The sequence below is a fragment of the Leptodactylus fuscus genome, chromosome 3, assembly GCF_031893055.1.
Source record: "Leptodactylus fuscus isolate aLepFus1 chromosome 3, aLepFus1.hap2, whole genome shotgun sequence".
NCBI lineage: Eukaryota > Metazoa > Chordata > Amphibia > Anura > Leptodactylidae > Leptodactylus > Leptodactylus fuscus.
The window spans coordinates 70979234-71267591 of NC_134267.1; the positions used below are offsets into that span (position 1 = coordinate 70979234).

Sequence of the window (288358 nt, forward strand, 5' to 3'; positions counted from 1 at the left end):
GGGACATCAGATGCCACTCCAACCCCCTCGTCTTCCTCCGCCAGCCAACGGTGCGAAGATGAGGAGTGTGCTCTGAATGTTTTCTGCCTAGCAGAGGCTAGTTCTCACTTACGAAAATGGCCCCACTTTGACCTGTATATCAGGCACAATGGTGTAGGTTTCAAAGAAACATGGCACCAACAAGTTGGAAAACGTGGGCCATGCGTGGACCGTGTTTGAGTCTGGCAAGCTCCAGATCTGCTACCAGGTTCCAGCCATTATCACAGGCGCAAAAATGCCAGGCCCCAGGTGTAGCAGGGGAAAAAAAAATGCCATCTCAGCCAGGATGGCATCCCTGACCTCAGAGGCACTGTGCTGTCTGTCCCCCAAGCTGATCAGTTTCAGCACGGCCTGCTGACATCTCCCCATGCCAGTGTTACAGTGTTTTCCGCTAGTAGCTGGGGTGGAGGTTGCAGCTTCGTAGGGTTTCAGTCTACTCCTGCCATGAATTTTGGCCTGGGAGAGGAGATAGGCCACCCCAGTTTGCACCCGGGGAACAGACTCCACCACATTCACCCTGCCTGTCATTAAAGATAAGCACTGCAGCATCCCTGACCACAGGCGCTTGTCCATGTGTCGGTGGTCAAGTGGACCTTGCAGCAAAGCGCAGAGCTCTGGGCCCGACTGATGTTATGGGACACATGCAGGCGCAAGGCAGGGACAGCACACCAAGAGAAGTAGTAACGGCTAGGCCCAGCATAGGGAGGTGCCCCAGCTGCCATCTGCTGACGGAAGGCCTGGGTCTCCAGAAGCATAAACAAACACCAACATCTCCAGGGCCAGCAGATTATCGATGAGGCTGTTAAAGGCTTGGGCATGGGGGTGGGTTGTGTTGTACTTCTGCCTGCAATGAAAAGCTTGGGAAATGTGGAGTGGCTGGGAAGAGGCGCATGATGGTGAACTCCCCAATGTGTCAGAGATAGGTGTGTAGGTGTCCTTGCATCATATACTTGCACCATATTTGGCTTTGGAAGTTAATTTTGTGCCAAAAAGTGGTTAAGACGGCGATCCCTCAGCTACTCCCGTTACACTGTCTAGTGAAATTACCATCTTTGGAAGTGGACCACCACTTGTAAGATCCCAAAGGAAGCAGGCAAGAGATGTGCAGTGCAGAAAAAAAGATGAGAAAATAAGTGTAGGCTGTAGAGCACAGAGGGATCGGAGAGGACAGAGCTGGTGTCGGCCAGGTATTCCCACAACATGCGCCTATACTTGTCCCTCCTGGTGACACTAGGCCCCTGAGTGGCAGTAATTTGTCCAGGGGGGCCATTAACGTGTTCCAGACCTAGGAATAAGTCTTCCAACAGGGTAGAGTTTTGCATGCCTTTGCTTCTACCCACTGTTTTTGCTGCTTAGCTTCCCTCCACATCTACACTGCTTTCACCCCTAAACATCACCCCAGTTTATGCCTTTGTTTCTACCCTGTTTTTTTTGTTGAATTAGCTTCCCTCCACATCTACACTGCTTTAGCCCCTAAACATCACCCCAGTTTATGCCTTTGCTTCTACCCTGTTTTTTTTGTTGAATTAGCTTCCCTCTACATCTACACTGCTTTAGCCCCTAGACATCACCCCTGTCCATGTGGGGTCGGTGGCCTCGTCATCCACCAACTCCTCTTCCAATTGCGCACTGGCCCCTTACTGCAAACCGCACATGACCACAGCTTGCCCTGATGGCAACTGTGTCTCATGATCCCCACTTAGGTCCAGACAAGTCGGTGGCGGGTCCAAAACCCCAAAATTGGAAGGAAATGGCGGATGCTGCAGTATTTCTAACACCTGTTCCTGGTGCTCGGGCCTGGTCTGTGTTGTACCCTGCACCCTGCTTAACGCAGCTGCCATATCCGAAGTTGTGCTGAGCGCATGCTAATGTTTCGTGTCCAGTGCAATGGATGGGATGGGATTTCACATAAGTCTGCCACCCATGGCCACTCATGGTTGAGCAACTGAGGGAGTTGACTTTGACGAACCCGAGGGTTTTGGAGTTGGAACTACATCAAAGGTCTGTGCTGCTCACACACTCTGCTCAACACATGATATGTTTAGTGCCAGCAGTGTGGAGACGTCGCACAACAGCCGTTGTTCCAGCAGGTACAGGCGTTGTAGGAGTGCATAGAGGCTAGCAGCGGCAACTATAGACTTTAAAAACTATCCGCACAAGCGCCACACTTTCACCTGTAGCTCAGGAACATTGGGGTACCTTTTTCAAAAGATTAGCAGCAATGAGTTAAAAACGTGGCCCAGGCATGGAATATGTTGCAGGCTGCCAAGCTACAGAGCCAATCCCAGGTTACGGCCATTATCACACATGACAATATGCCTGGGCCCAGGTGCAGTGGCAAAAACCACATTGCCGTCTCATCGAGGATGGCATGACTCACTTTGTAGGCAGTGTGCTGTCTGGCCCCCAAGCTGATGAGCTTCAGCACGGCCCGCTGACGTCTCCCCACACCAGTGTTGCAGCGTTTGCAGCTCGTAGCTGGGGTCAATTTAACAGCGGAGGAGGGTGGTGTTTCAGCCCTCCTCCCAGGAATGTTGTGTGGGGAGACAAGTCAGGCCACCACATTTTGCGACCCGGTCCACGCCTCAACTACATTCAACCACTGTGCCCAAATTGAAAGGTAGCGTCCCTGTCCGCATGCACTTGTCCATTCGTAACTGGTCACATGGAACTTTAGGGCTAAGCGCTGAATTTAGGGACCGCCTCATGTTTGGGGGAAAGTGCTGGTGTGGACGGCACAGTGCGGTGGCGCAGTAGACACTCTGCCCAAAAAGGGCAGAGTGTCCCCCAGCCGGGATTCCAACATCTCCTGGGCCAGATTTCTTGAGATGAGGCCGTTGAAGCCTTGGGCATGTGGGTGGGTTGCGCTGTACTTTAGCATGAAATGAAAGGCTTGGGAGATGGGGAGTTGCTGGGAAGAGGCGCATGATGATGGCGCGGGCAAAAGGAGAAATGGCAGGAAAAGGTGAGGATAAGGGTGAACTCCCCAAAGTGTCAGAGGCAGATGTGGAGGTGTCCTGGCTGCTGGTCTGGACTGCAGCGCCAGCCCTGTCAACAGTGGGAGAGGCAGTGGCCGCCAGGCCAAACGACGATTATCCTGCGCTTGCTCTCACCCACTGAGCCCAGGGCTTGCCTTCCAAATGATGGCACCCGCAAGAGGTGGTGAGATTCCTCTCCGCAGAACTCTAAACCATCTTGGACTTGCAAATTGCACTAAATTTGTCATGTAACTGACATGTATATGATGAGTCTATCCATTGTCTGTTCATTTTGGTGAAAGTCAGCCTGTCAGCTGACAGACAGCTGTGCTTGTCAGTGATGATGCCACCGGCTGCTTGTACCCCCAGTTTTTGCTGCTTAGCTTGCCTCCACATCCACACTGCTTTTGCCCCTACACATCACCCCTATCCATGCCTGTGCCTCTAGCCATAAGTCTGCCACCCATGGAAACTCATGGTGCAGAAAGTGAGGGAGCTGACTCTGAGGAACCCTTGGGTTTTGTAGCTGGTACTCCATCAAAGGTCTCTGCTGCTCACACATCCTGCTGAACATACGGTATCTAGGGTTAGAGCGTGTGGTGACCTCGCACAACAGTAGGTGCTTCAGGCAGATGTAGGCCTTGCTGGAGTGTATTGCGGCTAGCTCCAGGTACTGTAGATTTGGGAAAGTGGGTGTCCAAGTGCCGCACTTTCACCCTTAGCTCAGCTAATTTGGGGTATGTTTTTAAAAATCATTGCACCACTACATTGAACACGTGGGCCAGGCATGGAACGTGTTGGAGGCTGGCAAGCTCCAGAGCCCTCCAACAAGACAAAAAAGCCTGGCCCCAGGGGCAGCGGGGATAAACAAACTGCCATCTCATCCAGGATGGCATCCCTGACCTCAGAGGCAGTGTGCTGTCCGTCTCCCAAGCTGATGAGCTTCAGCCCAGCCTGCTGACGTCTCCCCACACCAGTGTTGCAGCGTTTTCAGCTCGTAGCTGGGGTCAATCTAACAGCGGAGGAGGAGGAGGGTGGTGTTTCAGCCCTCCTCCCAGGAATGTTTTGTGGGGAGACAAGTCAGGAAAATTCTTGAAACGGGAGAGTTTTGCATCTTTGCCCTTGCTGCCTATGGACATCCCTTTGCCTCTAGCCACCATTTTCCCTGCTTTGCTTGCCTCCACATCCACACTGCTTTTGCCCCTAGACATCACCCCAGTCCATGCCTTAGCTTGTACCCCCAGTTTTTCCTGCTTAGCTTGCCTCCACATCCACACTGCTTTTGCCCCTAGACATCACCCCAGTCCATGCCTTAGCTTGTACCCCCAGTTTTTCCTGCCTAGCTTGCCTCCACATCCACACTGCTTTTGCCCCTAGACATCACCCCAGTCCATGCCTTAGCTTGTACCCCCAGTTTTTCCTGCTTAGCTTGCCTCCACATCCACACTGCTTTTGCCCCTAGACATCATCCCTATCCATGCCTCTGCCCCTAGCCATAACTCTGCCACCCCTGGAAACTCATGGTGCAGAAACTTTGGGAGCTGACTTTGAGGAACCCTTGGGTTTTGTAGATGGAACTCCATCAAAGGTCTGTGCAGCTCACACACCCTGCTCAAGATATGGTATTGTAGGGTTTCAGCGTGTGTGAATGACGGACAACAGCCTGTGTTTGGACAGATGTAGGCCTTGCTAGAGTGTTTTTAGGCTAGCAGCGACTCCTGTGCACTTGCAAAAGTGGGCGCACAAGCGCCGCATTTTCAACAGTAGCTTCGGTACATTTGGGTATGTTTTTAAAAAACTTTGCACCACTAGGTTAGACGTGGGCCAAACATGGAACGTGTTGGAGGCTGGCAAGCTCCAGAGCCGCTACCAGGTTCCAGCCATTATCACAGGCGTAAAAATGCCAGGCCCCAGGTGTAGCAGGGAAAAAAAAATGCCATCTCAGCCAGGATGGCATCCCTGACCTCGGAGGCACTGTGCTGACGTCTCCCCACACCAGTGTTTTAGCGTTTGCCGCTAGTAGCTGTGGTGGAGGTTGCAGCGTCGTAGGGTTTCAGTCTACTCCTGCCATGAATTTTGGCCTGGGAGAGGAGATGGGCCACCCCAGTTTGCACCCGGGGAACAGACTCCACCACATTCACCCTGCCTGTCATTAAAGATAAGCACTGCAGCATCCCTGACCACAGGCGCTTGTCCAAGTGTCGGTGGTCAAGTGGACCTTGCAGCAAAGCGCGGAACTAAGGGCCCACCTGATGTTGAGTGACACGTGCTGGTGCAAGGCGGAGACGCCACACCGGGAGAAGTTGAGACGGCTAGGGACGGCATAGTGAGGTGCCACAGTTGCCATCAGGTCCGGGAAGGCGGGAGTTTCAACAAGCCGGAACGCCAACCTCTCCTGGGCCAGCAGTTTAGCGATGTTGGCGTTCTAGGCTTGCGTGGGTGGGTGGTTAGTGGTGTATTTCTGCCGGCGCTCCAATGTCTGAGAGATGGTGGGTTGTTGTAAAGAAGCGCCTGATGGTGCCTTTGATGGTGCAGGAGAAGGAGATAAGACAGAAACAGGGGAGGATGAGGGAGAAGTCAACAAAGTGGCGGAGGCAGATGAAGTGATGTCCTGGCTCGTCCTCTGGAGTGCATCGCCAGCACTGTGAGCAGAGGCAGTGGCATGAACGGCGGGCGACGTTTGTCCTGCCGTTGCTGCCTGCCACTGATTCCATTGCTTGGATTCCAAATGACGGTGCATTGAAGTGGTGGACAGGTTGCTCTTCTCAGGGCCCCTACTCGATTTCGAGAGGCAAATTGTGTAGACGACACTATATCTGTCCTCGGCGCATTCCTTGAAAAAACTCTACACCTTCAAGAAACGTGCCCTCGATGGGGGAGTTTTTCTGGGCTGGGTACAAAAGGGAACATCTTCGGACATTCCGGGTCTGGCCTGGCTTCGGCAAAGCAGCTGACCTCTGCCTCTGGACATGTCTCTGCCTCTAGCTACCCTTTTTGGTGCTGCACCTGCCTCAACATCCACACTACTTTCCCAGCTTGACATCCGCCTTGTCCAGGTGGGGTCGGTGTCCTCGTCGTCCACCACCTCCTCTTCCAACTCCTGTCTCGCCTCCTCCTCCTGCACAATGCGCATGTCAACTGGCTGCCCTGACAGCAACTGCGTCTCATCGTCTTCGATGAGAGTGGGTTGCTGGTCATCCGCCACCAAATCGACCGGAGATGGAATGGAGGAGACTCTAGTGTTTGAGCATCTGGACACAGATACTCGTCTGTTAGGTCCGTGGAATCGCGAAATGGAGGGGCAGGTTGCGGTACAGTCAAAGGAAGGGAGAACAGCTCTGGGGAGCAGGGACAGTTGGGGTTATTGTTCTGGGAAGATTGGGAATTTTGGGTGGAAGGAGGACAAGACTGTTGGGTAAGAGGAGGTAGAGGCTGACTGGCTGGTGGACAATGTGCTTTAAGCGTTATCCGACAGCCATTGCAAGACCTGTTCCTGGTTCTCGGGCCTACTAATCTTTGTACCATTCAGCCTAGTTAATGTGGAACTTTTGTGCAAAGCGCAGAACTTAGGGCCCGCCTGATGTTAAGGGACACACACTGGTACAAGGCTCAACTCACCCTAAGTGCCAAAAACACTGCTGGTGCAAGGCTCTACTCATGCCAAGGGTCTCAATCTCTGCTGGTAGCTCAGCTTAAGGTCCTGTAACTTTGTTTGGAAGGGCTCATGTTAAGGGCTAGAAAAGTGAATTTTGGAAGGTCTTACCACATCACACACACACACACACACACACACACACACACACACACACACACTCAAAATGACAGTTAAGGGTGAGGGCTTTTGGAATTCCCATTGCCTATTCCATTTGTGGTTGTCATGGGGAACGTGATTTAAAGGGGTGGTTGTTACTGTTTGTTGAGCTTAAATTGGGGTTTGTGTCCATCCATTTGGGGAGTAAAGAAGGTTTCCAGGTATTTTCCCACTTTGATAGAGGTTTTTTTGAATGTGGAAAGTGTGTAGTTGTTAGGCAGTGATGTTGGGGTAATAGAGGGTCTTTGGTGTGTTAGATGCCCCCAGACATGCTTCCCCTGCTGTCCCAGTGTCATTCCAGAGGTGTTGGCATCATTTCCTGGGGTGTCATAGTGGACTTGGTGACCCTCCAGACACGGATTTGGGTTTCCCCCTTAACGAGTATATGTTCCCCATAGACTATAATGGGGTTCGAAACCCGTTCGAACACACGAACATTGAGCGGCTGTTCGAATCGAATTTCGAACCTCGAACATTTTAGTGTTCACTCATCTCTAATTAGGATGTTATATTAGATTGTCACTTTTCTATATAACTTAAAGTATGCACCAACTATTGCTTTTAATTGTGAACAAGATAAAATATTTATTTTTCTTTTGCTTTAGGATTACCTAATGTAGAAAATAATGAAGTTATAGCTAAATATATAGTGTCAATTGCAATGTGCAGAAGGTTCCTGTAGAGGTTACAAGGCCAGAGTGTTGATGATTATTCACAGAGACAGGGAAGTCAGTTAGGCTTTTTACTATTGTGAGGAAACACATCTATCTGATGCCTGAAAGGCAAGGATTCTCAGCGACATAATTGGTGTTGACAATCCTTGTCCTGATGGCCTATAAACAGTTAATCTTCCTTTTCATCCCAGTGTTTTCAATGAGGAATGAAAGATCATCACGTTGTGTCAATCCTCTCATGGGTCATACCAAAAGCTGGGGATTCCTTATTCCTGCAAAATAAAAATGAGGTCACAATCTGAAACCCAGAACCATTTCTATACAATTAAACGTCGTGTTGGTGCCATCAGAGTAAAATCACTATTGTGTTAACATGATCTTTCCCAGTTGTAGCATATTCTGCCAGCAGACAGAACTTTGTGTATGAATTATCAGTTTTTAGGTGGCTATCTTATATTAAATTCAGCCCATGTTAACCCAGCAGGCTGGAGCCAAATGACAAGTGTTTTCACGGATCTTTCAGCCCATGTTATCAGTGCACTGTACTAAAATAAGAAGTAGTTACAACCAGTAACTTGTAAACTCAAGTAATCTTGGAAGTGCTTGTCAATCACGTCTTTTATTTACTTTTTATCTAGTTTGTGCTTATCAAACAGGCAAGATGGATGAGGAGACAACAGATCTCAGTGACAGAAGGCGAACAATTGTAAGATAAAATCAAGACCATCCTAGGCTAAACACAAATACATTAAACACATGTAGGATTGAAATCCCATTTGCACATCGTAGTACTTGGTGTCATGAGCAATTTGTGTGATCAGTTGTAACATATAAATGGTTGTCCTATGACTTGCTATTACTTTACTGTAATGTTAAAGAATATTATTTTATATGTGAAGGAAATAATTTTTAACTAAGGTGTTAACTAATACCAGACGCATTAAAAAGCGGTGAACAATGAAAGCAGTACTTTTTTCTGCGCATGTTCTGTGCAGACATCATGTGAAAAAACACACAGACACCATTATACTCTATGGGGTCTGTTTTGCTTTCATTGTTCACCACTTTTTAATGTGTTCGGTATTCCATTCAGAGAGTCCCCAAGCGGACTTCCCAAACAGAATACTGAACACAGATGTGAACCAAGCTATAGTTATTTAGCAAAGGTATATACACTCACCGGCCACTTTATTAGGTACACCATGCTAGTAACGGGTTGGACCCCCTTTTGCCTTCAGAACTGCCTCAATTCTTCGTGGCATAGATTCAACAAGGTGCTGGAAGCATTCCTCAGAGATTTTGGTCCATATTGACATGATGGCATCACACAGTTGCCGCAGATTTGTCGGCTGCACATCCATGATGCGAATCTCCCGTTCCACCACATCCCAAAGATGCTCTATTGGATTGAGATCTGGTGACTGTGGAGGCCATTGGAGTACAGTGAACTCATTGTCATGTTCAAGAAACCAGTCTGAGATGATTCCAGCTTTATGACATGGCATTGCATTATCCTGCTGAAAGTAGCCATCAGATGTTGGGTACATTGTGGTCATAAAGGGATGGACATGGTCAGCAACAATACTCAGGTAGGCTTTGGCGTTGCAACGATGCTCAATTGGTACCAAGGGGCCCAAAGAGTGCCAAGAAAATATTCCCCACACCATGACACCACCACCACCAGCCTGAACCGTTGATACAAGGCAGGATGGATCCATGCTTTCATGTTGTTGACGCCAAATTCTGACCCTACCATCCGAATGTCGCAGCAGAAATCGAGACTCATCAGACCAGGCAACGTTTTTCCAATCTTCAATTGTCCAATTTCGATGAGCTTGTGCAAATTGTAGCCTCAGTTTCCTGTTCTTAGCTGAAAGGAGTGGCACCCGGTGTGGTCTTCTGCTGCTGTAGCCCATCTGCCTCAAAGTTCGACGTACTGTGTGTTTAGAGATGCTCTTCTGGCTACCTTGGTTGTAACGGGTGGCTATTTGAGTCACTGTTGCCTTTCTATCAGCTCGAACCAGTCTGGCCATTCTCCTCTGACCTCTGGCATCAACAACGCATTTCCGCCCACAGAACTGCCGCTCACTGGATGTTTTTTCTTTTTCGGACCATTCTCTGTAAACCCTAGAGATGGTTGTGCGTGAAAATCCCAGTAGATCAGCAGTTTCTGAAATACTCAGACCAGCCCTTCTGGCACCAACAACCATGCCACGTTCAAAGGCACTCAAATCACCTTTCTTCCCCATACTGATGCTCGGTTTGAACTGCAGGAGATTGTCTTGACCATGTCTACATGCCTAAATGCACTGAATTGCCGCCATGTGATTGGCTGATTAGAAATTAAGTGTTAACGAGCAGTTGGACAGGTGTACCTAATAAAGTGGCCGGTGAGTGTATTCAAACATACAGGACTTAAGACACTGTGATGGTTGCAGTTCTTCCTAGTAGTACATTCTGCCACATTTTAGGTTTTAGAATTGTGGTAAACCTCATGTTACATGCAAGCTGTAGAGAGGACTGTACAAAAAAATGTCAGTCGTTTCATAGTTAAAAAACCCAAGCTGATCCAGAGAAAGGCAAAAGCCAATAAAAAAATCACATCTTCACTGCTCAACATTTTTCTATCCATGCCCCTAAAAACTGCAGGATTAGATGTTATTGTTCAGTTTGATGCACTTCAAACAACACTTGAAATGTCAAATGACACCAAAAGGTCCTAGAACCGGAAAAGGGAAACCTAGGAAAAGGTTAAAACTTTTTTGTTAGGATAAATAAATGATTTGGGGTATAATAACCTTTGGAGTCTCATCTTCCCCTTAGTTGGTGGCAAGTGGACACATATTGGGCAGCGATCTCCACAGTGGGCTCCTCTTCTCCCAGTAGGCTGTAGAGTTTCCTCTTCTTGTCTGCTGATGTGAAGTCTGGGATGTGAGCAGAGAGTCTTTGAAAGTAGGTGGTCTTTACATTTGAGTATTTGGTGCAGTGTAGCAGGAAGTGGGCCTTGTCTTCTAGGGCCCCCTGGTGTGACAGTGTTGGCACAGTCTGTTCTCCCATGGCTTGCACATCTGCCTGTGTTGCCCCGTCTCCATCTCCAGGCTCAATCTCAGTAATAGGAGAGTCTAGGTCCAACCCCTGAAATTACTATGTCAACACAAAATATATATAATCAGAAGGAGGACCATATAGTCTCTTTTACAATGAACAAAACGCTTTGTCCTCCCCAGGACTAATCTGAATATTCATGGAGTGAATGTCAATGAGAAATAATAATAATGTGCCAAAACTATAAAAAATTCATAATAGGGAGTAGTTCAATATTTAGAAAATACCAGTTCCTTATTAGTTGTCTCTATCAGGTAAGGACTCAAGCATCGATTGGTCTACAGCCAGAGTGATGTATTTGATAGGAGATGGTAAATGTCACGAACTGAACTCAATGGGTCTTGAAACCATGACTTCCTGACTATGTTCTGCGGCCTTAACCATTGCACTATTTGGAAACCTGTTTTGTTCTGTGCTTTACCTTGTCTGGTCTCTTCTGTTGGAGTAATTGGGTTATTAGGATCACCTGTTCTGTGGCCAATCACAGTTTAGCCCGTCCTATATGAACTCACAGCTCACTCCATCCTGTGCCTGATTATTCTGGCTGTCTGCTTCCTGTTGCCCTGAACCTCACCACTGCCTTGCTGCTCTTGTGTACCGAACCTTGCTAACGCCTGACTACGATTGATCTGCTCCTACCGTGTACCGAACCTTGCTAACGCCTGACTACGATTGATCTGCTCCTACCGTGTACCGAACCTTGCTAACGTCTGACCACGGTTTCTTCTACTTCTGAGGTACTTATCCTTCATTTATTACTATTTAAGTACTGTACCATTTGCCCCACCAATTGGACTCCAAATCTGATAACTAGCATCGTTACATAATAATCAGGCCCAACATGGAGGCCGGAGGGGCGGAGTCTGCTTTGTCACAGCATGCCTTCCAGATCTTGGAATTGCATAACCTTGTGTATGGCCTTCAAGGACAATTAAATGAAATGAAAAGTCAAGTCACTGAATTACAACAACAAGTAAATGAATTGCGTGCAAATTCTGCTGCTGTTAGTGCCACTTCTCAAGTTTACCGGATTCCACTACCAGAAAAATTTGGTGGAAAGAGACACTTGTACCGAGGATTCCTTAATCATTGCCGGATGATTTTTTCTACGCATTCCTCACAGTTCCCTACTGATAGGTCCAAGGTTGTGTTCATCATTGCCCTGCTAATAGACGATGCACAAGCATGGGCATCACCTTATTTAGAACAGGATGATGAGATTTTGGACAATCTGAAGGACTTCCTTGCAGCAATGGACTTAGTATTTGATGACCCCAATCGTTGCGCCACTGCTGAGGGGGCTCTGCGGGATCTTCGCCAGGGAAGACGCTCTGTTGCGGAATATGCTGCAGAGTTTCGGCGCTGGGCTTCTGATGTTTCCTGGAACACCTCCGCACTAAAATGGCGGTTCTATGGAGGACTTTCTGAATCTGTTAAAGATGAACTTGTTAAAGTAGATCTTCCAGCTGACTTTGAGGAGTATATACGGTTATGCGTCCGTATTGACCAAAGACTCCTGGAAAGGAAGCGAGAAAGACGAGGCTATTATGATGCAGGCACCTTCTCTCATTTACCTGAGGGACGGTTTCTCCCAAAGATGCAGACACCTTCTCAAACAGGTTCGGCCCCAGAACCTATGCAAGTAGATGCCATCCGGGGACCAATTTCAACTGCTGAAAAACGTCGCCGCCTTGCTGAAAAATTATGCCTTTATTGTGGACAACCTGGACATTATGTTCTTGACTGCCCTAAGAAACCTCAACGGGCAGTTGCGGCAACTGAGATTCGACCAAATTTTGGAATCTTGTCCCCACTGTGCTTCTCTTAGTCTGGTGACACAGCCTCTGTTTTCCACCACATCTTGTCCTGACAATATGACCTCTAACCGACCTCATTTCACCTTACCAGTTCAGCTTTCATATGGTTCCTACAAGTTGTCCACTACAGCAATGTTGGATTCCGGTGCAGCTGGAAATTTTATGGACATTAAGTTTGCATTTGATAATCATATTGCGCACAGTGCAAGATCTTCACCAGTTGAATTAGTAACTGTTGATGGGTCACCTTTAAATTCTGGTCCGGTTACTCATGAAACTACTGAACTGGATGTATTGATTGATCCCGGTCATCAGGAGAGGATTTGTTTTCAGTTAATCTCTTCACCAAAATTTCCAGTAATTTTGGGCATACCATGGCTCAGCATCCACAATCCTTCAGTAGACTGGAAGTCAGGAAATGTAACTTTCACTTCTGAATATTGTCAACAAAATTGTCAACTGAAGCAGCCTATTCTTTCACAGGTGGGAGCTGCTGAAAGATCTAGCACTATCGCTGTCGAATTACCTGAACCTTATAAGGAATTTAAAGATGTTTGTGACAAAAGGAATGCCGACCAGCTACCCCCTCACCGCACATATGATTGTCCTATTGAACTTTTACCAGGCGCATCCATACCTTATGGACGCATCTATCCACTTGCAGAGATGGAGCTGAAGGTCCTGGATGAGTACATCAAAGAAAATCTGGCCAAAGGATTTATACGGCATTCCACTTCTCCGGCAGGAGCACCTATATTCTTTGTACCAAAGAAAGATGGCACATTACGTCCTTGTATTGACTACAGAGAACTAAATCAAATAACCGTTAAAAATTGTTATCCTCTTCCGCTTATTCCAGAGTTACTCGAGAGATTACGGTCAGCAAAGATCTTTACTAAGTTGGATCTACGAGGGGCATACAATCTTGTCCGTATACGACCTGGGGACGAGTGGAAGACAGCATTCCGAACACACTACGGCCATTTTGAATCCCTTGTTATGCCTTTTGGACTTTGCAATGCCCCAGCAACTTTTCAAAATTTTATAAATGATGTCTTCCGAGATCTGCTGGATCAATTTGTGGTGGCGTATTTGGATGACATATTAATATACTCTGAGAACCTTGAAGAACATCGTAAGCAGGTTACCATGGTTTTGAGCCGTCTAAGAGAGAACCAACTATATATTAAACTGGAAAAATGTGAATTTGAAAAGACAGAAATTCAGTTTTTGGGGTACATCATTTCTACAGAAGGATTGCGCATGGACCCTAGTAAGATCCAAGCTATTTTAGACTGGCCTTCTCCCAAGAATGTCAAGGAGATCCAAAGATTTATCGGCTTTGCAAATTTCTACCGCAAATTTATTAGGAATTTCTCAAAAGTTATTAGTCCGATAACAAAATTAACCCAGAAAGGGATTCCTTTTAAATGGTCTTCAAGTGCCGACGAAGCATTTAACCAATTAAAGACACTTTTTACTTCTGCTACTATCTTAGTTCATCCTAATCCAGACCTCCCATTTATAGTTGAAGTGGATGCTTCAGATTCAGCAGTAGGAGCAGTGTTGTCCCAAAGAGTTGGAGACAAACAGTTGCTTCATCCTTGTGCTTTTTTTTTCTTGCCTGATGTCTCCTCCAGAAAGAAACTATGACATTGGGAATAAAGAATTACTTGCAATTAAGAAAGCATTCACAGAATGGAGGCATCTTCTTGAAGGAGCATCTCATGTGGTTCAGGTTCTTACAGATCACCGAAATCTAGAATTTATTAGATCAGCCAAGAGACTTTCTGGTAGACAGGCTAGATGGTCTTTATTTTTTTCAAGATTTAATTTCATTATTTTCCTACAGACCGGGATCCCGCAATGGAAAAGCAGACGCCTTATCCCGGATGTGTTCTGAAATAACACAAGATGACACATCCGAAACCACCATCTTACCTGCTAAGAATTTTGTAGGAGCAATAATTTCCAAGGATATACTTCAGAAGATCAAAGAAGGTTATAATGGAGATTCCTTCCTTAATCATCCCCCCACAGATATTGATTTGGTGTTTAGAGATGGGGTTTGGACTCTTGATCAGTGTGTATATGTTCCTGAGACTACTCGATTAGAGATTTTGCGCCTTGTTCACGACTCTAGACCCGCAGGTCACATGGGAGTCGAAAAGACCAAAGAACTTTTGTCTCGTTCATTTTGGTGGCCCAAATATCAAGTGGATGTAAAGAAGTATGTTTCTTCCTGTCAAACCTGTGCTAGGAGTAAGACCCCTCGATCCTCACCAGTGGGATTACTTCAACCCCTTCCTATTCCATCTCGTCCTTGGGGTTCTGTTTCCATGGATTTTATTGTTGAACTACCATCTTCAAGAGATATGCGTACAATTCTGGTAGTGGTAGACCGTCTGACCAAAATGGCTCATTTTATACCAACAAAGGGGGTACCCTCTGCTGAAGAGACTGCAGAATTAGTCATCCGAGAAGTTTTCCGCCTACATGGCATACTCGACAATGTAGTTTCTGACCGTGGGGTACAATTTACCTCAAAGTTCTGGAAGAGTTTTTGTGCCACTCTAGGGATTGAAGTAAACTTATCTTCTGCCTTTCATCCACAATCTAATGGGCAAACTGAGCGCACTAACCAAACCCTTGAACAGTATTTACGGTGTTACACAAGTTATCTCCAGGATGACTGGGTTAATTTCCTTCCTACAGCGGAATTTGCTTATAACAACTCCCAGCATTCTTCTACATCCCAGAGTCCATTTTTTGCCAATATGGGTTTCCATCCTACATTCATTCCCAACCTTCCAATTTCTTCTTCAGTTCCTGCTGTCTCCCACAGACTGTTAATTTTTCTTGAACTTGCTTCAAGGTAGACAAACGCTCTGCATGAAGCCCAAGATCGCTATAAGAAGACTGCTGATGGACATCGCAAGTCTTTTCCTTCCTTTGGTATAGGAGATAAGGTATGGCTCTCTACAAGAAATTTGAAGCTCAAGGTACCTTCAGCCAAGCTAGGTCAGAAATTTATTGGACCTTTTGAGATTGTGGCTCAAATTAATCCTGTAGCATTTCGTTTAAAACTCCCAGAATCTATGCGGATTCACCCTGTTTTTCATTCCTCTCTTCTCAAGCCTTTTGTGGAAAATCCATTCCCGGGACGTAACTTGCCTCCACCTGACCCAGTTATTGTTGAAGGAGAAGAGGAATATCTGGTAGAAGAGATTTTGGATTCTCGAATTCATCTAAATCGGTTACAGTACTTGATAAAGTGGCAAGGGTATGGTCCTGAAGACAATTCATGGGAACCCGTAAACAACATCCATGCTCCACAACTGGTAAGAGAATTTCATCAGCGCTATCCAGAAAAGCCAAGCCAAGTACCGTCCAGAGGACGCTCCTGGAGAAGGGGGAGTAATGTCACGAACTGAACTCACTGGGTCTTGAACCCATGACTTCCTGACTATGTTCTGCGGCCTTAACCATTGCACTATTTGGAAACCTGTTTTGTTCTGTGCTTTACCTTGTCTGGTCTCTTCTGTTGGAGTAATTGGGTTATTAAGATCACCTGTTCTGTGGCCAATCACAGTTTAGCCCGTCCTATATGAACTCACAGCTCACTCCATCCTGTGCCTGATTATTCTGGCTGTCTGCTTCCTGTTGCCCTGAACCTCACCACTGCCTTGCTGCTCTTGTGTACCGAACCTTGCTAACGCCTGACTACGATTGATCTGCTCCTACCGTGTACCGAACCTTGCTAACGCCTGACTACGATTGATCTGCTCCTACCGTGTACCGAACCTTGCTAACGTCTGACCACGGTTTCTTCTACTTCTGAGGTACTTATCCTTCATTTATTACTATTTAAGTACTGTACCATTTGCCCCACCAATTGGACTCCAAATCTGATAACTAGCATCGTTACAGTAAATCAACTCTATATGAGGGCATCTATGAAGAACAGATCACTGGGATCCTTTGAACACGGTCTACCCCAGGAACTGACAGATCTCCCTAGCCCAGACACTGCACTGTCTGGATGCTCAGCATCTTCGAATCAAGGCTATCCTTCGGACATATTGAGACATTCTTAATATGGACCCAGAACTATAGGATCTCATTTTCATTATATCCGCAATAACTTTTCGAAGGGGGATGAATTTGAGAAATCAGCTGGTTCCCTGTTTAGGTGATAAGTGTCGTGGCATCCTCAGGGTTAATATGTGACTCCATTCACTAACATGAATGATAAGGAAAATGTTTGTTTTTGTACCGTGTTAGCCAGTGGGTAGGAAATATAAAAAAAACTTGAGTCTTCAGTAGATACCTTTTAATGGCTAACTCATAATGATGACAGAATATAACGTTTTGAAGCTCTCGGCTTCTTTTTCAGATATATCTAAAAACAATTTCTGAAGGCTGCATATTTATGTACAGAGGGGCACATAGTGATATAGTTCTAGGAGGGAGGGGGGAAGAGGCTTATTAGTGTATATACACACACGTAAACAATTTCACAGTTCCCAGGTTCTTATCAGTTCAGAGTGTCTTTATGGTTCTCAGTTCAGTCCTTTCTGTAGGATGCCATGAACCAATGTGAGAGGTTCATCCCATTCTCCAGAGTGTTAAATAAGGTCATGCACTTGTACTCATAAATCCGTCTGTTCTTCCTTGAATTAAAATTCCTTCTTTGAACCAAAAGTTCATTCTCATTCTGAGCTTCTGACCAGTTTCTCCAACATACAGATTTTCAGTGGAACATATGGTGCACATTATTAAATATACTACATTAGGTGTGTTACAGGTGAAGGTATCTGGGATTTTATATCCCCTGTTAGTTTGGTATCTCTATCTTGTCAGTGGTCAGTATGTTGGAGAGACCGGTCAGAAGCTCAGAATGAACGCACATCTCCATACAATTAGAGAACAAAGAATGGACCTTTCCATGCCAAAACATTTCTGCAAGGAAGATCATAATATCACCAATGACATGAAAATTTTGGTTCTAAGAGGGAATTTTAAATCCCGGAAGAACAGACAGATTTATGAGTACAAGTGCATGACCTTATTTAACACTCTGGAGAATGGGATGAACCTCTGACATGGGTTCATGGCATCCTACAGAAATCACTGAACTGAGACAACCATAAAGACATTCTGAACTGATAAGAACCTGGGAACTGTGGAATTGTTTACATGTGTGTGTGTATATACCAATAAGCCTCTTCCCCCTCCCTCCTAGAACTCTATCCCTATGTGTCCCTCTGTACATAAATATGCAGCCTTGTTTTTAGATATATCTGAAGAAGCCGAGAGCTTCAAAACGTTATATTCTGTCATTATGATTTATCCATTAAAAAAGGTATCACCTACTGAAGACTCAACTTTTTTGTTTTTTATATAACATGAATGATTGAGTTGCAAAGCGGCCTGGTGATCCTTAGTCACAGACAAAGTTGCTGTGTAGCCATAGCCTTTTTGTTATAATGAATGTTGGTTAGTTGAAGACTTAAAATGCAGTGGAGTCGATAGATAAAGTTGTAGTCCAATAGGTAGAGTTTGGTAGGTTACCTAAACAATAGGACATGGGAAAGATGTTTCTGTAGGCCCTCAGATCATGTCCTAAGTGGTCAGTCTGAGAGCGTATTGTGTGAGAGTGAAAAGTTTTCCATCTGTATTCTATGTGATTTCTAACACTAAACACATAAATAATAAAGCTTCTCCAAGATACTTCACTAGCAGGACACATATATTTCCTTTTCCTACAATATTATTGTATTCTTCTATAATGCCTTATATTTCCAATTCCACCTGTAAGATAACTGTCATTTGAAAAGATTAACTAAACTAAGGGATAATGGTGGTTTACAAATCAGAGTATTGGAAATGTTTTAGTTCTCTGTAACAACGAGCACAGCTGCAACGATTTTCTTCCTAGAAGTCTTTGTATCAATTTGTTGCGCTCCAATTGATCATTACGGTAAGAAATGAAGCTTAAAGAAAGATTAAAGACACACATCTTTTAATCCGCAGGTTGCATCTGCACACAGCAGGGACCAATCAGATTGCATGCATAGTGCATCTAGTTACCCCTGCTGGGTGCAGATAATTCTCACTACAAGCTTTACATACTGTTAAAGTGATCGATATTAAGCGGGAATAATACTTCAGTAGAAACTTTAGCAGAAGGCTTTTATCACTAAATGAACAGTCACATCCAGGCCTTACATTATTCATTGAGCAAATCAACTGATGAATATTTCTGGGCTTTCTAGAAACCAGCATGGAAAACAGAAAAGATAGTCTTGTCAGCTGTACTAGTAGTGTTCAGGCCAAGTAAAAATGAACTTCAGCATATGTATTCAGAAAAAAAATATGGGTGTGCATCACAGATATGCTGAGCAGAACAAAATCATGGGAAATATCTCCTCCCCCACCAAAAAATAAATTCATAACTGCAGTGCTCATTAATTGGCACCCAATGCTCCAGAATTCCCATTAAACCAATGAAAGTGTTAGATTAGCAAGATGATGCTGCCTGCACTATACCCATTCTTTGCTATGTGACTGGAGTCCCTTCATGTGCCTATTTATAACATATTCCTTATTTCTACATATAATTCAGTGACTTTGAGTTTACTAATCTGGTGTTAGGGTTGTGATGTCTGCTGTGGCTCCTTTAAGTTTGCCAGGTCTACAGAGATGATTTTTTTTCAAAGAAACTGTGCTTTAATTTATGTGCTGGTTCGGGTCTTTATAATCCCCCTCCACTTCTCTCTTCCATGCTGGCTATTGGTTTCACCCTGGTTTTGGCTCCCTTCCCTGTCACTTCCTGTTCCTGATTCCAGTTTATTTCTCTGGCTCTGGCCATTGGCTTGTATACCTGCACTTCTCTTTGGATTGCGACTCTGCTGAACTTACTCTCTGACATTTGACTCCGGCTATGTAACACCACCTCCCCTTCCATCACTTGCTCCTGTACTTCGATGCCATTTAAGCTGCTGACCCTGCTCTGTCGTTTAGAAGTTTCACTTTATATGTTCATTAATTTTATTTGTCTATGCCCCCTTCATATTATTTTCCCCTTCACCAGGTCACCAGATCAGTCTGCACTGGATGTTGGCTCATTAGTACTCATTGCACTGAGGTGACATCACAGTTTAATACTAATAAGAAGGTTGCTGGGGCATCGCTCAAATCACTGTTGTGTTGACACCTAATGATGGAGTATGGAAGGCAGTCACTCTGTTATTTGAGCCACTGCCCTTTTTTCTTACGATCTTCACCTTTGTATGCTTACTATTACTAACAGAAAAATCTTCCATTGAGAGTAATGGAACCAGTGGTTCATGCAGAAGAGTGACCTCTTTCATTCGGACACAGGAAAATGGCCGACGGCCATGCGCAGTCGTGGCTTTGGAAGGATGAGAAGAGGAGCGCGAGAAAAGAAGGCGGAGGTGGAAAAAGTACATTTACGATATCCTCTTTATATGGAGTGGCTCGACGTCGCAGCTTGATCAATTTCTGGTTGCCCTCAATGATAATCAACTCAATATACACTTGACTTGGAAATATACACTCACCGGCCACTTTATTAGGTACACCATGCTAGTAACGGGTTGGACCCCCTTTTGCCTTCAGAACTGCCTCAATTCTTCGTGGCATAGATTCAACAAGGTGCTGGAAGCATTCCTCAGAGATTTTGGTCCATATTGACATGATGGCATCACACAGTTGCCGCAGATTTGTCGGCTGCACATCCATGATTCGAATCTCCCGTTCCACCACATCCCAAAGATGCTCTATTGGATTGAGATCTGGTGACTGTGGAGGCCATTGGAGTACAGTGAACTCATTGTCATGTTCAAGAAACCAGTCTGAGATGATTCCAGCTTTATGACATGGCGCATTATCCTGCTGAAAGTAGCCATCAGATGTTGTGGCCATTGTGGTCATAAAGGGATGGACATGGTCAGCAACAATACTCAGGTAGGCTTTGGCGTTGCAACGATGCTCAATTGGTACCAAGGGGCCCAAAGAGTGCCAAGAAAATATTCCCCACACCATGACACCACCACCACCAGCCTGAACCGTTGATACAAGGCAGGATGGATCCATGCTTTCATGTTGTTGACGCCAAATTCTGACCCTACCATCCGAATGTCGCAGCAGAAATCGAGACTCTTCAGACCAGGCAACGTTTTTCCAATCTTCAGTTGTCCAATTTCGATCAGCTTGTGCAAATTGTAGCCTCAGTTTCCTGTTCTTAGCTGAAAGGAGTGGCACCCGGTGTGGTCTTCTGCTGCTGTAGCCCATCTGCCTCAAAGTTCGACGTACTGTGCGTTCAGAGATGCTCTTCTGGCTACCTTGGTTGTAACGGGTGGCTATTTGAGTCACTGTTGCCTTTCTATCAGCTCGAACCAGTCTGGCCATTCTCCTCTGACCTCTGGCATCAACAACGCATTTCCGCCCACAGAACTGCCGCTCACTGGATGTTTTTTCTTTTTCGGACCATTCTCTGTAAACCCTAGAGATGGTTGTGCGTGAAAATCCCAGGAGATCAGCAGTTTCTGAAATACTCAGACCAGCCCTTCTGGCACCAACAACCATGCCACGTTCAAAGGCACTCAAATCACCTTTCTTCCCCATACTGATGCTCGGTTTGAACTGCAGGAGATTGTCTTGACCATGTATACATGCCTAAATGCACTGAGTTGCCGCCATGTGATTGGCTGATTAGAAATTAAGTGTTAACGAGCAGTTGGACAGGTGTACCTAATAAAGTGGCCGGTGAGTGTATGGTCAGGGCTACGGATTTTGTCGACTCTTCAGGGAAAAAAAATTTAAGATCAAGCATAATATTACCTGTAACACATCTGCAGTGGCATACCATGCGGCTTGGTGTACATCGGCATGACTACTAGACCCCTGAAGACTCGCATCTCTGAGCACATTAGCAAGATCAGATCAGCGGCAACTATTACTGATTTTGAGAGGCTTCAGCCAGTTCCCAAGCATTTTAGGGAGTTTCCATGGTTTGAAAATTTGTGGCATTGACCATGTCCAACTGGGTTCTAGAGGGGGCGATGTTAAGATTAAAAAAAATAAAAAAAATCTTGATCCAACGAGAAACAAGATGGACAATTACTTTAAATACAGTGTCTCAATGAGGCGGTGAACTTTGGACCCGCCTTGTGAGGGAAGTCCCCGGTTTATTTTGTGTTAAATTTTTTTTGTCCTTATATTTGTTAATTTTCATTTTTTCAGCAGTGATTCGGTTTTTTGTTGTGTGTTTGTGTATATTTACATATCGTTTATTTGTCTTTGTATACTTTTTAGTCAGTCTTGAGATGGATGCACATTGGATAACATGATATATTGAAGACTCTAGTGGCATAGGCAACCTGCCTCTTTTTGCTATTGAAGAATACTTGCAGAGAACCACTACATTGGAATCAAATATTTGTGAAATTTTACAGCACACTTTTTTATGTTTTATTAATGAATTTAAATGCTATTGGGATAATTTTATTTGTGCACTATTCACCTTTTATAATAAAAAATGTTTTTATTATGCGTATGTTTTTTGTAGGCACCATATTATATGTAATTGTTTTATTCACTTTTGTTTTTCACTTTCAGGCTGTTTGTAATTAACTGTCTATTTTTTGACTGTCTTAATCAGACTATGTTCTGTCCTTTTTTTTTTTTTCACTCACTTTTTATTCATCACAATGTCACAATTATTTTACTTATTCACATTTTTTAGGTGGTTCCTATGTAAACCTGTGATCGTTTGTTGTCATGGCATTCCATCTCCAGCGAGAGACGCGCGGCGGCCGTGCGCTGTCATCGAGACACGATCATGTGCCTCTGTGGTCACATGACCGGCATGTTTATGACGTTACCGGCGTGCATGCGCAGGCCGGCTCTTGCGCCGGCATCACAGCGTTGGCGCGCTCTATGATGCTGAATCACCAATGCATTTAGTAAGTATATGTGTGTCATTTGTGTGTCATCTTTATGCCTCCTGAAGAAATACGGGAGAAACACGTTGAGGTGGTTTCGGGGCCCCTGGGTTGAGACCTACTTATCTTGGTCACAATCAGTGGTGTAACTACCATGGTAGCAGTGGTGGTGGCTGCCACAGGGCCCGGGACATTAGGGGGCCCGGTGACAGCCGCTACCGCTGCGTTTTTTATTTTTTTATTTTTATATAATAGGCCGTTACGGTTACTTACCGATCCTGGCTGGGACGGTCAGAGACCCGGGAGAAGTAAGAAACATAAAAAACACTGTTACTTACCTCTCCACGATCCTGCCAGGTCTCCTTCCTAGTTGTCTGACATCTGACGTCACATGAACCCGGAATGGAATGCGGAGGAAGGGGTCGGTCGAGGTCTTTGGTGTCGGTTGGGTTGGGGGGCCATGTCAAAAGTTTGCCACGGGGCCCCGCCATTCCTAGTTACGCCACTGGTCACAATACATCATGGTTTACAGGTATATGACCGATGCATGTTTTGTGATTGTGTGTCTCCTTTTAGTGGGAACATTGTACTATGATTTATTGATTGGACCGTCAGCTTTGGTTTTATATGAAATTCTGCTGATTTATATGTCAAATTATTGATGTAATTCTAAAAACCTACAGCTCACATTTGGTCCTATGACTTTAAATGGGCATATGTGTTCCTACTTACCATCATTGTAGTCATAATAGTAGGGGGACTTCATCATCTTCTAAATCCATGTAGTATTGTCATAACATCTGAAGTTGTGTGTATGACCATATCAATTATGTATATAGCTATTATATAATTCATCACACAAAATTTGTTATTTTTGGGGGTTCCTGGTGTCATTTGTGTTCTATGTTGGCTATTTTTAGCCACTCTGCTGAATTAATTTTAATATTTCTCAATAGATATCATACTATTTTTATTAGATCTGTTTATTATATTTTTTTGGGCCATATACTTTCATTGAAGGATATAGTGTATGTTCTATGCATATATGGCCTTTAGTGATGCAAGGAAATTTTGGTGTGAGAGGTGGAAAAGAAGACAGAGGCCATCGTGGAGAGTTTTCAAGTGTAGGGACACCTCCAGTGCTGTTCGAGCGCAGGGGAACATCCCCAGTGCTGCAAGAAAACTCCTTTACATAAGGAAGAAAGAAGATATTTCTCAGGAACGGTGCGCGGATCAGAATAATAAAGGTAAGAGAAGAATCACCTTTCTTAAAGCTATTCCTGTGTGTATTTATTATTACTAACTATTCGTCTAGACCAGCGTTTACAAGAATGCAAGAGTCTCCACTCTTGCCCACTCCTGATACAAACCCAGGACTTATGCAGTTATGATCCACCATGTCTGTTTGTAACATGAGGTTATTTTGAAGACAGTGGGGTCTGTGTTCCTACTGCAGTTCATGTGCTTAAACATTGTACTCAAGCGTCTGATTCTAGAAAATTCACACTTTTTGCCCCTGTGCGCCCTGCATGTCCGACTTTGTGTCTGGCTCCCCCAAAAAAACGGTTCCATGAAGAGCCTGCAGATGGACACCGGCGGTTTGCTTTTAAAATCCATTCAAATGAATGACACAGGGTGTAAGTGTGAATGCCCCCTAAGGGCTATTTTACTGTTCGTAATGACACATCACAAACTTTAAAGCACTAAAGTATATGTATAAGCAAAGAGGTGTTCATCAAACATGTTTGGCTCATGTGAATCACTGGATTTCTACTGAGCTCTAGGCAATCCATATGTAGCTGCATTGTGCCTCAGTGAGTCATTGTATTTCTCTGTAAGAGTAATGCTTCTACCAGAGATTAGCTGTAAAAAAATAAATAAATAAATAAAAATACAACAAATGGGCAAATACCAATATGTGTACCCATTAAACAAAAGTGCTACGGTGATATAAACATTAGCAATACAAAAATCAAGCACCAAACATTGTTGTGCTTCTGTTTCCGTAATTATTATTTACTGCTACAGGACTTAAATTACCGGTGTAGAAAAGCTGCATTTGGCTGTTTCCATAACTCTTGACCACTTCATGGTGGCAGAGACAAAGATATTCTCATCTCAGCCATAAAATACTAAGATGATAGGATAAGGCCCCATATTGTGGAAAAGTTTTTTTTTTTTTTTTTTTTTTGTAGATTTTGCTGCGTTTTTTGAGTCGGAGTGGATTGCTCAGGAGGATGAAGCATTAATGCTTCCATTATACAGTACAGACCAAAAGTTTGGAAACACCTTCTCATTCAAAGAGTTTTCTGTATTTTCATGTCAATGAAAATTGTAGATTCACACTGAAGGCATTAAAACTATGAATTAACACATGTGGAATTATATACTTAACAAAAAAGTGTGAAACAACTGAAAATATGTCTTATATTCTAGGTTCTTCAAAGTAGACATCTTTAGCTTTGATTACTGCTTTGCACACTTGGCATTCTCTTGATGAGCTTCAAGAGGTAGTCACCGGAAGTGAGTTTTCACTTGACAAGTGTGCCCTGTCAGGTTTAATAAGTAACAAAAAAGGAAAAACACTGAGCGCCAATGATGGTGTAGTAGATTCGCACATGAAAAGTGAAAAAGACCAAATGATGGCCTCTTACCTTCTCACGTTATAAGATGCCACAATACAGAATCGGCCAAAAATAGGATCATAATGGCAGCAACTACCTCCCCTCTTGTGAACCAAGGTACACAGCAATAATAGAAATATATCGTCCCTCAGGGTCTTGACCCAAACAGGCGTGGAGGTGTGGGGATGAGCGCGCACAAAACCAGTAGTCAGCCCAAAAAGCTTCCAAAACTTTAATTACAGTGAACAAGCACAACGCGTTTCTGGCTAGTCGCCCTTCTTCAGGTGCATAAACAACTACAAGAAATATATAAAATATATATATATACGTCCACGCCTTAATGTTGCAGTTTGATATGTCATTTCTCTTATGAATGTGTATTATTTCTAATGTCTGTTGGCGAACAGAACAAAACAAAAACAGTAATGATTAGTTGTGTAATAACCTGGTACTTCAGATTTTGCTTTTAGCATGAAGTTTTTTTATTCAAGTTTTTTAATGATATATATATATTTCTTGTAGTTGTTTATGCACCTGAAGAAGGGCGACTAACCCGAAACGTGTTGTGCTTGTTCACTGTAATTAAAGTTTTGGAAGCTTTTTGGGCTGACTACTTGTTTTTGTGTGCGCTCATCCCCACACCTCCATGCCTGTTTGGGTCAAGACCCTGAGGGAAGATATATTTCTAGGTTTAATAAGTGGGATTTCTTGCCATATAAATGGGGTTGGGACCATCAGTTGTGTTGTGCAGAAGTCAGGTAGATACACAACTGATAGTCCTACTGAATAGACTGTTAGAATTTGTATTATGGCAAGAAAAAAGCAGCTAAGTAAAGAAAAATGAGTGGATATCTTTACTTTAAGAAATGAAGGTCAGTCAGTCAGTCCGAAAAATTGGGAAAACTTTGAAAGTGTCCCCAAGTGCAGTTGCAAAAACCATCAAGTGCTACAAAGAAACTGGCTCACATGAGGATCGCCCCAGGAAAGGAAGACCAAGAGTCACCTCTGCTGCGGAGGATAAGTTCATCCAAGTCACTAGCCTCAGAAATTGCAGGTTAACAGCAGCTCAGATTAGAGACCAGGTCAATGCCACGCAGAGTTCTAGCAGCAGACACATCTCTACAACAACTATTAGGAGGAGACTTTGTGCAGCAGGCCTTCATGGTAAAATAGCTGCTAGAAAACCACTGCTATGGACAGGCAACAAGTAGAAGAGACTTGTTTGGGCTAAAGAACACAAGGAATGGACATTAGAACAGTGGAAATATGTGATTTGGTCTGAGGAGTCCAAATTTGAGATCTTTGGTTCCAACCAACATGTCTTTGTGCGACACAGAAAAGGTGAACAGATGGACTCTACATGCCTGGTTCCCACTGTGAAGCATGGAGGAGGAGGTGTGGGGGTGCTTTGCTGGTGACACTGTTGGGGATTTATTCAAAATTGAAGGCATACTGAACCAGCATGGCTACCACAGCATCTTGCAGTATGTTATTCCATCCGGTTTGCGTTTCATTGGACCATCATTTATTTTTCAACAGGACAATGACCCTAAACACACCTCCAGGCTGTTTAAGGGCTATTTGACCAAGAAGGAGAATGATGGGGTGCTACGCCAGATGACCTGACAGTCACCAGACCTAAACCCAATCGAGATGGTTTTAGGTGAGCTGGACTGCAGAGTGAAGGCAAAAGGGCCAACAAGTGCTAAGCATCTCTGGGAACTCCTTTAAGACTGTTGGAAGACCATTTCAGGTGACTACCTCAAGAAGCTCATCAAGAGTATGCAAAGCAGTAATCAAAGCAAAGGGTGGCTACTTTGAAGAACGTAGAATATCCTATCCTACTAATATTATATATTATATTTATTAATTACACAGGGGAACAAAAAAAAAATTTTTTCTGTTGAGTTAAATTTTTGAGCTGTTTAATACTGAAATTGACATGCTGAACTCAAATCTACAGTTACTTTTCTTCTATGACGTCAAGTTTTTTTTCTCTACAGCGTATCTTGATGTGACCACACTAGGCTATTTGGTAACGCATGCGACAAGGTGGTGGGAGGTTGTGCACCCATCTCCCGCGCGCGTGGTGATGTCATAACTGTTCCGACTGACTGGGAGAAGACGCTGAGAGGTGAGTACTCAGTGTCGGGCTGTGGGGAGCGCCATGGTTACTATACTGTGCGGGCAGGGGTGCAATAGGCAGTATACTGTGTGTGGTGGGGCTTCAATGTAGCACTGTGTGTGTAGTGGGGGCTGCAATGTTGCACTGTGTGCGTAGGGGGCTGCAATGTTGCACTTTGTGTGTAGGGGGGCTGCAATGGGGAATGTGATTGTGATGGAGCAATGGGCAGGCTTTGTGCCCTGCGCTCCAGACATCCTGTGTCCTGTTCTAGTCTACTACCACAGAATAGAACAGAGCAGGCCTCGCACATGGATCTGTTTTCACGGTCGTGTGCGGGAAGCCTTAAGTATATTAGTCCGGCCCTCTGAAACCATTCCAATTTCTTATGTGGCCCCATGGGAAAATTAATTGCCCACCCCTGGTCTAGATGGCTATCGTTTTTCGAATTTTGTTGTGAGTTCTTGTTTGTAGACAAGCAGTTAACATAATTTATTCTTTTATAGACATAAATACTTTTTTGCTTTCCATTCGATCATGTCTGCGGCTTCATCTTCTCGTCGCAAGTGCCTCAACAGCCCTGATTCGTTCTGTTACATCTGTGGCAGTTTCACCATTCCAAGTCAAAACTTTACTACTTCTAAAACAATGGGCCAAACTGAGCAATAAATAGCAATTGTAGGAAGAAAATAACTCTCGTATATTCAGATTAATTTCTGCTTCATTGTCATGTAAGTGTATATTTTGTAAGATTTTCACGAAAAATGGAGGGTATCCTGTATCTTAAAAACTTAACGTGCTAGAGAAAAACGGGGGTCATTTTTGGAACCAAGAGCTAAAAGTAAGTCCGAAACAAGTGTCAGATCTAAGTCAATAAAAAATTAAATAACACTGGGGAACACAATTTTTGTTATTTACTTATTATATAGATAGATAGGAACCCCGATTAACATATAGGCTACTTTTTAACCCGGTAAATGACATCACTACATGACTGTTAAGCACGAATTTACACACACACTACGTTTGAGGACCTTTGATGACATCACAGGCCCTTCAGCCGTCCCATAGAATCACGTTATGTGGAGGGCGAAGCTACATGCTAATTTGTGGGCGGAACTAAACAAGAGGTAATCTGACAGTGTGAAAGCATACACTGTATGCACTCTGTATACCACTATATACTACTGCATACACTGTATGTACTCTATATACTGCTGTATACACTGTATGTACTATATATACTGCTGTATACACTGTATGTACTATACATACCACTATATACTGCTGTATACACTGTACTTACTATATATACCACTATATACTGCTGTATACACTGTATGTACTCTATATACCACTGTATACTGCTGTATGTACAGTCATGGCCAAAAGTTTTGAGAATGATACAAATATTAATTTTTACAAAGTCTACGGCTTCAGTTGTTCTAATGGCAATTTGCATATACTCCAGAATGTTATAAAGAGTGATCAGCTTAACAGCATTTGCCTAGAAAATTAACTTTATCCCCCAAATCACATTTCAACATCATTGCACCCTGCCTTAAAAGGACCAGCTAACATCGTTTCAGTGATTGCTCCATTAACACAGGTGTGGGTGTTGATGAGGACAGGGCTGGACATCAATCTGTCATGATTAAGTAAGAATGACACCACTGAACACTTTCAAAGGAGGCTGGTGCTTGGTATCATTGTTTCTCTTCTGTTAACCATGGTTATCTCTAAAGAAACACGTGCAGTCATCATTGTACTGCACAAAAATGGCCTAACAGGGAAGAGTATCGCAGCTAGAAAGATTGCACCTCAGTCAACAATCTATCGCATCATCAAGAACTTCAAGGAGAGAGGTTCCATTGTTGGCAAAAAGGCTCCAGGGCGCCCAAGAAAGACCAGCAAGCGCCAGACCCGTCTCTTAAAAGTGTTTCAGCTGCAGGATCGGGCTACCAGCAGTGCAGAGCTTGCTCAGGAATGGCAGCAGGCAGGTGTGAGTACATCTGCATGCACTGTAAGGCGGAGACTCTTGGAGCAAGGCCTGGTCTCAAGGAGGGCAGCAAAGAAGCTCTCCAGAAAAAACATCAGGGACAGACTGATATTCTGCAAAAGGTACAGGGAGTGGACTGCTGAGGACTGGGGTAAAGTAATTTTCTCTGATGAATCTCCTTTTCGATTGTTTGGGACATCTGGAAAACAGCTTATTCGGGGAAGACGAGGTGAGCGCTACCACCAGTCTTGTCACATGCCAACTGTAAAGCATCCTGAAACCATTCATGTGTGGGGTTGCTCCTCAGCCAAGGGAATCAGCTCTCTCACAGTCTTGCCTAAAAACACAGCCATGAATAAAGAATGGTACCTGAATGTCCTCCAAGATCAACTTCTCCCAACCGTCCAAGAGCAGTTTGGTGATCAACAATGCCTTTTCCAGCATGATGGAGCACCTTGCCGTAAAGCAAAGGTGATAACTAAATGGCTCAGGGAACAAAACATAGAGATTTTGGGCCCATGGCCTGGAGACTCCCCAGATCTTAATCCCATTGAGAACTTGTGGTCAATCATCAAGACACGGGTGAACAAACAAAAACCTACAAATTCTGACAAAATGCAAGCATTGATTGTGCAAGAATGGACTGCTATCAGTCAGGATTTGGTCCAGAAGTTGATTGAGAGCATGTCAGGGAGAATTGCAGAGGTCCTGAAGAAGAAGGGTCAACACTGCAAATATTGACTTGCTGCATTAACTTATTCTAACTGTCAATATAAGCTTTTGTTACTCATAATATGATTGCAATTCTATTTCTGTATGTGATAAAAACATCTGACAAACACACATAAAAACCACAGGGCAGCAGATCATGTGACAATAGAAGATGTGTGTCATTCTCAAAACTTTGGCCATGACTGTACTCTATATACCACTAGATACTGCTGTATACACTGTATGTACTCTATATGCCACGATATACTGCTATATACACTATGTACTCTATATACCACTATATACTTCTGTATACACTGTATGTACTCTGTATACCACTATATAATGCTGTATACACTGTATGTACTCTATATACTACGACATACTGCTGTATACACTGCATGTACTCTTGTGATGAAGGACATTTGGGACATTTTTTGTGGTTAATGGACAATAGTGCTGATGCAAGATACCGAACTATCAGCTGTGAGCATGAGATCTCACCACCTACCAAAGGAACTGCCACATGTTATCGTGATAGCTGCATATGTCCCCCACCTCTGCAAAAAAAAAAACAACCCTTTTTTCCTGTTATATCTACATGCTGTGACCCCCCCTCCTCGTGTCCTCCAACCACGGTCGGGCTGTATTATTAACATCACTTCACACACAGAACTAAATGATCCTGCAGTGTGTCTGTGTTTCTTTCTTTTTAGTTGCTATGATTCCTAGGATTTCTCTATCTGCCATGAGCTTCTATGTGTTTCTCTCTTGTTATATACTACTGTACCATCTATGAAACTGTATTACTGAAATTTCCCCATTGTGGGACTATTAAAGGATTATCTTATCTTATACTACTGTATACACTGTATGTACTCTATATACCACTATATGTTGCTATTTACACTGTATGTACTCTATATACTACTGTATATGTATGTAGCCGACACGTGGACGCTGGTGAATCACCACCAAACACATTTGGCTAATTATAATCATCTCATTGTCAACAACAACCCGCAGACGAAGTCGCAGGCAGAAGCTGGTAAGACATATTTTCAGTTATTTCACACTTTTTTTTAAGTATATAATTCCACATGTGTTAATTCATAGTTTTGTTGCCTTCAGTGTGAATGTACAATTTTCATAGTCATGAAAATACAGAAATCTCTTTGAATGAGAAGGGATGTACAAACTTTTGGTCTGTACTGTATTTTCCATTCTTTTTGTAGCTACTCCTGTGTTTTGCTCAAAGTAATTTTTTTGCAAATTGAGGCCTTAGCATAAAAGTGGTTTTCTGGGATTATCAATTGATGACTTGTTTTTAGGATAAGTCATCAATTGAAGATCAGTTTGGATCCAATATTTGGAATCACCATAGATCAGCTGTTTGAAATGGTAGTGGTACTCCTTCGCTTCCACTTCACAGTGGCATCATGTTCAGCAGTCATATGGCTCGTGCATAGCTCATTCAAGTCAATGGGGCTAAGCTGTGATACCGCTGCCACTGTAAAATGCACCGCACTGTTTGTTTTTGTGTGACGAGGCAGCAGTGCTCTTTAATATGCTGCAGTTTCTTCAAACAGCTAATTGGTAGATGGTTCAGTTATCGGACCCCCTGCCGATCTTCAATTGATGACCTATCATAAGGATGGGTCATAAATTGATCAGCTTGAAAAGCCACTTTAATGCATACAAAAAAATGATATTAAGGTTTGTCTACACATTCAAAGAAAGCACAAGTCTGATATAATGTATAATGTTCCCATGCTCAACATCACCAGTGGTAGCTATCCACACAGATCTTACATGATGCCTAATATATCAATACACTGGAAGGAGTGAAGGAAACAATGCTCAAACTACTCCCATAGCAGGTATCAGATTATTACTAGTCATGCTGTTATATTTGAAAAACAAAATATATCTTTGGTTTGGTGCATTCACCTCATTCATGAGACGAATCTTCAAGTATTTTAGCAAAAATTTCCCATATTCAAAGAAAATATTTTCACTTGATCACTGATGAAACAATTGTCTTTCATAACATAAACAGTTCTTGTTTGTTTGGATAATCTGTGCTGTAATCCTAATTGGGTTTAATCCTGCACACGAAACTTCCTTCTGCAGTGATCCGGGGAGACCTCAGTGACAGTGATGTGCTCTGACACCGCTCTCTCCCAGACCTTGAAAGATCAAGGCTCTCCAAATGCACTATCAGTATCACCATCAGAGAGGCTAATGCCCTTAATGGGCCAAATCTCTATTCTATCAACAGCTGCTGGTGCTATTTATTTTAGGCCGAGTGGTACTTTAGTTCTTGTAGAAAAGCAATTATAAGCTCCTTACACATTGTTTAGATTTCATTTACAGTACAGTCTCACAGCGCTGACTTGTGGGTTACCCACACATTGTATTTGATTGTCTGGGAATCCCAAGGAAGTAACCAGGAAAGACCGTGTTTGTAAGGAAGAGAATAGCATGACCCCAACTTTTAAATGTCAAACCAAGGAAAAGTTAACCAAGTGTAAGAATGGGTTTGTTCTTTGCTAATATATTAATATATCACCACCAGTTCACAGTCAGTAGTCTGTGAGATTTTCTCTGTTGGCACAAAACTATTTCAATACAGAATATAAAACTACATGAATAAAATGCAGTATTCAAGTATATGAGCAGCTCCACACTACTGGCTCAGGAGTAGACTTAGACTGGCCAAGTCACCGACACCATACAACGCTAATATAAAATATGCACCTGCACATTATCCTTTACAAAGCATAGGCCAGTATGGAGGCGTAGGGCCACGTTACCTACAGCCCAAATAAGAGACAGCTTTATTGAACAACATGAAAGACCCATCAGGACAGAAGTATAAAAAATGTTTTTACGCCTGGGGCCCCTCATGGTGTAAAAACCATGACTATCGAATCCCATCCACACATTGCAGAAAAATACTTGCAGTGGAAAAGTTGCGATTTACAAAACTGTTGTGTTTTTGGAAATCGCAGCATGTCAGTTATACCTAAGGAGATGTCAGTGGTTTGCCTATAGTTATAATTGAAGCAGAAAGTTAACAGAGGAAAACTGCAAACTTTCTGTGAAAAGCGCTGAGGGAAAAACCACAATGTGTTTCTGCTACCTGGAGTCTTTGCCTTAATCTCAATTTCTTGAGATATGGTTACTTATAGTCACAAACCAAATGCCTGAGGTTGAAGTATTGAGAGTCTGACATCCTCTTCTGGTTTTGCTCATGTGTGATGTAATCCCCATTAGGCTGAATAGTCATAGCATAGAAGTTCTAGAATTCACTTTTTTTTTCTTTTTTTTTTTTAAACAAGGGCTCACACTCTGGAATTGCCAGTGTTGAGTTCTTAGGTTCAATTCCAACCTAGGACAACCATGTGAAAAGTGATGATACAGAGTCACATGCATATTATTATACATAAGGATGAATGTAGTACACAGCTGCTACAAGTGTGACCTACAATGACCTTTATATACAACAGAGTGTGCACTTGACTCTGTAACCACACTTTTAAACGTGCACATGGTTTTGTGTGTGCTATATAATATATAGACCTACTGTGTATATATAGGTGTGTATTGCTGACTTCAATATACTACATACAGCAACTCCTATATACTACACACAGAAGCTCTCTGATATATATGCAAAATTATGTGCAGATTTACAAGTGTAGATACAGTCAAATGCACAATCTGTTGTATATAAAGTGTATTGTAATATGTGCTTGTATAAATAAAGATGATATAGTGATACCACTTTTAGATAAGGACCAGGGGAGTCAGGTGCTTTACACCATGTGCAGTTTTCAGAAAACCACCTGGAAGTCCCCTGGGCTCTCAGCTTCCTCCAGTAGCATGTGATAAGAGAATGGGGTGCAGCAATATTACCTTGGCATGGCTGGCAGTTAAGGTTTTTTTTTTCTGCCAAAACAGACTATTAGTCTTAACATAGGACGGTAGCACCAGTCCATGGACCCATTCTATATTTCTGCAAGCATTTTTACAGCATCACCGCAAAGCAAGTTTGGTGCAGTAGGAACAACTAGGGGGCCCACCTACTGACACTTCTTTCCCGAACTTAGTGCAGATTCTGAAGATGGTACTGTAAACTGCGATGATGTGTGGCCTTCAACTAGTGAGTAGGAGCTCTGAGGAAGACATTTAGCTGTAAAGCTACCCAAAATGCGGGACTGTCCCACTACCATAGGGCCCAATGCAGATACACTTTTTGCCCTATGGTTTAAGCAGTTCTTTTTTTGAGAAAACTGTGACACATTTGGATAGTTAACTGTACCTTAATGGAGGTTGTAGATGCAGTGCATCATTTAAAGAGGCTCTATCACTAGATTTATGTGTTATGAGCTAACACGCATGCTCGTAACCAGCGCCAGCTCGTAATGTTCTCTACGGGAAAATGGTGCTGGAGCGAGCGCAGTAGTGCTACTGCGCACGTGTGTCATTTCAATAGAGACCACCGACGATGGAGGCGGAGAATAAGCGGGAAGAGGAGGGCTTGGATGAAGAGGTGGGCATCCAGAAACTATGACGCTAAGGGGTGCACAGAACACCCACCGTGTACGATCGAGCTCATTTGAATATCGATTTCCACGGTAATTAACAAAAACGGGGGGGGGGGGGGGTCTTTTTACAAACTAATAGCAGCCCCTGAATAACCTTTTTAAAGGCTGTTTAGGCATATCTTTAGCTCATAACACGTAAATCTAGTGATAGAGCCCCTTTAATGATCACTCGTCTCCAATGCAGCTTACAATGAGCTGTATGCCCATTAAACAAATGCCAATCTAATTGATCAGCGCTTATTCAGGGCTTTAAGTTGGACTGTCTAAAAGGGCTATAAGTTTATATTGTTTAAAAGCCCTATAAGATGGTATTCATGGTGGCCTGGTATTCAGGGATATATGAACGATCCTAGAAACACTTGTTGCTGGTAATAGCCCTACCTAATAGAGAAACCCATCAGTGTTTCTAGCCAGCCTAATTTCCAGCAGTAATGACCATGTGACAAGTGCTCCTATCAGGAATGTGCTATTTTGTAAATAAGCTGACATCCTATAAGAGTGAAGATGGACAAGTATCTGATCTTATCTTCTCCACGGTCACACTGACATCCATCTGTTTCTTATGTAAACCATACACAACCATCAGAATTGTAATAATACCAAACTGGGCTTTGAAAGGTTGAAAATATAATTTTTCTGGCTAGCCCTTTTGCTTTTTTGACACAAAACTATCAGATATTGCATTATTTTTCTTTTCTTTTTTTCCTGGCTAATATGGTACTACATTATTTTCCTCTATACTTTGTAAAAACAGGGTCTTACAAATAAGAGTAATATACTTGTTCCAAGTGTTAAACTAATTACTTATTCACAAAATAGGTGATGTGTCTTATCCGTGTGGGGATGACGATAACACCCCAAGTATAGTAGTCCAGTGTCCTCCAGTGTGACTGTAGCAGCAGTGGAGCATGTACACCTCAGTCATGTCTATGGGACTTTAGCCAAGCACTAGATAGATTAATGGAGGAGCATGCATATGCAAATGCAGCTTCATTCATACGGGGGACACAGGACTTGTGACTAGGTAACAATTGTAAAAGTTATTACAACCTCTTTGCACCTAGAGATAGTCGCAAAAGGTGTGGTGGGGGGATTGGTGAGGTGAATATAACTTTTTTTTTTTTTTTTTTTTTTTATAGATATCTCATGTCCCTTCCAATGAGGCCAATCAGCTGACTCAGGAAGGGACACGGCATGTCACAAGTAGTGACATTGTGTCCTTCACTGAGCCATGTGTAGCCATTCTCCTAACTGGCTTCTGGTCAGCTATGGAATTGTTTGTTTGTTAATTTTTTTGAACCCCCCCCCCCCCCCCAAAAAAAAAAAAAAAAAAAAACCAAACAAACAAAAAAAAAACAGCTTTCCTTCTGTCTGATAATATAAATGAGATGCAGCAGGAACTAGGTGTTGTAGTGTTTTACAACTCCCATTGACTGGACACGGATGCATAACTTGAAGCTTCTACACCCCAATGCAAAATTTATAATGGGGCCCCCACTTACCATGAATTCTCTCTAATACTGGTGATGTCTTACATTGTTGAAAGGCCTTTGAGTCCCCTTAAACTGCACTGAATCAAATTAACTGAACCCCATAGAAAGATTTAGATCAGGATATTTTTTGCTATGAATTTATAACAATTACAAAAATATCAATATTGTGGTGTTGTCTTTGTAATCTAATATTATGGCATAGAGACTGTTCTTGTACCATGTCTTGCAGATGCCAGTTGAATTGTTCATCAAACTACTGTACCTGGCAGGATTGGAGATAACTCTGAACCTGGCCCTTTTACCTATTAGATGCAGCAGATTATTCTGGCTATTGCATTTTAAAGTCCATTTCTCAAAGCCAATGGCTGTGATTCTGAGCTTTGACACTGTCCACCTCTGATTGGAGCTCTGAATCATGTCCCCTTGTCCTGCTCCTGTCTGACACTGCCCACCTGACAGTATAAAACCTAAATAGCATATCAGGAAATAATAGCTCTAATTGCTTGTGAATAGTGGGAGCTAGAAATAAAATTCATAGCGCCATAGAATCAGTGGAGTGGAGCCTATTAACAGATGCTAAGGACTGTAGTTGGTGGAGGTGGGGAAAGGTCCTCCTTAAGTGGCTAGAGAAAGGGAGGGGGCTTCTTTTCTCACCCCCAACAGCTGCTGCACAGTGCAGTTTCAGGGAGTTAAATAAATTAAAAAAAAAAAAAATGCAAAAAAACCTGTCCCCTATAGCAGCAAAAAGAAAAAAAGGGGACTAAAACTTAACCTTTAATAAATAAGATAAAATGTGGTAAATGTGTGAATAAAAACTACACACATATGAGACCAAAGTAGTGATGGGTAGAAGTGAATAGATAAGTAAGATAGTCCTTTAATAGTCCCACTGTAGAGACATTTCAGTATGTTATAGCAGCATGGTAATACAGATCCAGGATAATAAACAATAATATATTTCAGAAGGAGACACACATAAGCTGAGAAAAATACTAGGAATCCATAGCAGCTATGGAAGAAAAGAAAGAAAGAAGACTTCAGGATTAGAGATGAGCGAACACTAAAATGTTCGAGGTTCGAAATTCGATTCGAACAGCCGCTCAATGTTCGTGTGTTCGAACGGGTTTCGAACCCCATTATAGTCTATGGGGAACAGATACTCGTTAAGGGGGAAACCCAAATCCGTGTCTGGAGGGTCACCAAGTCCACTATGACACCCCAGGAAATGATGCCAACACCTCTGGAATGACACTGGGACAGCAGGGGAAGCATGTCTCGGGGCATCTAACACACCAAAGACCCTCTATTACCCCAACATCACAGCCTAACAACTACACACTTTCCACATTCAAAAAAACCTCTATCAAAGTGGGAAAATACCTGGAAACCTTCTTTACTCCCCAAATGGATGGACACAAACCCCAATTTAAGCTCAACAAACAGTAACAACCACCCCTTTAAATCACGTTCCCCATGACAACCACGGATGGAATAGACAATGGGAAATCCAAAAGCCCTCACCCTTAACTGTCATTTTGAGTGTGTGTGTGAGATGTGGTCAGACCTTCCAAAATTCACTTTTCTAGCCCTTAACATGAGCCCTTCCAAACAAAGTTACAGGACCTTAAGCTGAGCTACCAGCAGAGATTGAGGCCCTTGGCATGAGTAGAGCCTTGCACCAGCAGTGTTTTTGGCACTTAGGGTGAGTTGAGCCTTGTACCAGCGTGTGTCCCTTAACATCAGGCGGGCCCTAAGTTCTGCGCTTTGCACAAAAGTTCCACATTAACTAGGCTGAATGGTACAAAGATTAGTAGGCCCGAGAACCAGGAACAGGTCTTGCAATGGCTGTCGGATAACGCTTAAAGCACATTGTCCACCAGCCAGTCAGCCTCTACCTCCTCTTACCCAACAGTCGTCCTCCTTCCACCCAAAATTCCCAATCTTCCCAGAACAATAACCCCAACTGTCCCTGCTCCCCAGAGCTGTTCTCCCTTCCTTTGACTGTACCGCAACCTGCCCCTCCATTTCGCGATTCCACGGACCTAACAGACGAGTATCTGTGTCCAGATGCTCAAACACTAGAGTCTCCTCCATTCCATCTCCGGTCGATTTGGTGGCGGATGACCAGCAACTCACCCTCATCGACGACGAGACGCAGTTGCTGTCAGGGCAGCCAGTTGACATGCGCATTGTGCAGGAGGAGGAGGCGAGACAGGAGTTGGAAGAGGAGGTGGTGGACGACGAGGACACCGACCCCACCTGGACAAGGCGGATGTCAAGCTGGGAAAGTAGTGTGGATGTTGAGGCAGGTGCAGCACCAAAAAGGGTAGCTAGAGGCAGAGACCTGTCCAGAGGCAGAGGTCAGCTGCTTTGCCGAAGCCAGGCCAGACCCGGAATGTCTGAAGATATTCCCTTTTGTACCCAGCCCAGAAAAACTCCCCCATCGAGGGCACGTTTCTTGAAGGTGTAGAGTTTTTTCAAGGAATGCGCCGAGGACAGATATAGTGTCATCTACACAATTTGCCTCTCGAAATCAAGTAGGGGCCCTGAGAAGAGCAACCTGTCCACCACTTCAATGCAACGTCATTTGGAATCCAAGCAATGGAATCAGTGGCAGGCAGCAACGGCAGGACAAACGTCGCCCGCCGTTCATGCCACTGCCTCTGCTCACAGTGCTGGCGATGCACTCCAGAGGACGAGCCAGGACATCACTTCATCTGCCTCCGCCACTTTGTTGACTTCTCCCTCATCCTCCCCTGTTTCTGTCTTATCTCCTTCTCCTGCACCATCAAAGGCACCATCAGGCGCTTCTTTACAACAACCCACCATCTCTCAGACATTGGAGCGCCGGCAGAAATACACCGCTAACCACTCACCCACGCAAGCCTAGAACGCCAACATCGCTAAACTGCTGGCCCAGGAGAGGTTGGCGTTCCGGCTTGTTGAAACTCCCGCCTTCCCGGACCTGATGGCAACTGTGGCACCTCACTATGCCGTCCCTAGCCGTCACAACTTCTCTCGGTGTGGCGTCCCCGCCTTGCACCAGCATGTGTCACTCAACATCAGGTGGGCCCTTAGTTCCGCGCTTTGCTGCAAGGTCCACTTGACCACCGACACTTGGACAAGCGCCTGAGGTACCCTATCTCCTCTCCCAGGCCAAAATTCATGGCAGGAGTAGACTGAAACCCTACGACGCTGCAACCTCCACCCCAGCTACTAGCAGCAAACGCTAAAACACTGGTGTGGGGAGACGTCAGCAGGCGGTGCTGAAGCTCATCAGCTTGGGGGACAGACAGCACAGTGCCTCCGAGGTCAGGGATGCCATCCTGGCTGAGATGGCATTTTTTTTTCCCTGCTACAGCTGGGGCCTGGCATTTTTACGCCTGTGATAATGGCTGGAACCTGGTAGCGGCTCTGGAGCTTGCCAGCCTCCAACACGTTCCATGTTTGGCCCACGTCTAACCTAGTGGTGCAAAGTTTTTTGAAAACATACCCAAATGTACCGAAGCTACTGTTGAAAATGCGGCGCTTGTGCGCCCACTTTTGCAAGTGTACAGGAGTCGCTGCTAGCCTAAAAACACTCTAGCAAGGCCTACATCTGTCCAAACACAGGCTGTTGTCCGTCATTCACACACGCTGAAACCCTACAATACCATATCTTGAGCAGGGTGTGTGAGCTGCACAGACCTTTGATGGAGTTCTATCTACAAAACCCAAGGGTTCCTCAAAGTCAGCTCCCAAAGTTTCTGCACCATGAGTTTCCAGGGGTGGCAGAGTTATGGCTAGGGGCAGAGGCATGGATAGGGATGATGTCTAGGGGCAAAAGCAGTGTGGATGTGGAGGCAAGCTAAGCAGCAAAAACTGGGGGTACAAGCTAAGGCATGGACTGGGGTGATGTCTAGGGGCAAAAGCAGTGTGGATGTGGAGGCAAGCTAAGCAGCAAAAACTGGGGGTACAAGCTAAGGCATGGACTGGGGTGATGTCTAGGGGCAAAAGCAGTGTGGATGTGGAGGCAAGCTAAGCAGGGAAAAAGGTGGCTAGAGGCAAAGGGATGTCCAGAGGCAGAAGACAGCTGCATGACAGAAGCTAGACCTGAGCCAGCAAGGCCCAAGATGCCCTCTTTTCTAGCTTCCTTAGAAAAATTCCCCCATCGAGGCCACGTTCCTCGCTGGGGGAGATAATTTCTAAATGTATAGGTCGAGGACAAACTGAGTGTGGTTTACACACTTTGCAATGCGACTCCCCATCTCCCAGGCCTTTCATTCCAGGCTAAAGTACAGCACAACCCACCCACATGCCCAAGGCTTCAACGGCCTCATCTCAAAAATTCTGGCCCAGGAGATGTTGGGATCCCAGCTTGTGGACACTCTGCCCTTTTTGGGCCTGCTGGCTACTGCGCCACCTCACTGTGCCGTCCACACCAGCACTTTTCCCCAAACATGAGGCGGTCCCTAAGTTCAGCGCTTTGCCCAAAAGATCCACGTGACCAGCTACGAATGGACAAGTGCATGCGGACAGGGACGCTACCTTTCAATCTTGGCACAGTGGTTGAATGTACTTGAGGCATGGACCGGGTCGCAAAATGTGGTGGACTGACTTGTCTCCCCACACAACATTCCTGGGAGGAGGGCTGTAACACCACCCTCCTCCTCCGCTGTTAGATTGACCCCAGCTACGAGCTGGAAACGCTGCACCACTGGTGTGGGGAGACGTCAGCAGGCTGGGCTGAAGCTCATCAGCTTGGGAGACGGACAGCACACTGCCTCTGAGGTCAGGGATGCCATCCTGGATGAGATGGCAATTTGTTTATCCCCGCTGCCCCTGGGGCCAGGCTTTTTTGTCTTGTGGGAGGGCTCTGGAGCTTGCCAGCCTCCAACACGTTCCATGTCTGGCCCACGTGTTCAATGTAGTGGTGCAATGATTTTTAAAAACATACCCCAAATTAGCTGAGCTAAGGGTGAAAGTGCGGCAATTGGACACCCACTTTCCCAAGTCTACAGTACCTGGAGCTAGCCGCAATACACTCCAGCAAGGCCTACATCTGCCTGAAGCACCTACTGTTGTGCGAGGTCACCACACGCTCTAACCCTAGATACCGTATGTTGAGCAGGGTGTGTGAGCAGCAGAGACCTTTGATGGAGTACCAGCTACAAAACCCAAGGGTTCCTCAGAGTCAGCTCCCTCACTTTCTGCACCATGAGTTTCCATGGGTGGCAGACTTATGGCTAGAGGCACAGGCATGGATAGGGGTGATGTGTAGGGGCAAAAGCAGTGTGGATGTGGAGTGAAGCTAATTCAACAAAAAAAATGGGTAGAAGCAAAGGCATAAACTGGGGTGATGTTTAGGGGCTAAAGCAGTGTAGATGTGGAGGGAAGCTAATTCAACAAAAAAAACAGGGTAGAAGCAAAGGCATAAACTGGGGTGATGTTTAGGGGTGAAAGCAGTGTAGATGTGGAGGGAAGCTAAGCAGCAAAAACAGTGGGTAGAAGCAAAGGCATGCAAAACTCTACCCTGTTGGAAGACTTATTCCTAGGTCTGGAACACGTTAATGGCCCCCCTGGACAAATTACTGCCACTCAGGGGCCTAGTGTCACCAGGAGGGACAAGTATAGGCGCATGTTGTGGGAATACCTGGCCGACACCAGCTCTGTCCTCTCCGATCCCTCTGTGCTCTACAGCCTACACTTATTTTCTCATCTTTTTTTCTGCACTGCACATCTCTTGCCTGCTTCCTTTGGGATCTTACAAGTGGTGGTCCACTTCCAAAGATGGTAACTTCACTAGACAGTGTAACGGGAGTAGCTGAGGGATCGCTGTCTTAACCACTTTTTGGCACAAAATTAACTTCCAAAGCCAAATATGTTGCAAGTATATGATGCAAGGACACCTACACACCTATCTCTGACACATTGGGGAGTTCACCCTCATGCGCCCTTTTGGCCTGCACCATCATGCGCCTCTTCCCAGCCACTCCACATTTCCCAAGCTTTTCATTGCAGGCAGAAGTACAACACAACCCACCCCCATGCCCAAGCCTTTAACAGCCTCATCGATAAACTGCTGGCCCTGGAGATGTTGGTGTTTGTTTATGCTTCTGGAGACCCAGGCCTTCCGTCAGCAGATGGCAGCTGGGGCACCTCCCTATGCTGGGCCTAGCCGTTACTACTTCTCTTGGTGTGCTGTCCCTGCCTTGCGCCTGCATGTGTCCCATAACATCAGTCGGGCCCAGAGCTCTGCGCTTTGCTGCAAGGTCCACTTGACCACCGACACATGGACAAGTGCCTGTGGTCAGGGATGCTGCAGTGCTTGTCTTTAATGACAGGCAGGGTGAATGTGGTGGAGTCTGGTCCCCGGGTGCAAACTGGGGTGGCCTATCTCCTTTCCCAGGCCAAAATTCATGGCAGGAGTAGACTGAAACCCTACGATGCTGCAACCTCCACCCCAGCTACTAGCAGCAAACACTGTAACACTTGTGTGGGGAGATGTCAGCAGGCCATGCTGAAACTGATCAGCTTGGGGGACAGACAGCACAGTGCCTCCGAGGTCAGGGATGCCATTCTGGCTGAGATGGCATTTTTTTTTCCCTGCTACACCTGGGGCCTGGCATTTTTGCGCCTGTGATAATGGCTGGAACCTGGTAGCAGATCTGGAGCTTGCCAGACTCAAACACGGTCCACGCATGGCCCACGTTTTCCAACTTGTTGGTGCCATGTTTCTTTGAAACCTACACCATTGTGCCTGATATATAGGTCAAAGTGGGGCCATTTTCGTAAGTAAGAACTAGCCTCTGCTAGGCAGAAAACATTCAGAGCACACTCCTCTCATCTTTGCACCGTTGGCTGGCGGAGGAAGACGAGGGGGTTGGAGTGGCATCTGATGTCCCTGTCCCACACGAGGCTAGAGGGTGCACTTCAGTGCATCCCATTGCTTCACCACAAATGGTGTGAAGGGGAGTGGAAAATGGAGGAAATGGAGAGTGACCCTTACAGTTGGGGCCAGCAAAGGTATGCCAAGTAACACACTGGCACACATGGCTGACTTCATCTTGGGTTGCTTTTCAACACATATTTCACATCATGAAGAACAAATAATACTGGATTTTTACAAGCCTCGAACCCCGCTCTAGGTCTAATGTCTGTTCCTTTCTTATATTAGGGGAGAGGGAAAAAAAATTACTTCAGTGATACGTTTAGCGTACATAGACTATTAATGTGTATCCCACTTAGTGTTGTTAGGGTTACACACCGTCACAACCTGGCTAAAGCTTCTATAGCTGTTAATAAAGTCAACATAACTTTACGGTATCCAAAAAGACAGCTGGTACCGACAGAGAGCAAGACAAATGTCAACCAAAGCTGTGAGCTCTGAACACCCACAGTGACTTTGGCGTCATCATCATTATAAGGGAGCGGGTGGTAATAAATAACTTGGCAGTGCCTAAAACCCACAAAGCTTGTACAACTATATTTACATTAAGATACACAAATGACACTTTTTAGTAGCATGTCATGAGACAAGCTGATAAGATCTTCCTTTGTGCAGTGCTATTTGAAAGTTAAACGCTGCCTTTATTTTAATTCTGGAGAAGGTGCAGACATTAGATTTAGAACATGTTGTCTTCATTGTCCAAATCCTCTATATAGGTAACGTGTTTTTCGGGCCGAGCTGTCTGGGAACGAGCTGGTGCAGCACTGACAACCTGGGTGAATATGGCAAGAGCCTGAGATGTAGGGTGAATGAATCCCCAAATTATTTGGGGAATTTCCACTCAGAAACTGGCACTATATACCAGTAGCAAAAATTGTGGGTGCACGTAACCCCAATATATTCTTTGAATTCCCAGTCAGAAACTGGCACTATATAGCAGTAGCAAAAATTGTGGGTGCACATAACCCCAATATATTCTTTGAATTCCCAGTCAGACAATGGCACTATATACCAGTAGCAAAAATTGTGGGTGCACGTAACCCCAATATATTCTTTGAATTCCCAGTCAGACAATGGCACTATATGGCAGTAGCAAGAAATGAGGGTATTTGTAACCCCAATATATTCTTTGAATTCCCAGTCAGACAATGGCACTATATACCAGTAGCAAAAATTGTGGGTGCACGTAACCCCAATATATTCTTTGAATTCCCAGTCAGAAACTGGCACTATATACGAGTAGCAAAAATTATGGGTGCACGTAACCCCAATATATTCTTTGAAATCCCAGTCAGACAATGGCACTATATACCAGTAGCAAAAATTGTGGGTGCACGTAACCCCAATATATTCTTTGAATTACCAGTCAGAAACTGGCACTATATACCAGTAGCAAAAATTGTGGGTGCACATAACCCCAATGTATTCTTTGAATTCCCAGTCAGACAATGGCACTATATGGCAGTAGCAAAAATTGTGGGTGTATATAGCTCCAATTCTATTGCTAGGGGACTTGCAGGGTATTTCTGAGGTGAAGGTGGGGGGGCACACCGTTGGAACGGGGATTTGGGGTGTATATATGGGGTATACGGGAATACACTGTCAGTGTGTTCCATTCAGGATCCTGGGAAAGCTGGGTTGCGGCGATTGAGCCCGTCAGTGCCACGTTACACTGACAAGCTTCTCCCTGGAATTGAAGTGATATGTAACCCCAATATATTCTTTGAATTCCCAGTCAGACAATGGCACTATATGGCATTAGCAAAAATTGTGGGTGTATATAGCCCCAATTCTATTGCTAGGGGACTTGCAGGGTATTTCTGGGGTGAAGGTGGGGGGGGCACACCGTTGGAACGGGTATCGGGGGTATATATCGGGTATACGGGAATACACTGTCAGTGTATTCCATTCAGGATCCGCGGAAAGCTGGGTTGCGGCGATTGAGCCCGTCAGTGCCACGTTACACTGACAAGCTTCTCCCTGGAATTTAGCTCTTATAAGAGCTGTTGGTTGTCTTCTCCTTCCTATCCTAGCCTGTCCCTGCCTACCCAGAATCTAAGCCCTAGCTAACTGGACGGAAACCTCCGTCCCCGGTGAATTGCAAGCTCAGAATGACGCGAAGCTGGGCGTCGCTGTTCTTTTAAATTAGAGGTCACATGTTTTCGGCAGCCAATGGGTTTTGCCTACTTTTTTCAACGTCACCGGTGTCGTAGTTCCTGTCCCACCTACCCTGCGCTGTTATTGGAGCAAAAAAGGCGCCAGGGAAGGTGGGAGGGGAATCGAATAATGGCGCACTTTACCACGCGGTGTTCGATTCGAACATGCCGAACAGCCTAATATCCGATCAAACATGAGTTCGATAGAACACTGTTCGCTCATCTCTATTCAGGATCATTTAGCTCTCTCTCTTCGCTTGGTCTGATGTAGATTATGTAGCCTGACCGCGGTTGGAAGGAAGGACCTCCGACAGCATTCCCACCCAGGTACTTATAAGTCTTGACTATCTCAATGCATGACCCTTGGATATCCACCGGGGTCGGAGCACTTCTTCGTTTACTAAAGTCCACCACCATTTCCTTGGTCTTCCCAGCATTAATCCTGAGGTAGTTCTGCTGGTGCCATTCTACAAAATCCCGGTTTAAGTCTCTGTATTCCCTATCGTCACCATCACTGATGAGGCCTACTATAGCAGAGTCATCGGAGTACTTTTGTAAATAACAACTAGATGAGTTGTGCCTAAAGTCAGCAGTGTACAGTGAAAAGGGGCAAGAACTGTACCTTGTGTGACCCTGTACACCAGATTGCAGTCCCTGGCTCGCACATACTGAGGTCTGTTTGTGCGGTAGTCTAGGATCCAGTTGGAGAGGTGATGGTGCACCCTCACAGTACCCTTGTCTAATAGAGAAGGTGCAGTGGCTATGGCTAAAACAGAGCCAGTACCACACCTCCTGGATACTTAAACCTGACAATAAATCCCTATCACTACAATGTCACAGACAGGATATACCGCATGGTGTCGGCTTCCTAAAGATAACTACTGATTGTAATACCCTGTTCCTACTGCTAGAACTACTTAATAGGGAAGCTAATAAAGTTGCATATGGGGTCAGTCACTACTATCACCAATTTCGGGTGTCACATCAGTAAGTCTGTGCTGGCACTCAGTCAGTATTAGTCCTATACCTGACCCAGCTAGCAGCTAGTGTTAGGAAATATCACATATACCGGCTACTGGTACTGTCTTAATCAGTCTCCCTCAACACGTACTAACAGATGATTAATATAGCAACACGTAACTACTATGTTACATGGAGATCGCTATATACTCCATAGCCATTACTGCCATCCGTGGGGAAACTAGCAACAGTCTATTCAGACACCTGATGGTAGTAACACCGTTTAGTTAACTAAGTATATTATACTATAGAGGTGATACAGCAGATCTACCTACTGTTTATGATAATAATTATGACTGATAACTCACCAATTGCTTGACCCAACTGGGTAAAGACAGAACCAGCACTACCTGCCTGCCTCACCTAACACCAATGCCTGTCTACAGGACCGTACTGACACTGCTGGCTGCTTTCTCATACAGAGCAAAGGGTCTATCTTGCCCTGCCACCACTTGTTAACCCTTCCCCTCCCACAAGACAAGATAGACCCTTTGCTCTGTGAGGCAGGCAGGTCCAGTTCCTGGCATATGTGATATTTCCCAACACTAGCTGCTAGCTGGGTCAGGTATAGGACTAATACCGACTGAGTGCCGGCACAGACTTACTGATGTGAACCTCAACCGCCTTGACACTTGCACCCTCTCATGGTGTCATAGGCCCAATTATATGACTAAAACTATACTTGACCTTAACTAACCATAAATAAAAGACACTTCACCAAAATTTGGATGAATAAAGGCAGCGATGTTTATTAAGGGTTAAATTTATATTAATTCAATCAATTAATTAGATCAATGAATTAAACACAAATAAATATATTAACCAATATAAATAAAATCAAAATCAAATAAACTATAAACCAAGAATTCACCATAACCAATAACCATAAAGACCAAAGAAACTAGTCCAGCCAGCATTAGCTGGGTGACCATTACCCTCTAATAAAATATTGTGACAGTCTTATAGAGTACATATAAAAACAACAGGCGGGTAGGCGGGAGCTGAAAAGGTTCAATATCTTCTTCTGAGGCAACAGCTTCCCACTGTGAATCTTCTCCTTTTATATCCGATTAAGTTGCCATCCAGCTGTCAAGGACCAATCATCTGGCTCCTCCTAGTCTGCCTGGAGATGGAGAAACATCTGGACCACCAATCAGTTGACACCTCTTCAACTCTGGCTAATCTGCCCTGAGATAAACCTCTGGAAGGCGGTTGAAACCACTGGCTACATTGACCACAGGGGAACCCTTGGTAAGTACCACGATATACCTGCAGGAAAAGAAGGGGGGAGAAAACAGCAGAAAGTATACGCAAAAAACACATCACCTAACATAAAAACACTAAATTAAAATTATAAACTATCCATATGGGCCATGACACCATGTGTCCCCCAGGCTAACAGCTCTGGGGGGCCCCTTGTCAGACTCACTACTACCACTTGCTGACATATCCTCACTCCAAGACACAGATGGCGCTGCTGCCTTCTATAACACCACCATTACCTCAGCAATTGACTGTGTGGCCCCCCACACAAACACCAGAGCCCGACCGATCAATAGGCAACCCTGGCACACAGTGGCATAACAGTGCCCCCCCCCCCCCGGCTGCTGCATTCCTGCGTGCTCTATTATGCCCCATAATGAACACCCATAAACAATTATTATACTTTGGGGTCTTTTCAGACCCCAGAGTATAATAATTGGCGACCCTGAAGGTAACCTCTTTTTAATGCGTATAGGTTTCTGTTTGGGGGGGGCTTGGCTCTGCTACATCTGATGTGTCTGCTACATCTGAGTATGCACACTCGGCTCTGCTATATCAGATGGGCTGACCGGCACACGGTGTAGTTGAGCAGAACTGGCTCAGCACTGCTAAGTCTCTGCATTCCCATAGGAATGCATTGGCCAGCCTTCGGCCAATCAGAGCTGGCTCTGCCGGTGGAGGCGGAGTCTAAGGTCGGACCTGAATGGAGACTGGTGTGGAGCGATCTTAGACTCCGCCTCCTCCAGCAGAGCCAGCGCTGATTGGTCGAATTCCGTACTCTGGCCAATCAGCGCTGGCCAATGCATTCCTATGGGGAAAAGTTAGCTTGCGTATATGTTCCCCATAGATTATAATGGGGTTCGAAACCCGTTCGAACACTCGAACAGTGAGCGGCTGTTCGAATCGAATTTCGAACCTCGAACATTTTAGTGTTCGCTCATCTCTAATAAAAACCAGAGGGCAGCAGATCATGTGAAAATATAATATTTGTGTCATTCTAAAAACTTTTGGCCATGACTGTATATACTTACACATATACACATCTATTCACACACATACAGTCATATACAACATATACACACCTATCTACACACATACAGGACTCACACAGTATGTAAGACACATAATGTAAACACATATACACATTTATACATATTTTACCCAAAAATATACTTACATGTGGCTGACTGGCCAGGTACCCAGGACATGGAGGAAATTTCTGTGCAATTCTGTCTGGCAGTGAAGAGAGCAGCTACATCGACTTCTCCTCTCACACACCCATGCTGAGGAGGGGGAGGGGCGGCACAGGAAGCTACTGTGTGCAAGAAACTTTACAAGAAGCGATCGGCAGCCCCTGTATCTGCAGATGATTTCTCTGCTGCCGATCTTCTCCTTATGGTAGGGAAAGTGTGGGGACCGTGGGAAATTGCCCAGTTTGCGGCCCCCACCCCCGCGCAGGGGCAGTAGCTGTCGCCGGGCCCCCTAATGGCCCGGGTCCTGTGGCAACTGCCACCCCTGCTGCCACGGTAGTTACGCCACTGCTGGCACACCGACCTGACTAAAAAACTGAGACATGCCTCGCGAGTTGCAGAACGCCTCTGGAAGAAAAGCCACTCCCAGGAAGACTTCCTCAGTTACAAAGAGGCACTTCTCACATTTAAGAGCGCACTCACATCCGCAAAGCAAGTCTACTTCACCACACTCATATCTATACTCTCTCACAATCCCAAACAGCTATTCACCACCTTCAGCTCTCTCCTCTGTCCTCCTGCGCCCCCCCCCCCGACATCACTTATCTCAGCTGATGACTTTGTCTCTTACTTCAAAACTAAAATTGACACCATCAGAGACAGTCTCACCCTACTCTCCCGACAACGCCTCTACCCAACTGCTCACTGCTCATCATCTTTGACCTGTTTCTCCACCATCACTGATGAAAAACTCTCCTCCCTAATCTCCAAATCCCACCTCACCTCCTGCACGCTTGACCCGATACAGTCACATCTCATCCCCAAACTCACTGAAGTCATTACTCCGGCCCTAACCCATCTCTTCAACCTATCCCTAGCCATTGGATTCTTCCCCTCTGCCTTCAAACACGCCACAGTCACCCCCATACTTAAGAAACCGTCCCTTGACCCGTCCTCTCCAGCCAACTACTGTCCTATCTCACTACTCCCGTACGCCTCAAAACTGTTCAAGCAACATGTCCACTCAGAACTCTCCTCCTATCTCTCGTCCAACCTGCTCTTTGACAGACTACAGTCAGGCTTCAGACCCCGTCACTCCACTGAAACTGCCCTAACAAAAGTCACTAATGACCTTCTAACTGCCAAAGCCAAGTGCCATTACTCTGTCCTCCTCCTCCTTGACCTCTCCTCTGCCTTTGACACAGTTGACCACTCCCTCCTGTTAGAAACTCTCTCATCCCTTGGTATCTCAGACCTGGCCCTTTCCTGGATTTCCTCATACCTCACTGACTGCACATTCAGCGTCTCCCACTCGCACACCACCTCCTCACCACGTCCTCTCTCTGTAGGTGTCCCCCAAGGCTCTGTCCTAGGACCCCTCCTGTTCTCCATCTACACCCTTGGCCTGGGACAACTCATAGAATCTCATGGTTTTCAATACCATTGCTATGCCGATGACACCCAAATATAATTACCTCCCTGCTGGCCAGAGTTCCACAATGTTTAGCGGCCGTAGCCTCCTTCCTCCCCTCAAACAGAGTTCATCATCTCATCTTCTCCCCACCCCATATGGCCCCTCCACCTGACCCATCTATCAAAGTTAACGGAACCACACTTACCCCTGTCCTACGGGCCCATTGCCTTGGGATAACACTGGACCCAGACCTATCCTTCAAGTCACACATTCAAACCCTCAACACTTCCTGCCGCCTCCAACTCAAGAACATCCATCGAATCCGCTCCTTCCTCACCCCTGAAACTACCAAGATGCTCGTCCAGGCCCTCATAATCTCCCGCTTAAACTACTGCAACACCCTTCTCCATGGACTCCCAGCAAACACCCTCGCCCCCCTCCAGTCCACTTTAAACTGCGCTGCTCGCTTAATTCACCTCACCCCCCGATCTTCATCAGCTGCTCCCCTCTGCCTGTCCCTCCACTGGTTACCCATAGCCCAGCGAATTGAGTTCAAGCTACTAACGCTAACATACAAAGCCATCCACAACCTGTCCCTTCCATATATCTCTGAACTAATCTCCCGCTTCCTGCCCACACGTAACCTCAGATCCTCCAATGACCTCCTACTCCGCTCTGCTCTCATCCGCTCCTCACACAACCGTCTCCAAGATTTCTCCCGTGCATCCCCCATACTCTGGAACTCCCTACCAAGACACATAAGACTGACCCCCACAATCATAGGCTTCAAGAAGACCCTGAAGACTCACCTATTCAGGAAGGCCTACAACCTCCAATAACACTATCACCGCACTGCCATCTGTACAGTCTCCCCCTCTCTTTCTGTCTCTACCCCCCTTCTCTCATAGATTGCAAGCCCTCGCGGGCAGGGCCCTCTACCCCACTGTGCCAGTCGGTCACTGTTAGTATTATATCTACCTGTATATTTTGTGTATTGTATGTGAACCCTCAAATGTAAAGCACCATGGAATTAATGGTGCTATATAAATAAACAATAATAATGTGACACACCCGCAAACTGGTGATACTAGTGACTGACCCCATATGCAACTTTATTAGCTTCCCTACTAGGCAGTTTTATCAGTAGGGACAAGGTGTTACAATCAGTAGTTATCTTTAGGACGCCAACACCATGCGGTATATCCTGTCTGTGAGATTGTAGTGATAGGGATTTATTGTCAGGTTTAAGTATCTAGGAGGTGTGGTACTGGCTCTGTTTTAGCCATAGCCACCGCACCTTCTCTATTAGACAAGGGTACCTACCTGTTCACTTGTATCCATCACTACTTTGGTGTCATATGTGTATAGTTTTTATTCTTCATTTACCACATTTTATCCTATCTTATATCTAAAGGTTACGTTTTAGTGCCCTTCTTTTCTTTTTAGTTTCAGGGAGTTGCCATGGCAGGCAGTGGTTTTATAATGATCCCCACACATGCTATATATGGATGTCTTGCCAAATGGCCTAATAGGCAGCCTATAAGATTTCCAGAATTCAGTCGCAACACAATGCAATAAAGAAGTATTGCAGTGTATTATATGGATCACATTATGGATCAGGCAATTTTAGTTCACCCAAAAACAAAATGCAAAGTATTTGGTTTTGTTAAAGATTGAACAATTTGGAATATACCATTACATTGCACTCCGCATATAGTTAATGGGACCTGGAGTTAGCTGCATTCTGACTCCTGACAGACCAAATCCCCAGTTTCAGTGAAAAATAGCGATCATGGCATATAGATGGTTGGGGGGAACGAAACACCCCATCACCTCCTGTGGTCCTCCACCGAAACAACATGACAGAGTTCTGAGAGGCTGCCATAGCAACTAAGAGGTCAATCAATGGCCTCCTAACTGTTTATTACCTATTACACATAGGGAGTCTATGTATCATATACTGCAGTACAGACGTATGACAGCATATGGTACATGGGATCAAGTACTGTCAGGTTGGAGTCCCCTTGTTGGACAGTAAAATTTTTTTGTATAAGTAAACATTGAAAAAACAAGTATAAAAAAAAAAAAAGACTTTCCCTATTTCCAAAATAATGTATACAAAAGAAAAACCTATTAAGTATTATCATGCATATATAAGTCCTTACTGATAACATTATTTATCTGGTACAATGAAAAAAAAAAAACATTTCCTCATAAAAAGCCCTTACATGCCCTCCCTAGAAAATTGTTCATTTTCCCAATATATATTCCCAATTTTTTTCAGCAAAAGTGGAAAGGCTTAATAAAACCAATGACCAATCCCCCCCATAATTTTAACGGCTAATCAAAGCATTATATGTGCCCCAAAATGGTGTCAACTGGAAGTACAGCTCAAAGATTAAGCCCCCATATGGCTAGGTTGTCACAAAAATAAAAACTAGGAATTTTGGAAAAAAACAAAACAATGAACCTTACTGAGCAAACCACCCTGCATCCTTAAAGGGTTAGCAGTGAAGAACATACAATCACCTAGACTGAGCTTCCTGGTTTAGCCAATGTCGTATCTACTTTACACTATAGTGCACAAGAACAAAGGTTTAAATTTTTTCTAGCATGTTTTCTGCCTATAGGACCTGTTAACAGATGCAAAGCATTCATATATAGAAATTTTGTTATAGTAGGTGTAAGTGTAGATGTGGAGGAGCTAGGGGCACTAAAATCAGTGGCAGGTAATAATGTGGACTGATGTAATATAACATGCATACACTTTAACACATTGATTATATGACATGATTATGTTCATTTAAAATGCCTCCGTGTCACAGAAGATGATTCCTTGCAGTTCAAGGGCAGAAGAGTTGTTTTTTTTAAGTTTTTATTAATATTTTATCAAAGTGAAAAGCAATAAAACATTCAAGTAGGCAAAAAAGTTGTCCAAGTAACCAATTTTATCGATGGGAATAATAAGGGCATTGCAAAAGTTCTTTGTGCCAAAGGTGTTAAACTAGTTTTGTAATTTGCGTATTTGTCCCCCCTTCAGCATTATATCCTGCTTTCAAAGCTTATTTCAAAAATTCATGTGGAATTCCCAAAAACAAAAAGTTGCATGAAGTATTTTGTACCTACCAATCAAAATAGGTGCACTTAAAGATATACTTTCATGTCCTTGCCAATGTGCAGTATTATATACCGCTAGAAAACTGCTTTTTCCAGTATGTGCCCCAGTGATGGAGATATTATGTTAATTTCAGCACCAATATCTCCCCACTGTCAAAAGGGCGGGCTGGACTGTGAGGAACGCCCTCCCTCCAAAGGTACACTTCCATAGCCTTGTACTGTCAGAGCGGGGGCATTCCTTACTGCCCACTAATGGCACTGAGCTGTGAGGAATGCCCCCTCTGAAAGTACAAGGCTATGGAAGAGTACTGTCGGAGGGGGGGGCATTTCTGACAGTCCAGGGATGACGCTAGACTGCAAGGCCCGCCCTTCTGACAGTGAGGAGATATTGGTGCTGAAATTAACGGCACTGATGTCTCCAGCACTGGGGCGCATACCAGGAAAGCCGACCGTGCACCGAATTCAATATGAAACATTCCACTTGTAGCAACACAAAGTCAAAGTTAATATAATAATATAACATCTATATTAACTATAATATAAGTTAATATAGATGATAGAACACTAGGACAAATTTAGCAAAAAATACAGCGTTACATTCCTTTACATATTTCATGGAACAAGGTAAGACTTTTAGCTATATGGACAGCTGGTTCATATATTTAACTGGGATCAACTACCAACTAAAACCCAATATGAGACCTACTTTTACAATCTTAGGGTGCGTTCACATGGAGTAACGTGGCGCTCAATGCGCCGCATTTATGGGAGCGTTTGCGTCGCGTTTTTTTACGGTGTGCGTTTATGGGCGCATTTACACAGCAATATTTTACCATCGTAAAATAATGACGCGTAAACGTGTCCGGAAACGCACACCGTAAAAAAATGCGGCGCAAACGCTCCCGTAAACTCAGTGTGAACGCACCCTTAATAGTAAAACTAAAGAATTTGTGTAGGGTATGTAAACCTTCAAATGTATAGCACCATGGAATTAATGGTGCTCTATAAATAAAATAAATTAAATAAATAATACATTATCAAAGGGGTATATAGAGATCAATAATTTTGGGGTTCAAAGCAGTTTACACTTCAGCTTAAGTGGGAAGAAGAATGAAGTTGGCACTTTGATGAAAGTCAATGTTATACAGTCTTCAGTTTAAGCATAATAGCCTCTAAATACGTTAACCACCAGAAAATTGTTGAATAGATGGTACTAGACTCCATATAGACCATATTGATCTAAAATATATCTGCAATCCTCTAATGTATGCTGGAGATCCAATAAAGAAGTGGTAGCACTTTCACATATATGCTAGAACTGTACTGCGATCCACTCATTCTGGGAACAAGTATTTGATTTTTTCACAAATATTATGTTATATACAATTCTATGGGGGACAGAGGTAGCTTTAGTTTCATTAAATTACCAGTATTTGACGTTACAGTCATATCACATGTTCTTACAGTAGCCAAATCCACAATAGCTAAGAATTGGAAATCTATAATCCCTGCAACACTTCCAGAAATTATATCCATAGTATAACACAATTGCATAATGGAATACTTTATTGCAGGAAGACGGGAGAGTCCATTCTCCTTTAAACACAAATGGACCAAATGGATCATAAACATCAATCAAACACTTTAGCACAAGTAAGATGTGACAATCTTACAAATACTGTAGAATAACAAATCATTCTGTAAATATTCATGCTACAATTTTATTACAATTATAGAAGTAGGCACAGTATTTCATATATATTTACTGTAGACAAACAGTGAAAGACAAATGTTGTTTGTATAATAGAAAGTTATACAATGTTCTAACATACTTTCTGTACCAATTCTTTACGGTTTTCCAGATCTCTGCTTGCTGTCATTCATTCTGCTTTCTTCCAGTGGATAAAAATCAGTCCCTGGTCATTTGATGGACAGTCCATGGCCATGTGATTGACACAATGGTGTACAGCTCATTACTAGGCAGATGTCTCATTACTGAGTTGAGACTATCATGAGCTGTGCACCTGTTTGTCTATCACATGACCATTACTGTATATTGATGACTCCCTACAGTAATCCCTTCCCACATTCCGCGATACATGACCACATCGTGTAAGACGTCTTTCTGTATTCTGTGGCCGCAGTCGACTCTGCACGGAGTGTTTGGGAGGTGCTGATGTCCCTATACGGGAGCCCAAGGCCTGATCAGTCTGCCAATGAACATACCGTGTATTACAGTGTATATTACTGAACCAGTGATCAAAAGGTTCAAGTCACCTAGTGGAACAGAAAAAACATGACAAAAAAAGTAAAGAAATTCATAAGTGTTACAAATAAATAGATAAAGAAATAAAGCTCCTCAAATGTTCTTTTCCCAAGTAAAAAGGTTTATTATGGAAAAAACAAAAAGCATTTAACCAAAATAGTAAAAAACAAAAACATAAGATGTGGGAAATGTTTTTTTGCCTCACAAAATATGTAATAAAAAAGGGGGGCGGAGCCTGACCGTCATGGTGCATGGACGCTTGAGCCTGTAGCTCCTGCACACACTTAGCCAGAATCCGACTTCATCCAGCTCCAAATCGCCTGAAAATGGGCAACAACAACAGGGATCGTAGCGGTGACCCCCCTGGTACCCCTCAGGGTAAATCTCATGCTGCGGAGGTCCACAAATTCTTTAAAAAGAAGAACTCACAGTCGCCGGGCGCGGCGCGCAAGATGGCGCTGGCGGAGATCATGGAGGACTCTGATGCCGACAGCACGGTTAGTGCAGACAGATCTGGACTCATAGCGTCCTCTATAACACGTTCTTACCTGCAAAAAGCACTGAATCAAGCCATAGCTCCGGTGCTGTCTGAGATCGCGGAATTGAGAGCAGACCTGCATAAAATGGACCGCAGATTAGAAACTCTAGAACGTGCGTATGAAGCTGTTTCGGACTACTCTGAGGCCTCAGCTAATTATATATCCCTCCATCATAACCACCTGAACCGTGCTTATGAAATGATCGAGGATTTGGAAAACAGAAACAGGAGGCGAAATGTGCGTATCAAACACTTACCTGAATCCTATGAACCGGACTCCCTCAGGGATACAGCGATGTCCATCTTCTCCTCCCTCCTGGGCTCTGAAAGAGCAAGTACCATACAGATTGAGAGGATCCATCGTGCGCTCAGATCCAAACCCAAGTCTGACGAACCGCCGCGGGATGTGATATGCGGCCTACTTACCTCAGTGGATACATCGGCTATTCTTATAACGGCACGGGAAAAGCAACCACTCCTCTTCGAACAGCATGAACTTCAACTCTATCAGGATCTATCTCCATCCACTCTTGCCAAACGTCGGGCCTTGCGGCTCTTGCTTGAAACGCTAAAGGAGAAAGGTATGTCATATGCGTGGCTCTTTCCCTTTGGACTTTCCATTTTACATCAAGGCCGCAGAGTAGTGATTCGCACCCCGGAAGATCTATCCCAAGCCTGGCAGGTTCTCGGGATACCTCCGATGACGATCTCCTCATGGCTTCCCTTGCCCGAAGACGTCACCGAGCTACCGACACTCTCCTCCGCCACTCAAGTTAGGGGCTGTCCCCTGCAACAACGTCCGCCGCGCTCACTCCAAGGGAGACGTACCCCGGGAGAGCAACGCCAGCAGGACAGTGTCTAGCTGCACCCGACCCGCTTGAAGTAGCCGACATTAACCGTTTCGGCAACATGTGAGTTACTACAAATGACTGCCTTTTACGTTACGATCTTTCTCCTGTGGACTGTCCCTTCCCTCCCCCGCCTGCCCACCATTTTCACCCACCGACTCTTCTCTGCTTGGCTGCGTATTGCCCCCCCCCCCCGTACACCATTGCCATGTACCTTGCCATACCATGTTATCCCGACCCATCCCCCCATCATCTACAACTCGGTTGACCCTGCTCTCCACTACTGGGACCAGCGACACAATAGGTGTGCACCATGGATCGAGCCCCTAGCCTTAACCCGTGGCTTTGTGGCCTCGGTGGGGGCACTGGATTAACCATCATTGTATGTTCCATTTTGCCGCAGGGACTCTGCTTTTTGCGAATGCTCACTGTACTTTCACTGTATGATTGTCGCTCAGTTATTATATTGTTTTTGTCCCCTTGGAATGATGTTCTTACTTACTTTCTTTATTAGTATGCGGTTGGATCGGGGCTGGTCTTGGGTTATATATTTACCCTATGATCTGGACCCTCCCGTTCTCTATTCATCTCCTCCCCTCCCCCTTCCCTCCCCTCCCCTCCTCCCCTTCCTTTGGCCACGCCCTACCCCCTGTATTTCCAATCCTGTCATTTGTGCTGCCATCCTTCCACCCAGGTCCCCGGGTCTGCAGCTCGTGGGCACGGGGGACTGGTTTCCTCTGATTTTATGATTTTACGCCGGAATGCCTGTCCCTTTTTTCTTTACCATCATCCCTACCCATCCTGACCTCTGTGGATCGCTGCTTCCTGTCCCCTCCTTGTCTTCCCCTCCTGCCCCTCCCCTCCTATGCTGTACAGGTGATAACATGCACAGATAACTATAGAGAGTTTAATGGCTTATCTATTGCTAAGTGCTCACATCCAGGTATTTGTTATTTGGACTCTGATGTTCTTTTTTGGGATCTATGCTAAACTGTTAAGTTTGCTCTTCGTATCCTTACCCCCCCTTCTTTCCCCTCCCCTTGCCTCTTTTTGTATTATAGGCGGGGGTGCTCCTCGGGGTTCCTGGGCTTGGCGGCCCGCGGACCCCCGGGACCGGCCCACTGCTGGATACTTCACCCCTTCGCCCCCTGCCCATACCTTCTTTAACTCCCCCCCCCCCCTCTTCCCCGCAACTATTACAGTTTCCCCCCCCCTGCTCTCGTGCAGAGCCCTCAGGCGATTTTGATATGCGTTTTTTTTTTTTTTCGTTTGTCGAAGTCGTCTTTCTGGCTGTTACCCGATCAGGAGTACTCCCATATCTCCTCCCCATATCGTTGACCGGTAGTCCAACCTTGGGTGATTTGCAGGCTCTATCACCCAAGTAAATAGTGACGCTGTAAGTCGTTGAGGCGTCTACTCTGTGTCTTTTGTCTGTCCTACGTTCGTATTTCTCTCCCTCACCTATCTCCCGCCTTCTTCTGACCTTTCCTTTGCTCTTCTGTTTGCTTTGTTTGCTTTACTTAATCCGCTCTATCTGTATCTTCCACCCTCTCTGCTTTTCCTACTCCCCCCCCCCCCTATCGCTATTATGACAGAAATTACCCTTGTGTCTCTCAATGCCCATGGGCTCAATTCACCTAATAAGAGGTCTCAGATCTATACCATTCTGAAGAAACTTAATACACGGGTTGTCTTTCTCCAGGAGACCCATTTCAAAGCCGATAAGATTCCTAAACTCCCTACGCACACCTACCCCCTAGCTTACCACTCAACAAACCCCGCTAAGTCAGTGTCCGGAGTGTCTATATTATTCCATTGTTCTGTACCTTTCCTTTGCTCGAACTCATACTCAGATTCGGATGGCAGGCTCCTTATGGTCAAAGGTTCCATAGCATCTCATAGGTACACCTTTGCCAACCTCTATGCCCCGAACCATGGCCAGGTGGCATGGCTTCTCCAGGCGCTGAACACCCTATCACTGTTTGCAGAAGGCCAGATTGTTCTCGGTGGCGACCTCAATATCGCCCTTAACCCCTCTATCGACACCTCTACGGGCACATCTTCTATTTCTCAGAGGGAGCTGGGGAGACTGCACCAAACCCTTCACGCTATGAATCTCACTGATATTTGGAGAGCCCAACACCCCTCGACTAAAGATTTCTCTTTCTTTTCCAACCCTAGACGCACGTATCAGAGGCTTGATTACATCTTCCTCTCCAACAGCCTTCTGCATACAGTAAATAAGTCTAAAATAGAGAGTATCACTATATCAGACCATGCCCCGGTATGGGTGAATCTCACTCTGAGCCAATTACCAAAGAGAGATTGGTGTTGGAGGCTAAATGAATCCCTTCTAGACCACGATAGTATAGTCCAGTCGGTTAGGGAAAATCTAAACCAATATTTCCAACTCAATGCTATCCCTGAAATATGCCCCACTGTAACTTGGGAAGCACACAAGCCAGTCATCAGGGGGGTTTTTATCGCCCTTGCGTCGGATCTCAAGAAGAAATCCCAGGCCGCGCTTGATATACTCCTGTCTGATATCGCTTCTATAGAACGCATCAGAAAGCGGAGCCAATTACTCCCCCTACAGGATGAACTTGCTTCTCTTAGATAAAAACTCCGGGACGTTATCAACACTCGCACCGCCAAACAGTTTTTGCACCACCAACACAAGCTGTACGCGCACGGCGATAAATGCGGGAAACTAATGACTTCCTTAATGCACAAAAGAAAGACCAAATGCTTTATCGCTAATATAAAAGATAGCGCTGGCAAGACGCACTCGTCGATTGAAAAGATTTCCGAGGCATTCTTATCTTTTTACACTGGTCTGTATCATCTTGACCGAAATGACTTGGCTTCGGACGTTCTCCGTCGGGCTAAACTGACTGAGGACTTTTTGTCCAATGTCCCCCTTCCCACGCTCTCTGTCCAAGATGCCGAGAATTTACTAGAACCCATCTCCCTTGATGAACTTAAGAAAATCCTGCTGAGCTTTCCCGCCGGGAAGAGTCCCGGACCTGACGGCCTTCCCCTTCACTACTACAAAGTCTTCCAATCCAAACTACTCCCACACCTCTCCAGATCTTGTAACTCCATACTGAATGGTACGCCCCTTCCCCTTGGTGCACAAGAAGCACACATTACTATTCTCCCCAAGGAAGGGAAGGACCTTTCCCTATGTAGCAGTTATCGTCCTATCTCTTTACTGAATTTGGACCTTAAGATTTGGGCCAAAACCCTTGCGTCTAGAATCAAACATTTACTCCCTTCCCTCATCCACCCGGAACAAGTGGTATTTGTGCATGGCAGGGAGGGTAGGGAAAACTCTCATAAACTTCTACATGCTATCACGCACGCTCGCTCCACCCGCTCGAAGCTTGCCTTATTGAGCCTAGATGCAGAAAAGGCCTTCGATAGGGTCTCATGGAAGTTCATGTGGGCGGTCCTGGCTAAATTTGGCTTTCCCCCTCAGTTTGTCGCTGCCGTTTTTTCTCTATATGACCGTCCACACGCCAAACTAAAAATAAATGACACACTCTCCAACACATTTAACATCTATAACGGCACGAGACAGGGATGCCCACTATCTCCCTCACTATTTGTTTTAGTGCTGGAGCCTCTGCTGCAGGCAGTCCGCACGCACCCTGACATACATGGGCTGAAACTGGGTTCGCATACGCTTTATGCCGCTGCCTTTGCAGATGATGTGCTCTTCCTGGTGTCGAACCCTGAGAAAGAGCTTCATACGATATCAGACATACTCACTAGGTACGGGCACGTTTCGGGATACAAGGTAAATTGCGACAAGTCCGAGATTCTGAATATCACGATCCCCAAATATACTAGTGACTCTCTCTCCACTAGCCTCCCCTTTACGTGGTCGTCTGCCTCCATAAAGTACCTAGGTATTAAACTCACCTCTGACCCCGCCAGGCTTTATACTGAAAATTTTGATATTTTGTTGACGGACGTCCGGAATAGGCTACACTCACTCAATCCTCTCCCCTTTTCCTGGTTTGGCCGCCGTAATCTCCCACGATTTTGTACCGCCTTCACATGGTTCCCATTCGGTTACCGCCTGCGTTTTTTAAATCTCTTCAAAGCATTTTCTCCAAATTCCTGTGGAACTCTAGACGTCCTCGTCTCCCACTTCGACTCCTGATGAAGAGGGAGGCTGCGGGGGGCATAGGCCTCCCTGACGCGCAAGAATATTATAAGGCAGTGCAGCTGAAAAGGTGGATAGAGTTGACGTCCCCTGACCCGTCCTCGCTAATGTTTCACTCCCTTTCTTCGACATTTGGGCCCGCTACTCTTGCAAATTTATGGTGTTATGGTCTCCCAGGTCATCACCCGAGAGCGATGGATCAGCTGCTACTGGGGGCATGTGAGACGTGGCATCAGCTTAGACACTCTCTGGCCCCTCATCCGTCTCCCCTGCTCCCCATTTCGATTGTTCCTGCTTGCCTGAACAAACGGACGGACACATACCCAAACGCGTGGGCTCGACTTTCCCCCCATTGTCTTCTGGACCTTTTAGACGACTCTGCTCGACCTGATTTGAACAAACTCATTTCTCTTGCTGCAAGTAAACAACTCACGTTCTTGCATGAAACACATCTCCGTTCAACAATGACTACCTGGCTGTCTGAAAATGGGATCAGAACAGCACTCACCCCTTTTGAGAGAACCCTTGCAGCGCGAAGCAAGCTGCTCCGCAAAACCTCGTTTGTTCTGCCGAAATATGTATGCCCTCCTCAGGTTTCCAAGCCGGCGTTCCTGACCTCCTGGGAGATAGAGCTAAAATGCTCGCTAACCGACAAACACGTCAACCAGATCTTATCTCACTCTCAGGGTTTCTCTAGATGTGTGCGACTGCAAGAAACCCATTATAAACTCTTGACTCGGTGGTACCGAACCCCACAGCTGATGCATCAAATGAAACTAACAGACACAGATGAATGCTGGAGATGCCATGCTGCCACTGGCTCCTTGTACCACATTTGGTGGTCTTGTCCTGTCATAGCTGATTTCTGGCAAGAGGTCCAGTCCACCATTCGGACACTCACTTCTTCTTCGTCCTTCTCCTTGACCCCACAAATGGTTATCCTCTCCCTGCCATCCTCAGAATACCAACCATCCAAATCGAACCTACTATCCTTTCTGATCTCTGCTGCAAATTCACTCATTCCGGCCAAATGGCTTAACCCTGTTCCCCCATCTAAATCGGAATGGGTGAGTAAAGTCAACCAAATCGCACGTTTCGAGGAATTGTCTAGCTGGAAACTGCGCACCCATTTTAAATTCGCAAAGATCTGGGCCCCCTGGAGATCCCTGTTTGCTCACTGACCGCCTGGTGGGCATTGGGAGATACAATTTTGGAGACACATTTAGCCACTCTAGGTCTATTGAGACCTTCACCCTCCTCCCTCCCCCCCCCTTCTTGCTTTATTAATTCACCTCTCACATGCCCTTATATGTGTCTTTCTTCCTCTCTCCTTCCTTTCCCCTCTCCTCCTCTTTTCCACCGGCTGTTTTTCACGTTATTCATTTCCTTTGTCCTCTCCCTCTTTTTCTTCTTTTTTCCCCTTCTTACATGTTCTTGTGCTCATTGTGGACGCACTCACCGTATCTTGTCAACTCGCTTAGTTTACCTTTGTAATCTCCTTATTGTTGTTTTATGGCAGATTATTGCCTTCCCCACCACCTACTTGTATGATTCGCTCATTTTTGCGTTTCGATGCTATTATTGTTCCATGGCTGAAATACTTTGTCTTATTTCAACTATGTACAGTTTTGTTTGCATTAATAAAGCTTTTGAGAAAAAAAAAAATGTAATAAAAAGTTATCAAAAAGTCATATGAACCCCAAAATGGTACCAATAAAAAGCAGAGCTGGCCCCCCACAAAAAATATTCAGATGATGGCAATACAAAGAAATGATTTATTCTGCAACCTTAGTTATGCATAAAAAACTAACATAAATTTGGTAATGTCATAATCATACTATCCCATAGAATAAAGATAATGTTACTTATGCTGTACAGGGAAAAATAAAAAAGTTAAATTTGTTGTTGCTTTAAATCCTACACAGAATTCTGTCCTTGTGGTGTATTGTCCCTCTTCAGTTTTGGGTCTTGTTGGTCCTGCCCTAGGGGCTGTGTTGCGCCTGTGGATGCGCCTTCTGTGTTGTTTGGTGTTGTATGCTCATGGTTCATGTTTATCTTATTTGGCCCACTTCGGGTGATGTGTGGTTGTTCCCGTGATATTAAACCTGCCCATGGTTGGTTCTCATTTTGCATTTTCAAAATACCTTGTGGTTTTGTTTGTTTGTTCCTTTTATTTTTTGTAAAATTTTCAATAAAATACAGTTTACACATAAATCCTACACAGAAAGAGTTAATAGTATTTAGTCAATAAATTATAGGCATTCCTAGATGGTGTCATTAAAATGTAAATCACATCCTGCAAAAAAACAAGCCATCATATGACTATATAAACAGAATATAAATATAAAATATGGCTTGTACAAGGTGACAAAAAAATATTAAAAATTGTCGCATCTTTAGGACAATACTGGCTGCAGCAGGAGGAGAAATGTGTAAGCTGTACATACATCAGGCTCCACAATATTGTTAGAGTTTACAAGAGAAAACATGCCAGAACTGCCTCAGTTAGTTACTGGGAAAATAACATAGAACTTGGAGTTCTCAATGCATTCCGCACGGTTAACAGTCACTTCTGGGAAACAAATGCTCAATACGTCCCTTGATAAATTACTAAGGGGTTGGTTTAAAAAATAGAGCTACTTTATGGCTATTTTCACCTTATTGGCACCTTAGGTGCTCTACAAGCATGACATGGCATCCAAAAATCCAGTCCAAAAGACCATCTAAGGCTGGGGCCCAAATTGGGGCCCCAGTTTTACAATCGCAGCAAGGTGGATGGGATTCTAGCAGGGTCTTTTCAGAGATCAACCACACTGAATGTGTGATGTAAAGTATATTTGTTGATGCATTTTATACATAAGAATATGCATAGAAGATGAATATTGGAAACTATTCACTTGGCAACAACCTTAATCATGTCTAATAATATTTAATTAGTAACAATAAGTTAACGTGGTAACTACATATTTGTGAATGCTTCAGCAATATTATTACTATTTTGTGCAAGCTATGTGTCGACCCGATTCAATCACATCTCATCCCCAAGCCCTAATCCATCTCTTCAATCTATCCCTAACCAATGGATCCTTCCCCTCAGCCTTCAAACATGCCACTGTCACTCCTATACTTAAGAAACCGTCCCTCGACCCGTCCTCTCCTGCCAACTATTGTCCCATCTCACTACTCCCGTACGCCTCAAAACTTCTTGAGTAACACGTCCACTCAGAACTCTCCTCCTATCTCTCGTCCAACCTGCTCTTTGACAGACTACAGTCAGGCTTCAGACCCCGGCACTCCACTGAAACTGCCCTAACAAAAGTCACTAACGACCTGCTAACCGCCAAAGCCAAGCGCCATTACTCTGTCCTCCTCGACCTCTCCTCTGCCTTTGATACAGTTGACCGCTCCCTCCTGTTAGAAATTCTCTCATCCCTTGGTATCTCACACCTGGCCCTTTCGTGGATCTGCTCATACCTCTCCGACCGCACATTCAGCGTCTCCCACTCGTCCCCCAAGGCTCCGTCCTAGGACCCCTCCTGTTCTCCATCTACACCCTTGGCCTGGGCCAACTCATAGAATCTCATGGCTTTCAGTACCATTGCTATGCCGACGACACCCAAATATACATCTCTGGACCAGACATTACCTCCCTGCTGGTCAGAATTCCAGATTGTCTAGCGGCCGTAGCCTCCTTCCTCTCCTCCCGCTTTCTCAAATTCAACATGGAAAAAACAGAGTTTATCATCTTCAGTCCATCCTGTATGGCCCCTCCACCTGACCCATCTATCAAAGTTAATGGAACCCCACTTACCCCTGTCCCACAGGCCCGATGCCTTGGGGTAACCCTGGACTCCGACTTATCCTTCAAACCACATATTCAAACCCTCAACACCTCTTGTCGCCTCCAGCTCAAGAACATCCACCGAATCCGCTCCTTCCTCACCCCTGAAACTACCAAGATGCTCGTCCAGGCCCTCATAATCTCCCGCTTAGACTACTGCAACACCCTTCTCCATGGACTCCCAGCTAACACCCTTGCCCCCCTCCAGTCCACCTTAAACTGTGCTGCTCGCTTAATCCACCTCACCCCCCGATCTTCATCAGCTGCTCCCCTCTGCCAGTCCCTCCACTGGTTACCCATAGCCCAGCGAATTGAGTTCAAGCTACTAACGCTAACATACAAAGCCATCCACAACCTGTCCCCTCCATATATCTCTGACCTCATCTCCCGCTTCCTGCCCACACGTAACCTCAGATCCTCTAACGACCTCCTACTCCGCTCTGCCCTCATCCGCTCCTCACACAACCGTCTCCAAGACTTCTCCCGTGCATCCCCCATACTCTGGAACTCCTTACCAAGACACATAAGACTGACCCCCACAATCACAGGATTCAAGAAGGCCCTGAAGACTCACCTATTCAGGAAGGCCTACAACCTCCAATAACACTATCACCGCACTACCATCTGTACAGTCTCCCCCTCTCCTTCTGTCTCTATCCCCCTTCCCTCATAGATTGTAAGCCCTCGCGGGCAGGGCCCTCTACCCCACTGTGCCAGCCGATCACTGTTAGTATGATATGTACCTGTATATTTTGTGTATTGTATGTAACCCCCAAATGTAAAGCACCATGGAATTAATGGTGCTATATAAATAAACAATAATAATAATGGTGTAGTGAAAGCAGCTGTGTTTATAGTAAAAGGAACACATACTGAGCAGCAGTGGAACAGAACAAACAATTCCTACTGCTTTGGAACATCTGTCGGTCTTGTAACTGGTGGGGATCACTTATGGAGGACTTTTTACCACTTCCACCAACTACAACTACAACATCATATAATAGGTTCCTCTCCACTGATTCCAATGAAGTTGGAATTTTGTCTCCAATCCCCAACATTCTCAAGAAATCATCTCTCATATTTTCAGCACCCAATATGCCAAGTTAGCTTATCATATGTCAGGTGGGCAATCTTAGACTATCTGCTCCAAACCTTGACCACCCACCTGACAGTAGATAGCTTAGTTAACCTGTTGGGTCATGATACTAACAGCACTGACTGCTCTGGAATGGTAGCAGAGAGACGAAAATGTGAGACAAAATGAAAGAAAGTCAGTGTAAACTGTGTAATGTAAGCTCATTCAGAAACAAAAGGTTTGCATTTCAGATTAAGTTTTATGACAAAAACAGAAACTCCCAACACAGACACTGGCAACCTTGGCACACTACTCAATCATGTTTTCTTCAGCGGTGCTGAATGTCTCTGGCAGAAGTCAAACACATCTGCTGACTTCCTTCACTTCAAGTTGATGCTCAAAGCCTATAATTCCTCCCTTCACCAAATAAGCCTACTTCATTGCTCTCATCTATTCTCTCTCCAATAACCCTAAATGAGTCTTTGATATCTTTCACTCCCTCCTTATGCTGAAGGTACAGGCACCGGTCTCAGACCTCTGTCCTCAAGACATGGCCACATATATTTTTCTTTGACTCAGTAGCAGAGGAAGAAATCTCTCAGCTCCTTTCTTCTTTTTGCCCTTCTACTTGCACAATTGACGCTACCCCATCACACCTCCTCCAGTCACCTTACTAAAATTTTTAACCGCTTTCTTTTCTGTAATCTTTCCCACTCCTTCAAACATGTTGTCATACCCAACTTCTAAAAATACCCTCCCTCAACCCATCCTGTCTTACTATTGACCCTTCTCTAACGTCCCTTTTGTTATGTCAGTCCAGGTAGCTGCAACGGGGCTAAGGGATAGCAGTAGGGAATCTCGCCCTGCACTACTCCCACTAGCTAACCCGGTCCCTGCCTCACGGGTGTAGGTCGGCTGTTCTCAGGCTAAGCCTGACCCCGACAGCTCCTCTCTCACTGACACCGTAGGCCTAGAGGGAAGGGGGAGAAGGAATGCCCTATAAGATCTCTAGGGACTGGAGACTAAAGGGGGTCACCCCTAACGAACAAGTGAAGCTGCTACTGACAGGGACTGACAAGGGTGTGCGCTGACTAACAACACAAGCAGCACACAGGAAACATGTAGGAAAGGAATTCCCCAAACCAATATGGGAAGGAACCATACACTAGGAAACAAACACAGGGAAACTGAGTAGAAATCAAAGGATAAGGCAATTCACTCACACAGTCAATTATACACAGAGGGAGGATTGGTGAACACAGAAGGGAAAACACACTAACCAACTCGTTCACCCAAACCTCCCAAAAATCAACCACGGAACTTCCTCTATCCAAGATAACCACCTACTCCTCCTGCTAAGGCCTAGCTCTGTAAAAGCGACACTCAGCACAGAACCATGGGAGGCATGGGTTTAAATACCGAGTAGAGACCACTCCTCCCAGGTGCAAATGGGAGGACAGACTAATCAACCAGGAAAGAAAGCAATGAACCTAAATACTCCTAACAGGATCCTCCCCTCAAGAAGAAGACTCCGGATTCTCTAGGAGCATCCTTCTTCGGGAACTCCTTGTGGAATTTCTCCACGAGTCTGGGGGCTGACATATCCGACTCCAGAACCCAAGAATTATCCTCAGGACCGTATCCCTTCCATGCCACCAGATACCGTAGCTTCCCCCGAACATATTTGCTATCCAGAACTCGGGATATCTCATACTCCCCGGACTCAGAAACTGGTGGAACCTTAACAGGAGACGTTCCCTTCTTGGCCTTCTTTAACAAGGAGACATGGAACACCCGGTTTATCTTCCACCTTTTAGGTAGTTGCAGCTGCGCCGCCACTTCATTTACCATCTTGATGATCTTAAAAGGACCCACAAACCTGGGACCCAGCTTCTTGCAAGGAACCTTCAACCTGATATTCTTGGTGGACAACCAAACCATCTCACCAGGGAAGAACTGCAACTCTCCTCTCTTCCGATCCGCCTGGACCTTAGCCTGGTGCGACGCCCGCACCAGATTCTCTCGGATACGGGACCATACCCCTTGCAGCTTTTTAGAAAATAGCTCCTCCTCCGGAACTGGGGAAGAAATGGAAGAAAATACTCCGAAAACAGGATGTCTACCACCGGAGCAAAAAAAAGGTGTGGTACCTGTGGCATTGGAATCATGGTTGTTTAGGGAAAATTCTGCCAGGGGGAGAAAGGCAGCCCAATTATTCTGGTTCTCTCGAACAAAACACCTCAAAAACTGTTCCACATCCTGATTCTTCCTCTCTGTTTGTCCGTTAGACTCTGGGTGAAACCCGGAGGAAAACGACAGTGTAACTCCCAACCTGCTGCAAAAAGCCCGCCAGAATTTAGCCACAAATTGCGGTCCCCTGTCCGAAACGATATCCTCAGGAAGACCATGCAACCTTACAATTTCTTTAATAAACGCCTCAGATAGTGTCTTGGCACATGGCAGCCTGGAAAACGGGATCAAATGGCACATTTTCGTGAAGCGGTCAACGACTACCCAAATGACCGTGAAACCCTTAGACACCGGAAGGCCCGTGATGAAATCCATAGACAGATGAGTCCAAGGTGCCTTAGGAGGTTCCAATGGATGTAGAAGACCGTGGGGACGGGTATGCGACGCCTTGGCTCTTGCACAGACCGAACAATTTTGAACAAACTGTAAGACATCCTTACTCCACCCTGGCCACCAAAAATTCCTAGACACCAATCTCATGGTCTCTGAAACCCCCGGGTGACCAGCAAGAACCGACTCGTGACACTCCCTCAGGAGACTTTGTCGGAGAGTAGTTGGAACAAAAAGCTTGTTTCTAGGTATCTTGGAAGGTGCAGCGTGTTGCGCTTCGATCAAGGCCTTCTCCAATTTCGCGCCCAATACTGCTACCACCACTCCATCCCCAAGAATAGTGGCAGGCGCCTCTCGTTCCTCCTCAGTCGACATATACCGGGATAAAGCATCAGCCTTAACATTCTTTGAACCCGGCACATAAGTCACGGTAAAATGGAACCGCGCAAAAAATAGAGCCCATCTGGCCTGCCGTGCATTTAATCTCTTCGCCGACCCAAGATAAACCAAATTCTTGTGGTCAGTAAATACCTGGACTGGCCTTCTGGCCCCCTCCAGGAAATGACGCCAATGTTCGAACGCTAGTTTTATTGCCAGTAGTTCCCGGTCTCCGATGTCATAATTCCGTTCAGAGGCAGAGAATTTCTTAGAAAAGAAGGCACAGGGATGCGTACCCTCCTCGAACTCCTGAGAAAGTACTGCTCCCACCCCCACCGAGGAGGCATCCACCTCCACTCGGAAGGCCAACCTCTCATCCGGCTGTCTCAAAATGGGAGCGGACGAGAATCGCTTCTTCAGTTCTTCAAACGCAGCTAGCGCCTCTGGCGACCACTTAGCACAGTCAGCCCCCTTCTTAGTCAAGTCCGAGATAGGTTTCACAACCTCAGAAAATCCCTTGATAAACTGGCGATAATAGTTGGAGAACCCCAAGAACCGTTGGACCGCCTTTAGGTTCTCGGGTCGCGGCCACTCCAAGACTGCCCTGACCTTCTCAGGGTCCATCTCAAACCCCTTGTCCGATAGGATATAGCCAAGGAAACATAATTTATTGACTGCGAACACACATTTCTCCAGCTTAGCACTTAATTGGTTAACCCTCAGGAGATCTAAAACCTCTCTCACTCTCTCCCAATGAGTCTCCAAATCCGGGGTGTAAATGAGTATATCGTCCAGATAGACCACAACCCCCCTCCCTATGACAGCACTTAGTACATCATTAATAAAATTCTGAAAAAACGCAGGTGCATTGGTTAGACCAAAAGGCATCACCAGATTCTCAAAGTGTCCTAGGGGTGTGTTAAACGCTGTTTTCCACTCATCCCCCTTCTTGATTCTCAGCAAGTTATATGCCCCACGTAAATCTATTTTACTAAACCAGCGGGCTCCCGTAATCTGGCTGAATAGATCCGAGATCAACGGAATGGGATAGGGATTCCGCACCGTGATTTTGTTAATCTCCCTAAAATCCAAACAAGGGCGCAACCCTCCATCTTTCTTCTTTACAAAGAAAAACCCCACTGCTACTGGGGACTTAGATGGGCGAATATGCCCCACCTCTAGACTCCCCTCAATATACTCTTTGAGCGCCTCCCTCTCCGGAATAGTGAGATTGTACAACCGTGTCTTGGGTAGCACTGCATTTGGTATGAATTTAATCGAGCAATCATAGGTGCGATGTGGTGGTAATGTCTTGGCTGCCCTTTCCTCAAAGACCTCCCTAAACTCACATATTTCTTGAGGCAAATTGTCTATAGACAAAGACATAACGGATATGGGCAGACATCGACCATTACACCCCTGCCCCCAAGAAACTACTGACTCGGTCTCCCAGTTGATAATAGGGTTATGCTGCTTCAGCCAGGGCCACCCCAACACTACTTGTGCTGGTAATTTAGACAACAAGAACAAGTCAATCTCTTCCTGGTGGCCACCCACAACAAACTCCAGACCCTCCACCTGTTTGGAGATGACAGCTTGCTGTAGAGGGGTCTTATCAATAGCCCACACCGGTATCTGAGACTTCAAGACCAAAGGACTCACCCTTAATTGCTCACAAAACTCTGAGTCAATAAGGTTGACTGCCGAACCACAATCAACCAAAATCCGGCACTTCTGCCCATTTACCCATCCTTCAAGGGTCAACCCGGCAGTCTGAGTACAGGAAATATGCACACCTCCCTCCTTAGTAGGTTTTCTCCCTTTACCCTCAATAGACCTGGGGTTATTACTCTCCTTGGCGAACCATTCTCTGGAGGGGCATACCCTTGCTACATGTCCCATCCCTCCACACACAAAACAGCGTACTGTGCGGGACCCTTCACTCTTGGGTCTAGCACTTCGCACAATGGCCCCAATCTGCATGGGTTGGTCCCCCGGGTCCTCTCTAAAAACGGAGAATTGAGGAGGGTTAAGCCCCCCAGGACTCTTGTCTCCACGCTCCCGGAGGCGCCGTCCAACTCTAATTGCCAGCTGCATGGCCTCATCTAGATCTCCCGGAACAGGGTGAGAAACTAGATGGTCTTTAACCTGGTCTGAGAGCCCTGTCTCAAACTGACTAAGTAGAGCGGGGTCATTCCAGTGTACTTCTGCTGCCCACCTACGAAACTCTGTGCAATATTTCTCTATAGCGTGATCCCCTTGCACCACACGTCGTAGGTTATACTCAGCCGTGCGTACCCTGTCTGGGTCGTCATACAGTAACCCCATTGTGGAGAAAAACGCCTCTACAGTTAGTAAGCAAGCTGAGTCGGCTGGTAACGAATGTGCCCAGATGAGGGGATCATCTCTCAATAAAGTAATAATAATCCCAACTCTCTGTACCTCAGAACCGGAGGAAAACGGCCGTAGCCGGAAATACAAAAGACAGTCCTTTTGAAATCGGAAAAAATCTGACCTCTTACCTCGGAAGGGTTCAGGTAAGCTGACTTTTGGCTCCAGAGGCCGACCCACAGGGGCGCTACTCACCTGCCTCTGTATGCCCTCCACCTGAGAGGCTGTGTGTTGAGCCAACTGCTGTACTTGAGATACGCCAGAAGCTTGGATGGCATCCATTCGTAGCTTGATCCCCTCCATCTCAGTGGAGATCTGCTGCACCGCCTGGTACAACTGTTTCAGGTCCGTCATAATACAAACGAACCTTTTTTTTTTTTTTTTTTCTTTTTTACCGGCTGAGTGTACTGTTATGTCAGTCCAGGTAGCTGCAACGGGGCTAAGGGATAGCAGTAGGGAATCTCGCCCTGCACTACTCCCACTAGCTAACCCGGTCCCTGCCTCACGGGTGTAGGTCGGCTGTTCTCAGGCTAAGCCTGACCCCGACAGCTCCTCTCTCACTGACACCGTAGGCCTAGAGGGAAGGGGGAGAAGGAATGCCCTATAAGATCTCTAGGGACTGGAGACTAAAGGGGGTCACCCCTAACGAACAAGTGAAGCTGCTACTGACAGGGACTGACAAGGGTGTGCGCTGACTAACAACACAAGCAGCACACAGGAAACATGTAGGAAAGGAATTCCCCAAACCAATATGGGAAGGAACCATACACTAGGAAACAAACACAGGGAAACTGAGTAGAAATCAAAGGATAAGGCAATTCACTCACACAGTCAATTATACACAGAGGGAGGATTGGTGAACACAGAAGGGAAAACACACTAACCAACTCGTTCACCCAAACCTCCCAAAAATCAACCACGGAACTTCCTCTATCCAAGATAACCACCTACTCCTCCTGCTAAGGCCTAGCTCTGTAAAAGCGACACTCAGCACAGAACCATGGGAGGCATGGGTTTAAATACAGAGTAGAGACCACTCCTCCCAGGTGCAAATGGGAGGACAGACTAATCAACCAGGAAAGAAAGGAATGAACCTAAATACTCCTAACACCTTTAATTTCTAAACTCTTGGAAGACCTGGTCTATTCACGCCTAATCCGCTATGTCTCTGTTACCTCTCTTCTGGACTCCTTACAATCAGGTTTTCATGCAGTACATATTACAGAAACGGCCCTTACAAAAGTCTTCAATGATCTCTTGGTGGCTAAATCTAAAATTAACTATCATTCCTTACTCTGCTGATCTTTCGGCAGCAATTGAAATCCTAGACCATCAACTTCTCCTCACTATGTATGCTCCACTCTATTGGCCTCAGGAACACCACTCTATCTTGGTTTTCTTCCTATCTTTCTGACCAATATTTAGTGCATCACTCACTGGTGCGATTTACTCTCCTCTTCCCATTGCTGTTGGGGTTCCTCAGGTCTCAGTCCTAGGCCCACTCCTTTTCTCTCTCTACACAGCTCCTATTGGACAAACCATCAGCAGATTTGGATTTCAATACCATCTTTAGGCTGATGACATCCATCTATATACCTCATCCTGTGACATCACCCCTGCACTACTACAGAATACCAGTGACTTGATCACTGCTATCTCTAACATCATGTCTTCTCTTTATCTGAAATTGAATCTTTCAAAAACTGAATTTCTTCTTGTGTTTCCTCCATCAACTAACAGCAAACCCTTGCATCTCCATGTCTGTCTGTGGTCTTAGTATTACACAGAGGCAGTATGCAAGTTGTCTCAAGGCTGTATGTGATCTCATCTCTTCTCACTGTGGAAACATCTAAACCCCTCATTGTCGCTCTGATTCTCCCTCACTCCTATTAATTAACTCTTTGTCACATTGTAATGAATATTGTCTGTTCACATAGCCTCTGCTTTGTAAAATGCTGTGTATATGTTGGCACTTTATAAATAAAATTATTATTATTATTATTATTCGCTCTTCTGCATGCATTGCTACCTTACTTAGCTACCTCAGCAATGCAAGAGCCACATATCCTCAGGAGAATGTCTATTGTCTATTATATTATAGTGTCTATTAATAATGGATTATAGACTTATCAATACAATTTCTTAATAAAATGTATGGCGCTTTTATGTGCTTTGATAATATTTCCAATTCATCACATTTTGATTGTTGCTTAAAATTGACTGAACATATAAATACTTGTACACAAACACTTTATAGTGTAAAATGTAATTCTTTTTAATTCAGATCTTCAGGATGGACAACAGATTTTCAACATAAGAACTTTAAAATGAGCAAATATACACACAAGTCACTGCCATTTTTTTTCAGGATCACTACTGGCACATATCATTGAAGCTTGTTATGTCTGCAGGTATTATGCAGATTTACTCGGCAGAATTGCAGGTAGAAAATCTCTAATATTAACATTGCAGGGCAAAGTGGATGAGACTTTATCAAACCTTATTGACATAGTGCAGATAAAATTTATAAGGATATGTTACTGTCACATAAAACATGGTGACTTTTATAGCAGAATGATAACTTTATTACGATGAGTTATCGCTATATAAAAGACAACTTTACAGGGGCCACACGGTGGCTCAGTGGTTAGCACTGCAGCCTTGCAGCGCTGGAGTCCTGGTGCTCAAATCCCACCAAGGGCATAAAACCATCTGCAAGGAGTTTGTATGTTCTCCCCGTGTCTGCATGGATTTCCATCCCATATTTCAAAAACATACTGATAGGGAAAAATGTACATTGTGAGCTCTATGTGGGGCTCACAATCTACATTTAAAAAAAAAAAAAAAAAGACAACTTTACCTCGCTCTTTTGGCAGTGGTCCACTTCTGAACATGTGTGTAATGAACTAACACATGTAAGGTCATCACCCAATACATCCTACACTCTACTTGCTGCTGGCCTCAAAATATTTTTGCAGGTTAGTGGACAAATGAGTAGGAGCTGATTTTCACCCCTCTCCAACTAAATGTTGGTTCTAGACACTGAGACATATGGCAAGACATAATGCAAAGGTGTTTTCTTTTTTGGGGTGAAGTGCTGGGTAAATGTGTACGAAACTGGATTCCTGTATTTACTCTGCACAGTTGTTCGGTGGTGTTAAAGGTTGAAATATTTAGCTTTCACAATGATTCCTGTCAAGAGGTTACTTACTCTATTGCCCTCTCCTTGACTGGCAGCTCATTACCCTGCAGACACATGCAAGTACTGGCTGGGATTGTACTTGAATAGAACATGCGTTATCTAGGGAAAAATATAATGAAGTACTGACATTTTATGTTACACTAATATTCTTGTACAATACTTTGTGCTACTGACATTGTGTTCATATGACCATGTTTTATATTTATGGATGTGATATTCTTGTCACTGTTTTATTCAATGTTAACAATTCTAATGACAGACATAATGTATTGTCACAAAACCTACACAGCATTTATCATACTTCCCAAATTGACATTTCAGATTTTGCCTTGTAATTTATTTTTTTAAGATTTTGATCAGAGCTTTCAGATAATATTGTTATGCCTTATGAAGTACCTTAAACAGATCTGGCAGTAGCCAAAGACACGAGAGTCACATTTTCTTGCTTAAAGGTAGGGTTAAACCATGATATGTGTCGCTTGAGACAAATAGCTTAACCTGGTGTTAAATCACTGTCTATGGTGTTAAAATATTGTTGTAGCATGCTAACTGATACAACCATAACAAAAAATCCAACTCCGCTGGAGTTTTGGTTGCAGATCATGTGACTTTTTCACCATGGACTGTACTGTAATCTTAAAATTGCTACTTGGCTGTAAAAACAAACTGCAACTTCAAGACAGTTGTAGAACAAGTTGCACAAATGTTTTTAGCTGTACACCTTGTCTGTGACTTACAATACATTCAGAACGTCTTCAGACCCTTTCACTTTTTTCACATTTTATGTTGAGGCCTTATGGTAAAATAAAAAAAAATCTTAATCTGTGCTCAGTACTCCACAATGAGAATGTAAAAACTAAAATTTCACATGGTCATAGTTAATCAGATCCTTTGCTGTGACACTTGACATTTACCTCTGGAACCCTTCCATTTCTTTTGGTCATCTTAAGAGATATTTCTACACCCTGATTAGATCCACCTATAGTAAATTCAGTTTATTGGACAATATTTGGAAATACAAATCCCAGTCTCTGTAAACTGACTCTCCCAGCAGACAATGCATATCAGAGCAAAAACCAAGCCATGAGGTAGAAAGAACAACCTGTACAGGTCAGAGACAGGATCACGTCCAAGGCATAATAAATTTGTCCTGCTGTCCTCCATAATTTTTAAATGGAAGAAATTTTAAACACCCAAGACTCTTCTTAGAGCTGGAAACCTCAAGTAACTAAGTAGTTGGGGCAGAATGGCCTTCGTAAGGTGAGAAACCAGATTCTCTGGTCTGATGAAAGATTGAAGTTCTGGAGGAAACCAGTAACATGACATTGAAGTGTCATGTCTAGAGGAAACCAGGTACTGTGAAGCATGGTGGTGGCATCACCATGTGTTGTGTGTGTGTGTGTGTGTAAGAAGGTTCCCGAAACGTGTGTTGGGGTGTGCTGCCGGTGTGCACCTGGATCTGTGTCCTACATCTCTAACATGGGTATGCATACTTATATTAACTTGTTAGCTAGAAGCCTGTTCATGATACACTGATTGGTTCTATACCACTAGGAGCAGCACGTCAGTGAATGTTCTTGGGGCATTACTTTACCCTCTAACATATAACTGAGTTCCTTTGGGATATTTCTATCTACTCTTTCTTGTGATAGGTGATTTGTATTATCATTAAATAATAACACTATGTATCTTGAATATATTTATTGTCATATTATGATGTAGATCATATCCTTAATGCTTGTTTATGTGTACATCCCATAGCATTACTATTATAGACGATTGCAGACATACTATTATTATCAGGTCCACTTTTGGTAGATTCCACTTGCCTGGAACTTTAGCTTTTTTACTGTATTATCTTGTCTTGTGGTATTTTAAAAGTATTGATAAAGTTTATCATCTTTTATTTTCTAAAATGGTGTTTTCATTCTGAGTACCTCTGGTTTAATGTTTGTGTGTACTGTGTGTGTGGGTAGGGAAGAGGGGTGCTTTTCTGTGTCAGGCGGACTGATCAGGGCTGTATAGAACAAAATACAAATATACTCTTAATGGAAACCTGATTCAGAGTGTTCTCAACCTCAGACTGAGCTATAGGTTCACCTTCCAACAAGACAATGATCTTAAGCACACAGACAAGACAATACAAGCATGCCCAAGGGTAAACTTTGTGAATGTCCTTGAGTGACCCAGTAAGAGCTGTGATTTGGATATCTCTGGAAAGTCCAAAAAGTGGCAGACCACCATTCCCATCTAATCTGACCGCTTCAGAGGATCTGCAAAGAAGAACAGCAGAAAATCCTCAAACCAGGTGGCAAACCTTGTAGGATCATACCCAAGGAGATTGAAGGCTGTATTTGTGCCCAAAGCATTCTATGATTCTGTTTTCATTTGTCAGTATGGGCACTGAGTGCATAATGATGGAGGAAAACTTGATTTCTTCCTTATTTTAGCACAAGGTCGCAAAATAACAAAATGTGAAAGGGTCTGAAGACTTTCACATGCACTGTATGTCTCTGTAAAGCCCCTGCTAAAATGGGCTACAATGAAATTTTGACAATATAAATATGGAGCACATTTAGTACATAGCTTATATGAGCTTGATTCTTCCAAACATTACGATCATGTAACTTATTCTTACCACTATCTGTAGCTTCACAGTCAAAGAGAAAAGTGCACAGAGAGATACTCAATACTCTCAACACTATGGATTGATCATGACCCTTGCAGAGGGCCACATATTATGTCCTGACAGCCACATGATGGCCATTTATGTTCTATACCTATAATTTATCAGTGCTGATAGTTTTATGGTTGTCTTGCTCCTCCCATTGTCAGTTGTCATGGATAGGCACAATGTTTCTGTTAACTGCTTACCCCCTGGCATGAAATGTGACAAAGCAAGCAATAGTAAGTACACAAGCTTTATTCCTTAAATACCTAGGGTACTTCTGTAAATACAAAATGTAGCAATTATGGGTTAGAAAAACTGTCCTCTTCTTCTCTGTCCTCTCTGCTGCGATCTATATCCTGATGAAAAAAGTAACAGAAAAGAAATTAATAAATAAATTATATAATATATTAATTATAATTATAATAAATTATAAACTAGCAGAAAGTTTGCACAAGCTTAATCCCCTTAACACACACATTACAATTGGAAAAAATCCCCCAAATTTTCCTTTTTACCTTTTTAAATAGATGAGGTTACTTTATAAAAAAAAAAAAAAAAAACCCTTAAGGCTGAAGTCCCACGTTACGAAAATTGCCAATTGTCAAATTATACCTGCAGAAAGCTTGTGTTTTCACTATTGGTATAATAAGGGCAGAAAGTCCGCAGAAGAAAACTCAACAATATTGCAATGAAGAATGCTGCAGAAAAAAAAGTGATGCATTTCCACCTGTGTTTTATTCTGCAGTGTTTTTTAGCCGCACTTCAGGAAGTGGGACCTTAGCCTTAAAGGGGTTATTCACTTTCAAATGTTGATCCTTGTCATCAATTATATCTCTGAGGTTACGACACCCAGGACCCCTGAATATCAGCTGCTCTGCGACAGTGAGGCTCCCTGTAATGTTTACATGGTGGGAGCCAAGCTGCTAACTTGGTATATAACATGTAATGGAGGCTTTGGATACTGCATTTCTGCTCTACTGAGTCTCTGTCGGCCCTTCACAGATCTAATAGTAAATTTGTAAGGCTGAGGCATCACCACCCCAGGCCGCTTTAGATTTCGATTTTGTAGAAAAGTGGCGATTGGGTCGCAGATCCAACAATATGGCACAACTTTGCTGCAAAAAGTTACCATATACTCAAGATGTGACACATTAACACCTATATATACCAGAAAACTGGTATATTGGTTAGTATATATCTGTTTTTTTTTTTTTTTTTTTGCATTGAGCTTTTTACTCATGAACTTAGCAACCCTTTATTCCAATTTACAACCTCTTCTATGTTTAGACTTTTACTTGCACAGGTTTTACCTCCATTATTCATATTTCACAGTTCAGTTCACAAAACCACACAGCTTTATGTGACAGCACACAGCTCTCTGCACACTTGTTCGGTGTGTGTAAGATCCCTATGTGTGGATTTCCCATTATAGGAGTATATGCCTGTAAAGAAATGTTTATGTTTCTGCACAGAGTCTTTTTGACAAAAGGAGAGGGGCAAGGTTCCATCTTTCTGGGGATTTCTCTAATGGATTTTGCTGAAAATGGAACAGGATGGCTTGTAGTGAATATCAACACATGGAAGCTGCAGAAGACAGTGAGGTGGATAAACTAATAAAAATGCATTAGCATTCTGGTGTTATTTGCGACAAGTAAATGTCTAGACATTGCACTAAAATTATGATGGTAACTAAACCAAATATGAAGTGGTATAAAATCAGACTAGATAGTACATCAGATTTTCAAACAGCATTAGACCATTTGGAAAATCTTGTGCATTTTAAGACTGTCTAATGTTAGATAGCACAAGTTTATCTGCCCCAAACTGTAAGAAGTTTTTAATGCAAACCAATCTGAATTTGGTCTTTATTAAAAGAGATATGCAATAGCAAAAAGGGGGAAAAACAAACTTATTTTTGTTTTATTATGACAACACAGTTTTTTTTTAGAACTGTTAACAGTGATCTATACACAAAGGCATGCATCTACTTTACATGCCCCCAAGACCCCTCTGCATAGGGAATCCTTGTGATGTCAATAATGATGTCAAAGTTCCCCAGTGACTGTCAAGTGTAGAAATTCTGCATTCAGGTATACACCGCTCAATATGAGAGCTGTGCTGAAGGGTTTGTAGTGGATTAGAACGGATTTCTTCAGTGTGACAGCATGATCTTGCCTATTAGGGCACATTAATTGATAGGCTACAGCTGACTAGTCAATAAGTTTATGTGGTATGGGTGGAAACTCAATATCAAAACAGCCATAGTGCAGTCATTGTATGGGAAATCATGCTCAGCACCACTACAGGTTGTATAATCTAGTACATGCACCATTTCCTTGAAAAAAAGCTTTTTTAGAAATATGTAAACAAGGCTCAAATGCAATGGGGTGTGCCAAAGCCTTCAAAGGCAAGGGTTTGAATTCCTGAGCTGTAAATATATCACGCTTTGTGTTAGAGAACCTTTCACCACCTCCTCCAATTCCACATTCTTCAGTAGGTGCTGTACCACTGATTCTGGAGCAATTGGAAATGTTCTCTACCCCCACCATTCCTAAGCAATCATTTCTGTTTGTTTTAGCACCCAATATACTAATAGGGCTCTCTGTCAGGTGGGCAGTACCAGGTAGTTTGCTCCAGCCCAGGACCACACACCTGACAATAGACAGCCTAGCTAATATATTGGGTGCTGAAACTAACAGCACGGATTGCTCTTGAACAGAGCACTAGCTCTATATTAGCTGCAATAATTTGTACTATTACATCCAATTTTTTTTTTTTTTTAGACTGGGTTACACATACAGAAAAACTGCATGCGTGTTATAATTTCATTGATGACTAGCACGTTACTATGCATGTCAACTGTATGCTAATGGACATTAAACTGAAAATCTCTGATTTAATGGTTGTTAGCTTGATTCACGTCTGTGCATGGGTTTCCGTTTGGGGGTCCGCTTGGGGGACACTCTGAACGGAAACCTAATCCGCATAAAAAAAGCATTTGCCTTAGGAACCCCGCGGACCCCATAATGGGGTCCGTGTGGTTTCCGCACAAAAAATGTGGAGAGAAAAGAGCTGCGGATAGGGGAACGGAATCACCGAACGCAGATGTTACCGAGCCTAACATATGTTGCTTATTATTGCAGTTAAACACTACATGTAATTCTTTAGCATAAAAAAGCCCTGTGTAAACCCAGCCTAAATGTGCTAAAGCTAAAAACCCACAACACACCGTGAGGAAGATGTATTATCTCATCTACCTTTTTGCGAAGGTGTACAGAGTAGAGCGTGGAGATGCCTCATTCTGACAAATTTATTATGACTCATACCAAAAAACTGCTGTTAGTTGTACACAAAAACTAAACAAGTAACAAGTAGCTGGAGTCTCTTACTAATTCAAGAACATCTCACGCCAAATATGCCAGTCTTAATAAATTCCCTGCAATCTTCACTTATTTGTGACAAACAGACTGAAAAACAATGTGGGTGTTATTTTACCTGAATTGTATCTGCCATATTCAGGAGCAGTATAGTACTCATTCCCTCTGCTATCATACTCATATGAAGGGTTAGACGCTGACCACTGTCCTATGTGAAATCAAATCACAGATTAACATAGTATTAATTTTGGTATAAAGATGTGAATTTTCGTATTTGTGATCCAAAAGCAACATGCTCTGGGTATGATTTTTATCTACAGGAGTTTCTCTAAAGTCTATAAATATGCATGAACATATTGTCCTGAGATAAATGACTTTTCTGCATGTGTTTTAAAAAGCAGTATATAATTGTGCATAAAACAGTTTACATGGATTAGTCCTATTCAATGGTGTTAACCTATGTTTATACACGACCATGGGTGTTATGAAAAAACGGTCATTTTTTACAACCGTTTTACACCCAAGGGACGGAAATTTTCACTGATCCCTCATACATTGCAGTATTTGAAGGGATATGTGAAAAGAGATGAAAACAGAGCATGGCCAATATTTTGACAGTCTATAATGTGAATATCCCCCATTCATACACAGTGGAACTAATACGGCCATGTGATGGTGATTTTTTTTAATGCTCATCACATGGCTGCATTAATCGCTGTCATTTGAATATAGAGTAAATCTGCTTGGGTTTATCTGCCACATGCCAAAAGGGACATTTCACTTTTTTTGCGATGCAGATTTCAAGCAGTAGGGGAAAACTGCAGAAATCTCAGTGAAAGCAAATCTCAGTGAAAAGAATGGAAAACTGATTTTGGGTACAGAATGAAATCCATGTGAAATCTCTGCAATTTAATATACCCTTAGACTGCTATCAAGTGGCCATCATTTTGTCAGTTCAACTGTACTGAACATAGAACATCCTAGAGCCGTACAGTTTGGTACATACTGTACGACTCACAATAAGATGTATATTCTGCAGCTGTAATATAGATGGTAAAATGCACCTATGTTATGTTCATCTGAATCGGGTCTGACATGAGCTTTTTCCTCTTTTGTAGCTGTAGGCCTCTTGCAGGGAATGCTAGTAGTATTACTTACCTTCATGCCTTCCTTGCCGATGTGAAACATTGTGACGATAATTACTTTTGCCTCTTTGGTCTTGGTGATAAAAATGCCTTCCTGATAAACAAAACATGTATGGTTAAATTCATCATGAAGCGATAAATACATAGATAGATAGATAGATAGATAGATAGATAGATAGATAGATAGATAATCCAAACATTTTCTATAACATACATATTCTATCCCCTTCCATCAAAAGAGATTTTCAATAATTTTCAAATATTGAAGGAAAAAAAACCAGTGCCTCCAAACATCAGTCCATTAACTCAAAATATCATGCAATAATAAAATAAACTGCATGAATAATAAAATATGAATCTTCACCTTTACCTCATAGATTGTAAGCTCTCATGAGCCAGTACCTCACCCCTATTGTGTATATTGATTTATTACTCAGTAATGTCTCATTTGATCTGTATATGAACCCTATGATTTGTAAATTGTTGTGGAATATGTTAGCACTATATTAATACAAAAAATATAATATTTAGGATAAAATCAGTGTTTTCGGTGCACTGTTCTGAGTCAACGTCAGGAGTGGATTCCAAGTGAATATGAAAAAAAGATCCAATTCTGTGTTATGGTAGAAAAACTTTTGTAAAAACTGCCTACATGATTGTTCTACACTCAGCTTGGCATTCAGCTTAAAATGACACTAGAGAGAAGTCCTATAAAGAGAAACTAGTCTGTCAGCTTCTTTTAGGCAGCATTGCTGACACATACAGTATACAGATATACAGTATACAGGTAGCAAACTCGAGTTTTGGATTCTGTATAGAAGAAGCATAACCATATTAACCCTATAAGTGCAACTAATAACTGAGATTGTTCACAAAGCTTGTTTCACCAGATGCACAGTTTGTGTGAGATCAAAAAAGTGGCGTTTTTTTTAAACTTTTGTCTATGGGCTGCAACTACACTTACAGCTTATTCATATTGTGGGGATAATGTCACTCCTTAGGGAGAGACCACCTTCTCAGGTGTGTGGAGACTTATAGCCATAATTGCTCCACTGCAAAGGAACATGGGAAGTATATGCAAATCTGTCTCCCAAGATGTAAACAGGGAGACAGTGCCTCTGTTTGCTGCCCTCTATAGCAAGCAACCCTGAACGACTTGCCCGACTTCACTTCTGGGAAGTCGGGCATGTTGTTCAGGGTTGCTTGCTATGGAGGGCAGCAAACAGAGGCACTGTCTCCCTGTTTACATCTTGGGAGACAGATTTGCATATTCTTCCCAAGCTTATTCATATTAATCTGAATGGGATACAGCTGCAATATCAGACTATCTACAATTTTGGTGTTGTTTCTGAAAAAAAAAACCACAATCCCTTCACTGATCCAGTCGGGATCCCTGGTAACTTACGTTACGCAGGAGCTGCCTTTTTCTCATAGGAATGCATTGACCAGCGTTGATTGGCCGAATGCCATACAGTGTACAGCATTGGCCAATCAACGCTGGTTCTGCCAGAGGCTCATCTGTGAGGAGGCAGAGTCTAAGATCGGTCCACAGAAGTCTGCATTGTGGTCCAATCTCAGATGTAGCAGAGTTCAGTGTATGAACCGAATCTGAAATCCACTATTTGTATAAAGTGGAGGTCACCTGATGTAGCCAGCCAATTACTTTTTCCGACTTTTTTTCGATACCTACGTTTTCCTACTTCCTATCCCATCTCCCTGACACAGTTATTGGTGCAAAAAAAGCGCCAGGGAAGATGGGAGGGGATACAAATTTTTAGTGCATTTGCCGCATGGTATTCGATTGGAATCGAATACCTCGAATAGCCTGATATTCGATCGAATACCAATTCGATCGAACGTCGTTCGCTCATCTCTAATAATAATTAAATATTTTGCAGGGTTATCAGACATACCTCGGTTAGGTGCTCGCTGATGACGCCACTCATTCCTTTCACTTCCATGGTCAGACGGAGTAGTAAAATAGGGCTTTTCTCCACTGGATGCCTCTGCAAGCAATAAACAATAATGTTTCAATTAGAAAATGGACATTATAAAACGTATAAACTTGCTTTCGGTATCATATGAAAGAGGAGTTTTTTCTTTCATATGAAAAATTTACTATCAATTATGCCTGAAATTTGGCAGAAGGCACAGCCCGGCGGAGGCTTGTGCCTCATCATAAATAAGGGGTGCGTCCTCCACTGGCTCCGGGACTATGAAGACAGACGTGACCACCATCAGTCTTCATAAATATGTCTTAATGTATCTTTACTAGAGATGAGCGAACAGTGTTCTATCGAACTCATGTTCGATCGGATATTAGGCTGTTCGGCATGTTCGAATCGAATCGAACACCGCGTGGTAAAGTGCGCCATTACTCGATTCCCCTCCCACCTTCCCTGGCGCCTTTTTTGCTCCAATAACAGCGCAGGGTAGGTGGGACAGGAACTACGACACCGGTGACGTTGAGAAAAGTAGGCAAAACCCATTGGCTGCCGAAAACATGTGACCTCTAATTTAAAAGAACAGCGCCGCCCAGGTTCGCGTCATTCTGAGCTTGCAATTCACCGAGGACGGAGGTTTCCGTCCAGCTAGCTAGGGCTTAGATTCTGGGTAGGCAGGGACAGGCTAGGATAGGAAGGAGAAGACAACCACAACAGCTCTTGTAAGAGCTAAATTCCAGGGAGAAGCTTGTCAGTGTAACGTGGCACTGACGGGCTCAATCGCCGCAACCCAGCTTTCCCAGGATCCTGAATGGAATACACTGTCAGTGTATTCCCGTATACCCGATATATACCCCGATACCCGTTCCAACGGTGTGCCCCCCCACCTTCACCCCAGAAATACCCTGCAAGTCCCCTAGCAATAGAATTGGGGCTATATACACCCACAATTTTTACTACTGGTATACAGTGCCATTGTCTGACTGGGAATTCAAAGAATATATTGGGGTTATAAATACCCTCATTTCTTGCTACTGCCATATAGTGCCAGTTTCTGACTGGTAATTCAAAGAATATATTGTGGTTACGTGCACCCACAATTTTTACTACTGGTATACAGTGCCATTGTCTGACTGGGAATTCAAAGAATATATTGGGAATACAAATACCCTCATTTCTTGCTACTGCCATATAGTGCCAGTGTCTGACTGGGAATTCAAAGAATATATTGGGGTTACGTGCACCCACAATTTTTACTACTGGTATACAGTGCCATTGTCTGACTGGGAATTCAAAGAATATATTGGGAATACAAATACCCTCATTTCTTGCTACTGCCATATAGTGCCAGTTTCTGACTGGTAATTCAAAGAATATATTGGGGTTACGTGCACCCACAATTTTTACTACTGGTATACAGTGCCAATTTCTAACTAGGAATTCAAAATGCGCAAGGCTCCCGGAAAGGGACGTGGACGAGGCCGTGGGCGAGGTCGGGGGAATGGTTCTGGGGAGCAAGGTAGCAGTGAAGCCACAGGGCGTCCCGTGCCTACTCCTGTGGGGCAGCAAGCATTGCGCCACTCCACAGTGCCAGGGTTGCTTGCCACATTAACTAAACTGCAGGGTACAAACCTTAGTAGGCCCGAGAACCAGGAACAGGTCTTGCAATGGCTGTCAGAGAACGCTTACAGCACATTGTCCAGCAGCCAGTCAGACTCTGCCTCCTCTCCTCCTATTACCCAACAGTCTTGTCTTCCTTCCTCCCAAAATTCCGAAGCTTTACAGAACAATAACCCAAACTGTCCCTGCTCCCCAAAACTGTTCTCCGCTCCTTTCATTGTCCCTCAACCTGCCTCTCCACGTCACGATTCCACGAACCTAACAGAGGAGCATCTGTGTCCAGATGCTCAAACACTAGAGTCTCCTCCATCTCCGTTCGATTTGGTGGTGGATGACCAGCAACCCACCCTCATCGACGATGATGTGACGCAGTTGCCGTCAGGGCATCCAGTTGACCGGCGCATTGTGCGGGAGGAGGAGATGAGACAGGAGTTGGAAGAGGAAGTGGTGGATGATGAGGACACTGACCCGACCTGGACAGGGGGGATGTCAAGCGGGGAAAGTAGTGTGGATGTTGAGGCAGGTGCAGCACCAAAAAGGGTAGCTAGAGGCAGAGGCAGAGGTCAGCAGCTTAGGCGAAGCCAGGCCACACCCGGAATCTCCCAAGATGTTCCAGTTCGTACCCAGCCCCGAAAAACTCCCACCTCGAGGGCACGTTTCTCGAAGGTGTGGAGTTTTTTCAAGGAATGCGCCGAGGACAGATATAGTGTTGTCTGCACAATTTGCCTCTCGAAATTGATTAGGGGCTCTGAGAAGAGCAACCTGTCCACCACTTCAATGCGCCGTCATTTGGAATCCAAGCACTGGAATCAGTGGCAGGCAGCAACGGCAGGACAAAGGCCGCCTGCCGTTCACGCCACTGCCACTGCCTCTGCCACTGCCTCTGCCACTGCCACTGCTGACTGTGCTGGCGATGCACTCCAGAGGACGAGCCAGGACACCACTTCATCTGCCTCCGCCACTTTGTTGACTTCTACCTCATCCTCCCCTGGTCCTGTCTTATCTCCTTCTCCTGCACCATCAAAGGCACCATCAGGCGTTTCTTTACAACAACCCACCATCTCTCAGACATTGGAGCGGCGGCAGAAATACACTGCTAACCACCCACACGCGCAAGCCTTGAACGCCAACATCGCTAAACTGCTGGCCCAGGAGATGTTGGCGTTCCGGCTTGTTGAAACTCCCGCCTTCCTGGACCTGATGGCAACTGCGGCACCTCGCTATGCCGTCCCTAGCCGTCACTACTTCTCCCGGTGTGCCGTCCCCGCCTTGCACCAGCACGTGTCACTCAACATCAGGCGGGCCCTTAGTTCCGCGCTTTGCACAAAGGTCCACTTGACCACCGACGCGTGGACAAGTGCATGCGGACAGGGACGCTACATTTCACTGACGGCACACTGGGTGAATGTAGTTGAGGCTGGGACTGCTTCCCAAACTGGCCCGGTGTACCTCGTCTCCCCGCCTAACATTCCTGGCAGGGACACGAGAAGAACACCCCCCTCCTCCTCCTCCTCTACCGCCTCCTCCTCCGCCTCCTCCTCCGCCACCGCCTCCTCCTCCGCTGTTAGATTGACCCCAGCTACGAGTTGGAAACGTTGCAGCACTGGCGTTGGTAGACGTCAGCAGGCTGTGCTGAAGCTGATCAGCTTGGGGGACAGACAGCACACTGCCTCCGAGGTGAGGGATGCCCTCCTCGATGAGACGGCAATATGGTTTGAGCCGCTGCACCTGGGCCCAGGCATGGTCGTTTGTGATAACGGCCGGAACCTGGTAGCAGCTCTGGAGCTTGCCGGACTCCAACATGTTCCATGCCTGGCCCACGTCTTCAACCTAGTGGTGCAACGTTTCCTAAAGAGCTACCCCAATGTTCCAGAGCTACTGGTGAAAGTGCGGCGCATGTGCGCCCACTTTCGCAAGTCGACAGTAGCCGCTGCTAGCTTAAAATCTCTCCAGCAACGCCTGCATGTGCCACAACACCGGCTTTTGTGCGACGTCCCCACACGCTGGAACTCAACGTTTCAGATGTTGAATAGAGTGGTTGAGCAGCAGAGACCTTTGATGGAATACCAGCTACAAAACCCTAGGGTGCCACAAAGTCAGCTGCCTCAGTTTCACATCCATGAGTGGCCATGGATGAGAGACCTTTGTGACATCCTACGGGTCTTTGAGGAGTCCACAAGGAGGGTGAGCTCTGAGGATGCGATGGTGAGCCTTACAATCCCGCTCTTGTGTGTTCTGAGAGAATCCCTGATTGACATCAGGGATAACTCAGATCACACAGAGGCGTTAGGGATAGCATCCGATCCGTCACAGCTGGAGAGTAGGTCCACACATCTGTCCGCTTCACTGCGTTTAATGGAGGAGGAGGAGGAGGAGGAGGAAGAAGAGTTGTCCGATGATGTGATGGTGATACAGGAGGCTTCTGGGCAACTTCGAATCGTCCCATTGTTGCAGCGCGGATGGGTAGACATGGAGGATGAGGAGGAAATGGAGATTGAACTTTCCGGTGGGGCCAGAGGAGTCATGCCAACTAACACTGTGGCAGACATGGCTGAGTTCATGTTGGGGTGCTTTACAACCGACAAGCGTATTGTCAAAATCATGGAGGACAACCAGTACTGGATCTTTGCTATCCTTGACCCCCGGTATAAAAACAACATCTCGTCTTTTATTCCGGTAGAGGGGAGGGCCAATCGCATCAATGCTTGCCACAGGCAATTGGTGCAGAATATGATGGAGATGTTTCCAGCATGTGACGTTGGCGGCAGGGAGGGCAGTTCCTCCAGTAGGCAACCAAGTTCTCACCGGTCCACACAAACGAGGGGCACACTGTCTAAGGTCTGGGACACCTTGATGGCACCCCCTCGCCAAAGTGCCGCCACGGAGGGTCCTAGTGTCACCAGGCGTGAGAAGTATAGGCGCATGTTGCGGGAATACCTTTCCGACCACAGCCCTGTCCTCTCCGACCCCTCTGCGCCCTACACGTATTGGGTGTCGAAGTTGGACCTGTGGCTTGAACTTGCCCTATATGCCTTGGAGGTGCTGTCCTGTCCTGCCGCCAGCGTCCTATCTGAGAGGGTGTTCAGTGCAGCCGGTGGCATCATCACTGACAAGCGCACCCGTCTGTCAGCTGAGAGTGCCGACCGGCTCACTTTGATAAAAATGAACCACCACTGGATAGAGCCTTCATTTTTGTGCCCACCTGTGTAAAGCACCCCAACATGAAACTCCATGTCTGTACTCAACCTCTCCAATTCCTCCGCATCCTCATACTCATCCACCATAAGCGTTGCACAATTCTGCTAATACTAGGCTCCCTCCAACATGATTTCCCCCAACTCTGCTGGTTAGAGGCTCCCTCCACCCTGATTTCCACCAACTCTGCTGGTTAGAGGCTCCCTTCACCCTGCTTTCCCACAACTCTGCTGGTTAGAGGCTCCCTCCACCATGAATTTGCCCAAACTGGGCTGGTTAGAGGCTCCCTCCACCATGAATTGGTCCAAACTGGGGTTTTTAGAGGCTCCCTCCACCATGAATTTGCCAAAACTGGGCTGTTTAGAGGCTCCCTCCACCATGAATTGGTCCAAATTGGGGTTTTTAGAGGCTCCCTCCACCATGAATTTGCCCAAACTGGGCTGGTTAGAGGCTCCCTCCACCATGAATTGGTCCAAACTGGGGTTTTTAGAGGCTCCCTCCACCATGAATTGGTCCAAACTTGGCTGTTTAGAGGCTCCCTCCACCATTAATTGGTCCAAACTGGGCTGGTTAGAGGCTCCCTCCACCATGAATTGGTCCAAACTGGGTTTTTTAGAGGCTCCCTCCACCATGAATTGGTCCAAACTGGGGTTTTTAGAGGCTCCCTCCACCATGAATTGGTCCAAACTGGGCTGTTTAGCGGCTCCCTCCACCATTAATTGGTCCAAACTGGGCTGGTTAGAGGCTCCCTCCACCATGAATTTGCCCAAACTGGGCTGTTTAGAGGCTCCCTCCACCATGAATTTGCCCAAACTGGGCTGGTTAGAGGCTCCCTCCACCATGAATTGGTCCAAACTGGGGTTTTTAGAGGCTCCCTCCACCATGAATTGGTCCAAACTTGGCTGTTTAGAGGCTCCCTCCACCATGAATTGGTCCAAACTGGGGTGGTTAGAGGCTCCCTCCACCATTAATTGGTCCAAACTGGGCTGGTTAGAGGCTCCCTCCACCATTAATTGGTCCAAACTGGGCTGGTTAGAGGCTCCCTCCACCATTAATTGGTCCAAACTGGGCTGGTTAGAGGCTCCCTCCACCATTAATTGGTCCAAACTGGGCTGGTTAGAGGCTCCCTCCACCATGAATTTGCCCAAACTGGGCTGTTTAGAGGCTCCCTCCACCATGAATTTGCCCAAACTGGGCTGGTTAGAGGCTCCCTCCACCATGAATTGGTCCAAACTGGGTTTTTTAGAGGCTCCCTCCACCATGAATTTGCCCAAACTGGGCTGGTTAGAGGCTCCCTCCACCATGAATTGGTCCAAACTGGGTTTTTTAGAGGCTCCCTCCACCATGAATTTGCCCAAACTGGGCTGGTTAGAGGCTCCCTCCACCATGAATTGGTCCAAACTGGGTTTTTTAGAGGCTCCCTCCACCATGAATTTGCCCAAACTGGGCTGGTTAGAGGCTCCCTCCACCATGAATTGGTCCAAACTGGGTTTTTTAGAGGCTCCCTCCACCATGAATTTGCCCACACTGGGCTGGTTAGAGGCTCCCTCCACCATGAATTGGTCCAAACTGGGGTTTTTAGAGGCTCCCTCCACCATGAATTTGCCCAAACTGGGGTGTTTAGAGGCTCCCTCCACCATGAATTTGCCCAAACTCTGCTGGTTAGAGGCTCAATCCACCCTGATTTTCAAAACAAATGTTGGTGCCAACCTCAACTTACTACAAGGGCCAAATTCACTGCTGGTGACAAGCTCTCCTCACTGCAAGTGCCAAATACACATGTTTCAAGGTGTTTTCCTACTGTCAGAGATGTGGTATTGAGTGTGTAAAGTGTGTAGTTGTTAGGCTGTGATGTTGGGGTAATAGAGGGTCTTTGGTGTGTTAGATGCCCCCAGACATGCTTCCCCTGCTGTCCCAGTGTCATTCCAGAGGTGTTGGCATCATTTCCTGGGGTGTCATAGTGGACTTGGTGACCCTCCAGACACGGATTTGGGTTTCCCCCTTAACGAGTATCTGTTCCCCATAGACTATAATGGGGTTCGAAACCCATTCGAACACACGAACATTGAGCGGCTGTTCGAATCGAATTTCGAACCTCGAACATTTTAGTGTTCGCTCATCTCTAATCTTTACCCTCAGTACCTGGAGAGAGACTGGTATTTACCTGTAGCCTCAGAACTGACTTAAAACTACATCCAGGTACATATATAATTACATCCAGATTATTTGTCATTAATACCCACAGTAATGAGAAATAGCCTGAGATTAGCGTGCATTCACATCACATTAACACACTCTGCCTGACACACACAGTCTACACAGTAAACAATACAGCTATAAAAACGTATCTGTCAGGGGACATATAGACTCTAATGTTAAAACAAATACTGTCCATCTCTGTCTGCTTATTTTGACGGACAGAGAAGTGTATTCTACCAACAAAAAAAAAAGAAAATAAAAAATTCTCAATAAATTTTTTTTTTAAAACATTGTTGTATAATGGCTGCACAAAAAGACTGTTCATCCACAGTTTTTCTACTATACTCAGAGTGGGAGTCCCAGCAGAGGTGAGTGCAAACAACAAACTGTACTCACCTCTCCTGGATGTCCAGCTGTCCCCTGGATAATTTTACATGCTTGGGAGTCACCCCTGAGACCTGTGATTGAGCCTTACTGGTGACCTGAGAGCACATGTAATTCAGGGACTGAAAAAGGACAGAAGACAATGCCAAGTGACCGCCAGATACCCAGGGTAGGTAAGGCTGTTACTTTCACTCACCTGCTCTGGGCTTCCGCTTATACTATGGGGTCTCCTCCACTTTCAGGAGAGGGTTAGGCAGAGCTCAGGAATATTCATCAAAATGAATTTTGTGAAGTTTGCTTATCTATTCATGGCCCTATTTAACCAAACAGATCCATTTATTAATGTAAAAATGGATGCACATTTGTAGGACAGCAGAAACATGATGTGAATGGAGTCTCAATCTGTGTTACACTTTAGTGACAGAACCTGTGGCCCCAGAATTCAGTGCAAGTAAAACAACATCCTAGGTAGCTGTGACTATACCCTCAATAATGGCAAATAACCGGGGATTAATCACATTATCACTTACTTATTAGTAACAGCATCTATGGAACCAGAAGTGCCTGAATCCAGGTACATAGTATGCCATCCCTATTAGTACTTTTCATAGACTAATATGTAAAAAATAACTCAGCTTGATTAATAGAGATGGAAACATATTTCTTTAATAAGATATATTACAAAGTTTCTTGCATTCACCAGTACTGTTGTTAGGTGTTTTGAACTTGTGGCCCTAGAATGCAGTTATAATTGTAGATATACTAACAACTTCCTAACAGCACAACCACATAGCCTAATGCTATACAACTGAAATGACTCAGTGATTCACCGAAAGCCCTGGTGGCCCAGGGACTGGATGAAGCTATAGACACATTCAGTACATTGTGTAGCCCCTAACTGCATTCATAACACCAGGGTAAATTTATTAAAATTGTCACCAAACATGAGTTATAATAAAGGCCCTGATGCAAGGAACAAGAGACTTATGAAGAGGCTGAGCCAGAATGGAAATCTATGCCACTTAAGAACTGGCATAGATTTCCTTTATAACTTCAATTGTTCTGTTGAACCGAGGCCTCCAATCCCCTCCCAGAATATCATAATGTGGCAAGCAAGCAAGGGCTGGAGGTTGGAGCACATTCTTGGCACAAGAAAGGACCTTGTCATGGTCCATGGTTGCTTGCCATCAGATAGGTAAGGAAAACTGCTGCTCAAACCAGAGCTCAGTCTAGAGAAATGTCTTACTGGTAGCAGCTTTTCCTGATTAAACACACCGCATTTCTGTCGTATAGATGACTACTTTTTACAAAATAAAAAAAAAACAAAACAATAATACCAGAATGCAGATAGAGTTGTATCTCCTAGCCACTGACTTTCAATGCATAATGAAGTCCATGCAAGTCTTAATACGGTTTTTCTTCTCTGAATTGCCAGCTTAGTAGCACTCCCTCACTGGTAAGGACTAGAGATGAGCGAACACTAAAATGTTCGAGGTTCGAAATTCGATTCGAACAGCCGCTCACTGTTCGAGTGTTCGAATGGGTTTCGAACCCCATTATAGTCTATGGGGAACATAAACTCGTTAAGGGGGAAACCCAAATTCGTGTCTGGAGGGTCACCAAGTCCACTATGACACCCCAGGAAATGATACCAACACCCTGGAATGACACTGGGACAGCAGGGGAAGCATGTCTGGGGGCATAAAAGTCACTTTATTTCATGGAAATCCCTGTCAGTTTGCGATTTTCGCAAGCTAACTTTTCCCCATAGAAATGCATTGGCCAGTGCTGATTGGCCAGAGTACGGAATTCGGCCAATCAGCGCTGGCTCTGCTGGAGGAGGCGGAGTCTAAGATCGCTCCACACCAGTCTCCATTCAGGTCCGACCTTAGACTCCGCCTCCTCCGGCAGAGCCAGCGCTGATTGGCCGAAGGCTGGCCAATGCATTCCTATGCGAATGCAGACTTAGCAGTGCTGAGTCAGTTTTGCTCAACTACACATCTGATGCACACTCGGCACTGCTACATCAGATGTAGCAATCTGATGTAGCAGAGCCGAGGGTGCACTAGAACCCCTGTGCAAACTCAGTTCACGCTAATAGAATGCATTGGCCAGCGCTGATTGGCCAATGCATTCTATTAGCCCGATGAAGTAGAGCTGAATGTGTGTGCTAAGCACACACATTCAGCACTGCTTCATCACGCCAATACAATGCATTAGCCAGTGCTGATTGGCCAGAGTACGGAATTCGGCCAATCAGCGCTGGCTCTGCTGGAGGAGGCGGAGTCTAAGGTCGGACCTGAATGGAGACTGGTGTGGAGCGATCTTAGACTCCGCCTCCTCCAGCAGAGCCAGCGCTGATTGGCCGAATTCCGTACTCTGGCCAATCAGCGCTGGCCAATGCATTCTATTAGCTTGATGAAGCAGAGTGTGCACAAGGGTTCAAGCGCACCCTCGGCTCTGATGTAGGAGAGCCGAGGGTGCACTTGAACCCTTGTGCACCCTCAGCTCTGCTACATCAGAGCCGAGGGTGCGCTTGAACCCTTGTGCACACTCTGCTTCATCAAGCTAATAGAATGCATTGGCCAGCGCTGATTGGCCAATGTATTCTATTAGCCTGATGAAGTAGAGCTGAATGTGTGTGCTAAGCACACACATTCAGCTCTACTTCATCGGGCTAATAGAATGCATTGGCCAGCGCTGATTGGCCAGAGTACGGAACTCGACCAATCAGCGCTGGCTCTGCTGGAGGAGGCGGAGTCTAAGATCGCTCCACACCAGTCTCCATTCAGGTCCGACCTTAGACTCCGCCTCCTCCAGCAGAGCCAGCGCTGATTGGCCGAATTCCGTACTCTGGCCAATCAGCACTGGCTAATGCATTGTATTGGCGTGATGAAGCAGTGCTGAATGTGTGTGCTTAGCACACACATTCAGCTCTACTTCATCGGGCTAATAGAATGCATTGGCCAATCAGCGCTGGCCAATGCATTCTATTAGCGTGAACTGAGTTTGCACAGGGGTTCTAGTGCACCCTCGGCTCTGCTACATCAGATTGCTACATCTGATGTAGCAGTGCCGAGTGTGCATCAGATGTGTAGTTGAGCAAAACTGACTCAGCACTGCTAAGTCTGCATTCGCATAGGAATGCATTGGCCAGCCTTCGGCCAATCAGCGCTGGCTCTGCCGGAGGAGGCGGAGTCTAAGGTCGGACCTGAATGGAGACTGGTGTGGAGCGATCTTAGACTCCGCCTCCTCCAGCAGAGCCAGCGCTGATTGGTCGAGTTCCGTACTCTGGCCAATCAGCGCTGGCCAATGCATTCTATTAGCCCGATGAAGTAGAGCTGAATGTGTGTGCTTAGCACACACATTCAGCTCTACTTCATCAGGCTAATAGAATACATTGGCCAATCAGCGCTGGCCAATGCATTCTATTAGCTTGATGAAGCAGAGTGTGCACAAGGGTTCAAGCGCACCCTCGGCTCTGATGTAGCAGAGCTGAGGGTGCACAAGGGTTCAAGTGCACCCTCGGCTCTCCTACATCAGAGCCGAGGGTGCGCTTGAACCCTTGTGCAGCCTCGGCTCTGCTACATCAGAGCCGAGGGTGCGCTTGAACCCTTGTGCACACTCTGCTTCATCAAGCTAATAGAATGCATTGGCCAGCACTGATTGGCCAGAGTACGGAATTCGGCCAATCAGCGCTGGCCAATGCATCCCTATGGGAAAAAGTTTATCTCACAAAAATCACAATTACACACCCGATAGAGCCCCAAAAAGTTATTTTTAATAACATTCCCCCCTAAATAAAGGTTATCCCTAGCTATCCCTGCCTGTACAGCTATCCCTGTCTCATAGTCACAAAGTTCACATTCTCATATGACCCGGATTTGAAATCCACTATTCGTCTAAAAAGGAGGTCACCTGATTTCGGCAGCCAATGACTTTTTCCAATTTTTTTTCAATGCCCCCGGTGTCGTAGTTCCTGTCCCACCTCCCCTGCGCTGTTATTGGTGCAAAAAAGGCGCCAGGGAAGGTGGGAGGGGAATCGAATTTTGGCGCACTTTACCACGTGGTGTTCGATTCGATTCGAACATGGCGAACACCCTGATAGCCGATCGAACATGTGTTCGATAGAACACTGTTCGCTCATCTCTAGTAAGGACCACTGTATTTTCAGTTTCCATATAGTAATTTCCTTTCCATAAACACAAAATTGACCAAAAAAAAAAAAAAAAAGGTCTGGGTACTGTTATTGAGAGGTCATATGTTGCCTGCAGCCCTTTGCATTTTTCTGCCCTGCCAAAAACAGTTTCCAGTTGTACACTGTTTTTATTCACAGTGGAAGTCAATAGCAACTGCATGTAACACTGACCAGGCGCTACTTCTCCAAGGAGTAGTACCTGGTCATTATAATCTCCATATATCTCTCCCCCATCCAGAGGGCAATGAGATTCTAGCTGCAGTAAGACACCCTTTGTGCAGAAATTGTAGTACAGACCACCACAGGAAAAAACAAGATGTGACGTTTATATTTCTCCTTTGGATTACCCTTACTGCTACCATTGCAGGACTATACATAGCTTTCTGTTGCTCTCTTTTTTTCAGAGCTATGGAGTCAGTAGGCCAAACCACCATCTTCAACTCCTGCGATGACGCCGACATCTTCATAAATGGCGGACAGCCAGTGTTAGAAGCAGTAAAGCTCCCATAATTCATTAAAAAGCTACTGATTGCAATCCAATTAAAGTAAATATTCAATAAAACAAGCATTTAATTATACAATATTAATAATTTTATAATGTAATAAAAATAAGAGGGTATCTTTTTTTCCACCCAAAATATTGGCTCAGACTCCAACTTGCCAGTCCTGCTTTTTTTTCCATATATCTTTTTAAGACTGCTGTTCTGTATCCATTTCTCATCCGGTGCTAATAATTCAGGTGCACTTCTCTGCACTAGATCTGAGAGGACAAAGAGTACTAAGTAATAGGCAACTACCCATGGAACAAAAAAGGTCAGTGCCCCAAAGGTACGCCAAAGCCATCCACATCTATGTCAGTTTTCTGGCATAGAGGGAATCGTGAATTCCCACTCTATGCGTTTACAAGTGTGTAAATGTTTTACCTAACCACTATAGCTGTTCAATGTATTTCAATGTATCAACAGCTTACGCTGACCACAGATCCACAAAAAAAATTAAAAAATTCCTGCAGGAGCAGATCAGTGAAATGAAACCAATAGACTATAAAGGAGTAAACCTAGCCATCAAGAAAACATATTTTAATTGTGAATCCACTTTGAAGCAAAGATCTATACCACAGCACAGTAAACACATATTATGGTATGTATCTGTGAAAATATGAAGCTGAATTTTTCATGTCGGCCCTTATACTTACTCACAGCACATCCATTTCTTTTAACGGATAGCACACCACTGTATTGAAATCAATGGATCTATTCACACAACCATTATTCATTGAAATAATAGAACTTGTCATTTTTCCGGCCGTTTTTAGAGATCCCTATATAGACTCAAGTCTAGGAGGGATCAGTAAAAACAGATTACTTTCAGATGCACACTTGGACATGATAAAGGTTGAATAAGCTCTTAGGATTAAGACGTGATGATGACATAGTCATAGACGACATAGTAATGTTATCTGTGTGTAAAAAACAGGAAGACATGAATTATAAATTGTAGCGTGTTTGAAGTGTTTGAAGAATATGCTGATAAATCACATGAACACCACTGAAACCTTCAGTCATCACTCACATGGGCGTGCTATTAATGTAAGTGATATATACCTCCATGGAGTGAACTAATGGCTCAACATTTTCTATACATGTCACCTTAACAAAAAGCATTAGAAAAACAAAGAATACCTTGGGTTTCCATGCGACAAGAGCCCTACAGACCAGGTCAAATGTAAATAATATAAAATCAACATGGCCAACTACTGAATGTTATTATGGTGTTCGTCATTGTTACAATATCTGGAGAATGTGTATGTTCATATTCAGTAGCAGGAAAGAACCGGAAACGTCCTCATTGTATAAGTAATACATTGTGTGGTGGTCTCATGTGCAGACGTGTAATTGTGGTGAAACCCAGAATGACAGCACATAGATGAAACGTGATATTGCACAATATTCAGTCAAGATTAACCGGCAAGCAGAATATTCTTACAGTAAAAGTGATCTGTCACCAGATAAATCCTTCTTTATTAGGGCCATTTCCATACACTATCAGCACTAAGTTAGTGTGTGCAATAGCAGTCATTCAACATCATCCCCCTTTCACTGAAATCTCAGTCAAAGAGAACAAAACGTATTGTTCATTATCCTTAGTGGCCGCCAAAGGTTTGGATATTTTCTAAGGCAATTGAAGCCTGTTAGGTACTTTAAACTAAACTGTAAGCCTATATAGAAGGTTTATTGATGGGATTCTCCGGTTCCACAATCCTCAGTACACGCCATCAATATCAAATCAACATGGGTTCATCTCTCAGCACCCCTGAATGCTGCAATCTCATCACTGTTTATTTGGGTCTGTCTATCTTCATGCAGTATGAGTAATATTTTGCCACTACTAGGGCTACATTCACATGACAGTGAAAACTAGCTACATGACATCTAGAGATGAGCGAACAGTAAAAATATTCAAAATTCGTTATTCGTTTCGAATAGCCGCTCAATATTCGACTATTCGAACGAATATCGAGCCCCATTATAGTCTATGGGGAAAAATGCTTCGTTTCAGGGGAACCCACCATTCAACTCAGGAGAGTCACCAAGTCCACTATGACACCCCAGGAAATGATGCCAACACCTCTGCAATGCAACTGGGACAGCAGAGGAAGCATGCCTGGGGGCATCTAACAAGTCCAAGTCACAGTTCTAGCCCACCATCACAGACTATCAACTACATACTTTCCACACTCAAAAAACCCACTTTGAGGCTGCCTTCACACAGAGTAACGCCGGCTGCCATTCACAGCCATACACGCGAGCGCTGCGGAAGGCTCCCGAACACTTCTCATTCACTTCAATGGGAGCACTCGTAACGCTGGCTGTGAATGGCAGCCGGCGTTACTCCGTGTGAAGGCAGCCTAAAAGTGGAAAAATACCTGGAAACCTTCTTTCCTCCCCAATTGGATGGACAAACCCAAAATTTAAGCTAAAGAAACATTACCAAGCACCCCTTTAAATCACATTGCCCATGACAACCACAGATGGAATAGGCAATGGGAAGTCCAAAAGCCTCCACCGTTAACTGTCATTGTTTATGTGTGTGTGATGTGGTGAGACCTTCAAAAATTCACTTTTCTGGCCCTTCACGTGAGCCCTTCCAAATTAAGTTAGAGGCCCTTAAGCTGAGCTACCAGCAGAGATTGAGGCCCTTCAGGTGACTTCAGCCTCTTACCAGCAGAGTTTGAGGCCCTTTAACATAGTTCAGCCTTGCACCAGCAGAGATTTGTTGGTCCTTTGGGTGAGTTGAGCCTGTAAACAGCAGAGATTTAGTTTCTGGCCCTTTGGGTGAGTTGAGCCTGTAAACAGCAGAGATTTAGTTTTTGGCCCTTAGAGTGAGTAGAGCCTTTAAAAAGCATTGTTAGAGCAACTCTCCTTTCTGCCGCCAACGAGAGTTGATAGAAACATCTCCATCATATTCTGCACCAGTTGCTTGTGGTAATCACTGATGCGACTGGCCCTCCCCTCTATCGGAAAAAAATTAGAAATATTATTTTTATACCAGGGTTTGAGGATTGCAAAAATCCAGTAGTCGTTGCTCTCCAGGATTTTGACAATGCGTTTGTCAGTTGAAAAGCACTCCAACATGTATTCAGCCATGTGTGCCAGAGTGTTACTTGGCATGACTTGGCTGCCCCCACCGGAATAGTCACTCTCCATTTCCTCCTCTTCCTCCATTTCGCCCCATCCGCACTGCAGCAATGGGATGCACTGAACTTCCCCGCTAGCCTCCTGTGTAACAATGAGATCTGCCACTTCGTTCTCCTCCTCTTCCTCCCTCAATATACGCTGTGAAGCGGACAGGAGTGTGCCCTGACTATCCTGCTGGGATGGTTGTGCTCCTATGCCCGAGTCCTCATCGTCCAATGCGTTATCCCTGATGGCGATGAGGGATTCTCGCATCACACACAGGAGCGGGATTGTGACACGAGTGCGTCGTCACAGCTGACCCTCATGGTTGACTCCTCAAAGACACGCAAGATCTCGCATAAGTCTGCCATACATGGTCACTCATGGTGCATAAACTGCGGGAGCTGACTCTGAGGAACCCTTGGGTTTTGGAGATGGTACTCCATCAAGGGTCTCTGCACATTTTCTGTTAGTACAATAAACCTAATTTCAATCCTGGAATATTACTGTGTCCATCAGTTATTAGAGATATCAAACTGAAATGGCTGTTGCAAACACCAAAATATTTAGAACTAAAAATGATTAAGATTAATTGGGGTGCCCAAACTTTTTCATAGGACTGTAGCTCTGAAAAGAGCTGTTGTTTTTCTTTGCTTTTTTCCTTCCTACTAGAAGCTAATGCCTATCTAGCGACCGCTGTTCTTATGAATGGGAGGTCACATGTTTTTGGCAGCCAATGGGTTTTTTCAATTTTTTTTCAATGCCATGTTGTCATAGTTCCTGTCCCACTTCCCCTGCATAGTTATTGGTGCAAAAAAATGCGCCAGGGAAGGTAGGAGGGGATACGAATTTTTACTGCGTATGCCGCGTGGTATTCGATTGGAAACGAATACCTCAAACGGCCTGATATTCGATCGAATACCTATTTGATTGAACGTGTTCGCGCATCTCTAATGACATCCTTTTTTTTAACGGACCATCAAAATATAGGTCACATCCTATTTTTTGGTCGTTTTCACAGATCTCTTTGTTTTGCATCTTGGCCATGTGCCCAATACTATCGAACAATGGATTAGCTGGAAAGCTTTCCCCTGCTCATGTAGAGATCTCAAACTTACCTGGTTTAGTGGTCCCTATATTAACCATATGTCTCTCTTACAATGAGATCATTCAGGAGAAGACTCTACTTTCATCCCCTGATGTGCAGGGAAATGTCTTGGCTTATATTGTTTTATGGTTATGTTTGTTTGTTATAGGTAAACGCTACATATGTCACCCAGACTTGACCCACTTTTACATTAACTTGGTCAGAATTGCCCTCAAGTTACTCTATCGGAATATTATTGATCGTGCAGTACAATGGCTAAAATTGCTAATGTAGTAGTATAGAAAGTGAGGAGTCTCTAAGACAGGGGTCCTCAAACTTTTTAAACAGTGGGCCGGAGGCAGAGCAGGTCGCACAGACATCGGGAGCGGTGCCCTCCAATAGGTAAAGTGAAGTGCGCTCCATGGCCTGGCCCGAGCTCCCCAGGAGCTTCATTATAAATGCACGCTTGCCGGCGGGGCCAGACAGAAGTGCTTGGTGGGCCGCATGTGGCCCTTGGGCTGCAGTTTGAGGACCCCTGCTCTAAGATGTGGAGTATCAATTTCACTATATGTATTCCACTCATGAGTCAGTCATCAGCCAGTTGGTGCATACACAAGTAGCATTTGAATGTACCACATCAGTAACTCACGCAGAAGGTCAATTTGTATGTCTAATGTACTTCATATGGGTCCTTCTCGGCATCCTAGCAGCAATCTGTATTCCATTCCCCTTATTCCGGTTAGGGTCTTATAAGGATCCTTTTCTTTTCAGAAGCTTCTCCTGAGGTCCTGAGTCTAATTGTGGGAGACTTTTATAGTTACATGCCTCCTTACTGGAACAAATTTCATGGTGACACTCTCCTCAAGTCCACTCACCCAACTTCTTTGCAAGGGTTCTCCTGGAGGTGGGCATGGTAGATATGTAGCTTATTCATCACCCCACAGATAGACAATACTTGTGTTATTCTGCCTCCCACTGTTTCCTCTCCAGGATTGATATGGCCACAGACTTTGACTCTATTCTTGAATATGTGCAGCTAGGAGCATAAGGGGGCGTTCACACTACCCTCGGTGTCCGACATGTAGTGTCCGCTCCTAGTGTCCGCTCAAAATCTGTCACGGACACTAGGAGCGGACACTAGATGTGTCCGTGACACCTGTCATTCACTTGAATGGGCATCGGGTGCGTTCTTTTGCACTCCGTGCCCGTCCTTCTCTGTCCGCAAGAGAAGATGTCCGACTTCTCAAGCGGACAGAGGAACCCTGCATGCAGGGTTTTTCTGTCCGCTTGAGAAGTCGGACAGCTTCTCTTGCGGACAGGGAAGGACGGGCACGGAGTGCAAAAGAACGCACCCGATGCCCATTCAAGTGAATGACAGGTGTCACGGACACATCTAGTGTCCGCTCCTAGTGTCCGTGACAGATTTTGAGCAGACACTAGGAGCGGACACTACATGTCGGACACCGACGGTAGTGTGAACGCTCCCTTACTGATCATTCCCCTATAACAGTCCAGTTGAATATGGGTCCATGGATGGCCCAAGGGTTCAATTGTACTTTCTAACTGAGACTGGTAGGGAACAACCTCCCTACTGAACTTCAACAGTACTTTTTGAATAACTTAGTTTCTGTCTCATCAACCTCAGTATGGGATTCCATGAAGGCATTTCCGAGTAGTTTCTTAATTGGGGACATCCCTGGTCATAAATCTAGGATGAGAGAACTTAGGGGACTGTAGTTGCCACTGAACAGATATAAGTGCATGATTATTCGGAGGGAACCCAGATGGCATGGAAGGAGGTGCAGAAGGCCCTTAATTATCATCTTCTAAAGGCTGCCACCCATAAGTGCACAGACAGACGCAAATAGGAGAAATAATGACTAATGCTGAAAATAGTCTGTACATGACTTCTATGCATACTTATACTCCTCTAGGTTAGCAGGAGGGAATGTGCCTTCACATATTATATCTCGTGATTATCTCTTCCCATGCTATCGGAGAAGGCAAGATATTCTTGAGATCCCCCTATTCCACGACAAATTTGGAGAAGGTCTTCCAGGAAGGCCCAAATAAGAGTATTGTAGAATGTTAGTAAAGTCCCCCTCTCTCCCTCACAAGGGTACTGGGCCCTCTGAGCCACCTATTTCATAATTCCATACTCCCACTGGGCGGTTTCACCAATAGATTCCTTTGCTGGTTTGCTTATGACAATGTGAGATTGGGTCAGGTCGCCTACCCTCCTTCGAGCTGTTGTGCGATTCTTGCCCTGACACCCCTCTGTCCTGGCTGAAATATAGTCAACTTCTTGATTTCCTCTCCTTTAGCCACACTGAAGTAGAAGGTGTTCGAGACCCTGGGACTGCCTTCACAAGGGTGTGGGGTCTAAACTGAATAGAACTTACTACACTTACTAGGCACTTCCATTGAAGTCTAGATAAGTCAGCAAGACCTACACTAGAATTTACCCTGTCATTAACTAGGCAGACTTCTTGCATGGGTGAGGGTGGAGGGCACTCTGAAACCCTTAGTGAAGGATACAGCCAGCTACCTTCAGGACACCACAGACCTATTAAATAAACTAGCCACTATAGGTCCCCTTCCAGATGGAACCATCCTGGCCACCATGGATGTAGAATCCCTGTACTCCAATATCCCACACCAGGATGGTGTAAACGCCTGCCAGTTTTTCATGGAAAAGCGAGGTATGAACGCTGAATCAGTGGTGAAACTCACGAAATTCATCCTCACCCACAATTACTTTTCTTTTGGTGACTGTATCTATCTACAGCAGACTGGCACCGCAATGGGGAGCAAAATGGCGCCACAGTACGCTAATCTCTTCATGGCCAAGCTGGAGAGTGACTTCCTCTCCACCTGCACCACCAGGCCTCTGGCCTACTACCGATTCATTGACGATATCCTAATCATTTGGACTGGGTCTGAACAACAGCTGAAAACCTTCCATGAACTATTCAACCAATTCCATCCCACCATCAACCTGACGCTCAATCACTCCTTCTCGGAAATAAACTTCCTAGACACAGTCATCAAGATACAGGACAACAAAATTGAGACATCACTGTATCGGAAGCCGATTGACCGACCAACCTACCTAGGATGGGACAGCTTTCATCCGAAACACATAAAGAACTCTATTGTATACAGCCAAGCCATCAGATACCATCGCATATGCTCTAACCCTGCAGACAGAGAAGAACACCTCGGAGTCCTCAGAGACACATTCTGGAGGCAGGGTTACCATCCAAGAACAATTGATAACCAAATCACCAGAGCCACCAGGATACCAAGATCGGAGTTATTAAGATACAATACCAAACAGGAGAACAACCGAGTGCCCCTGGTTGTCACTTATAACCCCCACCTGGAGACGCTGAGAGGTATCACACGCAAATTACATCCACTACTACAAAAAGACAACCGTCTAACATCCATATTTCCGGACCCCCCTCTCCTGTGCTATAGACAGCCACCAAACCTCAGGAATATGATGGTCAGTAGCTCATTACCATCCCCAACCAACGCAGGAACATTTCCATGTGGAAATAAGAGGTGCAAAACCTGCCCCCACAAACTGACCACCGACAGGATAGAGATACCTAACTCGAACAAGGAATATAACATTCCAGGTACCTTCACCTGCAGCACATCCAATGTAGTGTATTTAATTATGTGTACCAAATGCTCCACTGAAAATCTGTATGTTGGAGAGACCGGACAGCAGCTTAGACTGTGCATGAACTCACATCGCCATACTATTAAAGAACAAAGATCTGACCTTCCCGTGTCAAAACATTTTTGCAGGGGGGACCACAACATCACCAATGACATGAAAATTCTGATTTTGAGAGGGAATTTCAGATCTAAGAGAGAAAGACGCATACATGAATATAAATTCATGACACTGCTTCAGACACTAGAGTGTGGGCTTAATGCATCACAGGGGTTCATGTCTTTTTACAGTAGCGTGTGATCTGATAAGGACCTGTAAGTGTTTACATTGTCTCCACCAATTACCACATTGTCTCTAGCAAATGTCTCCACCAATTGCTTACATTGTCTCACCAACTACTAACAACCCCCCCCTCCCCTCCTGAAATCTAACACCCTTTGTGCCTGCTCTATGTATATATATATGCATCCTTCAAAAATGTTTTTAAATTTGCTTTGACAAAGGAGCCTTTGCGCTTCGAAACGTTAGCCATTTGTCATCATTATGAGTTAGCCATTAAAAAGGTATCAACTACTGAAGATCACCAAGTTTTCGTGTTTATATATATATATATATATATATATATATATGTATATATATATATATATATATATGTATATAAAGAGAGAGTGAGTGAGTGAGTGAGTGAGTGAAGTATACATGTAAATGGCAAATGGACGACTTGTGTTAGCAAGCTAACAGTCCTGATTTTAAGATATTTATTAAAAGTTATGTTTTATTGTGAATATATAACTTCCCTGGGACCAATACTGTTTTCTTTATAACAATCAGTGGGAAATAATTAAAAAAAACAAAACAAAACAAAAAAACCCCTCAACCATACACTGAGTGTGAACTGCTCATATGGGATTAAATACCTGTGGGTAATTTAAGGCATCATTTACACCTGCGTGGATGTGTGCTATTCCCGGACAGTGACCCACCTTGCTCATTTGCAGCTGGTGTCATGTCCGTGGTTGATCCACTTTCAAATTTCTGAAAAGCCAATCAATTTTTTTTTTTTTTTATGTAGATTGTGAGCCCCACATAGAGCTCACAATGTACATTTTTCCCTATCAGTATGTCTTTGAAATATGGGATGGAAATCCATGCAAACACGGGGAGAACATACAAACTCCTTGCAGATGGTTTTTTGCCCTTGGCGGGATTTGAACACCAGGACTCCAGCGCTGCAAGGCTGCAGTGCTAACCACTGAGCCACCGTGTGGCCCCTATCAATTTTTTTCTTACAACTAATTTTTTACATTTTGTATGTCTGTGGGTCTGTGAAAAATAGACACCTGGATGCCATCCATTTTTTTTTTTTTTTTTTTACAAACCCATAGACTTTCATTGGTATGATGCAAGGTTTGGATCACGTGTTTATTTAGTTGGAGCACAGTAAGAGGTATAGAGATACTTCTCGACTTTTTGTTTTTTTAGATACATATTTAGATCTTCTCATAAAATGGAGTACATCCTGTTCTTCTGAGGACTAATGCAGTTAAATAAAGCATTTGTTCCTCCTGTCTTGACTAATCTTTCACAAGCCAAAACAAAATATTAAAAACCAATCTTGGAGGCATCTGACACATATATAGTAAGAAGCCAAGGCCAGCGCAACTTGTTTAACTGTGCATAAACCCACCCAACCCCCTCCACTCTAGTACTACTTCTATCTCACTGTCTTGTCAGGGATCACTCATAATCTCTTCTACCATTTAACCACACAAATTTAGCATGTCCCTGGCGGATGTTTGAGTTGTATTTCAACACTGTTGTTATTTAGAGATGAGCGAACACTAAAATGTTCGAGGTTCGAAATTCGATTCGAACAGCCGCTCAATGTTCGTGTGTTCGAATGGGTTTCGAACCCCATTATAGTCTATGGGGAACAGATACTCGTTAAGGGGGAAACCCAAATCCGTGTCTGGAGGGTCACCAAGTCCACTATGACACCCCAGGAAATGATGCCAACACCTCTGGAATGACACTGGGACAGCAGGGGAAGCATGTCTGGGGGCATCTAACACACCAAAGACCCTCTATTACCCCAACATCACAGCCTAACAACTACACACTTTACACACTCAATACCACCTCTCTGACAGTAGGAAAACACCTTGAAACATGTGTATTTGGCACTTGCAGTGAGGAGAGCTTGTCACCAGCAGTGAATTTGGCCCTTGTAGTAAGTTGAGGTTGGCACCAACATTTGTTTTGAAAATCAGGGTGGATTGAGCCTCTAACCAGCAGAGTTTGGGCAAATTCATGGTGGAGGGAGCCTCTAAAAACCCCAGTTTGGACCAATTCATGGTGGAGGGAGCCTCTAACCAGCCCAGTTTGGGCAAATTCATGGTGGAGGGAGCCTCTAAAAAACCCAGTTTGGACCAATTCATGGTGGAGGGAGCCTCTAACCAGCCCAGTTTGGGCAAATTCATGGTGGAGGGAGCCTCTAAACAGCCCAGTTTGGGCAAATTCATGGTGGAGGGAGCCTCTAAACAGCCCAGTTTGGACCAATTCATGGTGGAGGGAGCCTCTAAAAAACCCAGTTTGGACCAATTCATGGTGGAGGGAGCCTCTAAACAGCCCAGTTTGGGCAAATTCATGGTGGAGGGAGCCTCTAACCAGCCCAGTTTGGACCAATTAATGGTGGAGGGAGCCTCTAAACAACCAAGTTTTGGGAAATTCATGGTGGAGGGAGCCTCTAACCAGCCCAGTTTGGACCAATTCATGGTGGAGGGAGCCTCTAACCAGCCCAGTTTGGGCAAATTCATGGTGGAGGGAGCCTCTAAACAGCCCAGTTTGGACCAATTAATGGTGGAGGGAGCCTCTAACCAGCCCAGTTTGGACCAATTCATGGTGGAGGGAGCCTCTAACCAGCCCAGTTTGGGCAAATTCATGGTGGAGGGAGCCTCTAAAAAACCCAGCTTGGACCAATTCATGGTGGAGGGAGCCTCTAACCAGCCCAGTTTGGGCAAATTCATGGTGGAGGGAGCCTCTAAACAGCCCAGTTTGGGCAAATTCATGGTGGAGAGAGCCTCTAAACAGCCCAGTTTGGACCAATTCATGGTGGAGGGAGCCTCTAAAAAACCCAGTTTGGACCAATTCATGGTGGAGGGAGCCTCTAAACAGCCCAGTTTGGGCCAATTCATGGTGGAGGGAGCCTCTAACCAGCCCAGTTTGGACCAATTAATGGTGGAGGGAGCCTCTAACCAGCCCAGTTTGGGCAAATTCATGGTGGAGGGAGCCTCTAAAAACCCCAGTTTGGACCAATTCATGGTGGAGGGAGCCTCTAAAAAACCCAGTTTGGACCAATTCATGGTGGAGGGAGCCTCTAACCAGCCCAGTTTGGGCAAATTCATGGTGGAGGGAGCCTCTAAACAGCCCAGTTTGGACCAATTAATGGTGGAGGGAGCCTCTAACCAGCCCAGTTTGGACCAATTAATGGTGGAGGGAGCCTCTAAACAGCCAAGTTTGGACCAATTCATGGTGGAGGGAGCCTCTAAAAACCCCAGTTTGGACCAATTCATGGTGGAGGGAGCCTCTAACCAGCCCAGTTTGGGCAAATTCATGGTGGAGGGAGCCTCTAAACAGCCCAGTTTGGGCAAATTCATGGTGGAGGGAGCCTCTAACCAGCCCAGTTTGGACCAATTAATGGTGGAGGGAGCCTCTAAACAGCCAAGTTTTGGGAAATTCATGGTGGAGGGAGCCTCTAACCAGCCCAGTTTGGACCAATTCATGGTGGAGGGAGCCTCTAACCAGCCCAGTTTGGACCAATTCATGGTGGAGGGAGCCTCTAACCAGCCCAGTTTGGGCAAATTCATGGTGGAGGGAGCCTCAAACCAGCCCAGTTTGGACCAATTCATGGTGGAGGGAGCCTCTAACCAGCCCAGTTTGGGCAAATTCATGGTGGAGGGAGCCTCTAAAAAACCCAGCTTGGACCAATTCATGGTGGAGGGAGCCTCTAAACAGCCCAGTTTGGGCAAATTCATGGTGGAGGGAGCCTCTAACCAGCCCAGTTTGGACCAATTAATGGTGGAGGGAGCCTCTAACCAGCCCAGTTTGGGCAAATTCATGGTGGAGGGAGCCTCTAAACAGCCCAGTTTGGACCAATTAATGGTGGAGGGAGCCTCTAAACAGCCAAGTTTTGGGAAATTCATGGTGGAGGGAGCCTCTAACCAGCCCAGTTTGGACCAATTCATGGTGGAGGGAGCCTCTAACCAGCCCAGTTTGGACCAATTCATGGTGGAGGGAGCCTCTAACCAGCCCAGTTTGGGCAAATTCATGGTGGAGGGAGCCTCTAACCAGCCCAGTTTGGGCAAATTCATGGTGGAGGGAGCCTCTAAACAGCCCAGTTTGGACCAATTCATGGTGGAGGGAGCCTCTAAAAAACCCAGTTTGGACCAATTCATGGTGGAGGGAGCCTCTAAACAGCCCAGTTTGGGCAAATTCATGGTGGAGGGAGCCTCTAACCAGCCCAGTTTGGACCAATTAATGGTGGAGGGAGCCTCTAAACAGCCAAGTTTTGGGAAATTCATGGTGGAGGGAGCCCCTAAAAACCCCAGTTTGGACCAATTCATGGTGGAGGGAGCCTCTAAACAGCCCAGTTTGGGCAAATTCATGGTGGAGGGAGCCTCTAAAAAACCCAGTTTGGACCAATTCATGGTGGAGGGAGCCTCTAACCAGCCCAGTTTGGACCAATTAATGGTGGAGGGAGCCTCTAAACAGCCAAGTTTGGACCAATTCATGGTGGAGGGAGCCTCTAAAAAACCCAGTTTGGACCAATTCATGGTGGAGGGAGCCTCTAACCAGCCCAGTTTGGACCAATTCATGGTGGAGGGAGCCGCTAAACAGCCCAGTTTGGACCAATTCATGGTGGAGGGAGCCTCTAACCAGCAGAGTTGGTGGAAATCAGGGTGGAGGGAGCCTCTAACCAGCAGAGTTGGGGGAAATCAGGGTGGAGGGAGCCTAGTATTAGCAGAATTGTGCAACGCTTATGGTGGATGAGTATGAGGATGCGGAGGAATTGGAGAGGTTGAGTACAGACATGGAGTTTCATGTTGGGGTGCTTTACACAGGTGGGCACAAAAATGACGGCTCTACCCAGTGGTGGTTCATTTTTATCAAAGTGAGCCGGTCGGCACTCTCAGCTGACAGACGGGTGCGCTTGTCAGTGATGATGCCACCGGCTGCACTGAACACCCTCTCAGATAGGACGCTGGCGGCAGGACAGGACAGCACCTCCAAGGCATATAGGGCAAGTTCAAGCCACAGGTCCAACTTCGACACCCAATACGTGTAGGGCGCAGAGGGGTCGGAGAGGACAGGGCTGTGGTCGGAAAGGTATTCCCGCAACATGCGCCTATACTTCTCACGCCTGGTGACACTAGGACCCTCCGTGGCGGCACTTTGGCGAGGGGGTGCCATCAAGGTGTCCCAGACCTTAGACAGTGTGCCCCTCGTTTGTGTGGACCGGTGAGAACTTGGTTGCCTACTGGAGGAACTGCCCTCCCTGCCGCCAACGTCACATGCTGGAAACATCTCCATCATATTCTGCACCAATTGCCTGTGGCAAGCATTGATGCGATTGGCCCTCCCCTCTACCGGAATAAAAGACGAGATGTTGTTTTTATACCGGGGGTCAAGGATAGCAAAGATCCAGTACTGGTTGTCCTCCATGATTTTGACAATACGCTTGTCGGTTGTAAAGCACCCCAACATGAACTCAGCCATGTCTGCCACAGTGTTAGTTGGCATGACTCCTCTGGCCCCACCGGAAAGTTCAATCTCCATTTCCTCCTCATCCTCCATGTCTACCCATCCGCGCTGCAACAATGGGACGATTCGAAGTTGCCCGGAAGCCTCCTGTATCACCATCACATCATCGGACAACTCTTCTTCCTCCTCCTCCTCCTCCATTAAACGCAGTGAAGCGGACAGATGTGTGGACCTACTCTCCAGCTGTGACGGATCGGATGCTATCCCTAACTCCTCTGTGTGATCTGAGTTATCCCTGATGTCAATCAGGGATTCTCTCAGAACACACAAGAGCGGGATTGTAAGGCTCACCATCGCATCCTCAGAGCTCACCCTCCTTGTGGACTCCTCAAAGACCCGTAGGATGTCACAAAGGTCTCTCATCCATGGCCACTCATGGATGTGAAACTGAGGCAGCTGACTTTGTGGCACCCTAGGGTTTTGTAGCTGGTATTCCATCAAAGGTCTCTGCTGCTCAACCACTCTATTCAACATCTGAAACGTTGAGTTCCAGCGTGTGGGGACGTCGCACAAAAGCCGGTGTTGTGGCACATGCAGGCGTTGCTGGAGATATTTTAAGCTAGCAGCGGCTACTGTCGACTTGCGAAAGTGGGCGCACATGCGCCGCACTTTCACCAGTAGCTCTGGAACATTGGGGTAGCTCTTTAGGAAACGTTGCACCACTAGGTTGAAGACGTGGGCCAGGCATGGAACATGTTGGAGTCCGGCAAGCTCCAGAGCTGCTACCAGGTTCCGGCCGTTATCACAAACGACCATGCCTGGGCCCAGGTGCAGCGGCTCAAACCATATTGCCGTCTCATCGAGGAGGGCATCCCTCACCTCGGAAGCAGTGTGCTGTCTGTCCCCCAAGCTGATCAGCTTCAGCACAGCCTGCTGACGTCTACCAACGCCAGTGCTGCAACGTTTCCAACTCGTAGCTGGGGTCAATCTAACAGCGGAGGAGGAGGCGGTGGCGGAGGAGGAGGCGGTGGCGGAGGAGGAGGCGGTAGAGGAGGAGGAGGAGGGGGTGTTCTTCTCGTGTCCCTGCCAGGAATGTTAGGCGGGGAGACGAGGTACACCGGGCCAGTTTGGGAAGCAGTCCCAGCCTCAACTACATTCACCCAGTGTGCCGTCAGTGAAATGTAGCGTCCCTGTCCGCATGCACTTGTCCACGCGTCGGTGGTCAAGTGGACCTTTGTGCAAAGCGCGGAACTAAGGGCCCGCCTGATGTTGAGTGACACGTGCTGGTGCAAGGCGGGGACGGCACACCGGGAGAAGTAGTGACGGCTAGGGACGGCATAGCGAGGTGCCGCAGTTGCCATCAGGTCCAGGAAGGCGGGAGTTTCAACAAGCCGGAACGCCAACATCTCCTGGGCCAGCAGTTTAGCGATGTTGGCGTTCAAGGCTTGCGCGTGTGGGTGGTTAGCAGTGTATTTCTGCCGCCGCTCCAATGTCTGAGAGATGGTGGGTTGTTGTAAAGAAGCGCCTGATGGTGCCTTTGATGGTGCAGGAGAAGGAGATAAGACAGGAACAGGGGAGGATGAGGGAGAAGTCAACAAAGTGGCGGAGGCAGATGAAGTGGTGTCCTGGCTCGTCCTCTGGAGTGCATCGCCAGCACAGTCAGCAGTGGCAGTGGCAGAGGCAGTGGCAGAGGCAGTGGCAGTGGCGTGAACGGCAGGCGGCCTTTGTCCTGCCGTTGCTGCCTGCCACTGATTCCAGTGCTTGGATTCCAAATGACGGCGCATTGAAGTGGTGGACAGGTTGCTCTTCTCAGAGCCCCTAATCAATTTCGAGAGGCAAATTGTGCAGACAACACTATATCTGTCCTCGGCGCATTCCTTGAAAAAACTCCACACCTTCGAGAAACGTGCCCTCGAGGTGGGAGTTTTTCGGGGCTGGGTACGAACTGGAACATCTTGGGAGATTCCGGGTGTGGCCTGGCTTCGCCTAAGCTGCTGACCTCTGCCTCTGCCTCTAGCTACCCTTTTTGGTGCTGCACCTGCCTCAACATCCACACTACTTTCCCCGCTTGACATCCCCCCTGTCCAGGTCGGGTCAGTGTCCTCATCATCCACCACTTCCTCTTCCAACTCCTGTCTCATCTCCTCCTCCCGCACAATGCGCCGGTCAACTGGATGCCCTGACGGCAACTGCGTCACATCATCGTCGATGAGGGTGGGTTGCTGGTCATCCACCACCAAATCGAACGGAGATGGAGGAGACTCTAGTGTTTGAGCATCTGGACACAGATGCTCCTCTGTTAGGTTCGTGGAATCGTGACGTGGAGAGGCAGGTTGAGGGACAATGAAAGGAGCGGAGAACAGCTCTGGGGAGCAGGGACAGTTTGGGTTATTGTTCTGTAAAGCTTCGGAATTTTGGGAGGAAGACAAGACTGTTGGGTAATAGGAGGAGAGGAGGCAGAGTCTGACTGGCTGCTGGACAATGTGCTGTAAGCGTTCTCTGACAGCCATTGCAAGACCTGTTCCTGGTTCTCGGGCCTACTAAGGTTTGTACCCTGCAGTTTAGTTAATGTGACAAGCAACCCTGGCACTGTGGAGTGGCGCAATGCTTGCTGCCCCACAGGAGTAGGCACGGGACGCCCTGTGGCTTCACTGCTACCTTGCTCCCCAGAACCATTCCCCCGACCTCGCCCACGGCCTCGTCCACGTCCCTTTCCGGGAGCCTTGCGCATTTTGAATTCCTAGTTAGAAATTGGCACTGTATACCAGTAGTAAAAATTGTGGGTGCATGTAACCCCAATATATTCTTTGAATTACCAGTCAGAAACTGGCACTATATGGCAGTAGCAAGAAATGAGGGTATTTGTATTCCCAATATATTCTTTGAATTCCCAGTCAGACAATGGCACTGTATACCAGTAGTAAAAATTGTGGGTGCACGTAACCCCAATATATTCTTTGAATTACCAGTCAGAAACTGGCACTATATGGCAGTAGCAAGAAATGAGGGTATTTGTATTCCCAATATATTCTTTGAATTCCCAGTCAGACAATGGCACTGTATACCAGTAGTAAAAATTGTGGGTGCACGTAACCCCAATATATTCTTTGAATTACCAGTCAGAAACTGGCACTATATGGCAGTAGCAAGAAATGAGGGTATTTATAAACCCAATATATTCTTTGAATTCCCAGTCAGACAATGGCACTGTATACCAGTAGTAAAAATTGTGGGTGCACGTAACCCCAATATATTCTTTGAATTACCAGTCAGAAACTGGCACTATATGGCAGTAGCAAGAAATGAGGGTATTTGTATTCCCAATATATTCTTTGAATTCCCAGTCAGACAATGGCACTGTATACCAGTAGTAAAAATTGTGGGTGCACGTAACCCCAATATATTCTTTGAATTACCAGTCAGAAACTGGCACTATATGGCAGTAGCAAGAAATGAGGGTATTTATAACCCCAATATATTCTTTGAATTCCCAGTCAGACAATGGCACTGTATACCAGTAGTAAAAATTGTGGGTGCACGTAACCCCAATATATTCTTTGAATTACCAGTCAGAAACTGGCACTATATGGCAGTAGCAAGAAATGAGGGTATTTATAAACCCAATATATTCTTTGAATTCCCAGTCAGACAATGGCACTGTATACCAGTAGTAAAAATTGTGGGTGCACGTAACCCCAATATATTCTTTGAATTACCAGTCAGAAACTGGCACTATATGGCAGTAGCAAGAAATGAGGGTATTTATAACCCCAATATATTCTTTGAATTCCCAGTCAGACAATGGCACTGTATACCAGTAGTAAAAATTGTGGGTGCACGTAACCCCAATATATTCTTTGAATTACCAGTCAGAAACTGGCACTATATGGCAGTAGCAAGAAATGAGGGTATTTGTATTCCCAATATATTCTTTGAATTCCCAGTCAGACAATGGCACTGTATACCAGTAGTAAAAATTGTGGGTGCACGTAACCCCAATATATTCTTTGAATTACCAGTCAGAAACTGGCACTATATGGCAGTAGCAAGAAATGAGGGTATTTATAAACCCAATATATTCTTTGAATTCCCAGTCAGACAATGGCACTGTATACCAGTAGTAAAAATTGTGGGTGCACGTAACCCCAATATATTCTTTGAATTACCAGTCAGAAACTGGCACTATATGGCAATAGCAAGAAATGAGGGTATTTATAAACCCAATATATTCTTTGAATTCCCAGTCAGACAATGGCACTGTATACCAGTAGTAAAAATTGTGGGTGCACGTAACCCCAATATATTCTTTGAATTACCAGTCAGAAACTGGCACTATATGGCAATAGCAAGAAATGAGGGTATTTATAAACCCAATATATTCTTTGAATTCCCAGTCAGACAATGGCACTGTATACCAGTAGTAAAAATTGTGGGTGCACGTAACCCCAATATATTCTTTGAATTACCAGTCAGAAACTGGCACTATATGGCAGTAGCAAGAAATGAGGGTATTTATAACCCCAATATATTCTTTGAATTCCCAGTCAGACAATGGCACTGTATACCAGTAGTAAAAATTGTGGGTGCACGTAACCCCAATATATTCTTTGAATTACCAGTCAGAAACTGGCACTATATGGCAGTAGCAAGAAATGAGGGTATTTATAAACCCAATATATTCTTTGAATTCCCAGTCAGACAATGGCACTGTATACCAGTAGTAAAAATTGTGGGTGCACGTAACCCCAATATATTCTTTGAATTACCAGTCAGAAACTGGCACTATATGGCAGTAGCAAGAAATGAGGGTATTTATAACCCCAATATATTCTTTGAATTCCCAGTCAGACAATGGCACTGTATACCAGTAGTAAAAATTGTGGGTGCACGTAACCCCAATATATTCTTTGAATTACCAGTCAGAAACTGGCACTATATGGCAGTAGCAAGAAATGAGGGTATTTGTATTCCCAATATATTCTTTGAATTCCCAGTCAGACAATGGCACTGTATACCAGTAGTAAAAATTGTGGGTGCACGTAACCCCAATATATTCTTTGAATTACCAGTCAGAAACTGGCACTATATGGCAGTAGCAAGAAATGAGGGTATTTATAAACCCAATATATTCTTTGAATTCCCAGTCAGACAATGGCACTGTATACCAGTAGTAAAAATTGTGGGTGCACGTAACCCCAATATATTCTTTGAATTACCAGTCAGAAACTGGCACTATATGGCAGTAGCAAGAAATGAGGGTATTTGTATTCCCAATATATTCTTTGAATTCCCAGTCAGACAATGGCACTGTATACCAGTAGTAAAAATTGTGGGTGCACGTAACCCCAATATATTCTTTGAATTACCAGTCAGAAACTGGCACTATATGGCAGTAGCAAGAAATGAGGGTATTTATAACCCCAATATATTCTTTGAATTCCCAGTCAGACAATGGCACTGTATACCAGTAGTAAAAATTGTGGGTGTATATAGCCCCAATTCTATTGCTAGGGGACTTGCAGGGTATTTCTGGGGTGAAGGTGGGGGGGCACACCGTTGGAACGGGTATCGGGGGTATATATCGGGTATACGGGAATACACTGACAGTGTATTCCATTCAGGATCCTGGGAAAGCTGGGTTGCGGCGATTGAGCCCGTCAGTGCCACGTTACACTGACAAGCTTCTCCCTGGAATTTAGCTCTTATAAGAGCTGTTGGTTGTCTTCTCCTTCCTATCCTAGCCTGTCCCTGCCTACCCAGAATCTAAGCCCTAGCTAGCTGGACGGAAACCTCCGTCCTCGGTGAATTGCAAGCTCAGAATGACGCGAACCTGGGCGGCGCTGTTCTTTTAAATTAGAGGTCACATGTTTTCGGCAGCCAATGGGTTTTGCCTACTTTTTTCAACGTCACCGGTGTCGTAGTTCCTGTCCCACCTACCCTGCGCTGTTATTGGAGCAAAAAAGGCGCCAGGGAAGGTGGGAGGGGAATCGAGTAATGGCGCACTTTACCACGCGGTGTTCGATTCGATTCGAACATGCCGAACAGCCTAATATCCGATCGAACATGAGTTCGATAGAACACTGTTCGCTCATCTCTATTGTTATTTCCTTTTTTAGACCCGGGCCCCACGTGGCGTAAATGCTGCAACGTTTTACAGTCACAGCAAAGTGGATGGGATTCTAGTGAATGCCATCCCCACTTTACGGTAAAATACAGCCGACACCAATGTTGCGCTTTTGGAAATTGCATCATGTCAATTAAACCTACAGAAACGCCGGCGTTCCCTATAGGTATAATTAAAGAAGAAAGTCCACAGAGGAAACATCTGTGAATTTTCTGTGCAAAGTACTGTGAGAAGAACTTCAATGCGTTGCCGCCACGGTTTTTCCCGCAGTAATTTTTTGCTGTCTTAGCCTTCTAATGTCAAATACAAATAAAAGCAGTTAATAAATCTGCGCATACACTGGATGCGACTGAAACTGGCTTGTAGCAACATATCCCAAAGCTATTTCATAACTGTACTGTATACAATACAGTGAATATACTCCACCTTATGCTGCTATGTACAGATTATACAGGAGCAACTTTTTAAAAATTCATTACCATCCAGAATTGTAGTGGTTTAGGAACCTAACATGTAGTCAAGACATAACTATTAGCATGATGGAGTCATGAAGCTACTCTAATGTGTACAGAAAGAAAGAATACAAAATATGGCAATGTTCTAGAACAATCATGTCACTGCCCCTTTAAGCAAATTCTTAGTTACAAATATAATGGATGAAATAACTGAAAAATAGCTCTTGTTATGGGTTGCAAAATAATTTGTTTACAGTATGAAGTGCATGAAAAGAATTAATGACAGACTTCGCAACAAAAAGATTGCCAATGTGTTATGTCAAAAATAGAGAAAAAACAATGCTTCCAATAGTACACATACTGCCCACAGGCACTATAGAAAACATTGTGTAAAATGTTTCCTTGTTAGACAGGTATGTGTATAATATACTTCAACTTGCTTCAAGAAAGTCCATTTTTATACATCACTGGTGTGTAATTCAGGGGCGGCACAACCTCAGAGTGATCCCACTCTGTGGATCATTTGACAGACAATACACTAACCCTCCTTTATGCTGCCACCCCTCTTCTTGTCCCCAAATTCTCACCTGAAAGTGATCCACCGGTTCTTTTTGGAGCAGGATGCAAGATCCTGTTTTGTGCAGCACAAGCGTCAATGATCAGTGTCCTCAATTTCTTGAACTCAGTTGTTAAAGGTTCCTGCAAGTAAAAGATTTCTGTGGTTATAACATGCTATCATTGTTTGATCATGAAATGATATATTAAGGTGAAATCCATCCTATAGACATGTTCAGCCAAGCCATGTCATTTCTAGAGCATCATAGCATAAGAATTAGAAGATTTTTCATTGGTAGTTCATTCATTTTTATTGAGTGCTGACCAAAATCAATAACTTTCTGCTATGACTGTTTTGGGATGTAAAATTCCTCTAAGTTTCTATAGTTCTTTCACTTCAGTCATTTAGAACTCAAACCACATATTACAAAGGAATAGTAAGAAAAAAATGAAATATTTTCTTGGCGGGCTGAAATTTTAGCAGTCATTCCCAGTGAAAAGTGGTCAGCATATGGAGAGACTGCATATTGCAAACAAATAAGTTAATTACCAATGACAGTACATAGCAGATGACTTTCTTACAGTATACTATAAATGGAGAGAAAGGGGAAGTGACAGCTGTGCTCATCTGGATAAAGCCCTCCTATCATCCTGGCTAACCAACTGGTGTACTTCTATATGGATTCTTTTGGATATATCACTGGGCTACCAGAGGCATCTATGTCAAACATTTGAGACTGAAGTTTCTATGTGATTGAAGTCTGTGCTCTGTCCCAATAGCTAAATCCTGAATTACTGGAAACAATAAAATCATCAGTCTGCCTTTTTTAGTTTTTTTTTTAATATATTTTACCATAGGTTCACACGAGTGTTTGGAGACTCTGTCAAGCAAGACTTTTCTCTCTCTCAATTTCAGTATAAAATCCCCAAGAGGACCCAAAGAACGGAAACCTGAACGCTACTGTGAAACCAGCATTATTAGCATATTAGACAAACAGAAAATTCATTCAAGTATTCTGAATTTAAAAAAAGAGCATGTGTTAGACTTATAGACATGAGTCCTTGATATTATTAGGTAGACTGCATATAGTATATATTTCCCGCACTTACATAGGGCAAAAGGCCAGTGATAATAAGGTTCCCCTTGAGCAATAAACAGCTTATACAATCCCATGCTGTTAAGCAAGTACCATGAGAATATGATTTGTGCATGTTCAAACAACAGAGAAATAGAGCTTTGTGAGTATGTGAGGCTACAGGTGTGCTGAGGTCAAGTGCTCAGTCTCTCATCATTGACCATTGTAGGTTTACAGATGAGAAGAACAGTGGGGACCATCTTCAAGGCACTTGCAACCTCATTTTCAAAAGCTATAAAAGTTCATTCTCTCTGAAGTGATACCTTTTAGGCCACCGTTAGACTTATTTCTGATTACGCATTTAAGCCCCTTACCCAGCACCATGAATTATTAGCCATAATAAAAGCTTAAAAGAAATGTATCAATGATTTTTAACTTAATTTATTAAAACCAGAAATATATTACTTTTTGTAATCTGTTTTTATTTTTTGTTTGTAGATATTTTATTCTATTTTCTGTACATGATTTGTGTGGGCTGCCATACTGCCTGAGCTTCTTCTCTGCTGTTAACAACATTGAGTTTATATACCTTACAGCCAGGATTGGACTGGCCCACCGAGAACTTGGTGAATCCCCCCCAGTTGGTCCTGACCCCCGACTGAAAGTCCTCATTTTGAATTATCAACTGTCAATCTATTATTACACTTAGTGGCCATGGTGAACATTGCAGGATATAGCACATTCTATAGAAGATATAGCACATTATACTGTGTGGAGGGGGCCCTAGGGGATATTATACTATGTGCAGTGGATACTGTGGCCTCAGTGGTCAAGTAGGGTGTATGGATGCCGAGGAGAAAAGCAAGGTGCGTGACTCAATGGGCTGCAGCAGTGGACACTAGAGCGCCAAGTATCATGTTTTTTTTAATGTTACACATGCCCAGGGCAGCTCCGAAGGACGTCTAGATTGAGGAGTCATTGGCCAACCTGATCCCACTGCCTATAAAACTTTACATACATAGGAATACTGACTTTACATATACCTTGAGTAACAGAAATGGCTGCTTTACATGGAGTGAGAATCAGAGGTCCTGTGTAAGTTACAGTTTCACCCTGACATGGTAGCTTATATAGGACTTCTACTTCTCCTCCATGTAAAGCAGTCCTGTGCAAAATTACTTAAGGCTAAGTCCACACGCAGCAAATCGCTGTGAAAAAAAACCCACAGCAGAAATGTATCACATTTTTTTGTATGTTTTTTCACATAAAGTCTACCTCTATTATATACCAGTGTTTCCATAGGTATAATTGAGTAAGCATGTCTTTAAAATGAGCTTCATTTTGCTGCGGTTTTTTGAGCCAAACATAGGAGTGACTAAACAAGGAATGGGAGATATATAGAAGCTCCTATACTTCTACCATCTGCTCAATCCACTCCTAACTTTAGCTCAAAAAACCGCAACAAAATCTGCAACAAAAAAAGCTGTGTTTCCGCAATGTGGGGCTTCAGCCTGAAAGTCAAAAGTTCAAAACATTGTAACCCCTTTGTTCATCAGTGTATCGTAGGCTACGTCATGTTCTCAGTAGCCCACCCACTAAAACAGTGACACCCGCGGACTCCCACCATCCCCATAGACTATAATCTCGGAATAAAGCCGGCAGAAAATTTTTTGGCAGAATCTGTGACTGAGTCTCTAAGGGAGCCTTCACATGGAGTAAACGAGCATGTATTTTTGCAAAATACACGTGTAAAAATACACGTGTAAAAATAAGGGCCCCTTCACATGGAGTCTACGCTCCGTGTATTCTGTACAATTTACACGTGTAAAAATACACATGTAAAATGTAGTTAGCCATTGAGCTCAATGGCATGTTCGTATAACGTGCGTGCGCACAGATGCGTGTGCAAAAAGACGCGCGTTATACAAACATGCCATTGAACTCAATGGCTAACTACATTTTACATGTGTAAAATGTTCAGAATACACAGTGCATATACAGAATACACGGAGCGTAAACTCCGTGTGAAGGGGCCCTAAGAAACTAGGACAATTCTATGAGATTGAAGAGTGCGGATGGTGAAATTTCACTCTAAATGTGAATGCACCTTTACAGAGATGAACAAAACCTCACGTGCTTGGCTACTGAAGTGCCACCTTGAGAGGATGTATTAAATGCATCTTTGGTTGGCTATTTTAGGTATTAGTGCCTTTTTATTTAAAGGGAATCTGTCACCAGAACCCAACCCTGTAGATGGATAGGTTAGGGATACCTGAATCAAACTGCATTTCCTCCTTCTGAATTGGTGCCTCTATAGATGATATGGACTATTTGTCATAAAGCAAATAAGCTGTTTGGAGCTATAAGAGCATTGCCATTGTTCCAAAGAGGTAAGCAACAAAGCCCTCATTTCTCTGAAACGCTAAACTGCATATTCACAAAAACAGCAGATGAATCCATGCTGCTGAATCTGATGCTGCGGTATGGCTTGCATAGGCTTTCCGTAGCAGTGGTCACATTATATCTAGAGGTTTTGGTTTAACATAAACTAGCACAACTTCACATAGTCTTTTTTTCCTGTGGAGAATATTGACAGGGAACAGATCATTCATTCATCATCAATAACTGGCAACATTTGGTAGGTGGGTTCCTGCCCTCTTTTCTACGACGACAACATGAAATGTGCTGACCATGCCACTTTTTTAGATGGGGCTTGCACATAAAGTACCCAAGTCATGTATAAAGAGACCACTAGTCTGGTGGATGGTGAAACCAAAGAATACATGATTATAATGCAGCATGCAACCTTGGGCCCATTCACACAGCAGAAAATAAAAATGAATTTAGGGAGATTCCCACCTCAAATTCAGCATCCATACTATTTTCCATAGGCCTAGTTGCCCTTCCTTAGCTGTGCCCCTGATGGAAGAGATGGAAGAAGGGCAGTAAAGGAAGAGGATGAAGGCAATGTAAGAATGGGATAATGGGCTGATTGTCATCCAAACCTTGTAGTCACTGCTGTTTTAAATGTTTTCTCTGGTGTATGAGAATGAGTCCAAATATTTCTGTGACATTGTAGTAAGGGTCTTATATGCCCTAAACCTGAATTACGTGAAAGCTTTCCTCACTGCGGGTTTTATATGCCTGTGTCTATTCTTTTGCACGTCTATCAGTATGTGACACACAGAGGCACCCAGAAAGGTCTTATGAAGTACATATGAGATCTTGTATTGGGCCACTGCAGAAAGGTGGACATGCTTTGTGATGATAAACCATTAATCATAGTGCCATGCAGAGATGTATTTGCACAGGTGCCTCTGGAATGCAGAACCAATCATGACCACGAAAGACAAATACCCATTCCTGTATGCTTAAAATATATTTTGTATTGTTCATGATTTCTGAGTGGTTATAGATAAAGCTAATGTGAAAACAGGCAAACAGAGAGACTTAGCCGAATCCAAGTCCTGTCAATGAAAGGCTGAAATGCAAGACTTCGGTGTGTCACTCACCCTTCCATACAGACCAGGGAAATAAGAATGAATAAATCTGCAAAACTGAATACATTCACTTCACAAGTTGTGACGCATTCACTTCTTGTCATACAAAGCAAATATCAAACCTATTACTACAGCGATTCTATCTACAAGGGAGATTTGCTATGGGGAACATAAGAAAAGTCCTAGTTGCACTTGATACTGTTGTAAGAAGGTGACAAGCAGAGTGCTGGAGTCTACATATATCAGGCCCAGGTTTCTGACATGTGCGGTCCACGGCAGATCTGGAGTAGGCCTTAGCACAGGGATAGATCCTGGGCTCATTACTGGCTGCAGATCCTGCATTCCAGGGCAGTTCTATGGTGTGAAAGGAGGTGTGTGGTTCTGTCCTGTAACCCTGAGTCCGATGGGACAATATTGCGCTTGTTTTGTTTGCGTGGCTGGAAGTAAGCCACATGTATAGTTAGGTTATCCATTCTGTTTACCTAGTGGCTCAGACGAGCAGATTTTTATTTTGCTTTTGCCTGAAGTTAAGGCTGTATTTTATTTTTCTCATTTTGTGCCTGAAGTCAAGGTTTATTTATTTTCCTCTTTAAAAAGCCTCCTATCGATTTCAATGTGTAGCGCCCGTAAGCTGGCACACATTGAAGTGAATGGGATCTTTTTTCAGCGCTCACACTCAGACACGTGTATATGTGTCTGAATGCGCGGCGCGTTACTCCGTGGGAACGGAGCCTTAGTTTGGTAGAAGCAGTGGTGCGGACCCAAACAGTCAAGACACGGACACAAAATATGCAACAAACGGAGCCTCACTTCCCCACACTGCTAAGATGTATCCTGATACCCATCAATTTCAAACCATGCTGAAAAAACTTTTGACAATTTTGGGGTGCGGAAGGGGTAGAGTGTGGCCAAATTTATGGATTGCAAGACATTTTTTTTTTTTAAAAGGTACTTGGCAGTCAGGCCTCGTCCACACAGTCAGTATTTCGTCACTAACTTGCATACAAATTTGTGAGCCAAAACCAACTATATAGAGAAGAAGTATAATGCAAAAATGTGCACCTCTTTTGTGTATAAAGGGACTATCCAGTTCCTAATATTGATGGGATATCGTTAGCATAGGTCAGTGATGGCGAAGCTTTTAGAAATCGCATGCCCAAACTGCAATCCAAAATCCACTAAATTATCACGAAGTACCAACATGGCAATTTAAACTTAATACTGTGTAGATCCACAATTACGGACAGTTACGGACCCGCAAAATACAGTCATGTAAATGGGACTTTACAGAGCTTTCAATGATACAAACAACTTAATACTGAAAGGTAAAAGTCTCTGCCTTTGGTGTTAATTTTGAGCAATTAATGTTCACTATTTACATCGCACAGCATCTTTTTTATAGTGACCATGCAATGTTATTACATTCTGTACAATCATCACGTGTGCTATAAAACAGATACTGTGGGATATAAATAGTGACGGGACCCCACACAGTACAACCTGTCCCACAGTGGACCCAAATAGTAAAATCTTCCCCACAGTGGCCCCTAGAAAGTACAATGCGCTCCACAGTGACCCCTAGACAGAACTATACACTCTACAGTGGCCCCCACACAGTATTATATGGTCCACAGTTGCCCCCCACACGGTATTAAATGTTCCACAGTAGGCCGCCCACATAGTATTATACGCTCCACAGTGGCTCCCACACAGTAGTATACGCTCCATGGTAGGCTCCCCACACAGTATTATATGCTCCACAGTAAGCCTCCACACAGTATTATATACTCCACAATAGGCCCCCCCACAGTATTATATGCTCCACAGAAGGCCTCCCACACAGTATTATATGCTCTACAGTAGGCCCCAAAACAGTATTATATGCTCCACAGTAGGCCCACACACAATATTATATACTCCACAGTAGGCCCCCCACACAGTATTATATGCTACTTTCCCCACATGCAGTCCTACAAAGAGCGTCTTTCTTCCTCTTCTGCCTGCAGGTGCTGATGACTTAAAATATTGCGCCTGCATCAAGGCAAAGTTCGCAATATGTACCGCGGCCTACACTAACAGCTTTCAGCTGTATGTGCACTTGCACATACAGCTGAAAGGAGCGATCGCTCACTAACGAGGAATCCTGTAAGGGTTTCACCATTAGTGAGTGATAAGGGCGACGGCACACGTGCCAACAGAGAGGGCTCTGAGTGCCCTCTCTGGCACGTGTGCCATAGATTTGCCATCATGGGCATAGGTTACAATATTAGATTTGCGAGGGTCCAACACCAGGGTCCCCAAGAGATCTGCTTCCCCAAGGCAGCGCGGCTCCCAGTATTATTTACATGAAAGGAGTAGATTGTTCACTCGCTATATGATTTGTAGTGGTGGGTTTTATTGCAGCACTTCCCCGTAGACTTCATTGAGGCAGCAGTGCAGTACCAAACTCCACCACAACAGTTTGTATGGTGAGTGTGCAGCACGGCCCTTGGCATGTAAACAATAGTGGGAGCCGAACAGCAGATCTTTGGGAGGTTCTTGGTGTCAGGCCAGTGCAAATCTAATATTGATGACCCATCAGTATTAAAAGTGGATAACCTCCTTAGGTGCTGGTTTTGGTTTACAAATACTGCTGTACAATACTGACTGCCTTAAGTCTGAGGGTACACATTACAGAAAATCTGGTTTTGGTTGCACATTTTACTTCATTTTTTGAGCCAAAACCAAGAGTGACTATAAAAGGAATAGGAAATATAATAGAAGCACTTTTTCTCTTCTGTTAAATTCATTCAAAAATCTTCAGCAACATCTGTAACATAAAATGTAGCTTTTCTGCAAAGTGTGGCCTTGGCCTGAGGGGATTTTCTGGGACCTGCACACTGATGTGATTGGTGGGGTCTGACACACTGAACCCCTGCTGATCAGCTTTTTGAAGAGGCCACAGATCTTTGAGGTCACATTCATCAGCCACATGATTCAGTAGCAGATCAGTCCCATTCAAGGGAATGGGGTTGCACTGCAATGCCAAAAGACCCCACATTATATACTCTCTGATTTGTATTCAATGATAAGGCATTGTGCTCAACAACACCTGACTGCCTTTCGACCTTCTGATTTCTTATCCAGAATGAAAAAATTGCTTGCAAGAAGCACATTTTCCTGAGTGTGTTGTCAACAGTCATGATAACGCACGGCCACATGAACAGAAGCTATGAAGAATCATTTGTACAGTCAAGTATAAAAAGGTCCCTTAATAAGCATCAATTGACTTATTACATTATCAGTGCTTGTTCCAGGCAGAAATCTCCCTGCGGAAAAGGATCCACAAACCACACTCGTCAAGTATGGGTCTACACCCATGGCTACACTGCTGGTTGTCTTCCCCATTTACCCTTCTACACACTTGGTTGTCTTCGCTATTTTCCCTTTAGAAAGAAAAAAGCCCTGCCCTTTGTATAGCCTTAGAACTTTTAGCATGGATCATCAAAATAACGGTTATGTGAATAGTCCCCATTCACTGACATTGAATTTAATGCTGTTGTGTAGTGTCACAAGGCCTTTAATCACTGTTGTGTGAATGTAGCTTACAGTCTTAGACTACATTCACACGACACTGATTAATAGTCATGTAATGTCTGTTTTCTTAATGGACGTCACATGACAGTATTAATTTCAGTAAATGGGGGATATTCACATGACTGTTATTTTGGGGGTCTGTGGTCACAGACCGTAAAATATAGATCGAACATATGGGGGGACCTGTTAAAACAGGTGCCCCGATTGATCTTCTTGCACCTCGGTTGTTTAAATATAGCCTTATCTGATAACCTGAAATAACTTATTAAAGCAATGCTTTCCACATTGCGCTTCCTGCCGTTGTGAATTTGCAACTCCCAGCATGTTGACTTCTGAATGTAACCTAGGCATAGTTGGAGATGGTGAGTGTTTAGGTTTTTTCTATAAATGTTGAATGCAAATTACACAGAATTATTTTTATTTTACTTGATCCCAAATAATCTAAATGTTTGAAAACAGGAGGTTCATCAAGTCCTAGGCTACATGCACAGAATCCTTTTCATGTGGTGTTTTGTGGTAAAATAGCACATGAATGACATTTGTGGGCTGCCCTTGCCTCCACGGACGAACTTAGTCTAGTAAACCAAAGCCATAAAATGGACAAGTTTAGGACCTGTCCTGAGTTTTGCCCTGGGCTCATTGCCACATACAAGGACCCGTAATAACACACAGGATGTGTGTAGGGCCGCCATAGAGATGAATGTGTCAGTGTGCTAGCCATGACAAACACAGCTAGTGCACTAGCAAGGCACACAGTCTTGTGAATAGAGCCTGAGATAGAAATTTACACCCATAAAGGTTCTGGATCTTCTCCCATGTTGTATAGGATGTCCTTATAGGTGCATGAACAAAAAAAAGTTAGAAGCGTTTACCAAATGATCTAAGTTCTGACTTCCCACAAATCTGAAGCTGGCAACATAAAAAATAAAATTATCCATTTATCTTTTTAGGTCTAGAAAGGTTTTTGCTGCCCTTATTTTATTGACAGGCACTTGTCAACAGAGTTTGCATTGTACGAACGGCATAAAGCATATTGTGCCACAAGCAATCGTAAGGGAATGCCACAATATTATAGATGTTTTTCACTTAAATTTTGCAGTGTAAATAGGTAATGGGGGTCAATTTACTAAGTGAAATTATCTAATTATGTGTTACTTAAGTGTTACGCTAAGGACCCATGTAGTGAAATGTAGCAAGAAAAACACAGCGAAAACATGTTGATTTTTTTTTCTTCCCCTATTAGGTCACATTTTATTTTCTGACCTATCAGGTCACAATTCCACAGCTAAAATTAATATGCTGCATTTAAAAAAGAAAAAAAAAAGTGCATTTTCAAAAACTCCAGCTTTACCGCAGCTTTATTTTATGCAATGTGTGCATGAGATCAAAAGACATCCCATTCACTTTTCCGGTACTGTCAAACATTGTTTATTATTATTTATTATGCTTACTTATATAGCGCCATCATATTCCGCAGCGCTTTACAGATATTGCCAGTCACTGTCCCATATAGGGCTCACAATCTACATTCCCTATCAGTATGTCTTTGGTGTGTGGGAGGACACCCACACAAACACGGGGAGAACATACAAACTCCTTGCAGATGTTGCCCTTGGCAGGATTTGAACCTAGGACTCCAGCGCTGCAAGGCTGCAGTGCTAACCACTGAGCCACCGTGTTTCTTTCCAATGCATTTCGGCAATATGGAGGCTTAGCTTAAACACATTTTGCATCTCGCAAAACTCTGTCTGGTGTCCATTCCCATTCACTGTAATGGAAAAAACATAATTCAAGCCTTTTTCCGTCATGTCCGTTTATTTACTGTAACAGACGAAAATGTCCTGCATACGCAACGTTTTTTCCATCAGAAAAGTAACAGACCTGATGGAAGAAGGCAACCGTCATGATTTTTACATTAGAGTGAATGCAGACAGACGCCAGACGGAGAGGGCTTCGTTGGCATCACTCAATTGCTGTTAATGTCTATTGATCTAATCCTATAATGCATAGTGTGAACTTCTTGAAACAGTCTGTTCAGCATCAGCCACATAAATATACACTGTTGATACAACACTACAAGGATGTTTAATGTACACACATTCAGGCCAGTGATGCATTCTTACACACTACTTATCTTATATTGTTTGTTTTTGCTTTATTCTTGGAAAGTATGTTTGTTATGTAAGGCATTTATGTAAAATATTCACACTTTTAAATGCAATCATAATATATATATAGATATATATATTTATATTATATGTATAGATAAAACAAGGTCTTAAGCAAACATAATCTATGTACACAACTACTCTATTCTAGGGGCACCCACATGCATAGTAACCCCTACTGCTAAGGTATCTTGCATACATAAGCAATAAGAAACATATACAATATGGGATAATATAAGTGGATTCTATTCAGGGCAGTCAGCACAAAACTCACCAGGCACAAACTTTGGTTTCAGATGAAACACTAAGGGCTAGTTCACACGTGAACTGCCCGCGCGGGTTTTGACAGAGAGAGAGACGCGGCGAGCCACGTCTCTCTCTTGTCAAAACCCGCCCGCCGCGACCATCGCTGTCGCGGCTTAACCCTCTGCTGTCGGCTCAAATGAATGAGCTGACATAGGAGGGAGCTGCCGGGGGCGGAAGCCGCGCGGCTGAGCCTGCGCGGCTTCCGCCTGAAGAAAGGACATGTCCTTTCTTTTCGCCGCTAGCAGCAGCTCGCCGCTAGCGGAGAACAGAAGCCTGGCGGTCTCCATAGACCACCATTATAAGGGGAGGTTTTGGACGCGAAATCCGCTGTCAAAAACCTCCCCTTATATTCACGTGTGAACTAGCCCTAAAAGTCATGTAAGGTCAGTCATCAGCTGTGGCAGGGGTAATACAGCACTAGATACCAGCCATCTAACTGCATCGTACCTAAACCCGCAAGGTAGTTATTTAAAGATAATCAAAAATTACATGTACCCCAAAGTGTTGTCAATTTTGGGTACCACAGATGTCAGGAAAGGGTTAAAACATCATTTATTTTGTTCCAGACATTAGTCCAACAGGAATTTTCTAACTTTTCAAGAAAATTTCCAAAACCTATTTTTTCAAGACTATAATTTAGTCCTAAATGGCCTTTGGAAAGCCTATGTGTTAGAAAACCCCAGAAGTCACCCCATCCCAAAAATAATTGGAAACAGCATTTAGGAAGTTTAAAGCATTTCACAGGAATGAAAACAAAATGGAAGTAAGGGGGCATTCACACTACCGTCATTGTCCGACAGGTAGTGTCTGCTGCTAATGTCTGTTAAAAATCTTGCACGGAAATTAGCAGCGGACACTAGCTGTGTCCGTGACATTTTTCATTCATTTAAATGGCGATCAGGTGCGTTCTTTTACACCCCGTGCCTGTCCTTAAGTGTCCGTTCGAAAAAGATGTCCGACTTTTCAAGCGGACAGAAAGCGGACAGAAAAAATCTACATGTCGGGTTTTGAAAATGGGTATAGAGAATATTTCGACTGCACGAGTGTCTTACAGAGTTTTTTTTTTATCATTGTGACATGAAAAAAAAAATGTGCAGGACACATTTGGGTATAAAGAGGTAGAAGAAATATACAATCAGGAATCCAAGGATGTCTGGTATGCGTTGAAGCAATCCTTTACGCATTGACCAGATTTTCAGGGTAGGTTTCACAGTGCTAAATGGTATCCTATCTTCTCCCTATCTTCTCCCCTTTTGAAACACACTAAACACACTATAACTTTTTGGGGTCTTTCACTTTTTTGCAGCTTGGGGTATTTCATTGAGGAAATTCTGCCCTGGTATAGCACACGTACCCTCTCCTCTAGAAGTACGGGGGCTCTTCCCTTCCTAAATGCCAAATATTAAGGCCTTAATTAATACTACTGGAAAATGAAGGTGGGTCTCCATATTGCTTGAACATCGGAATAGTACATACGCATTGTATGTAGCCATTTGTAAAATGTGCACTCCCACCTTTTTGTCTTATGCAGAGTAATGTATGGCTTCAGCACTTGGTCAGATAGATAAACCCCTCCCATATGCTTATTATAGGCCAAGATGCAGTATGGGGGTGGGATGTCGGTACCTCAGACAGGGGTACTACTGTTCTCATGAATTGTGGTCAGTATAAGGACATCCCTCTTATATTTGACCAACATGTTCTCATCGCAGATCGGCCTGCTCTTACCCCTTCTGAGGGGTTGCACGGGTCACACGGTTTTTGAGGCCCCTCACCCGGTCACCAGTGCCATTCATCCGGCCTGAAGAACAGGCACCCGGAAGAATCTCAAGCAGAAGGAGGATTAACTGCTCTCAGCAGCACAATTTCCTCAGTTCAGACCTCTCTGCACCCTGTGGGGTGGCCTGATATACCCTCTCCTGTGGGGAAAGATATGACAAAACAGTCCTCCGATGGACCAGTACAATGGACACCCAGGCATAGTTGTGAATTTAGCATAAAGATTCTGCTATTTAAAGGTCCCAGCAATGGCTGATAATGTTCTACATGCAGGGCTACTTATAGAACATACCGTAGGTGCTATGATGATGTGGCCAAAAACACATCCCCAACACAAATTGTGCAGTGCATCATACGACAATGGTATGATGTATACGCTGTGCCCGTTGTGCTGTCGGCAAGCCTTCAAATACAATTTCCACACTTTGTGACCACTGACAAGAGGTCCATAGTGGTGGATGTCCTTACCGTCAGCTCCACTGCTCCAAAATCCACAAGTCCGAGGTTAGATTGAATAAATGTAGTACCCCAGATCATTATCCTGATATTAGGAAGGGGGGGTCCGAATATATTTTGGAAGTCTAATATTAATGTGTTTAATGTATTTACCTACAACCTCAAGTATCTCTTTATGAAGGGCCAGGTTGATGTCTCTCTCTCTCTCTCTATATATATATATATATATAGTCTGTCATATGTCACTGATCAGCACAGAGCAGCACTTACAAGAGACACAGATGCAGTGATCGGAATGATGACAACAGAGTGGAGATTGTTACTTTAAACCAGGAAATATGACGGTGATTGGTCAGATGTACTGAGCAACCAATGACAGCCATGGAAGGGGTCAGATCATATTGGATGTCATACTCTACACAGAATGACATTTAGTGCTGTCTTGGACAGCATCAAAAATCACTCTCCCTCTGCCACAAATAGCTTTTAGCCTCTTTTAGAATTGATTCTATTTTTATTCTAGTCTATAAAAGATAGCTTTATTAATGCATAAAATACATATAATGGACGGGTGAAATACACATAAATACAATGGGCATCTCACCAAGGGTATACCACAAAACTAACTAAGAGAGGCAGTACCCATGAAAGGCCCACAATATAGTCACATAAACACTGGTGAAGTGCTCCCTGTATTTATGTGGTTTTTCACCTCTCTCCTATATGTAGTTTTAAATAATGTATGTATTAATAAAGCTGTTATCTTTTATTGCTTTGTTTTTGTGTGTATTATAATGCCTTGGCACACTATTGTGTAATATTTTTGTATTTGTAGCCCCATTTTGTATATATGACATTGTACTACAGACCTAATATCCAGCTATAGGTGTGTCATTGTCCTCACACCATTGCTCTCACAGGCTTGCATGGTGCACAGTTAGATGGCAATGGAGATCTATCCTCTTCAGCAATGATAGCCTGAAATTGGGCAGGAGAATACCTGGTAAATGCCATGAAGAGGCCTTAACAGGGAATGTCAAACCAGTCCTGCTCCTGGGATTATCAGGGACATTAACAGTTCAGTTTTACATTGATTTGGTTGTGGAACCAGTGGTGTTACCATTTCTCCAAAGTATCCCAGGAGCCATTTGTCAACAGGATAACATAAGGTTGAATGTTGTTTGTGCTACCGTGAGCAGCCTGTGTGGCCTAAACATGTTACCATGGCCTGCAGTGTCTCCAGACATATCTCATATCAAGCACATTAAGGCATTGGTCAGCAATTGCAAAGAAAGTTACCAGCAGCCCATCTTGATCATCTCAGACAACCATTAATAACCTCACTGATGTTATGGTGTGTATGTGTATTTCAGTACTTGTCACTATATAAATAAATGGAGAGGTTCTAAATACTTTGCTTCCAGTTTTTAATTATTAAAATATCATTAGCATGTCTATTGAGCCTGTGACTTTCATGACTCCAAGGCTTTTCCATCTTGGCACTGCAATTTCAATGTTGAGTTGTGTAACCATTTACATACCCCACTATGTCAACACCCATCATTTGTACAGAGGCACAATGCAGGCATCAAATAACATATATCTGCTCACCCTTTTCTCCAAGACCACATCCACAGGTCTGTGTTCATGACATAGCAGGTACTTCTGATGAAAGAGCTTCCCATCGAATGTGTTCCAAGGCATCAAATCCATCATATTAAAGGGGTACCCACACGCACTGTTACAGGCCATTAATGTGTTTAGGCCACGGAGAAAAAGAAAAGCGAGATGAACTCCTCTTGAATCAACGTAAGGAAGCTATAAAAAGGAAAAGAAACAAGAAAATTCCAAAATTAGCAGTTGGTAGGTTTTTATTTTATGACTTTTATTTTACAAGTTATAGAAGTCAAGGCTCTGCATATACAAAGTAAATTCATTTATGTTAAGAGAGATTTATAGCTAGGGCGATAACCTTGGCATGATTTTTTTCCATCTATTTCCTTTGCACATCTTACACATTTTACAGAGGAGCAGGTGTTTTCACTCAAAACATTGCACAAGACCACATAATAAGTGCCAACATACATGACTTCACCTAAAACACCTAGCCACACCTTGAAGGAATTTGTCGCTCTGGAATTTTATACATTATTTGTTCTCAACTTGTGTAATATGTTCACGTGGCCTGTGTACTTCTCTGCTGGGGCTACTGCTGAATGGAGGGAAAGTTCTATTTTCTGCAAATGCTATTCTGGTCCAATTAAGAAGAAATAAATCAAATTGAGATCCTCTACAACAGTTTCCTTAAGAAAAGATGAGTTTTGAGAACATACTGTAAATTAAGAATACAGTACTATATGGTTAGTTACAACCTGTTCACAGATCTATGGCATATTCAGATATTTAGGGTAGGGGGCTACAGATAGTCACCATCATAGATATACGAATATTGCTGTATCCAACTGAAGTTCATCAGTAAAAAAAAAGTAAGGCACATAAAATTTACTGACACAATATATACTAAGAGGACAGCGCTTTATATACTTTATACCATGCTGTACAAACTACTCTCTTCAGCACTGCCAGAATGCTGTCCTCATACTACATAGTATCACACTGTGCACAGTATATACTGTTTTGGAGGCCATGTGTACTGTATACACTATAAACACTGTATACACTATAATACACATATAAAGTGCATCTAATTTAGCCCTGACAAAGCCTTTTGTGGGGGGCTGAGACACGTGACCTGGAGCTATTTTATAGCATAGTGGTAATTTAGCTCTAGCCATATACTTTATTCTCTATGAGACGTTTATTATTATTATTATTATTATTATTATTAATAATAATATTGTTTATTTATATAGCACCATTAATTCCATGGTGCTTTACATTTGAGGGTTACATACAATACACAAAATATACAAACAAATATAATACTAACAATGGCAGACTGGCACAGTGGGATAGAGGGCCCTGCCCGCGAGGGCTTACAATCTATGAGGGAGAGGGGTAGAGACAGAAGGAGAGGGGGAGACTGTTCAGATGGCAGTGTGGTGATAGTGTTATTGGAGGTTGTAGGCCTTCCTGAATAGGTGAGTCTTCAGGGCCTTCTTGAAGTCTGTGATTGTGGGGGTCAGTTTTATGTGTCTTGGTAAGGAGTTCCAGAGTATGGGAAATGCACAAGAGAAATTTTGGAGACGGTTGTGTGAGGAGCGGATGAGAGCAGAGCGGAGTAGGAGGTCATTCGAGGATCTGAGGTTACGATTGGGCAGGTAGTGGGAGATTAGGTTGGAGATATATGGAGGGGAGCTTGAAAAAGTACAACCTAGCATGAAACGGCTGTCGCTCAACTCAGAGTGTGCCTCCTCCCGTGTCAATGTATTTTTAACTTGGACTATGAGAAATAAAGTTTGAGTTTTACGCATTTGGGTGAGTGCCAAGTATTTTTCTACTTACTTATTAACGACATTTTTGATTTGCTTATACTGTGCAAAAATGTTTTTTTTTCATTATGTCACTTTGTCATTCTTTAAAGTTACCCACTTTTTTTAACTTATTGTAAGAGAATTTTGGGAGGTCTTTGTTTTTTTTGCTATATATAATTTTGGTATTTTTACATTCAGTCTGGATGAAGTTATTGCTTTGTGTTTTTTTATGGTCTTACACGGCTATAGTGGGGTTGACACTATTAATAGATATGTTGTTCTTGTTTTCTGATAGTTTCAAAATTCTTTTAACATTTGTATATCCTATCCTTTCTACTAATCCTATTCTACTAATATTATAAATGTGAAAGTTTGTATGTTTGTATGTTTGTGTGTCAATCACGCAAAAATGGCTGAACGGATTTGGATGAAATTCAAGCACATAGATTGTAACCTTGATTAAAATATTGGCTACTTTTTATCCCAGTAAATGACATGGCTTCACGACTGTTATGAATTTTTGTTCACTTACTACATTACACTGCTCTTATCTCAGCTTCTGAGAAAGCCAGGGCTGTTATCTCTATGTGTAAACACATACTAACTGTCAGTGTTCATGCATTTGCATATTATCTTATCTTCTTCAGGCAGTTCTGACAAACTGACATGGGCAAACACCTTTAATCCAAATTAGCAGTTTGCCAATTTTAAACATGCCTGGAAAAAGAAAATCTAATTTGTCAAAAACAACGAAAGCTCTCCTCAATCAGAGCTGAGGGGGATCATCGACGCCAACAACACGCTCATTATATGGTGTCCCAGCGAGCTGCTGAAATACCACAACAATCACGGGCACAGCGTGAGGAACGAGTTCAGCAGCAGGCCAGCTTGACAGCTGTCGAAATGCCGAAACAGGCGGATCATCAACACCAACAACAAGCTCATTATGTCACGTCCCAGCGAGCTGCTGAGATGCCGGAACAATCACAGGCACAGTGTGAGGAACAAGGTCAGCAGCAGAACGGCTTGAGAGCTGCCAAAATGCCGGATCAGGCAAACCATTGATGGCAGCAATTTGCTGAATATATGCGGATCATCTACGCCAGCAGACGAAGTCGCGGGCAGAGGCTAGTGTGCCAATATAGTATATATTTCCTTTTGTAATTGGGTATGTGCTATCTATATCTGTACTTTTTTTTTCTTTTTAAATGAAAGTAAAAAGGAAAGTACTCGCCTCACCAATCCCCTTCTTTGTTGTTTTAATGCTTCTAGATGTCCTGTCTTTATTTCATGGTCTCTTTCAAAACAAAATGAAATGACCATTCATCCACCAACTACTGGCACAGCAAGGACCCATCTCTAACAGCACCTGGCACTTTTTATGCACATAAGAAATGTGTCAAAAGGGACCAGAAAGTATTTTTCTGCAAAGAGGGGAGGAGAATTCGCTAGAATCCCATCAAATTTGCTGTAACTGTAAAACACTCCTGGCAAATGCCACATGGGGCTGCGGCCTTAAGCATTTTTTTTTAACTGTAGTTACAGTATAAATGTATTCTATTTATTTTCAGACTCAGGAGATTTTTGACTGTGCCCCACGAGTCTCCTATAGCTGCGCCACAGAATTATCTTTTGTCATAAACACTTTAGAGTACTGACCTTTAACAAAGCAATTTAACATCATCACAGCACATTGATGTGGCGACCGCGATCTACTAGCTAATAACTGTGTGCCTATATACCCTTGGACATAGCCAAGGCAACCACAATGAAGCCATCCACTGTGTTACACTGCTAACTGGATTTAGTTCTTTTATCACAAATACATTTTGAAATGTTATACATATAAATAACCTCAACAGTAATATATGGGCACCTGTATGAATAGGTGGTCTGCATACAATTAGGCCAGTTCAGCCCTAGATGTAAATGATCAAGGCTTTCTTTTCTATTATCATGCATCCTATAGTTCCATTTCATCAACAGCTTCCTACAGAAGATAACAGCTTTATCTGCCCTCACTCAGCATCACCACCAGGAAGATGAGCGATATACATTTTCCTAATGGTGTGTCTGGGTCTATGCCAACCACTATTTCCAAAACATGCTTTAGAAACATTTGTAATGGTGCGTCTCTTTTCCTGCTTATATAAGGCCGGGAGACCTCCCTGTGATAACTGAAAGCACAGAAAAACCAGAAGAACGGGTTTCTTTCCCTCTTTTTAAAGCTTCTCTTTCAGCACGGTAAATATTTACCCATAAACAGTCTGTCTGTTTTTGTTGATATGCGGTACTGCAAAGGTTTATAGGTCCTTGTGTGTAAAGTGATCTCTCTCAACAAAATTAAAAACTGCTTTGGTGAACTTTGTGCAATTTTGCAAAGTGCTGACAGATATTGTTCCATTTTGCTTCATTGCTCTATTTGCATTGTTGTGAAAATAAACAGCAATTTGGTAGAAGGTATAAACCAACACAAGCAGAAGTTTACTGCCAATATCGAGTAAAAAGCAGCTCTTACATAGGTGTAAACTGTGACCTTCCCTATCTTATATTTACCTTAAATGGCCAAGCACTGGAAAAACATTTTTAATTGAAGTGAAATAGAACATTTAAGCAACACTTCGCATTCAGATCCATGGTAGTGGTGCAAGGTCTTACATTATTGTTTACAACCTCTTACTTGTGGTATACATCAAGGACTAGATCAAGAATAGAACATGCGCCTGTTCCCATGTAGGCTTAAAAGACGCCTATGTTAACAGAACGCATTTTAAGGCCGGGGCCCCAAGGGACGGAATGTTGCGAGAAAAAAATCACAGAGTGTTACAGTAAGTGCAAAGTGGATGGGATTCTAGCAAATCCCATGCCCATGATACATTCAAAACTGCGGTGCGGGCACTCCGCAATTTCCAAAATTGGTGCGGTTTTGGAAATCGCAGCATGTCAATTATATCTATGGAAACGCCGGCAATTTCCCCACAAATATAATTGTAACAGAAAGTTCATGGAGGAAAACTCTGCAAACTTCCTGTTTAAAGTGCTGCGGGAAGAACCGCGATGCGTTGCCGTATGCGTTCTGGTTTTTTTAGCTGCGGGACATCCTGTGTAGTCTTAGCCTAACCTTTTAAGGTTGCAGGGCAGTTTGTACGTTAATGCTCAACAACTTTTTCATATTTTCCTAATTCATCTTTCAAAATTAATAACTTAATTTTCTGTCGACATGGCTTAGTGCTTATTTCTTTACGTGTCAAGTTGTACTTTCATTTTGCACCATTTTGGGGTACATATAATGTTTTGATGATCTTTTATTAACGGGGTATTTGTGTGAAAACCCCCCACCATTCTATCATAATTTTTTGAATTTTGTTTATTCTGACGCTTAGAACTCTGTTAATGTTTAGTTGATGGGTCCAGGTAGGCAGCTTCTCCCACAAGACTGTGGAGATTGTGGATGATCTCTTGATTCTGACAACTAATACCACTCACTCGTTCTCAGCTATGATCAAACCAAAATTTTTGGCCTTATCTCAAATTTTAAAATAGTAAATCTGAAGCTTTAAATATTTCTGCCCTATACGAACATTTAAATCCAAATTCCCTTTTAAATGGCTCGAGCACCAAATCACTTATGTAGGTATAAAAATTTCTAAAGACCCTATCCAACTCTATAATTATGTTCATCAGCTCCCAACTAAAATCCATTAAAATCCTCTACCTTCCTTGGTCCGGCAGGAAATTTTTTTAAAAAATCTTCATTATTGCTGGCTGAAAACCCTAAGGGTATGTTCACACGGAGGAAAGGGTCGCGGAAACATTTTCCACCTTGTGAAGATTCCGCATGGCTAGCCTATACAGGATGCCAATGCAGCATTGGCATTCCGCCGCGGCATCATGCTCCTAATTAGGCCCGAATGAATGGGCCTAATCACGAGTATGTCATGAGCCACGGAAGCCACGGCTGAATCAGGCACAGAATCCGCTGCAAAATAGGGCATCTTGCTTCTTTTTTTCCGCTTCAAAATCCGCCTGCAAAAAACTCTGTGTGAACATACCCTAACTCCTCCAGTCATAGAGAACTATTTGCTAAGTCCTCTGGAGCACAACACTCTTTGGGGCCTCTCCAAACATAACCCCTTTTCCTCTTACTCCAGTGGCCTTAAACAAGCAATGATGATGATTTCATTCTGCATGGTATTCACTCCAACTATCCACTACTTTACACAATGTCCCAAATCACTTCCCTCAACCTTGTACCCTACCTATTCCATAGTTCAGATCATTCCTCCCTCGATCCATGGCCTTTTCCACATGCCCTCCAACTTCAAACACTGGTAGAATTCACATTACAACAGACTTGGTGACTTTCTATTGCCAATTGTTCCTTAGGACTTTTCCTCCCCCTCCCACTCTCAGGCTAGGTTCACATCTGCGTTGGAATTCCGCCTAAAATGGAGGACTTTTCTCTCCACTGGTTTCAGTATAAAAACCTCGGAAACCCGATAGATTCCATTATAGGCTATGGGGTCCGCAGGTGTCCACAAGGTAACCATGTTTTTAGCGGACAGGCTCTCCGTCTTTCGGGTCCTCATGCAGACGTGAATGACTGAGAGAGAATGCTAATGTGAACCTAGCGTCACATGGTTTGAGAAACTATTAGAAGCACCTGACCACTCCCCAAATTTCAATCCCTTCTGTACCAACATCTGACATCCTGTAACTGTCCTTTCAAGCCTTCTTAAGAAGTGGGAGGAGAAGCCGAGATCACACTATCGGAACCAGATGTTTTATTACCTCTAATGGCCATGGTTTTCCTTGCTGTACTTGTATTCAGGAAAGTTTGTCCAAACTACTCTGATTATGGTGCAAATCTCCTGTTCTCTCCTTATATAAAATAGCCCCCTTATAAATAATAGTCCCTCCCTTATTTATAATAGTTTCAAACTTAAGCCCCACTTATTTGTGATAGTTCTCCCATTTTAAGGGGGTTCATTTATACTATTAATGGGGGCTAATCTAAGGGGGAACTATTATTTATGAAGGTGCTGTAATAAGGGAGGAACTATAATATATAAGGGGAATAATATAAGGAGGGAATAATAATATACAAAAGCCCTCTTATATAAAATAGTTCATCTCTTATAATAACCCTCTTATATATACCAGTTTCCCCTTATATATGTCACAGGGAAATAATGAAACTAGGGATTTCATCAAATCTCGGAAGATGTAAAAATAACAACTCTGTTGAGTCATTTCCCTAAACAAAGTCAGTGATTTGATCAAATCCCTGAACTGTTTTAGTGAAATGATGAAATAACACAAGTCAGGACTCGCACAGCTCTATATTTCACTTGTTCCACTCCCCCTTTACCTTACCGCTCCCATCTGGTGTCCGTGTCGGCCAGTGCGCCGCGCTTCTGACGTAACACAAACTAAAAAATGGGTTCAGATATAGAAAAATAAAAATCCCCTAAAACAACACAAGTCAGGACTCACACAGCTCTATATTTCACTTGTTCCACTCCCCCTTTACCTTACCGCTCCCATCTGGTGTCCGTGTCGGCCAGTGCGCCGCGCTTCTGACGTAACACAAACTAAAAAATGGGTTCAGATATAGAAAAATAAAAATCCCCTAAAACAACACAAGTCAAGACTCGCACAGCTCTATGTTTTGCTTGTTACCACTCCCCCTTTACCTCAAGCGTCCGTGCTGGCCAGTGCACCGCGCTTCTGACATGACGCAAATTAAAAAATGTTTTCAGATATAGAAAAAAAAAATCTCCTAAAATAACACAAGTCAGGACATAGGGTCCATTTCGCTAGTGGAAAAGAACTAGTGGAACCCATTGAAGTCAATGGGAGGATTTATTTTCAGTGTGGAAAATTCCACACCAAATTCCTCACCATTTTCCTCCACGTGAATGGATCCTCACACAGCTCTATGTTTCACTCGTTACCACTCCCCTTTTACCTCACTGATCCCCTCTGGCATGTGTGCCAGCCAGTGTGCCGCGCTTCTGACATACTGCACATGAACAATGGGTTCAGATATAGAAAAAAAAAAACTCTGACCGAATTTGTATCTGAAGAACAGTTTAATGATGATATCAAGACTTGTTCTGAACAAGCGGCAGATAAAGAAAAACCTTTGTGGACTCGCGAAAGGATAGAAGAAGCTTCACAGTCATTGAACAAATTAAAAATATCCACAACTACTTAGACTACAAAGGACACAGACACAGGACTATTATGGAAAAAAAATTGCGATGTTATGGAACTAGGTACTAAAAAATATCTCAAGTACCAATTTTTTTTTTGTTAATTAGTTTTGAATAAATAATTTATGTTTCAACGACTATTGTTGTATTACCTACTCTACATTTAATAATGCATTAAATAAATAATTTTCATATCTAAAACAATATTATTTCATCATTTCACTAAAACAGTTCAGGGATTTGATCAAATCATTGACTTTCTTTAGGGAAATGACCCAACAGAGTTGTTATTTTAACATCTTCCTGGATTTGATCAAATCCCTAGTTTCATCATTTCCCTGCGACATTATATATATATATACAGTCCTATGAAAAAGTTTGGGCACCCCTATTAATCTTAATCATTTTTCGTTCTAAATATTTTGGTGTTTGCAACAGCCATTTCAGTTTGATATATCTAATAACTGATGGACACAGTAATATTTCAGGATTGAAATGAGGTTTATTGTACTAACAGAAAATGCGCAATATGCATTAAACCAAAATTTGACCGGTGCAAAAATATGGGCACCTCAACAGAAAAGTGACATTAATATTTAGTACATCTTCATTTTGCAAAGATAACAGCCTCTAGTTGCTTCCTGTAGCTTTTAATCAGTTCCTGGATCCTGGATGAAGGTATTTTGGACCATTTCTTTCTACAAAACAATTCAAGTTCAGTTAAGTTTGATGGTCGCCAAACATGGACAGCCCGCTCTCAAATGATCTGAAAACAAAGATTGTTCAACATAGTTGTTCAGGGGAAGGATACAAAACGTTGTCTCAGAGATTTAACCTGTCAGTTTCCACTGTGAGGAACATAGTAAGGAAATGGAAGACCACAGGGACAGTTCTTGTTAAGCCCAGAAGTGGCAGGCCAAGAAAAATATCAGAAAGGCAGAGAAGAAGAATGGTGAGAACAGTCAAGGACAATCCACAGACCACCTCCAAAGAGCTGCAGCATCATCTTGCTGCAGATGGTGTCACTGTGCATCGGTCAACTATACAGCGCACTTTGCACAAATAGAAGCTGTATGGGAGAGTGATGAGAAAGAAGCCGTTTCTGCACGTACGCCACAAATAGAGTTGCCTGAGGTATGAAAAAGCACATTTGGACAAGGCAGCTTCATTTTGGAAACAAAAATTGAGTTGTTTGGTTATAAAAAAAGGCGTTATGCATGGCGTCCAAAAAGAAACACCATTCCAAGAAAAACACATGCTACCCACTGTAAAATTTGGTGGAGGTTCCATCATGCTTTGGGGCTGTGTGGCCAATGCCGGCATCGGGAATCTTGTTAAAGTTGAGGGTCGAATGGATTCCACTCAGTATCAGCAGATTCTTGAGAATAATGTTCAAGAATCAGTGACGAAGTTGAAGTTACGCCGGGGATGGATATTTCAGCAAGACAATGATCCAAAACACTGCTCCAAATCAACTCAGGCATTCATGCAGAGGAACAATTACAATGTTCTGGAATGGCCATCCCAGTCCCCAGACCTGAATATCATTGAACATCTGTGGGATGATTTGAAGCGGGCTGTCCATGCTCGGCGACCATCTAACTTAACTGAACTTGAATTGTTTGTCCAAAATACCTTTATCCAGGATCCAGGAACTGATTAAAAGCTACAGGAAGCGACTAGAGGCTGTTATCTTTGCAAAAGGAGGATCTACTAAATATTAATGTCACTTTTCTGTTGAGGTGCCCATACTTTTGCACCGGTCAAATTTTGGTTTAATGCATATTGCACATTTTCTGTTAGTACAATAAACCTCATTTCAATCCTGAAATATTACTGTGTCCATCAGTTATTAGATATATCAAACTGAAATGGCTGTTGCAAATACCAAAATATTTAGAACTAAAAATGATTAAGATTAATAGGGGTGCCCAAACTTTTTCATAGGACTGTATATATCAATTAAAGTACACTTTATATATGTTCCTCCTTATAACTAATACTCCATCCTTACAATATCCCCCCTTATATTTCATAGTTCCCCCCACAATAAATGTTAGCTCCTCTATAAATAATAGTTTACCCCTTTATCAGGTAATCTCTTTCACTTATGAGAAAACAATACATCTTTTACTCACCTTACCGCTGTGACATCATAATCGCCTGGAGGAGGAAGGTCCGGGGAACAAAGAGACAAGTACTCTACTAATGCTTTTTTTGCCTGCAGCCTACAAGTCAAAAAATGGTAGAACAGGAAACCTATGGATTCTACTTCAGCTAGCAACAGAATCAGGGTCAGAGCTCCTCTTCTCCCAAGTTTCTATCCGTTTGTACTTTTAACAATGGCAGAACTGGCACCCGTTGTGATGCCAGCAACGATTTTTAGCCCAGAACATACTTCTTTGCTTTCATTTGTAGCCAATTTACTATCTACCTTGCATTTATAGGCCACTTTACAGTCTCTCAGCACCGCCATGAGTTATCAGCGAATGCTCGCTTCTTGTGAGCAGGTGTTTCAAGTCCTTTGTCACTCACAGCTTGACCACCTTCACTGGCACCACGGTTTCTGTGCTCTGACAAAGAGTTACTGGCCTGTAAACAGGACACAGTAGTGTCAGGTTGTAATCAGACTGTCCTAGAGGGGGCAAGGAGACGGAACTACAGGCCTTCTTGATTATTTGCAGATAGCAGATCAATAGTTTTCTCACCCATAATTGGATGAGAAAACTATAGATATATTGATGGAATTTTAGTAGCAGGCCCAAGACAGCCATGTGATTGAAGTCATCTGTGACTACAATAAAAGCATTGGGATATCTGGTCGGCAGCCCCAAGACCACCCCAGAGTGGGCCTTGACCAAATTGTTCTTTACCGTGGAAGGCAGAATGTCCACTGATAAGAGGATAACAGAGAATTTTAGGAGAATTCTCTAGGTAGGTAGTATGCCCTGTCAGGATTCTCCATCCGGCTGCTGCACCTTTAACATTACCAGGTCAATCTGGAAAGCTTTTGCAGTTTCAGAAGCTTCCTAGCTTGGTCCAGTTGGCTGCTTAGGAGGCCTATATACAGTTATGCTCCAAAGTTTACATACCCCGGCAGATTTTTTATTTTTGGCCTTTTTTCAGAAAATAGGAATGATAACACAAAACTTTAAAAACTTTTTTTTCCCCTCATAGTCAGTGGTTGGGTGAGGCCATTTATTGTCAAACTTCTGTGTCTTTTCTTGATAAATCATATCTTTCATATCTAGATTCCTTTCACTGGACATGTTGTATATCAATACAAAGCTGTTGTTGCTATGAATTCAGCACATTTTCAGTTTTGATGGTATCTTTTCTCATTGCTGAGATACCATTCGTTTTGGCTAACGTTATATTGGAAGGAGATAAAGGATGCTTTTCTATCTCAAGACAGAAACACTACGGCCATATGGGCCAGAGCTACTAAAAAGAACATACTATAGCATTGAGTGAATCCGGCCAAGTCCCCTTCACATTAATCCTTGCAAAAATAGAGCATTTATTTCATATAGACTGGCTAAACACAACTCTGAACAAAGACAGGCTGACAAAGCGATTCTGTAATATTATAGTATTATATACTGTTTTTGTTGTTGTTGTTGAATAGATTAATACTAGAGATGAGCGAACACTAAAATGTTCGAGGTTCGAAATTCGATTCGAACAGCCGCTCAATGTTCGTGTGTTCGAACGGGTTTCGAACCCCATTATAGTCTATGGGGAACAGATACTCGTTAAGGGGGAAACCCAAATCCGTGTCTGGAGGGTCACCAAGTCCACTATGACACCCCAGGAAATGATGCCAACACCTCTGGAATGACACTGGGACAGCAGGGGAAGCATGTCTGGGGGCATCTAACACACCAAAGACCCTCTATTACCCCAACATCACAGCCTAACAACTACACACTTTACACACTCAATACCACCTCTCTGACAGTAGGAAAACACCTTGAAACATGTGTATTTGGCACTTGCAGTGAGGAGAGCTTGTCACCAGCAGTGAATTTGGCCCTTGTAGTAAGTTGAGGTTGGCACCAACATTTGTTTTGAAAATCAGGGTGGATTGAGCCTCTAACCAGCAGAGTTTGGGCAAATTCATGGTGGAGGGAGCCTCTAAACACCCCAGTTTGGGCAAATTCATGGTGGAGGGAGCCTCTAAAACCCCCAGTTTGGACCAATTCATGGTGGAGGGAGCCTCTAACCAGCCCAGTTTGGGCAAATTCATGGTGGAGGGAGCCTCTAAAAAACCCAGTTTGGACCAATTCATGGTGGAGGGAGCCTCTAACCAGCCCAGTTTGGGCAAATTCATGGTGGAGGGAGCCTCTAACCAGCCCAGTTTGGACCAATTAATGGTGGAGGGAGCCTCTAACCAGCCCAGTTTGGACCAATTAATGGTGGAGGGAGCCTCTAACCAGCCCAGTTTGGACCAATTCATGGTGGAGGGAGCCTCTAAACAGCCCAGTTTGGGCAAATTCATGGTGGAGGGAGCCTCTAAAAAACCCAGTTTGGACCAATTCATGGTGGAGGGAGCCTCTAACCAGCCCAGTTTGGACCAATTAATGGTGGAGGGAGCCTCTAACCAGCCCAGTTTGGACCAATTCATGGTGGAGGGAGCCTCTAAACAGCCAAGTTTTGGGAAATTCATGGTGGAGGGAGCCTCTAACCAGCCCAGTTTGGACCAATTCATGGTGGAGGGAGCCTCTAAACAGCCAAGTTTTGGGAAATTCATGGTGGAGGGAGCCTCTAACCAGCCCAGTTTGGACCAATTCATGGTGGAGGGAGCCTCTAAAAAACCCAGTTTGGACCAATTCATGGTGGAGGGAGCCTCTAAACAGCCCAGTTTGGGCAAATTCATGGTGGAGGGAGCCTCTAACCAGCCCAGTTTGGACCAATTAATGGTGGAGGGAGCCTCTAAACAGCCCAGTTTGGGCAAATTCATGGTGGAGGGAGCCTCTAACCAGCCCAGTTTGGACCAATTCATGGTGGAGGGAGCCTCTAACCAGCCCAGTTTGGACCAATTAATGGTGGAGGGAGCCTCTAACCAGCCCAGTTTGGACCAATTCATGGTGGAGGGAGCCTCTAAACAGCCCAGTTTGGGCAAATTCATGGTGGAGGGAGCCTCTAAAAAACCCATTTTGGACCAATTCATGGTGGAGGGAGCCTCTAACCAGCCCAGTTTGGACCAATTAATGGTGGAGGGAGCCTCTAACCAGCCCAGTTTGGACCAATTCATGGTGGAGGGAGCCTCTAACCAGCCCAGTTTGGACCAATTCATGGTGGAGGGAGCCTCTAAACAGCCCAGTTTGGGCAAATTCATGGTGGAGGGAGCCTCTAAAAAACCCAGTTTGGACCAATTCATGGTGGAGGGAGCCTCTAACCAGCCCAGTTTGGACCAATTAATGGTGGAGGGAGCCTCTAACCAGCCCAGTTTGGACCAATTCATGGTGGAGGGAGCCTCTAAACAGCCAAGTTTTGGGAAATTCATGGTGGAGGGAGCCTCTAACCAGCCCAGTTTGGACCAATTCATGGTGGAGGGAGCCTCTAAACAGCCAAGTTTTAGGAAATTCATGGTGGAGGGAGCCTCTAACCAGCCCAGTTTGGACCAATTCATGGTGGAGGGAGCCTCTAAAAAACCCAGTTTGGACCAATTCATGGTGGAGGGAGCCTCTAAAAAACCCAGTTTGGACCAATTCATGGTGGAGGGAGCCTCTAAACAGCCCAGTTTGGGCAAATTCATGGTGGAGGAAGCCTCTAACCAGCCCAGTTTGGACCAATTAATGGTGGAGGGAGCCTCTAAACAGCCCAGTTTGGGCAAATTCATGGTGGAGGGAGCCTCTAACCAGCCCAGTTTGGACCAATTCATGGTGGAGGGAGCCTCTAACCAGCCCAGTTTGGGCAAATTCATGGTGGAGGGAGCCTCTAAAAAACCCAGCTTGGACCAATTCATGGTGGAGGGAGCCTCTAACCAGCCCAGTTTGGGCAAATTCATGGTGGAGGGAGCCTCTAAAAAACCCAGTTTGGACCAATTCATGGTGGAGGGAGCCTCTAAACAGCCCAGTTTGGGCAAATTCATGGTGGAGGGAGCCTCTAACCAGCCCAGTTTGGACCAATTAATGGTGGAGGGAGCCTCTAAACAGCCCAGTTTGGACCAATTAATGGTGGAGGGAGCCTCTAACCAGCCCAGTTTGGACCAATTAATGGTGGAGGGAGCCTCTAACCAGCCCAGTTTGGACCAATTAATGGTGGAGGGAGCCTCTAACCACCCCAGTTTGGACCAATTAATGGTGGAGGGAGCCTCTAACCAGCCCAGTTTGGACCAATTCATGGTGGAGGGAGCCTCTAAAAAACCCAGTTTGGACCAATTCATGGTGGAGGGAGCCTCTAAACAGCCCAGTTTGGGCAAATTCATGGTGGAGGGAGCCTCTAAACAGCCCAGTTTGGGCAAATTCATGGTGGAGGGAGCCTCTAACCAGCCCAGTTTGGACCAATTAATGGTGGAGGGAGCCTCTAACCAGCCCAGTTTGGACCAATTCATGGTGGAGGGAGCCTCTAAACAGCCAAGTTTGGACCAATTCATGGTGGAGGGAGCCTCTAAAAAACCCAGTTTGGACCAATTCATGGTGGAGGGAGCCTCTAACCAGCCCAGTTTGGACCAATTAATGGTGGAGGGAGCCTCTAACCAGCCCAGTTTGGACCAATTAATGGTGGAGGGAGTCTCTAACCAGCCCAGTTTGGACCAATTCATGGTGGAGGGAGCCTCTAAACAGCCCAGTTTGGGCAAATTCATGGTGGAGGGAGCCTCTAACCAGCCCAGTTTGGACCAATTCATGGTGGAGGGAGCCTCTAAAAAACCCAGTTTGGACCAATTCATGGTGGAGGGAGCCTCTAAACAGCCCAGTTTGGGCAAATTCATGGTGGAGGGAGCCTCTAAACAGCCCAGTTTGGGCAAATTCATGGTGGAGGGAGCCTCTAACCAGCAGAGTTGGTGGAAATCAGGGTGGAGGGAGCCTCTAACCAGCAGAGTTGGGGGAAATCAGGGTGGAGGGAGCCTAGTATTAGCAGAATTGTGCAACGCTTATGGTGGATGAGTATGAGGATGCGGAGGAATTGGAGAGGTTGAGTACAGACATGGAGTTTCATGTTGGGGTGCTTTACACAGGTGGGCACAAAAATGACGGCTCTACCCAGTGGTGGTTCATTTTTATCAAAGTGAGCCGGTCGGCACTCTCAGCTGACAGACGGGTGCGCTTGTCAGTGATGATGCCACCGGCTGCACTGAACACCCTCTCAGATAGGACGCTGGCGGCAGGACAGGACAGCACCTCCAAGGCATATAGGGCAAGTTCAAGCCACAGGTCCAACTTCGACACCCAATACGTGTAGGGCGCAGAGGGGTCGGAGAGGACAGGGCTGTGGTCGGAAAGGTATTCCCGCAACATGCGCCTATACTTCTCACGCCTGGTGACACTAGGACCCTCCGTGGCGGCACTTTGGCGAGGGGGTGCCATCAAGGTGTCCCAGACCTTAGACAGTGTGCCCCTCGTTTGTGTGGACCGGTGAGAACTTGGTTGCCTACTGGAGGAACTGCCCTCCCTGCCGCCAACGTCACATGCTGGAAACATCTCCATCATATTCTGCACCAATTGCCTGTGGCAAGCATTGATGCGATTGGCCCTCCCCTCTACCGGAATAAAAGACGAGATGTTGTTTTTATACCGGGGGTCAAGGATAGCAAAGATCCAGTACTGGTTGTCCTCCATGATTTTGACAATACGCTTGTCGGTTGTAAAGCACCCCAACATGAACTCAGCCATGTCTGCCACAGTGTTAGTTGGCATGACTCCTCTGGCCCCACCGGAAAGTTCAATCTCCATTTCCTCCTCATCCTCCATGTCTACCCATCCGCGCTGCAACAATGGGACGATTCGAAGTTGCCCGGAAGCCTCCTGTATCACCATCACATCATCGGACAACTCTTCTTCCTCCTCCTCCTCCTCCTCCTCCTCCATTAAACGCAGTGAAGCGGACAGATGTGTGGACCTACTCTCCAGCTGTGACGGATCGGATGCTATCCCTAACTCCTCTGTGTGATCTGAGTTATCCCTGATGTCAATCAGGGATTCTCTCAGAACACACAAGAGCGGGATTGTAAGGCTCACCATCGCATCCTCAGAGCTCACCCTCCTTGTGGACTCCTCAAAGACCCGTAGGATGTCACAAAGGTCTCTCATCCATGGCCACTCATGGATGTGAAACTGAGGCAGCTGACTTTGTGGCACCCTAGGGTTTTGTAGCTGGTATTCCATCAAAGGTCTCTGCTGCTCAACCACTCTATTCAACATCTGAAACGTTGAGTTCCAGCGTGTGGGGACGTCGCACAAAAGCCGGTGTTGTGGCACATGCAGGCGTTGCTGGAGAGATTTTAAGCTAGCAGCGGCTACTGTCGACTTGCGAAAGTGGGCGCACATGCGCCGCACTTTCACCAGTAGCTCTGGAACATTGGGGTAGCTCTTTAGGAAACGTTGCACCACTAGGTTGAAGACGTGGGCCAGGCATGGAACATGTTGGAGTCCGGCAAGCTCCAGAGCTGCTACCAGGTTCCGGCCGTTATCACAAACGACCATGCCTGGGCCCAGGTGCAGCGGCTCAAACCATATTGCCGTCTCATCGAGGAGGGCATCCCTCACCTCGGAGGCAGTGTGCTGTCTGTCCCCCAAGCTGATCAGCTTCAGCACAGCCTGCTGACGTCTACCAACGCCAGTGCTGCAACGTTTCCAACTCGTAGCTGGGGTCAATCTAACAGCGGAGGAGGAGGCGGTGGCGGAGGAGGAGGCGGTGGCGGAGGAGGAGGCGGTAGAGGAGGAGGAGGAGGGGGGTGTTCTCGTGTCCCTGCCAGGAATGTTAGGCGGGGAGACGAGGTACACCGGGCCAGTTTGGGAAGCAGTCCCAGCCTCAACTACATTCACCCAGTGTGCCGTCAGTGAAATGTAGCGTCCCTGTCCGCATGCACTTGTCCACGCGTCGGTGGTCAAGTGGACCTTTGTGCAAAGCGCGGAACTAAGGGCCCGCCTGATGTTGAGTGACACGTGCTGGTGCAAGGCGGGGACGGCACACCGGGAGAAGTAGTGACGGCTAGGGACGGCATAGCGAGGTGCCGCAGTTGCCATCAGGTCCAGGAAGGCGGGAGTTTCAACAAGCCGGAACGCCAACATCTCCTGGGCCAGCAGTTTAGCGATGTTGGCGTTCAAGGCTTGCGCGTGTGGGTGGTTAGCAGTGTATTTCTGCCGCCGCTCCAATGTCTGAGAGATGGTGGGTTGTTGTAAAGAAACGCCTGATGGTGCCTTTGATGGTGCAGGAGAAGGAGATAAGACAGGACCAGGGGAGGATGAGGTAGAAGTCAACAAAGTGGCGGAGGCAGATGAAGTGGTGTCCTGGCTCGTCCTCTGGAGTGCATCGCCAGCACAGTCAGCAGTGGCAGTGGCAGAGGCAGTGGCAGAGGCAGTGGCAGTGGCGTGAACGGCAGGCGGCCTTTGTCCTGCCGTTGCTGCCTGCCACTGATTCCAGTGCTTGGATTCCAAATGACGGCGCATTGAAGTGGTGGACAGGTTGCTCTTCTCAGAGCCCCTAATCAATTTCGAGAGGCAAATTGTGCAGACAACACTATATCTGTCCTCGGCGCATTCCTTGAAAAAACTCCACACCTTCGAGAAACGTGCCCTCGAGGTGGGAGTTTTTCGGGGCTGGGTACGAACTGGAACATCTTGGGAGATTCCGGGTGTGGCCTGGCTTCGCCTAAGCTGCTGACCTCTGCCTCTAGCTACCCTTTTTGGTGCTGCACCTGCCTCAACATCCACACTACTTTCCCCGCTTGACATCCCCCCTGTCCAGGTCGGGTCAGTGTCCTCATCATCCACCACTTCCTCTTCCAACTCCTGTCTCATCTCCTCCTCCCGCACAATGCGCCGGTCAACTGGATGCCCTGACGGCAACTGCGTCACATCATCGTCGATGAGGGTGGGTTGCTGGTCATCCACCACCAAATCGAACGGAGATGGAGGAGACTCTAGTGTTTGAGCATCTGGACACAGATGCTCCTCTGTTAGGTTCGTGGAATCGTGACGTGGAGAGGCAGGTTGAGGGACAATGAAAGGAGCGGAGAACAGCTCTGGGGAGCAGGGACAGTTTGGGTTATTGTTCTGTAAAGCTTCGGAATTTTGGGAGGAAGGAAGATAAGACTGTTGGGTAATAGGAGGAGAGGAGGCAGAGTCTGACTGGCTGCTGGACAATGTGCTGTAAGCGTTCTCTGACAGCCATTGCAAGACCTGTTCCTGGTTCTCGGGCCTACTAAGGTTTGTACCCTGCAGTTTAGTTAATGTGGCAAGCAACCCTGGCACTGTGGAGTGGCGCAATGCTTGCTGCCCCACAGGAGTAGGCACGGGACGCCCTGTGGCTTCACTGCTACCTTGCTCCCCAGAACCATTCCCCCGACCTCGCCCACGGCCTCGTCCACGTCCCTTTCCGGGAGCCTTGCGCATTTTGAATTCCTAGTTAGAAATTGGCACTGTATACCAGTAGTAAAAATTGTGGGTGCACGTAACCCCAATATATTCTTTGAATTCCCAGTCAGAAACTGGCACTATATGGCAGTAGCAAGAAATGAGGGTATTTATAACCCCAATATATTCTTTGAATTCCCAGTCAGACAATGGCACTGTATACCAGTAGTAAAAATTGTGGGTGCACGTAACCCCAATATATTCTTTGAATTACCAGTCAGAAACTGGCACTATATGGCAGTAGCAAGAAATGAGGGTATTTATAACCCCAATATACTCTTTGAATTCCCAGTCAGACAATGGCACTGTATACCAGTAGTAAAAATTGTGGGTGCACGTAACCCCAATATATTCTTTGAATTACCAGTCAGACACTGGCACTATATGGCAGTAGCAAGAAATGAGGGTATTTGTATTCCCAATATACTCTTTGAATTCCCAGTCAGACAATGGCACTGTATACCAGTAGTAAAAATTGTGGGTGCACGTAACCCCAATATATTCTTTGAATTACCAGTCAGAAACTGGCACTATATGGCAGTAGCAAGAAATGAGGGTATTTATAACCCCAATATATTCTTTGAATTCCCAGTCAGACAATGGCACTGTATACCAGTAGTAAAAATTGTGGGTGCACGTAACCCCAATATATTCTTTGAATTACCAGTCAGAAACTGGCACTATATGGCAGTAGCAAGAAATGAGGGTATTTATAACCCCAATATATTCTTTGAATTCCCAGTCAGACAATGGCACTGTATACCAGTAGTAAAAATTGTGGGTGCACGTAACCCCAATATATTCTTTGAATTACCAGTCAGAAACTGGCACTATATGGCAGTAGCAAGAAATGAGGGTATTTGTATTCCCAATATACTCTTTGAATTCCCAGTCAGACAATGGCACTGTATACCAGTAGTAAAAATTGTGGGTGCACGTAACCCCAATATATTCTTTGAATTACCAGTCAGACACTGGCACTATATGGCAGTAGCAAGAAATGAGGGTATTTGTATTCCCAATATACTCTTTGAATTCCCAGTCAGACAATGGCACTGTATACCAGTAGTAAAAATTGTGGGTGCACGTAACCCCAATATATTCTTTGAATTCCCAGTCAGACAATGGCACTGTATACCAGTAGTAAAAATTGTGGGTGCACGTAACCCCAATATATTCTTTGAATTACCAGTCAGAAACTGGCACTATATGGCAGTAGCAAGAAATGAGGGTATTTGTATTCCCAATATACTCTTTGAATTCCCAGTCAGACAATGGAACTGTATACCAGTAGTAAAAATTGTGGGTGCACGTAACCCCAATATATTCTTTGAATTACCAGTCAGACACTGGCACTATATGGCAGTAGCAAGAAATGAGGGTATTTGTATTCCCAATATACTCTTTGAATTCCCAGTCAGACAATGGCACTGTATACCAGTAGTAAAAATTGTGGGTGCACGTAACCCCAATATATTCTTTGAATTCCCAGTCAGACAATGGCACTGTATACCAGTAGTAAAAATTGTGGGTGCACGTAACCCCAATATATTCTTTGAATTCCCAGTCAGAAACTGGCACTATATGGCAGTAGCAAGAAATGAGGGTATTTGTATTCCCAATATACTCTTTGAATTCCCAGTCAGACAATGGCACTGTATACCAGTAGTAAAAATTGTGGGTGCACGTAACCCCAATATATTCTTTGAATTCCCAGTCAGAAACTGGCACTATATGGCAGTAGCAAGAAATGAGGGTATTTGTATTCCCAATATACTCTTTGAATTCCCAGTCAGACAATGGCACTGTATACCAGTAGTAAAAATTGTGGGTGCACGTAACCCCAATATATTCTTTGAATTACCAGTCAGAAACTGGCACTATATGGCAGTAGCAAGAAATGAGGGTATTTATAACCCCAATATATTCTTTGAATTCCCAGTCAGACAATGGCACTGTATACCAGTAGTAAAAATTGTGGGTGCACGTAACCCCAATATATTCTTTGAATTACCAGTCAGAAACTGGCACTATATGGCAGTAGCAAGAAATGAGGGTATTTATAACCCCAATATATTCTTTGAATTCCCAGTCAGACAATGGCACTGTATACCAGTAGTAAAAATTGTGGGTGCACGTAACCCCAATATATTCTTTGAATTACCAGTCAGAAACTGGCACTATATGGCAGTAGCAAGAAATGAGGGTATTTATAACCCCAATATATTCTTTGAATTCCCAGTCAGACAATGGCACTGTATACCAGTAGTAAAAATTGTGGGTGCACGTAACCCCAATATATTCTTTGAATTCCCAGTCAGACACTGGCACTATATGGCAGTAGCAAGAAATGAGGGTATTTGTATTCCCAATATATTCTTTGAATTCCCAGTCAGACAATGGCACTGTATACCAGTAGTAAAAATTGTGGGTGCACGTAACCCCAATATATTCTTTGAATTCCCAGTCAGACACTGGCACTATATGGCAGTAGCAAGAAATGAGGGTATTTGTATTCCCAATATATTCTTTGAATTCCCAGTCAGACAATGGCACTGTATACCAGTAGTAAAAATTGTGGGTGTATATAGCCCCAATTCTATTGCTAGGGGACTTGCAGGGTATTTCTGGGGTGAAGGTGGGGGGGCACACCGTTGGAACGGGTATCGGGGTATATATCGGGTATACGGGAATACACTGTCAGTGTATTCCATTCAGGATCCTGGGAAAGCTGGGTTGCGGCGATTGAGCCCGTCAGTGCCACGTTACACTGACAAGCTTCTCCCTGGAATTTAGCTCTTATAAGAGCTGTTGGTTGTCTTCTCCTTCCTATCCTAGCCTGTCCCTGCCTACCCAGAATCTAAGCCCTAGCTAGCTGGACGGAAACCTCCGTCCTCGGTGAATTGCAAGCTCAGAATGACGCGAAGCTGGGCGTCGCTGTTCTTTTAAATTAGAGGTCACATGTTTTCGGCAGCCAATGGGTTTTGCCTACTTTTTTCAACGTCACCGGTGTCGTAGTTCCTGTCCCACCTACCCTGCGCTGTTATTGGAGCAAAAAAGGCGCCAGGGAAGGTGGGAGGGGAATCGAGTAATGGCGCACTTTACCACGCGGTGTTCGATTCGATTCGAACATGCCGAACAGCCTAATATCCGATCGAACATGAGTTCGATAGAACACTGTTCGCTCATCTCTAATTAATACCATTGTAACATATACAAAATGAAAGCAGCTGTAACCCGCAAATGTTAAACCTAGCATTATTTAGAGTGCACCCTTAGCTACTATTCCTCTGGGTTCTTTCTAGAGGGGTTTAACCCAATACTGTCCAATGCCTCGTACCTGGTACACTTACCCAAAATATTGTATACAGTATATACATGAATCAGCAGCAATTAATTAATGGATGATTAATAGATAATATGTGACACAATAAAACTCATATAGTACTGGATTTTGGTGGGAGAATGGTCATAAGACATAGGTTATCAATTGGATAGGTTTAAAAGATATCCAGTGTCCGGGGAACGACATCTTCTGCAATCGGCTGTATCATGTAACCCCTTCCTATACCCTGTATGCGGGGTGATTTTGGAGCGGTGGCATATTTCTAAATACATTTCTGTAAAGTGGGCTGATGGAAGAGTTGAAGCTTTTAATATAACAGGGGGAGTCATGTCAGGATGATCAATCTGCCATTTAGTGAGGGAACATACAGAAGTGGAATAGTCAATACGCTTGGGTAGGAGTGTATATGAGGTTTCCATTTTGATGTACGTGTTTAGTTATAGGTGAAGGGGTTTTGCTAGGGGGGATTGGAACAGTAACATTGAGCATGGCGGCCTCAGGAACCAGTTACTGTAAGACAGGTGATAATGTAGAACATGAAAGTCACCCTTCTCGTACAAAGCTGACATGACCAGTTTAACTCTACTCCACTTTTGGTATGCGGAAAGTGTGTGAAAAAGAAGCCTAGAATTATTGGCTTATTTCATTATGTCAAAAACAAAAAAATATTGCACTATATATCATAGGTATACAGGGGTTTTATGGGCTAAAAATATTGGAGACCCATGCAAAAGATAGGACATCGATATCAGATCTGTGGGGGTCTGCCACTCGGCACCCACATTGATTCTCAGCGGCTGATACACAGAGAATGGATCAGAAAGCTGGCTAGACAGGCTGTATGCTCCTGCTCCATTCTCTATGTATAAGTTGCTGAGATCCCCCACTAACTTGATATTGATTATCTTACCTTAAGATACATTATCAGTATTATGAACTTGCAAAAACCCTTTAAATAACGTCAATGTACTCAGTAGATCATTTTAGTAGGACAAAATGAATATAATTTTTAGCCTGGGTTTCCATGTTCAAGTTTTGCTCAGGTTTTTTGTTTTTATAACCAAAACAAGGAGTAGATTGAATAAGAATTTCTCCCTCATTAAGATTTCCACTTGGTGTTGGATTCTTGGCGCCTCCCATGCCTCTTAGTGCGGTCTGGTCTACTCAGTCCAGTGTGGACGTGTGGCGGAAGTCCTCAGCAAAGGGCATGAGATGTCACTACCTGTGACATCACGGGACTCTTCCTGAGACCGCTGATTTACTTTAGAGGTCATGTGACTGCTGAGGCCAATCAGTGGCTTCAGCGGAAGGAATCCGTGACATCACAGGTGGTGAGCAGTTTCACTGTGAGCATGCGCCTGATCAGCAGGACTGGACTGCGCTGGGAGGACACTGGAACAGGCGAGGATGTTTTCGTTTTTTTTTCACATGCATCAGGACTACAGTGTATAAAATTATCAATTTGCCTTAGCAACCTCTTTAAGGCAGATCACTTTCAATAAATGTGAAGCATTGTACATCTATGCAAGTGCATTCAGGACCCAGCCATTTTGCCTGGTTGAGGACCAAACATGTTTTTGTTTTGTTTTTTTCAGTTATTCGAAAAATGTTTTTTTTCGGTGATAAATAGGGCTTTAATTTTATGCAGTTTTTATTCTAGCATGTTTCTTCTTTATTTTAATACAAAAGGAGGGGGAATGTGTATTTTCTCCATATTTCATATGAACAAATAGTTTTCCCTCTCTGTTACAGTAATTTTTATGTAAATGACTCGTAAAGCCGGCTTTACGCGCGCTCCCATTGAAGTGAATGGGAAATGTTTAGAAGCGCTCGCGTGTACGGCTCTGAATGAGCAGAGCACTTACGCCGTGAGAAGGGGCCCTTATTATGTCGCTGCAGACAAAAACCTGTGATGTAGGGGTGTTAGTGGCTTTTTTAAATGTCTTTTTATGCATTTACACATTATTTTATTCACATACTATGTCTCGTCATAAGGTCTTAATAGATCTTAGCGGGTATTTTAATATAAATTTTTTATTTTGCAGATTTTTCCCTGAAACTTGGGCTGATACACAGTTGGGACCAGATTAACAGCTGTTTGGAGAAACGACCCCTTTAAAGAGGACCTTTAACATTGACTGTGACAGTGCGTGGTCAGCTTTGCCGCTATCTGTCCAGTTGCAGAGATATTGGAGCCATTATTTTCGGCACCAATATCACTGCAGTGTCAGAAGGGCTGGCCTTACAGCTCAGCATCATCGCTGGATGGTGAGTAGCGCCTCCTCGACAGTCTAGAGAAGTGTACCATCAGTGGTCGTATAGTGATATCATTGTCAAAACTAACGGCACCGATATTTCTGAAACCAGGACAGATAATACCAAGGCTTACCGTCAGGGCAAGTGTTAGGGGGATGCATACTGGGCAATTGCCCAGGACCCCCCCCTGTCCTCAAAGCGGCCCCCAAGATCAGGAGCATCAGGCTTTTTAGCCACATGACTTGAATCCCGGGTGCCCCATTGCTGTATTGGTGTGCTGTGCACACCGATAGTGTTTAATTCTATGACAGAGCAGGGAGCTAAAAGCTCCCTGGTATGCCTTAGAGCACCACTGGTAACGCAAAGGCATCACGGCGCAGGTGGCGTGATGAAGTCATTGCATTGCACCACCTGTGCCACTACTACAGGAAGACATTGGCTGCGCCGCTCATCGTAGGAGCACAGTAAGGTGAGTAAAAGATTTATTGTTTTCTGTTAATGGGAAATGGATTACCTGACAAAAGCACAAACTATTATTTATAGGAGGGCTGATATTTATAGTGGGGGAAACTATGAAATAAAAGGGGGACTATTGTATAGGTGTAGAATTAGTTGTAAGGGGAAACATATATAAAGGGGACATATATATAATGAACTATTATATATAAGGGAGAGCCTATGTATACAATTGTTCCCCCTTATATTAGTCCCCTTATATATTATAGTTCCTCCCTTATAATAGCACCTTTATAAATTATAGTTCCCCCTTATAATAGCCCCCATTATAAATAATAGTATAATCGTACCCATTTATAATACTAAAAATGGGAGAACTTTCACAAATAAGTGGGGCTATTATAAGATTGAAACTATTATAAATAAGGAAGGAACTATTAGGTGGTACAACGGTGGTTATTTGAATTATGTGTGGGCATAAGAGGGAGTGGTTGTTACTGTTTTGGTGGCAGAAAAGGGGCATTATTGAAGGGGCTTCCACTGAAAATATGATGGCGTTGTTGATATATCAGCATTTCGGGCCCCACTTTTCATTTTTCCCAGGGCCACAGTTTGTCTAAAACCGGCCCTGCTGACAGTTAGCTGAATTCAGCGCAATATCACTTTTCCAGTGGTATATAACACAGCCAACACTTTAAATATTTCCTACCCAAGGGTGAGCTTAGTTGTATGTTACTGTCAATGATCAAATGTTTAGAGAAAGTTAATTGACATTCAGCATACATTCTCTGGCTTGGAAAATAGTGAGTTATGGAGATAGCATCTCCTGATATTATAGTGCATTGCAAAAGTATTCATAACCCTTGAACTTTTTCACATCTTGTCACCTAATAACCACAAACTTGAAATGTATTTTATTGAGATTTTAAGTGACAGACTAACACAAAGTAATTGTGAAGTGGAGAGTAAATGATACATAGTTTTCAAAATTTTAACCAAGTAAAAATCTGAAAAGTGTGGCGTGCAAAAGTATTCAGCCCCCTGATATCGATATTTTGTGGAGATTGAGATTTTTGCCCATGCTTCCTTGCAAAATGGCTCAGCCAGATTGGATGGAGAGTGTCTGGAACGGCAAATTTTATGCCTTGCCACAGATGTTCAATGGGATTTAGGACTAGACTTTGACTGGACCAGTCTAACACATGAATATTCTTTGCTCTAAACCATTCCTTTATAGCTCTGGCTGTATGTTTAGGGTCATTGTCTTGATGGAAGGTGAATCTCCTTCCCAGTCTCACGTCTTTTGCAGCCTCCAACAGGTTTTCTTCCAGGACTGGTATTTCGCTCCTTCCATCTTCCCATCAACTCTGACCAGCTTCCCTGTCCCTGCTGAAGAAAAGCTTCCACAAAGCATGATGCTGCCACCACCATGTTTTACAGTAGGGATGATGTGTGCAGTATGATGAGCAGTGTTACTTTTCCAGCAAACATAGCACTTTGCATTCAGGGCAGAAAGTTCAACTTTGGTCTCATCTGACCAGAGCACCGGTTTGTTGTGTCCACTATACGGTTTGTGGCAAACGGCAAACAGCACTTCTTATGTCTTTCTTCCAACTATGATTTTCTTCTTGCCACTCTTCCATAAAGGCCGGGTTTGTGAAATGCATGACATACACTCACCGGCCACTTTATTAGGTACACCATGCTAGTAACGGGTTGGACCCCCTTTTGCTTTCAGAACTGCCTCAATTCTTCGTGGCATAGATTCAACAAGGTGCTGGAAGTATTCCTCAGAGATTTTGGTCCATATTGACATGATGGCATCACACAGTTGCCGCAGATTTGTCGGCTGTACATCCATGATGCGAATCTCCCGTTCCACCACATCCCAAAGATGCTCTATTGGATTGAGATCTGGTGACTGTGGAGGCCATTGGAGTACAGTGAACTCATTGTCATGTTCAAGAAACCAGTCTGAGATGATTCCAGCTTTATGACATGGCGCATTATCCTGCTGAAAGTAGCCATCAGATGTTGGGTACATTGTGGTCATAAAGGGATGGACATGGTCAGCAACAATACTCAGGTAGGCTTTGGCGTTGCAACGATGCTCAATTGGTACCAAGGGGCCCAAAGAGTGCCAAGAAAATATTCCCCACACCATGACACCACCACCACCAGCCTGAACCGTTGATACAAGGCAGGATGGATCCATGCTTTCATGTTGTTGACGCCAAATTCTGACCCTACCATCCGAATGTCGCAGCAGAAATCGAGACTCATCAGACCAGGCAACGTTTTTCCAATCTTCAATTGTCCAATTTCGATCAGCTTGTGCAAATTGTAGCCTCAGTTTCCTGTTCTTAGCTGAAAGGAGTGGCACCCGGTGTGGTCTTCTGCTGCTGTAGCCCATCTGCCTCAAAGTTCGACGTACTGTGCGTTCAGAGATGCTCTTCTGGCTACCTTGGTTGTAACGGGTGGCTATTTGAGTCACTGTTGCCTTTCTATCAGCTCGAACCAGTCTGGCCATTCTCCTCTGACCTCTGGCATCAACAACGCATTTCCGCCCACAGAACTGCCGCTCACTGGATGTTTTTTCTTTTTCGGAGCATTCTCTGTAAACCCTAGAGATTGTTGTGCCTCTTGGCTGCTTCTTTGACCAGAGCTCTCCTCGCTCGGTCAGTTTAGCTGGACAGCCAGATTTTGGTAGGTTTGCAGTTGTAGATAATTTTTTTCCATTTTTGGACATTAGCTTGAACAGTGCTCCTTGGGATGTTCAAAGCTTTGGATATGTTTTATAACCTAACCTTGCTTTAAACTTCTAAATTACACACAGTTGGACTCTATTAATGAATTAAGTGACTTCTGAAGGCAATTGATTGCACTGGATTTTATTTAGGGCTATCAGAGTACAGGGGGCTGTATACTTTTGCACATTGCACTATTTAGATTTTTATTTGATTAAAATTTTGAAAACTGTGTATCATTTTCATTCCACTTCACAATTGTGTGATACTTTGTGTTGGTCTATCACTTAAAATCTCAATAAAACACATTTAAGTTTGTGATTGTAAAGTGACAAAATGTGAAAAAGTTCAATGGGTATGAATACTTTTACAAGCCAATGTGCAATGTAGAACACATTACAATGAGAAATTACAGAATATGTCTAAAAATATGTGGTGAGTAATTTTTTTCTTCTTTTTGGCTCAAATTTTCCTTTAAGCAGCATATATATATATTTAATCACATAATGTTAATGACATATTTCCATTATTCTGTGTACATTTCCATGCCACTATTCCTCTAATTTCTTAAATGACTAAGGTGTGCTTTACAGATAACATAATCTGTGAGATCAGTGAGCACTGATGTGAACACATGCTGAATAAGCAAACGTTAAACTTGTACAGGTGACATAATTGACATGGGGCTGCCGCCCAAGCTTTTCTGGCTCTAGAGTCAGTACGATAGGCCTTGCTAGTGTACTTTGTATGACGTCAACCTTTGACCTCCCTTCCTGAGAAAAGGAGCCACCCTGTGCTAATTCATTACAAACGCATCTAGCCCTTCCTGGCTTCCTCAGGGAGCAATGCCAAGCTACAAAACTTCCTGTGAGACATCACTCTCCACTGTTAGTGGCATTTCCTTGCCATGACTTAACTCTCTATTTGCATTACTTTTGTTATATGTAGCTCCATGTTTATAAAACATAGATGTAGATTTCAATAGTACAATGTCCATTCAGCTAGACTGAAACTGAATAGCCAAGGGAGAGAATTGTTACAACAATGTTATTTGATTTTTCGTTATGGTATTTTCAATTTCCTCAATACATTATTACTCTACACTGTTTGACCCAGGACAAAAATGTAATTGACCAAAATCACTGATTGTAGATTGCACGCAGACTACTTTAACCACTACGCCCCTTAAAGAGGAGATGTGTGGTATTACATACCACTAGAAAGCCAACAGTGTGCTGAATTCAGTGCGCCCAGGTGCTGGAGATTCTCTTCACTGTCAGAAAGGTGGGCCTTACAGCCTTGTGTCCCCCCAATATTAATTTGCATAGTCTTGTACTGTCAGGGAGTGGGGGGCGCTCCTGAAAGCCCAACGATGACACTAAGCTGTAAGGCCCGCATTCCTGACAGTGGCACTTACCAGCAAAGCTGTTGGCTTTCTATCAGTATGCAATGCAGCACATCTTTGAGGACATGAAAGGTCTTCTTTAAGGACCACTCAATCTAAGACTAAACTTTCCTGTGCGCCCTATTACAGTATTCCATGTTTCAGTCTCTCATCTGTTGTCTTTCTGGCTGCTTCTATCTATATCAGGTTGGAGCTTGTTCCTACTAGCTGTGTGAATCAAGCTTTGGTGATATTTTCTCTATTTCAGTCTATGGAGAGCTACAAGTAACCCATCACAGGCACCAGAACTTCCTTTATCATGGACTGTTCCACCCAAGCTCTCTAATAGGGACAATAGAAAATCACAGCTACTGCTGAAGATAAGACAGCACTTGTAAACACATTTATAATAGAGAAGATGACAGCTCAGTCTCCCTGATTGTATACTTGAGTTCTTAAATTATTTAGGGAAATATAGAGGGAAAGATAAACAAAGTGTACATCCAGCAGGTACATATGGTTCTGGCTCTATCTGGTAATTTCAAACTGTGCAGAATCACCTTGGGAGTTTCTCCTGTAGTTCCTCTTTATGGAAACTTTTTCAGGCCAAATTGAAAGCTATGACTTCACAATGTTGCAGAGGGTTATTATGTCTGGCTTCTCAGTAGTCCTAAAGTAGCTGACCTTATAGGAGTCCTTACACTAGAAAGAACATTAGTAAATTCAGTCATCAGTGCAACCTTGGTAAAACATCTTAAGGGGAATCTTCAGGTGACACAATGTTATTAGTGTCATGAGAGACATATGTAGCTAGAGTGATATATCTGTGGCTAGAACAGTGTGGGGGTATGGATACATGTTGTGGTAACCACATGTTTCCGAAACTGCCCACAGTGGCCAAAGGCTTGTAATTTTGAAGGTAATGTCTCAGTGTTATCCACACAGTTGAGTAGCCTTTGGTAAACACGAGTGATTGAGATTTCTGCCACGTGGCAGCTGAAGCATATGGGCATACTTCAAGTAGGGCATCTATAGTTGGGGATTTATATGAGCCATTTGTGAGTTGGGCAAACTTAAGAGGGAATTTGTGGCAGGCACAACATTTACTTTTTTTCATGAAAAGCATCTGTGGTTGAATTCCATCTTGTCTCCTGTCATTTTACAAAGACGTGTCAGACTGAAGCATTAATGTGTTGGTACCCTGGTGATTCTCAAACCAAAGGAAATGTGCTATATATAGTTGAATCATAAGTTTATATACAATATAGGCAGATTCATTAAAACGTTCACCATTCCTTACATTTAATCCCAGTACACATTAGGTCAGCTAGGATCACCATTATATTTTCAGAATATGAAATGTTAGGATACCAGACAAACTTATTCACTGCATTCTAAGTGAATAAGAAGTTTACATATACAAGTCAACCGTGTCGTTAATAGCTTGAGAAATTCTGGAAAGTGATATGATGACTTTATAAGCTTAGTTAAAAGCTGAGTTAACTGGAGCCATACCTGTGGCCGTATTTAAAAGCCTGGGTTCAAGGTCTACTACCAATTAGCTTGACATCATGAGTAAATAAAAAGAAATCAGACAAGACATCAGAAAAAGAATTGTGGTCCTCCACACGTCTGGTTCACCTTTTGGAACAATTTCCAATTGCCTAAAGGTACCATGTTCGTTCATTTGTTCAATCGATAATATGCAAATATAAACACCATGAGATCATGCAGCCATCATGCTGTTCAGGAAGACAATGCATCCTGCCTCATAAGATGTATGAACTTAGGTGTAAAAAATACAGATCAATCCAAAAACAGAAAACAACCCAAAATGCTTAAGAAAATGGGAACAAAAGTAAAAACATCAACAATCAAATAAGTCATATACTGATATGATGTGAAAGGAAGAAGTCACTGCTCCATAACCACCATAGAAAACCAGGTTAAGTTTTCAACCGCACTTGAGAACAAAGATCTAACTTTTTGGTCTGAGGAATCAATAATGGAACTCTTTGGCCATAATGTTTTTATGACCACTTCTGACCTTTGTAACTTACTTATGTTTCTGTGTACTGTTTATGTTTCGTTCTGTAAGTACTTTTTTTTTTTTTTTTCAGCACAAGAAGTAGTCTTTATTTATGCTATTTTCATTAAAGTGCAATGTTTTGATCACTCTATTTTTGGGAGCTTAATGGAGTCAGCTAGGGGAGATGGAACTTAAAATAATACTTCATACTTCAGCACTCCACTGTCTGTCACTGCCAATTCACTCTTGCACAATGCTCTTGCCGCCAAAATTCCTGCTCCCCACGTGACTGCTAAGATCAAGCAGTGGCCTCAGCGATCACTGCAAAGGTCAGTGACAGTTTGTTGCTGGCATCTGCTGAAGCCACTGATTGGGCGAGCAGGACTTCTGTTGGTGAGGGCAGGACATAGGGCCAAACAGAAAGTGGTGGCAGACAATGAAGTGCCAGAGACAAGATTTTTTTTTTTTTTTTTAAAGTCATACCTCCCCTAGCTTCCTTCTTGGTTTGTCCAGTCTCTGGACAATAAATTTAACTACTAAGGCCCGCAATAGTCAAGCCTCAATACTCTTTCATATGAAGCTGACAGCTCCCACAGTCTTTTTATTCCGTCCCAAAAGATTCAAGGTACTGGAAAATTGGGAGGCATAGATATAAATACCCACAATCAGACAGAACACTGATCGCAATCATTACCGTCAATCCAAATGGAAAAGGACCCCATGCATTCATCCTTTTGTGGCAAAATGGCCTAAGCTCAACAAAGTCAAGGTAATCTTGTGGGCATCACAAAGTCCTGGCCTACATCGCACAGAAAATTTATGGGCAGAACTGAAAGGAGTGTGTGAGAAAGGAACCTACAACTACTGTATATTCAGTTATACCAGTTCTATCAGGAGGAAAGGTCCAAAATTCCAGCAACTTATTCTGAGAAGCTTGTGGAAGGACACTCAAAACATGATCAGAGTTAGACAATATAAAGCCAATACTACCAAATACTAACCACGTGTATATGAACCTCTGAGTCATTGGGATAATGATGAAATAAAAAAAAACCTAGAAAAAATAATTCTCTCCAGTATTTTTCTAACATTTCACATTTGTGAGTGAATTGTAAAAAACTGAGTTTTAATGAATGAGGCTATGTTGTGTATACATTTATGACTTCAACTGTACATTTAAAAGATTTATAGTTATGTTGTTTTACTTTTAATAAAAAAAAATGCACCAAGCTGTCCACATCTCTGGAGACGACAATTAATCTAGACAGCTATATTAACAAACCTTTAGCAAAATAACCTGGATTTGGATCATCTATAACCGTCACTGGACTCATTTTGCTGGAGCACCATGGCTTATTGTATTCTCTTATAATTGTTTTTGATGATTAGTCAATTATAATCACTTTTAGACAGAGATATGTTTATACATACACAGAGATAGCTCTTACCTATCTAAATGGATCAGATATTCCTAGTCATTATGTTACATAATATTAGTAGATCATTAAAGGAAGTAAACAGAAGAATGTGTCCCTTCCCCCAGCTCTCCTGAAGAGCCATCTGCCTATAGTAGTGAAAGCTAATGCAGATGTGAGGCCTGCATTCCAACCTATGATTTAACAATAGTTATGCTGACAGGTGCAGCCAGCCAGCAGCAGATGACAGGCAGGTGCGCGTGCCGTTGCTTACTTTCTGCAGCCTTTTTCTAATTTGTCCCGCCCTTTGGGCAACACCTGCCGCTTGTGGACACAGGTCAACTAGAAAACATTGTAAACTCTGACCGCACCCAGTATGGACTAATACTCAGATTCTTACCTGGACTCTGCTACTTGCCTCCCACTAAACTAAACAATCACTTCTGTCAAATACACAAGCGAGGGAGAATAGAGATTTAATGAGGCAAAGGTTGGGTTTTAGCAGTTATACATACAAGTGTCTGTTCTATTCAGCTTTCAATGTAAAAGTACCAATGGTTACCAGCTATGTGCAAGTATTTATCTTTCGCTTCCTTTTCACGTTTTACTCCTAATTGACATACAAACTACCTTGTCAGGCCGTGTAGTGAAATAAAGCCCTCACTTATTTTACTAGTAAACATGTGTATGCCTGATGTTATTTCTTTTATGTTTATTTAATAAGACATTGTCATCCATGTCCTCTATCCAAATGCTAGTCTATGTATTCTCATTCCAGTACATAACTATTTATTTTATATATACTGAGGAATGTCATGTGTAATTTCCTAACATTGACCCCTAGCAAAAATGTTCACTTTACACAGGGAAGGATTCCAAAACAGAGAAGAATTCTGTTTATGGAGAATCACCCTGCATCTTATTCTCCATAAACAATATGTAGATTGCTATAGATTGGGTATTGAGTTGCTAGGTGGGAAGTATCTTTTCAGAGAGTGTAACCACATGGACCATCACTGACCACAAGAACGGGGGTTGATTGTATTCCCATCTGAGGCCTATGGGACTGATAGAGATTGCAGAGTATGTTGCTTAGACATATTTGGGAGTTCCATAGAGATGAACATAGTTGCAGAGTATGTGAACCACTTCTCTTCATTCAGATGGGGGCACAAAGAACCTCAATACTTGATGAGTGAAGGTCTAAGTAGTTGGACTCCAGTGATGGATAGGTGACAAGTCAGTTTGGCATAACTCGTTTTAAAATGTTCAGGGCAAGCGAAAAACAGGCAGGTGAACAGACATGGCCATATCTAGGAGGTTCCTTTTTGCTAATTAGTTTAGTTTCATCAAAGCATAAAGGGGTTGTCCATTGGACGGCATATCCATAGGAAAGGACATCAATGAATGACTGCAGAGTCCAACTCTGGGCAGTCCCATCAATCAAAAAGCACTGCATACCCCCCCCCCCAAAAAAAAAAAATAAAAAAAAAAAATGGTACAAATAAAAACTACAACTTCCCCCTGCAAAAAAAAGTAGCTCTGTCAACAAAACAGTTGAAAGGTTATGGATGTTAGAATACGGTGCCCTTAGCAAATTTTTAATTTTTTTTTTTAGAAAAACCATTAAAACATAATAAAACCAATATAAATATGGTATCACTATAAATAAAATGACTTGCTGAATGATGTTGTTGTTTTTAAAACAGAGTGAATGCCATAAAAAGAAGCTGCAAAAAATAATGATTGAATTGTATGTTTTTATTCCAAAGACACCCCTAAAAATCTAATAAAAGTTAGTCAAAACATTATGCCCCCCAAAATGGTGTCAACTAAAAGTACAACCTTTCTCTCAAAGAATAAGCCCCTATATGGCTCTGTAGACATTATAATAAATCATGAATATTGAATTGTAGAAGGTGGAATTAAAAAAAGAAAAAAGATGCTGAGCCGTGACCAGGACCTTTCATGTCCACTAACACTGACAATGTTATATACCGCTTGAAAACTGACAGGGCGCTAAATTCAGCAGACTGTCAGCATTGCTAGTATATGCCTTGCTTGCATTATACACAGCTCAGCATTATCGCTTGGTGGGAAGGAACATTCCCCTGATGGTAGACTTCCATAGCCTTGTACTGTCAGCGGGTGTGTTTTTCACCAGCCAATGATGACACTGCGCTGTAAGGCCGGCCCCTCTGACAGTGCAGTGATACTGGTACCAAAACTAATGGCACTGATATCTCTGCAACTTGAACATACACCAGCAAAGGGCAAAGCTCTGTGCGCTGAACTCAGCAAACTGTCATCTTTCCTGCAGTATATAACACCATCAATGATAGCGCACATGGAAAGTCCACTTTAAAGACCAAACTACCCTGTTTCCTAAAAGAGTTGACCTAGATTATACTAATCCATGCTCTCTCTGGTTTGTACCAGCCATAATTCACGCTTTCTGGAAACACATACCACATCATTCCACTGCTGCATTTTGCAGGAAAATACAACCATGTTTAACACACATACAATACTATACACTGCTATTTAAAAGTAGATGACTGCTGTTGATATTACCTCTTGCATACTTTTTGCTTTTGTTCTGGGAACAGACTTGACAATGTGAGAAATACTTCTCTCCCTGTTTCTTGATATTAGCTGGCGTGTCAGAAAATCCAGTAGAACGGAAACTGAACAAATGAATGTTAGGGTGGAACCACAAGCGCAGTGCAGACAATGTTAATCTTGAAATCAACACTAACCAGTAACTGGTCCTGCACATTACAGATAAATAATGAATACAGACACCACCACAAACAAATCCAAGGCTGGAGAAATGGGAACGTAACAATCTCAAGGATATAACCCTTAGTAGAAACTTAGAACAAGTGGCGCCCACACATCTGAGTCTGGTCAGCTTATGACTGAACTATGTGTCCCCATGCAATTTCGGTATTACACCCACCAAGAGTTTGGGTGATTTTCTGTACAAGCAGATTGAAACACCATTTAGAGATATTTTCTTGCATAACTACTTAAGCACATTGTGACAGACAAGACTTTCTGACAGACAAGGGAGATTATATAATTTGTGGCAGGGCAATTCCTAACACGACCTCATGGAGAGACATGCTTACCCTGAGTCCCAGCCTTCAGAGTACAAAGGGTCAGTTCAATTTTTTTGCAGGCGTATTTTTACACGGAATCCACCTGAAAAAACGCCTCCCACTCATTTCAATTGGAGTCATTAGCAGTTTTTCTCTGCTAGTAATTTCATTTCAGCGACATGACCGATCTTCAGACAGATTTCGTGGATGAGTCAGCCACGGCGTCCACAGCTCAAGACTCCCTCCTGATTGGGCACATTCATTCCGACCTAATCAAGAGTAGGATGCCATGACAGAATGCTAATGCATTACATCGGCATCCCGTCACAGCTAGCCGCGCGAAAAAAGCCGGTGGCAGAAAATGAAGAGGAATTTCCACTTCATTTTCTGCCGTGGGTGGGTTAAGCAGGACCCTCACTATGTTTTCTAGGAGCCATGTGCGGATCGGTTCTGCTATTCACTCCAAATCATTAATCTATATAGAAAAGAATGGAGGTTTCTCATATTCACCAGTACTATTTACAGTCCTATGAAAAAGTTTGGGCACCCCTATTAATCTTAATCATTTTTAGTTCTAAATATTTTGGTATTTGCAACAGCCATTTCAGTTTGATATATCTAATAACTGATGGACATAGTAATATTTCAGGATTGAAATGAGGTTTATTGTACTAACAGAAAATGCGCAATATGCATTAAACCAAAATTTGACCGGTGCAAAAGTATGGGCACCTCAACAGAAAAGTGACATTAATATTTAGTACATCCTCCTTTTGCAAAGATAACAGCCTCTAGTCGCTTCCTGTAGCTTTTAATCAGTTCCTGGATCCTGGATAAAGGTATTTTGGACAAACAATTCAAGTTCAGTTAAGTTAGATGGTCGCCGAGCATGGACAGCCCGCTTCAAATCATCCCACAGATGTTCAATGATATTCAGGTCTGGGGACTGGGATGGCCATTCCAGAACATTGTAATTGTTCCTCTGCATGAATGCCTGAGGATTTGGAGCGGTGTTTTGGATCATTGTCTTGCTGAAATATCCATCCCCGGCGTAACTTCAACTTCGTCACTGATTCTTGAACATTATTCTCAAGAATCTGCTGATACTGAGTGGAATCCATGCGACCCTCAACTTTAACAAGATTCCCGATGCCGGCATTGGCCACACAGCCCCAAAGCATGATGGAACCTCCACCAAATTTTACAGTGGGTAGCATGTGTTTTTCTTGGAATGCTGTTTCTTTTTGGACGCCATGCATAACGCCTTTTTTTTATAACCAAACAACTCAATTTTTGTTTCCAAAATGAAGCTGCCTTGTCCAAATGTGCTTTTTCATACCTCAGGCAACTCTATTTGTGGCGTACGTGCAGAAACGGCTTCTTTCTCATCACTCTCCCATACAGCTTCTATTTGTGCAAAGTGCGCTGTATAGTTGACCGATGCACAGTGACACCATCTGCAGCAAGATGATGCTGCAGCTCTTTGGAGGTGGTCTGTGGATTGTCCTTGACTGTTCTCACCATTCTTCTTCTCTGCCTTTCTGATATTTTTCTTGGCCTGCCACTTCTGGGCTTAACAAGAACTGTCCCTGTGCTCTTCCATTTCCTTACTATGTTCCTCACAGTGGAAACTGACAGGTTAAATCTCTGAGACAGCTTTTTGTATCCTTCCGCTGAACAACTATGTTGAACAATCTTTGTTTTCAGAGTTGTTTTGAGTAGCCCATGATGCCACTCTTCAGAGGAGATTCAAATAGTAGAACAACTTGCAATTGGCCACCTTAAATACCTTTTCTCATGATTGGATACACCTGGCTATGAAGTTCAAAGCTCACTGAGGTTACAAAACTAATTTTGTGCTTCAGTAAGTCAGTAAAAAGTAGTTAGGAGTATTCAAATCAATAAAATGATAAGGGTGCCCATACTTTTGCACCGGTCAAATTTTGGTTTAATGCATATTGCGCATTTTCTGTTAGTACAATAAACCTCATTTCAATCCTGAAATATTACTGTGTCCATCAGTTATTAGATATATCAAACTGAAATGGCTGCTGCAAACACCAAAATATTTAGAACTAAAAATGATTAAGATTAATAGGGGTGCCCAAACTTTTTCATAGGACTGTATTTATGCAAAGTTGGTTATAACTGGAGATACCCTTTAAGTGGAGATAATCGGCATGTGGATCCACAGCTGGTCAAACAGGTAATTTTTTTTTACAAATCAGTCTGATTTTACAGCGTCAACAGAACCCAAGGTATCAACCCAGCCCACAGATAGATAGGTTAGGTTTACCTAAATCAGTTTTTTACCCCTTGTAAATCGGTGTCTCCATTGAGGAAATACTCTTCCCAATGGCAGCATAAGCTGTTTTCATAAGAATTTTTTTTGCAATAGACTCTGCATGCTTAATAAGTGGGGGAAGGAAACATTAACTTCTGTGAGTTTTCAGTTTGTCTGGAAGTTTACAATTTCCATTAGATTAACATCAAGCATAAATGAGACTGAAAAAGAAATCCAAATAAAAAAATAAAAAAAAGAAGAATTTGGAAGAAAGGGCACTGCATGACCTTCTGTGGGTTAACAGTCTAGTTTTGACCCTGTCTCCATTTCTTCGCAGGAAAAGGATTTCCCACGGAAACTATCTTCCTACAGCAACCTCAACATTTCATCAAGCTCACAGGACATAAGAGAGCAAAAGCAAAAAGAATGCAGACTCTCTCTTAAATACAGCGGGTAGTGACCATTTCATATAAATGTGCTGGTCAGCCCGTAACAACGGTGGTAAATCTTACACACACGTTAGAAACAGTTTATCAACACCAGTTAGGATCTATTCACATCATTTGGAACATGGGCCATACATTTAGATACGAAAAAAGTATATGCTTTTATTCTATTTTCTTTTCATAACTTAGGTTAGGTTATCACTATTGTATTTGTATTGTTAGGGGTTCCAGTAGTTGTAGCCCCACCAATCTACAACTTATCCACAGAAGCTTTGATGGGATACCCCATTAAAATACTGAACTTTATGGCACCAATGAAGGTGTTACAGGGTAAGCAATCAATATTGTAGCCATGCTTTCCCTTTATACAAATAAGGGCTCGTTCACATCTGCGCCCAGGTGTCCGTTCTGCAGGTTTCCGTTTCCTGGATAAAACAGAGGCAGGATACGGAAACCTGCAGGAGTCTTTCTCACCCATTCATTTGAATGGGTGAGAAAGCTGTCCGGGCGTGAGCAGCGGTGAGTGTTTTATGCTCTCCGCCGCGAAACCGGGTTTTTTAATCCGAACACAGGGTCGGACATGCAGTACTCTGTGTCCGGATTAAAAAAAAACGGTTTTGCGGCGGAGAGCATAAAACACTCACCGCCACTCACGGCCGGACCCGGTCTGTGGTTTCCGTCTTCTTGCATGCAGAAGACGGAAACCACAGAATGGAGACCAGAACGCAGGTGTGAACCTAGTGTAATAAAACAGATTTTATTACAGTCCTATGAAAAAGTTTGGGCACCCCTATTAATCTTAATCATTTTTAGTTCTAAATATTTTGGTGTTTGCAACAGCCATTTCAATTTGATATATCTAATAACTGATGGACACAGTAATATTTCAGGATTGAAATGAGGTTTATTGTACTAACAGAAAATGCGCAATATGCATTAAACCAAAATTTGACCGGTGCAAAAATATGGGCACCTCAACAGAAAAGTGACATTAATATTTAGTACATCCTCCTTTTGCAAAGATAACAGCCTCTAGTCGCTTCCTGTAGCTTTTAATCAGTTCCTGGATCCTGGATGAAGGTATTTTGGACCATTTCTTTCTACAAAACAATTCAAGTTCAGTTAAGTTTGATGGTCGCCGAACAAGGACAGCCCGCTCTCAAATGATCTGAAAACAAAGATTGTTCAACATAGTTGTTCAGGGGAAGGATACAAAACGTTGTCTCAGAGATTTAACCTGTCAGTTTCCACTGTGAGGAACATAGTAAGGAAATGGAAGACCACAGGGACAGTTCTTGTTAAGCATAGAAGTGGCAGGCCAAGAAAAATATCAGAAAGGCAGAGAAGAAGAATGGTGAGAACAGTCAAGGACAATCCACAGACCACCTCCAAAGAGCTGCAGCATCATCTTGCTGCAGATGGTGTCACTGTGCATCGGTCAACTATACAGCGCACTTTGCACAAATAGAAGCTGTATGGGAGAGTGATGAGAAAGAAGCCGTTTCTGCACGTACGCCACAAATAGAGTTGCCTGAGGTATGAAAAAGCACATTTGGACAAGGCAGCTTCATTTTGAAAACAAAAATTGAGTTGTTTGGTTATAAAAAAAGGCATTATGCATGGCGTCCAAAAAGAAACAGCATTCCAAGAAAAACACATGCTACCCACTGTAAAATTTGGTGGAGGTTCCATCATGCTTTGGGGCTGTGTGGCCAATGCCGGCATCGGGAATCTTGTTAAAGTTGAGGGTCGCATGGATTCCACTCAGTATCAGCAGATTCTTGAGAATAATGTTCAAGAATCAGTGACGAAGTTGAAGTTACGCCGGGGATGGATATTTCAGCAAGACAATGATCCAAAACACCGCTCCAAATCCTCAGGCATTCATGCAGAGGAACAATTACAATGTTCTGGAATGGCCATCCCAGTCCCCAGACCTGAATATCATTGAACATCTGTGGGATGATTTGAAGCGGGCTGTCCATGCTCGGCGACCATCTAACTTAACTGAACTTGAATTGTTTGTCCAAAATACCTTTATCCAGGAACTGATTAAAAGCTACAGGAAGCGACTAGAGGCTGTTATCTTTGCAAAAGGAGGATCTACTAAATATTAATGTCACTTTTCTGTTGAGGTGCCCATACTTTTGCACCGGTCAAATTTTGGTTTAATGCATATTGCACATTTTCTGTTAGTACAATAAACCTCATTTCAATCCTGAAATATTACTGTGTCCATCAGTTATTAGATATTTCAAACTGAAATGGCTGTTGCAAATACCAAAATATTTAGAACTAAAAATGATTAAGATTAATAGGGGTGCCCAAACTTTTTCATAGGACTGTATGAGGTGTAATGGCAAACTCTGCCTATAGTCCACAAATGTAGAATCTTCCTTTACCTGACCTTAACTCACACTATTTAGCTTGTAAAATTGAGCAATCATGTGTTTGTATTTCACGTTTTGAATGACACAGCGGGCTTCTTCCTGTTTTCTTCCATTACAACATATGTGATATTATTATCGTCCCGAATATCTAACTTTCCATAAAATGTGGAAGCGTCATTACTTTTTTGGTTGTTTTCACTCATCTTTTTTGGTAGTTTTGAGTTGCTGCCTGAAAACTGTCAACAAGTTGCTCTTGATGGATGCTTTCATTAGGAGTCTGACTGACTTGTTAACACGCTTTAAAAGAATTGTGCCATTATGGACTCTTATCACCTATGCACAGGAGAAGGGATACATTTTCATTCGTTGGGGGCCTGACCACCAGGTCCTTCATTGATCAGGACGCCAGGAAATTAAAGTATCTCTAAAGCCACCATGTGAATGGAGTGCCAGTGCACTTGCGTGAACAGAACTCTACTCACATCTACGGGGCTCCTGGGACTGTAATCTCACAGCGCACTAGTCACACAAGCGCACTAGTGCTCCCGTCCTCATCACCACTGGGAGAACTGGCAGTCAGGCCTCCGCTAATCGGACACTAACCCCCTGTCCTGTGAATAGGGGATAAGAGTCCATAACAGCACAACCCCTTTAAGCCTAAGTCCCCAGTTGCAGATAAACTGTTTTTTCATTGCAAAATTGGTGCAATTTTTTGAGCCAAAGCCAGCAGTAGATTGAGCAGAAGGGCGAGGTGTAAGTGCTTTCTTTATATTTTCCATTCCTTTTGTTTCCACTACTGCAATGGCTCAAAAAAAAAAATGAAGCAAAACCTGCGACAAAAAAGAAAAGCAGCTTTTCTGCAACACGGAGCCTCAGCACACCACCTTATACTGTATAGTAGCTGTGATGGGTATTACAGCTCAGCCTCATTCATCTAAATGGGACATCGCTACAGCATGGCCATGATATCTGTTGGGCCCAAATCATCACTTCCAGGACTCCTTGTTCCTCAAGCTGTAGATAGTTCTTAATGACATTTGCCGTATGTTTGGGGTCACTCTCCTGCTGCAAAAACCATTAGGATCAGATGCATGATGCATAACTACCTGCCTAGATTTCTCACCTAACATATACTGTTTAAAGTATACCTAACGTTTCAATAATCCTTCTATATATCAATAGCAGAGAGTATGTACTTGTGGAAGGCATTATTACTGGACATTATATGACTTCTGCAGAGATTTTTTACTGAATTTTCAGTTCTCATATTAGAAGAGAATCAGCTCCCTAATTCTACGGCTCAGAATCAGCAGGCGGATTATGAAGGACATATAAAGGGAAATCCTAACAAGCAATAATGAGAATAACGGACATGGAAGTAGACATAAATATTAATCTCCAGAAGCCTCTTTCTGTGCCTGTGCCTTTCACCGAACTCCTGCTCACTCCTCCCTCCAACTCTATAGATGTATATACGGTAAGATTTGCTACCATTATGAGACAATCTGCAAGTCTGTTTTTCTCTACCAGGATGGATTAAGCAGAGATTTCAGAGCAAAAGTCAGCTCAGAAGGGAGCAGGAAAAGCACCTGATAAAAGGAGAAAGCACCTGATAAAAGGAGGAAGCACTACTTCTCTCTGATAAAATACATGACAATGTTCTTTATATTCACCTGCATTAATGCTTTATGCAAGGTTTATTGAAATGATACCTTCTACTACAACAATCCCTATTTCCTAGAAGTATATGTGGATGTCATACGAGGGTGAGGTTACTTCACACTGCAGTGCAGAAGTTGAAAAGAAAACTTCACTTTCTCTATTCCTTTCTTTACAAAAGCCTCACAGACATGCACAAAGTAACTTCCACTCCGCAGTAAAGAGGTTGTAGGATTTGTTACAATTTGGTCATGTGGTACAGTGGAGCTACTGAACAGAGGCTCCTATAAGGCAAGAATGCTACCAGTTGGAAGGCTCCCTGTAGATCTGTTATTCTGTAAATTGCTACTCACCTGTCCATAGGCATCTATTTTGTGCACCGGCAGGTCTGTTAGTCTTAATAGAGGTCCCCCGGCAGTCTGTGCTAGGTGACCACTGCAGCCAATCACAGGCCTCCATTACTGCTGAAACCTGTGATTGACTGCAGTGGTCAGCTCTCACAAACAGGACACCAACGGGGACTTCAGCTAGAAAATCTGTATGCAGACAAACAGAGTTGCCGCCATTGGAAATGGTGGCCTAGGGAGAAAGAAGTACTGGTTTGTTATGTTTAAGGGACACTCAGGAACAGTATTAAATATTAAACCCCTATAAATATGTCAAAAATATAGAAATCTAATGCATGTGGCCAACAATCTTCTATAAATGATTTATCATGCAATCTTCATAAAAAAATCTACAGAACAACAACTGTCCATGCCTAGTTGACAAAACCATATCAATGAACACCACTGATGGGTGTAGTAATCCATCATGCCACCCAACTTTCCAGCAGATTTATCTATCAGGCATTATAAACCATTGCAATAAATGTACACAACCACTAACTGGATCGGTTCAACTTGGCTATTTTAGCAGCTATATCTATCTAATGTGTATACTGTGTCTTGCAAAATTATTCATGCCCATTAAACTTTTTCACATTTTGTCATCTTACAACTACAAACTTAAATGTATTTTATTGAGATTTTAAGTGATAGACCAACACAAAATAGCACATTATTGTGGAGTGGAATGAAAATACACGGTTTTCAAAATTTTAATAGAACAAAAATCTGAAAAGTGTGACATGCAAAAGTATTCAGCACCCTATATCAATACTATGTAAAGCCACCTTTCAATGCAGCTTTTCGTATCTAGAAACTAAAATTTATTTTCCCTTTCTCCCTTGCAAAATGGCTCATGCTCAGCCAGATTGGATGGAGAGCGTCAGTGAACAGCAATATTCATGTCTTGCCACAGATGCTCAATGGGATTTAGGTCTGGACTTTGACTGGGCCATTATAACACATGAATATTCTTTGATCTAAACCATTCCTCTGTAGCTCTGGCTGTATGTTTAGGGTCATTGTCTTGCTGGAAGGTATATCTCCTTCCCAGTCTCGAGTCTTTTGCAGCCTCCAACAAGTTTTCTTCCAGGATTGCCCTATATTTAGCTCCATCCATCTTCCCATCAACTATGATCAGTGGGGATGGTGTGTTCAGGATGATGAGCAGGTCTCATCTGACCAGAGCACCTTCTTCCACATGTCTGCAGTGTCTCCTATAAGGCTTGTGGCAAACTGCAAACGACACTTCTTGTCTTTCTTCCAGCAATGGTTTTCTTCTTGTCACTCTTCCATAAAGGCCAGATTTGTAGTGTGCACGACTTATAGTTGTCCTGTGGACAGATTCTCCGACCAGAGATTTGGATTTCTGCAGCTCCTCCAGAATGACCATGGGCTTCTTGGCTGCTTCTCTGACCAGTGCTCTCCTTGCTCAAACTGTCAGTTTAAGTGGACGGCCATATCTAGGTAGGTTTTCAATTGTAGAATATTTTTTCCATTTTTGGATGATTGATTGAACAGTGCTCTTTGGGATGCTCAAAGCTTTGGATATGTTTTTATAACCTAACCCTGCTTTAAACTTCTCCACAACTTTATCTCTGAGCTGTCTGGTAAGTTCCTTGGTCTTCACGATGCAGTTTGTTCACTAGTGTTCTCAAATAAGCCACTGAGGCCTTTACAGAACAGGTGTATTTATACTGAGACTAAATTACACCCAGCTGGACTCTATTAACTAATTAAGTGACTTCTGATAGCATTTGAGTGTACTGGATTTAATTTAGGGGTATCAGAGTACAGGGGGTTAAATACTTTGCACGTCACAGTTTTTAGATTTCTATTTGATTAAAAAAAATTATTATTCTCATTCCACTTCACAATTATGTGTTACTTTATGTTGGTCTATCACTTAAATCACAATAAAAAGACATTTAAGTTTGTAAATGTAAGGTGACAAAATGTGTTCAAAAGATTGTGTTCAAGAAGTATTAATACTTTTGCAGTACTTTTGCAAACCACTGTATACAGCTTTCTAGATTGGAAATGTTGAACTCTTAGGAGTAAAAAGGAAAAATAAAAATACTACAATAATAAACTGGTGTTATTGTCTTTCAAAACAGATACTACCAGCAGCTGCTCCATTTCAAGAGAAAACATAGTGCAATTTCAATGCAAAAGAAAGGGGAAAACAAAATGATGAGTGGAAAGCAGAGGAGGGTCACATTTCCATTAATGCATTCACAATAGGAGAAAAAAAGCAAATAGTGGTTGTAAATATTCATTTGGCATATATTCCACAAGCCTAAGTAAACATGTAGTCCATCATATTGTCAGACTTAAGTCTGGAGTCCATCACATACAACTAATATTCTTGCGTTACTACTGGATCTTTCACAGCCCACTAGCTACTGAATTCTTTGGACTAGTAATGAGGAATGTATTAAATACTGCACTTTTTTGTGCATTTTTATCAGTTAGAGATTAATACAGCTAAGAAAAAATGTACTGTTTGTGCTGGGTATTTACATATATCATGGCGTAGTGGTAGTGATAAGGGTGGATTCAGACTCAGTCACAGATTACACCTAAAATCAGAAGAGAGAATAGTCCTGCACAGTGTAAAATCAGTGGAAACCGGGCAGAAACCCGGTAGACTCTATTATATTCTATGGGGTCTGCGGATAACCACTTTTTAAGTGGACAGGGCCTCCATCTTTTGGGTCCTCATGCGGACCAAAACAACAGGAGACCCAAACACTAGTGTGAACCAAGCATACGCCTTCTATCAAATAACTTGTGATATTCTGGCAGCATTTATGACATTAATTTTTGCCTCTATGCTTTCCTAGTTTAAATCTGTACATTACTTCTCACACTGTATAGGTGGGCAGGCTCATATATAAATCAGGGAAGCTGAAGCTGAGGGAGGACACTTCAAATATCTTTCATATGACACAAAGATGACATATCACCAGTTAAAAACATAGTATTGAGAGCAACTGTATTTCAACTATTGATACCTCCAGATATAACATAGATAAATTTATAACCTTGGGGTCATATGAAAGCTGAAAACCTCATCTTTCATATATGACACCACATTTCGAAATAACCCCCCAAAATATCTATTTGAAGTGACCCTCCCATTATAGCCCACACTATAAATGAGCCCATGCACCCATACTTCAGTGAAAAGGTTTGTAAAGATTTTAGCTAGCAATACAGATATATGGAAAAAAAAAGTAGATTTCAGAAGGATTTCACAGAAAGGAGCCAACATTTCCTAATAAATTATATTTTTATCAATATTTATTAATGTCACAAATGCAGCCAGAAAGCCAAATAGTTCTTTTACTATTTTTGTTTTTTATATTTTTTGTATTGTTTTTTTTTTTTTCAAATAAAGTTGTTGCAAGTTATTCCCTATCCACAGGGATTAAAGAGAACTTGCATCTCGTTCCCCCAGCAACAAGCTGAGTACTGAATTTGGTTATCGTCAGCAATAGTTCACACTGAGTTTTTTGGTCAAGAATTTGGTCAGGAAACTGCCTCAAATTTCTCCTCCTAAAAACGCCTCACCATAGGACTGTATGGTGAGTTGCTTTTTGGATGAGGAATTTGAGTCAGTTTCCTGACCAAATTCCTGAGCCAAAACACTCTGTGTGAACGCAAATAGATGAAATAAAGTGACACCTCCACGAACAGCATATTATCCCCTATTCTGTAAATAAAAGGGATAACTTTAAAACTTTGGGCCATCACCCTTAGGCTGCTTTCACATGGAGTTAACACTCCGCTCATTCTGACACGTAAACACGTTCAGAGTGAGCGGAGTAAGGGTAAGTTCACACAATGTAACGTGCCACGTGATGTGGCACGTATACGGCGTGTGAGACTTTGCGCGTGTGAACTTACCCTAAAACAGAATCCCACTGACTTCCAGTGAAGTATCACAATGAAAGCAATAGGTAAAAAAGCCTCCCATTGAGTTCAATGGGTAGCGCACATAAGACCTAACGCATTGAAGTCAATGGGATTCTGTTTTAAACCGCTCATCTGACACGTGTTTACATGTCAGAATGAGCGGAGTGTTAACTTCGTGTGAAAGCAGCCTTATAGGCCAGTTGCTGGGATTTCACCTTTGGTACTGCATACTGTATGCTGGAAAATGTACAGCACGGCCTTAATTCAGATTTTTATGTAAATATGAGTATCTATCAAAACAGAAGTATACAACTTGAAGAAATAGGTGCTGACAATTCTATAGATTTTAAGTAGATGAATAATTTGTAATGTCACAGTACTACAAAAAGTATACTTTGCTTATGAATATAGATCTACCAGCACATAAACTGCAAACCCATAATTCCATATATTGTATTGTCCTAACAGAGAAAGCAGATGACATGAAGATAAGGAGTGTGTTTTAAATGTTATCAGAAAAATTAAGTGTTAAAGGGATTCTATCATTAGAATACCCTTTTTAATCTAAATACCCGTAGGAATAGCCTAACGGGAGAGGCCACAGGAAAATGGCCGATGGACATGCGCAGTCGGCACTTTTGGACGAAGACGCGATGGGAGAGTGAGAGAACAGGCGTCGCTGGAGAGTTTTCAAGCAGCACAGGGGATGCCTCAAGTGCTGTTTGAGCGCAGGGGACTGCCCCCAGTGCTGCGAGAAAACTCATTTACATAAGGAAGAAAGAAGATATTTTTCAGGAAGGACGGCGTAGATCAGAATAATAAAGGTAAAAGAAGACTTTGTGTATTTAGTTTAAAAAGAGTATTCTAACGATAGAATCCCTTTAACAGGTTGTGCATATGAACAAAGTTATGGTCTGTCAAACCATAATGACCTATTATTAATAGCAGGTAAGAAGATATGATATTGTGCAAACTACAAGAACAATACATTTTTACTGAAGTCATAAGCTAGAAAGAAGTTGGCCGAAGGTCAGGTAGTCTTTTGTCTAAAGGCCCGTCAGTGATTTGTACACAGCGGCTAGAATGTGCACTCCATATTTATACCTCAAAAATGTTCAGATATGTATATGGTGTCTGCGCAAAAGGGTATGTAATGACAATAGGACAAATTTATGAAAACTATCTTAAAGAAAAACTTTAAGCATATCTTTAACTATACACTCAATGCAATATAATAGCTCAGCAAAGAGAGGGAAGGTGTTAAAGATACGTGTCTACATAATACATAGTAATGTTTTCAGATAGCATTAAAAAAAAAGAAAAAGAAAGAACATAACATATCATGTCTAGGAAAACCTGACACCCAAACTTGATAAGGGATGAAAAAGAGAGTTGAGTTAGTTAGTTGGGAAGGGCAAGTAGTGGGCAGGCTAGCTAGGGTGACAGGAAGGAGTTGTAAGGTTGTGAGAAAGGTAGGGGGAGGAAGCAATGCATTATGGTAGTTGTAGGCTAGAAGCACAGGAAGCTACACCAAGTAAACAAATGCAGAACATGCCAGAAGCTCCCATAGAAACTCAGCTAAGGGTATATGGATCTGCTTATGAACCCATTAATATTGATAGCACTGCCCAAGCCTTCCTTTTCATGGAAGATTAGTTAGTGCCAGAAACGTCTCACAGCAATTTTATTCCCCTCTCTTAAAGGGGCTCTATCATGGGAAAAGTCATTTTTAACTAAGCACATACATGCATAGCCTTTAGAAGTGGCTTTTGAATAAGTCCGTTTTTATTCATATGCTAATTAGCTTCCAGCCAGCACAGGAAGTTCCCAGCAGCACTCCCACTCTCCTATTCTTTTCTATCTGTGTGTGCAAGCAGGAAATCATCATCAGCAGCACAGGCTACATAGAAAAGAATAGACAGAGGGTGCACGATGAGACTTCTGGGGTACCCCAAGAGGCTTATTAGCATATGTATAAAAATGGGCTAATTCAAAAACCACTGAGGCGATTTATATACAAAAGGTATGTGTGGAATAGCCTTTCTAAAGTGCTTAGTTAAAAAATGACTTTTCCCAATGATAGAGCCCCTATAATTAAGAATAAATACAATCTCAGCCAAGCTCAGCACAAAGGAATAGTAGTTTTTCAGCAACTACACAGGGGAATATTGCTAATGTAAATGCTTAGCGAGTCTATAGGTATAAAATATTACATTACATTGTTTAATAAATGTTATTTTCACATTCAGAGTGTAGCTCATCTTTTAAATGGATAATGCTTCTAGTTATCAAGGCCATTTGTCGTAAGTAGTAACTAAAATGCAATAATCTATTAGTTCAGAAAAATTCACCCTACATATCTGACTCCAACCAGCAACAATAAAAAAAAAAAAAAAATCACATTTCACTTTTCTCCTTCCGAAATATTGAAACAGTCCCACAAAGTCAGAGGTTTGCCTGGTTTACTTCCCCCATTTCAAGGCAACACATTTGCATTCACAGAACAATGTCATGATCCTCTGCATGAACATCTAGAAAGTGAAATACCTATTTAAACAGAATGCAGGAAGATCAGGGCACCGTTCTATGAAGGATATGAGGGCATTATGATGAGGAGGAAAATGCAGAATTTATTTTCATTCTCATTCATGTGTTAACACCTAGTTTTTCAAATATCTGTCAATCGCATTAATGGAAGTAAATGTGTAACATAGATTCTAGTCTGCCCTAAAGGAAAACTATAAAGGACAAGAGGTGCACTGACGGTAATAAAAAATACTATATATCGTTTTATGTTGTGTCTGTACCTGTAAGCTACTTATCTGTGATCCCGATTTCCCTGGAAGGCATAAGGCTTGAGCTAAAAATGCTTCTACGTCTGTCAGAGTCAGACTCTCCACCTGATGATGAGAATAGACAAAGTCAAGAAAAGAAAACACTAAATTGTTTTGTTTGCAAATGGGCACCAGACAGAAGACCTGCACAGCTAAATTCATAGCTTTAGGGGAAGGTACTTGAGATATAACCAAATGTTAGCTTCAGAAATTCAGACAAAAAAAAGCAAAGATCTATATCTAGTCTGAAAATGTGGCTAGAGGCTCTTGCCTTACATGGCCTGTCCATACCCAAATTGTATATTTCAATTAACTTAAATGGACTCGGCTAATTTAAGGCATGATGGAAAGAGTGTCTACATCTCTTTGTTTTTATGTTTGTTTTGTACAGATCTGCATATGGTAAACCAGGAGTCAGCCAAGTTCAGCCAGATGCGACAAGTGGTTGTTAGATATAGAAAATTAAAGCAAATTCAAATAATATACAATATTGCTATAACTGGTAGCCTGAGGCTAAAGCCCACCACCTAGCCTCAGCCAAAAAGCACCGTGGAAAAGAATGCAGCAGAAACGCATTGCCAGAGTTTTCCTCAGACTTTCTGTCCATATTATGGAAAATGTTTCCGTAAGTATAATCGACATGATGGGACTTACAAAAATGTGATTGTTTTTGAAATCACAGCATTTAAAACTGGATATTTTTCTGCAATTTGTGGATGAGATTAGCTAAAATCCTATCCGCTTTGCAGGTTGTACAAACTCTGCATTTTTTACCACGAGATTTTCACAATGCGGGGCTCAGCCTAAAGGGGTTTTCCCAGGAACAGAATACTACAGGACCTCTCTCTCATTCCACATTCATCCTGAGTACAGCCAGGCTGCATGCGGGCAGGACTGGTAGTTTTCAGGGTGCTCCCATTCACCTTAATGGGAGTGCCAAATATAGTCAGAGAACTTGGATATCTCTATCACTTTCATTGAATTGACATATTCAGTCTGGTTGGCCTCAGGTTGAACATGGAGCGGGAGAAAGGTCCTGCAGTCTTCTATTTGTTGGAAAACACCTTTAGGGCCAGTTCACACGGAGTTTACGGGCGCGCATTCTGGCACGTATACACGTTCAGGATGTGAGCGCTCAAAACAGATCCCATTCATTTCAAAGGGTTATTGCGGGCGTATACGCATGTAATTTTGCGCGCGTCATTTTTTTACTCCGTAACCATGTTTATCTCTTGCAACTATTTGATTATGTTGTTTCTGTGGAGCTATAAGGGTGACAGATTTACCTTATGCTGCTTATCTTGGGAGAAAACAACAGACACGGATAAAAATAAACGGCATCTGCCACCAATACTATCATGCAGATAGCTAGCTTAAAGGGGTTGTCTGGGAATTTAAGAAAAGTGGGATGAGCAGGATATAGCATAAAATAAGGAAATAATCTACGTCCAACCGTTAAAGGGGTTGGCCACTTTCAGACCAATAATGACAAATAAAATGTACAATAAAAAGATATACAATTTTCCAATATACTTTCTGTATCAATTCCTCACAGTTTTCTAGATCTCTGCTTGCTGTCACTCATTCTGTTACTTCTAGAGGATAAAACTCTGACCATGGTCATGTGATTTACGGTCCATGGTCATGTGATGAGCACACAGGTGCACAGCTGACTACCAGGCAGATGTCTGATTATTGTGCTGTGACTATAACGATCGGCACCTTTGTGTGCATCACATGTCCATGGTCCGTAAATCACATGACCATGGTCAGACTTTTATCCTCTAGAAGTAACAGAATGAATGACAGCAAGCAGAGATCTAGAGAACTGTGAGGAATTGATACAGAAAGTATATTGGAAGATTGTATATCTTTTTATTGTTCATTTGTTTGTCAATATTGGTCTGAAAGTGGCCAACCCCTTTAAATGGTATGTGACTGGTGAGAGCATAGGTTACCGTATTTCTTTATTAATGCTGTCTATTCCATATTTTCCTAAAATTCCAGACAACCCCTCTAAGGAATGTGACACTAATACAGATAAACCTGTAGGCGAAACCATAGACAATATACAGCTAGTCAATAACAGCTCTTATCTCAGGACATGAAACATACATTTCCATAAGAATGCTGGTATTACCTGAACTGACAGATATATCAGCAAGCAACAGGTAGCAGCAAGCTGGCCGTCCAAGCTGCTAAGTCCTTCTGTCCATCTCTCTGCATGGAAGCACGCCATGCATGTATAGAATCTCTCTTTCTGAATGTCAGGGTTTTTAGAAAGCCAGAGCTCCCTAACAGTTGGTGTTACACCTACACACATAAAATAAATACTTTTTACCTAACCTTGCAGTAAGCAAACAAAATACATTAACTTACATACAAAAGCATACAAAAACATATAAAACTGCTGATTGCTCAACACTGTCAATCAAAAAGTGCATTATCTTGAATAAGCCTGTTTATGGCAGACAATGCAAGGTCAATTTAGTAACCAAAATGGAAAACAAGATTTAAAAACACAAGGAAATAAGATTATATTAAAGTTCATTGAAATGTTATTTAATGGATATTTCACCTACAACGTTTAGGCTGGCAGGAATTGTCATAAGCTGAATGGCTGTGTACTGAAAATCCTAAATGCTTCCCTAACAAAACAATCCCCTACCTGCTAGAAACTTGACCCTACCTTTAAGAAAGGTTAAAAAATAGGTGTTTATTTATTTCTGCATCTGAAATACCTGGTGTCAGCTTAGTCTCATTCATGAGGCAGGCTCGGGCCAAATGTCTGCCCATAACAGTGAACTTGTTCAAGGCTTGTGCCTTTAAGGAATGCAAACTACAATTCTGAAGGCTTTGTACTGCTATTAAACTAAAAACAGGGGAAAATAAAAGATCACTTTTGACACTAACCTACTAATAGTGGATTTTTAGAGTAGATGTGGGATATCTACTAGAGATGAGCGAGTAGTACTTGATCGAGTAGATATTCGATCGAATACTACGGTATTTGAAATACTCGTACTCGATCAAGTACCACTCGCTATTCGAATGTAAAAGTTCGATGCAGAACCAGCATTGATTGGCCGAATGCTACACAGTCAGCCAATCAACGCTGGTTCTTCTCCTACCTTTAGAAGTCTTCTCCGTGCAGCTTCCCCGCGGGGTCTTCCGGCTCTTCATTCACTCTGCCAGGCATCGGGCCTGGGCAGAGCCGACTGCGCATGTCCGCTTGTAGTGCGGGCATGCGCAGACGGCTCTGCCCAGGCCCGATGCCTGGCAGAGTGAATGAAGAGCCGGAAGATGCCGCGGGGACGCTGCAAGGAGAAGACTTCTCGGAGGATCCAGCCCGACCCTCACTCGTGGACTTGGTAAGTATAATTTGATCAAATGTTGCCTACCCCTGAAACGAGCATTTTCCCCCCATAGACTATAATAGGGTTCGATATTCGATTCGAGTAGTCGAATATTGAGGGGCTACTCGAAACGAATATCGAACCTCAAACATTTTACTGTTCGCTCATCTGTAATATCTACTATTGTTATTAAGACCTTACAGGGAACCTGTCACCATGAGAATCCAGCCTAAACTGCAGGCATCATATTATAGCATTCCTTCCCTGGTGTGCTCTCTTATAAGATAGGATACAATAAGATAAGATAATCCTTTAATAGTCCCACCGTGGGTAAATTTCAGTGTGTTACAGCAGCATGATAATACAGATACCGGATAATACACAGTAATATATTACAGAAGGAGACACATATAAGCTGAGAAAAATATTAGGAATCCAGCAGCTAATGGAAGAAAAGAAATAAAGAAGACTTCAGGGTTATTCGCTTGGCCTAATGTATATTATGTAGCCTGACCACGGTTGGGATGAAGTACCTCCGATAGCACTCCTTCTCACACTTGGGGTGAAGCAATCGGTCACTTACAGTGCTGCTAAGTGCCATCAAGGTCTCATACACGGGGTGGGATTTATTCTCCCATATGGAGCTAACCAGGACAGTGTCCTTCTGTCACCCACCACTTGTACTGGGCCCACGCAGCAGTTTATACTCACATATGATATTGTTAAATATGTTATTCTCAGTACAACAGAGTATATATGTGAGCATAAACTGCCGGAATCCCCTAGGGAGTATCCCGATTTTGAAAACTGCACCCCTCAAAGAATTTATCAATTGGTGTAGTGAGCATTGTTTTTTTCTAGATGTGGATGCATAGCAGTTGGTGAGAAGAGAATATGTCAGATGTGCGATGTACATTGTACACCAAAATTCCCTGTTGCTTTACTATGATAGAGCGATCACTCTGGTGTCTATTCTCTCAGAATTTCTGAATTTGAGGTGTACCCTGATATACACTTATGCGCTCTCCTTCCTGCAGCAGACAGTTTATGTGGCGATGTTTGGGATTTTTTGTCATCACATTGTACAAGCTTTATTTATTTTTATTTTTTTTTGGTGATGTAGCCATATAAGGGCTTGGTTTTTGCAGGATGAGATACATTTTGTAGTGATACCATTTTGGGGTGTCTATAAACTTATCAACTACATTTTATTAACTCTATTTGTGGATTTAAAAAAATAAAATAAAATTATTCCATTGATTTTTACCATTTAAATGTTTGCTGTTTTGAGTAAAGCATAAGTAACATGTTAACCTTTATTCTATGGGTCAGTACACTTACAGAGATACCTGATGTATATTTTCTTTATTTTTTGCGGGACGAGCTGTACTTTTTATTGTTATTCTTTAGGGGCACATAGGATATGTGATTTTTTGATAACTTCTTATACCAAAGTTTGTGAGGTAAGATGGCGAATAATCATCCAGCTTTCCTTTTTTTTTTTTTTTTTAACCATGACTTCACTGTGCAAGTTAAATAATGTTTACATTTTATGGTTAGGTTTGTTACAGATGCAGTGATACATCTGCATTGTTTTTATTAATTTTTATTTTTATATATAGGAAAGGGCATTTCATTGCACGAAGGACTTTTTCATCCGCTGATTTCAGTTTAAAAACAACGGACACTTTGTGGACACCATATTATAGTGGATGGCCCCGAACAATGGACAGACAGCACTAGTTTGGAACTAGGGTGAGGGTTAACACCAGTGATCAGAGCTCAGCTCCAACCAGGGTGCTGGAGCAGGTTGTCAGGTATACAGTGTTTTGCCAAAGGGTTAATAAATTTAGGTATTTTCAGTAGTGGAGCAGGGGATGGACTCTGACAATTCACTTCTGGCCATGGATGCAGTTACACCTCTTGATACAGTTTAATTGGATTTCTTATAGTAAGTTATGAAAAGATTTGATTTTGGACAGAATTTTATAAAATGGGTGCAGATTCTGTACAGAAATCCATCGGCTAGGCTAAGGGTCAGTGGGGGATTGTGGGGAGTCGTTCACTATCTCTAGGGGCAATAGGCCCTATTGTTTGCATTATTTTTAGAACCATTGGTTAATATCAAAGGAAGCTGAGGGTATTTAGAAAAGAAGGATGTATGCGGATGACTTTTTTTTTTTTGTCAAATACAAAGGATTGTCTCCCTAGTGTGTTGAATACTGAGGAGATATTTGGTTACTTCTCGGGTTTGAGAATGAACTGGTTCAAATCTGTATTGATGCCGTTAGGCGCCCTTGCTTGGAGTGTGTGTGTGGGGGGGGATACGAAAGTTTCCAAATCTCTTAGGAGTAATTCCACTTTACAATAATTCATCCAGAATTATTCAGAATTCCAAAAAAATTTAGGATTTAAATCACAGTAGTTTTAAAGATTTTTTTTAGATTTATTAATTTGCATTGAAGGAAAAATATAATTTCAGTTACGGTATGTATAATTAAGACAACAGTCTCAGCATTTCTATGCAACAATCTCCAGTTGACATATACAATAAAAAGAAATCTGAAAGGAAAAAATATTTTATAACAATATTTTTGACTCTAAATTATGTCTTTTAGATGATCCTAATGGTTTCAGACACATACACAGACGTATAATAACTAAATACTTCAATCTCTTTTTATGGCTTGGAAATTAATAGATAAGTATTGGCTCACTGTAATAGAATGGAAAGCAATGCTAAATAATTGGGTTACTTGTAAAGAGATTAGGTTTGGACTGAATTTTAGGAAATGTTTGTTTTTGCAAAGAAGGGATTGGCATTTCCCTTTTTAAATTCATCCACCTTATGTAAATTAAGTCTTATTATCCAAGTCAGCGGTAACCTTTTATTTTCTCAAAGATTTAAAAAAAAAATGAATAAAGAAAAACTACCGGCAATTGTTAAAAGGGCACAGTGGGAATCAATGATGTATAATCATTTAGCATTTTGTGGTGGTGAAAGGTCTGTGCTATAGAGTGGGTGTTCTTTACTGCTAACATGTTAGTGATTTATAGAAAACTAAAGGCAATGGCATTCTACAGAGAACTGTTCTGCTTTTACTAAACATTACTATAGTTATACTTAACAAATTGTGGTCCTCTTACCTGGTATGGAGAGTGGAAGTGTTGGAACAAGCTCTGGTTTCTGCAGCATATTGCCACGGCATACATACCACTCATGGACTACAGGATATGTGTCTGGGGAACCTTACAATACAGAAAAGCAACAACTGATAAAACAAACTGAACTCACACTGTAAATAGTAACTTTATTTACTATAAGGAGTGCACATGTCAGTCACGCTTTATTAATAACACTCGATGGGACGGGACACATCTATCCCCAGCCCCCCACAGACCGGGAGCCAGCGGTGCACACACACCACCACTGACTCTTCTTCCCAAGTAACCGTCGGTCGTCTTGACCAATCTTTGTGGTTGTCTGAATCAGCCTGAACAAGACACCAGCAGTGTACCTTGTGTCCCTCCACAAATCAGAAACCCTTCCATGAAGTTTGTGGTTATTTTATCGGTTGGCCCATAAATACCACGTCCATGTGTGTTAAGAACCTCATTCCTACCTTGCAGCACACAGCATTACTGGAAAGATTAGGTTAAGGGCTGGGTGAGTAAGCCTTACCTTACCCAGTGATGTTGAAATAGAATTATCCTGCTGTTCTTACCTATCCCTGCTCACCCCCAATCCCGTAACCCAATTAACTTGATGCCTAGCTTTCACCCCAAGAACTTCCTTCTACCATTCCCTTACCTTCCTCCTCAGCATCAGTACCCATGTAACCAACTCCACATAGCACAAAGTAAATCCATCTAGACTATACTAACCTAAGTATCTCAATCTCCACACTATTCTCCTTTCTCCCTGGTATTTGTATGGCCATCGTTATATTTTCTTAAACCCAGGGATTAAACTAGTGATTAGGGAGCTCCACAGCAAAATTGTGAACGGAGCCCTCTATTAGCAGCTTTTTCTTCCTTTTTGTTATCTTCTATACATTTACAAATGACTACACATTCACAGATATATTTGGACAGTGACACAATCTTCATGATTTAGACTTTGTATGCCACTACATTGGATCTGAAGTGAAACAACTGAGATACAAATAAAGTGTGTACCTTCTAGTTTAATGAATGGGATTCAACAGAAGTTTCTTGTCGAACATTAAGGATTTGCAACCATTTTATTTATTTATTTTTTACAAAGCCTGCTCATTTCAGCTACTCAAAAGTAATTGGACAAATTAACATTACATAATATTAACAATAAAATGTCAATTTGTAATACATTGTAGAGAATCCTTTGCAGGCATTGACTACCTGAAGTCTGAAATCCATGGACATCATCAAACGCTGGGTTTCCTCCTTACGCTAGGTTCACACTAGCATTCGGCAGTCCGTTCCCAGGTTTCCGTCTTCTGCATGCAGAAGAAGGAAACCTGTCATGTCGAGTCCGGCCATGAGCGTTTTATGCTCTCCTCGGCGAAACCGTTTCTTTTTTAAATCGGACACAGAGTACTGCATGTCCGACTTAAAAAAAATGGTTTCGCCGCGGAGCGCATAAAACGCTCACCGGCGCACACGGCCGGACACCTTTCAAACCCATTCAAATGAATGGTATGAGAGAGTCCTGCAGCTTTAAATCTCCTGCTCTGTTTTGTGCAGGAAACGGAAACCTGCAAAATGGACTCCCGGGCGCAGATGTGAACGAGCCCTTTGTGGTATTTTGCTAGATCTTTATTGTAGCTGCCTTCAGTTGTTGCTTGTTTGTTGGTTTTTCAGTATTAAGTAAGTGAAAGGCATGCTCAAATGGGTTGACATCTGGTGATTGACTTAGCCATTGCAGAATACTCCACTTCTTTGCCTTAAGGGGGCGTTCACACTACCGTAAGCGTCCGACAACTAGTGTCCGCTGCTAATGTCCGTTCAAAATCTTGTGCGGACATTAGCAGCAGACACTAACTGTGTCCGTGACATTTTGCATTCATTTAAATGGATATTGGGTGCGTTCTTTTACAGTCCGTGTCTGTCCTTAACTGTCCGTTCCCAAAGATGTCCGACTTTTGAAGTGGACAGCAAAACCCGACATGTAGGTTTTTCTTCATCATGGAAAGGATTTACCCATGTTGACTTCCATTGATCAATCTAAATGTTAGGACCGAAAACACAGGACTGCGCTTCACCCGTTCGGATAAGGTTAAGTATAAAATTCATTGGGGTTCACACACAACGCGTTTCGAGTCGAAAGACTCTTTTTCAAGTGCATAAGAACTCTTCAACTTAAACACAGAAATAATTTTTTAGATTCCAATGGAAAAATTGCTTTGAATGATGAAAAGCAATTTTTCCATTGGAATCTAAAAATTATTTCTGTGTCTAAGTTGAAGAGTTCTTATGCACTTGAAAAAGAGTCTTTCGACTTGAAACGCGTTGTGTGTGAACCCCGATAAATTTTATACTTAACCTAATCAGAACGGGTGAAGCGCAGTCCTGTGTTTTCGGTCCTAACATTTACTTCTACACCACTGGTGATTGGGTACTGCAGCTGAACATCCCAGGGAGGAACCCCCTAGCAAATGGTTCCATTGCTTTACTGACAGTTGTGATCTCTCACAACTCAAAAAGGTGAGAGCAATCACTGCACTTGAATTATTTGCCACTTTATCAAATTTACTACACCATATACAGCGCGGTGCTGTTTTTCTTTTTTCTCTACATTGATCAATATAACACATCTTCTATCCTCTATACAAAGCTCTCAGCACAGACGCTCAGCAACCTGTCACAGGTCCTTCTGCCTCCATTTTTCCTCTTCACTAGATAGCTCCGCTACCTCATACAGTCACATGACAGTGGCTTCATCACAGGTCTGTCTTCAGCTGCTGTGTCCACTGTTCAGCTCCCCAAATATGAGCAGTGGAGTTGGTGTTTAGGTCCCATGATGTGCAGCAGGGACCCCAAGGCAGGTGCACGGTTTGTCCTATAGGTCCCCAGACACTGAGGGGGACCCATAACAGCTGCTCTGTACTGCTAGTGCCGTACATACACTCCTATTTAAGACATGTAGCCTGTTCGTCACTCTGACGTGTACAATAGCCTTCAGGAAACCTAAATAACAACTTCCTAGTATGGTAACGGTGTACTAATACACAAGTATTAAACAGTATGTTTGGTGCACTAATACACAAGGAATGTTAAAATGCCACAACTAATCTGAGAATCTCTCAAAGAACCTGGGATGTATGAATCTCTATACTAATAGAACATGAAATGATTTCCATGAGTGACAGGTTATATGTGACAATCTATCAGCCATAGTATAGCTGTGATAAAAATAAAACAATACAATGTTTCAAGAGGGATTTCAGTATAAAAAAGTGGCCTTGTTGATAGTAACAACCAAGGGCAGGTTCACATCTGCGTCCCGGTCTCCTCTATCAGGTTTCCGTCTCCTGCCCGAGAAACTGGACAGGAGACGGAAACCGGCAGTCACTTTTCAAACCCATTCATTTGAACAGGTTTGCAAAGTGTCCACCCGCGAGCTCCTGTGAGCATTTTGTGGTCTCTGTGGGAAACCGTTTTTTGTTTTTTTTAACTGGACACAAAGTCGTACATGCAGGACTTTGTGTCCGGTTAAAAAAGAAACGGTTTCGCCGCAGAGACCACAAAACGCTCACAGGCGCTCACGGGTGGACACTGTCTGCCGGGTTTCCGTCTCCTGTCTGCAGAAGACGGAAACCTGAAAGCAGAGACCGGGGCGCAGATGTGAACCCGCCCTAAAACTGGCATTTTCATTTTACATTGCGGTTCAGTAAGTTGATTGCTGTGCTGCTATGGACATCAAAGACTAGTATAATTTTCACAGATGCAGTGTGGAGCCCTGTATTTTTTGGGAGAATAGTTCAAGATTGTTGCCAAGAGTCCTCTCAGATTATGATCATTTCAGACTTTCCAGTTTTCATAGTAAAAAAAAAAAATCTCATCTACTTTGTTTATTTGAGTAATGCTTTAGGTTTCCGATCCACATAGATGGATAGTTTAGTGTTTTGTAGCCCCATCAACACTAATTGTATATTTCAGTGGGGTTTTGACAACAATTGCTAGAAACATGACTGAGCTTAACACATACATGAAAACACCTCAGTATATTCTTCCATTTCTTCTTTCAAGAGGAAAAGCATAAACAGAGCATGTTTTACTTACAGTGCAAGTCATTAACGCCTGTGTTATCCCGATGAAAGATAAGACATTTTCCTGCTCAAAGGGTTTACTTAACAATACAACAATTCCCTTTACAGCACTGAAGTTAGTCTCAGCTCTACAGACATAATAAGAAAACACTGATGTAAGTGCAAAGATATGCACTTGTCCCAAGAACAGCTATGTCTGCAGTTTCTTTTCAGACTTGTGTTAGTCACTGTGTGCCACCACCAATGGGTCTCATGTCTATGGCAAGACCAGGTGCAAATATAAAATATGGCATTACTTCGCTGCTATACAGGGGACGACTGAACCATTCACCTATTACTTCTAAATATCTCAAATGTATTAGACAGGCCTATGCTAGGTTCACATTAGCATTTGGGTTTCTCTTCTTCTGCTGGGGAACCCGAAAAATGAAACCCCTATCCGCTTAAAAAGCAGTTACCACGGAAAATAGTCTGCCAATCAGCTGAGAGAAAAACCTTGCTTGTAGGACTTTTATCTCCGCCTAAGCGGAATGAGGGACAGGGTCCCCAAACGCTAGTATGAACCTGACGTCACTTGGACAAAATGTGAATATGCTCTTAAAAACTGCATGAGATAAGGGTCTGCTTTATATTTCAAAGGAACAATGGCCTGTGTTTACTATTACAGATCAGCCCTATATTAGTGAATGAGTCTTAGCTGTAGTGTCAAACACAGCCCAATGACAAGACTGTGCAGTTAGGGTCCTTTCTCAAGGAAATTTACTTGAGAAAGGACCCTAGAGTTCCGAAACATTGTAATCTGTCATCATTATTAGTTAGCCATTAAAAAGGTATCAACTACTGAAGACTATCAAGTTTTTTGTTTTTTTATATTTCCTACCCACTGGCTAACACGGTACAAGAACAAACATTTTCCTTATACTGCTTAACTAAACAGTGGACTAAATGTTTGGGTCTTAAAGGGAGTCTTTTAGCAGTAAATTGGTTAGAAACTACAATACCTGGTAGTAGCGACTCTACAGTTTCCACATATGCCTCCATTATTCAGCTTTTTAAAGCGCCGCTTTCATGTAAATCACTGTTTTATTCATGAGCACATTAGGGAAAATGGGACATGTCTTAGTTTGCCTTTGGAAATTCAAAGCTGAACAGAATAACTACTGTCAGGGCGCCTTTTAAGTGCAGACGCAGGCAAGTGATCATATTTCCAGTTATATATGTTCATCACTGTAGAACCGATTTTGTAGACCAGAATTGAGTACATACATGTATACATGTTCTAAATGGGAAAGTTGTTGCTGCCTAACTACTCTGAAGGTGGATTATCTCCATCGAGAGGAAAACTGTATATGTTGATATCAAAAACTAGATCCTTCTTACCCTCCAATATCTGCCATTAGGGAAGAGTCAAGAAACCCCCAAACAAATCAGGGGAGCCAGCCAATAATAACCTATTGGATATGGCCAGCTTAAGGGTATAAGCATATTTGTTGCAGAAATTCTCTACAACTGAAAACAAGCATTCCATACATGTGAAATTGGTTGCTTCTACCACCCCTGGATACAATTCTGCAAGTCCATTCAGATGAATGTTACAAGCACAGAAATGTCTTCAACCATTCTGCCACATGTGTAGATAACCGAAACGCGTCAGTTCTTCTTATGTCTGTTTTAGAAAAGACTTGTATTTTCCATGAAATAATAAAACTGGAGCATCTTTACTTAGAACCTTTCCTTTGTTATTTGTGTACCATACTTCAATAAACTGGATGTAAAATAGGGCTGGACAATTATGACTTAAATCAAAATCAATATTAATTGAACATTTTACCTCAATTATAATTAATGAATGATTATTGTACGACACTCCCCCTTATGCAAGCCACCCCCATGCCACTGAATTCTGGTTTTTCATATTTCAGCAATTCTGATTGGACAGCATACAGTTCGTGATAAATCCTTTAGCCATTGGGAGTGTGAGACAGGGTGAAAATAATTGAAATAATGGCTGTGAGCAAGTTCACAATGATTAATTGAGCTGACTTTTGATTATGAATATTATTTCATTAATCGTACCATTAAAAATGGGAGCCCTGTTGGACGCTATCAGATTGTGCAAGGGAAAGATTAACACCCAGTTGTCAATTGAGTTATATATTTTCAGAAGGATTACCAGAGGAATAGCACCTGGTCTATAGAATCGGTAAGCTAAACCACTGAATCCAACTCTGAGCGCTCTATTTTTCCACACTTAGGCTCAGGCTTCTTCAAAAATGACTGTTTCTAATAAATTCTTGTTTGCAGAAAGGCAAGAAGCCTTAGAAGCAGAGATACTTCCTATTGATTTATTCTGGCTGAAGTGATAAAAGACATACTGACAGGAATTTAGAATGCGAGCCCTAAATGGAACAGTGACATCGTCTTTAAACTGCTAAGAAATATGTTGGCACTATACGTTAGGTTTACTTTAGTGTTCGTCTCTCCATCATTAGGGTCTGCATGGGGACCCAAAAGAAAGAGAGGCCGTCTGCTAAATAAAGCTGTTACCCGAGCACCTCATAGACTTTAATGGGGTCTGCTGGGTGTACGTTACTGGTTTCTGGTGGTTTTATACTGTAATCGGCGGAGAAAATAGTTCTCCATGCAGGACTTTTCTCTCCACCAATTTTAGACGGCCTCTACGTTTTTTTTGAAGAGGGTATAACAAATGGATAATAAACATATTATATATCACTGAATACTGTACTTACCATTACCAGTGCCGAGCAGAATGGCATAAATGTGCTGACGAGCAAGTCTATAGACCAAGGCTTGACCAGGGATGTCAGGATCATTTTCATCTTCCAAGGTATTACTGCAATCACTTTCTCCAAAGCAAAGAACATTGCAGATCATGACATTGTCTCCTTTCCAGTGTTCTTCTAATGCAATCTGTAAAGAACAAGAAAGACACATGAATCCGCTGCAGGCTACAAGTATTATCATGACAGCACACTACATACAGTCCTATGAAAAAGTTTGGGCACCCCTATTAATCTTAATCATTTTTAGTTCTAAATATTTTGGTGTTTGCAACAGCCATTTCAGTTTGATATATCTAATAACTGATCGACACAGTAATATTTCAGGATTGAAATGAGGTTTATTGTACTAACAGAAAATGCGCAATATGCATTAAACCAAAATTTGACCGGTGCAAAAATATGGGCACCTCAACAGAAAAGTGACATTAATATTTAGTACATCCTCCTTTTGCAAAGATAACAGCCTCTAGTCGCTTCCTGTAGCTTTTAATCAGTTCCTGGATCCTGGATGAAGGTATTTTGGACCATTTCTTTCTACAAAACAATTCAAGTTCAGATAAGTTTGATGGTCGCCGAACATGGACAGCCCGCTCTCAAATGATCTGAAAACAAAGATTGTTCAACATAGTTGTTCAGGGGAAGGATACAAAACGTTGTCTCAGAGATTTAACCTGTCAGTTTCCACTGTGAGGAACATAGTAAGGAAATGGAAGACCACAGGGACAGTTCTTGTTAAGCCCAGAAGTGGCAGGCCAAGAAAAATATCAGAAAGGCAGAGAAGAAGAATGGTGAGAACAGTCAAGGACAATCCACAGACCACCTCCAAAGAGCTGCAGCATCATCTTGCTGCAGATGGTGTCACTGTGCATCGGTCAACTATACAGCGCACTTTGCACAAATAGAAGCTGTATGGGAGAGTGATGAGAAAGAAGCCGTTTCTGCACGTACGCCACAAATAGAGTTGCCTGAGGTATGAAAAAGCACATTTGGACAAGGCAGCTTCATTTTGGAAACAAAAATTGAGTTGTTTGGTTATAAAAAAAGACGTTATGCATGGCGTCCAAAAAGAAACAGCATTCCAAGAAAAACACATGCTACCCACTGTAAAATTTGGTGGAGGTTCCATCATGCTTTGGGGCTGTGTGGCCAATGCCGGCATCGGGAATCTTGTTAAAGTTGAGGGTCGCATGGATTCCACTCAGTATCAGCAGATTCTTGAGAATAATGTTCAAGAATCAGTGACGAAGTTGAAGTTACGCCGGGGATGGATATTTCAGCAAGACAATGATCCAAAACACCGCTCCAAATCCTCAGGCATTCATGCAGAGGAACAATTACAATGTTCTGGAATGGCCATCCCAGTCCCCAGACCTGAATACCATTGAACATCTGTGGGATGATTTGAAGCGGGCTGTCCATGCTCGGCGACCATCTAACTTAACTGAACTTGAATTGTTTGTCCAAAATACCTTTATCCAGGAACTGATTAAAAGCTACAGGAAGCGACTAGAGGCTGTTATCTTTGCAAAAGGAGGATCTACTAAATATTAATGTCACTTTTCTGTTGAGGTGCCCATACTTTTGCACCGGTCAAATTTTGGTTTAATGCATATTGCACATTTTCTGTTAGTACAATAAACCTCATTTCAATCCTGAAATATTACTGTGTCCATCAGTTATTAGATATATCAAACTGAAATGGCTGTTGCAAATACCAAAATATTTAGAACTAAAAATGATTAAGATTAATAGGGGTGCCCAAACTTTTTCATAGGACTGTATCTACACTATATGACAGTGAGAGACAAGATGGTGTGAATGCAAAATAATTGAAATAACTGATGTGAGCAATTTCATAACAATTAACGGATCGGACTTTTAATCTCGATTATATTTTGATTCATTGCCCAACCCTAATGAAAACTGATAGGAATTTTTTTTCTTAATCTTAAAGAGAATTTGTCACCACTTTTTAACGTGTCTGCTGTAGTAAATACTTGCATTCACAACAATATACAGTAAAAATTCTGGAATATATTCTGCATTTGTATGTTTATTCCTGGCTATGACAATAGTCTCTTGTCAAGGGAGGGTGTCCCTACAAAGTCAGCTCTGACTGGACAGTGTCAGGATAGATTGTAGTGTGCAGAAGAACACACACAACTAGTAACACAAAATTAGCAATTTACCCATAGAAATGACAGTACAACCACATACTTTGAAAAGGATGGGGGGGGGGGCATTAAAAAGTGCACATATATAGTTAGGCCATAGAAACACCTCCTTCCATGACAAGAAGTATTTGAGCTTGAAAACTTGACACATTTAGGTTTCTAATAGTTGCACAATCTATAGATGTTTTCTATAGTCTGGGACCTACATGCTGGTACCACCTACTCCAGAATAATAGGAATTCCAACTCTATGTGTGTTTATGTATTATGTGCACCCTGATTCACAAAAAGGTTTTGTAGGAGCTGAAATATTGATTCATTTCTTTTCATGCTTTCATGTGGGATTTCATCTATCTTTAACTTCTGGCACCTGTTAATCTTCCAGGCTGTCATGCATGTAAAGACATGAAAGGCATTTCCAGCACAGGAGAGCTTTACAACCTGTCAAACATGACGAAGTAGTGGAAGTGAAGGTGCTCACAATACCTTTCCCCATACTAGGCAGGACAGACTTTGTTACTGTTTAATCTGCTCAGCTATGTCCGCAACATGTACGTCATCATAATCATTGCTTCATATCAGAGAGGGGACTGTGCTGAGTAGTATCATGTAGTATCATGCACTCTCAAGCCTGGAATATAGTCTAACTTTTATATTTTTATGTGTAGCTATGTAGTCATTTCTAAGATCTAGTGAATCACTGCAAACTGGAGTACAACAGGGAGGTGATAAACTGATTTCTTTATGCGGATTATGTTTCTGTTTGGGGGGTCCCCAAGCAGACCCAAGAACGGAAACCCATGCGCAGATGTGAGTAAAGCCTAAGACATGTTATTGTCATGCCACTGAAAAAGTAAGTAAGGAAATAAGCCTATCTTGTTTTATACAGCGGTACAGTTTTTGTGTCCCACAAAAAAGATGGACAGCAATATATCCGTTTTCTTTTTTTTTTTAATTAAGCCCTAATGTTAAGCCGTTGTATTGGCATCCATTTTTAGTGGATCTATTAAATGGATTTCAACGTATTAAAAGTTAACCCAAAGTCCTCACCAATAGGGCACCAACTGACGCCAGAGCACTCAGATTAACAAACTTTGCTTCCTTAATGTAATACAACATTTAAGTAAGCACAAAATCAATTATGTTGATAATAAAAAGTTCTGCAATGGTGTGAAACTAATACTACAACACAGTACAAATTACCTCTCCTTCAGGACCAAATACCGCCAGCACCACTAGAGTGGTAGGACAGCACAAAATGCCTCCTTAACAGTGCCACATGGTGCCACAATATTCCAACACTAACATAGTACAGTTTCAAATCTACACGTATTTGCCAACATTTGTAAACTCTCCAAGAAGAAAGTGCCAGTGGGGCGAATAGTTTTTTTTCCACCTAATTTTTTTTTTCAGGTCATGCCACTATTTAAAGGTTAAAAATATGAACAAAATAATTCACACTATTTTGTCATGCTCCTCGTCATATTTTCCACAGGTCTGCTGCACATACTTCCTGGCGCCCCCTGAGTGGCTGGCTGCCTGATACAGAGCTCCAAGCTGGGAGCAACCTTTATCTTTCCTTTCTCACTCTTTTTCTCTGTATCTTCAAGAATTCTGTAACCAAGCAAACTAGCACTATGAATTAGCAACTATAAATCGAATGGAAGATCCTGTGGAGTATTTTGTTCCTTTTGTTTCTATTGTTAAGCATGGACAATGACTCAAGACCTGGAGTTTTTCCTGTGCACATGTGCCTGTTACCATCCCCCCAGGAGCTAAGGACAGCATGGACACCATGTGGCATGGAGGAGAAACCTACATGGAAGTGTGGACTTCTTCTTTTCAAGGAGATGATTTTTGGAGTCTATTTCTGATGTGTGAAGATGCCTACAGCTGACTGGTATTTCTTTCTTTTACTGTGGACACGTGGGACTCTGTTACAACCTGGGAACCTACCATCACCCACCTACCCATGTGTTTATGGAAGCTTGGCAAGAGAGCAGCACCATGTATACCTGGATGGCTTTAGACTCTTTTGGGCAGTAGAACACAGTGGTAAGGAGGGAGGAGGAGGGCTTGTGATGAAGGATATTTGGGGCATTTTTTTGTGGTTAATGGACAATAGCGCTGATGCAAGATAATGAACTATCAGCTGTGAGCATGAGATCTCACCACCTACCAAAGGAACTGCCACATGTTATCATGATAGCTGCATATGTCCCCCACCTCTGCAAAAAAAAACAAAAAAAAACGTTTTTTGCCTGTTATATCTACATGCTGTGACCCCCTCCTCATGTCCTCCAACCACGGTCGGGCTGTATTATTAACATCACTTCACACAGAGAACTAAATGATCCTGCAGTGTGTCTGTGTTTCTTTCATTTTAGTTGCTATGATTCCTAGGATTTCTCTTTCTGCCATGAGCTTGTATGTATTTTTCTCTCTTGTTATATACTACTGTACCATCTATGAAACTGTATGGCAGCATTCACACTGAGTAACGCTGGCGTTTTTTGTGCTTATTTTGGCACGTAGCGCCGCGTTAACGCTGCACAACGCCACCGCAAAATAGCGCGGCGCAAACGCGGCGTTACATGCCAAAATAAGCACAAAAAACGCCAGTGTTACTCAGTGTGAATGCTGCCTATCACTGAAATTTCCCCATTGTGGGACTATTAAAGGATTATCTTATCTTATATCCTCCATATTTTATCCATGACCACTAACCCTGTCTATGTCCCCTTCTGGTCCAATCAGGTCCCTTTCTGCTCCCACAGGACAACAGTGCTTTTCTTTATATAACACAAAGTATATAACCTGCCCTAAGTGACCCATACATTTTTTTGTGCCCTCAAACCTTAGTGGACCACACAGGGTGCCTCCCTGGTACCCCCACACAGTATAATGCAACCCTTGTGGCCCTACACAGTATAATCCTCCCTGGGTAGCCACACTGTAAAATACCCATAGTGTTCCTACAGTATATAATGCCCCCTTTACGGTCACTCACAGTATAATGTCCCATTAGTAGTCGCACACAATATAATGATTATACCAAGTGAGTGAAATGAATGATTTGAGCCACTTTATGTGACCATGTATTTCGAGTGGTCCAAATGTACCCTCACAGGGGTTTTGTTAATATCTGCTTTATGAGTCATTGTACAGCTTCAGTGGAAAAGTATTTATTATTTTCATTAATGTAATACTATGTTTGTACGGTATGTATGGACATACATTCTCATGAGACAATGTCAGAGAATTATTATTGTTGACTTCAATATAGATAGCTTAAACCAGGGAGGCATTTGTACAGACCATTAAAAACCTAGAATTAGTAATTAGTACTCGGATTCTAAGGAAGCCCTCCATGACAGCACTACCTGAAGGTTGAATACGATCCCCCTATTAGGGACAGGAAAAAGCACACAATAGGTTAACCCATTCCAGCCTTAAAAATATGGTTAATCTGTCTTATAATGGGGACCTTTATAAATGGTAGGAAAGTTCTTTAAGTCATTATTACACCCTAGTTAGGGCGTTTTTAAGAAACTAGAATTAGTACTTACCAGTAATTTGGTTTTAGGGTATCCCTCCATCACAGCACCCTTATATTCCCCTCCTTTATATGCTGATTAAATTTATGGAAAAATATGGAATGAATCCAGAACCACAAATAGAATTTAAAAAAAAAATCATAAAACTTTTATTAATCATGTCTTCATTTAAAATCATGATACACATGCCAAACAAAAAATCCCAAAACAGTGAAAAACTCCAAGGAAACACATGACAAAACAAATTACAAAACTAGAAAAGATTTAGGCTTGCACGTTTTGACGCATGAGTCCCTTAGTCATAGCAGTTTTTCACTGTTTTGAGATTTTTTGTTTGGCATGCGTATCATGATTTTTAATGAAGACATGATTATTAAAAGCTAAGTTTTATGATTTTTTTTTTTGTGGTGCTGGATTCATTCCTTATTTCTCCACAGTTTTGTTCGTACCCTTTAACTGAGGGGTTGAATTTCCATGCACCGATATGTGGTATACTACATGAGTATGTCATGGAGCTGTGAGATCACGTCTGACACTAGGCTCACACTAGCATTGGATTTCCATCTGTCGGGTCCACATGGGAACCTGAAAGACATAAACTCTATAGGCTTAAAAAGCGGTTACACGCTGAAACCTGCGGACCATATAGTCTATAAACAGCAGAGAGAGAAGTCCTCCTTGCAGAACTATTCTCTCTGGTGATTCTAAGCAGAATATGGGGCAGGGCCTCGTACAGAAGCTCAAATGCTAATGTGAACTTAGCGTAATATGTTTATGAAGTTGTATGTGGCATACAGTCCAACATATTTATAAGGCGGTTCTTTTCAGTATGCTCAGGGGGGGAGGTGGAGGAAGGGCTATTTAACCTCGTGTGATTTTTCGTGCTCCTATTAGGAGGAGGGGAATCAACCTCTAGCTGGTGCTGTTATGGAGGGAGTTTTTTCAAAAAACTGGTACATTTTAAGATTCCAATTATCCATCCTTTTCTAAACTATCCAGTAAGACACACTAAGTCTAAACCACATAATAAATCTGTCCAAAGGACGCACACCAATTTTTAGATGCAATTTGAGCCAGAATTTAGGAACATATTGTTAGTAAATCACCCCCAATTGGTTTGCTAAGGGTTAATTCACACGCAATTACGCGTGTGCATATTCCGTCGCAACAACCACAATGGGTTGCCAGTGCAGTACACAGCATCCCGTCACGGCTTTCCGCTCCGGATTAGGCCCAAATGAATGGGCCTAGTCCGGAGGGTGCTGCCGTGAGGCGGACACTGTGGCTGATTCAGCTGCGGAATCTGCCTGAAGAAAGGGCAGCTCCTTTCCACTAGTGGAAAAAAGAACGCCAGAGGTCTAAATAGACCACCAATTTGAGGAGGCAGATTATTACATGGATTCCATGCCAAAATCCACCCCCTCTTGTCCCGTGTGAATGGGGCCTAATGGATTACGGTGGTTTAGTAATAACACAAGGTATGTGCAAACTTTACAGCTACAAAACACTGTATACATTACCTGTACAATCTCCTGATCCTTACAAACATATGATCCTGACTTGCCAATGCAGTTTTGACAGGACTGTGAAGTTGACGATATCCAAGGACAATTTTGTTGCGGTAGAACATATGACTGTATCCCTTTCTCCAAAAACGTCATATCAAATCTTGGAGGCAGTATCTTTTTTAACTCTTCAAGACCATTTGGCGAAAGCTGTATCTTAGAAATAAAAGTAGCCACAGCCCTGATGACAATGGCCCTCTTGTTATGTTCAATATTTAGTGATCTATATGCAGCAACACATTGCTTGTGAAACTGTTCCATCATGTTTTCTGGGACTACGTCATTGCCAAGAAGACAAGCAAGAAGTGGCAAGTCTTCTAGACGAAGGCCCAATTCTCCACAGAAACTTTCCCTTGAATACATCAAAGTGACAAGCTTGTCCAAGCGGAGTTTATTAATGGAAAAGTATGGGACTGTGTTAAAGATGAGATAGTCACTATCTTCCCCTAAAATTCCAAGACAGTTGTTTTTTAGAGCATAAGCAGCTACCTCATAATCTCCTTCAACTTGTGAGCAAATTATTTCCTGACCAAGAGTCTTCAAGGCAAATCGTGTAAACGTAGATATTCCTGATGGTATAAAGAACATATTGCGGCCAGGCTGACGTCTATTGGACTTAAGAAAATTAAATATTTTTGACACTTCATTACTGTCACGCATTCGTCGCTTGACCCATTCTGCTCGTTTCTTTTGTTCGATGACGCCATCAAAAACAAACACTAATCGAATTCCAGCATTTGTAAATGCTGCAATAAAGTCCTGTAAATTGCTAAGATATTCCTTCCACTGTCCTCCATGAATCCAGTCATCTGGTGTGTACCAGGTACGCAGACATCCCATTGCATCAATAACAATGGTAGGAACACAATCTGGATATAAAGACTTGTGTCTTGTGGCCATAGTCTTTAGGCTGACCATGCTACAAACATTGAGACATGAATTCTGTGCAAAGCCCTGCAGTCCTTTGATACCCATTGCTGGCAAAACACTTTGGAAACAAATCTATTAAGTAAAAAAGAATATAGTTAATATATATAAATATATTTTATGAAAAAGGAGTCAAATGATTTAGATTTACCAAAAGACTCTAAGCACTTGGTAGGTCACTTAAGCATATGCTCAGATACTTTGGATGCTGATCTTCATTCATTCCTTCATTATGAAAAATAGCTTATAAGTACCACAAGGGTGGTTCAATTCCCCGGCAAGTACTCAGGGTGTTGTTTGTAAGCCTTGCCTAACAGTGATCTGAAGTTATTGCTATCCTTTGAAAAATGAGACTTGGATTTGAAATGGGGCTGGAAATAGGACCACCCATGTGACACTTCCTACCTAATTTGCACCATCAAAATTATATGAATGCAATACAGATATACATTTATGTATACAATTATCTATAAATGATACAACGTGTGTTGCTCAGTGTCCTACCAAAACTTGTAGTCATTTGATAGAATTATACTATTGGACAGAAGACATAAAGGACACGTATAGACAGGTAGCATTTGATAGCAGCTGCCTAAAGAGCTGATTCAATTATTCAACCAGCGCTGTGGAGTCAGAATCAATTGTGGCTGGAGTTGGAGTGAGAAAAAAAAGGCACAGACTTAAAATAATTGTTTCAGACATATATTGAGAGACAAATGTTACTGCTTTTATAATGAAAAGTTAAGTAACATCCATTGACCTCGTCCCTCATAGGATATATCAAAGCATATTAACAGTAGCAAACTGATGGACACCAATGGAGTGCCTTCAGTCGTAGTCCTATGAACATGATGGAAGCTTTCTTGTATATACAACTTTTTTCTTCTGTCATAAAAGGAAAAAACATGCTGGAAGAAAGCTTCTGTCATGTGTTTCCTCCACCAACTTCAGTTCTTAGCATATGTTAATAGCTGATTCTAGCAGTTGCAATTTTTACTCTAGCCCCCACCATTCCAGAGCATCAGTTCTGTTAGTTTTGGTACCCTATATGGTATTTAGACTCTGTACTGTCAGGAGAGCGGAGTCAGGCAGGAGCAGACAAATGGTGTGATCAAGCACCAAAACTAACTGCTTTTCTTGCTAGGACACCATGGGGGCTAGAGACAATATTCCAAATGTTCCGGAATTAGTGGAGCAGTGCCGATTAACAGATGCTGAGAATTTGAATTGGTGGAGGTGGTGAAAGTCCTCTTTAATGTCTGTTGTTTTCATCCCATGACAGTCTGTGGGTTGTAGAAAAGTAGAGGAGTTCTTGGTTCAGCCTACCAACATTTTTTGTTCTCATGAACCAGGCACATGAATCTATAGCACTACTTACGTCCTCCATGTTCTTTGTAATAAATTGTTGGCCAACTCAGAAAGAGTTGGTTTCAGGTTACTCAGGCAGGCATTTTAAGAATGGCAATAAATAAGTGACAAGGGAGTTGTAATATTTTGCTATTCTATACAGGTATAGCATAGAAGAGTATCACTGGGTATAAACAGCAAAATCAGCATAAAGCCTCATTCATCCAGACCATTTGAGACCCAAAGACTGTTGTATCCCGAATAGACCCTAGACTCCCTTCAGTCCTGTCATTTGAGCAACGCCCCTTTTAAAGTAAACCAGGGAGTTTTCCCTCATTTAGAGCAGACAGAGAGCTTGTAAATGATCAGTAAAACACATTAGAAAGTTGCCTAATGTGTAACACAATCACTTAGCTCTATAAAGTTTCCTGAATTCTTTCCCGTATATTTTCTGTACATCTATAGCACATACTAGAAGTACTTCCTATAGAATGCTGTAAGTGCACAGCACAGGGATGTCACATGATCAGTAGCTGTTTCATCACTAGTAGGAGTCACAGCTGTAACTAACCCAGGTCAATCCCTGTCACTTCATTTAACAAATGTCAAAGGTAATAGCAACTGCAGCACCTAGGGGCTTAGACACTGGCAGTCACTGTAACGTGCTTACTGATCCCACAGTAGTCATCACAAAAGCTAAGGCCTCATTCACACGATCCTTGTTTTTATTTGCAAGACCCATTCATTTCTATGGGCCCACCCATATGACTACTATTTTTGGACACATTTGCAGAACAGACCAGTGTAGGGAATCATACAACACTTTTTGCAGATTCAGATGAAGATGACATGTTTTTTTTGTGGATCAGTATTTGTGGAATGTAAAAACCACTACGATGTTGTGAAGGAGTCCTTATTAAGTCATCCCTTGAATATAGTAGGTATGCAAATGAATTATTTTATTTCATTAAAGGGATCCTATCACTCACACACAATTTTTTCTATGTACCAAGTCGGAATAGCCTTAAGAAAGGCTAGTTGTCTCCTTCCTTTCGTTGTCTTCTCCATGCCGCCGTTCGCCTACAATCCCGATTTCTCTCGGTATGCAAATTAGCTCTCTCACAGCACTGGGTGCGGGCCCCAGCGCTCAAACAGCACCAGGGGGCGTCCCCAAAGCTACGAGAGAACTCTCTCCAGTGCTGCCTCCATCTTAGTCAGCAGCATCCTCTTCATCCAATACTGTGTAAGTGGCCCTTTTCTCGTGGCCTGTGAGCATGCGCAGTCTCCTATGCCCAAGGCCTACAAGTTAAAAGCCATCGCCGGATGAAGAGGACGCTGCTGACGAAGATGGAGGCGGCGCTGGAGAGAGTTCTCTCGCAGAATTGGGGATGCCCCCAGTGCTGTTTGAGCGCTGGGCCCGCCCCCAGTGCTGCGAGAGAGCTAATTTGCATACAGAGAGAAACAAGGATTGTAGGCGAACAGCAGCACGGAGAAGACAACGAAAGGTAGGAGACGAATAGCCTTTCTTAAGGCTTTCCGATGTGGTAACTAGAAAAAATTGTGAGTGATAGGATTCTTTTAAAATCAAGTAAATATTAATAAAATGCTATAGTACATCTCACGACAGCTTCAGAATTTCTTTGTACAATAAATTTAACATGCTTAACAGTGTAAGATATAACAAAACAAAAACATTGGCAATATTTCTCCCTATGGTGTATCCCCCTGGTAAAGAAAAAAAAAAGTGAACATATACATATTAACATACATTGGGCTTTAAAATGGTACAGCTGAGAAATACTAAGGGTCCCAAAAAAAACAAGACCTCAAACTGCTTCTAAATGTAAAATTAAATAAATAAAAAAAATAACACTTTTATAATTAAATGGCACCAAAATATCCATGTGCTGAGGATTCGATCGGATTATTATAGCCATAGTATGGGACTGATATGGCTTTACAACCAAACCCTACAGGACACATTTTACTATCCTGTGGCAGCAACTGGACATCTCAGTGACTGAGGCAGAGATGGGGACAAGCAAAGGCCAGGCTGCAATACAGCTGGGCTATTACCCTATAGCCTTGTGTCTGAATCCTAGGACCCCATAGGAGTGTGCTTGTCATTCAGCCAGTAAGCCATAACATGGTGCCAGTATGCCTGTACTAATACTGCTATAATGTGTACCAGCCGCGCCTGCGCCCACTAAGTGCCCAGCACCCCACAGCCGCACGTCTATCCTCCTGTCCGCCACAACAGATACAGCCACACGCTTACATTAGGATACAAACCCGCTGCTTCCTGTAATCTTCAAGGACCTTCTGACGTCAGACGGTCATGTGATAACAACAGCACGTGGTACAAAGTACAACGCGGGCTGCTGGTGAAAAGAAAGCGAGGACCGTGTAGCTGTGTGTGGTGATGTGTGATGGGGAATGACCAGCGAGTGTAATAGCAAGAGTAGTGTGCAGAACTGCAGGACCGTCATGCTGGTGTCTAGTAAGAATGAAAGCGGCGGTGAAACTGGTGCAGCCGCCTCGGGGCCTCGTCCTGTTTATTTTATAGGTTGCAGATAGTGGTGTAAATACAGCCGTGAGAGTGCGCCACTATAAAACATTATAAAGGGACCATTATGTGACATTATATAGTGTGGACTGTCCACTATGGCACCTAATACTGTGTGGACGGGCTACTGTGGGACATTATACTGTATGGAGGCTGCTATGTTACATTACACTGTGTGTAGGGGTCACTGTGGAATATTATACCGTGTGAAGGGTGTGCTGTATGACATTATACTGTGTAGGGGCCACTGTGAGACTGCGTACTGTTATACTGCATCCAGGGCTACAATGGGACATTATACTGTGTGCAGGGGACACTATGTGATATTATACTGGGTGGAGACCAGTTTGGGACATTATATTGAGTGTAAATGGTCCGTTACAGTGTGCGGTGGCCAGGATAGAAGGCGCAATTCCATGGGGGAGGGGGCATGTCAAAAGTTTGCTATGGCACCCAGCCTTTACTAGTTCTGCTCCAGGCAGCAGGTAATGGCTTCTATATACTTAACAATCCCTGATTTTGCCCACCGCTGCCTTTGCTTCAGCCCTCCAAGGGGCCTTGCATCCCACATCACGTTGCTGATGCTAGTGAGCACAGTATCCGAGCCCTCGAGACTGAGGAGAGAAGTGGAGGCAACCGTACCCAGGATCAGTAAACAGGGCCACCGGCGTAACCCACGTGACCATTGAGGTCTAATCTCTGATGTCATTTGAGTCCCTAAGACCTGTTAAGGAGCCTAAGAGAGGTGAGTAATGCCATTTGTTATTTTTGCTCTGCTCCCCTGAGCCAGTGCTCATTGTACTCTGAGGTCTCAAGAGACCAGAATATAATAATAGTAGATCGTGAACCTCAAAAATTTGGGGTTCAACTGAACCTGAAATTTTTTGACAATTCGGAACAAAAACCAAAAATTTGCAACAAAAAGTGTGTAGCCGCTATGGAAAATCATACTATGCACTATGGGACATTATTCTTAAAGGGAATTGGACAAACGCCAGAGGGGCCCATGGCAGATGGTTGTCTAAAGTCACTAGCACTTACTATATGGGGGCCAATAAAGGGGCAGTGTGAGTGCCAGGAAAGGAGGCACTATACCAGGGGTTCTACTTCGTACCATGTAATGGTACCATTTAATATTCATATTATGTACTGGCAAGCTGGAAAAAAATCAGAAAGGGGTGGAATTAGATAAAAACTATTTATTTAAAGGTTTTGTTTTTACGACATTCACTGTGCTGTAAATATGACCTTTATTCTGCGGGTCGGCCAGATAACTGCAATGCAATATTTATTTTGTTTATTTATTTTTTTAGCCCTTGAACCTGTGATCATTAGATCTAGATCATGAGACCAGAGACTGTTAGGTCATGAATGTGGGTAACCACTGGAGTGCAAGAACTTCTTGGAAAGGGTTAATCACTGTCACATTCTAAACACAATTAACCCCTTCCAATCTAGTGAGTTCTTCTGCTATTGAAGGCATCCCTGCACTGAGATCTGGGAGAAGTTGGCTACAGTCCAGTACTAGGGGACAGGCTGATTTTATCAGGTCAAAGACCCCAAACACATGAGTTTTTCCACCCTTCTAAAGCTAGGCTGCTGCTTTAGTATCCATTTACACGTGTAAAAAATGCGCCAAAAAACGTGACACATTTTTTGATGCGTTTTAGACGTGTAAAAAAATGTCATTGAAGTCAATGGGAGTCTTATTTTTACACGTGTATTCTTTACTCGTATATTTTGCCAAAATGAGCGCGCGTTTACTCTGTGTGAATGGACCTTCAGTGAATCTGGCTGGTTTTGAAAAAAGACTTGGACTCCCCCCTCCCCCTGTCTATTTTTCATAAACTGTCAGATCCAATAAATTAGTGTGGTTTCCAGGGTGGGAAAACTCACATTTAAAGAAACATGCAAAAGTTGAAAAATAAGTATATTATTGAAATAAAACACCACAAAATAACCCTAATCATCGGCCATTTTATTGAAAAAAAAAAAAATCCTTGCCAGCCGTAGTAATCCATGGAATCCACTGTAGTTCACAAATCAGATCTGCAAAAAAAAGAGAAACAAAAAAATTACATTTGCCTCTCCTGGGTCCAGCTCATGAGCTATAGGTAAAGACAAAGAACAGCACCGAGCTGCATATGGTGAGGTACCGTATGTAAGATGAGAGGTAAAGTAAGAGAGCTTCTCACCTTAGAAGGTTGTGTGCACAACCATTAAATATAACTTAGAACCACTTAGAGGAGGGGGGGGGGGGGGTTCCATCCCAGGTGATGAGACAGCAGGATCCGTGCCACCTTTGGTGTCAAACGATATCGGGAAGGACCAGGTATTGAAGGGGATCACCGCGCTCAACTGATTGTCAAATGGATAAACTTTATTTCTGTATAAGGCACACACTACGCGTTTCGGGCACAGCGCCCTTTTTTTATATGTGCTTGTGCATATATTGTCCATACTCTTTGTATTAGTAAAGTTCTCATGCGTGGCAGTGTCACATGCCTAGACCCCTATACAGCAGCGATCAGTTTGCAGCTTATACACTTGAAAAAGGGCGCTGTGCGCGAAACGCGTAGTGTGTGCCTTATACAGAAATAAAGTTTATCCATTTGACAATCAGTTGAGCGCGGTGATTCCCTTCAATCCCTGGTCCTTCCCGACAGCTCATGAGATGGCAGGTGTTCCTAGAATTCATTGACTGATGAATTCTAGTAACCATTCGATGTTGGTGTATGAAGGCCGGGGATGTGACACTGTGTGGCATGTATGCGCCAAATTCCAAGGACTCCTGCTACAGAAGGAGTCCCTGCACTCCAGCCTTAGTCGTGGTCGAGTTCTGAGCACAATTATCCCTTTCTATTGCAGGGGCTACTTCTGCCACAGAAGTTAGGAGTTCACATGACCAACCTCGAGTGCAAGGGTTAGTTGATCATGACTTGACTGTGAGCAACCCCCAGTCCAGAGATGTCTTCTATAACAGAAGGTTTCCCTGCACTTACTATCAGTTGTGGAAAAGTTCTGCCTTCTATTAACCCATTCAAGTGCAGGGACATCTGATATGAAGGAGCAAGGTCATATCATCACAATGGGTAACCCCTTGATGCTAAGGTCCCACTTTGCAGAATGGCAACCTTTTTTGTTGCAAATTTTGCTGATTTGTTTTCTGAGCCGAAGCCAAGAATAGCTAGAAATGGAATCAGAAATACAAAAGAAGCGCTTAAACTTCTACCTTCTGCTCCATCCACTCCGGCTTTCGCTCAAAAAACAGCAGCAAACCGTTTTTTGTTTTTTTTTAACTGGACACAAAGTCCGACTTTGTGTCTGGTTAAAAAAAACGGTTTAGCCGTGGACAGGTACAAAACGCTCACGGGCGCTCACTTTTCAAACCCATTCACTTGAATGGGTTTGAAAACTGACTGGCAGGTTTCTGTTCCCTGTCCAGTTTCTCGGGGCAGAAGACGGAAACCCCGCAGGATTGCTTAAAGCGTGAACGGGCGCAGATGTAAACCCGCCCTGATTCCCATTAAAATGAATGGGATAGTTGGGAGTTGCTTATTGAGACAAATTCCACCTCAAAAATTCAGCAGCAAAATACTCTGTATAAGCTTAACTTTATGTGATGCAAATGAACACTTAAAGGATTTGCTAGGGAGAATTTAAGAGCCTGTTTTCTATTAATAGGAAGTTAGATAGGTTAAGTCTATTACAAAAATGTCTAACAAACATTAGTTACACTTTAACAGATTTGCTAGGAATTTTCCTGGCACATATGTTAGCAAGAAATGAAGCCAGATCCCGAAAAGAGTTGTGTCCTGCATCACTTATGCTGGACACCATAATATGAGGTTTGTTTCTCATGAAGCTGCTCATTTCATCACTCTCCCATCAGTTCAGCCCCACTGACCCACTGAAATTAATCCTTTTCTCATAAGAACTCTCTGCCCTCTGTGCTGGCTGAGTGATCATGCCCCCCCCCCCCCCTTATTTCTCCCTTTCCAGTGCTTTTACATCTCAAGTGCCCAGGATTCAAGCACTACAGGATTCACAGTTCTAGCCTCACTTTGAGGCGTCATGTGACCCAAGCATGACACAATGATAATTTACTGACACTGCTGCAGCAGGGACAAGCAATGTGTGCAATGTACTAGTTTTTCTTACCTTGCGCAGAGAGCATAGGGAATACCATCTACAGAACTGAGCTCCGCTGTTGCATCTTGCAGCACTCAGGTCAGCAGATGCTGTACAGAGGAAGTAAATGGAAAGCTAGCTCAAAAAACGGTGGAGGGGGGAGTTGCCTGGAGAATTGCAAGGTGGCTGAAACAATTGCTGAACTATGAAGCCCGCCATCACCATCACAACAGTGCAGTCAAAGCACTGTCAATCTCAGCCCTCATGATATGATTGTATGGTTACATCTAGAGATGAACAAATCTTTAAAAGTTTGGTTTGGGCTAAAAGTTTGATATGGGTCTGAACCAGTTTGTTACGGGCTGGAAGTGCACATTTCCTTAAAATGTTATATATGCCACTCTAAGGCCTTATTCATAAACAAAACAAAAACAGACACTTTTTACTGCTGCACATTATCGTTTGGCTTTCGGCCGGAAGGAGTCCGCATGAGGACCCCCCCTCCCCGAACGGAATACCAACGTAACTGCAAGTGCTGTGCAGTTAAGCACATGGATCCCATACACTATAATGGGGTCCGTGTGCTTGCCGCGCACTGCCCGCACGAATTTGGTGCGGAATCCTTCCGGACGGAAGCCAAACGCTAATGTGAACTGACCCTTAAACATATGTTACATTTCTCTGTTATTGATGGCCAAGTGTCTTATGTTCCGTAACTTTTTTTTATTTTTTACCCAACCCACCCACAATGGACGTGTCTAGGATATCAATCCATTTTTACGTCTGTTAAAAATGGATTCATTGATTTCAAGTGGGTCCGAGTATCTTTTAAAACAGATAAAGATAAGGGGCCACACGGTGGCTCAGTGGTTAGCATTGCAGCGCTGGAGTCCTGGTGTTCAAATCCCGCCAAGGGCATAAAACCATCTGCAAGGAGTTTGTATGTTCTCCCCGTGTCTGCATGGATTTCCATCCCATATTTCAAAAACATACTGATAGGGAAAAATGTACATTGTGAGCTCTATGTGGGGCTCACAATCTACATTTAAAAAAAAATAAATAAAATAAAACAGATAAAGATAGAACATGTATTTTTTTTTATTATTGTCCCTAATAGTTCCCTGTGGCCCCTTCACTGAGAATTATGGTTCCAAGTATTCCCCAGTGGCCCCTCCACACAGTATTGCGGTCCCCAGTGTCCAATCACACAGAATTATGGTCCCCAGTGGCTCCTTTACACAGTATTAGTGTACTCAATAGTTTCCAGTCTTTTTCATACAGAATTATTGTTCTCAATAGTAGCCAGTGGTCCCTTGATAAAGTATTATTAGACCCAATAGCCCCCAGTGGCCTCTTCACACAGTATTTTTATACCAAATAGTCCACAGTGGTCTTTAACATAGAATTATTGTCCCCGGTAGCTCCTTCACACAGAATTATGTTACCCAATAATCCCCAGTGGCCCCTTCATACAGTATTTCTGTCCCCACTGGCCCTTTACACAGTGTTATCGCACCCAATAGTCCCCAGTGGCCCCTTCACACAGTATTAGTATACCCAATAATTCCAAGTAGCCATTTCACATAGTATAGTAGTCTCCAATGGTCGTTCACACAGTATTATTGTCCCCAGTGGCCCATTGACAAGTAATTATGGTTCCCAATAGTCCTTAGTGGTCTCTTCACACAATATTATTACCCCTAATTGTTCCCTGTGGCCCCTTACCATAGAAATATGTTCCCTTCACACAGTATTAGTATACTCAATAGTTCCCAGTTACACAGTATTATTGTCCCCAGGGGGCTATTCACACATAATTTTGGGTCCTTAGAGGCCTCTTCACACAGTATTAGTTTACCTCTTAATTTCCAGTAGCCCCTTTACACAGTATTGTAGTTTCCAGTGTCCCATCACATAATATTATTGTTCTCAGTGGCCAATTGACACACATTTATAGTTCACAATGGTCCTTTCACACAGTATTATTGCCTGCAATAGTTCTCTGTGGAACCTTCGCATAGAATTATGGTCCCCATTGGCCCCCTTCACAAAGTATTGTTATGGCCAATAGTTCCCAGTTGCAACGTCACATAATATTGTAGTCCCTAGTGGCCCCATCACGCAGTATTATTGTCCCCAGTGGCCCATTCACATAGAATTTTGGTTCCCAATAGTCCCCAGTATTATTCTCCCCAATGGTCTCTTCACACAATATTATTCTCCCCAGTGGTCCCTTTACAGAGTATTATAATCCCAATTAGCGCCTTCACACAGTTTTATTATCCCCAGTGGTCCCTTTAAATAGTCCCCAATGGTTCTTAGTGGTCCCTTCACACAGTACTATAGTCTCCAGTGGCCCCTTCATGCAGTATTATGGTACCCAATAGTCCCCAGTGGCCCTTTCACATAGAACTATGATCCCCAGAGACCCCTTCACATAGAATTATGGTCCCCAGTAACCCCCTTCACACAGGATTGGTATAATCAATAGTTCCAATTGGCACCTTCACACAAAATTGTCATCTCTAGTGGCCCCATCACATAGTATTATTGTCCCCAGTGTCCTATACACACATAATCTTGGTTCCCAATAGTCCCCAGTGGCCCCTTCACATAGAACTATGATCCCCAGTGACCCCTTCACATAGAATTATGGTCCCCAGTGACCCCCCCTCACACAGTATTGGTATAATCAATAGTTCCAATTGGCACCTTCACACAAAATTGTCATCTCTAGTGGCCCCATCACATAGTATTATTGTCCCCATTGTCCTATACTCACATAATCTTGGTTCCCAATAGTCCCCAGTGGCCCCTTCACATAGAACTATGATCCCCAGTGACCCCTTCACATAGAATTATGGTCCCCAGTGACCCCCCCCCCCCTCACACAGTATTGGTATAATCAATAGTTCCAATTGGCACCTTCACACAAAATTGTTGTCTCTAGTGGCGCCATCACATAGTATTATTGTCCCCAGTGTCCCATACACACATAATCTTGGTTCCCAATAGTCCCCAGTGGCCCAATTATCTAGTATTATGGTTCCCAATAGTCCTCAGTGGCCCCTTCAAACAGTGTTTTAGTCTTCACTGACCTCTTCTCATTGTATTATAGTCTCCAATCGTTCTTAGTTGTCCCTTCACACAGTATTATAGTCTCCAGTGGCCCTTTCACATAGTATTATTCTCCCCACTGGACCCTTCACACAGTATCATTGTCCACATTAGTTCTTAGTGGTCCTTCACACAGTATTATAGTCCACATTAGTTCTTAGTGGTCCTTCACACAATATTACAGTCTCCTGTGGCCCTTTCACATAGTATTATTCTCCCCACTGGACCCTTCACACAGTATCATTGTCCACATTAGTTCTTAGTGGTCCCTTCACACAGTATTATAGTCCACATTAGTTCTTAGTGGTCCCTTCACACAGTATTATAGTCCACATTGGTTCTAAGTGATCCCTTCACACAGCATTAAAGTCTCCTATAGCCCTTTCACACAGTATTATTCTGACCAATAGTCTCATGTGGCTCCTTCACACAATATTGTTCTCCCCAATGGTCCCTTCATACAATATTATTCTCCCTAATAGTCCTTAGTGGTCCCTTTATACAATATTATTCTCCCCAATAGTCCCTAGTAGTCCCTTCGCACTGTATTATAGTCCCCAGTGGTCCCTTCACACAGTATTATTCTCTCGTTAGTTCCCAGTGGTCCCTTTACACAGTATTATAGTCTGCAGTGGCCCCTTCACACAGAATTATTGAACCCAATAGTGCCCAGTGGCTCCATACAATATTATTATATCCAATAGTCCTCTATAGCACCTTCACAAAGTATTGTAGTCTCCAGTGGCCCCATCACACAATATTATTGCCCAATAGTTCCCTGTGGCCCCTTCACATAGAATTATGGTCCCCAGTGGCCACTTTACACAATAGTGTAGTCCCTAGTGGCCTAATTACCCTGTATTACAGCTCCCACTAGTCCCTAGTGGTCCTTTTACATAGTATTATAGTCCCCAGTGACCCCTTCATGCAGTATTACTCTCCCTAATGGTCCCTTCACACAATATTATTCTCCCCAGTGGTCCTTTCACACAATATTATTCTACCCAATAGTCCCTAGAGGTCCCTTTACAGTCAGTGGGTTCAGGGCTGCTGCTCCCACCACTAGCTACACCTCTGAGGGTATGGAGTACTAGTAGTACTGGCAAACTAGAAATTTAGCAAGCAACAAATTTAGCATTTGTAAAGTAGGTTTTAAATAGTTTTTGATTACTTTTCAAATGTAAAACCAGTGCAGAACAAGAATGACCAGGCCGCAGGAGATGTCTGACTGGTAGGGCAGTATGGGACAGGTTGGACAAGACAGGAGATAATGTCCCACTCTGTAGTGATGGTAGCAGTGGTGACAGTATTGAAGAAGATAAGTCAGGAATTGATATATTGATTGTTGCTGCTTGTAGCAGTAGCACTGGCTAAGGTGTTAGAGTGGTGAAGGTTTCCTGGTCAGACATGTGGCTAGCACTGGCTGCGGAGATTGCCTGGTGCTATCTGTGGGGACCTGTCTACAAAGTGTCTCTTTTTGTACTGCACCTATTTTGCTTCCCCTTTAGAGGCAAGAAAAAATTCCCTCATTTTGTCTTTAATACAAAGTTCTGAAAGCATGGTTAACACTTTGCTTAGTGCAATTCATATGCCTCTCAGCACACACAAAAAATAAAGCGTGCACCATGTCATGCATATATATCTCCCATTCCTCTTGTTGCTATTCTTGGTTTTGGCTCAAAAAAAGCAGCAAAATCTGCAACAAAAAAGCTGCAACGTGGGGCCTTAGCCTAATACCTTTCACACCCTCCTTACTCTAAAGTTGTAGGCACCTGTCGCAGACTTCAATGCTCAAACCATTACACCCCCAAATTTATGACATGCTCCATGCTGGGGCAATGTGTTATTGTACCCAACTACTATGCAGCCATGATGTTAATATTGTCATTCATTATTGTTGCTTATTTGCAGTTGGCATGAAGACATCCAGAGGGAAATTTGCTGCTTGATGCAGATAAGTAAAGTACAGGGATAGTTTTAAAAAAAAAAATGGTGGTAAAAAAATATATATATTTCCGGCAGTGGCCCCACTACGTATAGATTTAGGGCCCGCTCTGGTGCTAAATTCAAATGGCCAATCACAAAAGAGATACTTTTGCTATTGAATTCAATAACTGCAGCCAGAGCAGGCACTTTGGTGCTAAATTCAAATAGCAGAAGTGTCTATACATAGTGGGGCCTCCGCCAGCAATAGCAGTGGCATCTCTGCCAGGAAGCTTTGTTTTTTTCTTTCATTCACCGCCAATTTTTTTTACTTTTTTTTTTTTAAATTCTCTCTATACTATGACAACATAGTGTCACAGCACAGGGATTGATGATATCAGGACTACCACAGAGGAATCACTGCTGCTATTTAATTCAATAGCAGCTCTCCTGTGATTGGACCATAAGAGCGCCAGGTTTCTAGCAGCCCTGAGAGAGTGCTGGGCTATATTTTAAGTCAATTTAAAGGGGCTCTATCAGCAAAATCATGCTGATAGAGCCCCACATATGCGTGAATAGCCTTTAAAAAGGCTGTTCAGGCACCGTAAAAGTTATATTACACTACCCCCCAGCTTTAAAATAATACCCTAAAAAAGAATGTGATCTACTTACGCATCGTGCACGCTGGGCGGGCATTCAGGGTGTGTCTTCTTCATCCACGCCTCTTCTTCCTCCGATGTCCTCGGGTTCTGTCTTCCTCCGGCGCTTGCGAACTGACATTGATATAAGAAAAATGGCCTGGGCGCATGTGCAGTAGCCGTAGTAGAGGCCGCTACTGCGCATGCGCCCAGGCCATTTTTTATATCAGTGTCAGTTCGCGAGCGCCGGAGGAAGACGGGACCCGAGGACATCGGAGGAAGAAGAGGCGTGGATGAAGAAGACGGCGCAACCTGAATGCCCGCCCACAGTGCACGATGCGTAAGTAGATCACATTCTTCTTTAGGGTTTTATTTTAAAACGGGGGTGTAGTGTAATATAACTTTTACGGTGCCTGAATAGCCTTTTTAAAGGCTATTCATGCATATATGGGGCTCTATCAGCATGATTTTGATGATAGAGCCCCTTTAAGGTGTGGTTCATACCAAACTTGTTCTAGGCAGTTGAGTGTTTGGTTAGCGTGAGAGTAGAAGTCACTGAAAGAGCCTGTTGCAGCCCCAAGAAAAGTGTGGTCACTTCTTTACAAAGCCTTGGGCGTGCTCCTCAATAATAAACTAGACTGGGCTGATCACCTGGAGGCGCTGCACAGAAAGGGCCACAGCAGACTCTACCTGCTCAGGAGGCTGAGGGCCTTCGGAGTCCGGGGGACACTTCTTAGGGCCTTCTTCAACTCTGTGGTTGCCTCAGCCATCTTTTTCGGTGTGGCCTGCTGGAGAAGCAGTATATCAACCAGGGACAGAAATAGACTTGACAGGCTGATCAGGAGGGCCAGCTCTGTCCTGGGGAGCCCCTTGGACCCAGTACAGGTGGTGGGTGACAGAAGGACACTGTCTGTGGTGACCTCCATGCGGGAGAACAAATCCCACCCCATGTATGGGACCCTGATGGGACTTGGCAGCACTGTAAGCGACCGTCTGCTTCACCCCAAGTGTGAGAAGGAGCGCTATCGCAGGTCCTTCCTTCCAACCGCGACCAGGCTGTATAATCTACATCAGACCAAACGAAGATCACTCCGCACAGAGAACTAATGATTATGAGGATGACCATGAGGTCTTCCTCTTTCTCTTCTGTTTTTTCCTTAGCTGCCATGGACTCCTAGTATATCTTCTCTTCTCAGCTTATCTGTGTCTACGTCTATAATATATTACTCTGTATTATCCTGTATCTGTATTACTATGCTGCTGTAACACGCTGAAATTTCCCCAATGTGGGACTATTAAAGGATTATCTTATTTTATCTTAGCCTAGCATCACCATTGGTACAGCCCTGAGACAGGAAATAATTGTCTGTCAGCCCCTGAGAAAGAAGAAATGGCAAGTTGAAGGACAAGTTGAGGTTTACCAGAGCTTCACAGCCTGAACCCTGCGTTACCAAGGTAATAAGTTTGCCATTGGGACTAACTCATTTACAGCCCCCATAAATATAGTGGGACAAGTATAGTTATATCAAAGTGAAGTTATCAGGCACTGGACTTGGAATCTATTTATGGGTATCCCCTTGCTGTGAAAAACTAGGCTCAGTACCATTTCCCATAGTACTATTGCCTCCAGCCAGGAAACTGCATTGGTTCCTGTTATCTCAGTAAAGCTCCGCCATTTTGTTCAAATGCTGTTCATTTTCTGTCTCCTTATTCATAACTACAATCAACATCAAGGGCCCTTCTGACCATTATAATCTGGGTCAGAAGAAAAGACTCCTCGCAACTGGAAGCGCCCTGTGGGAACTGCCATCACCACCATAAGGTACCACTGCAGGCCTCCACAACATTGCCCCAAGTTGGTGAGGTGAGCTGGAGGAGTTTGATAAGTGTCCTTGGACTACCATTGGCAACACTACTATTACTCCCATCCTCTGGGTTTCTCCAGTGTGTTGTATGAGGCTCAACATAATAAGTCCATAGTGTCTTACTAGGTGCACCATATTATGTGCACTTCCTAACTGGACAGAAATCATTCATATAATCGTATAATCTCAAAGTAAATTCCAATACTGTGTAACCCTCAAACTCCTCCACTTCTTTCTTTTACTATCCATACATTCACTAACTCAACCACAGCTGAAAGATTTTTCTGCCGCTATTTCAGTCTGACATTATACAGACTATTGAAGGGGTTGTGCAGGACTTTGAAAACATGAAAACAAATTTTAGCTTTATAATAAGACCAAGATCATATCTGTATCCCACATAGATTTAGAGATATCATTAGTGAAAGCAGGGGTGCATATACTTGCTCTTTCAGGGCTCGTTCACATCTGCGCCCGGTCTCTGTTCATACAGGTTTCCATTTCCTGCACAAAACAGTGCAGGAGACGGAAAGCTCCAGGACTCTTTCAAACCCATTCATTTGAATGGGTTTGAAAGATGTCCGGCTGTGAGCGCCGGTGAGCGTTTTATGCTCTCCGCTGCGAAACCGGTTTTTGGGGTTTTTTAAACGCTCACCAGCGCTCACGGCCGGACCCGGTCCTGAAATCGGAGTCCGGGCGCTAGTGTGAACCCAGCGTCACTTTAACCATTGTGCAGAGGAATGTTTGCAGCTGGCAGTGTGCAGGGAGAGATTTCTGATGACCCCAGGAAAGGGGTACCAAGAGGTTTTGTTCTTTTTATCATCCTCTATTGTCAATCTGAAATCATATCTGCCATTTAATCCCTATATGATGCGGTCAATGATGCCCTTAGCAACTAAATTGTTTAACCCCCCCACAAAAAAAAAAAGTAAAAATAGACCCCCCCCCCCATGTTAGTGAAAAACACACACACACACAATTCGTATCACCACATCCGTAACAACCCCTAAAATAAAATGAATAAAATGTTTATTGTACATGATAAACGCCATAAACTATAAAATCAAATGCCAGAATTAATCTTTCTAGATCATCTAGCCTTTCAAAAAGAAAAAATTTATAAAAACTGATCAAAAAGTCTTATGTAGCTACAAAATACAAAAAATAAGAACGTGGGAATTCAGCAAGGGATAAAATGTTACTGGTTTAAATGGATTCTATCATTAGAATCCCCTTTTTTAAATACTAACATGTAGGAATAGCCTTAAAGAGGATCACCTGGAGCACATGCGGTTTTATATACCGCTAGAAAGCCAACAGTGGGCTGAATTCAGTAGTTCTTCACCGTCAGTCAGGATTAGTTTAGTTTTAAAAAAAAGGGATTCTAATGATAGAATCTCTTTAAGGCAAAATGTGTCACTAAAAGATTAAAATGCACATGAAGCACTAGTTATATGCTATAGTAATATGGGCTGACCAATGACTAACATTGTAGCTCTATATTACTCTCCCACAAACTTTCCTTAATTAACTTGTTACAATCCACAGTTAGTTTACATAATAGATACTCCATGTACGCCATGCTACAGCTATTACATTGCTGAACCAAAGAAAGAACCTGGACAGATCTGGCAGCTTCAGGCCCATCTCTTTATTAAATACGGAACTTAAATTGCACTTTAAACTACTGAGCGGCTTTAACAGATATTACCTGGCCTTGTCCACCAAGATCAGATGGGATTTGTGAAAGGTAGACTTCCCTGAGACAATACATAGAGATTGATGGACCTGATTAGTTTTGTGGTGCGTGATGCAGTATCTGTGTTTCTTTTTGGTGCTGAGAAGACAGCCAATCATACCCAATGGGAGTATTTGGGAAATGTCTCATCAAAATTCAGGATCACTGGCACAACCCAGCAGAACATTATGACCGTATGTTAAACTCCAACAGCAGCAGCGTTAACTTCAGGTTATATTTCTAAAGTACTTCAGATAGCTAATGGTATGTCCCTCATATCCTTGATATTTCCTCTGGTTATGGAGACTCTGACTGCCTAAATTAGGTCAGCTGGCTAGAAACTAGAAACGTCCATGTATAGCAGCACAACTTCTGTACTTGCCAGGTGTGTTAGTGCTAGCGATGGGTTAATAAGTACACCCATATACCTTTAGCAGTTATTGGAGTGATTTCTGGGTGTCTATGGTTGCTGATGCATACTCTGTCTTTGTTTACCTGCTGTTAGCTTTCTGCTATGCTGTCAAGGGCATAACAATCGGGGTAGCAGTGGTAGCGGCTGCAACAGGGCCCGGGACATTAGGGGGCCTGGTGACAGCCGCTACCGCTGCGGTATTTTTAATTTTTTTAACAGGCCATTACCGGCTGGAGTACGGGCCCTATTTACTTACCTCTAATGGCTCCGGCTTTGGGCCTACCTTATATGTCACGACGCAGGCCCCGGGTGACGTGACAACCCAAACGTCATTGAAGATGGCCGACATCAGCGAGGAGTACAGCGGAGCAAGGGAGAGGTAAGTCTGTCACTTATGATATTATGTACCATCACATACTCCTGTGTATAGTCGCTTAAAAACCCCTCAAACTGTTTCCCCAAAATGATGTTAAACTCACCAATCTGTAATTACCTGGGGAAGACCTAGATCCTTTTTTAAAAAATAGGCACCGCATTTGCCTTGCGCTAGTCCCTTGGCACAGTACCAGTCATTATAGAATCTCTAAATCTATGGCTCAACTGGAAGGTAGAGAGCTACACATGTGGCAGAAACTTAGTACTAAGTTCTCTCTCCCAACCTGTAGTATAAGCCGGTAGGGTGCCATCTGACGTGTCAGAAAGTAGGCCATAGATGGTCAAGACAGGGCGGAGTGGCACAGACGGGGATTTGCAGGGACTTTTGAACAGTGACAATGACCTGTGAAGGTCTAGTGTTCATTTTAAGGATGTGTTGAAGTAGTGAAGCTGCAAATATTGCCAGTGGGGGGTGAGGTCCCTGGTGTCTGAGGGCACTAGGTCAGGATAGGGAAGGAGAGATTAAAGAGATAATACTTGGGAGAATGTATGGGAGGAAAGCTTGGTGGGACGAGAGAGAAAGGGCGAGTGAAAAGCTGCAGGGAAGTCAGGGGTGCCCAAGATAGGAATCAGTGTGTCCATTTTTTAAACTGTTCCATTAAATGGTTCAGTTAAAAAATGGACAACAGTAAGTGTCCGCAATGTCCTTTATGATAACTGTTTTTTTGGGGGGGGGTTTAACAGACCCTATCAAAACAGATACCCAACAGTAGTCTGAATACACCCTAAAAGAAGACTACTCTTGTGTTTGTAATCTGGGGATTCCGAGCTATGAATTCCAGATTCTTGTACAAGGGTTAAACAGTGACTAGCAGGGAATCCCTTCGGCCAGGGACCCATGGTCCAGAAACGCCGTGGGAAAAATCACGGCGTTATACAGTAACAGCAAAGTGGATGGGATTCATGTGAATCCCTGCCCACTTTGCTTTAAAATCTGCAGCGCGAACACGCTGCGATTTCCAAAACTGGCGCGTTTTTGGAAATCACAGTATGTTAATTATATCTATGGAAACGCCGGCGGCTTTCCTGTAGATCTAATGATAACAGAAAGTCTGCGTAGGAAAACTCTGAACTTTCTGTTGAAAGCGCTGCGGGAATAACTGCGATGCGTTCCCGCCGCGGTTGGGCCTTGGTCTTAGACTTAGCAATCAGCCCCATGTCAAATCAGTTGCAACATACTGGATTCAAACTCTCTTGATACTGGGACAAAGAGCTACTACAGCATAAATTGCTGAAAGTGTTGCTGGCTGTGAAGAATATCAGTGTGCCACAGCTTGCTGCATATGAGACTGCATAATCAAAGAAAGGTCACAGTGTCTATGCAGGCTTCATTCCTCCTCCAAAAGTCAGAACTGAACCATGAGACAATGATAGAAGGTCTGTTCTGATAATTTAATTTTATATCATGTGGATGGCTGGTTGCCTGTGCATCACTTATCTGGGGAAGATATTACACCAGTATTACCAGAAAATTAGTATTTTTCTGTTTTAGAGATTACTATTATGAAAATACAGGCAGATTTCAACACAAGACATCAACATAAATAAATGCTTACTAGTCATGGCTGTGTTAGCAAGTAATTGTTAAATCCTCATAAAGCGGGGTTTTCTGGCCCTGGACCAATGCCTCGTGTGGCAGGTCACATTCTTTAGGATTGGTTGTAAAGGTTCCCGTTAAAGTATGTACCATACAATGAAGCCATCTGCCACTTGTAAACTGCACACAAACCAGCACACATTCTCTAATGTTGAAAAACAGAGATTTCACATTCATTTTAGCACTATATTTCCATTTGTACTGTTTCTTGTCTTTCTTGCTATTTGTTTTTCTTTTCAAGCAACATTGTGCCAAACAGATTTTAATTCCTTTTCATGCATATGATTGAGATAAAGTAATTACAGAAAAAATAAGCTCAGTAATATATTTTATAACCTATCTAAATGAATGAAACTAAAATGTAATAAAATTGTGTGAGAAATAATAAAAATAATTTTAATAATATTTTAATTATACTTACATACTTACAGATAATAATGTATTTGGCTATAAAACAAGAAAATTACTCCAATGCCCTAGTGCAAATTCTACACTTTAATGATTATAGTAGCTAGAGATATCAGCCAACCCATTAAAAGGTGCTATAACAAAATATTATAAGATATATTATTCTATCTAAGAAAACTCCACAGTACATGTAACATGTCTTTCAAATGCAAGGAAACAAAGATGCAGCTTGAATTTGGTCTACTTTGCAAGTATAGGGCTGACAGATTTAAAATAAATAAATAAATAAATAAATTTCAGCATAAAACATTAGAGGCCCAGAAATAGGCAATGACAGCAAATATTATATAAAACCTACAATGAGGTCAGGATTTATTTCTAGGCATTTCCATGAGATGACGGATAGATTACCGGTTCATGTGGAATCGACATTATATGTAATATTCTATTAAAATAATTATTTGATGACCTTACATTTATTTACGGTTTTGTGTTTTTCAGCTTTTTGCATAGGACCTATATTCTGTGCGTCCATTGTACATTGTTTTTCTTCTGAAAGAAAGTTAACAAAGACTTTGTTTATTTTATTCACTTAACAAAAAAACCTAGTGACTGGTTGCAGGAATTACTTTTTTACATAGTTTATCTTTTTATTAGAGCACTTTCATTCATGACATGCTTTATTGCAAGCTCTGTTTCCTAGCAGCCAAATTAAGCAGGCCTATTCACCTCACAATGGAGGAGGGCATTGGGAAAGAGCTGGGTTTGTTTAAACTACTTCTGTCTTCATTCACAGCCTGATGTCCCTCTACATTGTGAGGCTTACAATAGCACCCAAAGAAACCATTGTTAAGCAAAAACAAATCAAAATGGGAGAGAGAGATGCTATGTATAAAAGGCCAATGACACAATTTAGGTAGTAAAATGCTAGGCATCTATCTATCTATCTATCTATCTATCTATCTATGATTTAGAAATGTATTGCTAGCAGTAGTGAAAGTTATATTTTATATCATACAATAATCTGATTTACCATACGAAGTCTAAAATAGTAGGAGTTTAGGAAGGCAAAAAAAAATGAATTGAAGGTGCACGTGACAGGTGGAATAGTTCTAAGATAAAATATCAGGGATTTGGAAAGAAGAACCATAAAGAGGAGCAGATACTGGACTGGAGGGGATTATGCTCAGTTGTTATTGTCAGAAGAGATCACAAATTAAACAGAGTAGATCCATCTCTAAGGAGTCCAAGTCAGATTAATATATTTAGTGACTTTGGCTACACAAAGACTTCCCATTGTAGACACGTCTGAATGGCTATGAATGGTTTGGAACATATGCAGCCTGTCACTGCAGGTGCCCACATCTGTTCTTCTTAGGCAGATGCTTATAGAAAAAAGGGAAGAGGCTTTCCAATGCTTTGGGACACGCCCTGCAACCCTACCCCCATCTATTTTACCCAGTGGTGATTTAGGATGGAGGTGAAGGGTGAATATTGTCACTGCTCTCTACCCTCTGGAGACAGAGGCCAACAACAAAAAAACACCATGATCATCAAGGCAGTGACCTCCACTAGGAACTGCAAGTTACAAATTCACACTACACAGACAAAGAATGAAGGGATGGGGCACTCTATAGAACTGCTATAGGAATGTTAATCACTGACAGTCCATAGGACTCCTGTATACAGAGGCCTCTCCACAAATACAAATTTCATGCAGTACATACTTCAAGCTGTGGGGCCATAAGAGGTTTGTAGAAGTGTGTCATACTCTTATCCTTTTCTGCAATTCAATTTGTATTATTTCAGAAACATATTCTGCCATGAACAGCAGATCAAGCATATTACACCACAGTGACTGCTATTAGTATTGCGTCTCCTCATTTGCCTCCAAGCATTATCTCAAATTTGAGGAGCAAAGAAGGAAAATCGCATTTTAAGGCTGGTTTCACACTACTGAGTTTACCAGCCTGTACCCTGTGCTAGGAGGTGGATTCCTGGCATTATAGTTATCCATGATGTTAGGAGTCCCTGACTCTCCAAAACATACTGTCTAGTAATATTCTAACATACTAATATTCATGGGGGTTCAGGGGCTAGTGGTAATATCCCTGCTAATCTACAAGTCAGCAGGAAAAATCTTTGAGCAAATTGTCAAGGAACATTTACTTCGGTACCTGGATGGGAAGGCATTAATTAACCAGAGCCAGCACTGCTTTATGACCAATAAATCTTGTCAGACTAACCTGATTTCCTTCTACAACAAAATCACTGAATGGTTGGACCAAGGGAATGCCGTGGACATAGTATATCTTGACTTCAGTAAGGCATTTGATAAAGTATCACATAACCTTCTTATTGAAAAAATGATTAAGTATGGCTTTGACAAAAAATCAGTTAGGTGGATTCACAACTGGCTTAATGATCGGGCACAACGAGTAATACTAAATGGCTACACATCCAACTGGAAGAAAGTCAAAAGCGGGGTGCCGCAGGGCTCTGTTCTGGGCCCAGTACTTTTTAATATCTTTATAAATGATCTGGACGATGGAATTATTGGGGAACTCATAAAATTTGCAGATGATACGAAGATAGGAGGAATAGCCAACACTAGAGAGGAGAGAGAGTGTATTCAAAAGGACTTAGACACACTGGAACAATGGGCTAAGGCGAACAAAATGGTATTTAACAGGGACAAATGCAAAGTTCTACATCTGGGTAACAGAAATGTAAAAACCATATATAGTATGGGAGGAATAGAACTAAGTGATAGCATAGGGGAAAAGGACTTGGGCATAATAGTAGATCACAAATTCAACATGAGCCAACAGTGCGGTGCTGCTGCAAAAAAGGCTAATAAAATTCTGGGATGTATTAAGACAAGCATTGAATCTAGATCAAGAGAGGTCATTATTCCGCTGTACTCTTCCCTGGTCAGACCACACCTGGAATACTGTGTACAGTTCTGGGCGCCTCAATTCAAGAAAGACATCGATATATTGGAGCAAGTCCAGAGAAGAGCAACCAAAATGGTGGAAGGTCTGCAAACCATGTCCTATGAGGAGCGGCTAAAAGAATTGGGATTGTTTAGTTTGCAGAAGAGAAGGCTGAGGGGAGATCTAATAGCAGTCTACAAATATCTGAAAGGTAGTCACAGTGCAGAGGGATCTACCCTATTCTCATTAGCACAAGGAAGTACAAGAAGCAATGGGATGAAACTAAAGGGAAAGAGATACAGATTAGACATTAGGAAAAACTTTCTGACAGTGAGGGTAGTGAGAGAGTGGAATAGGCTGCCACGGGAGGTGGTGGGCGCTCCATCAATGGAAATCTTCAAGCGGAATCTGGATAAACATATAGCTGGGATGATTTAGGAAAACCTGCACTCGCAGGGGGTTGGACCCGATGGCCCTTGAGGTCCCTTCCATAAGAATAAGAAAGAATAATATTTGCAATTAATTCCATCATAGACATGGATTCTTTACTGCAAGAGTAGTGAGCCTAAGGAACTAACTGCTACAGCATGCTGTGATGGTGGATTCTTTGTGCAAGTTCAAGAAGGGCCTGGATGCCTTTCTTCAACATAAAAATTCTCTAGGTCAAGGGTTTTAGATTTTTGGTGAGAACAATTTCATCCAGGATTGTATACTGATTGCTGGATTTGAATTAGAGAAGGGATTTTGTCCCCTTAAAGGGGTTGGCCACTTTCAGGCCAATATTGAGAGACAAATGTTATTGTTTGTATAATAAAAAGTTGTACAATTTTACAATTTACTTTCTTTATCCATTCCTCACAGTTTTCTAGATCTCTGCTTGCTGCCATTCATTCTGTTACTTCTAATGGATAAAACGCTGACCATGGTCATGTGATTTACGGTCCATGGTCATGTGGTGATCACACAGGTGCACAGATCGTTACAGTCACAGCATGGACCGTAAATCACATGACCATGGTCAGACTTTTATCTCCTAGAAGTAACAGAATAAATGACAGCAAGCCGAGATCTAGAAAACTATGAGGAATTGATACTGAAAGTATATTGGAAAATTGTACAACTTTTTATTATACAAACAATGACATCTGTCTCTTAATATTGGTTAGAAAGTGGCCAACCCCTTTAAGGTCCACATGTAAGGTAAACAACGCAATTTTGCGGAGGCAAAGACCACAGCTGTTTATAGTACCTGCAAAATGGATGGGATTTTAGCTAATCCCATCCACACATTGCAGAAAAATATTCTCAGTGTACATCTCCCGGAGCACTTTATTGCTGCGGCCTGCTACAAGGGGCCTTAGTCTAAATGAGGCAATTGGCATCAGGGTCATGGGTTTTTAGTCACCCTCTGGGTCAACACTGTAGGTTGGACTTGATGGACCTTTGTCTTTATCCAACCTTATCTATTATGCTATGCTAAGGTGGTTTAGTCAGGTGAAGGAGTTGAAGCATATTATTATTAATAATAATATATTTAAATTTTATAGCACCAACATATTCTGAATCACTTTAAAAATTGTATGCTGCAAGTACAAACAAAAAGATACATTACAGTGTAATAGTCAATCCACACAATGGGACTTAGGTCCCTGCTCGCAAACTTTGAGGCAGAGGGAGTGCATTGCTTATACGGTGGAGAAGCCATTTTTGTGATAGAGATTACTTTCTTTACACATAAATAAAGCTGCATGAGCAGTATAAAGTTACAGCCCGATATGACATCATATCCTGTAGGATAATGTAGGAGGGTGAACAAAAGAAGGTAAGTTTTAGGGTCTCTAACTGTGGGATTTGCATTACAAATTGTGATAGGCCTGTCTGAAAAGATGTGTCTTTAGTTTGCGCTTGAAGTTGTAGAAATTTGGAGTTAATATGATTGTCTGGGGTAGAGCATTCAAGAGAAGTGGTGTAACTCGGGTGAAGTATACAGGAGTGGGAGGTTCTGATAATGGGTGTTAGTCTTAGGTCACTGAGTGAACAGTGTGCACAAGTTGGGCGATAGACATAGCTGAAGTAGTTAATGTAGGGAGGTGCAGCATTATGGAGAGCCTTGTGGATGAGGGTGATAAGTTTATATTGTATTCTGTAATGAATAGGCAGCCAATGTAGCGACTGGCACAGACCAGAGGCATCGCTGTAGCATCTAGACTGATAGATGAGCCTGGCCGCTGCATTCAGAATAGATTGTAGAGGGGAGAGTTTAGTGAGGTGAAGACCGATTAGTAGTAAGTTGTAGTAGTCAAGTTGAGAGTGAATCAGGGCAACTATAAGGGTCTTTAATGTATCTGTGGTAAGGAAAGGGCAGATTCTGGAGATGTTTTTGAGGTGAAGATGACATGAGCATGGGGGGTTGAAGAAAAGGTTTGAGCCAAACATAACAGCCGAGGCAATGGGCATACTGCCTGGGAGTTATGGTAAGGCCAGAGACTGAAATGGATATATTAGGGTTAGGTCTGTTGGATGTATATATAATTGTTGTACTGAGACAGAGATCAACACAAACATCATGATCATCAAGCTGGTGACCTCTTCTAGAAATGGCAAATCAAAAATTCACAGACAAATCCTTTAAAGATCAATATTTAATATCCATGGTCTTCTACGATAATTTAGGAATAAATTGTAATGGTGGTCTATGAAAGTGTTAATGATGATACCCTTGGTGTCTTAGGGTAAGTCCAGAATTTTTCAAAGCTGGAAAAAACTGCTTCAGGAATTCAGAAGAAGATTTTTTTTGCTTTACCAAACTCTTCGTAGAATCTATCACAGCGTCTGCTACTGAATTTGAAAATCTGGTGTCAAATTCATCCTCGACCAGGCAGTATTTTTCCGCCTCCAGTTCATTTCAATGGGAGCTCTCAGGTGGAACCCAACCTGAAGATCAGGCATGGTGCTTATTTGCCCCACTAGTTATAAAAATCACAATAAGAGAAAATCTACATCTGCCTGCCATTGAAATGAACAGAAGAGATGATTTTAAGCAGAATTTGGAGCTGATTTGGAGGCGGAATCCACCTTAAAAGTCATCTCCAAATTTCTCCATGTGAACATACCCTTAAAATAATTAAATGCAGAACATGAATTAGTATATACTCTTAAACTAAACCAATGCATAACATGTATTAGTATATATGAAGGCCAAGATTCAGTCCCGGAGACTAGAGATGAGCGAACACTAAAATGTTCGAGGTTCGAAATTCGATTCGAACAGCCGCTCACTGTTCGAGTGTTCGAATGGGTTTCGAACCCCATTATAGTCTATGGGGAACATAAACTCGTTAAGGGGGAAACCCAAATTCGTGTCTGGAGGGTCACCAAGTCCACTATGACACCCCAGGAAATGATACCAACACCCTGGAATGACACTGGGACAGCAGGGGAAGCATGTCTGGGGGCATAAAAGTCACTTTATTTCATGGAAATCCCTGTCAGTTTGCGATTTTCGCAAGCTAACTTTTCCCCATAGAAATGCATTGGCCAGTGCTGATTGGCCAGAGTACGGAACTCGACCAATCAGCGCTGGCTCTGCTGGAGGAGGCGGAGTCTAAGATCGGTCCACACCAGTCTCCATTCAGGTCCGACCTTAGACTCCGCCTCCTCCGGCAGAGCCAGCGCTGATTGGCCGAAGGCTGGCCAATGCATTCCTATGCGAATGCAGAGACTTAGCAGTGCTGAGTCAGTTTTGCTCAACTACACATCTGATGCACACTCGGCACTGCTACATCAGATGTAGCAATCTGATGTAGCAGAGCCGAGGGTGCACTAGAACCCCTGTGCAAACTCAGTTCACGCTAATAGAATGCATTGGCCAGCGCTGATTGGCCAATGCATTCTATTAGCCCGATGAAGTAGAGCTGAATGTGTGTGCTAAGCACACACATTCAGCACTGCTTCATCACGCCAATACAATGCATTAGCCAGTGCTGATTGGCCAGAGTACGGAATTCGGCCAATCAGCGCTGGCTCTGCTGGAGGAGGCGGAGTCTAAGGTCGGACCTGAATGGAGACTGGTGTGGAGCGATCTTAGACTCCGCCTCCTCCAGCAGAGCCAGCGCTGATTGGTCGAGTTCCGTACTCTGGCCAATCAGCGCTGGCCAATGCATCCCTATGGGAAAAAGTTTATCTCACAAAAATCACAATTACACACCCGATAGAGCCCCAAAAAGTTATTTTTAATAACATTCCCCCCTAAATAAAGGTTATCCCTAGCTATCCCTGCCTGTACAGCTATCCCTGTCTCATAGTCACAAAGTTCACATTCTCATATGACCCGGATTTGAAATCCACTATTCGTCTAAAATGGAGGTCACCTGATTTCGGCAGCCAATGACTTTTTCCAATTTTTTTCAATGCCCCCGGTGTCGTAGTTCCTGTCCCACCTCCCCTGCGCTGTTATTGGTGCAAAAAAGGCGCCAGGGAAGGTGGGAGGGGAATCGAATTTTGGCGCACTTTACCACGCGGTGTTCGATTCGATTCGAACATGGCGAACACCCTGATATCCGATCGAACATGTGTTCGATAGAACACTGTTCGCTCATCTCTACCGGAGACAATGGCCCAGATTTAGTAATAGTAAACAGTGCAAGCTTAGAAAGGCAGTCTGAAAAAACGCGTTTTATCACAAGGACTGATAGTGCAAAATAGCGGCGGAGCTTACACAGTCGGCATATAGCATAGCGTCGGTTGTTTACATTATACGCTGACTGCACATGCTCCGCTGCCATTTTCTGGTGATCTGTTACCCGAGCATGTAGCAGACCACCGCAAAATGGTGGTGGAGCATGCGCATTCTGCATAAAGCGGAGCCTCAGATCCTTACAGAAGGCAAAAGATCAGGAGGACATAAGAGGGGCATGAACAGAATTAATGGGCAGCGAGAGGTTATGACGCAGGGGTTCTCGGAGCACAGGGGGAGTGCTCCATGAATGTAATTTGCATATTGCAATAAACAGATTTTTACAGAAATGGCGAGGAGGAGAAGAGAATGGAAGATAGGAGTAGAATAGCCTTTTTAAATGCTATTCCAATGTGCCATTATTTCAAAGGGTGATTCTCTAATGATAGTCTCCCTTTAAAATTACTGCGTCATTCTGGGAAAATACTGCTCTTTCAGAAGTTTCCTGGGCTTGTCCAATTAGCAGCTGAGGAGGCATATTTAAGATCCCTCCCTCCTGACTAAGGTGCCAATTAATTTAGTTGCTCTAGTTAGGCTATACCTGATTGTATATATTTGATTGCTTTACTGATCGTCAGCTTGGTCTTTGGATTATTTATTTGCCTGTTGATTCTGTTATTGACATACCTGTCCAGATTTGACCCTTGGCTTTCTACTGGGCATTGCTTTTGTCCCCTGACATGGTGACAATTCAGACTCTCAGATTCTGCAAAGTCCATCTGGCCTTGTGGATAGCACTGGGGAAGATGTCTGGGGGTCTGTCTCTGGCTCGCAGTTCTGTTGTAGACAAAATGGAGATTTTCGGTAGTGGAAATGTGCATCGAAAATCTGCAGCATATTTCTGTTCAATGCTTGGCTCATTTTTGACCTCATGGGTTTAGTGATTCTTCACAGAATTTGTTGTGTATTTGTAAGTGTATCTTACTGTGGATTTCATCACAGGAGTTATGCTCCTCAGTGAAAGCCTATAGGGAGAAACCTAAAAAATGCAAAAACATACATTTACAAGCTGTGCTTTGAAAATGTTCACATAAGTGAGGTTATGTGTGGAATTCACAGCAGGAAAACATGCTCTGTGTGGATGAGAAATTGAGAAATTTCACTCAGTTTGCCAGTAAAATACTTAAGATCCAAAATATGTGGATGAACCCTCACAGTATCAGAAAAGTGATTAAAGTATTTAGTAGGAAAAAAACCTGTAATTTTCACTGCAGAAATACAAATTTACGGATTTCAGTCTTTACTTTGTAAGGCTAAAGCCCCATATAACCAAGTAGCACCAGCAAAAAAAGCTCTGCGGAAAAAAACACGATGCGTTGCCACCACGTTTTTTCCCGCAGTGCTTTTCACAGAAGTTATGAAAACTTTCTGTTTCAATTATACCTATATGGAAACCACTTGGGTTTCTGTAGGTATAATTAACATGCTGCGATTTCCAAAACTGCAACGGTTTTGGAAATCTTAGCGCGCTCGCTGTACGTATTTTTCTGTTTTCTGTGACTGTAAAACACTGCGGAAAAAAACACGTGGGGCCCTGACCCACGAGTCAGAAATGCCACGATCTGCCTGCAATGGAAACGCCACGGGAAAAATCATGGCATTATACAGTATCAGCAAAGTGGATGGGATTCATGCGAATCCCATACCCGCTTTGCGTTAAAATCTGCAGCGCGAACATGCTGCGATTTCCAAAACTGGCGCGGTTTTCAAAATCGCAGCATGTTAATTATATCTACGGAAACGCCGGCGGCTTTCCCGTAGATATAATAGTAACAGAAAGTCCACGGAGGAAACCCCTGTGAACTTTCTGTTCAAAGCGCTGCAGGAAGAAGCGCTGCGTTTCCGGCCAATGAGGCCTTAGTCTTAAAGGCTGAAATTTGCAAACAAAATCTGCATGCTGCAGGTAACTGTTAGGGATGGGCGAGCCTCTCAAAATTTGATTAGTTTCTGACTCAGGTGGCTTATGTCCAAGATTAATTTTGGTCAAACAAGTTCAGTATGAACATTATAAAATGGTTTAAAACATCTGTCCTGGATTGTCTGCTCGAGACTACTCCAACTCTCTGCTGCTTATAGTTTGTGGTCAGTCAAAAGGGTCTGCTGGTCTCCATGTGTTACCACTATTGTAGCGGTTCGGCTCTCTGTCGTTTGGGTTCCCCAACAGACCTGAATGACAGAGAGCCTGGCACTAATGTGAACCTAGCTGAAGTTATATCAAAATGAAAATGACATGTATATCTATCTATGCAAACTCAGAATTTATAAATATACACTGTGCTGCCACTCGCTTTTATACATCTTTAACATTTAAAACGCCCAAAAAAATTACCCTTTTATTAGGGGTAAAGGTGTTTGCCCGTGTTTTTTTTTAGAAATGCATGGCGGCTATATTGTAGAAAGCAATGCCTTTGTAGAAAAATTTGCCAGTACTATTGATGTTATTTAGGAGACAAATTTGTGGCTGTGACCCTAGTTGGAAAGTGCTGAATACATTGCTTTTCAAAAAAAAGAAAAAAAAGCCAAAAATCCAAAAACTATAATTTGATGAGAGCAAATGTGAAATCAAAATATTTATTTATTTTTTTTAAATTCCAACACTGTGCCACCAACAATGTGGTATAGAGGAATTTGATGGACCAGATCACAGGACTTGTCTGGCTGAGTGGTGACAGTGGTGGTTACCAGCTGTGGCAACATGTGTCAGGGCAGTAGGGCATAATATAATGGATTGGACCACAGGACTTGTCTGGCTGAGTGGTGGCAGTGGTGGCTACCAGCTGTGGCAACGTGTGTCAGTGCAGTAGGGCATAATATAATGGATCGGACCGCAGAACTTGTGTGGCTGAGTGGTGACAGTGATGGTTACCAGCTGCGGCAATGTGTGGCAGTGCAGCATGGCATGATATAATGGATCGGACAGAACATGTCTGGCTGAGTGGTGGTAGATGTCAGCATCAGCAGCAGTACAGTAAATGGAAGATGGTGATAAAGAGAGATGTGACACCACTATTTGAAGGCACCAGCCGGATCCATGCCTGATGCATTTTGACTAGGGTTGAGCCAATCTTGAGATTTCAGGATCGTTTTTAAAATCCGATTTCCGATCATTTTCTATTCGAACCTGATCCCAATGCAAGTCAATGGGATTTTTTAATAATCGAAGATCGGATTTTAAAAACAATCTTATTCACTACACAGCATGGAGTCTAAAAATTGAACGCTTTAATTGTTAGACTCCATGCTGTGTAGTGATTGAAAAAAAATCCTCTGGCTACTTAGTCCCCCCTGGTGTCCACTTACCTGCACAGATCGCTGCCGCTGGTCTGGTCCCTGCTGTTCACTGCGCCTCTTCTCGCTGCCCCCGCCTCCCAGGTTAGTATTACAGACCTAGGAAGAAGACGGGGCTTGTGGCTTAGGAGAGTGTGGGCGGTTACAGGGCGGGGAGACGTGAGTGCATCGTACACGTCATTTTAGGTGTTTCAATACCTGGCAGCATTGAAAACCCTCTCGGCCATTACACTTCATGCTCTGGTTCTTAAAAATTTCTGGTTTGTCATCTTCCAGATACTGTACTGGGCCTGGCTGCTGCTTTTACTGCTCTCGACACTTGGAGCTGTGGCACTGACAGAGAAGATGGAAAACTAAGGCTTGTTGCTGGGCCATAAAAGGGTGCAGAGCCTGCACTTCAGGACAAATCCTAGTAATAAACCACACGTACAGTTAGGGTAAGTTCACAGGGTTTTTTTTTTTAATCCGGAACCTGAGGTGGAGGCCGCCTCAGGTTCCGGACCAAAAAACAGATAGCTGCGAATGAATGCCAGTGCACTGCATCCAGTCGCACACTCCGCTCCGGATTAGGCCCAATGAATGGGCCTAGTCGGGAGTGTCTTCAGGCCGATTCACCTCGTGTATCGGCCTGAAGAATGAGCATGTCCGTTCTTTTTTTCCAGGAGCCGGAAGAAACGGCTCCCGGAAAAAAGACCTGACCGGCTCCCATTGATTTCAATGGGAGCCATCTTTTTAGTCAGGATTTTGAGGCGGCTAAGGTTTCAAAATCCATACCAAAAAACCCAGTGTGAACTCACCCTTAGTATTTTTCTGTTTAGTTAGCACTCAGACGAGCAGGATTTTGTTTGACGTTATTTTGCCTGAAGTTATGGCTGTATTTTATTTTGCTCATTTTTGTGCCTGACGTAAAGGTTTATTTTGCTGGTTTTCTTAAACAAACCGCTTTGCTGCAAGATTTGTGTCCCTGTCTCTGACTGGTTGGATTTGCAACACTGCTTCTACTGAGTTACCTTCCCACACCATCGGTTTTACTAATCATCCCTTCCATTGTGTCTTAGGTCTGTGGCATAGTTGTGGATTACATAACACCATATATTCACCTGTACCTGGCTACTCATTTTAATATATTTTTTAACACTTTTTTAAATATACTCTATAAAAGTAACATTTTACATTTCTTTCTTCGTTCCTTTCCTCTTCTTTTTTATCCTTCCTATGTTCAACAAGAAATAAGGGTCAGCCTCCTCCCCTATCTGTGCCTGTGACATATCAAGGGCCTCCTCTGCATCTAAAAAGATAGTATTCCTCCTCCTCTTCAAGTCTAGGAGTTCCAGTTTTTCTATCATAATGATCCTGACCCAGATCCATATCCTTCTCCATTAATGCAGGGCGATGACATTGACTCAGAGGTGGAAACTTTTATATTTTGTAAGTGTTTGCTTTAAGATATAGAGGGAGGATATTACTGATGCTGACTAGAGATGAGCAACTAGTACTCGATCGAGTAGGTATTCGATCGAATACTACGGTATTCGAAATACTCGTACTCGATCAAGTACCACTCGCTGTTCGAATGTAAAAGTTTGATGCAGAACCAGGATTGATTGGCCGAATGCTATACAGTCGGCCAATCAACGCTGGTTCTTCTCCTACCTTTAGAAGTCTTCTCCGTGCAGCTTCCCCGCGGCGTCTTCCGGCTCTTCATTCACTCTGCCAGGCATCAGGCCTGGGCAGAGCCGACTGCGCATGTCCACTTGTAGTGCGGGCATGCGCAGTTGGCTCTGCCCAGGCCCGATGGCTGGCAGAGTGAATTCAGAGCCGGAAGATGCCGCGGGGACGCTGCAAGGAGAAGACTTCTTGGAGGATCCAGCCCGACTCTCACTCGTGGACTTGGTAAGTATAATTTGATCGAACGTTGCCTACCCCTGAAATGAGCATTTTCCCCCCATAGACTATAATAGGGTTCGATATTCGATTCGAGTAGTCGAATATTGAGGGGCTACTCAAACAAATATCGAACCTCGAACATTTTACTGTTCGCTCATCTCTAATGCTGAAGTCATTCATGATGAGAAATGTGTTGGCTTCTTCAAAGTGCTTGAGAAGCTGGCATTCTTCCCTCATTAATCTCCATTGATGTTTCTCGAAATAACATATTACCTTTGTGGTCTGCCGCATGCAATAATCGTTCTTCTGCTGCTCACATAGATCCTCCACCATCATTAAGGTAGAGTTCTACCAAGTTGTGATGTGCAGATAAGTGCAAAGGCAAATCGTTTTATCATTGTTTAAAGTAGGGTGAAACGCATGGGAGCTATTTGCTTGATACACATTCCCTTATGGATTGGCATGGAAGAGGAGGAGGAGAAACAGTTGGTCATGATGATAACAACATAGGTGTGGCCTGCCTACAAGGAAGATCATGGGAAGAAGGAATAGAACAGTCTTATGGGCTTCCCATGCCAGTGCCTTTGCCACTGCCAAGTCTATTGTGCTAAATAAGGCCCCGTGCACACGATGTAATGCGGCGCTCATTCTGACACGTAAATATGTGTCAGAGTCAGTGCTTCAAAACAGAATCCCATTGACTTCAATGGACTCTGTTTAACACGCGTAACACATTGAAATCAATGGGTTAAAAAGCCTCCCATTGATTTCAATGTGTAGCGTGCGGAAGACGGAACCCATTGAAGTCAATACGTGTTTACGTGTCAGAATGAGCGCCGCATTACATCGTGTGCATGGGCCCTAATATTGTGATTTGTTCCTGCACAACCATGTCTAAGTTTCTGCAAAAAAAAAAGCTTAAAGGGGTTTGGCCACTTTCAGACCAATATCGACAAACAAATGTACAATAAAAAGATATACAATTTTCCAATATACCATATTTTCCGGACTATAAGGCGCACATAAAATCCTACGATTTCCTCAGAAATCGAAAGTGCGCCTTATAGTCCGGTGCGCCTTATATATGTATGGAAGCGGCGGCAATAGTATTCGCTTATCTCATAGAGATGCGCGAATACTATTCAAATAGCACGCTCCCAATGCAATGTATGGAAGCGGCACGCAGACTTTGCCGGCGGCCGCCGCTTAAAGGGATTCTACCATTAAAAGAAGTTTTTTTCTCTTGACCACGTCGGAATAGCCTTAAAAAAGGCTATTCATCTCCTACCTTTTGCCATATCCAGCGCCGCCTTCTTCCTGAGCTGCGTCCTCCCCTTCTGTGTCGTCTTCTTTGGGCGTCATGGATGCGCAGTCGGCTCTGGCTGCGAGAGCCTTTTAGAGCCGACTGCGCATACATCATCCATGACGCTCAAAGACGACGACACAGAAGGGGAGGACACAGCTCAGGAAGAAGGCGGCGCTGGATATGGCAAAAGGTAGGAGACGAATTCATTCATTCTGTTATTTCTAGAGGATAAATCTCTGACCATGGTCATGTGATTTACGGTCCATGGTCATGTGATGAGCACACAGGTGCACAGCTGATTACCAGACCGCTGTCTGAATATTGTGCTGTGACTGTAACGAGCTGTGCACCTGTGTACTCATCACATGATGAGCCGCGTCTCTCTCTGGTCAAAACCCGCCTGCCGCGACCATCGCGGTCGCGGCTTTCCCCTCCGCTGTCGGCTCAAATGAATGAGCCGACATACAGTAGGAGGGTGCTGCCGGGGGCGGAAGCCTGAAGATAGGGCAGGTCGCTTCTTTTCTCCGCTAGCAGCAGCCCGCCGCTAGCGGAAAAAAGAAGCCTGGCGATCTGCATAGACCACCATTGTAAGGGGAGGTTTTTGACGCGAAATCCGCTGTCAAAAACCTCCCCTGGGCTCACGTGTGAACGAGCCCTTAAGAATTTAGTTTTTCTTCAGATTTGTGAGGGGAATTAGTGATTGAAACAGGATTGTTTATTTCAGTAAAAAGTAATGTTTAAAGATGAAACTGCTCTATTACACAAAAGACTTAGGCCTCATGCACACAACCTTGTACACAGTTAGTGAGTGTACAAGCCATGTTTTTCACAACTAGCACACTAACCAATTCATTTCTATGGCCCCATATTTTCATGGTCCAATATATGGGGCCGTGCGTAAAAATCAGGACAGTAAAAGAAGGATTACCCTTCAAAATAAGCTTGAATGATTTTTATTCAAATACACGTGATATGGTAGAGTAATATAATACAAGTGACGTTTCGGCCACCATCCTGGCCTTCATCAGACTCAGAGTAGACTATACAATATGTGTTCCCTAAAGAAATGTTGCTGTGTCCATGAAGGTAATGAGGAAGGTCTAACCACCCCAAAGAGAGTATACGTCTGTGTTGTATTGTATCAGAAAAGGTTTTCTTGGGACGTCCTTTTTCTTTTTCTGGGTTTTGAAGATTATTATACAAGTAATCACAGGTTCAAGCCCCCTACTGGGATTAAATAAAAATGTAAAAATATTTTTAAAAAGTAAAAAAAAAAAACAATTACAAGTGGTATCACAGTACATAATTGGTATAAACACATCTAAAACAACAGCACTAAAAAGCTAACATGTTATATAACCCGCATAGTGAAAAATGTGGGAAATAAAAGAGATCAAATAGTTAAATGTACCTCAAAATAGTACAGATGAGTTATGGCTCTTAGAATATGGCTACACAGAAACAAAATATTTAGTTTATGAAAGTGTTAACATTATGCAAAAGTGGCAAACATTAAAAACTCTTTAAGGCTGGGGCCCCACGTGGCGTAAACACCGCAGGAAAAATTGCAACGTTTTACAGCCAGGGCAAAGTGGATGGGATTTTAGCGAAGGGCTCGTTCATACTTCAAAAAAATGAAGAGGAGTTAGAGGCAGATATTCACCTCAGATTCCTCTTAATTTTCCGCCCCAGAGGAATCCACGGTAAGATCCAGCAAAATGCTTATGTTTTCAGCATCCTTGTCCAATCTATTCTTCCCATTGAAATCAATAGGAGGAAGAATCAAGGCGGAAACTGCCTCTAAATCAGTGGCAGATTCTGCCATGTGAACAAGCCCTTAGTCTCATTCAATAAGCCATGTGATTCTGGACCAAAATGTAATGCACTTTATTAAAAAAATATGGCAGTTTTCTGTCTAAAAAAAAAACACTCCAAGGCTGGGTTCACACGGGAGTTATTGTTGGACCGGATTCTGAGGTGGAGGCCGCCTCAGAGTCCATTCACACAGAGTTTTTTGGCGAGGATTTTGGCGCTGAATTTGTGTCAGAATCCACGTGGAAAAAGTGCCTCTCCATAGAGTTCTATGGGTTCCACTAGCTTTTTTTTTGCGCCTGAAAGAACCAACACAATCAATGGGAGGTGGAAAATCCATATGGAATTAGCAAAAACCACGTGTAAAAACCGCTAGCGGCTTTTTCAAGGTCCATACACTGTGCGGGAGGAAAAAAACACTTCATAATTCCTGAAGCCTATTTTTTCCTCACTAAAAAAACTCCATGTGAATGGACCCATCTATGAACGCATCCACACAAAGTTTTGTGGCGCTGTTTTTGCCACAAAACTCGTGTAAAGAAGCAGCGCTGTAAAACAGAATCCCATTGAGTTCAATGGATTCCGTCTTACGCGCGCTACACATTGAACTCAATGGGAGGCTTTTTTACCCATTGATTTCAACGTGTCCCGCGTAACACATTGAAATCAATGGGTAAAGATGTCTCCCATTGAGTTCAATGTGTAGCGCACGTAAGACGGAACCCATTAAACTCAATGGGATTCTGTTTTACAGCGCTGCTTCTTTACATGAGTTTTGTGGCAAAAACAGCACCACAATACTTCGTGTGAATGCACCTTATGGGTTCCGCTAGCTTCTTTTTTTTTTTTTTGCTAGCGGAAAAAAGGCTTCCTTCAAGCGGATTCCTCCTGCAAAAACCAACGCAGTTAATGGGAGGCGGAAAATCCATGTCGTGGTTTTTTCAAGGTCCATACACTGTGCTGGAGAAAAAAAAAAATTTCCTAATTCCTGAAGCAGATTTTTTTCCTCGCCAAAAAACTCCGTGTGAATGAAGGGCAACACGGTGGCTCAGTGGTTAGCACTGCGGTCTTGCAGCACTGGAGTTCAAAGCTCGCCAGGAACAACATCTGCAAGAAGTTTGTATGTTCTCCCCGTGTTTGTGTGGCTTTCCTCCTATTTTACAAAGACATACTGATTGGAAAAAAAAAAAAGTACATTGTGATCTCTAAAGGGGACTCACAATAAATTTTTTTTAAAAACAACTCCGTGTGAATGGACCCTCAGAATCTGGTCCAAAAAATGGCTAGCCGCGACTGGATGCCGATGCAGTGCATACAGTGAACCAGTATCCAGTCACGGCATTCTGCTCCGGTTTAAGCCCAAATGAATGGGCCTAGTTGGGAGCTAGTGTCGCGAGGTAGACGGGATGCTGATGCAGTGATATGCACAGAAAAGTCTTTTCTGTGCATATCACTTCCATGGTAAGTTACACAGTAATTATCTATTGGGGTCTTAAAGGGGTTATCCTTAGGATAAGCCATTAGTATTAGATCTGCGAGACCCCCACAGATCACCAGTATTAAGGCAGCTGTACAAACTGTAGCTGTGAGTGTAGATACAGCCCCACTGAACTCTTCCGCGCTGCCTCGGTAATGGTGGTCTGCGAGGATCATGGGTGTGGGACCCCCCAAGATATAATATTGATGGCCTATCCTAAGGATAGACCTGCTTCATAAGACTATCAGTCTTAGAAAACCAGATAACCCCTTTAACTCCAGAATATTTGAACACCAGCCCATAGAGAAGCCTTATGAAGCAGGTCCAGTAAATCTCCCACAGAAGATGCCACCGTCTTACTGTAATGCAGGTCCAGGGGGCTCTAGATGACTTTACAGGGCTTGCTAAATAAATAGATGAAGAGGGAAAGCCCGGGCAGATAGCTGCAGTGTGAATGAAGATAGATGGGGATCCCTTGGGATCTCTCAGGCCCCATATGCTGCAGGAGCGCTGTGCAGCTATGCTGTCCTCCATGCACAGAGTGTGTGAAAGCTTGCCGGGAGCGGCTCACACTGCCAGCACGATCGATAGCAATCTGTTAGGTGCGTGGGCACTGGGGAGGGGGCTGCCTCACAACTATTGTAATCCCATAGATCACATGAGCTGCATTTACCCCAGGGCACCGGCAGATGTTCCTGGCATGCAGGCACGCGCCTGACCTCAGCCCGCTGGTAAATGCTGCTAGTGACACTGCTGCTCGGCGCATGCGCTGATGATAAACTATATATATATATATATATATATATATATATAGTGTGTGTGTGCGTGAGATCTAGCTACCTATCTATATACATATATATATATATATATATATATATATATATATATATATATATATATATGAGCTTAGCGATATGTAGACACATACAATATCATGTAGTGCCTATAACAATAAAGCATATTCTATAACAATAAAGACACACATATAATAACACAGTGATTATAAGGAATAAGAATGTATAAAGGATCCTATAATGGGACGATGTCAGTCTTCATAGTCCCGTCTATAGACACGCGCCCAGGCTCAGCATCCTGCGTGATCCATCCACTACTATATCACTTGTGTCCTAACCCCGCAGCAGCCCCTTATCTCCGGCCTGGTCACTTGTCCAGAGAAGCCCTGAGTAGCAGCTGGCCCCAGTAATCTGATCTGCAGACAAAGGAATGCCCCTCGGTGCAGGATCACAGGTAAACAGGGGCTTTGTTATGGAGATGAGGGCTGCAGCAGCGGCGGCAGATGATGTGCGGAGAGGGGGAGGCGGTGGCTGTACTAGGTGCCAGCTGGGCCACGCGACTGCCCTTTCTTATTCTAATCAGCACATGCCATTGCTACTACTCTCTCAACTTCTTAATCCAGCCCCCAGCAGCCTCCACCCACCCCCTTCCTAAATTGCTTCTCCACACAAACCCCTTACTGACATGCACGATGCTGTGCTGCTGGTGTGGGATTATGCCTATATGGGTGCATCCATACACATTAGTGTATAACTATAGGGGTGCCTCTATATTAATCAGTGTATCACTATAGGGGTGCAACCATAAACATCTGTGTATAACTAGGGGTGCCTCTATATAAAAGAGTGTATCACTATAGGGGTGTATCCATACACATCAGTGTATAACTATAGGAGTGCTTCTATATAAATGAGTATATCACTATAGGAGTGTATACATACATATTAGTGTATAACTATAGGGCTGCCTCTATATAAATTAGTGTATCACTATAGGGGTGTATCCATACACATCAGTGTATAACTGTAAGAGTGCCTCTATATAAATGAGTGTATCACTATAGGGGTGTATCCATACACATTAGTGTGTAACTATAGGGGTGCCTCTATATTAATGAGTGTATCAGTATAGGGGTGTATCCATACACATTAGTGTGTAACTATAGGGGTGCCTCTATATCAATGAGTGTATCACTATATGGGTGCATCCATACACATTAGTGTATAACTATAGGGGTGCCTTTATATTAATCAGTGTATCACTATAGGGGTGCAACCATAAACATCTGTGTATAACTAGGGGTGCCTCTATATAAAAGAGTATCACTATAGGGGTGTATCCATACACATCAGTGTATAACTATAAGAGTGCCTCTATATAAATGAGTATATCACTATAGGAGTGTATACATACATATTAGTGTATAACTATAGGGCTGCCTCTATATAAATTAGTGTATCACTATAGGGGTGTATCCATACACATCAGTGTATCACTATAGGGGTGTATCCATACACATCAGTGTATAACTGTAAGAGTGCCTCTATATAAATGAGTGTATCACTATAGGGGTGTATCCATACACATTAGTGTGTAACTATAGGGCTGCCTCTATATTAATGAGTGTATCAGTATAGGGGTGTATCCATACACATATGTATATAACTAAATGGGTGCCTCTATATCAATGAGTGTATCACTATATGGGTGCATCCATACACATTAGTGTATAACTATAGGGGTGCCTTTATATTAATCAGTGTATCACTATAGGGGTGCAACCATAAACATCTGTGTATAACTATAGGGGTGCCTCTGTGCCTCTATATAAATGAGTATATCACTATAGGAGTATATACATACACATCAGTGTATAACTATAGGGGTGCCTCTATATAAATGAGTATATCACTATAGGGGTGTATCCATACATATCAGGGTATAACTATAGGGGTGCCTCTATATAAATGAGTGTATCACTATAAGGGTGCATCCATACACCTTAGTGTGTAACTATAGGGGTGCCTCTATATAAATGAGTGTATCACTATAGGGGTGTATCCATACACATATGTATATAACTAAAGGGGTGCCTTTATACCCATCAGTGTATAACTATAGGAGTGCCTCTATAATAAGGAGTGCATCACTGTAGGGGTGCAACTATAAACATTAGTGTTTAACTAGAGGGTTGTCTATAAATACGAGTCTATCATTATAGTGTTGAAGCCATAAACAAGAGTGTATCACTATAGAGGTACAGCCATATATATGAGTCTATCGTTACAGGGGTGCCACTATAAATATGAGTATATCACTAAAGGAGTTCAGACATAAATATAAGTGTATCACTATAGGGGTGCAGCTTTAAACATCAGTTTATAGCTATAAGCATGCAGCCATAAATAACAGTGTATATTTAAAGGGGTACAGCCTTAAATATGAGTGTATCACTACAAGGGTGCTATTATAAGTATGAATATATCACTACAGGCTGCAGCTGTTCAGGATCGTATTCCTATAGGAGGTACACCTATAAATATGAGTGTATCATTACAAGGGTGCTACTATAAGTGTGAATGTATCACTACAGGCTGTAGCTATTCAGGAGCATATTACTATAGGAGGTACATTTATAAATAAGCGTGTATCACTACAGGGTGTAGATGTTCAGGAGTGTATCACTACAGGAGTCTGTGCATCTATAAATATGACGGTATCTCTGTATTGTTGCACTTATAAACATAAGACCCTCTCTAAAGAGTGTAGCTGAAAAAATGACTATCACTACAAGGAAACAACTTTAAATATAGGTGTATCACTATAGTGGTGTATCCATAAATATGAGACTCTTACTGTATGAGTGTAGGTAGAAATAAGAATGTAATTAATAGGGAGCATCTGTAATTAAGAAGGGCCAAATTAAAAACATGATTCGTTATGAGTGTGTGTGTGTGGGGGGGGGGGCTGTTTTATCCAGGACAGAGGGTACAATTACTTTCTGAGGATACAGTCTATATATCTTCTTTTCCTTATGACACTAGTTACTATTCTGTAAAATCAGCCATTTTTTCCCCTGGCAGATTGTAAATAATGCATCACATCAGTTTGATGTTCATACACACATACAGTACATGCCTTTGAAGTGAAAGCTAGCTGCACACTTGGGAATTTGTACAGTTGTTTAGGATCTGGAACACTTATGCATACACATTACTAACTGTACCAAAGTATGGGGATTGTATGGGAAATTTTAGAAGGGTCATTCTTTATCATGTGCTCAACACCTGTCCAGTGTAAATGTGGATGAATCGTACTGATCAACAAGAAGAACTGAGTTCTGTTCAAATGGGACAATACATAAAATAACTATCTAACAGCAAATGGTTAGGGCCATACACTGCATCTATAAAGGACTCTATAAGGCCTGGTTCACATCTGCATTTGGTATTCCGTTCGGGGAGTCCGCATGGGGACCCCCTAAACGGAATACTGAACGCATTGACAAGTGTGTCCATGTGTCTTCTGCGCGGTGTCCGCACGAGTCATGGGGAGAGGAAAGTAGTTCATGAAGTACTTTTCTCTCTGCTTTTCTGTGCGGACATCACACGGACCCCATTTAGTCTCTGGGATCCGTGTGCTTTCATAAGTTCACTGCTTGTCAATGTGTTCGGTATTCCATTTGGGGAGTCCCCATGCGGACTCCCCGAATGGAATGCCAAACACAGATGTGAACCAGGCCTGAGTCTCATATTTGTTACAGTATAGTCTTCTTTCCATCCTGTATATGGTTCTGTGTTGCTGTTGCCTTTCTTGATTCTTTCTTTATGGCTGTGAGAAAGTACTTTATTCACAGGAGAGAGTATGCCTGAAGGTAACCCGCTTTTAGCGATCTCTCATAAACCTTAGTTTATCAAAGGATGTGTGAAAACTAAGACCTGGTTCACATCTGCGCATGGGTTTCTGTTCAGGAGGTCTGCTTGGAGACCACCCAAATGGAAATCTAATCCGCATAAAAAAGTGGTTACCTTAGGATGCCCGAGCACCCCATAGACTATAATGGGGTCCGTGTGGTTTTCACTCGATTTCCGCACGAAAATTACGGAGAGAAAAGTGCTGCTTGCAGGGCTTTTCTCTCCGCATTTTTCATGCAGAGAGGGGAACAGAAACTCCGAACTCAACGCAGATGTGAACAGGGCCTCACCGGAAAATGGCTTGCTATATTATTTAACGGATCGGTCACACGGACTGTTAAAAAAGAAGTTGTGTAAACAGATCCATTATTTTCTATGGCCTGTGTACTGACTGGCCAAAAAGCCCTATTGTGTGAATAAGCACTAACATGATGGCCTAAGAACCATGAGAGTTCACTAGTGTATGTAAATATCTGTTTTTTTGATAAACACTCAGAAGTCTTCATTCATTTTTCAGTTTTCATTCTCTCTCCCAGTTTTCATTCATTTAAACGTAATTCTTTCCCTCCACTTTTTTCTTCCATTTCTTCTAAAGTTTTTATTCCTAATTCATTCTGAATTAAATGCTACTTTCTCAGTTTCCATTGAAATTTTCTCCGTCATTCTTTCCTTTCTCAAAGTCTTCTTCATTCATTTTCTTGACCAGTCTTCATTTCTTCTTTCCCTCTTCTTTACATATCTAATGCTAAAGGTTGTGTTTGAGGATCTAAGTTGCTATGTGTTGCGCCCAGTCTTTCTTTCGGATGGACTGTATTTACATAAGAGCTTCACCTGTTCTAATGAAATGGTCAAAGTCTAAGGAGCAGCCACAACACTCTTTTATGAGCAAACATTGGGGTTATAAACTTATCGGCTCCTTTCATTCTAGAAATATAAGTATGGCCTGCACCTGGCTTATCCCTGCACTGATACAGATAAGGTAATCTAGTTCAGATCCAGGAGTGTGCCATAAAGAATCCAGCATTCCTGTCCTGTGTCTATTTAGGGCTCGTTCATACAGGGGCAAGGAGGCAGATTTTGACTGCGGATTTCGCCTCAAAATCCGCCTCCATAGCTAATCGTTTTTCTGCTAGCAGGTTTTCGCCGCTAGCAGAAAAAAGAAGTGACATGACCTTTCTTCAGGCGGATTCCGCTTGAGGAAAGCAATAGAAGTGAATGAGAAGCGAAAAACACGTGCGTTTTTTGCCGCGTTTTTTTTTGCAAAAACCACGACCAAAAGCGCAACGCTCTTTTTTTTATGGTCCATTCACTTTAGAAGAAGGGAAAACCACCTGGCGTCTTTAAAGGGGTTTTTACCAAAAACTGCTCCAGAAAACACTCCAATAACTGCGGCAAGGTCCAAAAACCGCTTCCTAATTGGGAAGCGTTTTTTTTTCCGGACCAAAATAAGCCCCACGTAATTTACATGTGAACTAGCCTTTACACTGCCTGTTGTGGTCATGAGCCTGGCATGCAGAAATGTCAGCCAGACTTTTTGTACTTCATATTACCCTGACTTCATAGGATGCGAAGTAGTGCTGAGATAGAGTATTTGCCTGCTAGCTTCTCTATCTTAACCCATTCATTGACGGCTGGTAGACAAAGGGTTACAGAAGGTATGTAGACATGCAATTGGGTAGTGAAAAAACGCCATTTGGTCGGGAGCAGATGGCTGGCTAGGGGGCTGATCGCGTCTAAAGGCGTGTCATCCCCTTCAGCTCCAGTCCCCAAAGGGGCTCCCCTTGTCTTCACAATCAATGAAAATTAAAGTGCAAAGAATAGATGAATAGCCCGGGCCGGAGTCTGTCTTTTGTTCCTCTCAGCTACTGGTGGGCAGGAGTTAAACTACAACAGCCCCCTATAGAAAGCCTGAAGTTAAACAGTCTCCCAGTTATCCCCAGTCCCTGAAAGGAAGATGGAAGAGGGGGAGCAGGAGCTGCACGGAGGACGAGAGAGGAGGAAAGAGGGGACCAGAAGAAAGGCCCTTTCTGCTTCATTTCCCCAATACACAATCGCGTGGCATAAATTAAGCTGCCCATGAATAAGGGCACTGGGAAGACTCTGATGGATTTTATGCGCCATTCACATGCGCTGTGCACAAGTAATGGGAAAATCTGTGTCACGTCAGTTTAACTAATGCCTTATACTAAGGGAGGGGGCTGCCAGGAATGTCGAACAACCTCCCCCCAACTACCCTCTATATTACACCAGTGTTACCCCATACACGTGGGACCTGTGATCACATTTATATCACTAGAGCTGATTCCTGGATCAACTGAATCATTGATATGTCACCAACTACAACGTCACTATGCTCCTAGATACACAGTACAACGTCACTATGCTCCTAGATACACAGTACAACGTCACTATGCTGATAGATACACAGTACAACTTCAGTATGCTCCTAGATACACAGTACAATGTCACTATGCTCCTATATACACAGTACAACTTCATTATGCTCTTAGATACACAGCACAACTTCAATATGCTCCTAGATACACAGTACAACTTTACTATGCTTTTAGATACACAGTACAACTTCACTATGCTCTTAGATACACAGTACAACTTCACTATGCTCCTAGATACACAGTTCAACTTCAGTATGCTCCTAGATACACAGTACAACGTCATTATGCTACTAAATACACAGTACAACGTCACTATGCTACTAGATACACAGTACAATGTCACTATGCTCCTATATACACAGTACAACTTCATTATGCTCTTAGATACACAGTACAACGTCACTATGCTACTAGATACACAGTACAATGTCACTATGCTCCTATATACACAGTACAACTTCATTATGCTCTTAGATACACAGCACAACTTCAATATGCTCCTAGATACACGGTACAACTTTACTATGCTTTTAGATACACAGTACAACTTCACTATGCTCTTAGATACACAGTACAACTTCAGTATGCTCCTAGATACACAGTTCAACTTCAGTATGCTCCTAGATACACAGTACAACGTCATTATGCTACTAAATACACAGTACAACGTCACTATGCTACTAGATACACAGTACAACTTCAGTATGCTCCTAGATACACAGTACAATTTCAGTATGCTCCGATATACACAGTACAACTTCAATATGCTCCTAGATACACAGTACAACTTCAGCATCCTCCTTTACTGACTTCACAACCTACCAGGACATGTATCTAGTAGGTGAGGGGCAGATTATCACAGTAGTTGATATGTGGGTAACTACAACTTCAATACCCTGGACCTAAATGCACAGCTCCATCTACGAGGACAAGTCCTGCATCCACAATGTGATGAGCAGCTATCCCAGCTTTACCACTGTAGCTGATGGCTGGTTTACATGAGCCATGGATCTATGTGTAAGTGTAGGTGAGCCCCTCATGTGCTATGTGACCAATGTGTGTACATGATATGTGATTCTACCACTGTTACTTATTTCTGAATCACTGGAGACTTTGGTATTTCTGAGGCCATAACTTCAGAGTCCTCATATATACACAGGCCAATCTAACATGGTACCAAGGGACTAATAATATTCCTAGGCTATCTAATTTGTGATGGTGTAATATCTCTGTCTGGAATACTTGATTCTCTATATGACTGTAACTTCAGCACAACATGTATCCTTGTATCCAGGAGACCCTGACCACCTCAGCATGTGTTTGACTAGTATGTTATGTACCAGCTATTCTCCCCATGAAGGCACTGACCTACCTGATATAGATGTATCATCCATACTCGTCTACTTTACTGATAAGCCTGTAGGTGTCAGGGCAGTACAGCACACATCAACAGGTCAGCCCATAAACTCTGCACAAGTTCATCCTGCAGTCATACGAGGATATCCATTACATTGGCTGTAACCTGTGGGTATGGCCTGCCAGCTATGTATATGACAGTGTGCATACCTGTAGTCCATGGCACATGTAAACCACTGGCAGGAATACACTGTAAACACGCTCAGCACCCCTCAGTATGATAAGAGGTAAGTGACTGTGTGATAGATGTGTACACAGAGGACGCTGGGAGAAGGATTTCCTGTGTGTGCACATTGTTGCAGAGGCTCCATCTTGCGCGGAGGGGAGCTCTTTCTCTGCCTTGTATTGTGCAGGGAGCAGGTGCTGGCCGCATTACCATACAGCTGAGAGCACAAAGGAGCAGCTCATTCATCCCCTGCACAATAACACGGGCCCTTAATGACAGCCACGCGAGCGACACACACCGCGCTCACTCCTAGGGGGAATCTAAGTACATCGCACTGCACTGTATACAAGCCATGGCCACCGCGCCTCTACATATATATACAAGGCTATGTCCACCGTGCTACAGTCTGTACATATCTATTCTAAGTACACTACATTACAGTATATAGAAGTCTATATACACCACACTATATTGGATACAAGTCTATATACACCACACTCTATTGGATACAAGTCTCTATACATTATAATGTATAGAAGTCTATGTACGCCACACTACAGTACGCACAAGTCAGGTATATGATATTGCAGTATATACAAGTTTATAAACACCACACTACATTATATATAAGTCGGTATACATTAAATTGTATAAAAGGTTATGTACGCCACTCTACAGTACGTACAAGTTTATGTATATCACCCTACAGTATAAAAAGTCTAAACACCATATTACATTGTATGCAAAGTTATATGGATAATAGTGTATACAAGATTATGTACACCACGCTGCAGTAAATACAAGTCCATATACATCACACTGCAGTGCACACACCTTATACAAGACTATGTACAGCACACTGTAATGTATACAGGAGGTATACCGTCATCACACTGTACCACATTAAAGTCTTCTTATGTTGCAGTACATGTGCAAGGACCATTATAATGTATACACTTCAATATACAACACTAATGTCCATATACATCTAATAGAGTGCATGCAGGTCTAACTACATCACATTAGAGTTCATGTATTTATATACACACCACACTGCAATATACTATGTTATTTACATCACAGTACATTGTATATGTATATCTATGAACGTCTCTTTTGAGGGTCCCTTAACTGATCCTCACGTGGCCAAATGGTGATAGTAATTCCTTGTTATTCTCTGTGTGCCGGCAATAGAAGTATAGAAAGGGAATGGCTACTGGAGGGAAGCTGTATCCCCTGGTCATATAGCATGCACCTTCATCACCTGGTCATACAGTATGCCCCTTCATCCCCTGGTCATATAGCATGCACCTTCATCACCTTGTCTTACAGTATGCCCCTTCATCCCCTGGTCATATAACATGCCCATTCATGCCCTGGTTATATAGCATGCACCTTCTTGCCCTGGTCACATAGCATGCCCCTTCATCCCCAGGTCATATAGAATGCCCCTTCATCACCTGGTCATACAGCATGCCCCTTCTTTCCCTTTCATATAGCATGCCCATTCATCCCCTGGTCATATATCATGCACCTTCTTCCCCTGGTCATATAGCATGCACCTTCCTCCCCTGGTCATATAGCATGCACCTTCATCACCTGGTCATACAGTATGCCCCATTCATCCCCTGGTCATATAGCATGCCCATTCATCCCCTGGTCATATAGCATGCCCCTTCATCCCCTGGTCACATACCGGTAGCATGCACCTTCATCCCCTGGTCATATAGCATGCACCTTCATCACCTGGTCATATAGCATGCCCCTTCATTCCCTGGTCACCTAGCATGCTCCTTCATCCCCTGGTCATATAGCATGCCCCTTCTTCCCCTCCTCATATAGCATGCCCATTCATGCCCTGGTCACATAGCATGCACCTTCATCCTCTGGTCATATAGCATGCACCTTCACTGACACAACGCCCGCAGGTAAAGCAGAGTCAATAGTAGATCCGGGCAGTGACAGGTGCACAGCGGGGAATGGCTGAAGAAATCTGATCTTCCTGCTAAGCATGTCGTTCTGCACCTTGTGGACTCTTTACCTAGTATATGATATATAGTACACAGCACTGCTTATAGTAGAAAGTAATTTACCTAGTATATAATAAATAGCACACAGCACTGCTTATATGGAAAGGAATTTACCTAGTATATAATACATAGCACAGGACGCTGCTTAAAGTCTAAAGTAGTACAGGTAACATACAATTAGAATATAAAAGACGGTATATTGTATATAATATACTGTAAATCAGGTAGTATATAATAAATAGTGAGTTACTTTGTGTAGTACTGTCCCTCACAGGAAATATGCAATATGGATAAGTTTGCTGATACTTATGACTACTCCTAAAAACCTAGGGACCCCTGGGTGTTGGATCTCTTATTATGTGATTTTAATACATAATTGTCTCACTTAAGGAATGTTATTATGTATGCTTCGTAGGTGAGAACATGGGGCACTGGGGGGATTGGGGGCAGGAACTAACGGGGGCGGTGATAAGGGGGTGGGGGGTCCAACATTTGGGGGGAATAGGAGGAGAGGTGCTTTTTTTCTTCTATGGATTTGATTTCCTCTCCCATCCTTTGATGCAGCTTTTAGGAGAACGTGTGATCACATGACTGGCAAGTATATAATGTCTGCTTGCTAGAACTAGTAGTGCTGGTGTCAGGACTGTAAGTGAGTGTGTGTGTGCACAGTGCCCGGGGAAGGAGAGGAGGGAGGCGGCGGCTGGAGGAGGGAGGTTGCACATTTTACAGCTCACTGACCATTTGGCGATCCATAGAGAGGAGGGTTCGGCAAGTGGCTCCTTTGTGACATCTCTGGACAGATTGGGGGTCTGCTCATTTCCATCTCATTAGCTATGCAGACGGCAAGCTCCATATAAAGAGGCAGGCGGGCAGCCACAGGCAGAGTCGCCGAGAACTCAGTCGCGCAAGCCACGAACACCTGGGATTCCTAATCTGTACAGAGCCTTAGGACACTACATACATACAGGACATCTACAGTCACTGGGATTATAGCTCCTGCCTATGTGGATTGTTGCTTGATTTTTACCCCTATGGAGCTGAAGGTTTAGGGGCACACAAGGTGCTGCGAGTCCCCTAACCCAGCACCAGTCTCCACCTATCACCATTCACAAGAACTGTCACTCAATGAGAGGGCGTCTCTAGAGGGGAGACAAGACACAGGGACTGGTGTGTGCAGACAGTGCCTGCCTGGGACAAGCTTACTGGGGCTGAGCCTGCCTTGTACCGCAGACGGCACCGAAGCCAATATGGGACCTCAGCCCGCGATCAGCCTGGTAATGGTGGCCGCACTCCTGTGCCAGGTAAGGACCACATAGGGCTTGTGATGGTGGCATGTATACCTGGTGAGCCTGGATATACAGTGTCTAGAGGAGCGGTATACCTGGTGATCCTGGATATACAGTGTCTATAGGAGCTGTATACCTGGTGATCCTGGATATACAATGTCTATAGGAGCTGTATACCTGGTGATCCTGGATATACAGTGTCTATAGGAGCTGTATACCTGGTGATCCTGGATATACAATGTCTATAGGAGCTGTATACCTGGTGATCCTGGATATACAGTGTCTATAGGAGCTGTATACCTGGTGATCCTGAATATATAGTGTCTATAGGAGCTGTATACCTGGTGATCCTGAATATATAGTGTCTATAGGAGCTGTATACCTGGTGATCCTGGATATATAGTGTCTATAGGAGCTGTATACCTGGTGATCCTGGATATACAGTGGCTATAGGAGCTGTATACCTGGTAATCCTGGATATATAGTGTCTATAGGAGCTGTATACCTGGCGATCCTGGATATACAGTGTCTATAGGAGCTGTATACCTGGTGATCCTGGATATACAATGTCTATAGGAGCTGTATACCTGGTGATCCTGGATATATAGTTGTCTATAGGAGCTGTGTGCATAGGTGTATGGACATATAAGACCTAATATATATTATATATGCACACAGATGAGATGGCTATGTCACATTAGATATGTATACTGATGGAGAGGGGTCTGCTGGCTGCAGTAGATACTGAGCGCATATATGGTGATATGACACACTACAGACTGTATAGTAGACGGGGTGTCTTCTCCTGACTACAGACTGATGTCTCGGCGTTTGTCTGTCCTACAGGTCACTTGCTCCGGACTCTTTGAGCTCAAGCTGCAGGAGTTTGTCAATAAGAAGGGTCCTATCGGCAATATGAATTGCTGCCGCAGCGGGACGTCCGGCTCCAAGGGGTTACAGCAATGCGACTGCAAGACCTTCTTCCGAATCTGCCTGAAACACTATCAGAGCAGCGTCTCCCCGGAGCCTCCCTGCACCTATGGCAGCGCCGTCACCCCTGTGCTGGGCTCCAACTCGTTCACCGTCCCGGACAGCATCAGCTCGGACCCCAGCTTTACCAACCCCATCCGCTTCACTTTTGGATTCACCTGGCCTGTGAGTAAGCTTTTCTATTGGAGCTGCTGCTGTCTATATACATGTAGCGAGTAGATGCCGCACTAGAAGCAGAACATCAGGGTGGTTGGCAGGGCATTGTCTACACAGGGTGCGGCTGGAACATGGAAGGTGAAATAAACCCCTGGATAAAAGCATCAGTGCACTTAGATAAAGGACTGGCAGCTGCCTGAGGGGAGGGGGCACTTGTAGGGTTTACATCTGTCTCTATATCCTGGGGGGATATCTGGTAGTCACAGCTCCAAGCTATGGAACTGAAGGCCTGAGATTTGTATGTGAAAGGAGATGAGAAGTGTTATTTCTCTTAGGCCAGGCTCTTTATTTCCCAGAAGGAACAAGTGTTATGGTGTTGGAAATGCCACTACCTTACTCTCCCCCTCTTGTCTCTAGAGCTGGTTGTATAATTGTCAGCTCAGCGTGAAATTCCCAAAAGGATTCATTTTACAGCCATCCTCAATGTGTGAAAGTGGCTAAATTAAGCGTGAAGATTGATGACAACAGCCAGGCTAGGAGCCCTGTTCTCCGCTTCTCCATCTGATGCCACCATAAAAGGGTTAAATAAAACAAGAAGGGGAATTTTCGTTTTTTTGCCTTGCACGTTATACATTGAGAAGGGCCAAATATGACAAAAGGTCATTGGCTTGCAGTGCAAGATGTGGAATGGGCAGCGGAGGGTTAACCAGAGGAAGCGACTGTAGAAGCGACTGGCACCTCAGAGGTTCGCTAACTGAATAATAAAGCAAACAAACATAAAATCATACCAGGAAATAACTACTAAAAGTCCACCCATTTCCTTAGGAAAAGTGAAAACATGAAGCTAGCCAACACAATTCTGTGTGCCTCGCCTAGAGAGCGGGGGGGTGTAACAATCAGTCCTAAATATATAATAATAGCTCTGATCTTGTATGCGATAATTCTTTTAGCTGTGCTAACCTTACTGTGTCCATTTTCTTGCACAGGGTACATTCTCCCTTATCATTGAAGCATTGCACACTGATTCTCCAGATGATCTTAACACAGGTAAGATGCCTTGTAATCTCCAAGTCTATCTAGTGCTGATAGTAAGGAGCTAATTCACACTTAATTATGTCATTACATGTATAAAGTGCTACCAAGTGGCCATTTACTGAGCTTTAAGAGCTTTGAGCGTTAGATTGAATTCAGTTTATGATATTAACTAAGAGAGTCTTTTACTTCTAGTGCTTTCAGTAGTTTGTCCAGGAGTCTTGCAGATTTATAATATATCATTATTAGTTATTAAAACATTATTGACGCTGTGTCAGTCGTCAGATCACATAATGTTCAGGGCAGTAGTACAGTAGCAAGTGCACAGGTCCTGCCAGCTGGTGTACAGTGCAATAGTTGTAATGAATGATCTTCTTTTGGCAGAGAATCCAGAGCGTCTCATCAGCCGCCTCTCCACCCAGAGACATCTGACTGTGGGTGAGGAGTGGTCCCAGGATTTACACAGCAGTGGCCGCACTGAGCTCAAATACTCCTACCGCTTTGTGTGTGATGAATACTACTATGGAGAAGGATGCTCGGACTACTGCCGGCCCAGGGATGATGCTTTTGGACATTTTTACTGTGGCGAAAAGGGAGAGAAGATCTGTAACCCTGGCTGGAAGGGCCAGTACTGCACAGAACGTAAGTATCTTCATGTTTATGTGGCTGAATTCAGGAGAGAGACTGTAATAAATATAGATGTACCATATTATTATTATCAGATGTGCAATAACAATGCTTCTCTGTGAGCGTCATGGCTGATTCCTTCCATGAAATAACACATTTATTACTCGGGGTGCCTCATTAATCATGTTGATTCGCTCCTTTTTCTTCTGTCTAATGGGGTTGTTCCACTCTATTTTGTGCCTCCAGTGTCACATAGCTGTGTAAAATGTGCTCTGCCTGCTTAACAAGCTTGTCTTAAGCCCGAGAAGCAGGAAGGCCCCCCTTCCCCCACACTTCTTTGTCAGGCGGTGCCCCTCTTTCTGCTGAGAACTTTGCACCATTTATTTAAATGATAATAATAATGAAAAGTTTTCAGAGAAATCACACGCGTGCCATAGATTAGATCTCGCCATTGATTGGCTATAGGGGGAGCACCCCTGCCTCTGATTGGCTGGAGGCACTAGGGTATTGTTGCAGAAGGGCAGCTGCTGGGAGAGAATAGACAATAGAGCAGCTGTCCTGTACTGGCACCCTGCACACCAGCTGTCCACTCTTATCTGCACACACTCGCTGGGATATTAAGGGGTGGAACCGTGTGTATAGAATTAGGCAAAGAAAAAAAGACTTCTGACCCTCACTAGGAGAAAAAAGTGCATGCAAAGGGGGAGGGGAGACAAGGACTCTGAGCTCTCTTTTGTCTGTGTATAAATGTATTATAGAGACAGCTTGTTTACAAGTGACCAGTAATACACTAGTTACCAAGCCAGATCACTAGTCTGGCCGGATTAGCTCACTTGTTACATTCACATGCCTCTGTATTGTCGCTGATACACCACACTGTAGTTCTTATGTTTCCATCCCTTCTTTTACAGCAATCTGTCTTCCGGGATGTGATGAGCACCATGGTTATTGTGAGAAGCCTGGGGAGTGCAAGTAAGTTTATTACATTATTTACCATATATAAATATAATATATATATATCAAACATGTTCTAATGTACAGATTTATCATACTCAATATCCTGTAATCTTCTTCTTACTAGATGCCGTGTTGGTTGGCAAGGTCGCTACTGTGATGAATGCATCCGCTATCCAGGTTGTCTGCATGGTACGTGCCAGCAGCCATGGCAATGCAACTGCCAAGAAGGATGGGGTGGACTTTTCTGTAATCAAGGTAGGCTAATGAACAAAATTTGGATGAATCAATCAATTAATAATAAGTTACTAAATAAAATGTTAGAAATAATATGCACTAACTAAATACCCTTACTTACCATGCAGATCTTAACTACTGCACACACCACAAACCTTGCAAGAATGGAGCAACCTGCACCAACACAGGTCAAGGAAGCTACACTTGCTCTTGCCGTCCAGGCTACACTGGGTCCAACTGTGAGATCGAGATCAATGAATGTGACGCCAACCCTTGTAAAAATGGAGGAAGTTGCACGGTAAGTTCTATTCTGATAATTCTGAACACTATTTTCATGTAATGTATAGCATTGAAAATATGTATAACTATATATTCTTATTAAAATTATTCCTAGGATATGTTATATTGTATAGATCTGTCCTTATCTATGGTACATATACTGAAAAAAAATCCTTTATTTTTCACAGGACCTAGAAAACAGCTATTCCTGCGCATGTCCGCCAGGCTTCTATGGTAAAAATTGTGAGCTGAGTGCTATGACTTGTGCTGATGGGCCATGCTTCAATGGAGGCAGATGCACCGATAACCCAGATGGTGGATACAGTTGCCTCTGCCCATTCGCATACTCTGGCTTCAACTGTGAAAAGAAAATTGATTATTGCAGTTCCAATCCTTGTGCCAATGGTAAGATCACATGCCATTCATGCCGTTTTAATGTTTATCAAGGCATACATGTTAATTGTTCTACATAGCCCTATATTAATTCAGATACACGTGCATTATAAGATCTAAGTGGATGAGATATTTAGAATTGAATTGATCAGAAGATTATTCACAGTATATTTATTGGAGCAGTGTGCATAGAAAGTGTAGTAAATAATTTTTTAACATTCCCCAATTTACATTTTTATAGGAGCTCGCTGTGAAGACCTTGGAAATTCCTACATATGCCAGTGCCAAGAAGGCTTCTCTGGGAGACATTGTGATGATAACCTGGATGACTGTGCTTCCTTCCCGTGCCAAAATGGTGGCACATGCCAGGATGGGATTAATGACTACTCCTGTACTTGCCCTCCTGGGTACACTGGGAAAAACTGCAGTATGCCTGTCAGCAAATGTGAGCACAACCCATGCCACAATGGGGCAACATGCCATGAGAGAAACAACCGCTATGTGTGTGAATGTGCTCATGGCTATGGAGGACTTAACTGCCAGTTCTTGTTGCCTGAAACAAAAACTGAAACTGATAAATACATAGAAAGGCAAAGTGGACAATTCCCCTGGATTGCAGTTTGTGCTGGAATCATCCTGGCATTATTGCTGCTGCTCGGTTGTGCGGCGGTAGTTGTTTATGTGCGTCTTAGGGTGAATAGGAAGCGTCACGCGCCTGTGGCTACTCGTGGCGAGAACAAGACTATGAATAATTTGGCAACCTGCCAGCGTGAAAAGGACATTTCTGTAAGTGTTATAGGCACCACTCAGATTAAAAATACAAATAAGAAAGTGGACTTTCTCAGTGAAAGCAATAATGATAAAAATGGCTTCAAGACACGATACCCATCTGTGGATTACAATTTAGTACATGAACTGAAGCATGAGGACACTACCAAGGAGGAACGGAGGAATTGTGAAGCCAAATGCAGCTCAAGTGACTCAGACTCAGAAGATCTTCACTCTTCACATTTGAAAAGGTGAATATCTTGTGGATTCTAACTGAGGAAGACTCCTAACTTTATTCCCTATTTCTTAACTTAGTGCAAGTCATCTAACCATGCGCTTTATATTTGTTATCCACAGTGATTCTTCAGAAAAACGGAGACCAGACTCAAATCACTCCTCATCTAAAGACACAAAATATCAGTCAGTCTATGTCATATCAGACGAGAAAGATGAATGCATTATAGCAACTGAGGTTAGTATGGCTGGTTTATGCTAACTTTTAGTAGGATGTTTGAAGAAAATAACATAAGAATTGTTATCTGAATAAGTATGTGCACCCAAGTAACAGCCTATGGGTAGGCCTCCAGCTCACAGCCTACTGGTAGGCCTCCACCATACAGCCTCCAGCACACAGCGTATTGGTAGGCCTCCAGCATACAGCCTATTGGTAGGCCTCCAGCACACAGGCTATTGGTAAGCCTCCAGCTCACAGCCTATTGGTAGGCCTCGAGCACACAGCGTATTGGTAGGCCTCCTGCACACAGCCTATTGGTAGGCCTCCAGCACACAGCCTATTGGTAGGTCTCCAGCATACAGCCTATGGGTAGGTCTCCAGCTCACATCCTATTGGTAGGCCTCCAGCACACAGCCTTATTGGTAGGCCTCCAGCACACAGCCTATGGGTAGGCCTCCAGCTCACAGCCTATTGGTAGACTTCCAGCACAAAGCCTATTGGTAGGCCTCCTACACACAGCCTATTGGTAGGCCTTCAGCACACAGCCTAATGGTAGGCCTCCTGCACACAGCCTATTGGTACGCCTCCAGCACACAGCCTATTGGTAGGCCTCCAGCACACAGCCTATTGGTAGGCCTCCAGCACACAGCCTTATTGGTAGGCCTCCAGCACACAGCCTATTGGTAGGCCTCCAGCACACAGCCTTATTCGTAGGCCTCCAGCACACAGCCTATTGGTAGGCCTCCAGCACACAGCCTTATTGGTAGGCTTCCAGCACACAGCCTATTGGTAGGCCTCCAGCATACAGCCTATGGGTAGGCCTACAGCTCACAGCCTATTGGTAGACTTCCAGCACAAAGCCTATTGTTAGGCCTCCAGCACACAGCCTATTGGTAGGCCTCCAGCATACAGCCTATGGGTAGGCCTCCAGCTCGCAGCCTATTGGTGGACTTCCAGCACACATCCTATTGGTAGGCCTCCAGCACACAGCCTTATTAGTAGGCTGACAGCACACAGCCTATTGGTAGGCCTCCACCATACAGCCTCCAGCACACATCCTATTGGTAGGCCTCCAGCACACAGCCTATTGGTAGGCCACCTGCACACAGCTTAATGGTAGGCCTCCTGCACACAGCCTATTGGTAGGCCTCCAGCACACAGCCTATTGGTAGATAGGGCCAAGGACTGGTACAAGGGATCCATAAGCACCCTATACTCCTGATATTATGTAAAATGTAAGTAAGGAGTAACATTTTAATGTATGCAAAGTAAAGCAAGCTTGAATGCAAGAATCTTAGTAACCTGTTCGCATAGTATGGCCACTGCATTAATAGTAACCCAGAGATAGCATGCTAGCATATGACTAATATTATCTTTTCTGTTTTCCACAGGTGTAGTAAAGAAGCTGTACAACCCATTCTTGTCGAATATTCAGAGGTGACGCCCACATGAATGCTGCTGATAATTGAGGAGAGGGACATCCCTTTGTTGACTGCTGCTGAGACACTAAATTCAGGCTGAGCTGGTTCTCTACTGAAATTAGCAAAATGACTGCAAAACAAAATGGACACCCCAAGCTAGTCTCTGTGTCCGGACACAAACTGTTGCACTGCCATTTCTGTTCTTCTCCATTCTTCATTGCACTATGGACAGTTGCTTTTTTATAATTATAATACAGTAAATATATATATATAAAAGTATAAATATATATTTAATGAATGGACTTCTACATTCTTTAGAAGAAGAGCGCACTGCCTGAGGTGTTTATTTTTAATCCTTATGAGCCACTACGTTGCTAAACTACAGATACTGCCTGGCTTAGTCTTTTTTATACTAAAAGGTGTTTTCACTAGGTCAAAAATGTGCGTTATTTTTTTGAACTTGTAAGACTATTTTTACGATATTTGTAAAGCTCGAGTATTTGTAATGGTCATTTTTATAATTTAAAGTTGGTAAATATGTATAAAGGCACTTCAGGTCTATGTGACTATATTTTTTGTATATATATGTATTTATGGAATATTGTGCAAATGGTATTTGATTTTTTTCTACAGTTTTTTGTTAATGAAGGAATTAATTTTTAAACTATTTTTCCAAAATAAATATTATGAATGATACTTTTGGAGTTTATATTTACTGTGATTAGCATTACGTCAAGATTTGTATATGCTAAATTGATATAGTTGAGGATGTATTGCAAAATTGCAGTTTTTTAGTTGCTACATATCCAGGGACTTAAAGTTCATTGTCACATGGGGGTCCGACTGTGATCAGATCCAAAGGGCTGGAGGACACGTGACCAGCTGGAGATTACATAGATGCTGCAGCATGATGACAGCAGATGGGGAACGTCTGGCACCCCAACCACTGTCTCCCTAGTAAAGATATTGCACCACCAGCAGCTTAGATCAACACTCATATCTGCTACCTGTGTAATGGTCACTGTACTGAACTTTCCAGGCAGCAGAGATGAGTATCAATTCCTGGTGTCATGGGCTATTGTCTTTACAAGGGAGACAGTGGTTGGGGTATGAAGCTGGGGTGTGAAGCCCCCTGTGGATAACCCATGTTCCTTGCTATTCTATTTCCTTGCTATTGATGAACCTCCACTAATCTGTTGCTGGCGTCCTATTGAACATCAATTACAATCAACTGTAAGACTCCTTAAGGCTAAGGCCTCATGTAGAAAGGGCCACAGCAAAAAAGTAATGTGGGAAAAACCATGGCGGAAATGCATCACATTTTTTCACAGAAAGTCCTTTCTGCTTCAATGATACCTATAGGGAAACAGGCAGCACTTCCGTAGGTATAACTGATATTCTATGATTTATAAAACCGCAATGGTTTCCGCTGCGAATATTCTTATGCAGTGTGAGGATGGGATTCGCTAGGGACTGTTAAATACTGGGGCCAAACTGCACCCATTATGCCACGTGGGGTCCAGGCCTAAAAGGGTTACCTAGCCTTTAAAATTTGATGATTTATCATTAGGACCTTTCTCCTGTTTTGCTGATACTGGCACTGTTGGAATTTATTCTCTAGCTCCCACCATTCCTGCACAACCGATGCTCTTAGATTTGGTGCCTGATGTGTTATTGAGGCTCTATACTGTCAGGAGAAAGGTGTCAGGCAGGAGCAGTCATGGGGTAGGAGTCTGAGCTCTGACACTGGCTTCCTCTGACTGGAACTCTGAATCACACCCCCTGCCTCGTACTGAGATTACAGAGCTTAAATAGTACATAAGACATCAAAAATACTTGATCGGGAACAGTGAAGGCTGTAATCAGTGGAACGGCATCTATTAAAGGATACCTAGAAGTGGAGATGGTGAAAAGCCCTCTTTAAGATAGGACATCAATTTTAGATTGACTGTCAGGACCTCTGTAGATCAGCTGTTTCCCAGAGTGTGCAGCACTTGCTTGTAGGCTGGGTGCTGCACTGTTTACTCACCTTATTCTTGATAACATCGAGATACTGCTGCAGCACCCATAACCCTCTGTTACTATGAAGAATATGTCATAGGGATGGGGTAGTTCCCATTTTGACATTTGGTAAAATTTTTGTAATACTTCATTTCAGCTGAGATAGTGCTCCAAGGCAATTGAACACTGTCAGCTTTACAGCTGATTTTGGGGGTCCAAGCAGCAGGACATCTTGTCAACAAGTCATTGCAACAAAAAAAAGTACAGACCAAAGTGAACAGTTTAAGCAGTCTGCCCTTTGGATCTCTCTGTGATGCACTCTGTTTCATATGCAAGCAGACCAATGTCTTTAGACTTCATAGAAGCAAATGGTAATGATGGCAGTTCATAGCAGTAATGATGGAAAGTTTCTTATGTTGTGCAAACATAGTTGTTTATGCCAGTGAATGTCACACAATCTAGAACAAAGTTGCTGTACTTCACGGGCAGAAGAATTTAGTTTGTTGCTGCAATATCTTTATCAGAATTGATTGTTGTCTATCTTCTGTGTGTAGACGCTAAACCATCTATAGTAATGTATTTGCAAATCTTACACTATTTTCAGGAACTGTAATTATTGTGCTTGCATGAACAGAAAAAATTATGATGTGAGAATGGCCAACGGCTACCAAAGGCCTTAATTTAATTTGAGGAAGTAATCTGCAATGACGTTCTACATTTAACATATATCTAAATTCATATATGATTTTTACTAGATGATGTTTATGGGATAATTACTAATAGTAATGTATTCAAGGCCACCTACCTTAATATCTATGGTGTGTAGTGGTAGTAACAGTGTATTAGTAATACATTATTATTGCTAGTACAGTGAGTAGTACTTATGTAATACTATTAGTGACAGAGCAGCTATACCAGAGAAATTAAAGCTGACGTTTCATGGGAAAAAAATGGAAATGCTAAGTTTAACAAATCACACTGCCATCCTGGAACACATGTCAGCAAGTAGCATAAGGAAGTATCCACTTGTTCCTTTTATGAAATGCAAAATAATACATATGTATGGTCCATATGCTTATGCCAGGCTAAGTAATGGAAACAGTTAACGTAATTTTCACTTAATTTATTAACGGAGTTATCCAGCTTCCAAAAATGATCTGCAAATACATCCACAGCAGTGAAAAATACTCACTGTACCCTTGTGCACCCTTTTGCTTGGCTGAATCTGCATACTACATTCCCCATGATTCATCTGCCTGCACTCACTCCCTATGTAACACTGCCTTCTCCAGTTTCTCCTGCAATGGAATCACATTAATAAATCACTCCTACACCTGAGGTCACATGCTGCAGTGATGTTTTGTTTGCATACTACTTTTTCTCCAACCCCTCCTGTGAGCAGCAAACACAGAAAGTTATAGCAGGCAGATGAATCATGGGAAATGTAGTTTGTGCACAGATTCACTGCATGTTAATAACAGTAATCCAAGGAGCAGCAAGTAAATAATGCTAAGCAAAGGCTGCACAAGGGAGCAGTGAGTATTTAGCACTGATGTGGATGTATTTGCAGATAATTTTTGAAACCTGGATATTCCCTTTAAATGTTGCACCATTTTCTGCTATTACGCATAATAATTTGGCCTAAAGTAACTCTTCTTTGGGGATGACACCCAAGGTGCAAATTTTACAGCTTAAATGTTACACACAATTATATGCCAAGACCTAGCTCCCACTTAATGAATGTAGAAGATGAGTTTTTCAGTCTTTTATTGTAAGTCTAGCAAAGTTGTGCCTACTCTACTCCTTATGGGAGTGACATCACTGATTAAGGCTACGGCCCATTTAGCGAGCCACAGCCAAAAGGTGCTGTGGAGAAGACTGTGGTGGAATTGCAAGTTTTCCTCTGTGGACTTTCTGCCTCTACTATACCTAATTGGTAAACGTCAGCGTTTCTGTAGGTATAATTGACATGCAGCTTGGGGCCCTGGCCTAATAAATGTAACAGTGTAAAACTTGCAGTTCTGTCAGACTTAATGTTGAAGGCTATATTGTCCTTTGTTATTTCAGTAGCAGACTTCAAAGGGATTACAACCATTCACATCTATGGAGGACAAATCTGTTTCATGATCTAGCAATATCTAATCAATTCTGTTCAATCATTTGTTCTGCCTAGTCGATCATACATGTATCTTCATAGAGGGTGATAACAACTGCAAGACAAAGATTTAACATCTTAAAATCTTGCTCTCCCCATTCACATTTCATTGATGGATGCAGTATTAGGGGATAAGAGTTTCTCACCCAGGTCTACAAATAGCAGCATTCTCTGGTGGACAAAGATTGTCCATGTATTACACAGATTGTCCGTGTATTACAGTCCATGTATTACACAGACTTTCCATGTATTACACAGATTGTCCATGTATTACACAGATTGTCCATGTAATAAAGTCCATGTATTACACAGATTGTAGATGTATTACACAGATTGTCCATGTATTAAACAGACAGTCCATCAGTTAATTTGTCTTGTGGTGTTCTACAGGGGAACTAGGTCATCTGGTTATGGGACCTACCAAACCTCTTCCCCTGGCAATCAGGTGACTGTAGAGAGAAATGTTATGTGTGTAGGAATTATCCAAATGTAACAACCTGCCTAACATAGATATTCAGTAAGAGCATGAGCTTTGGCATAACAGGCGCCAAAAACCTAAATATTGTATCTGTGGTTTCCCACTGGAGTTCCTTGTGTTACGGAAGGAAAGAAGAGAGGTGTTCTGTGACAGATTCTCTATAAAACATTACCACTTCATCACCAAACATTCTGACTAAGAATACTTGGCGAGTACATGACATTATCTTTGCGAAACACAACATTGGCACAGACATGACTGGTAGATGATTTATGAATGAAAACAGTATCCATTACAGAGACTCACAACTCAGAAGCAAACAAACACGTGTACCATACTATTATTCCTGTGAGCATTCCAAGACGGCTTCATTCTGACAGCTGCGCTGGTTGAAGTTACACTCATTGAATCAAAGAAATTTGCATGGGAGACTTGTGGGGGAGGGAAGGAGCACTCTTCATATGTTAAAATTACAGTTAGCAATAAATGGTCTTTCCTGCCAGCAGATATGTTAACAGAGTCAAGAAACTCATGCAGATCTTTAAAAAAAATATATATATATTTTTTTTTTTATTTTGATACTGAGCCCCATATAGGGCGCACAATGTATATTTTTCCCTATCAGTATGTCTTTGGAGTATGGGAGGAAATCCACACAAACTAGGCGGTTACCCAGTGGCGTAACTACCGCCATAGCAGCAGAGGCAGCTGCCACAGTGCCCGGGACATTAGGGGCCCAGCGACAGCTGCTACTGCTGCGTTTTTTTTTTTTAATAGGCCGTTTTTTTTTAATATGAGTTACTCCAGCCGGTAATGGGCCCTATATACTTACCGATCCTGGCAGGGGCCGGGATCGGTAAGTGACGGCACGGGCCCCACAAACACTATTATACTCGGGGGGTCTTTTTGGACCCCCAAGTATAACGATCGGATGCCGGGGAGAGGTAAGATAACATAAAAAACTGTGTTACTTACCTCTCCAGGCAGGCTTCGACCTACTTGTGTGACGTCATATGATCCGCGACGCAGGACCCTGGTCACATGACGTCCCGGAAGATGGCCGACAGCGACGGAGAATGCAGGGGAGTCGGGAAATAGGTAAGTAGTTTGTTATGTTTGTATCCCTCTGGGTCTCTGATTATTATACTCTGAGGTCTTCAGTGTTGGTCAGGGGGCATGTCAAAAGTTCGCCACGGGGCCCCACCATTCCTAGTTATGCCACTGCGGTTGCCGTTTGATCACTGGGTAGTCCCTGAGGGGGTGAGATTGCAAGTATTTGTGGGCGAACTTCCCAGGATTTGTACGGTCCACTATGGGACATTCCACTATGTTGAGGAGCCACTATGGGACAATATGCTATGTGGAGGGCTGCTATAGGACATTATTCTGTATGTAGGCCACTATGACATATTATACTGTATGGAGACTACTATGAGACACTATACTGTGTGAATTGGCCACTGTGGGATGTTATACTGTGTGAAGAGGCCACTATAAAACAGTGGTGGAACCCGTAGGGGTTATGAAACTGTGCGGGAAAGCTGGAGTGGGACATAAAACTGTGGAGGAAACTGAAGGGGGACATGAAACTCTGGGGGAACCTAGGTGTAACCAAGAGGGAGACATGAAACTCTGAGGGGAACCAGGAGGGGATCATTATAATGTAGGCTCACTGGTAGAAGGACTTTATACTGTGGGGGTAACTGGAGAGGAACATTGTACCCTTTTCCTGACATCCACCATAATAGTACAGCAGATGTTGGGTATACAGCGGACTGCCATCATAGACGACCCGGCACCTCGGTCAAAGCTGACAAAGGCACCATTTTGTGAGCTTCAGAGCCAGTGTCACATTGGCATTTTACCTGTTACATTAAGTATGCACTTGAATGAAAAAAAAACAACAACACATTGCTTCTTAGGAAGAGTAACTCCTTAAGGCTAAAGGTCCACATAGTGTCCCACAGTAAAAAAGTGCTGAGGGAAAAGACATGGCAGTAACGCTTTGCGGTTTTTCCTGCATCGTTTATCACAGAAATTCTGCAGAGGTTTCCACTGTGGACTTACTGCTTCAATTATACCTATAGGGAAACCGTCAGTGTTTCTGTAGATACCATTGACATGCAACGGCAAAGGTTTTAGAAATTGCAGCATGTCCACTGCGCATTATTTCTCTGCAAATTGAGGATGGGATTCGTTAGAATGTAAAATGCTGCGTTTTTTTTTCCACGGCATTTACGCTGAAGGTAAACTGCGGAGTTTATACCCCAGCCTAAAGGTGCTTTAATATGCACATCCTTTCTTTTGGGAAATAAAAAAAAAAACATTTAGCTTTAGTATTCATGGCTTTTTCAGACCTGGGAGTGTGAATGTGGAGAAATTGTGAAACTTAGCATATCTATAATAGTCTCTGTAAAGTGTTATTAGTATAAAGGAGGGTATCGTACAAAGGTGGGTATTGGATGTGTGACTCCATAGCAATCCCTATCTAAAACTGTGAAACTCTTGATGTTTACTAAGAAGAGCAACCGACTGAAGCAAACACTGGGCAAGAAATCTTGGGAATGTGATACTACAGGACATATTGTATATGTCACTAGAAAAAGCCCGGTTTGGCTAATACCTTTCAATGGGTAACAAGGACATTTTGCTGAGTGCATAGGAAATAAGATTGGTTGTTATGGGAATCTCCTTTAAATTGTCTATGTTGGGTGATAGTAGTACAGCAAGTGGAGAACAACTGGCCACATTCCCAGTATAGATCAGTATTTTATTGCTTTAGTTTCCAATCTCCATACAAAATGTTACAGGTTTGGTTCATAACATCGCTCCGAATACTTGCAGTGTCAATGCTGGCTACTTGAAAGAAAATAAATGGCGATGCTGGCTGTCAAGCGAAGGCACTTATGTGGCAGATTACAGAAATGTTAATCTGGGAATCTCTCCCTGCAGAACGATATTTAGTACAAACTTTTATGTTCTATTTCTACCACTACAGTATAATCTTTCGTATCATGCAATATTATTAAAAGGAGCAGCTATGCAATATGTGTAATGCAGTATAGTAATTGAACTCAATGGGAGCCGTTTTTGTCAGCGGATTTTGAGGCGGATTCCGCCTCAAAATCTACTGACGAAAAACTCTGTGTGAACAGCCCCTAACCTTAGTTGGATACGTTCTAGTGGAATCTGCATATCTTCCATTTGGGTGTCCTGTAAGACCTATTTTGAAATAAAACACCATTTTAAAAAAAATAAGGGCAAAATGGGATTGTATGAGGCAAAAGCCTCCTGAGTGTTGCTCCTTGTTACATATAGGGAACCTATGTGCAATGTACTGCAGTACTATGTATTGCAGTACATTGTACTGGGGATCGCAGATCCTAAGTTCAAATCCCCTGTGTGACAGTAAATAGTAAAAAAGATAAAAAAGTTTAAAATCAACAATAAAAAATATACAAACAATAAAAAGCAAAAAAAAAAACAAACATATTTACAATTAAACAACATAACGTAAATAAAAAATAAACAAACATAATAGGTATCCACATATGCATATAAGCCCCGACTATCCAAAAGTAGCTTTATTTATCTCGTACTGTGAATGCTGTATAAAATATATACTGCAAATAATGTGTTTTAGTCACATTGCATTCCCCAAAAATTAGCAATAAAAAGTGATCAAAAGTTAAAAAATACCAAACATTGGTACCAATAAAAAGTACATCTTGCTCCTCAAATAAAGAGCCCTTACATATCTCTGTCAACAAATCATTAAAAAAGTTATATTCATAAAGTGACTTTTTATTTGTAAAAATGATAAAACATGATAAAACCGTACATATACAGTGAGGAAAAGCTGAGATTATGAAAGATAATCTGTTTTCCCTTAGTCATAACAGCAGCACAAGTGGGGTATTCTGCCCCTGTGTGCTGGTAGGACAGATGGAATTTTTAATTCATTAACCAGCACAACCTGGCCCTATAAGAGGGCACAAGGACCTCCCACCTGCGTGTTAATACAAGAGTATATAATCTATACAACACACATAACAATAATTTACAAAAAGTAATAGGGAGGGAGCCTTGTGCTGCTGTTATGACTAAGGGAAAACAGATTATCTTTCATAATCTCAGCTTCCCTGTCGTCAAACAGCAGCACAAGTGGGGAGGTAGCAAGTAATCCCCCCACTCAGGGAGGATTTCCACGGCCCATAGAGGTCAGGATTGACTGCCCAAAGCCGTCGCGACAGACGCCCGGGAGTTTAGGCGGTAATGCCTTACAAAGGTGAGGGGAGAGGACCAAGAGGCGGCCGCACAGATGTGCTCTAATGGAACTGCTGACCTCTCCACCCAGGATGAAGACACCGCCCGGGTCGAATGCGCCGTTAGGCACTCAGGAGGGGACAAACTCCGAGTTGATAAGGCCATCTTGATGGCCCCCCTCACCCAACAGAAAATAGAGGCCTTTGAGGACTTCTGACCTCTAAACCTCCCGGCTAGATTGATCAGGAGGTGTTCTGACCTCCTAAAAGGCAGGGTCCGGTCGAGGTAGATCCGGAGACATCTGCCCAGGTCTAAGGAGTGCAGCCTAACTTCCTCCGGGAAGGAAGGCTCCGGTACAAAGGTTGGTAACGAAATGAGTTGGTTCAGGTTTGCCAAAGAGGGTACCTTGGGTATAAACCCTGGTAAAAACAGAGTTGAACCCTGTCACTGAAAAAGGAGGCATAAGGCTCCTCTGATGACAGGGCCTGGAGCTCCCCAACCCTTTTAGCTGAGGTTATCGTCAGCAAAAGCTTCTTTAAATGCTACCAGCTTTAAACCCACTTCCTCCAGTGGCTCAAACGGTGGGTCACATAAAGCACCAACACGATCCCAAGGTCTCATTGGGGAACAGTAGATACAAGAGAAGAGACCACACCGAGCGGATCCTCGTGTAATAAATTAACAAAATTGGACTAATATAGGTTGGGACAAATGCCCCCTCACCTGAAGAGGTTGTGTAATACCACAACACTCAAGGAACTCGTAGCACCCTAATTCAAGGGTCTAGGCAGCTGCTGTAGACGTCACTCAGACGTAAAGATGCAGAGAAACACATGGACCAGCCCCCTGGTAGGTTTCGGCCAAGAAGGAAAACAGCACTCGCCCGGTATAGGTAATAGGTCATCCTTTATTGATACACAACGCGTTTCGGGCCACACAGCCCTTTCTCAAGTGCATATATTTCTTCAAAACAAAACATATAAAACGGGGGGAACGGGGGCTGACACCGAAGGTCTAATTCTCGTTGCACCCCTAAGGAACCCTTTCACTAAGGGGTGTTGAGATAAACGCCTCCTCAGATAGGCGGACAAAGCGGCTACCTGTACCTTCAAGGTTGCTGGAGATAGCCCTTTGTCTAGGCCGTCCTGGAGGAGCTCCAGTATTGATTCCACAGAGGGGTCGGTCACTCCTATGCCATGCTCTGACCCCCAGGTTCTGCAGACATTCCAGACTCTGCGGTAGTTCCTATTTGTGGATTCCGCTCTGGTGCAGGAGATAGTTCTCAGGACGGCCTCTGACAGCCCGCTATGACTTAATAGGGACTGGTCAACCTTCAGGCTGTCAGGTTGAATCTCCTCAGAACCTGGCATCTCTGACCTCCTTGAGTGACCAGGTCTGGGAGAGGGGGAAGCCTCCAATATATGCCATGACTCATGCCTATGAGCTGGGCAAACCAAGTCCTCTTGGGCCAGAATGGCATTGTGGCAGTCGCCTGGACTTGGTCCTGTCTTATTTCCATCAGTACTCTGGTATGATGGGTATTGGAGGGAATATGTAAGCCAGCCTGAACCTCCATGGGATGGACAAGGCATCCACTGCCAAGGGATCGTTCTCCTGGTACAGAGAGCAGAACTTCTCCACCTTGGCGTTGAGCCATGTTCGTAGAGGCTACTATCAATTGTTGATGGGAGGCTTCGCCCATGAAGTCAGCAGCATAAACAGGGAGGACATTGAGGACGTTATGTCGTCCTTAGGGACCCTGGAATCAATAACCCGTTTTAGCTGGGCAAGACGGGGAGCATAAGCTATCCGCTACAGTAGTGGAGGCTATGGCCACAAAGGCCGAAGCTGAGGCCGCGGAAATAGCATTCTCTCAGGGTCCCACACACGTTGGTCCAGAAGGAACCTGGAACCATCATCCAGAGGGACCACCGTACCACGAGAGAGCTCCGCGACTACCAATCCATCTTAGGAGGTGGACCCAAAGGATCTAGCTGTGCTGAGGCTATGGGGTACAGGGTCTCGACCTCTGACAGTCCTCTGTTCAGAAATAGGGACTGGAATTAAAATGAGCTCTCTCAGCATGTTTCCACTCGGTCTCCATCAGCTTGGCCAAAGCTGCGTCCACTTGGAAAGGCGCCTGCCCCCCAGAGGTGGACGGGGAGGCTTCCCCATCAACATCCTTGGTCGCCTGACCGGATGGACTTCATCAGCCTTCTTTCCCCTAGGGAGTATAGGTCTGCTGGTACTGGAGCTTCGTCATCAGCTGAGATGGTCTGATCATTCACGCATAGATGCTCCAGAGATGGAAGGGATAATAAGTGCCCATCTGTGCGCAATTTCTTATGTTTTGGAGATATGGGATGTAGAACCCCTATATCCTTGAGACTCCTCCCTGAATTCTTTTACCTCAGGAGGAGGGCCTCAGCAGGAGCGGCAGCAGTATCAATGCAGATATAAAACCCCCATACGGGTTTTTTGGGTTTTTTTCCCCCTGAATGTCAGGCTAAAAAGAACTCTTCCTACCGTCAGGAAGAGGTATTTTGCAGACAGCGCAGCCATATACCTCCACTTGGAGGAAGACACCCGTCTTCTGTGGTCACCCGGAGGAGGGGTAGAGGACCTACGTGGAGCCCACTCAACTCTGGACCACAGGTAAACCAAGACCTTCTATTTTACGGGGCTGAGGCACTTCAGTGCTAATACACTTCTGTGAGAATACACAGGCACCCATTCTCACCACTTAGGGTGGTTAGAAATGCAATTTCCCAGATATGCCTGTAGCTACAGCCAGCTACAGGTACCCGACCTAGAGAAAAAACTAGGTAGCCCCACCGGAAACTAGTACGGTAGTGCTCCAGTGCAAACTGCCCCTTAAATAGGTCCAGGGCCGGAGGGGCGTGGCCTGCCGCTGCATCAGGCCCTCAAACTTAAAACATACCCTCGCCAGAGGATTTTAATAATGGTGGAAAAAGGAAAGAAAACCACCGCGCGCCACCAAGGGAGCTCACTATCAAGAATAGTCTTCCCTTGAGCACCTTCAGCATACCCCGCCTTGGGATGTGAGAGTTGCTGGAAATCAGTGATCCTCACTGACATAAGACTGGCTGCTGTTCACACTAGCTGCGATTTAAGGCAGTGGCAGCGGCTCAGCTTAACAGCCGAGCGAGACCACAGAGCCTGATGAGGGAAGAGAAACTCCCCTCACCCCAGCTGTGACTGCAGCCCAGGTAAGTGTGCACAGGCACTGACAAACACAACAGAAAAGGAGTTGACAGACTGCCATAGCAATAGACCTTTTAGTGCTTTAGCTTCTGCACTAAACACAGAGAACAGCTGAAAGCTGCCCACAATGTCTACAGCTGCAACTGTAGCCCAGGTAAGTGTGCACTGACACTGACAAACAACAGCAAGGGAGTTGACAGACTGCCCATAGCAATAGACATTTAGTGCTTTAGTTTCTGCACTAAACACAGAGAACAGCTGAAGGCTGCCCATAATGTCCACTGCTGCAACTGCAGCCTAGGTAAGTGTGCACAGGCACTGACAAACACAACATAACAGGAGTTGACAGAACAACCACAGTAATAGATATTAGTGCAAGCTGCACTAAAACAAAAGGAAAAACTCAAAGGGGATTTAGTTTACCTTACTGCTGGCAATGAATCAAACTGCAGCACTGAAAATATGACTGCAATATAAACCTCAATCTTTCTCTGAAAGAAAAAAGGAAATGGGGGCACTCGTCCACATTAGGGAGAGTGTTCGCCTACATAGGCAGTACGGAGACTTACAAGTCATTCCTGCTCCGCTAGGGATTATGGGTAAAAAATATGCAAATCTAGTCTCCTGGATGGAATTAGGAGAACAGAGTGCACTCTGTACACCACCCTATAGAGGGCAGCATCCTTAACATCATGAACGACTCAGTTATAAAGTCTTAATCCCTAGCGGAGCAGGAATGACTTGTAAGTCTCCGTACTGCCTATGTAGGCGAACACTCTCCCTAATGTGGACGAGTGCCCCCATATCCTGGTTTATAGTCTCTCACCATGCTAAATCAATATCCCTACACTATGCTGAGGATGGCCCAATAGGCCGAAACGGCGCTGTCCATAGTTGGGAATCTCTTCCTTTTGGGACAGAAATACTGATTTAGCAATTAAATCCACGTTATGATTAAAAGACTTTATAACTGAGTCGTTCATGATGTTAAGGATGCTGCCGTCTATAGGGTGGTGTACAGAGTGCACTCTGTTCTCCTAATTCCATCCAGGAGACTAGATTTGCATATTTTTTACCCATAATCCCTAGCGGAGCAGGAATGACTTGTAAGTCTCCGTACTGCCTATGTAGGCGAACACTCTCCCTAATGTGGATGAGTGCCCCCATATCCTGGTCTATAGTCTCTCACCATGCTAAATCAGTATCCCTACACTATGCTGAGGATGGCCCAATAAGCCGAAACAGCGCTGTCCATAGTTGGGAATCTGTTCCTTTTAGGACAGAAATACTGATTTAGCAATTAAATCCACATTATGATTAAAAGACTTTATAACTGAGTCATTCATGATGTTAAGGATGCTGCCCTCTATAGGGTGGTGTACAGAGTGCACTCTGTTCTCCTAATTCCATCCAGGAGACTAGATTTGCATATTTTTTACCCAGAAAAAAGGAAAGGAAGAGAAGATTTGCAAACACCTTCTTCCAAACCATACAGGAGACCACACAGGCCTCCTCCACCTGTCCCACCATCGCAGGACAGAAAAAAACACGCAGGTGGGAGGTCCTTGTGCCCTCTTATAGGGCCAGGTTGTGCTGGTTAATGAATTAAAAATGCCATCTGTCCTACCAGCAGACAGGGGCAGAATACCCCACTTGTGCTGCTGTTTGACGACAGGGAATAGGTATTTGATACACTGGCGATTTTGCAAGTTTTCCCATCTACCAAGGTCTGTAATTTTTATCGTAGGTACAATTCAACAGTGAAAGACAGAATCTAAAAAAAATCCAGAAAATCACATTGTATGATTCCTAACTAATTAGTGTACATTTTATTGCTTGAAAGAAGTATTTGATACAATAGAAAAACAGAACTTAATATTAAAGAAATCTTTGTTTGCAATTACAGCGGTCAGACATTTCCTGTAGTTCTTGACCAAGTTTGTACACACCGCAGCAGGGATTTTGGCCCATTCCCCCATACAGATCTTCTCCAGATCTTTCAGGTTTTGGTGCTGTCGCTGGGCTACATTAAGTTTCAGCTTCCTCCAAAGAATTTTGATTGGGTTCAGGCCTGGAGACTCAATGAGCGCTGTATACACTGCTATGGGCGCCGCCATAATGCGGCCGCCCTCTGACCCGGCAGTCAAGTGATCCACCGTTGTCAGTGTCTTACAAGAGCTGCTGGGTCCTACAGGATCCAGATCAGCTTTGTATACTGTGTATACAGCGTGCAGGAGGCTGTATTCCTCTTGCAACTGGGGCTAATGTACCATCCCCAGTTATAGGAGGAATCAGCCTCCAATACAAAAAAAAACAGTGATCAGATGTCCCCAAAGGTCTCTTTAAAACACATTTGAAAATAAAATCAACATAAAAATAAAGCAGGAAGAAATAGAAAAAAGCTCCGCAACTCTCCGAAGTTTTCTTTTAATTAAAAAATTAGCTTTTATTCCATATTACAGTAAAAAAGGGGACATACAAAAGAAAAGAAAAGACAAGAAATAAAAAACGCCAACGCGTTTCAGAACCTACTGTTCCTTAGTCGTGCCATGACTAAGTATACAGTATACAGTATACATCTGTCAGCTGTGGCGGCCGCCCGGGAGTCGGGTTAGTTAAATACCCACAAACTATTGTCCCGAGGGCCGCAGTTGGCCCCAAGGCCTCGAGTTTGAGACCCCTGGTGTAGATAATTGGCACCACCAGTTGGTACAGAGTAGGGTCCCAAACATTAGACAGTACTCTGGAAATAGACTCTGTACACACGTAAATTTGACGCAAAAGGGTGTATTTTTATTTACTCAAAGTACAATATGTAGAACACTTTACATATTGTACATTCTGGATCCCTTTTGCTGAGGCCACGGTTTGGCCTTAGTGGTGATGTGACTGCTAAGACTAATCAGCCGCCTCAGTGGCCTCAGGAAGTGAAATGAGGATGTCACAGGTAGTGACATCTCTAGTTCCATTCTTAAGGTTGGTGACTGGTCTCAGCTGTCACATTGGGTGGATACTTCCGCTTAAAGACAACAACGGAGCTGCAGAGGGAGCGCCAAGAGGGAAAAATACCTTCCAATACTATTAATACAGCAATTACTGTTATGTTGTTTTTTGCTCTCATCATGTTCTTTTCAAATTTGTTTCCCAGTGGTGGAATGTTGCAGAATGTTTAGTTGGACATTTTTTTATGCGTACCATCCTCTGTCCAATGGTAAGCATGGTCCAATGAGTGAGCAAACCATGTCTTGGGGAACTATTTACATCACTTCCTCAACCTTTGACATGATGATTGAATGTTTTTGCTTCCCTGGGATGACTTCTCTTATGACAACCACTTTGGTGAGTCTACTAGTAATCCTCCATTCTCCATAGTATATGGATAAAATCCATACATTGTTCTTCCTGCTTCCGTGTTGCTTGCTACAAACTCTACTCTTATGAACTTCCTTTCCAAAATAATTGAAAGATTAAAGCATCCCTGGTCCAGGCAGATGCCCAAATGAAGTAAAATGCTGACCAGAGGTATAGCTTATTGTCCTCGGAGATAAAGTCTAGTTATTCCTCAAGTATATCTGCATGAAGTTACCGTCTCATAAATTTGCTCCTGGTTTCATAGGTTTGTACAAGATCTCACAACTGATTTACCTGGTTGCAAACTCTGGGTACCTCTCACTTGTATTTCTAAAACCTCTCAATTGCTCCTCCACTGGTCCTCAAATACTTCTCCAAGACTTCAGTCATTCCTTCACTCATTGGATATGAAGAGGAGCTTGAAATCAAAGACATATTTCTACTTTCTTCTGACCCCACAGTACTGTTCTACGTTTTATAATGACTGTGATACAAAATGGCATTATTATATCTTGTGCACTTATAAACAAGGAAAAACAAGGACAAACAAGGAAAAAATACAGAAAGAGCAAAATCTGTTAAAGTATATTAAAACATTTATTACTGTCGCAAATGTTGCCATAAAAATAAAAGTTTGAAAGTTGAGATCCACTTTAAGTGGGATTCTCCTGTATTAGTTAGAAGGCATTCTGGGTATGGTGACACTTAGGAGATATATTCTCAGTTGGATTAGAGCCAGCATAAAAATGCATTACAATGAATGATTATTTTTAGTAAAGACAGCTTCCGAAACACCACTTTCTCATGCATATTTTCTCGCTTCACTCTTTTCAGATGTCTTGTGCACAGAGCTGCTAAGGAAAACAATGGGAGATAAAAAATACACGACATTAACCCATAGAAACCCTAAGAAAAAAGTTACAAGTATTGATTATTAAAATTACTCAATATTAAATTCTCGATTTCAGTCACATGATTTTGATCACATAATCAGTAACGTTATTTTTTTATAACCAATCTTTCTTAATTCTTAAAGGGGTTTTCGGTGCAAAAAAATGTTTTTTTTTTTGTTTTTTTATGTCTGTTAGTGCTATTAATGGGTTTATAAATGCACCGAATACCTTTAGCAGTGTTTTCAGTGATTTCTGGGTGTCTCTGGGAGCTCCTGGTATCTCCTGAATTTGTTCACAAGGTTCAGCTTCCTACTATGTTACTTGAACACTAACCTCTCTCACCTCTCGCCCCTTCCTCTCTCCCTCCCTCTTGTACACCCCCTCCATGTCTCTCTAGCTATCCCTCACACTACTAGCCCTTCCCTACCTACTCAGCTCAACCTCTGACCACATTACATACTTACTTACCTTTCTTGCTTCCAGTCTTCTTCCTGCAGAACAGTCCATCCTTCTTTACTGATTCTGCAGGCGCATGCTCTTCTCCCAGCGCTGCTCTGTTCTCTGTAGCAATGATCCACCTCTGTGCATGTGTGGGAGCTGTGCTATAGAGGTGGATTATCAGCAGCAGTGCGCAGAGCAGCGCTTGGAGAAGCAGCAGCAGTCAGAAAAGAAGTAGGAGCCATCCCACAGGAAGAAGGCTGGAAGGTAAGGAGGATGGAGTGAATGGGGAGGGGGGGAGTAGTAATGACGATCACTACTACGATCACTGAATAATCAGAAAATGTACCTGGGACGGTCACATGACCACCGTAGGGATATGGGAAAATATACATTTTTGATTAATTATGTTATTTAGAGAGTAGGAAGGGGCAGTGTGTTTAGATTACTGTAGGGCTTTCCATTTATCCTGGACAACCCCTTTAAGGCTAAGGCCCCACATAGCCAAAAACAGTGCAGAAAAGACTGCAGTGTTTTTCACAGAAAGCCAACAGAGTTTTCCTCTGCAGACTTTTTGCTTCTATAATACCTATATGGAAATCACCACAGTTTCCACAGGTATGATTGACATGCTGCGATTTGCAAAAACACTTACATTTTTGAAATCATAGTATTTCCACTGCTGATTTTATTCTACAATGTGTGGATTGGAATAGCCAGAATCCCATCCGCTTAGTGTAAAACGCAGTATTTTTGCAACATGGAGCCCTGGCATAAAAGAGTGATCCTCACTTCTTGATATCCTGCCAATCTGTGCAATTTCAAGTGAATAGGGGTCACATATCAACTCCAATATTGCTGTGACTGCAACTTTGAGTCACGAAAGGATTGAGCTATGATAAAACACAAATCACTGTGTAGCCTTAGACTTAATTCAGACATGCACATGTACTTACGTGTTTTGCACAAGGCATGTCATTCGTATTATTGGAAGTTGTGCCCCTGGCCACGATGGTCCAGACCCAATAACTTGTAGCCCTGATCCAACAATTTGTGTTGGGACCTGTGGAAAGACAACTGTATGGGATGAATATCTATTCCCTAGTTTATTAATTAGAGAGTGTTATTTGTACACTGTGTGATTTTAATATTCAGCTACTAAGAGAAGTTATTACGCAGGGCACCATTTAATGAGGCTCGGGGCAGTGATACCTAGCAACCCAGAATGTATCATTATAATTCATTTATCATTAATATTCCAATATCCATTATGCTCCTTTATAAATCCCTCGTCCTACGGCTTATGAAATATAGGAAATTTAGTTTATGCTACACATTGTAAAAAGCATTTATAAATAAAAACCTGATCCATAAAATGATCTAGCACATGATTTTTTTTATTTTTAATTCCAAGACCTATACAAAGGAACAAGGGACATTCTTTACAAGAGGATGAATAGAAGAAAAGTGTCTATACAGTTATAGCAGTCAAACTTTGGGACGACCGATGAATTGAACATTTTCTCACAGACTCCCCCATGAATTACAGCTGCCCACTAGATCCCATCAGCAGCACATCCTGTGATCAGCTTTTTTCTTCTTCAGGAGACCTTTGTAACAGAATTAGATGATCTAATGTTAAAGGAATAATCTGTCAAAAAAACCTTTCCATCCTCATTGGGTACTTATTTCTTGGACATACGAGACCATCTCTCACAGCTTAAAGGGGTATTCCCATAACCCCCATAACCCTTGTTCACCATCCTACAGGCTGTGCTCTGTTCATTTCCTGGTTTTCTCGGCACATTGGTGGGTGGGGTTTCACTTGCTCTGCTATCTGCTATGTTTGCAGTCAGTAATGAGGGATTGGTTGTAAATGCATAACCATAGTATGAAGCTGATGTAACAGAGCTGGATTTGAGTCAGCTTGCATCACATACAGAGGTAACGGACTCCTTATCTCAGCCCTTATCAGCCAAATTCAATGAAACCAGAATCAGAAATTTTGGAGCCCTCACCATCCCTTCCCCTATTTGGGGAGCTCCATTATTTGTCAGACATACACAGCTCAGAGCTAACACCCCCCCCCCCCCCCGCCCGAGAGCAGGGAGCTACCTCACTTGGGAACTGAGCAGATAAGCCCAGTGGCCATAGAAGCTGAGTGTAAACAATGAAGTGAGTAAATTAAGATAGCGGCCAAACAAAGCAGTTTTGATAAAGCGATGTATTTAGGAAAAGTCTAAAATCCACATAAACTAGCAGTATACATAGGATGCTTTTCATGGGACAACCCCTTTAAGTGTTACCAAATTGTTTGTACTTTCCCCTCCATTTGCACCTAGCTAACTTTCCCCTGCATGGGATGCCTGGGCCATTACATGTGTGAAGATGGTGGAGGCATGTGGTTGATCATATCTACATTGGCCCTTGCAGCATCTCTCTAGCAGGCGAAGCATGCTTAATCACCATGAAATGGCTTGCTTAGAACCTGAAACCTCAGTAGCTGCAAGCATTGTACACAATAGACTTTCACTGCATTTACTATTCTTAGGGAAAAATAGTTATAGAAGATCTGCTACAAAAGCTATTTCTAAGGATTGTGGCATGTCCAAAAATAAACCTCCCTTATCTGGTAGTAACATACATTCAAAGAGTAGCATGTGAGGAATCATAATTCAAGAATGAAAGTCCTTTCTGATTGTAGACTGTAGATTGTAGATTCAATCACATCTCATCCCCAAGCTCACTGAAGTTATCACTCCAGCCCTAATCCATCTCTTCAATCTATCCCTAACCAATGGATCCTTCCCCTCTGCCTTCAAACACGCCGCTGTCACTCCTATACTTAAGAAACCATCCCTCGACCCGTCCTCTCCAGCCAACTATCGTCCCATCTCACTGCTCCCGTACGCCTCAAAACTTCTTGAGCAACATGTCCACTCAGAACTCTCCTCCTATCTCTCGTCCAACCTGCTCTTTGACAGACTACAGTCAGGCTTCAGACCCCAGCACTCCACTGAAACTGCCCTAACAAAAGTCACCAATGACCTGCTAACCGCCAAAGCCAAGTGCCATTACTCTGTTCTCCTCCTCCTCGACCTCTCCTCTGCCTTTGACACAGTTGACACTCCCTCCTGTTAGAAATTCTCTCATCCCTTGGTATCTCAGACTTGGCCCTTTCCTGGATCTCCTCATACCTCACCGACCGCACATTCAGCGTCTCCCACTCGTACACCACCTCCTCACCACGCCCTCTCTCTGTAGGTGTCCCCCAAGGCTCCGTCCTACGACCCCTCCTGTTCTCCATCTACACCCTTGGCCTGGGCCAACTCATAGAAACTCATGGTTTCCAGTACCATTGCTGTGCCGACGACACCCAAATATACATCTCTGGACCTGACATTACCTCCCTGCTGGCCAGAGTTCCAGATTGTCTAGCGGCCTTAGCCTCCTTCCTCTCCTTCCGCTTTCTCAAACTCAACATGGATAAAAAAGAGTTTATCATCTTCAGCCCATCCTGTATGGCCCCTCCACCTGACCCATCTATCAAAGTTAATGGAACCCCACTTACCCCTGTCCCACAGGCCCGATGCCTTGGGGTAACCCTGGACTCCGACTTATCCTTCAAACCACATATTCAAACCCTCAACACCTCCTGTCGCCTCCAGCTCAAGAACATCCACCGAATCCGCTCCTTTCTCACCCCAGAAACTACCAAGATGCTCGTCCAGGCCCTCATAATCTCCCGCTTAGACTACTGCAACACCCTTCTGCATGGACTCCCGGCTAATACCCTCGCCCCCCTCCAGTCCACCCTAAACTTCGCTGCTCGCTTAATCCACCTCACCCCCGATGTTCATTGGCTGTTGCCCTCTGCCAGTCCCTCCACTGGTTACCCATAGCCCAGCGAATCGAGTTCAAGCTACTAACATACAAAGCCATCCACAACCTGTCCCCTCCATATATCTCTGACCTAATCTCCCGCTACCTGCCCACACGTAACCTCAGATCCTCCAATGACCTCCTACTCTGCTCTGCCCTCATCCGCTCCTCACACAACCGTCTCCAAGACTTCTCCCGTGCATCCCCCATACTCTGGAACTCCTTACCAAGACACATAAGACTGACCCACTCAATCACAGGCTTCAAAAAGGCCCTGAAGACTCACCTATTCAGAAAGGCCTACAACCTCCAATAACACTATCACCGCACTCCCATCTGAACAGCCTCCCCCCTCTCCTTCTGTCTCTACCCCCCTCCCCTCATAGATTGTAAGCCCTCGCGGGCAGAGCCCTCTACCCCACTGTGCCAGTCGGTCACTGTTAGTATTATATCTACCTGTATATTCTGTGTATTGTATGTAACCCCCAAATGTAAAGCACCATGGAATTAATGGTGCTATATAAATAAACAATAATAATAATAATAATAATAATAATAATAATAATTAATTGTAGACATTCTAATTACCCCATTACTTCCTCTACTACCCTATGTCAGATAAGTCTAAGCCTCTATTCAAATTAACAAAATGTGCAAAACAGCCATAAATTTTTTTTTATTTGTTTGCATATGTAGGACCCACAGATTTACATCTACCGAGGAATCAATGAAAAAGGGAATATAATAGGACATGCACTATTTTTTGAAAGTTCATTAAAATGGACTGTCAAACAATCGGTCACGTGAGTAGCCCCTTTCACATGAATTGATTTTAATGTGGCCATGATCATTGTTCATGTGAATAAAGGCTTATTCAGAACACAAACTCATTCAAGGGAATATTACAAATTCTAATTCAGACTGTTCCTTAACATCCGAGGACAATTGAAGTCTGTATTGTTTCCCTTGAAGGACACAGAGCAATTACTGAGGGCTCTAAGGACTACTGTGATTTTAGAACTATCCTTTTAATGAGGAGGACACAACCAGTTGGGATATATCACCTAACCTTGAAATCATTACATAGTAACTCTTTACCACTTTGTTATATGGAATTTAGAGATAACACATGTTTGGGAAGACAGATGGCTTGTTAGAAAAGACCTGGGAAGCCGAGGCTGCATCTTCTAAACATAATGTAGTTTCCTTCTCGTAAAGTTCTCATCAGGTTGGATTAAGTAGAAGCCCCTCCGAAAAAAGTTGTAGCCTCCATTTCAGCCCTCACAAAAAACAAATTTTATTGCAGATGCCTCAGTAGACGCAGTTTGAAGAAATGCCATGTGGCCAGTCAGAATACCATCACTCTCCAATTCTCATTTCAGTTGGAAAACATGGTAAGGAAACATTGCTTCTTTGTAAGAGGCAGCACAGAGGATATCAAATTCTTCCCACCTTAGATGACTTAATAGACAAATCTACTGATAAGAAGAATGGGATTCCAAAACATTATTTTAAAGCTTGTTGGTCTTTATGGAAGTATAGATAGAAAGTTAGAGAAGGGTAATTGATAGATAGATTGTAAGCCCTCACGGGCAGGGCCCTCTACCCCACTGTGCCAGCCGATCACTGTTAGTATGATATGTACCTGTATATTTTGTGTATTGTATGTAACCCCCAAATGTAAAGCACCATGGAATTAATGGTGCTATATAAATAAACAATAATAATAATAATTGCCAAAAGGAAAGAAAATGTAAATTTACCAAGATCAAGACTAAGTGCAGATTTATCATTCATCAAACAAACCTCTGGTGTACTACACTATTGACGTATTTGGCGTGTATTTCTTTTTAATCCGTCCATATATTCTAAATATATGGCCCTGGAAGGTTATGTGTAAACTAGCTCTCATTCTCTAAGTGTATTCTAATTCTCTGAGAAACTAAAAAGGTTGATAGATCTTTTGCATCTAGAGGCTGTTTAGTCCAAGCGTTCACTGTCTAACCCCTAGACAGTAAAGCTAGCCCAGTGTTCTTAATAGCTGTTAGTTCTGCAAGAAGTGGAGAAGAAATTCAGGTCATCGTCAGCCAGGCCCTATCAGAGATGACAGAATTGTTTTTAAACCATGACCGTGGCTTTATGCCAAATTCAGTTTAAACAGTACCTGTCATTGCTGCAAATGTTGCATAAATGAATGTTACAGTTGATTCTGAGAAACTCTACCTTATCAGAGAGAAATCCCCCTTTCTGCTATTATCAGGCTCTCTCCCTCCACTAGCAGAAAAAAAAAAGTTAGCGGAACCTATAGAACTCTATAGGAAGGCATTTTTTCTACATGGATTCTGACATGGATTAAGCACCAAAATCCTCGCCAAAAATTCCGTGTGAATGGACCCTTGGGAGGCTTTTTTTGGAGGCTGATTTTAAGGTGGATTCAGCGTCAAAACCCTCGCCAAAAACCTCCATGTGTATTGACCCTCAGTGCTTCCTTCATATTTTCCATTCCTTTTCAATCCACTCCTGACTGGCTCAAAAAAATGCAACAAAATTTGCAATAAAAAACAATGCGTCTCTACAATGTGGGGCCGTGGCCTTTAAAAGTTTTTTTAGTAGCAAAATTGTGAAACATGTGAAAACCAGAAATACTTTCCACATGCATGCATCCAAAAATAAAAATAATTTAAAAATAAAGCCCTATGTGTCACCATAAAAACAAATATGAATTGAAAAACCTAAATGAAAAACCTGTTATAGCCCTCAAACTGCCCTGGCATAGTACTGAAGTGGTTAATATTATTATTAAAAAAAAAAAATGTTTCTAAATAAATAATTCTGCAATGTGCCATTTATATGAGGCTTTGCTATGAATAACAAAAATTTTACTCAATAGAAAATAACAGGTTGTCTTTAGGTTTAGAAATATATAATGACATTAACTTTGGCAGATGGTGCAAGGGCCACTCAAAGGCCTCTTTGGCCTTCAGGCTACAAGTTGAAGGGAGGGTCAGGAAAGTGATACAGTGGTTCTTAGGGACAAGAATGGACATTTGGAACTACACAATTGTCAGTATTCAATCTGGAGCAAGACAGAACAGTGTTATTAAAGTGGGTTCAATTTCATTTTCAAGATAAATTGCATTTTATTTTATATTGAAATGAAAGGCAGCAGAATTTTAACAAGCTAGAAGCGGCACATAGTCCAGGCTTCTAGGTGACTAATGTAGATTCTCTTTCAGTATCTTACATGGGTAAGTTATAAGAAGTAGGTGTATCAGTGGCGTAACTAGGAATGGTGTGGCCTCATGGCGAACTTTTGACATGGGGCTCCCCCCTGCCCCGACCGAAGCCAAAGACCTCGACCAACCGACCCCCCGCATTTCTGCACATACTATTATGCCCATAGTGCCCCCTGCACACACTATTATGCCCTATAGTGACCCCTGCACATAGTAATATGCCCCATAGTGGCCCCTGCACACAGTATTATACCCCATAGTAACCCTTGCACACAATATTATGCCCTATAGTGGCCCTTGCACGCACTATTATGCCCCATAATGACCCCTGCACACAGTAATATGCCCCATAGTGGCCACTGCACACAATGTTACGCCCCATTGTGGACACCCATGAGCAATTATTATACTCTGGGGTCTGAAAAGACCCCAGAGTATAATAATCGGAGGTCCAGGGGGATAAAAACATAAAAAACACTGTTACTTACCTATCCTTGCACTACCCTGCACTCCCCGCCACTGTCGGCCATCTTCAATGACGTTCGGGACGTCATGTGACCGGGAGGCCTGCTGTGTCGCAACGCATATGAACACAGGTCCCAGTCATGTGACGTTAGGGACATCACGCAAGTAGGCCCGAAGCCTGCCCGGAGAGGTAACACTTTTATGTTTCTTTACCTCTCCTGGGCCTTCAATCATTATACTCGGGGGTCTGAAAAGACCCCCCAGTATAATGGTGCTTCTGGGGCCCACGGAGTCACTTAATGAACCCTGCCCCAGCCAGGATCGATAAGGAAGTAGGGCCCGTTACCAGCCCCCGACCCTGTGGCAGCCGCTACCGCTGCTACCCTGGTAGTTATGCCCCTGAGGTGTATAATATCACACCAACATGAAATTCACAGATAGACAATTTTCTTCCTCAATTGAGGGGTTTAGGTGTTTCAGAAGTCTTTCTATTGAAACTGTGTGTATCGAACAGAATAAATAACAGCACAATGCAGAACACCAGCAAAAAAGTAGCGTAAAAATGCCACATTTTACAGATCCAGCAAAGTGGATGTTATTCTGGCTAATCCCATCCTCACATTGCAAAAAAAAAAATCTGCAGAAATTACATGATTTCAAAAATGTTTGCGTTATACCTACAGAAATGCTGGCGTTTTCCATATAGCTGTAATAGAAGAGGAAAATCCACAGGGGAAAACTGTGCGGACTTTCTGTGAAAAATGCTGCAGAAAACTCTTGGCACCACACCCAGTGTGACAAATACATTCATTTGGCCTGAGCTCTACGTTGCCAAAAAGCAGCGGCAAAGTGGATGGGATTCTCGCTACTCCCATCCACACAAAAATCTTCAGCAAAAATTGCAGCATGTCAATTATACCTATTGAAACACTGGTGTAATAGGGGCAGAAAGTCCACAGAGGAAAACTCTGTGGACGTTCTGTGAAAAACACTCTGGATACATTTCCTTCGCTATCTTTTCTGCAGCATTTTTTGGCTGCAGCTCGCTACGTGCGGCCCTAGCCTTTATGTTGCTGTAAGTGATTTGGGCACAATTACAGTCACAGTTACTTGTAATTTGCATTCTTGCTTAAACTTGCGTGCATGTAATATTGTTGTGACTAGATACAAGTAGAAAGCCTATTTATAACATATAGGATATGTATCACATACAATGTATCTGTTTTAGTTATGTTCATGTTAAAAGTACACTGCAACCTGTGTAGACCTGTGGAAAAATTCCACTTGTGTAAATATTATAAACTATCATAGAAATAGGGAAATGTGCATTGCATTAATTTATATACACTTTTACAAGTTACTATATTTGACACATGTAAAATGCAATTTCTGTTGCGCGTATATATCCATTGGAGACTTTGCAAAAATCGGCGAAGAGCAAAGTCCTTCACCCTATATTCCATGGGGTCTGCCAGTGTCTGTGTGCAAGTGATGAAACAATGATCCGTCTCTAGGTTGTGGGTCCTTTGGTGGATCCGAATGAGGGAAAGCACAATGCTAGGTGTTGTTAGAAATTGTAATTAGCCTTTGACCACCGACGACCACAGAAATCCATTAAAAGCAATAGTCAATAGTTTGTTAGGGTCCATTCACACTGAGTTTTTTGGTGAGGATTTTGGTGAGCTTCGCTAGCGTTTTTTTCACATGGTTTTTGCCAATTCCATGTGGATTTTCTGCCTCCCATTGACTGCATTGGTTTTTGCATGCGGAATGCGCCTGAAGGAAGCTTTTTTTCTGCTAGTGGTAAAAATCTGCTAGCAGAAAAAAAAGCTAGCGGAACCCATAGAAGTCTATGAGGACGCGTTTTTTCCACATGGATTCTGACATGGATTCAGCGTCAAAATCCTCACCAAAAAAATCTGTGTGAATGCTAGTAGGAAAAGGAACCCATTGAAGTCAATGGGAGGCTTTTTTTTCAGCACTGAATCTGACGCAGATTCCACACCAAATTCAACGCCATTTTCCTCCATGTGAATGCACCCTAAAAGGGAAAAGAATTCTAGTCCCCTAAACATGAGGGCTAATTGTGAGATTTTCCAGCAGTAATATTCATTGGGGCAGATTTAGTTTTTATTCTGGCTTGCTTACAGTTCAGTTCTGGTATAATAAATGCTTTGTGCTATCAGATAGAAAGAAGTAAGACAGAGTCCAAGCTGGACATCCCCTTTATAACTCAACATGCTAAGGTAGGAAAAACAGCTTCTTGGATCTGGGGTAACTGTGCAAACCTCATATTCTGCTCTGAATCACATCTAATTTTGAACTTGACAGTGCTAAAAAAAGTTACTTCCATGAACTATTGTATTCATTTCCTCTCATACAATCATTGTTCAAAGACCATGTTATCTGCTGCACAAAGGGCTGAATATTTATATGCTTCAAAATTACATGAATTTGGCAGTATACTCGTACCATTGTCCTGCAGAGGGCTTGCAGTGTCTAATGCAGATATCAGCACAAACGTGTTTTTCTCAGTGGTTGCCAAGAGAAAACTCGCCCGGAATGCTGCTTTATGGGACTCCTCTGATTTGTATGCTGCGAGGCGCTCCGTATCATCTTTGTGAGTGTGGTTCTGAGCATGAGAATGAAAGATAAGCCAGTCCTCAGGGAAGTCAGCATTGTGTCCTTATCTGTCTATTTTATGAATAAGCATCTCCAAGTTCTGCATATGTCTGCATAAGATCTGCTAGGTGGCAGGGGCTCGATTTTTTCTTATTATTTTTACCAAGGCAACAACATCAGCAGTAAATGAGTACTGCCAGCACAGCAACTAGACGGCAGAGGCGACACTTGTCTGACAATTCTTTTCAGATAAATCAGTGCTCATGCTATAGAGAAGTAAAAGGAAACCCAGATGCACATCATATTGTAGTATGCAATTTATTAATTTTGTGGTATTTATGTGTAATACACACTGTCCTCTATGGACTGTACTACAGAACACACATGACCAGAGATGTAACGTGAAGCTAGTGGGTCCCAGTGTAAAATCATTAATGGACCTGTGACTATAGTGTATTGTTTAGAATATTGATCGCCTCAGAATTTGAAGAGATGCTATATAAGGGCCTCCTAAGGCTTCTGGTGTAGCAGGCCAAATGAAACTCCTCCCAGATTAAGCCCAAGTATAGTTTGATCCACGGCAGAGTACACCCCGGGAGTTAAATATCCTAGGCCAAACTGTACCCCGAGGTGTAAAACTGCCTTGGCCAAACTATACCCCAGATGAAAAATAGCCTAGGCCAAACTATACCCTAGATGTAAAACAGCCTAGGCCAAACTATACCCCGAGGTGTAAAATAGCCTAGGCCAAACTATACCCCAGATATAAAACAGCCTAGGCCAAACTATACCCCAGATGTAAAATATCCTAGGCCAAACTATACCCCAGATGTAAAATAGCCTAGGCCAAACTATACCCCAGATGTAAAATAGCCTAGGCCAAACTATACCCCAGATGTAAAACAGCCTAGGCCAAACTATACAACGGGTGTAAAATAGCCTAGGCCAAACTATACCCCAGATGTAAAACAGCCTAGGCCAAACTATACAACGGGTGTAAAATAGCCTAGGCCAAACTATACCCCAGATGTAAAATAGCCTAGGCCAAACTATACCCCAGATGTAAAACAGCCTAGGCCAAACTATACAACGGGTGTAAAATAGCCTAGGCCAAACTATACCCCAGATGTAAAAAAGCCTAGGCCAAACTTTACCCCAGATGTAACATAGCCTAGGCCAAACTATACCCCAGATGTAAAACAGCCTAGGCCAAACTATACAACGGGTGTAAAATAGCCTAGGCCAAACTATACCCCAGATGTAAAAAAGCCTAGGCCAAACTTTACCCCAGATGTAACATAGCCTAGGCCAAACTATACCCCAGATGTAAAACAGCCTAGGCCAAACTTTACCCCAGATGTAAAGTACCCCAGATATAACATATCCCAGATATAACATAGCCTAGGCCAAAGTATACAACAGGTGCAAAAGAGCCTCAGACAAACTATAACCCCCCAGGACAGAATATACCCATCTAATGTGGAATCCCACCGTATAGTTTGGCCCAGGCCACAGTATACCTCTGGGCATAAACTTTATACATGGGGGTGTAAAATAGTGTAGGCCAGATTATATCCCTCCAGGCCATAATGTTATCACTTCGCTGGTTTCCTCACCCTGTCTCTAATTAATGGAAAAATGTTTACATTGAACTGACAAGTAGATGGCGCTGTCCCATAAGTGCGTAGTAACTTTTTACATATATTTCTCTCTGCTCTCTATGACAACAAACCTTTTCCAATTTTTTGACAACCATGGAAGACCAACTGTATGACCAGCTTTTGAGATTTTACACTGCAACACAACATAATTGAGAAATGTGTAAATGCCAAGTCCCAGTTCAGCCAAAGAGCCAAGCCATAACAAGTAGGCAGAGGGATTTTTTACCACAGGGAAAAGAAAGTTCTCACTAAAAGCCTACTGCCAAATATCCTGAAGGTTTATCATGACAACCCAATTTCTGGTGGCCATTTTGGCAGAGATAAAACATTAGCCAAAATTTCTGACCATTATTAATAAAAAGAAATTCTTTTGTATCCTTGGCCAGATCTGTGCCTTGGCACAATTTTGTCTCTAAGCCCTGACCTCAACTCAATTGAACATCTCTAGAGAGACCTGAAAATGGCTGTCCACCAACGTTCACCAGTCAACCTGACAGAACTGGTGAGGATCTGCAAGGAAGAATGGAAAAAGATGTGAAAAACTTGTGCATCATTCCCAAAAAGATTCATGGCTGTACTAGCTGAAAAGGGTGCAAATACTCAATAGTGAGCAAAGGGTCTGAATACTTATGGCCATGTGATATTTCAGTTTTTCTTTTTTAATAAATTTGCAAACATATCTACATTTCTGTATTTTTTCTGTCAAAATGGGGTGCTGAGTGTAAATTAATGAGAAATAAAATGAAAATGTTTGCTTTTTTCAAATGGCTGCAATGAAACAAAGAGTGAAACATTAAAAGGGGTCTGAATACTTTACGGATCCACTGTAAATGATCAAGGAAACAACCGGAATCAGTTCATCCCTGGTATTCTGTTTGCCTATCACACATCTGTGCATGCCTCAACCAAATGCACTCCATTTGAGGTCATGTATGGACAGTAGGGCAAGCTT

The 288358-nt window shown here is 43.1% G+C and overlaps 2 protein-coding genes across 2 annotated transcripts; one reads left to right on the forward strand and one right to left on the reverse strand.

The window, feature by feature from the left end:
* Positions 1-73496: 73496 nt before the first annotated feature.
* Positions 73497-205469, reverse strand: FAM120B (family with sequence similarity 120 member B). Its single transcript, XM_075267771.1, has 12 exons — positions 205441-205469; positions 200830-201876; positions 193526-193706; positions 186673-186774; positions 182310-182482; positions 180143-180235; positions 130892-131098; positions 116452-116563; positions 83445-83537; positions 81545-81625; positions 80505-80594; positions 73497-77365 (listed from the first exon to the last, which is right to left on the reverse strand). Exons 2-12 carry the CDS (start codon positions 201847-201849, stop codon positions 77316-77318), a joined length of 2202 nt encoding a protein of 733 aa, XP_075123872.1. The 5' UTR covers positions 201850-201876; positions 205441-205469; the 3' UTR covers positions 73497-77315.
* Positions 205470-251000: 45531 nt separating this feature from the next.
* Positions 251001-259318, forward strand: DLL1 (delta like canonical Notch ligand 1). The gene is made up of 11 exons (XM_075267737.1): positions 251001-251437; positions 252269-252577; positions 253555-253615; positions 253985-254242; positions 255139-255199; positions 255309-255439; positions 255547-255716; positions 255886-256102; positions 256332-257109; positions 257216-257330; positions 258704-259318. Exons 1-11 carry the CDS (start codon positions 251384-251386, stop codon positions 258707-258709), a joined length of 2160 nt encoding a protein of 719 aa, XP_075123838.1. The 5' UTR covers positions 251001-251383; the 3' UTR covers positions 258710-259318.
* The last annotated feature ends 29040 nt before the right edge of the window (positions 259319-288358 follow it).

What these genes read in the sequence shown, in the direction of transcription:
- FAM120B (XM_075267771.1), bottom strand. Translation starts at nt 201,849, where the DNA reads ATGGGTATCAAAGGACTGCAGGGCTTTGCACAGAATTCATGTCTCAAT. An exon ending in AACCGGTGGATCACTTTCAG is followed by an intron (nt 83,538 to 116,451) that starts GTGAGAATTTGG and finishes TATTGCTTGCAG; the next exon opens with AGGCATCCAGTGGAGAAAAG. An exon ending in TCGGCAAGGAAGGCATGAAG is followed by an intron (nt 80,595 to 81,544) that starts GTAAGTAATACT and finishes GATTTCACATAG; the next exon opens with GACAGTGGTCAGCGTCTAAC.
- DLL1 (XM_075267737.1), top strand. Translation starts at nt 251,384, where the DNA reads ATGGGACCTCAGCCCGCGATCAGCCTGGTAATGGTGGCCGCACTCCTG. An exon ending in GGGCCAGTACTGCACAGAAC is followed by an intron (nt 254,243 to 255,138) that starts GTAAGTATCTTC and finishes CTTCTTTTACAG; the next exon opens with CAATCTGTCTTCCGGGATGT. An exon ending in AAAATGGAGGAAGTTGCACG is followed by an intron (nt 255,717 to 255,885) that starts GTAAGTTCTATT and finishes TATTTTTCACAG; the next exon opens with GACCTAGAAAACAGCTATTC.